At 41.2% G+C, this 236,887-nt stretch overlaps 6 protein-coding genes across 8 annotated transcripts; 1 reads left to right on the forward strand and 5 right to left on the reverse strand.

The window, feature by feature from the left end:
• Positions 1–35,101: 35,101 nt before the first annotated feature.
• Positions 35,102–58,025, reverse strand: mlxipl (MLX interacting protein like; the record flags this gene model as incomplete). Its single annotated transcript, XM_083927106.1, has 17 exons — positions 35,102–35,265; positions 35,412–35,541; positions 36,965–37,088; positions 38,478–38,605; positions 38,774–38,896; positions 39,078–39,193; positions 40,377–40,668; positions 41,520–41,593; positions 41,705–42,320; positions 42,480–42,631; positions 46,305–46,385; positions 47,861–48,035; positions 53,594–53,635; positions 54,951–55,040; positions 55,774–55,856; positions 56,060–56,166; positions 57,694–58,025. 17 exons carry the CDS (start codon positions 58,023–58,025, stop codon positions 35,102–35,104), a joined length of 2,829 nt encoding a protein of 942 aa, XP_083783232.1.
• Positions 58,026–59,249: 1,224 nt separating this feature from the next.
• On the reverse strand, positions 59,250–63,952 carry c1qbp (complement component 1, q subcomponent binding protein). The gene is made up of 6 exons (XM_083926385.1): positions 63,592–63,952; positions 62,703–62,853; positions 62,527–62,617; positions 62,161–62,256; positions 60,111–60,236; positions 59,250–59,997 (listed from the first exon to the last, which is right to left on the reverse strand). Exons 1-6 carry the CDS (start codon positions 63,845–63,847, stop codon positions 59,848–59,850), a joined length of 870 nt encoding a protein of 289 aa, XP_083782511.1. The 5' UTR covers positions 63,848–63,952; the 3' UTR covers positions 59,250–59,847.
• A 1,061-nt stretch (positions 63,953–65,013) lies between these two features.
• Positions 65,014–73,946, reverse strand: dhx33 (DEAH (Asp-Glu-Ala-His) box polypeptide 33). Its single transcript, XM_083927614.1, has 12 exons — positions 73,650–73,946; positions 71,922–72,082; positions 71,464–71,691; positions 71,124–71,294; positions 70,290–70,475; positions 69,933–70,044; positions 68,672–68,831; positions 68,452–68,540; positions 68,239–68,366; positions 67,755–67,958; positions 67,560–67,646; positions 65,014–66,614 (listed from the first exon to the last, which is right to left on the reverse strand). The coding sequence occupies exons 1-12, from the start codon at positions 73,858–73,860 to the stop codon at positions 66,306–66,308; spliced, it is 2,046 nt and encodes a 681-aa protein (XP_083783740.1). The 5' UTR covers positions 73,861–73,946; the 3' UTR covers positions 65,014–66,305.
• Positions 73,947–82,356: 8,410 nt separating this feature from the next.
• On the forward strand, positions 82,357–98,421 carry p2rx1 (purinergic receptor P2X, ligand-gated ion channel, 1). Of its 3 annotated transcripts, none has more exons than XM_083926773.1 (13): positions 82,357–82,692; positions 87,053–87,197; positions 91,157–91,228; positions 91,515–91,584; positions 93,733–93,820; positions 93,964–94,044; positions 94,669–94,810; positions 94,971–95,116; positions 96,794–96,884; positions 96,960–97,025; positions 97,113–97,208; positions 97,804–97,848; positions 97,939–98,421. In XM_083926773.1, the coding sequence occupies exons 1-13, from the start codon at positions 82,556–82,558 to the stop codon at positions 97,942–97,944; spliced, it is 1,185 nt and encodes a 394-aa protein (XP_083782899.1). In that variant the 5' UTR covers positions 82,357–82,555; the 3' UTR covers positions 97,945–98,421. The 3 variants fall into 3 exon arrangements, with proteins under 3 accessions (XP_083782899.1, XP_083782900.1, XP_083782901.1); XM_083926774.1 differs by having other exon boundaries at positions 97,804–97,839; XM_083926775.1 differs by having other exon boundaries at positions 91,515–91,572.
• A 5,018-nt stretch (positions 98,422–103,439) lies between these two features.
• On the reverse strand, positions 103,440–167,477 carry camkk1a (calcium/calmodulin-dependent protein kinase kinase 1, alpha a). The gene is made up of 17 exons (XM_083927156.1): positions 167,385–167,477; positions 143,487–143,947; positions 137,325–137,372; positions 134,946–134,999; positions 127,956–128,007; positions 126,167–126,300; positions 122,579–122,615; positions 122,174–122,195; positions 118,874–118,962; positions 116,678–116,877; positions 115,279–115,332; positions 114,892–114,965; positions 110,467–110,554; positions 108,040–108,168; positions 106,856–106,959; positions 104,842–104,889; positions 103,440–104,504 (listed from the first exon to the last, which is right to left on the reverse strand). Exons 2-17 carry the CDS (start codon positions 143,817–143,819, stop codon positions 104,432–104,434), a joined length of 1,539 nt encoding a protein of 512 aa, XP_083783282.1. The 5' UTR covers positions 143,820–143,947; positions 167,385–167,477; the 3' UTR covers positions 103,440–104,431.
• Positions 167,478–174,157: 6,680 nt separating this feature from the next.
• atp2a3 (ATPase sarcoplasmic/endoplasmic reticulum Ca2+ transporting 3) lies at positions 174,158–227,359 on the reverse strand. Its single transcript, XM_083926796.1, has 21 exons — positions 227,008–227,359; positions 212,671–212,688; positions 212,256–212,338; positions 206,191–206,295; positions 205,327–205,465; positions 199,207–199,287; positions 198,867–198,952; positions 197,268–197,732; positions 189,598–189,686; positions 188,514–188,616; positions 187,026–187,157; positions 184,414–184,530; positions 184,088–184,306; positions 183,357–183,692; positions 181,197–181,417; positions 180,899–181,101; positions 180,675–180,760; positions 180,184–180,317; positions 179,260–179,377; positions 178,103–178,220; positions 174,158–177,792 (listed from the first exon to the last, which is right to left on the reverse strand). Exons 1-21 carry the CDS (start codon positions 227,123–227,125, stop codon positions 177,749–177,751), a joined length of 3,015 nt encoding a protein of 1,004 aa, XP_083782922.1. The 5' UTR covers positions 227,126–227,359; the 3' UTR covers positions 174,158–177,748.
• Positions 227,360–236,887: the final 9,528 nt, after the last annotated feature.

Below are 236,887 nucleotides of genomic sequence, written 5' to 3' on the forward strand. Positions count from 1 at the left end.
TCTGGCTCGTTTACTGATAAAAAGATGAGGCTGTCATTTTGGTGATTAAAAAAAACAAAGTGGTCCAGTACAAGTGCCTCATGGACTGGGCTCTGATTAAGATGGATTGTCCTGTTAAGGCTTGTGTAGAACATGCAGGTAGCGAGGAAGGCCGTCACGTGCCCGCAAGCCGCGGCTGGCCAGCATCCGCACTCTCCCTCTGCGACTAATGGCTTCATTTTTCACTGACGTGCCAAAAAAAGCCCAGCTGAGGCACTTGATCACTGTCGCACGATGGAGGAGCGCAGACAGGACGACACTAAGGCCAGACGGACGAACCACCAAAACTACAGTCGCATCTTAACCCGACTCTATTTCATCTAATCACTGGAAGTGTTTGAGCAGCTTGTGCCATTTAGTCAGGTGGTTCTCTCTATCTGAGTTGGTTCTGGAAGTCTTTGACTGGTTAATAGGGATGTGCTTGTTTTTTGAAGTGCCGCACGCTGTTAAACGAGCCGTGGATCTGAGCGTAGCAACGCAGCTCTCGGCTGACAGAACAGGTGGCAGGACAGCAGGAGGCATCATCGCCGAATCTGTTATACAGTAAATCAGCACTTGATCTTCCATGACAGCAATCTCTCATTTGCACAACTCTGTAGAATACTCTAGCTCTATAGACCTTTAAAATGACATTCAGGTAGACAGGAACAACATAAAGGCCCTCTGTATGAGATTGGATGGGAGTTGAGTAATATGACTTTGTTTCCTACTAATTGAAATGTCAGAAGAGACAATGGGTTGCGCTTCCTGCTTCCTGTCTTCCAGTCTTTTTAATTAAACCAGGTGATCAGTGGCTGTGAAAGCTTGAGCTGGACTGCTTAGGTCTGGATCTTTCAGCCAGAGGAGAGGACCATTGCTAATCCCATTTGTGCTGAACATCATGTCTTGGCGGCGGGGTTGCACCTGCGAAAACGCCGCCCGATTTTCACCCCACGCGCCTGACAGAAGCTGTTTGAAATTCAGCTGTAATAAGCTTAAATAAAGCGGCGATATCATCTGAAAATCTGCGAGAACGGACCCTCCCGTCTCAAATGAAATTCTCCACAGCGGCAGATGTGGGAGTGGTGAGCTGCGGGCAGAGCGCCAGTCTATGTTAAATCACGCCGTAAATATCGAGCCATCTCATTATACTAATACATCATTCCCTTTGTTCCCAAGAGGGAGATGTGAAAAATCTGTTCTCTCTCAAGCTAAGACAACTAAATCCTTTAATTGTGTAATAAAAAAAAAATCAGAGCAGAAAGGGAGGCAGCGGAGCACACAATTAATTGTGTGCGAGTCCTCTGCAGGGTCTGACTGCAGGTTATCTTGAGCTACTGTATTAAAGGTGGCACCAACCTCTTCTGCTATTATTGTGAGGGCGTATAAGACTGTCACATCCCAACAAACAGTGCATGTAATTAGTCCTTCTGCTAAGTCAGGTTGTTGCCACATGCACTAAGGGTGACCATCACTTATTTGACATCACAGAGACATAATGTGCAATTGAACATTGAACCTTGTATTTTGGAGCAATGACAATTGCTGCTTAAAAATAAAAGAGCTCATGCCTTCTCTCCATCGAGTGAAAAAAGGCGGCTCCTGTCTGTTCCTAACCTTTGCCTGTGGTTTCCTGTGCTGTCTGCTTGATTGGATGCTGCTGCTGTGGGGACTCTGGTGTGTCGGTACTGCAGCTCATCTTCTGCTGACAGCAGACCTTACACAACAAAACAGCAACAAATCATGGCGGGTGTCAGGCGCCGGTCCCCACTAAATGTTGAAAAGTTGGTGTAATTTTCGTACCAGCTTCAGAATGTCTTAATGACACGGTTGCTGGTAGCCCACGCTGGGCTGACTCATCTGATATACAGTGGATGGATCAGACACTTAAAGCTCAATTAATAAGGATAATGAAAATGTTTGTCTTAATAGTTGGTCTAATGTTGCATTAGACTAATGAGACATTAGAGAGGGGATGCTTGGACCTGAGCCACGGTGTCACTACAGTGATTTTTTACTTTTTCCCCCCATCGAGGATTTTATCTCAACAAAAAGTAAATGACATCATTTGTACTATACTCTGTAGCTACTGTTAGCTGCAATTTATTGGGATATTTGATGGATAGATACCAGTTAACTGCCTACATCATTAGAAGCTAATTTACATGTAGATTGACCTCAGGAGCTCCCAACCCGGGAGAAATGAAAGCAGAAAGCAGATCAATGACTTTGTGTTTGTAATGAAAAAATAAAACTGCTGTACAATCTCACTGCAATACATTGAAAAAAAAACACTTAACATCTTTACTATGACAATATACCTATGACTTTCTTTGAACCACCTCTTAAAACACATTCTTATAGACTTGTTTTTATGTGATGTCGTCTTTTTACCCTTTCATTTGTTTTACTGTTGTTTATTAATTCTTCCTTAGCTCCATCTGAGCTGGTAGAAACTGTGAATCTGCTTCTTCATAAAGGAAGGCATGTTTTCTGAAGCTGAATATATGAAGATAGTGCAGGTTTGTTTACACTGTATATCTACACGGCAGGACACTTTCAGTACAGAACGTATTTATGGTAATCTGTACATTAGGTCTTGATAGCCCTGTTAAGATAAATATGTTTGTATGTAGTAGAAGGGAGACATTAGAGATTCATTCTATAATAAATCTTTGCAGCTATAATAATAATAATAATAATAATGAGGTTGTGGTTGACTACTGTCTGCACTTGACTGTAAGCATGGACAATTTCCGCCAATATTGATTTGTATATCATCCAGCACTGACATAACATCTATACTGAGGGTAGGAGTACTGCTGTATTACTGCTGACCATTGCAGCAATTCCAGTTTCATCACAGGAATAATCTTCTTCAGCACATCTTCTGCCTCTCATTTGTATGCCTAATTAAATTCTATTGATATGTTAATGGGACCAACCTTGAAATCAGAGTGGAAAAACCCACATGCAAAAACAACAGCATGAAGTTGTGCCTGTAGAAAAATGTATGCTTGTTTAAGTGGATTCCATTCCACCTGCTTCACTCAAGAGGAAAAAGCAGAGAGGTAGGACTGGTGTCCTTCTAGCCACTTTCCTCGCTAAAAGTCGACTCTCTCTCCCTCTCTAACTCTCCCCTCCTCTCTCATAGCAAATCGGGTCACTCTGTGTTGTGCACAAAGGCTCCAGTGATTGGATCTCACTCAGCGGTGGCTGCACCTCAACTATGATTGCAGGGTGGCAGTAACAGGGGGCCTGACCTTGACTGAGGCTGTCAGAAAGAAGCTGAAAAAAACATCCTGGGTGGCTATCTCTCTCAAAAAAAAGGGCAGAAATCAGAATCAAGGTAGGTGTTCTGGATATACTTTGTGTGCACATGTAGTAAGACCTGACTGTATATCCTCTCACCAACAACGTTCACTAAAGTTCCCCCTCTCTTTCTGTCTCCTAGCTCCTGCTTTCCATAACACCTTTCCCCCCAAATAATCTGCCCCTTGGCTGGAAGCTTGTTTTTTTTTTTTTTTTTTTAGCACTTTGGCACCCACAGGATGTGTTTAGCTCTCCCAAGGTCAGCTGTATTCATTCCACGCACGTTGGATTTCTCTTGGGTGGGAAACAAGCAGCCACAACTTTCTTTCTTTCTTTTTTCTTTTTAAATCGCAGTGCAATGGAAGGTGCATACGAAATGAGCAGAGGTTGTCTAAGGAATGGTAATAGAGAAGGAGGAAGGAATAGTCATGCACAGTAGCCTTGTTTGAAATTTAAGTGGGTGATCAAAAGTTTCAACGCATATAATTTCTTATTCCCTGCTGCTTACCAAGGCTCTGCCGCTTGAGCAATTTAGCACGTCACAACAAGACCATACTAAATACTACAAGAGAGACGGATGCTCTGATTTGGTAAATTCATGCCCAGGCACAGCCCACCATTCTGCTGACTTTATTAAAGAGACATGGGGTTAGAATAAGAATGAGTAGTTTCTGTAAAGTGCTTCGCTTACTTTTCTGTTGGTGCTTTGGGAGCTGATCTACAGCACAGTGGAAGAAGTAGTTGTAGTTAAGAGAAGATTTCTACTTCAACTGGGAGAAAGAGCTAAAGCAGAGGAGGAGATGGCTGCTGGAGTCGGGTTTGATGCTGCGGTGCTTAAGAATTCCGGCTATACAGTAGCAAACAGAGATGCAGAGCTCTTCACTTCACCTTCATGTGTAGAGCTACTAGTACGAGCCACTTTGTGCATCATTTGAAGCAAAGATAATATAAACAGGATGATTAAAAAGTATATACAAACACACTAATGAGTGGTATGAGAGAGAATCAGAATGAGACAAAAAGACTGAAATAGTGTGGCCTTTGGTGGAGAAACATCCTTGGCAACCCCAGAGAGTGTGACAGAAATAACCCAGCCCTGTCCCATTTCCCCCGCAAGCAGAAAACTGTGAGTAACCTCAGAGGAAGACAGACATGCTGTCTATAAGGCGACATCTGGGCTCATCCCTGCACACAGTTCAGCTGGGGGTTGGCTTCAGTTTGCCCTGCTTTGCTCCGAAGGGATCAAACTGCTTTTTTTAAATTTCTCCTTGACTCTTCAGCAGGTTTACAACTGCTCCAGCTGGCTCAAGGCACAATTACATTCACATTGCTCAAACTCATAAACTCCGCTGTGTTGCCATGTGTAGTGTCTCAGGGGAGGAATTATTTGCATAGGACTGCGTCTGATGCGATTAGTGGGGTCACTGGCAGTGGAGAGATGGGCGCAGGTCTGTGTGTCAGCACAACACAACACAACACAACACGTGTTCCTCAAACTGAGTGGGATTCTAGAGAGGGGCTTAAAAAAACAAACTGATCATGGAGGATTATTATTTACAAATCTTCTTTATCCCTCCAATCTCTTCTGCATGATTGAAGCATGATCTTAGAAGTGCATTGAAATTATCTGATTGCAATCCTTGATTCAAATATTTTAAAATGCTGGTGCAACAAATGTAACCTGACTATCGCCAGAGGAATTTCGTTCCGAATTCCCTCCGCTCCTTGAAAGCAATACATTCCTACATGTAGGATAAGCAATGGCTAACATTGGAACACAAAACATATACAGTATATTCAACAACTTAAGAGTAACTGGAGTTGCATTTCTCCTCTTTTGGTAGAAGCTAGCAAACTGATATCAAGCCTCCATCGCTCTCCCAGTAAGACAGCAGATCAGGCCAATACCATAATCATAAAGCAGTGCAAGCATGGATTTGGTGTACCCCGTGCACAAGACACACCTGCCTATCTAAATGCGTTTGCTCTAAAGCCCTATATGGATTCACTAGAGCTCCTCAACCTTATTTAAAGCTCCCACATAGTCCCTTGAATCACAGAATAATAACCCCTCTGTCTCTGCAATACAGTGTATATCAAAGTTAGCAGATCTCATATTACATACATTAAATAAGTTACAAAAGAAAAGGTCATGCTTTTCTTTGAGATATAATTACAGTAGTCCACGTTGAGTACATTAATGGATTCACCCTCTATCACATGTCCATGCTTAGTCAGCAGAGCCATCTTGAGTTGCATTTCAGGTTTTATCAACTGCTTTGGCCTTTGTTCCACTATAAGCTTCAATATACGTTTATTTTAGCCAACAAAGCCGTTTTTTATGATACTGCCACGGTGTGCTTCTGAGAGGGAGCTGAAAATACAGCTGCAACAAAACACTGTATGGTGCCGAAAACCTCTTTCCACACACTATTCGGAGTCTTAATGCGTTTTGAGAATGAGGCAATAAATCAGACTTTCCTTCTTAAATGCAAGTTAAAACTTGAGTCAAACTTCTGCATGTTACTCACCTTACTGAGAGGGCAGCAGAAATCAAACAGTGGAAGTTATGCAAGAATAAAAAGTAAAAAAAAATAAAAAATCACCTTTTATTCAAGGAGAGCGATATATGCAATTTCCTCAACAGTGCCCTCTTTCCCTCCCTGTCTCTGTCTCAAGCTGTGAATGTTAAAAGACATCTGGAGATTAGTCTGCACCGTGCCCTCTCCATCCAAACTGACCATCCATAATAGGAATTCATCAAATGTCCGACAGATAAGCTCACCAAACCAGCAAGTGCTTCTATACATGCAGACAGTGGCTCATGTGTTCCCATCAAAATCGTTATGTTAATTTCACACATTTCCCTCTTTCTGAACTATTATTACTGAATGGTTAAACTCATAATGTTCAGAAAATATTCATTCATGAATATTTCCATGAAATTATCACCGACTTTTATGATAATGATCAAAATGAACTCCAACTTCCAGCCCAGTCAGGACATTAAAGTTTCAATAGAGGTTTCTGTAAGAGGCATGGCTGCGGGAACACCTGTAACTTACAACATCTTTCATTGCAGTCAGCCTCAAAGAAAAACCTCATTTCAAAAGTCAGCAGAACCAGAGTGCTGTGGTATAGGGCAGCTTAAAAAGTGGCAGAGGTTCCTCTTCAAAAGGGTCACTGATGAGTGATCAGGGTTACTGTATGAGCAGTGAAGTTTACAGCCCAGAGGAATGTACACTTAAGGTTCAGGAAACACAAATACAAGTGCATTTTCATCACAGGGCTTCGTAAGTTCGATTCCAGATGCTTATTTAAAACTGCAGTGAAGAATTCTCACAATATCCCAGTGCTCCCCCTATTTAATCATGTTTCCTCACTGTATGCTTTGAAGACACGGTATTGGTATGGATGAAATCTTCCTCTTTCCCACCTTCCTGCTGTGTATGGGTGATGGAGCCGGTCAAAGAGACAGTTGGCTGAATAGATTCAGTGCCTGCAGCAATCTGAAGCCAATCTCCAGACTGCTGCAGCACAGAAATGTGGCTGTCCTCTTTTCCACTTGCCTGCGCTGCTGCTCTTTAATTGACACAGCACTCTGGAGCGCAGAGCGATCAGCTTCCTGATACAAAGCGATGCCTGTCAGTTGGCGGCAGACGTTCACGCTCTGACTGCAGTCACCCCCTGGACTGCAGGGACGTGCCCCTGAGACTCCCTCACCTCTGCCAAGTGAGGCGCCGCTTTCATTCCACTTAACAACCACCTTCTACCAATCATAGCAAAACAACAACAAAATCTCTCAAACTTTCAGACAAAGCCCCTTTTCATTTCCCACAGGAATACAACTTCAGGGGTTTGCAGAGGTATTGTTTTGATCGGTGCAGCCAAAGGGATGATTCTAAATACAGGTTTGCTTCCTACACCTTTCAAGGATCTTAATCACCAGCAGCCAGCGGCCCCTCGACTGCTGCCACAAAGCTTTATGCATAGCAAAAATAATCTGGGCTGATGAGTCACGGGCTCAAACCTCTGCTTAATTACACTGGGGACTCAAGCTCTCTGTCACTTAGCTCCAGGCGAATGCACCAAATTATTGTGTTATTAGTTCCCTACCAGCTCACACCCAATTTGTTTTGTTTAAGTTCAGATGCTCCGACCCAAATGTTTTCTACTGATTGATGAAAACTGAAAGAAAACGAGTCATGACAATTCTCATTTATCAGTGGGGATTATTAATTAGTGATCAGCATGATGACATGATCATCATCAGGTCATTTCTCGTTTGATTTAGTAGAATTATGTCGTTATGATAACGATACATTTTCATTCTCCGGTCACAGTTTTAACAATCTTAAGAGTCTTACATTAATAGCGGTGCATTTAATAAACCATGAATGGTTCAAGATGGTGTTTGACCTTGTAGATAATTAAGTGAAGAATGATGTATAAAGTTTTCACACACACACAGCGGCTGAAGAGAGGCAAGGACAGAAGAGAAGGCACAAGGCCAGGAGAGCTTGAGTGAGCAGCGTTTATTGGTTCTTCCTCTCGGCTTCTTCAAAGAGCACTTCTACATCTAACAGCTGGGATGTTAAAGGACACTCCAAGCTGCTTTATTGACTCTCAATGCCATTTTATGTTGGATCATCTAGATTAACTATGTTGCACCAATATCAAGCCGTTTTCTTACACTGTCTCAAAATGTTCAGTATTTCACTGAGAAAGTAACATACTGTAAACAGAGCCTTTATAAACTGTGGTGAATATGAGCTGCAATTACAGTTAATTTACTGACACTGTAAAATGTTCAAGCAGCAGCCAGAGCATCTCGACTTCCTGTAATACCTTACCAGGGCTCTTGTTTCCTTCATGTAAAGAATGATGTAGCATATCATTCAGTTTCCATTGGCCTGCCGAATACACAAGTAATGTGACTGTCTCTTTATCAGTTTTGGTCTTAACATTTTGATCAACAAAACATTTTTAATATGATTACGACAAACACAATTATTAAAATGTCATTTTCACCCTAACCTTTTATTTTCAGTATCACAATGGCAAACTTTAAAAGATCTAACATACTAGCATACTAACATGCTAATGCTTGGCACCAACCTTAATTTCAGTTAGCATACTTACGTGCTAATGTCCTAACATTTGCTACTTAGCACTAAACACAAAGCACAGCTGATAAATACTTGGACCAAAGTTATTAAAACCCTGAGGGGAACCTGAGAATACCTGCGCCAAATTCCAAAGCAATCTATCCAACTGTCAGGGCTGGTTAAGCAGGGCAACAGGGATAGGACCCAAACACAGACTGAGGAGGCAGCATGATGACTCCACTAATTTATTGATGAAATTGCTTTTACAGGCAGGTAGAGGTAGGCAGATTGGCAGGCCAATGGTCAAACACACAAAAGCACAAAGCAAGAAAACAACTAGGACAAACTGACAGGATTAAAGGATATTGAGAGAATGGCTGATGAGGGAAAGAGATACAGGGGAGGAGGTGGGCAGGAAATAGCTTGTTTCCAGATGAGCCGCGCCCGCCTGTGAAGTGGAGGAGGGGGTGGTGACAAAAAGCTGCGGTCAAGTGGAACAGATTGCAGCCCTTTTCCTCAGCCTTCAGTCTGTAACCTTCAAATCAGACAAATTAAATCACAATCTGTCTAATTCAACAAAAAAATGAAACGTTTCTATAACATCCAAACCAATCAGCTGTTAGATCGGCTGAGCGTTTCCCATCATGCCCTGGCTCTTGCAATAGTTCTTTCACTCCAAAAACTGCGGCCGCCTTGATCTTGTGAGGTCAAGGTCAAGTCGGGGTCAATTCAGACCCAAATCTAACTGGCGTGCATTATGCAGCGATCGCCAGCTTATCTCCTACAAGCCTAATGCCAGGCAACTGCAGAGCAGATGATGGAACTGAGAACAGGTGTGTAGATGGGTGGGACAGTCAGGTGATTGGGAAAGTCCTGACGGATGGTTAGAAAAAGGGAAAGAAGAGGCCTATGGAATTGGAAAAGGAGGGACGGAGAGACGGAGAGACGGAGAGACGGTAGAGAAACAGTATAGCTAGAGATATTTCAACCAGGCCTATTGAATATTTGGCAGTGGTAAAGCCAGTCTAAGTCTGAGGCACAGATTAAAAGCTGAGGGTAAACTCATATCCAGCAATTACCAACGGTTTAATTGGAAGAGAAACATTCAGATCCAGGCCTCTTCCAGTTGACAGCAGACACATCTACAGCTCCATTTCCTTAGTCTAGTAAGTTTGTAATACTTTTAGCATCAAATGACTCCAAATGGAGCACAGCCAACAATGAATTTCAGACCTTATTAAACCTGGCATGTTGGCTGAGACGCCACATTCTTATTTATAGCTACAGCCGTGTGCACCGTGCCCATATGCACGGCTATCTCCAGCACCGACTAATTAGATGGTTTGTTGGCCCTCTAACATGTTTACAAGCTTTAATATTATCCAGCATTCATCTCTATATTTGCGAGTGTGTCATTAGATCTGAAACAATAACAAGCATTACCATAAAGAAGAATTCATCAAAATAGATCCATAAATATCCAGAAATTCTGCTGACATTTTTTGTTCTCAAACATCTCTTATTGAGCATTTGTATTTCACGTATATTACACTGTTACAGTCAACGCTTATTTTCATTGTGTTAACAATTGTGTCTGTAGCACTGAAGTCAACAGGAATATGAGGTAAAAGGCACAGAAGTGATATTCAAATAGAACAGTGAACAGGATAAAGAACTATCTCATCCCAAAAAGGAAACAAAAAGAAAAACAACAGCAAATGAATACAATTAAAATAAAACCTTAATTTTGATGAGTAAAGAATGAAAAAATAGATTATATGAATGTTTGAGCCTTATCTGCATCATCAGCGCATGATCTCCCAGGTGTGTCATTGATCAAAACAAAAGCAGGAATTATGTCAGTGGCAGATATCAACATGCTGTTGTGTTATTAGATAGCTATTTATGAGCCCCTCCAACAAAGTCATCCTATCTCCCCTCCTGTAGACCTTGTATATCTATATATCCTATCCTCATAGTCATAGGGCTTATAATGGACAACAAGAATCCCTCCAATATGAACAGTGCTCCACAGGGCTTAAAATAGTGCAAGGCAGAAGAAAAATTGGTGGTGGATTTTAGGTTAGACAAGGGCAACTACACACCATTTATCAACGGCCCGTGTGTGGAGGTGTTGAGGAAGTGCTTCACTGACTACCACTGTTACCAACAGTTTGAAAAAAAAGGAAAGGAAATATATCTCCATTCTTGTCAGACAATTTACTGACTTGATTTAAAAGAGGAGCGTTTAAAGGCGTCGACAATATGTGACGACAGCCTTTCTATTTTTTATCACTGTACTCAGAATGAGATGTATTATAATAACCATAAGTATGCTTCATGTGTCCTGCTAGTTGTTTATTTCAACTTTGTGTTTTTGCCCAGAAATGAAATCCTGTGCACTGGTTGCTATGGTAATACTATATTGAATGTTAAGTTGCAGTGTCTGCAGAGCTGTACAACTGCAGATTTTTTTTTTCAAACATTTTACTGATAATCATGTTGGCCTTTGGAAGAAGCTTTAAAACATTTTTCCTCAAGGCCAAGAAGATATAGTTTCCGGAAGAAACTCACCAGAGTAGCTCGAAAAACATCAGCCACGGTAATAAGTGGGAGAAGGAAGGACACAATCTTTTCTCTTATCGTAACAATAAATCTATCAAGCTTAAATCAACATTGCATCAGCTTCTGTGAAGATGGATTAAGTCCTGCAATCCAGTAATTATTGAAATGCCATGAAATGCCCCATCGGCGATTGCCACCCTTCTCAGTGGAGTGAATCAGACTTCAAAAGGGACAAGAGCTGTTGGTTTGTCCTCTGAGTCATGGTATTCACAGCTGTCAGCCAAAGGCTCTTGAGCCATGAGCCCGCACGCAAATCAGATGCAGTTTTCTCTGCACCAATGATCATGAAAGGACAACTTTATACAAAAAAGGGAGAGTAGTGGTTGTAAAAAAGGTTAGGGCCATACTGAGTGGGGAACATTAGGCCTACTGGCTATAGATACAGAGGTGAACAAGCAGGGTATGCTACATTACGTCAGTCCACCAGAAAGAAACAAACAGGATACTAGGGAAGAATAGTGAGTTAAGACCACGCACGAGAGAGAAGAATGATGTTTTTTCGAGGCTACAGAAGATGGAACAATCCAATAAGAAAATAAGAAAAAGAAATTGCCAGCTTGTGAGAAAAAGGTGAATCAAAGCGAGAGTAAGAACATTTACGATGAAACATGTTCACAGAACACAATGTCTTGCTGAACTGTTGGATGTGTATCTGCAGGGACAGTCAACATGTGGAGCGCTAGTGGCGCTGCCTCAATTGCTTGTTATTTGGAGAACAGTGAGACAGTGAGACAGGGAGACAGTGAGACAGTGAGACAGTGAGACAGTGAGACAGTGAGACAGTGAGACAGTGAGACGGGGACGGCTACACACAGGAAGATGCTCAGCAGCAAGCCAAAGTAAAGCTGTAAAAACATCTGGAACATCAATAAGCTGCTCCAAAAGGATGAGACTGATGCTGCACATTTCCTCTTAATTAGTGTTTTTAGCAGAAACAGCTGAGAGTCGTGAGCTAAAGTACAGCTATAGGAAAGAGCAGAGCAACAATAAGCTAATTATAATGACGGCTATATGATTTATTAGACAGACCTCCTTCATCAGCACATTGGACAAATGTGAATGTGTTTGCATAACTAAAGAACAACTTTTAGCTCTTGAACTACAAAGTATGTATACTTGACATTTCTGCTGCACATTTAAGATTTTAAGTGAATGTTTCCTACTATTGCATTGGTCATTGGTTTCCATTCATTTTAATAAGGTATTGAAAAGAATCAGCAAACTGATGAAACAGTATAAGAAATCTGACAAATATAGATGCAATATATAAATGTATATACATTTTCATACTGTATGGAAATGGACTGATACCACTGGATGCTTCGAATGGTAGAAAATCCCAGCAGCATCTCATCTCCTCTCATCTTCAACCGCTTATCCAGGGTCGGGTCCCAGCAGCATGTTTTTCAAAATAATAGAGTAAAGGAGCTAAAACTTGATCCTTTAAATCCACTGATAAGTTGATTTCATATCTACTTTTTCATCATTAAGTCTTTTTGAATAAACATGTAACAGTCAAAGTCTTGAGGCATTAAGAGTTTAGCACTCAAAAGCACTGTTTCAGAGTGGCTTGATCATATTTAACTAACAGAAGAGCGGCAACAATAAAAGATTAGTTAGAACAGAAAAATGAACTATTATTGGAAAGTATTTTTTAAGCAAACACTTTGACAAATATTTGATGATTCAAGGTCCTTGTCTTACATTTTAGTTGAGTTATTGTCTTTGGGCTTTTGGACTGTTGGTCGGAAAAAAACAAGACATTTAATAACATTAGCTTGGACTGGGAAATTGTGATTGGCCAAACCTGGAGATCCCCCGGTCACTAGACGGCCGTCTGCCAGGGGATGTGACGCAGCCTTTTCCACCTGCATGTTCCACCCGTGTTGTAATGACACAGAGCTGGTTGAGGATCGGCATAGATTCCCTTTAGTGGAGCGGAGCAAAGTAAAAAACAAACTGGCTTATCGTCGGCCCCTCTGTGATGCTCATTGGATCGATCGCCTTCTCAATCATGTTTCATGTTACGACGGCAGATGAATCAGTTTGCAAGACACCACTCGTTTCTAACAGAGCCCAGAGAGAGGAAAAACTGAACTTTGTGTGAAATACAACGTGAAATAACCAAATGTGACTTTGGCAGATTGTTTTGTGTTGATTTATAGGATCTTTCATATTATTGATAATATATGTTTCAGTTTAAATAAGTGCCAGTTTAAATAAGTGCCAGTGATGTTGTGTTATGCGTGTTGTGAATGTGTGTGTAATCCTCTCTATTGTGTTGTATGATACAGCAGGGGCTGTAAAATACATAGGCCTTAACAAATCAACGGCAATGACAATCCTTAATATTTTCCTTTATATATTCACCCACTCTCATTGCAGCCCACAATGAAATGACTACTTCATTTCTTAAAACGCAGAGGCGGCCTTTCCTATGACGGCTCAGGTGAGTTACAATAACTGTCTTCTGCCTCAGCGTGTCTCCAAGGCAACCCCTGCATTCCATTTGAAATTAATTTGGACAGAAGCGCTTTTATAAATCGAGCACACAGCGGAGGCTTCATTCCATCTTCAAGGTAAAAAAGAGACGGAGCCGAATGTCAGTCCATTAGAGACTGCTCTGCACAGTGTGCCTCTTGAAATCAAGTGGAGACTGTTTGCATGATGATGCAGCCATAATTTATTTGATTGTGGTTGTTTGATGATGATGGTAAATTGCTTCTCTAATACCTGTGTTTTTTTCTTTTTTCCCCTCAGTAGAGGTCCCTCAGTGTGAATAATGAGGGTCCGCTGTGCATTCACCAAATGTTTGTAATAAACAGGAGGTGTAACCTATCCATTGAAATTCTCAGAAGATGGCCGGCTTGGCCTTGAAGCGTAAAGATTTCTATTTCACGGCTGGTTGCTTGTGGATGTAATCATCTATAAGACTAAACAAGGGTATTATTTGCATGCGTGCTCCAATTAGAGATGTCACTGGTGATATCTAGTTTTAGGCCCTGTCACAGGCCAACAGCTTCAACGACAATAATAGACTAGAGACAGATATGAGAGAGAACAAGTGTCACTGGGGAGGCTTTTCAGAGGTAGTACACTGTGTCGCCTGTCGCACCGCCCTTCTCACCAAGATAAGACGGACAAATATACCTGCTCCCTCAGCCATTATACGTGCAGTTCATTCACAGTAAAGAGACAGGATTGAGCGCTGCACCTTCTTCCCTCTCAGCATTCATAGTGTGTACATATATTTTTACTGTGTATGTGTGAAGATAGGGGGGGGGGGTGGCGGGCGTCCCCTGGGACCACACCAGAGATTGCTGACAGATCAGGAACGCTGTCTGATGCTGCACTACAGGAGTGTGATTATGGAAGGTTTTGACAGTTTTCCCGATATTTTTGGGGCCTCAGTTGGAGTCCTTTCCCCCGTCTCACAATCACTGACAGGTCCACTGCCTGTCACTGTAAGGCACCATTCTCTTCATTGCAAGGAGACACACAGTGATGAACTAACACTAGAGGACAGATAGCTGTCACTAAATCAAGGTCAGCCTGCAAAAAGCCCTGGTTTGACAGAATTTATCTGTAATTGCTTGCTCTGAAAAATGCAATGCTTAAAATTGAACCTGCTTGTGCATGTGAAACTACAGACCCAAAAGCCACTGAAGGCAGGCACAGGCAAGGACGAGATTAATCTGGCGCAGATATTGACTGACTGAAACGCAGAGCCTAGAAGAGTGATAAAAAGACGGAGAAAATGTCAACAGACTCATGAAAAAGAGACTGGCTGATTGATTGAAGGAGGACCGAGACAACAGACAGGTCACTCCTATCAGTGATCCTCTGTGACCTCCAGTCCATCCCCATATCGTAAGAAAAACAGAAGATCAAATCAAGATCAAAGAGAGAAGAACAGGCATCCATCAGAAGATGAGGGAGGTGGAGACTAGGACACGCTGGCAGATATGTCGCTCACAGTGATGATGACCATCTGTCATCAGCTCCTCACACACCTCACCGCCCTGCAGAGAGGTACGTGGGCGGCTGCACATGTGCGCACGTGTACACACCCGTCGACCCTGCAGCTGGAGAGGGCTGAGTTGAAAAAAACATATTTGAGCAGTTTTCCTCAAACTGTCAAGGTGAGATCGGTCGCTCCTCCCTCCCCCACCGTGTTGCTCCTACCCCTCTCCCTGCCTTTACATCTCAATCTGTGGTGCACCCGCATCGGCGGCCATGCGTAAAGCGTCTGGGTCGCGGCAGAAGGGAGATAACATGAGACAAACCATAATGCCACAATGGACAGCTCACCTCTCTCAGCCTGTTCAGATTTCACATCTCCTCGGGCCATCTGTCAGAAAGAACTACGTGCTAGTGGGCTATGAAGCGGCAGATATTCCAGCACTAACACAGGCCCCACAGCTCTATCCTGAGAGATGATACTTGCTGCATCTATGTATTCAGACAGCAATGATATCTGATGCATTTGATATCGGACTCAATTTTTTATCAGGGTGGGGGGTCTCTAAAGCAATGTTTGTGTGCTAGTCATTGTTTAAATTTGTTTACATGCTAGGGGAAGGAGCCGGACTGATATATTAGTCAGCCGATTGGCCAATACGGGTCCATCACAGACGTATCAGAATCTGTGTATATGTTGTCAGATGTGTCACTATAATCCTGCACAATGAAAGAGACGATCTGTGAAAAAGTCCCATCTTCTGTCCCTGCTCCCAGAGCCCTCTCTGTGTGCTCCTAATGGCATCTGCTACGTGATCAGCTAGCTCCCACTGTGCCCAAAGAATACCAACCACTCAGAGCTGAGCGGTCTCTGACGCAGTGTCAATGACTGCTCTGAACTCTGATCAAACCGTGAAACTAGGCAGCTCTGATGAAAAAAGAATCAAGATTCTGTTACTGTATTGCATACCTCTCACATAAAGTGAATTCAGAAACATGTTTTAGTATAAAATGATAAAGTTTGTGACCAAGTTGAGCCTTTTACAAGTAAACCGCTCTGATTGGTTGATGGTCAGGCACAGTGGATTTAGCAGATGACATTAGGAGCAGACAGAGAGACAATACTATTTCACAGATCGTCTGTCTCAATGTGCTGTCGGGATATAGTGAAAAAAAGAAAGTTATTATTTAAAACTAGCTTTAAGTGGTCAGCAACTGACTCATACTGAACATACAGTGCTGATGTTTCTTTTGTAATTTATCATATTTTTATGTATTCTTTATTTTCTCAGTGTTCATTTCTAGAATTGGTTGACAATGTAATACATTGTATGTATAATATGATAATAAATAATATTCTATAATGGAGTTGGTTATTAAAACAGCCTTCTGAGCACCTTCGCAGAGTCAGATCAGGTCAAAATCAGTTCACAATCCACATAGAAAAGGTCTATTTTCATTCCATCTTATAAATTCACTGTTCCGGCTGCCATATCGGTAATTGTTGAATTTTCTCCCTCTAAAGTCTGTATCGTTTCAAAACTCCCATATCAGTCGGGCCCTAGAGCTGATGTTGAGTGAAATCTTCAAAAAGCAGCTTCTAATCGGCACGCTGGGGGCAGGATTAAGGCACCTTTCAGAGGAAGCATCCCGCTATAATCCTCAGCCTCTGCACAAACAACAGTTTGTATATTCATACTCAGATTGGGAAGTGAAGCTCTTGTGGATCACTTCTGCGCATGAACTGGGCTGATGTGAATATCTATGCTTGACTGACCATGTTTTCATGGATGTAAAGTGGAGCAGAGAGGTTAGAAAATGGGCTTTTTCAGAAAAATCCCAAACTATTTTTAATTCCTCAGTGAAGGCCTAATGGAGCTCATTTCATCAAGTTTCCCTCAGAGGTGTTAGCTCTTAACACCAACAAGAAGTTCATTCATGAAGCCGACAGTATGCCTGTAACTATTACTGTGGATTTTCATTGCATTCCTCTTAGGGACGTGCGTTTGTGATTGGAGGTCACCTTCCCCCAAGCCTACTTTGATGTTTCAACTGAATAACAAAAGCCCTGACAACACATATGCATACATTAGGTGACATTTGTTACACTATGGGGATACAACACCTGTGATTTGCACAGAAAAAGCATGTAATAGTGTTTTTCACATCTAATTCCAATGCAATGAATTCAAGTCTGGTTAAAGGTGGTTGTGACACGGAGAATTTTTCTTAGTCACTCCCTCACACATACACCCACACACAGAGCACCAGTGATATGGAGCACAGCCCAACAGAAAGGAGTCCCTGGCTTATCTGCAGTTAAACAATCTATCTTCACTGTCTGCTTTCCTTTACCATCCTTGTCTGCAAGCTTATACCCAGAGACGGGCTGCACAGGCCAGCCAGCCCTCTGGGGAGCCGAGCACAGCAGCAGATCCAGCTTGTCAGCACTAGACACCAGGGTCTGGAGGAGCCTGTTGGCTGGAGAGAGGATTGGAAGGGGATGGGATGGAAATGGGGATGTGTGTGTGTGTGTGTGTGTGTGGGGGGGGGGGGGGGGGGGGGGGGGGGGGCACACTTGAAAGCAGTCATAAAGGTCAGGTAAACTGACTGCAGCTCATCCAATGGGCTACCACTTGGCGCCTCAAAGGTTAGACAGAGCCCTCAGCCACACCAGAGGTGATGTGAGAATATGAGAAATGTCACCAACACCAATACAGCTCCAGACAAAGTCGATACTGACACAGCAGCAGTTTGTTTGAAAGCCATTTCAGTCAAGGTGGAGGGTAATGTCCTTCAGTAGAGGCCAGGATAGAGGAATATACCAGTTAGAGGGTGCTCCTCCTTGTTTGTATGCCTATCATAAGCTGTGTGTCTGTGCTGGTGTAAGAATAACTTCAATTATTAACATCTGCTGTCTTCTGCTCTCAGTGGGCCAAGGCAGAGCCCTCCCCTTTGTCTGACTCTCTTCCTCTGCCCTCCATTCCAAGAAAAAGTGAAGCTGACTAGATTGTAACATCTGCAGCAATTATGTGGTGCCCAAACATTACAGCGTCAAAGACAAAATAGCTGACCACTTACATGGTCAGCCCCTCAGTGTCACATCCCTTCTGCGGCTCCCCATATGGGCAGCAGCCATGATGGGCTTATTAATCTCCTGGGAGGCAGAGGACAGAGGATGAGTGTGTCCAGGCTTGCTGTATTATCCTCTGGTCAGGCACTGTGTCTATCTGCGCACCGCCCACCCCCCACTGGCTTCACAAACGCCATCTGTTTCCTGCCTAGCACTCTGGCTCATGTCCCTGCTGAGCATTGGTCTTGCTGAGAGAATGTGCCCCAATCTACTCATTGGCTCTAAATGTACTTGTTATTGTAGACATATTTCTCAATGTCAATTACACTAGTGTGAAAACTTTAAGCCGACACTGGTGCATATCCATGCCAAGATACTGGTTTTGTCTGGATTTTTAAGAATGGAGCGGAACTAAAAATGATAAATTAAAATAACGATGTCAGGCGATATTGAGACAGCTTGACAACCGCTTAACTTGACTTGGTGGAGTGAGATTCAGAGGTCTGGACCCAGGCAATTATCCGTCTAGACTGAGTTGGGAAATAAAAGTATCTTAAAGCAAAAGTTTGACATTTTGTAAATGTTTTCTGGCTGTGAGTTAGATGAAAAGGGTGATACCACACTCATGTCTGTATGCTAAAGACAAGGCTACAGCAGAGGACGCTTAGAACAGCCTGGCTCTGCTGAACAGTAACAAACCTACCGCCTACCAGCACCTCTCAAACTCATCAATTATATCTCTTTTGTTTATTCACCAGTCACCATTTTACAGGGGACTTTGTGCCGGACTGTTTCTTTACTGGGAGCAGTATCTTCCTGGAATCGTAACTGGTTCCATGGCAACATCTCTCAGCCATGAAATAGTCTGGCACATAAACCCCTGTAAAACTAGAAGCAAATGGTTATATTAACTAAAAAACATATCATGTTCATGTACCAGCAAGGTGCTGGTAGGTGGATTATGTCACTGTTGGACAGAACCAGGCTTTGTTTTAAGTTAAGCTAACTGGCTACTGTCTCCGGCTTCATATTCAGTGTCAACATGTCAGTGGTATTAATCTCTCATCGAACTCTCTGCAAAAACGTTAATAGGTGTATTTGCACAAATGTCAGACTATTTGTTACTGACAGGAGGCTGGCAGTGTTGTTGTCGTATTACCAGCCAGTCAGAGCTGTGGCTCAGTTTCCACCATCGCAGTCAACCCACAGCATGAATAGAAATTCAGTGTCAGATTCTAACACACTTACCCTGACGGTAACTAGATCACAAATCCATTTCTGTCCTTACTCACTCACTCTAATCCTGTCCATCTCCCACATTTTCCACTTTCTGTTGGTAATCATATTTGTTTCCACTGAATAAATGGCTGACATCCTCACAAACCCTACCCTTTAAACAACTGCATAGCTGCTAAAGCTAAAATCCCAGGGTCCAATGCATTGAGAGATTTATAGCACCTTAAACTGTATCACTGAGTTGCAGATAGGTTGAATATAGAACTTTGCACCGCTTCTATTGGTCTCTGGTGAGCTGTGCAACCTTGCACGCTTCCTGATTCATAATGTGAGCTTTAAAAGAACCTATAGCATCCTTGAACCTCAACTTCTGGCTGCCCAAGGAAGTAGATTCTCCTGTTTCTCCCTAATGGAAAAGGCATTGGGCATGAAATTTCCCCTGACAGCTGACTCCTTTAAACCCAGTAAAAGATCTGCTCTACACTGTGGGGTTAATCGATGAGGTTGGGGGAGTAGAGGATGGAATACAGATGAGAGTCAGATTCAGATGTTCAGAAAAGGAAAACACATTCTCAGAAAAAGACAATCCCTCTCCCATCTGAATCTGGGAAATCTAAAGATTCAAACTTGCATCCTTCACACCTTTTTTTTTTTCAGGTATTGTTAGAGCTCCAGGCTGGGCATTTTCTTATTGTCAACAAAATAACTTCCAGGGTGTTGAGCAGTTTGGCGGTGGCGTTCATTCAGCCCCAGCTTGACACCCGTGGCCACTTGCCTTCACTGAGCGAGAAGGCCTAAAGATCAGACACTTTTTTCCTCTAGAGCAGATCTGGAGGAGGCCAGGAACACTTGAAAAACACAGTACACTATTCTCCACTCAACAGTACACTATTGCGTGAAGCATACTGTGGCTGCATTTCTTTGATTTAAACTATTCCTTTGAAAAACCTGCTGGATTTGACTTAGGTTTGTGAGGAAGAGAAAATTAAAGTGATCTCATACTGATTGAGCCAATTACCTGTTTTGGGGATCTTCATTCAACTTATTTACCCTGGTTTGATACACTGTTGTTGATAAAACCAATAGAGATCAATATAACTCGCATTACTAATAGCCTAAAAAAGTGCCTCTCTGAGAGATACATTTAAAGTGGTTTTTAATCTTCCTCGTGAATCCTTGAACTTTGTGCCCACTAAAGAGATGAGACTGCCCACACATGCTCCCTGCAACAAAACAATTATCCAGCAATAACCGTACTGCGGAGTATCAAAGGCCTATAAGGTCTACACAGCTGATGTAAGTCGGCTATAAAGCTGGTAACTTCCCATTGCTAAGAAAGACAGTCTTCATAATAACACCCATTCACAATGTAAGTCAACAAAAGCTCTTTTTATAGCTACTGGGAACCTCAGAGATAGAAGGGCTGTCAGCGAGTCTCTTCTATCAGATTGGTTAATATAAGTGGGTGCCTGTGGTAAATAGCCGAGCTGTGTCAAACACAATAGCAATAGCAAAATGTGCCTCTTTATCTCCATCTTCTTGCCAAAGCCCTTGCCTGCGATCACGGCACACATATCTTGACGAGGGCAAAGCGGCAGCCTGGGAGGAGCACAGCGCCTCGAAATCCTCTCACCTCATACCTCAGCGTCTGCCTCCCACAACATACCCATTTGTGATTCTACTAGTAAATGTCCACGGAGTGCAGTGAAGCCAAACATTCTCCCAAAAAGAAATTGGTAGCCAGGGTCTATAAACGTTCAGCAGCTCTCTGCTGTGTGAATTGCTGCTGGTGTTTGGCCTCGCTGAGCTCCCAGAACAGCTCTGTTTCACTGTGCATGTTTTTGTCTTCATTATTTGAACTGGAGGTTCTTTGTGTTGTTGTCTCTGGTTGACTTGCTTATTATGAGTACTCTGTTCTTTTTGAATTGTATTCTCTTGACTCTAATGTCCATGTTTATGTGGATTAAGTTGAACTTTTGGTCAGCATTCTACTTGTAACAATACGGAAAGAATTTCTGCTGTGGTTGCAGCAACAACTGAAAACTGATTTGATCTAGTTTAATCATTAATTAGCATAAGGCGCTGGAGATGGCATGATTTCACTTACAGTATGACTGAAGTGCAAATTGTACTGATTGTTTTGAAGTTTAAATCTCTTACTAAATCAAGGTTTCATAGAGGCATGCTACAAAAAAGATTGCTGCTCCATTGAGAGCATTTGTGTATAATAGATGTGAAAATAGCTGTAACTCACAAAGTGTAGTAATAAGCCTGCTGTAAACACAGTGATATACATGTTAAGCGGGTGAATAATAAAATTGTAAAAGAACAATATATAATACCTGCAGGAAAAACCTCCATCAGACCTCCCTAAAAGATAACGAAAAATAGATCCGGCAGAATGCAATTGCTACAGAACTTACAGAAGGCAACTGTTTTATTTCAATTTCCTATTGGCAAGATCCTTCAGAATGGCTTTCAGTCTACAAATATGTGGCAGGCAAGTATCAGTTTTTCACTATCTTTAAAGCTGCATAGTGATGTGAATAGACCATTGCACAAGTGCCAAGTTGAAGAAGTAAACAATTACTTCCCTTATTTATAGGAGCATGCACACACAAGCGAAAGGAAACACACACAGTAATCCTACCAGCCGAGATACCTGCTGCCCAGATTACATACAAGTTCTTGTGGGTTTCTGGAAGTGTTGGATTTCACAGTGTAAAAGACGAGTTGAGCTGTTTGGTCAAATCATGTTTTGTGGTATTACACCTAACACAGATTTAAATGCTGAAAAAGAGATAAGGAAGCAACCAAGTTCACAGCATATTCCACTATAAAAAAAATGAACCAGAAAGCACAAGAAAATCCTAATTAACAATTGTTACAGAGTTGCAATAATTAAGAATGACAAAACAGAGCATACTGAATCAATATGCATTAAGAATAGTGTTTTATCAGGGGATACGATTGTTAACAGTGATGCATCAGTACATAAGCATGTTATTGTCGTAGTTGGTTGAGGTAAAGAGCTACGTTTATCTATATATTTAGGTGTTTCGGTTCAGTGGTTCCCAACCTAGGGCTGTGGCTCCTTTCTAAGTGTCACCAAATCAATCAAAGGGTTTGTGAGGTGATTAATTAGAAGAAAAGATAAAATTCTGTATTATTTAGACTTTTCTCTTATCTCTGTTTTTATTTGGAATATTGAATAATATCACCTTGTTGGGCATGGGACAGTTCTGTAAATGAATTGTGTGAGAAGGAGGGGAAATGTCAACTTGGTGTTACTGCGAACTAGACGCTGCTTGTTTGTTTTATGTACCATAACCTGCAGTCACCAGGCAGTAAGTGAGGGCGACTGCAAAAGATATAGTGAAGTAGAAGTATAAAATAGCATAAAATGGAAATACTCAGTAGGCTACTTCAGTTAAAATACTTCCACCTTCTGGTATTTACAGGCACAGATTTGTAAACCAAAGCAAATGTATGCACAATAAAGATAATCTGGACAGAAGCTTGCTAATGGTAGGAGTCATTTTTTTTTATTAAGGCCTCCCATGCTGCCAATGATTTCATTCTGTAAATTGGATGCAATTATTCTGAGTAATTGCTTGCGGTTGCTTGATCAAAGTGGTGACAGAGGATTGGATACCAGTGTGAGATGTTAAGAGTATGTCCTCTATTGCCACGATACCCACCTGACAGCATTATCCTCAACCAGCGTGACTATTAAACTGGCCACGAATTACGGTAAAAGCTTTTGTGTGATAGCCCTATTTACAGAATTGAACTTTACGCCTGTCTGTCGGTTCCAGTGAGAGGGTCTGTCCGTGGAGGCTAACATCTTATATTTCTCCCTACTGTCAGTCCAATATCAGGTTTGAATTCAGTCTGTGTCTGGATGACTCTGCCTGATAGAGCTTCTAAATAATTCACTATCCACTATCCATGTCAATATACCTCTAAACTCTCTCAGAAGAGTGTTGTTGCCATAGATACACACAGGCTGTTTGAGGGGTACGGCCATGTTAGGCTCTGTATTCACAGCCTCAAAGTACACGTTATGGATGCAATTTCACAAACAAGGGATGCTCCATTCTCCAGATATTTTTCTCTTGCTTTCTCTTTGTGAGTTTCAACTGAGTAGTTTATTTTGCCCAATTTAACTCGTGCCTGCTGCCAATTTGTCTTTGTAACAGTGCTGGTAGTACAGTCTGTTGGCGTATTGTAAGAATATCCTCACACAGCAGGACAACTCGTTATTTAAAGGGACTGACTGGGGCTTTTGGGAAAACAACCCAATCAAGCATGTGTTAAAACTCACTTGTTTTTTGGTGTTGTTCTTTTATTTTCTCTTAACTGTACAGTCATACAAGTAATACCAATTCATCAAAAGAGTGCACCATAGAAACTGATGCCTGGGCCTGTATCTACCAAACTGCTAAAGGTGACAGTTTGGACTAAAGGGAAAGATAAAAGAGGCTCTGTGAGATGGTGCTTTGGAACAGTGGGGATTTGAGCTGCATGCTAACAGGAGCATTCTAGGTGCACTATTAGTGCTTACATACTAACTTTAAGCATTTATAATAGAGATTCACCGATCCGATACCTGGATTGGATATTGGCTGCGATATTGACTGATCAGCTGGATCGGATATCGGATGAATGAGGCCGATCCAGCATTCTGATCCATTTCTGTTTGATTAAGATCATACACAGCAATACAGTTACAGCGATCTAGTCACTTCAATTCTATGTTTGCAACACCGGTTGGGCTTTTATATTACATTTTAAAATATCTGTTGGCAGTGCACTTTACATAGAAGTGTTGTTTATTTATATTTGCTGCTAATGTACACTTTATTTGTTAATAAATAATATTAAGTGCATTCATATCTGTGCTAAATGTCTATGTCAGGCCTGATGCCTTCACTCACATAGTAAGGTATACAGTTCATTCATTCAACATTAGGATCGGTATCGGATTGGATCGTACAAAAACGGATCGCTACATCTCTAATTTATATTGTTTACCATGTTAACCATCCTAGTTAAGCAGATTAGCATGTTAACATTTGCTAATTAATAAAACCCAAACTACAGCTGAGGCTGATGGGAATGTTATTAGTTTTGTAGGTATCTGGAAAAATTCAATATTTTGACCCGATCGGTTCACTGAAGGAAAATTAATTAATTACAATTCATTTTAAAGGAGACACGCATGGATGAACCAAATATCATGGCAATCCATCCAATGGTGATTGAGATATTTCAAACATAGCCTGCTGGTGATGCCAAGAGGAAAAGTCAGGGGAACCATGAATATCTGGACCAGATTGCATGGCAATTCAGTGGAACGGTGCAGCTATATTACCATCTTGCCTATTATCTGCAATTGAACATTTTACATTTATTATTATTATCATGATTTATTTTATTCGTTTTCATTTATCAGCAGTGCAAGGATCAAGAATAAAGCTTCATTCATTTGCAATCACTTTCCACGCATCTTTAACACATCTCAATGGTGTCCTACATTTCTGATGGATCTTGTCTATTTTCGGGCAGATGTAGGGTGAATTCTTGTCTCTGATTGGCTATTCATTCTCACTCCATCTATGTGGTTGATTATGATCATTTAAATGTTTTCCTATTTACTTTATTTTTGTGTTGAGGTCATGTTGCTTACATTTTCATTGCAGGGTTGCAGTGAAATCTCCTCATGTCACTCTTCCTGTCAAATTACCTTTTTATTGACATTTTTGTATGGGCATATGTTTTTCTATGTACACTTGTTATTCCTAAAGTCCTCTCCTCCAAACAAATAGCTTGCAGGTGGTGTCAAGTGGCCAGTAATCCAAATTACGAGAGCAATCACAGGGTAAGTGCGAGTTAAACTCAAACTGCTGGAGAAGTAGCTGTGAATAATACATCCGCTGCTCTTTCATTCAAACAGGTTTTTATTATTTACCACCAGCCATTTGTTCACAATGCTCAAAAATCATCACACACACACACACACACACACACACACACACACACACACACACACACACACACACACACACACACACACACACACACACACACACACACACACACACACACACACACACACACACACACACACACACACACACACACACAAGCACACTCATACACACAGTTTTACATAATCATAGAAGGGGAGCGTGATTGATTACCCCTCCCCCACAACAGCTGTACGACTCTTACAGGGAGGATTGAGTTGAACACATACCAGTCCGACAATGACACACAAATACGGATAACAGTGTAACTCAAAACCAAGCAAAGGTATAGATTCTACACTGAGGTCAAACCGCTAGACGCCTCCCCCAGTGCGCTGGCTCTGAGCTGAGGATAAAGGGAACAAACTGTTATTTTAGGTCTGGCCCGCTCTAAATAGCGGGAGGCAGTGCGACGACTGCAGCAGGCGGGGCTGATATGAATTCCCGCTATGCTCGGCAAAGAAAAGATGGAAAAGGTCAGAGCCTGCATTCATCTTTTCGCCACAGTTTTTGCTCGCAGCATCACCTTTTCCTGCTTTTATGCCTCTGCGTCCTTGGCCTTCTTTCCCATCTCCCAGGGGTAAATAAATGGAATTCTGCCACGCGGTGCAGCGCAGCACAGCACTGATGACATTTTGTCATCTGCTGCTGTCTGCTGGTTTCACTCACACTGTGACTGAACCGCTGACACTCAGAGCAATTAAAATGCTGTTTATTCAAAAGACTGTACGTGATCCAAATAAATGTAATTACGATTCAATATGATTTAAATAGACCATATAAACTACAAGCTGATGCTAGTGGGGGATTATATTACTTTACCTATGTAAATACTGTTTTAATGGGTGTGTGTGAGAGAGAGAGAGGGAGAGAGAGAGAGAGAGAGAGAGAGAGAGAGAGAGAGAGAGAGAGAGAGGGAGAGGGAGAGAAAGAGAGAGAGAGAGCGAGAGGGGCTAGTATTTCTCCAAACAAGCAATTATTGAGCTCTGTCTCATTTCCTCATGTGAGAGTGTCTCCCTGAGTCATCATCTTATCTTTGCCTGATCTTCTCCGCCCAATCCAACACCACCTCACCCACTCAGGATTATGGCAGCTCTGGATGGGCTACAGAGAGGATCATTACTCACTCACTCTTTTGCTTTATCTACGGAATCTACTGCCGCAATAGCACTCAGGAGGCTTTCTGGGGAGTACTAAGAAACAAAAATGATTTCCTGCACAACACGCACCTGCCATCACTGCATGTGTGCGCAGCATCGATGCGGCATTTAAGTTTGGTTTGGTGTGTGTGTGTGTGTGTGTGTGTGTGTGTGTGTGTAAATCTCTCACGGCATTGCTGAAGAGCTCAAGTTGGGCTTTGGGGTGCTAATTTAAATGTCATAGTTCAATAATTAATTTCTACAGTTTTCACTCATTGAAGATTGATTAGCTTGTATTTCTTTTTCTTCCACAATATTGCAAAACTGGGAGCGCTGTTCTCCTGACCACATACATTTTCTATTGCAAAGTAGCTCAAACTCTTTTCGTTTTTTACACAGGACTAATGTTGCAGTACATATGTGCAAAACATTTTTTTCTATGTATTGTACTTGTGTTATCTAAATAATAAAGATGTTTGGGTAAAGATAGATAGATGTGCGTTTGCTTAAGAGACAATAGGGTTGGATGTGTGTGTGTGTTAGTTCTCTGGAGTCAGCACGGCAGATGGTTTCGTGTTGAGGGTGTGCTGGCCGCAGCAGCTGCTCTCATAGCGCCTTTCTCCATTCTTCTTACACACACACGCGTAAACACACACAGCGCTCCTGAAAAGTACACCGGGATCACCTGATGGAACTAGACACTGATCCCCTCCATTATTCATGAGCTGACCGAGAGCAGCTACATGACCACCCTAATATGCTGTAAATTCCTAACACGGCTCTCTCCTGTCATCGACCACTGTCTCTCTCGCTCTCGCTCTCTTCTCTCTCTTTCTGCGTTGCTGAAATTTCGTACTCACCCCAACAACGCAGCAGCACTTTGTCATTCAGAAAACACCATGCAGCCTATGACATCATTCGCAAATTATGAGGGGAATAAAGCTCAACGATGAGCTTTGGTGAGTGCAGGAATAAAAATGAAGCGTTTTCACTCTTCTCCCTTCCCCTACCTCCCCTCTTTTTCTCAGTCTCTCCCCCTCTCTCTTCCCTCGCCTTCACCTCTCTGAGGAAAAAACTTCAAAGCAGCTCTGAAGTCAGTAAGATAGAGGCAGGGGATCCCAAGGGGACACAGTACCAGTACCACACACACATAGAGAGAGAGAGAATACACACGCCCAAAGATGACTAGCAAGCAGTCAAACAGTGCCCTTTGAGCAGTAACTGGGTGACAGCTTCAAACAGGCCCGACGCGGAAAGAGAACGGCCGTTTCTCATGGCTGTATTGACTTCAATAATGCATTTTCATGTGCATGTTTTATCACACATCTCTTGCAAGGGCGCACACACCCGCACACACACGCACACACCCGCACATACACACACATACACAGACACGCATACGCGCAAATGCACGCAAACTCCAGATGTGATAGAAAACACACTTCTGGTAGAAAATAATGCCGTGATTTTAATGGCTAATAAGGCTAATATTGAATTAAGTAATAATAGATCTGAGGAAACTACTGAATAAAATATTCTCTTATTTAACAATTATCAGCTTGCAAAGGACAAAGTTCTTTAGAAACAGCCCCCAACCCCACAAAAAAAAAGTTTGGTTGAATTATTCAGTTTTAAGTCCTTGATGTAAATTTTATCTAATGTTTTTCTGCTTCTTGATGAGGATGAATCTGGGGCTAAGCTTCCTTTGATGAGGAGATGAAGAAGGCGTTCTCTTGATCTTCCAAGTTGCTTAAATGCTTTTCCACACTGGGAGGCTGACCTCCAACTTAAAGTGACGTTACAGACAAAGAATCTAAATCCAAACTATTGAAAGACAAATGTAAGCACCTCTGAATGTTGATTTCAACAGGACATGGGAGGAAGAAAGGCTCTAAAGAGAAGAACTGAGGCTAATCTTGCCATCTTTATCCCTATACAGAAGATTCCCAGTCTGATAATTCGTAAGTCTATAGCAGGGGTCTTCATACATTGAGATGCACCTCTCAAGGGACAGGTGACTGTGTTTTACACACAGCTGGAAGTTAGTCATTGCAGTTGCTTCCGCCGATTTGGTCCGGTCACCAACGCAGTCAGCAAATGCAGCAGGAGAGGCAGTTGCAGCCAAAATCTGTGCCGAAAATTGCATATTTCTAGAGTCACTGTGTGACTTTTACTTTTAAGGATGTTTCAGGCTTTCCACCAGTGTACTGCAAACTGACAGGTCAAAGTTAACTGGGTCTGAGTATCAGGACTTTTTTAATTAACAACTTTTCTGGCAAACTACAGTATATATTGGTGTGTCCATGTGTGTACGTTGCATATAATCACCGTCGAGAGACAGCCCTTATAACCCCACAACTTGCCTGAGAATGATCATGTTTTTAAGTTTTCTCCAGTTATCCACTGTCTGTACATTATAGGAGCTGCTGATAGCTAACGGTGCCAACTTGATGAAACTTAAACAAACAAAGGGGCTCAAGTTGTAGCTCACAGCTAAGTCACTAAATCCATTGTACTTCCTGTCGATGCAGTGTGAGCTACCTTAGAGGCATACAGATAGGAAAAGTACAACAACAACCAAAAACCCACACACATGATGATATACTAGGGTATATGTGCTGTGTGAGAAATGGGATAAAACATCAAAAGCAAACTCCAGGAATAGTCCGAGAGAGAGGGAGAGTGAGAGAGAACTTGTTTGTGTGTGTCTGTTTGTGTATTCTCAAAGCGGGAGGATTAAAAATGGATGCGCTTTAACATGAGAAGAGCGGCGTGTTATTTTGTCAGCCTGAGCTCTGTGACACAGGCCCCACTGCGAGGCCGGCAGGGTGGGGTGAAATTCTTATGGGGATAATTCATCTCAGGTAACCTTAGTGCTGCATTCTGCCTGTGATTGGCTGCTGCAGGTCCCGATGACTGCAGCACCCCACAACAACAGCACGTAGCTTTTATCAGCCTCTCAAGGACCGCAACCAGTGTAGAGAATGCTGGGTATTGATTTGAATCAGACCAGGGTCTTATATAATTTGTACTTCAAGCACAAGATGGTTGGAGGTTACAGCATCAGGATATCTCCAGTATTGGCGAGTACTATCTGAAGCGGCTGTAATAAGAGGCTTCAGCAGTCAGAGTTCAAATCAAGTGGGGATCTTCCAATGTTAGTCTTTTTTGTACTAATTTGCCTCCCTTTTGTCCAATAAAAACATAACCATGAAAAACACGCAGCTGACTCATTTTTTAATACATTTTGGAATTCATTTTTACACAGATGTTTTGGATTTTGTCACCTATAGGCATCTTTTTATGGTCAATATAAACAGAAGGGACGATTACAGCAGGAAAAACATCTTTCAGTGTTTTTATGGGTATCAAACTATTATACTGAGATATAAGTTATGGACCTGTTCTTTAAGCTATAGTAGGTAAAACATGACAGATTCATAAATATGTGAATCTAGTTGTAACAAAGTGACTGGAATTAATTAAGTAATCTTGAAATCATTTGCAGATTTTCAAGTTTTTGAAAAGTGAATTCACACAGATTGTATCTACTGTGGGATGTTTACTTCCTTAGTGTTGTAAAACTCTGGCCTTATCAAGTATTATTTAAATGACATTGGTAACTGCTGGCTTTGTTCTAGAGGCATAATAGCAGGGATATATACCATAACCATCAATCATGTACACACTGTGACTAAATAATGAGAAAAAATGCAGTGCTACAGTGCTACAAAATGCAGAGTGAATGGTACAAAAAAATCAAAAGAATTGAATGTACAAATGTAAAGTTCTTTTAAGAATGCTTCAAATATCTTTGTAATAAATGCTAAGGAGGTCTAATCTCCCACTGCTGGTGCGAGGCCTTCTTCAATCTCCAGCTCCGAACACCGTGAGAAGTTTGCTGCATAAACCGCACTGAGCACAACTTCCTTGAAAGGACGCCTCACATGCACTCCAGCGTCTTTAGCTGGAAATACTCCCTCAGTGCACTTGTATTTCAAGACAGGAACACAGACTGACAAGCCTTTTAAATAAAACATAAAGGAATTACCTCCTGCAGAGATACCATACAGCGAAGCTACGCTGCAGTCCTCAACCCGCCAACTCAAGTGCAGTTTCAGGCTGATTTCCTTGCAAATGCCAGTCTATTTTGGCATGGCTTTCTTTGAAAAAGCCGAGGCACCCCTGCTGTGCTCTCGCATTGCAGCAATGTTTTTTTAAATCTTTTTTTGAAACACACTATCAGACCACATCGTGAGACAATGTCTGGCTATTGGTTCTTGCCGGAAACACTTCAGCCTGATAAAAACTCTCCATCCTTCCTCTGCCGCCCGTTCAACTGGCCTTCTCTCTCCCTCCCTGGAGGCTTCAGCAGCAGCGGCTTTGTCCTTCAGTCGAGCTGAAGAAGAAGGAAGTAGGACAGGAGGAGGAGCAGTGTGTGTCTGCCAGCGAGATGAGAGGAGAGGAGAACACAGGGAGGCATGCACTGACAGAGGCTGCATGTGGCAAGGAGGGATTGGAGGAGAACCGCTCAGAGGATGAAGTGTGGTTGTGGTGGTGGTGGTGGTGGTAGGGGGGGCGGGTATCACTGCTCATCTAGGAACAATGTGAATGTGGAGCAGGCAGGAGACAGATGCTTTGTGGAGAAAGAAACTGACGGCAGAGGAAGATAGAGCGAGAGTGACTGACGTTTCTCTCACACCTCCATGAGCAGCCATGTCCTAATACAAAGTAATCCCTCTATCAGCCAGCGTCTTACCTCACCTGGGCCTATCTCGCCAAAGGCAGCGCCACTGTGGCAAAATGGAAGACTGCTCTCCAAGATACACTCAGTATTTCAGTTTGGCCTGAGCAGCACACTGGGGCTCGTGTCCCGTGCTGCTGACATTTGGTCAGCACCGTCACTGTCCTGTCACTCACACAGCTCCTGCTGACTTTTCATTCTCCCCTGAGCAGCATGTCACGACTGATTACTGATTCCTGAGGTGCCAGTCATCTGCGCTGTCACCGTGGAGTGCAGTAGGCATTTTTGAATACCGTCACACAGCTGTATACGGTAATGGAATTCGCAGCAGTGTTATGGCTTGCAGCTTTAGGTCAGTTAGGGCTGCAATTAATAATTATTTTCATTATTAATTCATTCTCATTTAATTCATCAATGGTTCGGTTTATAAATTGTCAGAAAATAACATGAAAGGACAAAACCCAAGGTGACATCTTCGGGTGGCTTGTTTTGTCCCACCAGCAGTCCAGCAGCCACGAATATCCAGTTTTCACAGATATAACACATTAAAAATAGGAAACTTCTCATTTGCTGGAAACATCACACGTTTATATTTGACAATTAGGCCTAATTGATTTTTTAAATAGTTGCCAATTTATTTTCTATAAATCCACTCATGCAGTAGTTTGTGTCACAATATAATATTCATACATATGTCAGGTGCAAGCACTGAGGTCATCTATTGGAAATAAACACTTTATTCTCCACATTGGGAATTCCTGTGTATTATGAACTCTATTGTATTTTTATCTGCTTCTATGTCACTAGTTCTGTAATATTTAAACAGAACATTACACTTTCCATATTATATATGGTCAAAGGGTCTGACATAGCCTAGAAAGACTGCGAAAGTCACCAAAGAAAAGGAGTTAATAAAGCTGATTCTGAATCAATTTAAATGTTTTATCTTTAGAAGAAATCCATTAAACATCTGCTCTTTTTCTCACTTATGTCCAAATCATCAATATAATGCCTGAAAACAGGATTCACTTACAGTAAGATTAAAACAGGGTAAAGTTATAACCCTTCTACTAGATGACAAAACAATACATAATAACCCCAAAGTCTTTGTCTACTAACTATTCAGCCACCCATGCATCCAGCTCAATGGGAATCAAGAACCACGTCATGACAATTATGCATCCTTGTGAACAAAAAAGCCCAAATGTCTGCTTCTTTTAGATTCTTATAATTCAATGTTGGGTGTATAATTACATATAGTGCAAAGGTGTAAGCTGGGGGGAGGCGTTTAACTGCACAATACGCCCCTCGATTCACAGAGATGGCAACAACACTCGCAGAGTGTCGGTGATTTCTAATGTCCCGCAGCCAGGACAGATGGAAATAAAGGAGGAGCAGCTGGTCACGGGGAAACAACGGAAATCGACTAAATCGACTAGTTATAAAAACACCACCATCTGCAAAAGCGAGGGGAGGCTGCCCAGCGAAAACACGGGGACCGTCCAGCCCTTTGGTGCCCAAGTGTCCCTCCATTCGCTCTGATAAACTAACAATAGGAGGGGTATGAGAGGCACTGACACAACAAGAAGCCCCAACACCGCCTTCATACGCTCATACAGTATTTATGAAGCTCCGAGCCCGTTATTATCCCCGTCTGCCTCCGACAACTTGGTCCCATTTGAGCTTCTCCCCCAAACTCTTACCTTTTCTGCGCTCTTTTGTGGTGTCGCCCTTTCTGCTGGATATTTGTCGGTATTTTCTGTATTCGGGAGTCGGGTCGGTGCTGATGTTGAGCCGTGTCTTCCGTCCCTCCTCTTCGGCGTCAGCTAGCCCCGCTGCCTCTGTCTGTCTGCTCGGCTTGTGGTGCTGAAGTGGACAGCGCACAGAGGAGAGCTGGGAACACAAAGCCCACACTGGCTGCGCCTCCCCGGGCCCGCCGGCGGCAGAGCGCCCTCTGTGGGTCCGGAGGAAAGCCTGCAGCCTACAACGACATGGAGTCAAGTGCACTGGGATAGCGTCACCTAGCGTAGAAACACCCTCATTTCCTGTGTGGACACATTTGTCCTAAGCATGGGCCACGGTGGGGTAGGTGACTCGGCTGGGAACCGGAGGGTCGCAAGTTCGATTCCCTGTGTGGACCATGAATGGAGTGTGGACCGGTGGCTGGAGAGGTGCCAGTTCATCTCCTGGGCACTGCCGAGGTGCTGTTGAGCAAGGCACCGAATCCCCAACTGCTCGGGGCACTGAGTCATTGGCAGCCCCCTCGCTCTGACATCTCTCCATTACTTGCATGTATACAGGTCCATATAGAAGGTGCAGTGTCCTCAGGCTTCTTTGGCAGATGTGTCAGTAGTGAAAGCACAGGTGTGAGTAATGAAGTTCATGATGGCTGAATTCCATTTAGCTACAGTGTTGGTATCATGGGGGCTTACTGTCACTCTGCCGTCCTCACTGGGACACTTGAATACAAGAGTCATGCTAATTTGACCTGTTCTTTTCTACTGTGACCAGTCCAAAAAGAAAATATCCTTCTATCAACTCCTGTTGTGTGCCTCAAGTGTGGAAGATTGTGTTGCAAACCATTTATTGAATCATTATTTGTATGTATTTATATAATTCAATTGTAGTAGTCGCATGGCCTTTTGGCACTATTCAGGGTTTAGTGAACGTTTGCCCTGGTTCAAAGAGAAGAAGCTTCATGTTATGGTTTAGGCCACTGGTTCTCAAACTGTGGCACTTGTACTCAAACTCTCTCTAGTGCTATTTGAAGGGATCTCCAAAATTAAAAAAAAAAGAAGAAAAGGAAACATTAATTACTAATTTAATATGATACTAAGAAAACATTTAGACTTAAGATTCTTGAAATGTAATTTAAAATATGTTTAGCATTTCCTGTAATATTTTTGTTTCAATATAAGCCTGTTACATAGTCACATTCATGAGTTACCCCTTCGAACACCGTAGCTGTGGCTGAAGACAGTCACTACTAAATAATCCTCTGAGTAGGACTAAAGCTTCCTGTCAGTAGCTAGATAGTGTAGACCTACGCTGCTGTATTATAACATTGGAGGTGGTACGTCATGTACCAAGGCTGAGAACCACTGGTTTAGGCTACCTTAATACTGCTAATGAAAGCAGACATCCTTTCACATTCTGAAATAATGACATAATAAGCCAGTAAGAATATAATGTCACTATCTTTCATTTTCTTTTCATCTTTCAGCCTCTGGACCCCCATCATGGAGCCCCGGAGGCGCGCAAACTCCACTTTGAAATCCACTAAAATTAATATTCCAGAAACGCTAAAGCTATTCATTTTCTCTTAATACTGGCACTGGTGTGTGATGCCTAATACAGTGTAACCTAAGTGTGAGGGGAAGTTAGACATATTGTAATAAATTGAAGTAGTAATTGAAGCCCATAGTGAATTATACGCAGAAAAGATAACCTGAGATGTGAAAGGAATTGAGAGTAAATGCAGTCGTCAACCGATGTTACCAAATGATTTAACCAGAAAATGAAGCTATTCACAGTGTCAGTGTCTGACATCTCCTTCCACTCATCTGAACTTCTGATTTTGAGGCTGAGAAATAATTACAAATGTAAAGTACAAGTATGTTATGCTTTTATCAGAATTTGAGCATAGATCACAAATAGTTCTTATGGTTTTTGGGTGTAAATACATTCTTTTTGCAGCTGGTGAGTTTTATTGGAATGTATTATGCACTCCTAAAAGTCTTGGAGATGAGTGTCTGTTCCACCCGCAGGCTCTCCTCGTCCAGGACTTGTGTTCCTGTGCGTTGTGGTGGATTGCCCTTCACTTTCCACTGTTCCACTGAGTCTGTTCTCCACGCTCACATGCCGTGTAAATTGTCCTGAGTGGTGTGCTGTAAGGAGTGGTCCAGGGCAGCAGCGGGGTCGTCCTGGGTGACGGCGAGGGTGGCCTGCTCCGGCAGTAGGCTGGGGTCTGTAAGGATTGCTGTGGTGGTACTCAGGAGACGGAGTGATCTGAGAACCACTGAGGGTGCACGCAGAGAAAAACACAGATTACAGAAGAAGATGAAGGTATAAACGGGAGTGATAGCAATACTATCAAACAATGAGTATTTACTGTAAGAATATGGGTTTAGATCTGCTTTGAGGACCCAGTTGTGCGGCACTCACTGGGTCTTAGGGCAGGCAGGGAACAGTGTTGGTCCAGCCAGGACAGAGTGGACCGACACAGGTCCTCCACACTGGCAGTGGACACCATTCCATTATAGGACTCAAACAGCGGTTCGATGATGATGCTGAACTGACACTGAGTTGAGCAAAGAAGTCGTTCAAATGTGACACACAAGAGTTCTTGCTTTCCTAACATTACTGATATTAAACATCACATAGTGTCTCAAATGATCTCCACAGCACGGTGCTCTATAGTGTTTACAGGCTGGGGCTATTTTCTAGTTTCCTAGTTGTCAACAAATTCTCAAGAAAGAACAAAGCCAACTATGTGTCGGTCGTCTTTCAATATGTTCCAAATTCCCTATGCTCAGTCCCAAACCCAAAGGGTTCAACTACAAGTCCTAAATATAGTTTCATAACAGCTGTAATATTTAGCAAATATCACTCAAATAGCAGTACATATTGAATCTGCTGGGGGACTATTTTCAGCCGCAGATAAATTAACTAGGGAGTATTTACAGAATATTTTACAGCGTTTGACTCAAAATAAGCTAATGAAGGAACATGTCATCCTATGTAGCAGCGTGGCTCATTGATGTGTGTTGATATGTTTTTAACAATGGAGGGATAAAATATATCACGCTTAGTGGCATCAACTTATTGTTGGTTTGGGTCTTTCCATGGGATTTGTTCACAATAACAAAAATACAATATCACCAGACTTATTCATTAGTGGTACCTTCAGTCATTACACTGCATGTGAATAGCTCAGTGTTTTGGAAGCGCCGTCAAACTAGTGTAATGGTTGACAAAAAACAAAAAAGTCATACAAGTCTCATTGTTGAAAAGCGCTGTCTATAGAGAAGCAAGTAAATTAGCAGGAACACTGGGCAAATGCTTCTTCTTGTCTCTATGTAAAGAGAAGTGTATGTTTTTAATTCATTATATCAGCAGTTAGATAAATGCACAATCTCTCGAGGGATGTTTTATTCATGGAAGGAAAACACCCGCAAGGTGTTTTTGTGCAACACACAAAGATGCTAAAATGCTAATCTAATCTTCTTATCTTGCCTGCAAGATAAGGGCAGCAGTAAGGGAGTGTGTGATCATTAGGAAAGAGTTAAGGATTAATATGACTTTTTTTTTTTAATGCAACTGGCCTTTGCAACACACAGGCATTTATTCTGCCTGATTAAACTGAGACGACCCAGATAAAAATTGTACTGCATGAATTAAGACTACATCCACTTACTTAGATCTGTTTGAGGACCAGGGTTTGTTCCCAATTTTCCCTGACGGACTTTAAAAACAATATGCTTCTCTGTAGGTTGGCATAATGCTTGGTGTTATTAGTTGATTTGGATTCAAAGAAAAAGGTTGAAGGAGTAAAACAAAATGTGATATTCCTCCAAAATAGTGACACATAACAACCCCACACAGTAATAAAACTGCTTTCAATGAGTACTCAACACTGGAATATATTCTATAAGTAGTGTTTGTGTCGGTGCGATGTTTTTAATTAGCCTCTGGCTGATTTGCATTTAAAAGGATACTATCCAGAACTTCCAGTTTTGCAGCGTCTGTGCCTGGACGTACTCTCGGAACTTCTGCCTCATGTGGTCAAATCGCTGCCGTGTGATGGGCACACCAGTGGCTGGCAGCTGCTGCTGGCACGAACTGCGTAAAGAGACACGCTGAGTCAACAAAGTAGTGCAGTGCATCTTAATATTCGCAGGGAAAGACCAGTGTGTGATATTAAAGGATGGAGTCAATTTTTTTTAGTCCGTCTAAAATAAACGTGCTTGCTGTAATCATCTGTACTGTTCATACTAGCCATTAAGAGATCCCTTCCTAATGCTCTTCCAATGGAGGTGGTGAAGGTACAAAATCCAGTCAGACATATATCTCATCTCATCTCATCTCATCTTCAACCGCTTATCCAGGATTGGGTCGCGGGGGCAGCAGCTCTAGCAGGAGACCCCGAGGCATTCCCAGGCCAGTGTGCAGATTTAACCTCTCCACCCGGTCCTGGGTCTTCCCCGAGGCCTCCTCCCAGCTGGACGTGCCTGGAACACCTCCCTAGCGAGGCGCCTAGGGGGCATCCTTACTAGATGCCCGAACCACCACAACAGGCTCATTTCAAGGCTAAGGAGCAGTGGCTCTACTCCGAGTTCCTCACGGATGGCTGAACTTCTCACCCTATCTCTAAGGGAGACTCCAGCCCCCCTCCTGAGAAAACACATTTCAGCCACTTGTACCCGCGACATATACTCATGCATATAGTCAGACATATACTTTAAATTAAATCTAAAAAAGTCAGTGGATGTAAACTGATACTAGGGGACTTTCTTCTATAATGAATGAAGCAGTAGAGTGGATAGAGCAGTGCTGTGTGCAAGCCCCACCTTCCTGTACTTTCAAAAACTCCTACCCTTCGGTCAGATAACCTGACTCCGCCAGATGGATTGATTCGCATAATTCGCATTTGCTCTGCATTTCCATCTGGGAACTCTTGGATGAAGCTCTTTTAGGAAGAGGTGGAAATACTGGTTGCTGATTGGATAAATCATCAGATCAACGAAGCGTATGACGTGCTAACAGAGCGTCGATGCAAATGTAAAAAACAAAGATTTTTGCTGTTTGTGTAACGTGAGTTTATGGATAAATGACAAAATTTCAGGTGCCCGGTCCATGTTCCAACAGAAGGATGAAAGGAGGAGAAAAAAGTGTTAGCTAGCAGCTTGCTTAGGCAAACTTCTCCAAAGTTTCTCTGCTGCAAGTTACCAGACTGATCTGTGAGTAAAATACAATGGAGCTCGCAAGATCAGGGATGGTCTCGCGAGGCTACCGATCAGGGACTTTTGGCGGGTAAAATGTCCCCTGAACTTAATTTAGAATTTTGAAACACAATGAGTTCATTTAAAGGTTTCTAGTCCCTGTGCGAAAGTTTCTGCAGTCATAAAGGCCAAATACACACACACACACACACACACACACACACACACACACACACACACACACACACACACACACACACTGGAAGTCAAGCATGGCTGAAAGTCTCACTTGATGGCAGAGTTCAGGAGTTGGATCTCCTCTCTGAGTCTCTGAGCCTCCTCGTGTAGCTGAGCTCTCTCCTGCTGCATCTTACTGATGTACTCGGCAGTCTTCTGCAGTGTGGTGGCTTTGCTGATCTGTGCCAGCAGACAGAGGGATTACCACATGTCAGCAGTACGCCATTACACAAACACTCAATATAAATGCTGTTGCTTATTTCGCTCTATTTACATTTTCACATTGTTTTCGAGGTGAACTGGGAATCGACTCAACTTCTACTCAGCATCTATTTCTTTTCACAGTACCTTGATGCTTGGCTGAGAACTGAGCGTTGTCACAAGGTTATGTAACGTGTCAAAACCCAGTTTGATGTTGAAGCGCCTCTTCTGTTCAGCTGAGATGTGAGTTATCCTCCTGGTCTCTGTGTGCTGCAGATAACATTCTCAGCATATAAACATGCACATCACACTTCACACCCAGATTGACATTCTGGGCCAATAATCGGTATCCTGTTCACTCTTTTAGCACTTATTTTGCAAAGATTCAATGCTATGCTGTACTATATGAAAACATAAATATATGTAGATTATATGAGACAGTGCGTCCTACCTTATTTGATTCTATCTTTCCGTGTCCTAAGAAGCATGAGTGAGGGGACTCGAGGTTGGAGGCTTTATCTAAAGGGTTTGGTGGTGACGTTTGTCCTGGATGTCCTGGAAAATTCACTTAAAGAAAGAAAATTAACAATGTCTTATTAAAAATGTAGGGAAATGACTTGTGCCTATGAGCAAATTGTTAATCTACACCATGTACTCATATGCACCGCAAACTCTCTACATGTAAATGATGTGATTTAAATTACAATGTTATACAGTTAGCAATGGCTGCAGATGCTGGCATACTTTGGTTGTAGTTTAGATTCTTACAACAAGCAAGATTAATTTCACCTACGATTGATGAGAACATAAATAAGAAACCAAAATCATCCACATCCTGTTGGGACAAATTAATTCAATTAATTAAGTAGCTGTGTGCTACTTGTGGAACCCCAGAACTGAAAAAATGCCGTAAAAGGCTATCAGACAAGTCAAAAATGTAACTGAATACATAATATAGAATATTGTCAGTTAGATTATTAAAATGGTGATATTAAAAATAAATAGCAGCTATATAATATACTTTGACTTAAACCTCCATTTAGTTGGTACAAATAAAAACCTTCTTCTTTTTTACCTTTTACTGTTTATTTCTTTTACTAGCTTGTTGTATTTTTCAACTCCTTCATTTTCCAGATTGCTTGGTCTTGGCTGGCATTTCATCATTTAGCTACACGTATTCCCCATGTCCCTCACCACTTTTGCAGTTTTCTTTAGATGTGCACATTCATCATGTCCAGAGGAGCATGAATTCATTTTTAATTTAGCTTATTAATTGATTGGTGATAAAGGAAATCCCAACTGATTGGAGGTTAAATGAAAAGTACAACGATTTATGTTTCTTTTTACCTCCATTTGAATGATTAACAAACAATATAACTTATTTACTGTATGTATTCAGTTCTATTTTTGACAGCTGTAGTAGAAAGTAACAACTAAGACCATTGAGACCAATGACCCATTCATTAAAAAAATGTGTGTCTTTTTTATTTTATTGGTTGCAGATTCATGAATTTCAAAAATGAATCATCATTATCTCTACAGAGTCTAATTGTTGGAACTATTTGGGGTAACAAAAACACACCTGTTAATGTGCTGCACATTAGGCTTTTTTGCAACTGCATATTCTCTTACTGCACCTTCATCTATGAAGATGTGATCCCTCATTGTTTGTAATAAATATATTTGCAATATAATTTGGGAAAAGCAAAATGTTGTTATCCTTTAGTGTTTTGGAGCATTGAGGTCCTACCTGTTAGGCTGCTCCTGTCCGTGCCGTAGAGCTGGACAGGAGATAGTTTCTCGGTCTTGGGAATGAGGAGGGCTGTGCCGCTTTGTGTGGAGCTGTGGGTGGAGCTGTGTGTGGAGCTGTGGGTTAGCAGGGTAGACACCGCCGAGCTCCTGGAAGTGCTGGCGTGGGGTCCGCTGTGACCCAAGGTAGCACTCTGGCTGTGCAGAGGTGTCAACACTGGGATCCCTGCAGGCCAACCAGCTCCATGTTGCACCTGCGATGAAGCTCCCCCAACATGCGTGCTGCTGCTTGACTGCTAAACAACACACAATCTGTACTTAGACTTACGCCTTTTTTATTTTTTTCCTAAAGATGATGTTAGATAAGTTAACCAGAAGTGAGTATTATAAAGAACTACTTTAAATCATTTTCCCCTAGAAATACTTGAGTTTTTCTTCTGACTCTTTAAAACCCATTACATTGAAACCTTTTTAATTGATAACCCTTCCCTTTGCCACAAACTGGACCTGCACATTTGATGAAGGTGCCTCTACATATAAGCCTAACATATAAATCCCCTTTAGGCCTTTCATGAACAAACCGTTCTAAAACTGTAATAACAGAAATCCAAATAGACTTATTTGGGATTTTAGGAGCAATAGAACATTTACTACCAACACTGATCCGACATTGAATACTTATGATATTTAACTGGATCTACAGCTGAGTTCCGAAACAGAAGTAATGTGTCACTTTCTCTAATGCACACATGAAACATGTTTACAGTTCTATTAGAAACTTGATCATTTCAGATCATCTCTTCAAACTGATGTCCCCATATGAATGCAGATCCATTTTTAAAAAGCTGCTAAAAAGGATCATGCAAAGGATATATGCAGAATCTTTTTATTGAAATTAGCAGCCAGTTAACTTCAGTTCAGCATTAAGAGCAGAGACAAGGGGAAGAAGCTAGCCTAGCTTTGTCTGAAGATAACAACCCATCTACCGGCACTTCTAATGCTCACTAATTAATGCAATTGAAACGGCATGAAACTTTGGCACACAAATTCCCTGTAAAAACCGCAATGTGCTGTTTTTGCATTTCCTGATTGTGTAATCAACACAAATGAACACTACTCTTGAAATACTAAAGGACAGGCTTACCGAGGAGCTGGGAGATGATGACCTCTGACCTTTGGCTGTCACTAGAGTAGTGTCAAATCCTAGTGATGTCTTCCCTGAAAGCAAAAAAAACAATATATAGATCCTTTTATTCTGACAGAAACATCCCACTATTTTTTTTCAAAAATAACTTATTAAAGACAGAACAAGGGACAGAACTGACTCACGGTCGTGGGCGCTGGAGGAGAGCAGCTTAGCCAGGCAGCTAGTGGGTGTGGGCTCAGTGCACGGGGGGCCACACAGAGTCACAGCTGGACCCACAGTCCTGACTCCTCCTGTCTTTTGCTTGTGCTTCCCTCTGACCGCTGTAACAGCCACCTGCTCCGGGACTGAGAAGCAGTGGGCCGCGGTGACTGAGGGCATCGCTGCGTGGACCGGGTAAGACACGGTGGTCGGGTAACTGAGAGAGTGGCAGGGAGTCTGGGGGTATGTTTCCCCTGTGTGAGGGTAGCCATGAGCCTGGTGCACAGAGCCCTGGGCCCCCATGGTGGAGGCAGTGTGAGTGATGACAGTGGGGGTCACGCTGGTTGTTGTGTAGTAACCAAACTTGTGGCATGGCAGTGGGTACAGAAAAGGGATACTTGAAGAGGCCGGCTGCTCAACGCCGGTGGTGAATGCTATAGGAGCAGGTGGATATGGGTATGACTGCTGTCCGTAGGGCATGGCGCCTGACATGATGCTAGATGTTTGGTATTCACCACAATCCTGACCCGGCCTGGTCTGGTCTGGCCGGGTATTGGATGAGGGGGAGGGCTGAGGCAAATTGTCAGATGATAGACTGGGCTAGAAAAGAAAGATTCAATCTATTTTACTGATTCATTAATAGCACTATTAGTTTGATAATGAAGTAATTCTGCAGCAATACATTTTACAAGCAGGAGGAGGAGGAGGAGGAGGAGGAGGAGGAGGAGGAGCAGGAGGAGTTGTTTACACTGGCAGTACCTGAGCCAGCTGGGTGTCGATAAGTAGCGGAGGAGCTGTTACCACAGGGGAGGGAAGCTGGGCAAACGCTGTGCTGGGTGAGCTCTCAAAATAGCCACAGTCAGCAAAACCAGTCTGCTCAATGGGCTGGCCCCGGTAGTTCATAAAGATATCTGAAAAACAACGAAACAGACGCACACTGTCCGGTATAAAGAAACTGAGCATTGAGGTGGAACAAAATTGTTCCAGAAAATTTCACATATTCTCATGATGGTGTGAAAACCTGGAATCCTAGCGTTTGAGCCAACACAATAATCCTTTAAAGTGCCTTTTTCCTGTTAAATTAACTGCAAAATCTTAACAACACAACGCATGCAGCCACCTCAGTCTACACACAGTGCTGGAAGAAGTTATGACAAAAAATTCAACAAACACACGCCAAGAAAACTGTCACATTGTACAGAATATGTCCACATTTACTACTACTTTACCACTGAAGTTGTGTAATCTACTGTGTGGTCACCTCCACGGGCATCTGGCCAGTAACTAAAGTCTGTGTCTACTTTTCTTTTATGCAGTCATCTAAGTGAGTGTATCTGGTATGCATAGCTGAGTTCTAATGGAAATACTAAACTGCCAAAATGATGCTTGAACATTAGATCCAAAGGCTAATTGTGTCTTTTGTTGTTTTTTTTTCGAGACCAAAGGTCCAGGTTTTGCCACCTTAAAAAGACATGACACCACACACACAAATGCTTTCATTCTTTAACAGATATGGCTTAATGTAGCCCTATATTTTTATTGTGAGTCTGCAGTTTGATATCACGTTGTAGATATTCAAACAGCAGAACAGAAAATAAAAGCAAAGAGCCAACACATCAAACGAGTCACCATCCAAAATGCAGTGAAGCGCCTTATCTGCTTCCTATCTGCCAGCTCACATATTCCTGGAGCCACACCGGTAACTGAATGTGCCAAGCTGCCATCTGTGATTTACTTCACATCTCACAGCACCTGATTCAAATCAGGTTCGGACCAGTTGAGGAGACAAAAATGAGCTTACTTTGCATCAGTTGTTGGAGCTACCATTAACACGTACAGTTCTCAGAATCCAGCATGATACAAACGATTATCTCTATTTCCGTTTAAGATAGGCACAAACTCAAGTCATGGCTGTGTCGCTCTGACAGACACCAACTAGCTCCCTGGATCTTGTGACCAAAAGAGAGGCAGACAGCTGATCCCTCAGGACTCTGCCAATGCTGTGAGAACAAACAGCAACACACACACACACACACACACACACACACACACACACACACACACACACACACACACACACACACACACACAAACACACACAAACACACACAAACACACACACACACACACACACACACACACACACACACACACACACACACACACACACACACACACACACACAGACATACATATCACAGCAGTGGGCAGCAGGTTGTCTGTGGGTTACAAAGGCTGACTTGTAGCCACGGGGCTGCTGGATCGCTTCACTGAAAGTAACACAAAGGCCAAAACAACCACAGCCATTGTGCCCCTGAGCAAGGAACTAAAACCCGACCTGCTTGCTGTGTCTCCCTGCAGGGTAGATGTTTGGCAAGCAGCTCTGGGCATAAAAGCCTCTCTGCCTCTCACACTCTAAGGGACTCATCATTCTCATGTAATCTCTCATAAAAAGGATCAAGAGGTCAGTGTTACTTCGCACCAAAACATATTCCGATTTGGTCATTTTTTCTTTTCTTTTTCCTAAGATGGCAAAGTCATGACCTGCCCTACTACACCTGGGTTGGTTAGGTTTACACATGAGGAGTGAGATTGGTTAGGGTTAGGGTAAGAATATCAGGACAAAACCAATCAGAGGCAGAGTAGGGCAGGTCATGACTTCGCCATCCTAGGAAAAAAAAATATATATCAAAGACTAAACTGTACGGATGGCAGTCATTGATTCAAGGTTCTAACTAGCCACATACACATGAACTTGAATTAGAAGAAGTTTAAACTATTAGAAACATTTTTTTACCATCTCTGAAACACTTCACCAATATCAACACTTTATATTATTTTAATGCGTTTACTCTCTTTTAGACTTTTATAATTTCTGTCTTCTTATTTTTGGGTTGCTTTGCAGCGTAGGCAGTCGTTACCAATGCTTGAATAGCAACTTTCTCTGCAGGCTTCTCCAACACTGAATCAGGCTTTCACTGCCCAAAGGGACGTGTATTTGTAGAACAGACAACAGGAACGCTCGCTCTCTGAAATTAGCTGTGATTGGCCAAAGTCTCCCAACACGAGCCACATTTTATAACGCCTGAAAACAGAGCCAATTTTTTTCTCAGACTACTTGAATTACAATATGCTGAAAGGTTATTATGGAATTTTTGCCCAATGACAACAAGTGGCAAGAAAACAGGCTTTCGGGCAGTGGAAACGAGACATGGTATCACATTGTTAAGGTTCCATGTTGAGTTTTTGACATTTGGCAGCACTATGGAGCTCTTTTTCTATGAGAGGATACCGTTTTGACTGTGTTGTACATAAGAACACACATGCAAAGTCCAACCAATGGTGTTTCACTATGACATACAGGAGCAGTAACACGCTACGATGTGAAAATATATGGAAATCCTGTTCTTTAGCTGCTAAATGCTTTGCTTTATTCACCAGCTAGTCCACAATTGTGTCTGTCTGCTGTTTGATGCTGAGCAGGTAGTGTACAGTGGGTTTATCAGAGTCTGCGTCCAGGTCAAGCCACCTCCCTATGTACCTAGTCATTGGGGGGTAAAAATCCGGCCACAGGCAGACTGCACCTAACAAAATACTCAAAACCACCTATGTTAGTTCCCTCTACAGAAGGTGTCTCCAAGAGCACATTCGGCCATGATCACACACACACACACACACACACACACACACACACACACACACACACACACAGACTCAGAAGGTGTTGTGGCTGGGAATGTAGAGGTGAGAGGATCGCAAATTTTCCAACAGATAGAAAAATAAAACACATTGAACTCAGCGAACTAACGATTTTTACCGAATGACCACTTAAATAAACAGGAAATATACGGACTTGGTGTGTAAAGGCCTTAAGAGGCTTACTGGGACTGCATAATTCTCTGGTTCTTCACTACGACCTACCTCTTTCAAATTACACCTATTCGTGTGATCTATTGTTATTTTGAGCATATTGATTATAGCCTTTAATTAAAAATCTAGTGTTTAACCTAAGACAATAGTACATCATGTCCAAGTCCGTCCCTTTATCCCCTGGTCTCTCAGAGCCAGGGGTCGAGGTTAAATACATCCTCTTCCACTTCCTCATGCTCATGGCTCAACCCTGCTTTTGACCTCTCTTTAACATCTAAGGAACAAATAATATACTGCAGACACAGCACATAGAAAGGAGTGTTACTCAAGAGCCGATTCAGATTTAAAGACTTAATACTGAAATACATTATTCTATTTAGACTTTGGGATGAGTGCCTTGGATTGAGGCTTGTCAGGGGTGAATACACTAAACTCTGGAAAGTTAATGATTAATGATATTAAAACTATGGTACCTCTTATCAGGATCGGTTCAGACATATTCTATCAGCTGTCAAACATAGTTTCCCGCCCTAAATTAAGCTCACATGTACCATAATATCACTGAATGAAGGAATTAATCAATTAATGTTGGACAAAAACAAACAGCTGAAATTGGAATGATACTATTAAGCAAAATCAATGGGGGAAATGGATCTGCTGCCATTCTGTGACAACATGTGAAGGTCCTACGGACAGACAGACAGACCTACATACCTGGTATATCCATGAAATCGTCCAGGTTGGGCTGCAGTGGAGTCAGTCCTGGCTGGATTATATCAGCATTGCTCGTGTACACTGTGGAGGAAGATAACATAATATCAGACATGAGAGAGAAATGTGTCCATCTGTCAGTGTGTCTGCCTTATTGTGGATAGTTTCTTTCATCATAGGGAATTTCCTTTTTGTAGGGTGGGTTCCTTTGGGGGACTTGCTGACCCATCGTCTGAGAAAACTGTGGCAATGGCACACAATATTAAATCCCCTGAAAAAAAAAAGTCTATTAAAATAACAGGTTGAATTGCCAACGACTCTTCAAATCACCAAAGACTTTTCAACTTCTCTCATATCACCATCCATCCATCTTCAACCGCTTGTCCCTAACGGGTCGCGGGGGGGCTGGAGCAGATCCCAGCTCACGTGAGGGGTTCAACCTGGACAGGACCCCAGTCTATCACAGGGCACATAGCGACAAACAGAGACAGACAACCATCCACACTCACATTCACACCTACGGGCAATTTAGAGTCATCAATTAAACCGGAGAACCTGGAGAAAACCCAAGCAGACACGGGGAGTACATGCAAACTCCACACAGAAGGGCCCCAGCTGGAATCCGAACCAGGAACCCTCTTGCTGTCAGACGACAGTGCTAACCACCACTCCACCATGCCGCCCTCTCTCATATCATGCATTTTGTAATAAATTGTACACTCTGAGTTAAGTCTCTCCTAATTGAAATGTACTTTTTGGCTTTCTTGCCGATTCAAGGCTACAGCCAGCAGCCAGTTAGCTTAGCTTAGCATAGCATAAAGTCTGGAACAAAACCGCTAGCTTGGCTCTGTCCATCAAAAATGTATGTGCAGATGTACTGAACAACTCTTCTGTTGATCGGTGAGCTTTTGAGGTGCTGGTGGGAAGATTTTGTCACATATTGGACACAGACAGGCTGGAAAAAAGAAGCCCAATGCCCAGTTTAAATTCTTTCAAGCCTTAAACTTCTGCATAATAAAGAGCAGGGCCGCTTTGAGTGGCAGGTGGGTGCTGTCACAGTCAGTGAACATACACTGCAGGCTTCATTCATCACGCTTCACCTCTTTGCCCATCTTCGGATAAGGAGTCAGGCACTGCCAAGATGGCAAAGGCAAGAGCCAGAAGAAGCCGCCCACTTTGAGCTTTGTTTTGGCTCTTTGGAAGCCTATGGGCAAGGTCACAGAGACTACATCCATATTTTATACAGTATGACTCAGAGTAAGATTGAGCAAAAAGGTTTTCAATGCCTAACATTTAACTAACCTTAAATACATTACATTATCATATACATACGTACTTGATCTATCCATAAGTCTGTCCTGAAACAAAGTAAACCTGGGAATTTATTTTCATCCAAATGATGCATTTGAATGATACAGTAAATGCACAATTAAACTAAAGATGTTTTTAATGTTGTTATACAGCTCACAGGCCCCTAATTATCCATTTTTAAACACTTATTTGAAACTGATGTGAGACCAGTGCAAAATCACAGCTGAAAGCCACTGCTGACTACTCACTGTCGTGTCGGCCGCTGGCCCAGGGACATGGCTTCTGGGTCATGGTGAACAGGGTGTCGGATATGTCGGACAGAAGGCAGTCCAGGTCAAACATGTGGACCTCCCCTGGCGCAGCCTCAGGCTCCTGGTACATCTGATTGGACCATTTCTCCAGCTTGGCCTGGCAGATCTGACCCTGGAGCACATCAGTCAGAGACAAGTCATTCCCTGATCTTTCCATTAGAGGGCTCCCTACGAATAGGACTGAAAAGGCAGAGTGACGCTTCCATGGGTTTGGTTCTGTCCAGCATTTCGTATTGTATGGAAAAATTGAAAAGGGTAATATAATATGTAATATATAATATCCTTTGATACTCCTTCAATAAGCTTAAGTTAGTCACATGCAAAAATTAGTGGACCCATTTACTCTTATAATAAAACAGCTCACTAGAAGACGATTTACATCCACTTACACAAAAAAGACATAGCGGCTGCATGTCCTCCACCATCACATCTAGTTTCAGACACGTCATGCCAAGATTTCCCAATTTCCCATTCTCTTTCTTAAATCCCAGTAAAACACTCACAGAAAATGAAGCTCCAGACTAGTCCTTTCCCTCTGTTTGAGCTGTTTGCTTCACCCTCTTCTTGTCTTTATCCTCCACTTCCAAGTCTGACGCCACATTTATAGGGAAGCCCAGACCGAACCGGAAACTGTTTTGATTGCGTCGAAGCACACGACATTCCCCCTTATAATTTGTTAATTTACCTCTCAATTTGTTTTCTTTGAGGGATAAGTGTGTGCGAGTAAGGTAAGATTGTTGTATGCATATGCATGTGTGTGTGTGATGAAAAAGCAGAAAACCACTAGGCCCTTACAGGTTGTCATTATGTTGGCTTTGTTCATTTCTTTTTTTTGATGTCTCACGTTTGAATAAGAGCAGCAGCCTTTTGTCCCTGACCTAATTCTGGCAGCACCACTCACGTGCATTCAAACAGGAAGACCTGAGTCCCGTTAACTCAAAGCGCTGCTGCCTCTGACTCGATAAATAAATATACATGCATCCATCACTTCCACAGAACATTATTTACATTTTTGAAGATGAAGTGAGACGATTAGAAAATAAATGAAATGAGCAGAAAATGATTAAACTAAATTACATAAACAGAGATGAAGTGAGATTTTGAATGGCAAGCACCACTTCCTTTTGTCTTGAGTTAAGCTATTTCCTTTCACATATACAGAGCATAGGACAGGGACACATACATCAAGACTCTGCTGCTAGTGACTCTGTGAGACTGTGAGACTATGAGACTATGAGACTCGGACTTGGAAGTTAAAGACTTGGGACTCAACTTGAGACATGATGACTCAAATGACTTCTCTGTGTACATTTTTTCAGTTCAAAACATAAGTATAAAAATATTCCATGCTGATGTTAGCTAACGTTAGCCTGATTCAGTCTGTTCCCTCTCAACTCCATAACTGGCTAACATTAGCCTCATACCAATAGATATCACAAATGAACACGATTGCAAAAATTAAAACGTTGTTATTTTGATTGAGAAGAGATTAGAAATAAATATGCTTCATTTTATGATTACTTTGTAGGCTGGCTGTCAGTATTTCTCAGTGTACAAGTGACAGGGAGGGAAATATTTTAAATGTCCCCAATAGACAGGTACTAATACCTTGTCTTTTCTCGATAAATACCAGATATACTGCATGTAGGACTGCAGTACCTGGGTGGGAAAAAAAGTCACTTGCCTTAACTTTATTTATTTAATGTTTTGGGAAAAATTGGACCTAATGCCTTGAGTCGCATGGTTGTTCAAGTAAATGTCATAATTTGACAAATTTAAATTTAGAGGATAAAGGTAAAAGAGGAAAAAAGACTGTTGATCACCAAAGTCATTAGAGTGTATCCTCTGGGGACTTTGAATATCTGAAGCAAATTCCATGGCAATCCACCCAATAGTTAAAGGTATAGTAATATTTTCACCTAGTTAATTGTCTGTTAGGATACTATCTATAAAAGAGTGAGTTTAAACAATGGTGATTGATCATATGACCCACTAATGAAAGCACTTCTACTTTTTGGAGAGTATTTCCCTCCCTGTAGTCAAATAGTGAAGACCAACTGTAATAAGAAATCGGGAACTTCCAACATCTGAGTCAGGCTTGTAGTAAGAAGTGTAATAGAAAGTGTATTAGGAATATATGTGTGTGTTTACATTTAGGAGGGTAACATATAAGGGACAGACCGGAAGTAGAGAGGGAGATGTGTGTCAATAAAGTTTACTTCTCCTCTTTCAGCAGAGGAATGTGAAAACACCTCTCTAGGGACAAAATTTGCTCTGATACAAGTCACTATAGTCAGTGTCAGACATTTGAGAGGACAGAAAGAGAAGAAAAACTCTTGAGTTGAGGGGAGGGGGAATTTAAGATATTTCAGTCTGGTCCAAAGAGATGAACTGACCAACACCCCTACAGTCACACTGCACGGTGTGTCTAAAAATCAATGGCAATATTCTATCTCAATTAAAGTACAGGCTGCTTATCCAGCCCTGTTGGAGCAGAGCTTCCTTGCCTTTGCCTTTATTTATGACTTGATTTGGTAACTTGGCAGGAATCTGATACTACTGACAGTATTGTTATATGAGTCTGTCTGGGAATATGAAGCCCTGCACAAATCAGATTGTTAAAGATTTTGGGAGGAGAATGGAACTGAGGCTAAAATTATATCGACCATTACATTTTATATTGAGGCTCTGAGAGCTGAGAACCTGTTATAAAATATATGAAATAACCACTGACTTTACAAAAACAAACCCTAGGGTTTTACTGAAGTGTTTTTCCCAGCCCCTTGATGTAATCTGTTAAATGAAGGCAAGATAACGCTTTGGGAACACAGAGCATAAAAACCTGGTTTAGTCATCTTTGACCTGTCAACTTCATGCTGATATGTGCCCTTTGAAGTGCCGCACAATACATCAACAGTTTGGGCTAGACAGCCAGTCAGATATTATTTTTGACCTGAGTTCATACAAGGGCTTCCAGTGGGCCTGTTCTGACCTGGTATTAACATCCATCCTGAGTGATCAGATCACAAGGGGACAGCTCTCAGTATGTCCGTTCACACCTGGCAGCAGAATACGTCTCCATGTGTGTCTTCAGTGAGCTCTTGTGAACTGATTTAAAGATAGGATCCATAAAATTTGCATCCAGTTAACTGTCTGTTAAGTTACAAATAGTTAAAACAATGGTGATTGATCATAAGATCCACTAATGAAAGCACTTGTTGCCGAGTATTCCCGTCTGTCTGGCCATGGCGACATTCCCTGTCTAAATCCAAATGCGCCACCATATTAGTGACGCTGCTGACAGCGGTTGCTCTGTCGATGGACAGTCATTAACTAATGGTTATGCTGCATTCACTAGTAATCGGAAATCGGGAACTTACGACTTCTGGGTCAGGCTTGTAGTAAGGGCAGAAGTGTAATAGGAACTGCGTGTGTGTGTGTGTGTGTGTGTGTGTGTGTGTGTGTGTGTGTGTGTGTGTGTGTGTGTGTGTGTGTGTGTGTGTGTTTGTGTGCGCGCGTCTAATAGTAAACAGTAACGTTAACTGCGGAGCTAAGCAGCTAACATCATCAGTCCTGCCCGTCTAACGTTGAGAGAATGTAATTTAACAGGGTGACACAATAACAAGTGTCAAACAGCAACGAGACAGAAACAGTGGCAGCTGCTTTACCAAATCTATTTCATCAGAAACAATATGGAGCCAGCGTCAGCAGAAACACAGAAGATAAACAGTACTGTAGCTGAATACATTAGCATGGAGCAGATCCCTGTTTACACTGTGGAGAAACCTGACTAACAACAACTTTTAACCTCCTTCATGGAAGCATTTATGTTGTGTTTTATTGTGTTGAGCTCTACAACACAATTAAACAAACAAGAGAGTTTGAACATATATTTATACGCAGCCTACAGTTATGTGTTTTCTTTTTTGTTTTCATTTCAGACAGTTTAAAGTGTTGTTATTGATGTTGTTTGTATTGTTCTAATCTTAATTTTAAAAATTCTGCCTTCTTTTTTTTTGGGAACTCTAGAGTATCAAGTATTTTCCTGGGTATCGGTAGCGAATTTGAAATTCTAGTATCATGACAACCCTACTTGAGAGGGCACATGTCACGTTCTCATGTGAATCCTTTCATGAATGAGGTGCTTCCCCAGGTACCCTCGTTCTCTTTCCCTTCCTCTCCTCTCTGCTGATTTACTTTTGTTTGTTTGTGCCAGTGACGTCACTGTCATCTTTGCTGCCCCTCCCGGGCTCAACTTTTACAAAGCGCTGCTGGAAGTAGGTCAGATTTGATTAAATGACATTAAATTCTGCGGCTCCTTCCCTTGAATAAACATAAACGTTGAAGGGGAGGTATTGTTATTGCTGGCAATCAATATGTGTCAACTGCCTACAAATGCTGGGCCATGACGCAAGTTGTTTTGCACGTTTTTTTCTATTCTCATCATCACTTTCCCTCTCAAGTCAAGTTACCTTATTAGTACCCGGAGATAGATTTTGTTTGCAGTAAAGTTCATATACACGCATATGGGAAAAACACAGAGGCACATATGGGCACATATCACATGTCATCCAACTTTAGACAGTGGACATGAAAAGTAAATGGCATATTAAAAAATCAAGGTCTTACAGGTCCAGATCATGTTGAGATATAAAAGCTTGTGTAGGTTGTTAAAAGGTAATGTGTGAGAAAATACAATAAAAATGTAAATGAAATGAATACAGCAATGAGTATATAAATAAAATCAGCAATAAACAATCACCTGTGCAAATTATAGCTAAAAGTTATGCCTCGGTATAATGGCTGCAGGGATAAAACTGATTTTGTGTCTTTCTGTTCTACACATTGGGACTGTTAACCTGCGCCCAGAGAGGAGAAGTTGGAACTGAACCAGTTATGCGCTGAAGCTGTTTTGTGTATGAGGTTTCCACATTGAGATGTGGCTCACCAATCAGCCGGCTGGACCGCTTCACTTATTGGTTTGGTGAGCTTTTGTTTTTCAAAGTGAGGTTTCCAAAACAAGCTGCTACTGAAAATAATAAAACGGATTGAATAAAAGCACGATAAAACAAGGTTGTGATGTACTTTCAATGTGAAAGCGACTCAGTTTCCCCGAACAGAAGAAGCGTTGATGCAGTTTTTTACACGCAGCTTCAAAGTTCATTTAAAATGTGAATTTTTAATCTATTATCGTGACAAGGTATTTATAAGATTGCACACACTGGACCGTTTGACCTTCAATTGGTGTGATTTCTTGTGTCTGGATTTTTTTTTTCTAAAATCAAGGACCATGTCCTTGGTTTTGGATACATTAAGTCGAAGGTGGGATGCCTCACATCAGTCATTTATGACTGGACTATGACCGGTTTCAGTGTTTTGAAGCAGGCCAACAATCACAGTCATGGGCATATTTAGTCAACCGAGTCCACTGAGGGAGGTTAAATCCGCGTGCTAAGAATAGCTGTTTGGAGGACTTTGGTGATCATATGTTGAGCTGACACTGCATTCAAAAGTAAACAATACTAGTAGGTCAACAACACAAACACTGATGCCTCGGTCAATCGGCCACTTTTTAAGGGTCAGAACACATTTTTGTCTACATTAGTTCCCATCCAAAACTAACAAAAAGGGATAGCATAATATTACAGCAGGACTTAAAGTAGGTCATACCTCTTGTAGCATTGACAGGATATCATCCTTCTTTTTCTGAAGCTGCAAGAGAAAATAAGAGAACAGTGTGTTTGATGATTTGGTAATAAACAAGATTAAGAGTCTACAGCCATGCTAGTAGCTAACAGTCCTATTTGCCACACTCACCATCTAAGTTTATCATGTTAACAGGCTAACATTTGCTAATTAGCACTAAAGACACCTGAGTACACCTGAGGTTGATGGGAATGCTCTTGCAGGTATTGGCTCATAAACCAAGGTATTGGACAGTATGAGAATTTAGACCTGATGATGCCACTGAAGGTTGATGTTTGTGGTTCAGAATGAAATATATTGACATTATTGAATTGATTACCACAACATTGATGTAACAATTCATCATGAGGGCGACCTGAATGAATATCTGCACCAAATGCAATGGAAATCTATCTAATAGTCTAACAGAAGTAGTATATATTTATCACACAAGGCCTTTAGGGAAAATCACAAACACTTGTTTGTTTTACTGTATTATATGTATTAATGTGTATATGTAAGTGTCGGAATATCAGTGTTGTAGATGTCTGAATCAACGTCTGTATCCGTGAATTGTGGTTCTATGTGTCTGTGCTGTAAACCAAACTGCCTCTTGATGACATTAAAGTTTTCTATCTACCTACCTACCTACCTACCTAATGTTTGAAATATTTAACTCAGAAGCACAGATCAACCTCATCACCAAAGTTAGTAGGATACTGGGAAACATGTACATCTGTACAAAGCTTAGTGCTCATCCAAGTAGATGTAGAGATATTTGTTAGGAGCAGAACTTGGACCTGCTGTTGGTACTAAAAGAAACATAAGGGGATTTAAGTCATTAGAATTGATCCTCTGGGGACCTTGACTTTATGAAGCAAATTTTGCACAAATCTATCCAATAATGTCAAGCTATTTCAAACTGAACCACAAATATAAACCTCCTCGTGGGTCTTGCAGAAAAGTAAGGGAGACTCTAAAGACAGTAGGATTCATCCTCTGGGGACCATGAATGCCTCTACATTAGTTGTTGAGATATTTTAGTCTAGACCGGGTGTGGGCAATTCCAGTCCTGGGTCTCACAATAATAAAACTGTGACAAGCATCAGCTGCTTGATAACGAGCAAATCATTAGACTCAGGTGTGTGTTAGCAGAGAGAAACCTAAAACATGCAGGACAGTGGCTCTCCAGGACCCCAATTGCCTTCCCCCGGTTTAGACCAATCAACAGACCAAGGTTTCCATCGACAGAGCCAGGCTTCTCACGTGGCTAAACATATACAATACATATACAAGGGATGATACGTGTATGTGTTCTGTATTAAAAAAAAAGATTGCTCACCCTCTTCTTATAGTAAATCCTCCACTTGTGATACTCCTTGATCACCACCTCTATTCTTCGCTTCCAGTAGCTGCCCTCTAATACAATTGCCTGTTGACATGATGCAGAAATACAAAGCATAAGACTCAGGGCTTGTACATGTGCAATCGTGCCGAAGTCCAACTCTCTCAACCGGGCCAGGGTCAGGAAATGGCGCTTCCTAGGCACGGTTGCACTCACACTAGTCAAACGACCTAAATTTGTGAATCATGATTGGGCACGGTACAAATGCCAAGTGTGAGTAGACCCTTAGGTGCCATACCTCATCAGTGTGTAATGCAGGAATCAAAACTCAAAAGTCCTGACCACCCATTTAAAGGGATACTTTACCCATTTTAATCCAGCTCTGTGCCATGGCAATGTGGGCATTGTGTTCAGACGAACAGTGTCTCCGTAGCAGAAGTCCCTGAGGAAAGGAGCATCAGAGATGTGCCGAAATCTGCCTAATGATGCACTCTCTGCTGGAAGATTTTGACACATCTCCAATGCTCCATTCTACGGAGACAGGCCAAACACCATTCATCTGAATACAGTGCCCACATTGCCATGGCACAAACCTGGATTGAAATGGGTAAAATATATCTTTAAAGGAGCAGTTTCTGAATACAGACTGTATGGATTTCTCTGTTTGTTGCACAGTATTTATATAGCACCATCATCAAACGGGACATGAAAACCTCACTTTTTACAATATGGGACCTGAATTTGGTATCATTTGAAAAAGGAGCCAGCTTGTGCTTCGACGGTATGTTGAATGTATTCCTCTGTGAGACAAATCACTCACATCAGGCTTTCGATGTGAATCGGCCTCTGAGCCCTCCAGCGGTGTGACAAACCCACACACTGGGTTCTTCCTCTTCTCCACATCTAAACACAGCAGATACAGAGCAACAACATCAACAGGTTTCTGGCTGTTTGAACAGAAACAACAAATACACATTTATTTACTATGATGTCTTCATGTTCAACTCCTCATTTATGTTCTGCTACTTGGTTGTTCTTCGCTTTTGGGCTCTTGTCTAACATATTATGAAGGCGGCAGAGAGAGGAGTGAAGAGTGGTGGACTCACACTGAATGAACCAAGCTCTCCAGATGGCATTGTTCAGACGGATCTTATCTCTCCACTGCAACCGCAGACCCTTAAAAGACTTCCACTTGGGAGAGACTATCTTACCACTGCAAACAGAGAAACAATCAATCTAAAATTGTGCAACTTGTTTATGGAAAAAGAGCAATGTTCAATGCAATAATGACAGGGGGGCACATGCAGAAATGACTGAATTCTAGAAAATGGACAGTGGAAAATGTGCAGTAGCCTCACTGCCTCACCCCTGTTGGAAATCTGTCCTGATTTTGACTAATAGCGCCCAATCAGCTTATTCACCAGTACACTGTCAGGCTGTTTGCATTTTCTTTCAGTGTCCCTCAGTCTGCTGAGTGCTGGGAAGGGGCCTGCTAATGTGAGGTGCTCATGGAGTTGCTAGGAAGCCTGGGGAATCATTTTCAACATGCTTTTAATGGAGTGAAAACATGTCACAAACCCCAGAACAGCAGGGACAGCATATTACTGAAAAAAACATATTAGGAGAAGAACCAGTCTGGAACCAGTCTGGAACCAGTCTGGTTAATGACAAATACTGTGCAGCAGAGCGGCACTTTACACTAATGTGGTCTCCTCGCTACACATGTTCCATATTGCACTGACAAGAGTTCATATTTTCTACGTTCTTCAGGTCCTTAATGTAAAAGCCCTTCATAGAAATGTCAGTGTTGTTGTCTGTTTGACTGGTAACAACCTCTGGCTCAGGGTTTTATTGTGCAACTTTCAACAAACTATGAAAAATACCAAATTGGCACACAGTCACTGGTCTTCTTTAGGCCAAAGGTTGATGGCGATTCCTCTGTACAATTTGTTAAGAAAAAGAAAGACTAAACTTATATTTTCTCAAACACACTTCTTTGGAATCTGAAAACAAACTCAATGAAAAGAAACGCTTGTTCTTTGAACCCTGCAGGAAAAAACACTAAAACGAAAACAACAACAAACACATCTGCGTGTAATAAATGATAGGCTGAAAAACAGTGTTAAAAATAAGCGGGTTGTAAAGTAAGCCAGCGGCATCATTTCAGGATCTTCTGTCCTTTCCCTCAGTTACACTGTAATCTTTCCAGTGCTGCCAACGAGAATCAAAGTCCAGCGTTAGGCGAAGATTTTCCAAGCGGTTGCACAAGAGACTGCAAAATCCCTCTTCCACCACATCCACACACATTATAACCCCACCCAACTATCAGACTTAGAAGGGAAACCTGTTGGAACTCACACATTTTGAGGTGTGAGGAGTTCTTAGTGTAGCCTACACAGTGGGCAGTTTGTGGCTCATTAAAGAACAAAGTTATGACCTACAGATGGAGATCACTGCAGGGGGACAGAGGGAATATCAGTTATAGTCCGCAGGTTCAATATTTAGGCCTAATGAGTTAGTACTTTCTAATACTAGCTAAGAATGACTGGTTTCTAAGATCTCACTTTCTAATTGACCAGCTTATTTACACATCTGCTCCTGCAAATGAAAACAAGGCTGACTGACAAAAGAGCAATAACAGAGTGGCTCTTTACCACACTAATAGGGGGGAACTGCTAATGAAACAGCTGGAGTGGTCTGAGGTGGGTTCGTCATCCTGCCCCTGACTAGAGCGACCCACCTGTAGGCCAGGGACATGCAGTCAAACAGGCGGGTCAGAGTGGGGTCGATGCTCAGGCTCCCGGAGCTCAGCGGGCCGTACCGGTACGTCTGGCACCAGGTCCTGTTCACCGTGTCAAAGTCATATCTCATAGGTCCGCCGCTTCTCCTCCCGCGCGGCACGGAGTCGCTGTGGGGGGACGACACCATGAAGTGTCCGCTGTGGATGACCTGCGTGCGGGGGAAGAGGCCGGCGGACGGTCCGGGACCTGCCAGCCGAGCCTCCGAGTCCGAGTCCGACGAGTCCTGGAGCTGGCTCTGTCCGGCTGAACAAACTCTGCCCTTCCCCGCCATGGTGCATTATCACCCGAGTGTTGACTGTCCGCCAGACGGTGAACTTTCTCCTCAACTGACTCCCCCTCCTCTCCCTCCTCCTCCCCCGTGTTCCACAGATAGTCAAGATGTCCCGAAGGCAGTGAGACAGCGGTGTCCCTCCACAGCTCAGCTCTGGACAGTGTGTGTGTGTGTGTGTGTGTGTGTGAACTGTTGTGTAAGAGCACACTATCATGTCAGCTTCCTGTGGTGGTAAAGTCCTTCTTACCTCCAATCACTGAAGACGGTAATTATTAATAGACCAAGCCCAATAGGAAATAACAGGATTATTATAACTGGCTGAAATCAAATTATTCATCCCAAAAAACTCGTATAGCATATCAAAGAAATGAGACAGTAGGCTACTTACTACTTTTTTGTGAAGGCTATGTGAAAGTCCACATAGGAATTGTTGGGTCTATGTAAATCATAAATAAGTCATAGTGTGGTCTTTACCTAGTCTGTAAAGTGTGCTCAGATAACTTTTGTTATGATTTGGCACCATAAATAAAATTGAGTTGAATTGAAAAGTATCTGAGTGCATTTAACCAAGTATTTGAAGGATAGGTGAACACATTTAAGTCCATCCTAAAACAATAGTCAAGTCTGCCCCGTACAGACACTGAAAGAAAGTTTTGCTTGTGTTAATTATTCTCTGTCCTACTGCCCCTTTAGACATCCCTTCCTAATGTGCTAATGAGACTACATGAACAGTCCTCACTGTGTAGAAATATATTTCAAAGTGTATCTAAACTTAATGTGAGGCTTCGGCAGCATGACTTAGTGAAATCAAGTATCTTCATGAGCGTTTTTGTTACAAAATGTCATCTGTGGGTTACTATCTCACCACCACAGCTCAACAAACAATCAAACAAAAACAAACAGGGGAGATATACACAAAGGGAACTTCATACTAAAAACTTAATATGAAAACGACGTTTGGAGAAAGCTGTATTGCTTTTGTGAAAACGTATCACAATGCTGGTTTGCATGTTACTAATTTTTACACATATTTGATTGAGTCTAGAGATGTAAACTGTTAGTCGCAAATTAGACTGACTTGTGTGTTAGTACTTTGCTGTGTTATAAGTGCAATTTAAAGTTAAACGCCTGATTAACTTGGTATAAAGAACCCATGACATTGGCCATTAATATGAAACTGTTTTATTGAACACTGATCTTTCGTTTTCTGATGACACGCTGAGGCATGCCATTCAAACTTGGACTCCACACATCATGGTCTGACAGTCAAATAAATATGAATCAACATGAACTCCTTTGACAAGTCAGCTGGAAGTAAGACTGGAGTTGTAAAACCAGAAGCTGTCACATACGTTTAAGTGATTTGGCATCGTGGCCGCTGTGATCCCAGGGTTCAGGTGGTGTCTATTTCTATTGAGTTTGTTTTTATAGGACAGATGGAAATTCACAAATACTTACTGAACTGTATCAAACCACTGCTCTTAAAAGAGGAACTCCAAAACAGAGACATTTCGTATAAAGATGGTTCAGCACAGTCATGACCTCCATATATTTAATTTAAACTTTCTCATTTAAGTTACAGAAAAATAAAGTCACATTTAAGCAAAGAGAACGCATTTGCAGCCAAACACTAATGGGACGACTGCTGGCATCATGGCTAACTGTCACAGACACTGAAGAAGGTGGTCATCAGTCTCTTTACAATGCCAAAGGTATCGATCAAATGTGCTGCAACATTGGATTTATTCTTATTGTATTATCATACATCCAACTTTGCCGGGCTGTGTATTAAAGAACAGTGAAATTGAGCTAATACCTAACATTAGTTACATTTAACAAAGCGCTGGAGATCTTCAAGGAACTTGATATACTCGTGATGCTCGGCGGCGGTGCTCAGCTCCATCAGTTCATCAGCAAAGGTGTTGTCCACCCCCCGGTCAGCCAGGAAGTCCATCAGGTGGTCATACAGAGCCTGAAAACAGCAGCAATGAAGTGGTCACCAGTTATTTAAAATGACTCCTGTTAAACAAAGCTATCTTCAGTGTCATTAGCTATGTGAATTAAGTTCATATTCATGTGTCTTACCCAGTCCAGAGAGTCTGTGTTGAGTGTATAGCTGGTCTCCTTCCACTCAGAGTCTCCCTCAGGCTGGAAACTGACCTCACGAATGGCAAAGATGTCGCTCTCCTCTTCTCCTTCACCATGACTCATCTATAAGATGCAAATCCAGCTTTTTTTAATTAAAGTTGTGATCCGTAAGATTTTCATCTATTTAATTGTCTTTTAAGTTACTTCCTATGAAAGAGCAAGTTAACATGTGTTGCCTTTTCTGTGAGTATAACAATGTTATAATAACAGTGTCTGTGAAGACATTCCCCCTCTAGATCTAAATACGCCGCCATGTTTGTGACGTTGCTGAGAGCGGTTGGTCTGTCGGCCCAGATCGTCACTAACGCAACATATGCGATCACTTGTAATCGGAAATTGGGAACCTCAACGTCTGACTCAGGATTGTAGTAAGGGCCAAAGTGTAAAGGAACATGTGTGTGATTATGGATTTAAGAGAGTAACATATAGGGGACGGACTGGAAGTAGAGAAGTGAATGTGTGTCAAAGTTTACAAAAATAAAATAATGTTAACGCACATCGTGACCTTGAACGTGACAAGATGGAGGGCTCTAAAAGAACAGGCTTGCATGCAGCTAAAGCCCGGTTCAGACCAAAGATTTGCAACAAAACGGTTTTAAAACGTCGTAGTTGACAGTTGCAGCGGTGTGAACTGACCCGTCTGGTTGCGAATCTAACCTGCTGATTCAACTTGTCAAATCTCCAGCAGCTGGTTTTAGAACGAAACACACGTCATCTGTTTCAACAGCCAATCAATCAATCTGAGGCTCAACGAGCGTGTGAGAGAGAGATGGAAAAAAAGACGGGGAGAGAGAGACAGAAAGAGAGGGGGTCGAGCGAGCACTACAATACTTCTACAGGAAATAAAACGGTATTTTCGCCGTTTCATCACAACTAGAAATGCAGCTGTATCGAGTATCTCACTGTCTGTCATTTATATTTTTTTAATGCTACAAATATTTTCCAGCTACAAAAAAAGCCTGAAAAGTCGGCGGTTAAAACAGAAGTACAGAGAGGCGTTGCTATGGAGATGATACACTGTCTCGTCTTGTCGTATTGGTCTGAACGGGCGGGTTTCAGAACGTTGCAAGTAGTTGCGTGTTTCAACTCTACTTGTTGCGCATCTTTGGTCTGAACCGGGCTTTACTGCCAAAGAGGCTGCTGGACACAGCGCATCTCAATTCTCATGGAGTCCAACTTTAACTCAAACTGTCAGAGTTAAAGGTCAAATACACGCTGCTAATGTTGTTAATATTATGTCTGATATGTTAAAGGGATGGTTCAGATTGTTTGAAGTGTGGTTGTAAGAGGTTCTTATCCATAGCCAGTGCTTTATGCTACCTAAAGTAGATGGAGGTCAGCACCCCCGGTTTGGAGAATCAGGCAGTGTACTGCTGTGGATAGGGCTGGCAGCTATGATGAGTATTTTAGACACCTAAAAAAAGGCACATCTTACAAGAAAAACCCTCCATCAAGTGTACACTACATCTAGAATATTTTCACAGTAATTTTACCTTGCACACAGGAGTTGCTGGTCTACCGCCGCCTCGATCTTTTAGTTTGTTTTTCTTAGTTCTTAACCTTTTTAAAACACCAAAATGACTCAATTGCACAAATAAACTAACCTATCAAGGCAGCAGTAGACCAGCAACTCCCGTGTTCTAAGAGGTTAAAAGCTGCTTTTGTTAAATGGAGTGTGGTGGTTTTGAAGGGAGCATAAATGTATTCAACTGCTCCAGTTCCCAGTTGGTAAAGAGCTGTTCCACGGGAAGTTATAGCAGTGGAAATATTGTAAATGTAGCATACACTTCAACTGACATTGTTTTTTTAAGTGTCTAAAATATGTTTAGCTGCTGCCCTTGTCCACAGCAATACACTGTCAGTCTTCAAGTATGCCATCCACTGTAGCTAACACATTGACTATGGATGAGTACCTCATACAACCCCACTTCAAAACACTTGGTCTATCCCTTTAACGTCTATGTAAATGACTACGGTCTGTACTTACCTCGTCTTCAGGGAAATGGCAGTCAAACACCAGGGAATGTTTTGCAGCCTGTTTTGTTACTTCAACAACAAAGTTGGGTGTTGACACAATTTCTGGCTGTAAAGACAAACCAAATGATAATCATTATATTATTCATCTGGATCCCCATTTGCCCCTAATAAGGTAGCAACTAACTCTTCCTGGGGGTCCACACAGGTAAACATTACATCATAATGTAAAATAAATATTTGATTACAATTATAATGTTAATATTTACAGCTGTAACCAGTCATTTTGTGTTCTTAACACAGTTACCCAGGGCTAATCTGTCATGACTTCCTACATTATACAAACATACATCCTTTCAACAGGTTTGTTGGAACTCACCTCTTCTTCTGCTGACTTCTGCTGCCCCTGTTCTGCCTCTTCCTCAAAGTTGGGAGGAATGCTGTTATTGACATTGAATGTGACAGTGATTCTGTAAAAAGAGCACAGATCCGGAGCTCATTAGTGTGCTCACATGTCGGCGAGGAGTGCATCATCACCAACTGTGCCAGCCTTACTTTTCTCCAGCAACATTCCTTGTGAGTTTAGCCTCTGTGCCGTTCATCTCCATCTCCCATCCTCCAGACATTTTAGGAAGGGTTTTGCTTTTCTGGATCTTCACCTCCTCTTTGATTTCATCAGACAGAAAATCGCCAAATGCTTTGTCGCCTGTTTAAAAAGGTGTAACAGTTTATTTAATTATGACAACATTTGTGTCATGCAAAATCCACTCTTTGCCAGTTGCACTAGCTTGGATCGTAATGGCTTGCAAAGCTATGAATCTCCGGTTGGCATGCCAACAGCAAGGCTATATACCCAGGTTTCTATTTGTTTGACAGGTTTAACCCTCTTATTTAACCGTCTGACAAAATTAATGCATAACTTTTCAATGCAAGTGTTTGATCATGAGTGGCTACCACAGTGCACACAACCATAACCCTAACCTCGATTCATTCATTCATTTCAGGCCCATTTTTATTAGAATATTGTGATCATGATTCAGTCAGCGCTTTATTTAGTTGAGGTCAATGTATATAAATATTATTGTATATAATATATTCCTTTTAACCAGGATACTCAAAATGATATTCGACAAGTCAACACACACCACACAAATATATTGTTGTTTTCTATTTAACGTGATCGTTGTAGTTAATGTGGGGAGGACAGCTGAACACAGCTTTCAAGGTGAATGCTAACCGTAAACGCCATTTCTATGAGTAAAAGGCTGCAGTGTGTCAGTGTGTTTAAGGGTTTAAACGTCTTCAGAAATGAGATAGTCGCTGTTAATTCAGTGACATGCGTGAGGTCTTCTCTCGTCATGTAACGGTAGGTTAATATTGCCTGATACGCATTAAGCTAGCTTGGCTAGCATATCTGAACTTCTACATTACATGTTAACATTACCTTCTGTGTGCAGTCCTCCACATCCACACGACACGGAGGGGTTCAGCGACTTTGAGCCCAACAGTTTTGACCTGTACCCCGACGAGGCTCCGTTGTTATTCAGCATCCAGAGAGACCGGGTGAAGGGCCGAGTCGATGCCGAGCTTGGAGAGCACAGTGTCGGGCACCTGAGTGGCAGAGCTCGGGCTGTGGATGTTGTGGTGGCGGAAGAAAGACGAGCAGCGGCTCCCACCGCGCGGACAACTGACTTTAGCATGACTGTATAATATTAAGGCGTTTTAATGGCAAAATAAAGGAGTCTAACAGAACACAACCTCAGGGCCGGTAGCTCCCCGTTACTGCTGCTTCTGGAAGCTTTCGAAACACACGTGTGGAGGAGAAGGACACATTGACCTATAGTTACTATGACCTTTACCCCGGAAATAGTACTTTGGAAGAGAAATAAATAACACTAAATTATTTCCTGTCTTAAGAACATCTCATATTCGGCCATGGCTATATGAATAAACTGTTTAAACGTATAAAATAAATAATATTTATTCGAAGTTATACGTAAATGTCATGTCACAACCGTCACACCCATCGACTGTATGGTCACAGCCTATCCTACAGCGCCCCCTGTGGCTTGACATAGAAGGTGTGACTGCTGAAGACGAGAGAGGTCACAGATCTAGATAAAACCAGCATCATCACAACAAGGACAGCCTGTCTCTCATATAATCTCACATAACCGTAGCGGTTTCTAACACACAACATCTGCTAAACCATCGAATCAAAGTCCACCACACAGGATCAGTCTGTCTGTAGTGGACATGGAAACATGGAGGGAGGGGTTGCATCATACAAGTGTTTTTCAGTAATGAGATGAATCAGTTGCATCATTTAGACGTTTAGTAAATGTATCATTTGTCATCAGATCATACTATCAGACACTAAAAGAGACATCTAAAAAAAGCTGTTTAATTCATCTATGTACCACATTAAGGTTTAAATGATCTGTCTGATTTGGAAACGTGTTATTGATTGATTAAAGGCCCTGGAAACCCAATTCCACAATTTCCTTCTAAATATGTAATTTAGGAGTGTATGTACATACAACACGCATATAAAAGTTTTAACAATTAGATAACATAATAACAACGGCTGGAATTAGGAGATAATTATGCTTTCTGTTACATCTAAAACACTCCTTTACCAGACGGGACTATGGCGCTGTTACTGCGTCAAAACTAAACTCTATGTGTAGACTTGTTCTGTGAGTGACTGGATTTTTATTCAAAATTATACCAATAGTGGTTATGTAAGACTTTAACAAATCATATTAAATATAATCATAATAAACTCATCCAAGGCGTGCATTTAAGCTTACAAACATCATGTCACACAGATCTTAAATGGACTACTTTTGCTTTGTGACTGAAAAACAACAAACCTCTTTATAACATAGTCTGATAATTCTCTACCCCAGATACATTTGGTGTTTGGTATTTATGACAGTTTGAAATAGTTTGTCATTTATTCAGGTTACAGTATATATTGTACAATCCTGAGTCCAGTGTAAAAAAGACAAGAGGGGCATCCATCCTATCCCTAAACATGGTGTAATTTACATTCTACAAAATACGAAAGACCTGAGGGATCAGATCGTTAACTAGAACCTCCATGCATTGCATACATATGTTGTCAGCATACATCTGTGGTTAGTCTGTGTAGGGGCTTAGGAACATACAACAGCAAAGAGTAGAACCTGGAGAATAAGGCATGCTACTTCTCCTGATGTATTTTGAGAACTGGCGATACAATCATGGATGTGGGGGGGAAGGGCATGCGGGCTGACAAGAAGTGCTGCATGTACAGCAATTATAAAAGTCATGTCACTGTGACATGTACAAACCTCATATTCTGACTCTAACTTTGGTGATTTTCATATTTTCTTGTATTTACACGACCTCATAGATTAAGACAAATCTACTGTCCTTGCATATATAAAACCATTTAAGACCACTTTGTATTAACCCAAAACTACAGGGTGGAAAAGCTTAAGACAAGACTGCTTTGCTTAGCTTCTGAGAAGCTAACCTAACGATGACAGTTAAATCCTTCTTATTCTTCAAAATTACACTAAAAAGAACCACGAGCCAGTCTTCTTTAAATTTCTGAATCTCAATGGGTAGGTAGCTTAACAATTAAGTACAATATTTTGTGAGATTAACATATGGAGAGTAGCATTCTACGGAGTCTGATTTGATTTTGAACAAAGACGAGAGACAAATCATATCAGACGATGCTTATTGAAGAACCGCTCCTGTGAGGTTATCGGTGCTGTTAAAACGCATGCAAATGTTGAAAGAAGTGACGAATGACACCTCAAAATGAATAAATGTTTAGCTGGTAAACAGGAGGCCAAATCGCAAGATGAAATACTACCAGGCAGAAGAAACGCAGTTTATAAAATCTGAATTACAGTCTTACAGGAAGTCAAAGTTGTGAGGCCTCAATATGCAGATTTCTGCTGCAGTGACATGTGCCAAATGCTTGTCAACTGAGAGGTAGTGAAATCCAGAGAAGTTTACTACACACTTGTGTGAAATCAACAAGTGTCTTTATCCAATTTCATCTTTGTGACGAGAATACACTTTCCAGTTTTATTGTCACTGAGGGATTTGAGGAAGGTGTCCTCGCAGAGATTTCCTTCAGACCTGTTTCTCTGTTGGTTAGCTCTTGGCGGGGTGAAGTTTGCGGCCAAAGTACTCTGGTGCTGCATCCAGAAGCCAGTCGGCATCCACCAGACACAGGTCTCTCATGTAGCAGCGGGATGTGTGCAGCAGCTCATTGAAGACCACGTAGGCTGGCTTGGCCTGGAATAGGACGGAGGAGGGGTGGATGGACACAGGCTGGTGGGTGTCCAGAGCTAGGTAGCTGCCGTCAAGTTGCAGCTCCGCAGCGTTGACGAACATCCCGTGGGCAAGGCAGCGGCGAACATTTCCTGTGTCTGCCCCGCATGACTCCATTTTCAAATTGAGCTGTAAAATCAACAAGCAGAACGGGACGTGTCAGCCCAAAATGGTGATTTACGGGCAGTGAGTCTGTTGCGGTGTTTAGTTATCAATGAGGTCAAGTGGGCTACTGTGGACGCAGCAGTCTATTACACATTCCGAATTAATAAATAATGTTACTCCATAGCCTAAAACATCCAGTTGATGGAATGAGATAATAGCATTCAAAAAGTGTTATTCACATCTATATATAGATTTTGATAGTTGCTAGAGATTTGAATTATAGCCTGTTTTACTTTGATTTTCCTGTTTTAGTCATAGCAATGTGGGCAATGTGTTCAGATGAACGGTGTTTAGCCTGTGTCAGTGGCTAAAGTCCCCGCGGAACAGAGCATCGGAAATCTGCTGAAAGCCATAGAATGGCGCGTAACGTGTTGTTTTGCGTCATCGCGCTCTGCTGAATCTCCACTGCTCCGTCCCTCTGGGACTTCCGCCACTGAGACAGGCCAAACACCGTTCATCTGAACCTAATAAGAAAGTGTTTCATTAATCGTTACCAAGGTACATGTTAAAGTAAATTTTTGTTTCAGGTGGTAATGGTTAGGGTCTATCATGACACGTCAGTTGGTTTGTTACACAGAAGCCGCCATTGGAAACTGTTTGGAAAAGGGCAGGCTCATTCAAAAACATACCTGGCAGATGATTGAATGATACATCTGTCTATCAAACACTTGCCAAAGCCAGTTAGGAGAAGAGCAAAAACATCTGTTTCATCGAGAAAGGCCCTCAGTGCCGTTCTTTGCTCTAAATACGCTAACCTTCTTAGGAGCAGCCATTGTTGATGGATTTGTGTGATTCTGTGATTCTCACGTGATCTCATGATATCCAAGGATTCCATCTGCCGTGCAAGGTAAATATTTTCTGGTGGCTTCACAGAACATTGACAAACACAGTATTACTAAGGATTTTCACCTTAAGGCAGATATCTTTGAGCTGCGCCTGGACCTCTTTCACCAGACCCATGTTCCTGCTGTTGACAAAGTTCTCCCGACACCACTCCTTTAACAGTAGACATTAGACCGGATTATAGCTCAGTAACACAATTAGATTTCTGGATTTTGCTTAGTCACGTCCATTTTCTTCCCCTCCTCATCCAGTTCTACTCACCTTATTACCACTGACTTTCTTGAATGCTCTGTAAATGTTGAGCAGTGTCATGTGGTCTCCTTCACTGGAGGAGAACTTCTTGCGTGCAGCTAGCACCTCGTCCCGCCGGGCAGGAGGGTTGTACAGCACGGTGTCCACTGATAGCAGAGATACAATACTCAAAATCTCCTCAGAACAGGAGTAGTCAGGAGACACCAGGATGGTCTGGGAGACGGAGCAAACAAGGCAGGGAAACGTTACATAGATAGGTAGATATATAGAGGATTACTTTATTCATCCCTGAAGGGAAATTATCTTGTTGCAGCAATCTGGTACAACTGAATATGATACAATACAATATAATATAATACAATTAAGATAAAATAAAAATGTCTGGGTATAAGAAATAAGTAGAAACACAATCACACTATATCTGGGTCACTTTCTGTAGACATCCCACAACACAAACAGCGTGCAATGCTATGCCTTTGCCAGCATCTTTTACCTTGGCATATCGAGGCTCCAGAGGGAAACTTGCCATCTTCTTTCCCAGAGCAGTGAGGAACACCTGCCCCTCCTTCTTCTCTACAGCCCCCAGCAGCTCTAAATGCTCCACAGCAGAGCGAACGGCCTCTGGGATAAGCACAACAGACATTACTGCGACCTACTGACCCTCCTGGATGACTACAGGTGATTCAGGAGATCAATGGCATCTCACCTGGAGAGGGCTTGGACATGAAATCAAAATTCATCACATCTGGAATCCCCAGAGCCATGAGCTGCAGCATCACACTGGCTAGGTTACACCTGCAGTACACACACACACACACAACAGGAGAACAGACCATTCAATCACACTGACCTAAATAACTCCACATGTGGGACAAACTCCTGCAGATCAGCACACACTGAGCTTCATTATCTGTATGAAAGAGTACCTCTGGATCTCAGGCACAGTCATAGGGATGAGGTTGTCGAACTCCGGCTCAGTGTAGAGGCGATAACAGGAGCCCGAGTCCTCCCTGCCAGCTCGACCTGCTCGCTGCCACGCCTGGGCTTTAGAAACCCGCTGCACTGCCAGCACCTCCAGCCCGCTGTCTGAGAGCCACACAGCAAATGTGCAATGAGATCAGAGCAAAATAGAACAACAGGAACACAATATTGAGCACTGTAAAAAAAAAAATCATTTTAACGGTCAAAACTGTTATTAGCGTTAAACGTTAATGTACTGGCATGTGACTGATATATTATTATATGCAATCTTCAAGATTAGAATGTTAATACTTTATTATTTTACAGTTATCATTACTTAGGTAGTCCAATCGAGTGGTTCACAACCTAGCTGTCGACCCCACCAAAGGGTCACAAGGTAAATCTGAGCAGTTGTGAGACCATTGATGAGTTTGGAAAGAGGAAAAAAGTGGAGTAGTGAAGTATCTGACATTATATACCTTTGTAGGCTTTAAACAGATATTTAAAATAAACCACCTGAGAAGTCTGAAAGGGAATTCATGTCAACTCAGACATCTGAAATACATACACTGCATTACTTAAAGGAGTAACAAGCCTCGCAGTTGGAAATCAATGGTTTAATCTTTAATGAAGCATTTCATTTTATAGGCTTATCATGTGCTTTTCTTAAGCATTGAATATTTTTATAATATTGCCTTTAATTACTTTTCTACATGATTGTTGTTTGTCTGATATTACTTCTTATTTTATGTTTTGTATATTTTTATTATTTTTATTATGAACTTGTTTGATTACAAGTATCATCTTATTTGATCTTTTTAGGATTTTATTATTGTATTGTTTTGACCTTTTGGGGTTTTCTGTCTTAATACCTGTGTTATTGATTTGTTTTTGTTTTTTTGTAAAGCATTTAGGGCTGCATTCTATGTTTGAAAGGGTGCTATATAAATAAAGTTTTATTATTATTATTAACAACAATAAGAAAAAATCTTAATCAGGAAAGTAACTAGCCACTAAAACAGACAATATTTCCATCTGAAGTGCAGTAGAGTAGAAATAAAAAATGTAACATTAAATGGAAATTGTACTTATATACAGTACTTGGTTGCCTCTTTTTTGTGATTAATGAAGGCACTAGTCCTGATTAGGTGTTTCATGATTCAGTAGAAAGCTGTGTTAAAAGTGAATGCTGATGTGAGAATGTGTGTAAAGACTGAATCATCTCACCAGGATTGAAACGCTTGGCCTTCACCATCCCTGTGTCTATGACAAATTTGATCCCAGAGATTGTAACGGACGTCTCTGCAATGTTGGTTGAGAGGATGACCTTCCTACATCCCTGAAAATGGTAGAAAGGACAATATTCTGGATGAGGTGAAAGCACATAATATAGATAAAAACTACACTACTATACGTATAGCTTAAGAAGGATAACAAACATGGCACTATTATGTGACACATTTGTCTTTAAAGTACAATGCTAGACATGTTTTACACACAAAATATTCTGTCTGAAAACAAACACAAACATGTCCCTCTGTCTACACTACTCTGTCTCTCCTGCGTGTTCACTGTTGCCTTTACCTTGGGAGCTGGCTGGAAGACCCTGAGCTGCTGTACTGGGGGCAGCGATGCGTACAGAGGGATGACTACCATTGGACCACAACTGTCGGGCAGATGCTTGGCAATGTCCCGACACGTCCTCGCCAGGGCCTCGATCTCCTCCTGGCCCGTCATGAAGACTAAGATATCGTGGGATGGAGGTGCTTCCTGTGCACAGACAACAAGACTGTGTTCTGTTCCAGTGTCAAGAAGAATCATGGCAGTATATGAACTAAGCCAGGAAAGCGCTTTACTCACAGGTTTGTCTTTTTAATAATGCTAAAGGAAACAGAGTTGACGGTTTTGGCTTTGACTTTATACGACTGATGATTACACATGAATGACTAAATGAGGAAAAAATGTCAGGGTCCCTTATACTCAATGGCAATAAAAAAATTCAACACACAAGAAGTAAGACTTCACTAAACCAGTACTATTATTAAAAGAAAGTTCTCTCTCCACAAATATTAGTCTACTAGGGATGCCACGGTGAGGAAATATTCCCACCTGTTATTTATTCTTGACAACGCCAGCGATACTAATTACACCACAAATGCACAGTCAGCTGTGTCTAGCCTCTCCGGCTTTCTGGTGGAGCTTTTGCTGTGCATGTGGCAGCCACCAGGTTGGGACAGGAGAACCAAGAAACACTTCCTGCTCCACTTCAGCGCCCATGTTAACTATACTGTGCACTCTGATACCCATAGTACCATATGATTTAGTGTGGCCCAATACATAGTGTGTCAAATGCAGTATGAAATGCTTTTGTGGCTATTCACGGGCAACACCGAATACCGCGGCAAGCCTAAAGTCTACCTGATGGATCTGGAAGATGGAGACGAGTGCAGCCTGCAGGTAGTCTGACTGGGGCTGCTTGGTGTAGAAGATCTGAATGGGATGCTGCCTGCCCTCAAGGTACAGTACAGGTGACTTGTTGAAGTACTCGGAGAACAAATCCACATCCATCGTGGCTGACATCACTATGACCTGTGCAGATTACACAAAACAAAGAGTTGGGATTGGGGTTAATACAACGAAAGGTTAAGACAGATCAACACAGGAGAGGCAGAAAAAGAGCCCGTAGAAGCTTTATATCTCATGAGCACACGCAGTGAAGGGCGTAGCACTGTGTAAAAAAATATTACTCAGGTCCTACCTTCAGGGGAATCTTGTTAAGTTCACGGCGCCTGCGTTGAGCGGTCTTAACCACGCCGAACAGCACATCCGTGTGCACGGTGCGCTCGTGGGCTTCGTCCAGGACCACCACAGTGTAGCGCAGCAGCAAGGGGTCTCCGATGGCTTCACGCAGGAGCATGCCATCTGTCATGAACTTCAGCTTTGTCTCAGAGGAGGTGACATCCTCAAAGCGCACTGTGTAACCAACCTGAAAAGAAGTTTGCGGATCAACCATAAACAGCCTGTTAAGCAGAACTAAAGAAGTACTCATACTACTTAACCTATTCAGGAAAGGAAGGAAGGAAATGCTTTCACAATGACTGGCCGGCATTACAGCCAGACAGTTTTTGGGTTGTTTACATAAAAATCCCCAAAGCACACCTTGAAGCCTATATTGTAAATATCAGACTATTTGGGACACCTGTCTGATGTGCATACCAGCTTCCCAAGCTGAGTCCTCTTCTCCTCCGCCACCCTTCCTGCCAGTGAGATTGCAGCAACTCGACGGGGCTGAGTGATGGCGATGATGCCCTGTCGTCCGATGCCGGCCTCATACAGGTACTGGGGGATCTGAGTAGTTTTCCCAGAGCCAGTCTCCCCTGGTGTGTGAGAGAGAATGGGTCAAGTTAGACAGAATTCAGGTGCTCCACTAGAAATCTGTCGAGTAGAAAGGACATCTTCTGAGCACAATGTTTTTATATGATCATGTCATATGTATGAAATTGTCATTATTTATTATTTGCTTAATTTAAGTAATGTAGTGTTGGTGGTGATGTTGATTTGGTATGGCGTTATAAGCAGTGGCAGCAAGTGTCGCTGTACCTATCAGGATAGCATTGTGAAGCTGTACCTATCAGGATAGCACTGTGAGGCTGTGCCTATCAGGATAGCATTGTGAGGCTGTGCCTATCAGGATAGCACTGTGAGGCTGTGCCTATCAGGATAGCATTGTGAGGCTGTACCTATCAGGATAGCATTGTGAGGCTGTGCCTATCAGGATAGCACTGTGAAGCTGTACCTATCAGGATAGCATTGTGAGGCTGTACCTATCAGGATAGCACTGTGAGGCTGTACCTATCAGGATAGCATTGTGAGGCTGTACCTATCAGGATAGCACTGTGAGGCTGTACCTATCAGGATAGCATTGTGAGGCTGTACCTATCAGGATAGCACTGTGAGGCTGTACCTATCAGGATAGCATTGTGAGGCTGTACCTATCAGGATAGCACTGTGAGGCTGTACCTATCAGGATAGCATTGTTAGGCTGTACCTATCAGGATAGCATTGTGAGGCTGTACCTATCAGGATAGCATTGTGTAGCTGTACCTATCAGGATAGCATTGTGAAGCTGTACCTATCAGGATAGCATTTTGAGGCTGTGCCTATCAGGATAGCATTGTGAGGCTGTACCTATCAGGATAGCATTGTGAGGCTGTACCTATCAGGATAGCATTGTGAGGCTGTACCTATCAGGATAGCATTGTGAAGCTGTACCTATCAGGATAGCATTGTGAGGCTGTACCTATCAGGATAGCATTGTGAAGCTGTACCTATCAGGATAGCACTGTGAGGCTGTACCTATCAGGATAGCACTGTGAAGCTGTACCTATCAGGATAGCACTGTGAGGCTGTACCTATCAGGATAGCACTGTGAAGCTGTACCTATCAGGATAGCATTGTGAAGCTGTACCTATCAGGATAGCATTGTGAGGCTGTACCTATCAGGATAGCATTGTGAGGCTGTACCTATCAGGATAGCATTGTGAGGCTGTACCTATCAGGATAGCATTGTGAGGCTGTACCTATCAGGATAGCATTGTGAGGCTGTACCTATCAGGATAGCATTGTGTAGCTGTACCTATCAGGATAGCATTGTGAGGCTGTACCTATCAGGATAGCATTGTGAGGCTGTACCTATCAGGATAGCATTGTGAGGCTGTACCTATCAGGATAGCATTGTGAGGCTGTACCTATCAGGATAGCATTGTGAGGCTGTACCTATCAGGATAGCATTGTGAGGCTGTACCTATCAGGATAGCATTGTGAGGCTGTACCTATCAGGATAGCATTGTGAGGCTGTACCTATCAGGATAGCATTGTGAGGCTGTACCTATCAGGATAGCATTGTGAAGCTGTACCTATCAGGATAGCATTGTGAGGCTGTACCTATCAGGATAGCATTGTGAAGCTGTCTCAGCTGGTTCAGTAGCTGAGGCTTCGCCTGGTGGATGGGAAGCTGTTTCCTCTGGACCTCTAGTGGAGTGGTTACATGTCCCTTTCTAGGCAGCAGCATTCCAGGTTTATTCCTATCGAGACGGAAAAAAACAGACCCCGGCTTGAATTTTTTAGCCGGAGGAGGGTCGGGGTCGTTGGGCATGGTCTGGAAAAAGTCACCCTGGTGGAGAAACCTTAGTAGACTTTTCTTGAGATTTTTGTAGCGTCAAAAACAAACAAAAAGGGATTTTTCATGCTCACTGACAGACACGCAAGCGTCACTGCGGATGTTTTGCTACCTCTGCGAAAAAAAAACGTCCCCACGTGGTTAACAATTCGGCGCAGATGTTTGACGTCAGAAGTCGCTGTGTGTAAAATGTAACCCGAGTAAGGACTGTCAGGCGCTAGATGAGAAGAATTGTATTAGTTCCTGAATTATAGGCTAATGCAAGCTCCCATTCTACTGACAATGCTATCATACGTATACGTCTGTGTATAAATCACACCCATAAGGCTAAAGTGCTAAAGATCACATATAATATCTCTATGTTCTGTTTGAATTACAGTATCTTTAATGTTTCCCTGTTTCTAAGATTGTAACAAACAATTGTTCAGTTTTGTGTCCATAATAACTGAATCCATTGTTTGTCATTGCAATATGAATTTCCATTGCCATATCAAAATCCAGTCACAAAACCGAAAGGTTCATTGCATTTCAGTGTTGTCCTGGCATGGGTTTTTTTAAAAGCTTTATTTCAAATAAGTTCACATTGATCCAAATAGTCTACAGGGAATAGTGTACAATGAGAATACAAAGAAGTGTTCATTATACAATGTAATACATATTACAACAGTTTAATAGCCTTTTCATTTGCTGATTTTGTGATTAGTTTAAAGTAAAGTTACATTTCTTTTTTTAATTTTTAAAAAATGGGGTTTTCATAAAAAATTCACTTTATATGAAATTTTGCAATACATAAAAACTGATTTATTAGAAAGTAACATTTTCTGTCTTTCTCATGGTAATTATTTAAACCGAAAACAACATTTCCCCAAAGTAAAATAAAATCTATAGTGAAAGAGTCAATAATACATTTACAATACAATACAAGGTCTGCCCATAGTTTTTTGGTGTAAGAGCAAAGCCAGAACAAATGCACAACTGTCTCTGGATGTAACTTACAGAAAGAGCAGTTCATATTAATGTCTTTTTTAAATTTTTTGTATAAAAGGATTAGCTGTATAATATTTGAGTATGATTTTGCAAGAAACCTCCTTAACCTTATTTGTGATTAAAAACTTGTTAGGAAGCATGGATATCTTTTTGGAACAAGACTTTGTTATTAGTATTCTTTTGGGGAAGAGAGAAACATATTTTTCCTTCTGGAGAGTCAGATGAATATGATACATGACTAGATGAGGGTGTACAACTGTTTTTAAAAAAGCATTAAAGTGGCTGATGGAATAGCATTAGTGACGTATGAAAACTCTTCAGGAGTCACTTGGACGTTGTGTCGTGAAGGAGACAGCAACACTCCCTCCTCATTTAGCAGCTGACTCAGGTTTCAAAGAAAAGGGTCTTATTTTTAAATATGATATCTCTATTTTTCCAAATAATATATCGATGAGGGGAAACATAGTGCTTATAGATGAGAGTAGGAGGACCTGTTTAGGAAATACGGAAGGTTTTTTATGTTACAGTTACAGGACAGTATAAAATGGAGGCCTCCAAAACGAGAGAAAATATGGTGGGGAATAAAAGTCCAGATTGAGGTGGGATTTTTTATAAAACGTTTTGCCAAATTAATTGTAAATGTTTTGTTTAAATTCTTAAAATCCAGGAAGTTAAGCCCTCCAGACTCATAATTATTCATGACAATACTTTTTCTAATGTAATGTGTACTGGTTTTTCATATGAAAATTGAAGAGCATCTGGTCAACAGCTTTACTAATTGTATTATATAAATGTAGTGAGATAGCAGCATACCTTAGTCGAGAGATATCTTCTGCTTTAGTTATTCAAACTCAACCCTTTAGGGAAAACTCTCTCTGGAACGATTGGTTTAGTTTCCTTTGAGTATCCTGAATAATTGGAGTAAAATTTAGGGTGGATCTTGTCTTCTGATTCATGGTTATTGTAAGGCCTCGATATTTGACTTCATCTTTTACTGTAATGTTGCAAATTTTAATTGCTAGCCGTTCACATTTATTTATATTTTAAGCATTGACAAGACGCCCTGGAAAACTCTTTAATAATGGCAATAGGGATCTGGGTGGCATCTTTTTAAAAAAGCGTGGTGTCATCAGCCAGCTGACAACAGCTATATTGATCCCTCTAATGTTGCTCTTAATAATGTGTGTTGTAAGAATTTGTCTACAGAGCAAAAACAAACAGGGGGAGATTGGGCATCCTTGTCGCATGGGGTCGAATCGCGGGGTTGTGCCATGTTTTAATTCAATTGAACTGTTGCTGTGCACATATAAGGTTTTAATAGCCTCACAAAAGTAGCCACCCAAACCCAAAAAAGTGAAAGATCAATTTGTTCAATTGTATCAAAGGCCTTCTAAAAGTCCAGGAAGAGAATTAAGCTGTCATCAGATACCAGGTCAGGATGTCCAATACCAGTCTAATATTATTTGAAATGTGTCTGTTTCTCGTAAAACCTGTCTGTGTCTCGTCGATTATCGTTGGAGTACTTTAAGTCTCTTAGCAAGTATAATAGCAAACATCTTATAGTCATTATTAAGTAGACAGATAGGCCTCCAATTGTATATAAAAAGCACATCTTTATTAGGTTTAGGGATCATTGTAAAGATACCTTAAGTAAGGCTTGGAGGGAGTGTATTGTTTCAACACTTTCTATAAATACCTTTAATAAAAACGGGGCTAACTGATTTGGAAAGCACAAATTTGGCAGTTAGGCCATCTGTGCCAGGAGAGTTATTGTTTTTAAGAAAGTCAATAGCATCAAAAGCCTCCTTCAGAGTAAAGGGGGCATCACAGTAAGCTTTGTCATTTGAATCAATTGTTTTCAAGTCCTTTATAGAAGTAAGGTATGAAGTTGCAGCTGCCTCAGTATATTTAGAGCTATATAAATTACCATAGAAGTTACCGCAGAAGTCTGAAATTAGTTTTCTGTTTTCAGAGACTACACCATTAATACACTACAACTGGTGAATAGAGTTGATTTTGGAGCAATGTTTTTCAAGTTTAATAAGTTTTGCTCACCTTCCTCTAGCCATCTCTTTCTCGATCTCACAAAGACTCCTTCTGCCTAAGGTTGATATATATCGTCAAGTTTACCCTGAAGGTCTAGCAAAATGCGCCTCTCTTCCTATGAAACATCCTCGGGAGATCTCTGATAATATAAAGCAATTTTAAGGATTAACTCTTCTTCTTCAACTCTCCTGGCATGGGTTTTCATCATCACAGCGACTTCCTGGTTTATCCAATAAGGAAGTGCCAAAAACTGCAGTTCTCAGAGTGTCCACTAAGAGCAGTTTGCACAATAGAGCAGTTTCTCATTGACCCCCATGTTTAACAGGCTGTTTTCACAGCATAATTAAACCTATTTAAGGCCTGGTACAAAAAAACTTTCTAGTCTGTATGTTTAGGTCATATCTCCATGACAACACTGAGGGTGGTGAATTTTATTATTTCTATTTTATTGGAGGTTAAAGTTTATAAATAATCAGGGGTGTGGCCTCTTGAGTGACAGCGAGCATCTGGCCCTCACTTCTCCTTGGAGGCTAGTTGTCAGGATTAGCACGCTAACACCGCCATCTTGACCTGGACTGCGGCCATCAGTGTGGTGGTGTTACCATAAGTGACAAGATGTTTGCTCCTCAACAGAACTAGTGTCTTCCTTCTAAAAATTATGTTTTTTCAGATAATTTGATCAGCACACGATGCCCTTGTCCCCATGGCACCCTAAACATCCTAGCCAGCAAAAAACCTGCTGTTGGAATTTGCAGGGTGTTAACGTTAGCTCTCTTATGCTAAATAAATAGCCGCACTTGCACCATGACTTGTAATATGGCCTACTATCTGGAGCAGTGGGAGGATTCGGGCCGTGAGGGTCTGTGTTTTACAGTCCATGGGCATGGTACTGTGCTGAATATCAGTTTAAATCATAGATCATAAAAGCTGCCTAAACTCGACTCACTGAACCGGTGTAGTCTCGGCTAGAGAACACAGAACTTCCACTCCCGTTTATCTAGTATGGTGTTCTGTTAGCCTAGCTCCCGGGCGACTGAGGTAATGTGAGCTAATGTGGCTAATTCTGTAAACAAGGTGCAAACAAACTCCCAGGAACAAAGATCAGCTGTGGAATGATTTTGGCTAGAGACCTCACAGGATACTGACAACAAAAATACCTTTTTAGGGGGAAAGGAGCCTCTGTTAAAGAATGATCATATTTTTCTGAGCATGAAACACCAGTATTTTATTTTTCTATTTGTGATCGAATGTCTTCAGTTTTAGTGATTGATTGTAAGGCAGGAGGCTGTACAAACATCATCTGGTTTTGACAACTGATTCTTAGTTGACTTGGGTTCGCTAATGAACAAAGTGGTGGAGGAGGAGAAGTTAATGACATCTACTGAGATGTCCACAGCAGCAAAAGAAGTAGATAGAGGGCTGGGTGTGTTCAATAAATATAATTGATTACAGATACAAAAGGTGTTTTCAGTTTTCCTTAGCACCTTGTTGTGTTGTCAGAACAAAAGTGACAGTTGGCTGTTAATGATCCCTGCCAGCATATATTACCAATAGCTTATCCTCTTACATTAAACCAGTCAGTGTTAAACTAGCACTAATTAGCTGTCAACCCTGTTACCAAGGATTCTGCCAAGAAAGTCAATCTTAGTGTCTGATTACACAATCCATTCATGGGAAATGAATGTCACAATAATAATAATAATAATAATAATAATAATAATAAAGACATTAAAAACATTATGCTACCCGTCTTTGATGCAGCCACTAGAGGGCAACATGGCGACTTTACCACACAATCCAACAGACTATAAATCAGCTTTAAGTGTCTGTTGGAGATGGTTTCATTTGGCCTGTTTACAGTTTATTTCTGATTCTGATAAGCCTTTTGATACTAGATTCCGTCTACTTTTAGGCATAATAGTGGACTGTAATCTGCCAGGAGGAGACCACAGAAATTTGTAAAATGATAACATTTTATGATTATATTGTCACTACTCGATTCCCCTGAAAAATCAATTATCAAGACACATTAGTCAGGATTACTGTAGGGAATACAAAGGCAAGCAAATCCACAAAGATATGGAAATGAGTTATTATCCTAATTTCTCAAGAATGTATTATGTTTGGAAACTAGTGGATCATGATGAAGATGGATGAAGATTTATTTAGAGATTTATTTAAGTAACAGATTTTTTTTCTAGTGTCTTGTCTTGGGCCCAGCTATTGGAGTTCAAAAGTTTTTCCTGGCTGCTGATTCAGGATCAGTTGTACTGAATGTTGCCTAAATTATCTGCATTGATTAGTTTGATGATAAAAGACAGATCATATAGATCCATCCTAACTCCCTAATCACTATAATAACACTATTGCCTATTAAGGTCTTCAACATGACTTCATTTCCTCTGGACTCAGCCTTGACTTGGTCTCAACTGCCTTTGGACTTGGCTGGACTGGACCTGGTCTTGAACTTGACTTGGACTCGATTGAGATGAATACAGCCCTGCCTACATGTTTTATGCTCTTGATGTCTAAATTGACAGTGAAATGATGTTCTCATGTAGCAATTAAACATTTGTTTATCACCCTCTCATGCCTCTGGTCAGTGTGTACACAGTTCTTTTTTTATTATTTAGATCTGGAGCCAGGGGGAAGAAAGTGTCCTCAAAGCTCATGAGTTTCTCTCTACAGTGGTCCTGGCAGTTCAGCTCATCCTGCCAGCATAGCATCATGTGACCAAAGCATACCTTTTGAAGACTCACCATTGTTTTGAAAGGCTTTCCGTATTACATCAGCCAAATAAGGAAACTGGCGAAGCATCGACTTGTTCTTGAGAAGGACTGGTTATTCAGCAACATACAGGAAATGATACAAGTAATGCTTTGTAACTTGGTAGCAGAAGTGGTTCGATTACAGAGGTATTGTGATTCACGAGAGTACAATGTGATTGCAATATTGTTTGGTCAGTCCCAACAGTAAAAGCAATAGGACACTGGATTGTGTTTCAATGTTGTTGCACATGAACAAAGAGGTTGCGCGGCTATGTTAGACGGCAGCATATCCCAACTTACTTCCAGCTCATTTCTTATGGTATCATTGTTTTGTTCTGCATGGGTTTGCTTACAAAATGAAGGCCTGCATGACTCCACTGACTCCATTGTCCCTGTGCTCTTCTGCATTTTATATTGTTGGTGCTTTTCTTCCATGTAGTTGAGCAGATGCTTCACTTCCTCCTGCTGTCACCTTCACTTCTTCTTCACAGATCAACAATCCTCTTTTAGAAATAATCAATGACAGTCATGGAGGACCTGTAACTCTTAAGCTACACCACCTAGACAACCTGGGGTAAATTAACATTATGGATTAAGACAGGTGATTGCCTTTTTAGCCACATGTTGCATGGCTCTAAGGATGGGAATGTCATTAGGTCATGACTGAAATATCAAAGCAACTATTGGATGGATTGCCTTTACAAAAAATATACATCGTCCCCCAGTGGAGGTAGTAACTTTGGTGATAAGTGGACTTTTCATCAGTATCAGTTATTGTTCCTGCCAGACATCAGCAGTTAGCATGGCCAAGTTTTCACGCTGCCTCTTGGTTCACTCAAATTACTAATAATATCTTCTCATTACCATCTGGTGCATCTATCCATCAAGGGAGGTTGGGAATTATATGTCCAGGTTTTGAGACATTTGGCTCTGAGATTTCTACTTCCCAATCGGTAATAGAAACAAAGTGAGTAACACATAATTTGTGGTGCTCACAGCAGTTAAAAAATGATTAAAAAAATTCAACAGCAACATCCTTTTTCAGAATCAGTGTCACATGCAAAGGAAAAAAATGGATAATCCACTGAATTAACTGTGTACAATTCAAATAGAAACATTAAGAGATTCCTTTCACCTACATTGTATTGGGGTGGAGGCAGACACGTGTCAAGCTCGGACAAATAAACCCAACACTCTCATCAAAGTGGCAACATTTTATAGCAGAGGTGCTGGCCTCACCTGACATTAGTTTACCAATCCCTCAATTAAGACCATGCAACCCCCTCCCCCACTTGCACTCCCCAAAAGAAACCAAAATCTCACTCCAGCTGGTTGTTGAAAGTTGCCATCCCTTTTGTGAACATGTTAGCATGCTGACGTTAGCATTTAGCTCCAAGCAGAGTTGCTAGGATGGCAGTAGAGTTGTTTCTCAACAGAGAGAATAATTTATTTCCCAGCATAGCATAACATAAGATAGCACAGCATAGCATAGCATAACATAAGATAGCACAGCATAGCATAGCATAACATAAGATAGCACAGCATAGCATAGCATAACATAAGATAGCACAGCATAGCATAGCATAACATAGTATAGCAGTTTGGGCAAATTTGAATGATTGGAAAACATTGCATTGTTCCTATAGAGCATTTAAGGGTTTTTATTTAGACTGTCATTGAGCTTTTTTTTTTTTTTTTTGCAATCCTAGCAAAATCCTTACAATCCTGCCAAATCCTTGCAATCCTACCTAAGTCTAGACATGGTCATTTAGTGGCGATTTCCAATATATATTCATTTGGAATAGGCTTTAATCAGATTTAGATTTGGATTTCAAACGTGATTCCAAAATAAGATGTTCCATTTGCTAATCTCTGGAGATTAGAAAGCACACAAGTGAGAAAAAACATTAGGGAGACCTTTTATGTAATATTGCTACTAGTTGAATGTATTCTTAATGGAAAGTGAATGTTATTGTGACTGTGCATTTGCCACTTCCTTTCCTCTAACTAAGAATGAGGATTAGAAATGCAAAGCACCCCGCGGTATATGAAAGGAGAGAAAGTGAATTTTTGAGAGGGGTGATTCACCCAAAGTGTTTCCTACACAAAATGATGATAAAACATAAGAGGGCTTATTGTCTGAAAATGGTGACATGAGAGTAGGCAAATAAGCTGTGGCATATACACACTGTGTGTTTGTGTTGAGCTTATGTGGTTTGTGTCTCTGCCACAGCACGCAGGAAGAGAGTGTCAGTGGAAACGATAAGGTTTGACTGCACAGAGGAGGAGGTCCACCAGTGCTTGTGTGGTAGCTGTTGAGTTTTTTTACAACCAAGAGTCAAGAGTGAATTCCAACAAGGTCTGTTCACTAACATTGTGTGCTGCGTATGACAAAAAAGGGAAGAGTGAGGCAATGAAATTCCAGGAGATGCAGTGGGGATGTGGATGGGGAGTACGATGAAGACAGAGTGACCCTGTACAGAGAGAAAGAGAGAGAGAGAGAGAGTCAGAGAGAGAGAGAGAGAGAGAGAGAGAGAGAGAGAGAGAGAGAGAGAGAGAGAGAGAGAGAGAGAGAGAGAGAGAGAGAGAGAGAGAGAGAGAGAGAGAGAGAGCAGCGTGGGAGGGAGGAAGTACACTTCAGGACTTCTCATGAAGGGCGTCAGACGTTACTTATGAGAGGAGGCAGAGGACCTTTGGCATCAGTGAGGACCGAGGCAGAGGTGACCAGGAGGAGAAGTGGAGTCTGGGTGTTTATATGTGAGTGGGGTGAAGAGAGAGAGAGAGAGAGAGAGAGAGAGAGAGAGAGAGAGAGAGAGAGAGAGAGAGAGAGAGAGAGACCCTCCTCTCTGTGGGTCAACCGATGAGAGAAGATGAAGAGCCAAATCACCAACGCCATCTCTGACTTCTTCTTTGAATATGAGACCCCACGCCAGGTGCTGGTGAGGAACAGGAGGGTGGGAGTGGTGTGCCGTCTGATCCAGCTGGGGGTCCTGGCTTACATCATTGGGTAAGACCCACACATTCCTCCATTGTTTCTGTGCTCTTCAGGTAGGCAACAGGCAGCCTTGATTGCAGAGAGGGTTTGCATTGTCATGTTTCAACTTGTATGGAGTGACGGTCTGATGCAAAATGACCTCTCAGAGTGACCCTGCAAATTCCAACATTAGGTTTTTTGCTGGCTAGGATGTTTAGAGTGGCATGGGGACTAAGGCATCGTGTGCTGATCAAATTATCAGAAAAAAACATAATTTCTAGAAGGAAGACATCTCATAAGCCTTCTGGAAGGTGCCACCAATGGTCTGACATACATGCTAGAGCTTGCCAGTTCATGCCGTTGTTGACGCAGCAAACATGCACTGCAAACAAACTGTGAGTGATGACGGACTGAGTGATGACTGAAGAGAGTGAGAGCACGAGATCCTATCATCTGCTCCTATCAAGTTGAGACAAAAAAAGTGCAGCATTCTTGTTAACTTCTGCATATCTCTACACACTTGCTCTGACATGCGGAGTCCCAGGAAATTCATTCTGTGGAAGGGGAGTGTTGTTTTAAAATCAAAGCATCGATGGTTTCTGCTTTGGTTACTTTGAAATTAGTCATTGACCATTTGTGCTTGTGCATGTTCGCACTTGTGTGTGTGTGTGTGTGTGTGTGTGTGTGTGTGTGTGTGTGTGTGTGATTTGTCTCTGCACCTCTGAGCAGCAGAACCTGAGGAGCTGTGTGTGATGAACACGCTGAGGCATATGCTAACACATATAACAATCAACTGCTGCCCAATTCGCTGCCAAACGCAGAGACATGTTACCTTCTGCTGGTGACGTGATGATATGGGATTTTTGAGGACGGTACCAATTTTAGAGGGGGGAAAAAATCACAGACCACCCATGGTCGATAATTTAATTTTTGAGTTGCAAAGAAAAAATATCTTTTTTGTGTGGGTTGAGCACCATTATGACTATGCATAGCCCACAAATCATTTTTATTAAAGAACATATAACATTATTATTATACATTATACACTGTATTGCATTGATAACCAATTCTAGGAATGAACACTGAGAAAATAAAGAATAAATAAAAACTAAATGAATAGCTTTAAATAAACATTATGTTCAGTATCAGTCAATTGCTGACCATTTCAATAAAGAATAAATAAAAAAATAGAATTAATATCAAAATAAATAACATGCTCAGTATCAGACAATTGCCGGTCAATGAAAAAAAAGAATAAATACAAACAAAATAAATAGCTATATGACACCATTTCTAAATCATCGTTCAATCATCAATCATCATTTTCTGCATAATATGTTCTGTGAGATCACTTTTCCTATCAGTGCATATTGGAAAACGCCTACGATACAGAAAGATACAGAAAGCTCTGTGATAGGCCAACATTGTTAAATAAAATCGTCAGACTTTGGCTCTAGATGATGATAACCAAAAAATGGTAGAGACTGACAACTTTAAGAATATGCTCTCTTACTAATGGCAAGATTATCATTTATTTTCATTTTAAAAAGGGAAACAGGAAATGTTGGTTCCTCTATGTGATCCATATCTTGTCATGGTGCTTTAATGTTGAACACATTTATCTGGACGATCGTTTCTTTCATTTTAAACCATGAACAGTGTTAAGCTGAGATGACTGTGAACTGTGTTTTTAGTTGCTGTGCGCTGATATAAAGAAAAAGGGAACAGCCACAGTGTCGAGTACAGCTTTATTTCTCGTTGATATTAAGGGCAGATATTAAGGCTTGCGGTGCAAGACCGAGCTCCTCCTGTCACCTGCCTTTTGCAGTCATCAGGCCCCGTTTAGGCAGAGAAGTGATGGGCATGAAATGAGATGTGATTATTATTCTCCTCTTCAGGATTCAGCAGCATGCTGACAGGTCAGAGCAGAAGCCAGCCTGGATCTTTCAGGCACTGGCAGTGAACCGGTGAAGCACCGGTTGTCTTGTCAGGAACTTCAGATCTGACTTGCACATTTATTATTCTACTTTTTTCTTTGAAAAAACAGGAATTGAATGGAATTGTTGGTAGACTTATTTTATGGATGTATTTTTCGCTTTCATTATTTCAACTGCCAAATTCATTCTCCTAAATGAAAATATGCATCCTTATACAGTTTGGGAGGACATATACCAGTCAGTGCTCTGCATGAATCTCACACGATGAAACCTACATCAATGGCTTTGGAAATAATTGATAAATCAATCGAAAATGTCAAAAAAGCAAAGAGTAATTTAAGAGAACAGCAGCCTCAGCGAACCATAATTAATTCTCGTCTTGTCACTTTTAAGTTGACAGAAATGTCAATCTATTGTTTGCATTTCATAGTGATTAGCTGAGCTTTTTTTTTTTTTTTAATTCTAATTTGTCTCCACAAAATGAACACTAATCTCAGCGCCACAGTGCGGTGGGAAGAAAAGCCCTCCACACATCAAGGAGCCTCCTCCCTGCCTCCCTGTTCTGCGTCTGTCGGAGCAGATACAGATCTCACTTAGACTGCTGTTTTGGAAGATCCTTCCATTTTTTCACGCTCATGGGTTTCTTTATTTCATTCAGATGCTCTATTTTTTCTCTCCCTTCCTCTTCAATGTGAGCTCCAATTTACATAATTTGATTTGCCTAACAGATAGAAGTTGTAGCTCATGGTGCGGACAGTATGTTATTTGAATCTGCGTTTTTATCCGTCTGTTGCCGTAGGGTGCTTTCACTGGCCACAGACAAATGAACGTGTGTTGCAATACATGCTGTTCTATAGACTCTTGCTGGGGGGTAATTGCTTTTCACACCCTATATCAAATAGCTCTGCATGTGCGTATGTGTGTGTGTGTGTGTGTGTGTACACAGAGTATCTTCACAGTGCACACCAGCTGTTGCCCATATCTCCTCACCAGACACAAGTAGAGTCACACACTCTGCAAAAATAAACAAACTACTGCACCCGAGTGAGAGCAGAACAAACTTGGAATATTTCAAATTTAAAAACCAGGACTTTTACAGTAAATCTCATGTCTTTTTAGATTATCACCAGAGGTCCCTTTGCTTAAGTAAAAATACCAATAGAACAATGTAGAAATACGCCAGCAAGTATAAGTCATGCGTTCAAAATTCCAGTATTATCAGCTAAATGTACATAATGTTTTAAAAGTAAAAATACTTATGCTATGTAATTATGGCCCCTGTAACAGAAGTGTTTTTAAATGGGTTTTAATAAGATATTTAAAAGAGTTTACTGATTCTGCAGGCCTTATCTCCTCAGCCAGGTCGTTCCAGAGTCGAGGGGCCCTGGTTGCGAAGTTCATCTTTGGATTTAAACCTCAAATTTTATTATCAGATTGTTAATAATGTGAAAGCAACATCTTGCTGTTGTAGCCGATCATGGTCGAGTTAGTTTAACTACTTTTTGTATATTGGATTGTTTAGTCCACTGGTTCCGAAACTAAAGCGTCACCAGAACAGAGTTTGGGAAGAAGAAAAATTTTTTTTTTCATCTAATAATAATGTGTCCACCTTTGGCGTCAGACAGTCATTTAAATGAAACCATGTGAAAAGTTCTGAAGGGAAATATTGCATTGGTGAAACTGTTATAACTCATAGACATCTGAAACATGGCGTTGGGAACAATGCTTTAACAATGAATTATTTTTCATAAGCCTCTCATATGTTTATTTTAATGTAAAATGTTAATCTAGTCAAAATGTGAATTGGATGTATAAAGTAACATTAAATATAAATACCCAAGAACTTTAAAATAGCCCACCTCAAAATTGAACTTAATTACAGTAAATGAACTTAGTTATTTTTAACCACTGATTATCACAATTCTTGGAGGAGTTATTTGTTCACACTGATAAACATGTATTTTTAACTTGTATTCCAATGAAGCCTTTGAACTGAAAAAGAAACTGGTAAAGTTTCATAATTGCTCATAGACAACAGTCAGCATTGCATCTCCCATTAACCAAAACTGTTTTTACTTTATATCGGAGCTGCCTTCACATCCCTGTTGTGTCAGTTTGCTGCAACCCTCCGACGCATTTGAATAGATTTTAAAACTAGCAAGCTGCCACTTTGAAAAACACATTAGTAAAAGTCTGTACTATTCACTACGTGCGTCATGTGTCTCAGTGGTGCTAAAGGGACGACCGATAAAGTACCACCACTATGACATATAACAACCACAATCACTTGCACGTGTCTCTATGAGGCTTGCTGCTGGCATGAAGGACCGCTCTGCAGAATGTTGACATCACAACGACACATGCCCTTGCCTGTGGGGTTTGCGCGGTTGGCTGGGATGGAGTGGGAGTCTGAGGTGCTGACAGACCTGACCTGATGCTTTTTGTGTTTTGTACAGGTGGGTGTTCATTTATGAGAAAGGCTACCAGTCCACAGACATAGCCGTGAGCTCTGTCTTCACCAAAATGAAAGGAGTGGGCTACACCAACATAAATGGAACTGAGAGAGTCTGGGATGTGGCCGACTACGTCTTCCCTTCACAGGTCGGTGACTGGTCGGCTGAAACCTTTCACGCATGCAGGAACATTTAATATGTGTTCATTACATTACTCCTAAGTAGTCAAGAATGTGTTTTGGGTTTGCTAGGATTACAGTAAATCTGGGTCAAAGTCAGATGTCATGAAGTCAACATCCACAGTCCATGAATCGAACTGCCAGAGTGAATAAACATCAGGCTGAGTCAGAGAAACATTGTCGAAATGCTTTGAAGAAAGCTGCTCAGCACATGGATTGTGATGAAGTAGCCTATGAGGTTTAGTCATGCTTTAAAAAACATCCGTGTTTGTTCCAGTGAGGACACTAGGATGAAGCAACTGCTGTTGATTTGTAAATTTGACCAGGATAAGTATCTGTCTTTGTCGTTGGATGTGACGGCAAAGACCGAACAAAGAGAGACTCTGGTCAAATCTTTGTTTACCTAAAATGTCGCTGTGTCCTCCCATCTGTGGCAAAGACATAAAGAGACACAATGAAGACTGTCATGTTTGCTTTGAGATCTGGGTGTGGGCCTTTTTTTCAATTAGAGTTGGTTTGGCTCATGGTTTGGTATGATAAACCCAACCAACCAACCAACAAGATGAAAAGGTCAGGTATAACACCTCACACTTTGATCAGGTAACTATCGAGTATGACTCCACTTTCATGCTGAAACCAACCTCTTTGTCTGAGTATTCCCCAGACAGTCATTGTTTTACTAGTTAAGTGTATCTCTTTTGTTTCACGTACTGTAGGATTAGATGTGGATTAATGCACAGGTTCATTGGCCCCACATGTACAAGGGCCCCAGATTGATTATTTTTGCTTATTTAAATTTACTTTAAAAAGCGACCCTAATTCGCACGTAAGAAACATTCAATAAATGAAGCAGTTGATTGGGTAGATTTCCAGTCAGCCTTTCCAATGGCCATGTTAAAAAGGTCTTTGGTTTTCAAACAATATGTCACTGCTCCTAGGCAGCATAAGCCCAACGGCTAAACTAAACAGAGTGTTCTGTATTGCCCCAGATAGTGTACCTGTTTGTTCAGAAAACTAAAAATGTAAACTAAAAAAAGCTTACAGATGCACTGCAAAGGCCTTTTTCTGCAGCATTGCTGTTTTTAGTAAAGGCTGTCTCAATATGCTAGTTCACCCCAAATAGAGTAGAATAGAATAGAATAGAATTGAATAGAAATACTTTAACGATCCCAAGCTGGGAAATTGCAGTGTAACAGCAGCATTACACACAGACACATCCTAACAGTAATATCAAAATACAATATAAAAGATACCTAAAAAATAAAATGTATAAATAAGCGGTCTAATTGTAGTAGAAATGTAAACGTATAATTATCTAAGGTGAAGTGGACAGATTATGAGAAAAACATAAGGTGCTTGCGATTGAATTGACATGTGGGCCATGTAATATTTGTATCACCCAAGCATGGCGCTAAATTACTATTTTTCTGGTAAAGCATGATGAGTAAGAAGGGGCCCCACAGCCTAGAGGCCCATAACCACCTTAATCTGCTCGTGTGTAGGGTGGTTTCATTTGAGTGAGACCTATATAAATAGCACAATACTTTATGTTCTGGATATGAAAATAAACGTAAACAGTTAGGAATACTGCAGTACACGATCTCATCACCTTGTCAGTGATATCACCTTACATCAAGAGCTTAACAGTCAGAAAATTATATCAAAATATACAGATTTTTTTTTCTCTTTGGCTCTTTCACTTTTTCGCCAAGAGTTTGATTAGAAGATTAATACCACTCCCAGGTAACCGGGTCACAAAATCTCCCTGCCAGCACCTGTAACTGTGTGTTCAGACAGGAAAGAGTGTGTGCAAATACAGAGCCAATGCAAATATGTGATTAGACATGAATTTGAACAGGAGAAATGAAATTGAAAGACCTGGAGTTTTCAGCGTTCTCAGTTCAGTCAGAGGCTGAGCTGTCAGAAATACACACTGTCTGTTGGTGCCTGGGTTGCAAGGGGCTCATGCCTATGTTCCCCAGTCGCATAAGCCTATGCCTCCACTGATTTTATTTAGAATTTTGTTAGGATTAGGTGTTACGGTTAGGGTTAAGGTGAGGGGCAGTGTTAGTAGGTAGGATTTGGGTCTACATCAGTGGTGATTGCTCTAAGACTGCAAGGTAAGCTCAGCTTCCCCTCAAATGTCCAGTGATAAAATATGTACTGCTGTGTGTACATTTCATTGACTAAAAATACGTGCTAGAAAGAATCAGAATCAGCTCCTTATCACAGGTAACCGGCCCAACTCCCTTCTCATTCATCCCCACAGCACCACAGCGCTTTACACAGTCGGACGCTCAGCTTCTACTGACTTCAGTGGGGAAGCGTGGAGCGGGTTGTTCCACTGAAGCCAAACTAGACGCTCATTGGATAAATGCCGGGCTTTGTCCCGCCCTTCTAACGCTCAGCCTCTCTCTGGGGGTCTATGGGGCAGTGGGCTGGCCCGGACGCTCAGCTTCTGCCTGATGATTGGATGAGCTGTCTGAGGCGAAATCCTTTTTTGATTGACAGCTAAATGAGCGAATCAGCTATCTTGAAGAATAAACATCCAGTGGAGCATTTTCCAAGTTTTTCATTCCGTTGTTCTGAACTGATCCGGAGACTTTGCCGACTTTGTCTTTGTTAAAAATGACTTGCGTTGTGTTTGGTGACTGTGTTCTGTCACTCTGCGGTTTCTTTCCCCAACAAACAGCGGCAGCTGCGGAGCTTCTCCCCCCGTCACGATCACTAGCACTAACAGGCAGTCACACTTCACAGTAGCCCGGCGCAGCAGCTCCAGCTGGGCCAAGGCTGTTTAAGCAGCCTAGCTCTGCTGCCATTGAGAGGACACTGGTCAAGTCCCTGGAAAAGACGCCTAGTTGGTACGACAAGGTCACAGATCATTTTCTCGAAAAGGAACAAAGGCTAGAATTTACATATAAATAAACAAACACATTTATGATGTAGGCTGAAAAAATAAGCTTCCGCTCTTTGAAAGACCAGCAGCTGCCATTGGTCTACATAGGTCTATTTGCCGGGGAATTCGGTACTGATTATGGAAAAAATGACATAAGACCCTTTCTGTGAAAAGCGAGGAACATCAGGGAACACCTTTTAAAAAAAAAAAAAAGAGTCCTGTGTTCCCCGTTCACATACAAAGCGGGGAACATAGGTGCGTTCCCGCTGCTAGCTAGCTTACAGCTAATGTCTGCAGAGTTTGTGTAAAAAAAAATGTATTCACTTTTCTTAAAACACCTTTGTAATGTATAGCATATGTAAGCTACTGTAAATCACAACTTTTTACACTTTTCGAAATTCAGTAATCAAGATGTAACGTAAAGTGATTAAGTTAGATGAGAATATTGATAGCACTCTCATGTCCATGCATTAATGAAGCTGGAGATAGTAAGTGGTTAGCTTAGCAAAGCGTAAAGACTACGCTCAGGAGAAAAAGCTAGCTGGCTTCTTTTACAGGGTGTTGCCTCACATAACACCACTTAACACCAAACATTGTTTTGTATGTAGCATATAAAAGTGATAGTGCGCTTTTAGAAATGCTGGTGGGTGAATTGTGTTACCTTCAGGAAGAGCCAGGCTAGCCGTTTCTTCCTATTGCCAGTATATGATAAGCTAAGCTAACAGTCTCCTGGCTCTAGCTTAATACTTAAAGTACCACACAAAAAGGGGAGTGGTGTCAGTCTCCTCAAAAAGAGCAAATAGGGTATGTCCCAAATGTCAAACTATTGAAAATCAACATGTGACTTTAGGGAGGTTTTGGTTTTTGGTTTGAAGCAGGGTCATCTGTGGGACACAAAAGATTAATGTTTGACACGCTGTCTACAATAAACTCTAGCAAGTTACACAACAACTACTTTATCACTTATCAGGTCATTTTATGGAATAATTTTAATACATGTTACATATGAATTATTGTCATTCTAAACCTCAGGGAGACGCATCTTTTGTGGTGATGACAAATTACATCATAACTGAAGGTCAGAAGATGGGAAAGTGTCCAGAGGTAGGTTAAAATGCTCCCTGCCCTTTTTCCTTCTCCCTCTGACTTACACACTTCCATAAATAGTCAAGCTAAACAGGAATTGTGTCTCATTCCAAGACTGTTTTGTAATTGGGTAATTGTGTCGAATAGCAGAAAACTTAATGGCCTCAAGATGGCACAAACAGCAGTTTCTGTATGCCGCATAACATCACAGTAAATGTAAATCCTTATCTTGTTTTCATGTTGTTCCCATCTACATTCCACAGTTTGTGGCCACACACTGACCCCAATCTCTTGTTTATAACAGCTCCCAGGCAAGCACAACTGCAGCTCAAACGCTGACTGTGAAGGAGGGAGATACAAACGTACGGGACATGGTAAATCCTGACGGCCTGACAGTGTGTGACAGCAGCAGTCCTCACTGCGTAACCGTCTCTCTGTCTGTGGCCAAACTCTAAACAGCAGATCTTTGGCTTTCTGCTATCTTCTTCTGTTTTGCCAGGGACGAAAGCTCTTATTACTTCTTAAAGGCAGTGAAAGGACCGAGATGCACTGAGGGAGGTAGAGAAGAATTTAAAGTTATGGAGCAGTCTGTTTGCAAAATGGGTTGTGGCTCTTTGAGAACTGCTATAGGATGGGCTCACATGGTTGGAACTAACTGACTCATCATTGTCCTTGCTAAGATAAACATTTTGATGGAATTGAAGCATTGCTCTTTTCCAGCACAAAGAAAAAAAAGGGATTAAAATCAACAACCTCAGTCTTAGCAACCAAACACAGTGTTTGTGTTCGGTTCAAAGCTTGTTAATCGTCAAAGTGTGCAAGTAAAACCATGCCTTAAGCAAGTAGACATATGCATATAGTATATAAGCACCAACGTCACAATAAACCCTGTGCATGAGCAGACACAAATCATAAGTACACAGAGACATTGAAAACAAATATCCATTCAGACAAGATCTTTTTATTAGGTCCAAACATATGCAGTATCCTCAGTGAGTTCAAAGAGCAGTTACATAAATTTATCGTCCTCCATCCGGCCCAGGGTTAAATCTGAAGCCTTTCAAGCCCCACATCGACTTCAATAAGACCAATGTTGGCCAAAGCTTTAGATGTGTCTGTTTAAGACCAGTCACATTCACCTTGAGGTGCCAGTATCTCTTTAGAGGCGACGTACTGTCTCCGTGCTTGTAGATAAGCAAACATTGGAGGGCGTCCCTGTAGCTGAACAGACTGGTGGGCTCCAGCGAAACGTCAGAGACAGAAGCTGAGTGACCAAACGCCTGCTGGATAGCTGTCTGAACCATCACATGATGAGAGAGACTGATACTGGCAAAGCAAATCACATGGAGAGACATTCTGTTAGGATCGGGGCGAGATAAAGGAAACAGCTATTTCAGCGCTTGCCTTGCTCTGTTTTATATTTTTGCTTGCTTCTGTTGATGCTAGCTCGAGATAATATGATAAAAGTGGAGGCGGAGAATGTTTAGAATTGCTTTAATGTTAAAGCCTATATGTCTTTCTTTCTATTGCTGCTCAAAACACAATTCCAGCGTAAAATCATCCCATGGTCTTTTTTCGGCACTTACACACATCAAATAAGCCATTGAGACAGTTTTTTTCTTGTATACACTATTAACGGAGATATCCCGGACAGTCGCTAACAGTCGCTAACAGCCGGACGTGGCTAAATGGTAATGGTAAATGGTAAATGGACTTGTACTTATATAGCGCCTTTCCAGTCTTCTGACTACTCAAGGCGCTTTCACACTACTGCTCACATTCACCCGTTCACACAAACATTCACACAGATGGCGGTGGACATCTACATACCATCTAATCTAACCATTCACACCACACTTACACACCCATGTGCAGCACAGGGAGCAATTCAGGGTTCAGTTTCTTGCCCAAGGACACTTCGACATGCGGACCGGGGGAGCTGGGGATCGAACCGCCAATCCCTTAGAACGGAAGACGAACCACTCTTCCACTGATCCACAGCTGATTAGCTTGGAGCATTACAGTGATGGCATTAAAACGGCTTTAATACTGCTAGAAAATGACAACAAACCTCTGCAGTAGCATGAGAAGAGTCCCTACACATAAAACGAAGCACTAACAACGTAGTTAATGAACCCAGAGTTTATTAAAAGAGTGTTTTGAAAGATTTACCTACTGGCCCCTGTACCAGCTCCTCTCATAGTAAAGTCCATTCAAGTCGATGACCAAATGCAAAGGAAGGAGCCCGTTGATGATTTTAGAGATTTGGTGTTATTTGGAGCAGTATCAGTGGTTAAAAAAGTTGTTTTAATGCCTCACCGTACTGCCCCGAGCTAATCAGTGTTAGTCACATCTGGCTGTTAGCGACTCTCATGGATTTCTCCGTAAATTGTTTATACACGCAAAAAACTGTCTCGATGGCTTATTTGATGTATGTAAGTGCCGATAAAGACCATGGGATGATTTTATGCCGGATTTACACATTCAGTTATGTGTCTAATGATGAACTCTTCTATTTCAAGGAGAAATGACGGGAGTCTGTGTGAATGACACGAAGACCTGTGAGGTGTTGGCTTGGTGCCCTGTTGAGGATGATCTCAACATACCAGAGTATGTGTCAACACGTGACGTTTCATTTGTGATGATTAACTTGATTACTGTATCTGTGTCTGTACATGAGAAATATAATCTATATTTTGCTATTCACTATGCTGGATCTGACACCATTCTCCCATGTGTTTATTCCCATCTAGTCCTCCTAGGTTGATGTCTGCAGAGAACTACACACTGTTCATCAAAAATTCTGTAACTTTCCCCTTATTTGACGTCTCCAGGTGATGGACCTCATTCATATCAAACTAAATTTAGCTCAGATTGATAAATAGAAATAAGCAAGTTATGTTCACATGCTATCACAGCTGTTTCCTATAACAAATTATGATAAATAAAAAGCAAAAAATGAGGGAATCTGAATTACATTACAGGAATTGTAGGATCCTCATTCTGAATTTTTGACTCATACTTGGAATTAAAATTCAGGGCACATTGGTTTCTACTGTAGTGATTTGGACTTTTCCTTTTAAAATCTTTTTATCCCAAGTCCTCAAACTTTGTGTGTGAAAAGGACCCACTCAGGGCTTGTTGAAGGAGGCTGAGACATGTGTCTGAGTGTGACCTAAATTACCGCAGTATCCCTTTAAGGTTGACACTTTTGAAGTGTAAACTTGTCTTGTTGGTAAAAGCAAGCAAGCAAAAATGTCATAATACTCATCTTAAATTACAGATTTTGTGCCTTTAATAGTGCAGATAAGTAAATCTTAGATGGTCAGTCAACAATATTTGTGGTTCATGCAGAAATCATACACAGGAATGTATCCATCTATTATATGCAAACAAACTTTGGATACTAAAAGAGCTTTGTTTTTATGTGTTTTTATAACGACCAGTTGTGCTTTCAGGAGTAACCTGGTGGAGGGTATAGATGCTGGATACATCAGCAAATGCCTTCATCATCCAGAGGATGCTCCACTGTGTCCTATATTCAAACTGGGAGACATAGTTAAATGGTCCGGCTTCAATTTCGAAACAATAGCCACAGTGGTGAGTTCTTAATACCACCGAATGGATAGAAATGATTGATCTGGTGGAAAGGCAGATTTCCACTGCATCTAGTCACAGCTGCACAGTTGTCTTTTTGTCTTTTGTTTCTTGTAGTATAATAGAGACTTGTACTGTGCATTATTTGCCTGTGTCCTGACAGGGAGGGGCCATTGGTATTGTGGTGGACTGGACATGTAACTTCGATGTGGCTGTAACACACTGTAAACCAGAATACAAATTCCACGGCCTGTACGGAAACCCTACAGAAACAGACAAAGCCAGAGCTTCAGTGGGCTACAATTTCAGGTGTGTAAATAAACTTGAATGAACACAGGCTCAGGTGTTTACACTGCAGAAGTCCTTTTTATAACTTTTTACTTTTTATATTTTGGCCTGTTATCGGGAAGGTTTTCGTTGCCACCGTACTCTACGGGGGAATTGTTGGGTCTATGTAAATCATAAATAAGTCATAGAGTGTGGTCTTTACCTAGTCTGTAAAGTGTCCTGAGATAACCTTTGTTAGGATTTGGCACTATAAATAAAATTGAATTGAAAATAGAATTGAATTGAAATACACATAGTTGCTTTCTCACTCAGAGTTATGTGAGAAGTTTGATACCATTCTCATGTTTGTCCCTTATGTATGAAGCTTGAGCCAGTAGCCAGTTAGCTTAGGGTAGCATAAAGACCGGAAACAGCTGCTGTAGTTTTATTGGGTGTACATAACACTCAATAAAACCATGAAGCTTTAAACGTAAGATTTTTTTTTTATCGCTTAAACAAACTATATAAACCATGTTAATTTTAGATGTGCTGGTAAGTATGTGGACTTTTTGCATTTTGTATGCTAACAGCTAGCCTATTGTCTCCTGACTGTAGCTTGTTATTGAAAGGACATACATGAAAATAACAGATACACACACACACACACACACACACACATACACACATACGGACAATGACAATATTCATACAGAGGGAGAGAGAGATGAGAAAGTTTACTGTATTCTATGTGGCAGATGTTCTATATGTTTTCCAGCCAAGGACTCCTAACAAGATATATTTCTATTTCTTAGACATATAAAAGAACAACACAAGAGAAATGATTGTATTAGAAAGATATTGGACATTTCATAAACATATCTGTAGACAGATAACATTTGTTAAATTAGAACGTAAATATAAACTATTAGGCTATAGATCAGAAAGTGTAAATATTTTTCATTGAACTATGAAGCCTTTTGTTTTTTTGTTTTTTTAAAAAGTCTTGATAATTTATATTTCTAATGAATTAATCTGAAAACTTTTCACGCATCCCCTGTCACAATGCCCTGGACCCCACATTTATCACTGTTGTGTAGGACTATAGTATTTGCTTAACTGAAATAATTATGGCATGGCTTTGAAGACATCCCATGCAGTTATAGTCAACACCCCTAAGCCAATCAGCACTACCTAAATTCTATCCTAATAATACCTCGGACAGAAAACAGAAACAGGTACCAGCCTGAAGCGATAGACGAACAAGCAACTAACTGAAAGTCAGAGCAGAGGCTGAATGTCTGATGAGTTTACTGAAGTGCATGATGTTTACTTGCCCTCAGTAAAACAGCACAACGTGGCCCTCTGAGATTTGTTTCAAACTGTCGCTTATTATTTATGTATTCTGTGAATAGCCTGCTCTCTGGGCTCACAGGCGTGATAATGATACTATTTAGGTAGTGCTAATTGCCTTTAGGGGTGTTGAGTATAATTGCATGGGAAGTCTTCAAAGCCGTGCCATATTTATTACCATTTCTATTTAGTAACAATTCATTACATTCTGAAGGTTTAAAGGCCCTTGTGTTTTCACTGTAGTGTCTTACACGGGAGAAAGGTGCTTTTAAGCAACAGAATCTCAAACGGATGATATGAATAATGTGGGAAATGTATATATTAACGCACTATGTAACATATTGTGATCATTCCCAATGCGGATTGCAGGTATGCAAAACATTATTTGGAGGACAGAATTGAGAAGAGAACTCTGCTCAAAGTGTTTGGGATCAGGTTCGATATCATTGTGCAGTCACTGGTGAGTAAATATTTCAATATTTTTATTAATATTAATAAGAAACAGTCACAGAAAAGGAATGCGTGTCCTTCACAGGCAAGAAAGTTTGATATCATCCCAACACTGACAGCTATAGGCTCTGGAGTGGGCATCTTCGGAGTGGTACGTTACAAGCATGTGTACTTGCAATGATTATTTATCATCCGTGGAATATTTTGTATATAAACTACAATAATTCTGATTTCACAGGCGACTGTAGTATGTGACTTGGTGCTGCTCTATTTGCTACCAAAAAGAGAATTTTACAAGAACATGAAATTCAAACATACAAACGCACATGTACAGGTAAGCTTTGTGACAAAGTGGTAATGTGACTCTGTTGTGATGTGAATTCAGTTTGAACACGAGATGGCAGCAGAGAGGCTTTTCAACATGACACTCCAGACAGACACAGAACAGACACCAACAGTGCAGTTCCCCAACATCTTTTGGATGCATTTCAGTTTTTTTTGTAAAGGAATGCTATACACCAGAAACTCAAACACGAGCACACAGTAGCACAAACATTAACCTTGAGATTAATGCTGTTTATGCCTATAACATTCACGGGCAGTGCAGGAGCATCTAACAGCCGCTTATCTGATAGAAGATGAAATCTACCATCCCATTCCACCCCAGACAGTTTCTCTCTTTAACTGAAACAGGCAGAACACTTTGTATTTACAGCATGACAGCGTGTCGCTTGGTTTAGAAACAAGCGTCTATTACACCCTCGAAGCAAATGCAAGACAAGTCCCAGGCTCTGGCCAGTCCAACGTGAGTGAATGTAGAATGTTAGACAGTAGAGCAGATTCTTTACTTTTTCTATCATGAGGAGAATCCTTTTTGTCGTTCCCTGAGAGCTCTAAACGTCTCCTATCCTGTGACTTTTATCTTCCAGGACCCTGAGTCAGACGCAGGTAGCATAGAGACAGAGGTATCCAGAGTAAGATATTCATATATTTCTCATAACACTATAGCTTATTTGCGTTTTTTGTTATGGTTGATGTGTTATTTATCTTCTATTCCTCTGCAGAAGTGACCTGGGAGCAAACTGTAAAGGGACTTTGAAGGAATACTCAACTGGGACCCTACAAGACAACACACACACACTCAAAATGAACTCAGGATTGAAAAGGACACAAGTTTAAAGACATTGCTCCACGTCCTCCTTTTCTTGGGCATCTTCTACCAACATCTTCCCTCTCTAACAGCCACCCTGAGTGGCTGAGTCTTGCTGTTGTATGTAAAGCTTTAGCGTAGCTCAGCTGTATGTGTACTTTTTTGGGTGTAACTCGGTTTGCTTTTGTTGACACTTTGGGCGTTACCGCTACTTACTCCATATCCGTGCAGGTGAAAGAACACTTTCTGGCACTTCAGTGCTTCTGTGTGTCCAATACCTCTGTTGCCGTCTTTGTCAAAACAAGAAATACACACATAGTGTGTGAATATGCCACCGTCAGAGTGATTTACCCCCCTATGTGCACATGTGATCAGCAATAAAAGATGTACATCAATATTCCTGCTCTTTCTTTTGTGATAGTGCAAACAAGAATACAGGCAACATAAAATAATTCACATGATCTTTTTTTATTGTCTTTGATTATGTCCAAGTGTACAAAAGGCATGCAAAAAATAGCTTCTTTATATATATTGGTACATATTTACATTGTAACAACTACATTCCATAGGGATGTGCCATGCTTCTGTTTCTGTATGAGCGACACAGGCGAGGGAGTTCATTCAGAGAAGTGCACAAGACAACGCCAGACAGAGACAGCAGTCAACTTCAACACACATTGGGACATTTAAGATACACAGCAGGACTGACTGAACATTATCTACAGACTCACTCTCCCACAGTCCTTTTGATAGAACTATGGCCTGTGTTGTGACTGCAATCATTGATTTTTCCTCAGTGTTTCACTGAAGCAACAACACTAAGCAAGAAAGCATTAAGAGTGAGCAAACCCCCGACAAGGATGCACAATTTAATATTTATATCTAATATGTATCTAGACCCAGATCTGCATCAAAATAGCAACAGCGAATTGTGCTGATTTTTGGAGAATATCTTAAGTCTGTAAGTATTAGGGCTTTCTCCAAGGATGAATTGTGTAGCATTGAAAGAAAGACCACAAACTTATGGCCATTTATACGCATCATGTGCTATAGAACCACTTCTAGGCAAAATTAAATGAAATTCAGCAGGATTGATCAGCGTGGATGCAATATGTGCAAATGCCATTTAAAGTACAAGTGTGTAAGATTTGGTGGCATCTTTCGGTGAGTTAGCAGATTGCAACCAAGTGAAACGTCTCCCGTGTGCCAAGCATTGTAGGTAGGTGAACAGTGGACAACAAGAAAATGCAAAAGGTCCTCTGTAGAGCCAGTGTTCGGTTTGTCCGACATGGGGGACTCCTGTGGAAGAGGACCCTCTCTGGGCTTGTTGAAGGAGGCTGAGACGTGTCTGAGCATAAAAAGTGCTCCAAATTCACACGGTCTATTTTACCAAACGATCAGTACCCTGCTCAGTATAGAAGAATTAATATTTTGAATACGTTTGACCAACCAGCAGTATCTAAACTGAGAACAAAGTCCTTCAAATGTCCAGTTCCACCCAAAACAAAGTGGATTCCCTGTGAAGTAATGAATGATTTCTACCCTTCCAATGATTTTTTTTTAGGTTAAGATTTGGCGTTTAGAGTAATGACTAGGATTTCTGTAAAGGTGATATTGACACAACATAGCATCTTTTTGTTTCATACCCAGTTGTTCTGGAAACAACTCATAGAATGGTTAAATGGCAAAACCAAATCAATGCCAACTATTGATCATAATAGTTTTATTTTTGGTGTCTTGTTAGAAGACAACAAATTGGAACTAATGGTCAATGTACTTATTTTATTTTAGTAAATGTATAATATCAATGTATGCTGTCTTCACAGGCGTGTATAATGAAGACAGCTCTATATTATATTTTAAAGATATCCAAATGTGCCATATGATCTCATGTGGTGTCTGTTCAATCAAATAGATTCATCTTGTGAATTAAAAAACAGTCTGCGCTCTGGGGTATGACACACAGGCTCTAAGCTCTAAGGGATGGTTTCCGCTCAGGTGCTCTTGCTGCTTTTGGGGCTCGCTCAAATACACGGCTGATATATACATCTCTATTTTTCATTTAGAATATATTCTAACCCAAGGCCGAATTCACACGCCTTAGTGAAACAAATCAATCATCCCCATGTTCTACATTAGTGCGCCTCCAATTGGAGACCAGATGTTACTGAAAATACACCGGTTCTTAGTTTAAGGTGAATGAATACATACATGTTATCATTAAATTCCATTTAGGCCAATAGATGGCCCTAAATCCCTTACACTGAACCATGTAAATGCCTGCTTGCATTATGACTGATATTTTCACAAAAACTGAAATAGAGACACGTTTTTAATTACATTTTGTGGAAATTGGCATAAATAAAAATTGTAGGAAAAATGGATTTAAAAAAAAAGAAGAGAAAAAACAAGAATAGCAGGAAATCTCAGTATGGATTGATTGACACATGACTAAGGAATCAGGAAAAAAACAAAAAACAAATTCACTTTAGTAATCACAACATGAAAGCTTTCAAAAGGATGTGTGGTAATGTAATCTGTACCTACATCTTTCCTTTACAATTGTCTCATTCTCTACCAAATGTACATTGAACTCTGTTTAGAAGCTGTGGACAGGTGCTTAATAAAAACTGAAAAACAGGGCAGAAAACATGACATAAAAACTATTAACTGTAATAAGTGGTAGCTGATTGGAATGAAGAGACTGTCCCATGGTTGGAGGGTTAACTGATTCCTCATTGAGGGCGGCCAGTGATCATCCATCACTTTGTCTCTGGAGAAGATCTTAAACATGAAGCTGCTCTTTCAAGCTGCTCCAGTGCTCGGGGCCCTGCTCATATAATGGGCTTGACAAGTGTGTTAGCACTATGCATCATTTCAGCAGAAAAAGTCCCTCGCCCCAGTTACATGACATTAACAATTCTGTTCTTATATGGATATGCACAACATCTGGTCACTGCAGCTGTTACAGAATCGTGACACGGACAGGAGAAGTTACTGGAAAATGGAAACATATTTGAGTTTCATTTATAAAAAATTTCAAAAAGCAAATAGCAACGCTCAGACATGCTGATTGATATTAAAAGCAGATAAGAGCATACCAATACACAGTAAATATGGTCTTTTACAGGTGAACCACAGTTTTTTCCTATCATAAACTGTACAATGTTAAATATCTGGCAGATACCAATAGTGTGACATAATCTAAATAACGTAGCTGTAAGTGGAAAAGTGCAAATACTTAAATATAGGCTGTATTTTAGCTTTTTTTCAACAAGATCCACTAAAATACAGATCAAAGGATGAGCGGCCTGCTCTGACAGCAAGAGAATGCCAATAATGCACACATGATGAAGACAACAACAATATTGCACCTCTGACACATTTCCGTACAAACACGCGTATGTAAAGCTGGCAACATTCTCACGAGAATGTGACGAGTATTAGACTTATACAAGATACGACAGAACACAACATCTCATAGTTTTTGGTTCGAACAGCCCTTCATTGAAGGTTACCCTGCAAACACACTTCTTCAGCGCCTCCTTTCAGTTACATCATCCTCAGGAGACAGAAGGAACAAAAACAAAAGAAAAACATTATAAAACATAATCAATGACCTTTCAATTCAAACTACACAGCAACTTTTCAGAAAATTGGACATTAAAAATTGAATATGGAGAATCATCAGAACACTGCCATCTAGTGTCTCAAGATCGTAGTCGCAACAAAAGGTCAGACCCGGTCCAGTAGCCTACAGGAGACCTGAGTCTGTTTGAGTCTGTTTGAACCCGTCCCCTCCAGCAAATCACACCATAAAAACAAGTATCGCAGAGGAGTTTGACTGACAGTTACAGTTAGCCATTACAGCTAGGTAAACATGAAAGTTAGCTTACTGATCAAGGAGAAACGTAGCCATTTGGCCGTGTGTTTTAATGCCGTTTCTCTCCTTTATCTCAGTCCATGGAGTGAATGCTTGGCCTACACTGACTCTGGTTTTTGCCCGTCTCCGCTCACTCAGCTGCTGGGACAAATAAGCAGCGTGACAGAAAGTCATTGACAAACCTGTCAAAAAATTTAAAATATTAATTCAGACTAAATATATATTTTTATGGAAAAGCAGTGCTTCCACTCTGTACCCCTTAAAACGCCCCATTGTCATATTAGTTGTTAAAAAATAGAGCTTTTGATGAAGATTCTACATATTCAACCTTTAAGATATGAATTTTAGACTTAACAATTGAATAAAAAGATATAAAGCTTTACATTCCCTTCAACCCACAATAATAAAGTTGACATTCTGAGCATCCATGGTTTTTATGCATAACGTCCCTGCCTCTGTGACTCCCTAAACACTGAGGCTCAATAACAGTATGTGAAATGTTTTCCCATTCAGATTGGACCATTCCCTCTCTACTCTCTGGGCTTTTCTTTGCATCCTTGACTGGAGCACACTGAGGGCAAGATTAATAGAGGAATCGCAAAGCACTGCACTCCCCGTTACTAATCAGCCAACCTAGGGAAAGCACTGAAGTGGATGGAGCAGTGTTGTTGTTGTTGTTGGCAGCCTCAGTCTAATCATGACATTGAAATGTTCCTTTTCACTGCCGTTCAAGTGATCACTCTTCCAGCAAAATACACTTTCACAGGGCGGAGACCAAGGCCAGCGAAAGAGGAGGAAATAATCAAAATGGAGTCCACATAGACATTTATCAGAGGCAGAGCTGCTGTGGAGGCAGAGCTGTTCTCATTGATTTGAGTCAGCAGAGACAAAACTGCCCACAGATTTGTTTTGTTTTTTTACTTCACCAACCACCTTGGATGGCAAACAAAGGACTCAAATGAAAAATACAGTTTCCTTTTCACTCATCAACGACATCTGCAACTAGCTTACCCAGATCTACAAACATGCATGGCTAGTTAGACCTTCAAGAAGTCAGCCAGGCAAACTAGTTAGGGACAGTACCAAAATGACTGTCCGTTAAATCCTATATTTAATATTCACCTGAACCATTGTTTATGACCATTTGATTCCCTTCTTTGATTAATTTTGCAAGGGAATACTGAAATATACATTTTGGGTGTTACACAATAAAACAACCCTTCTCCGCTTTTTCAAAAAGCTCAGACAACCCTCCGCCTCAGCAAAAAGGAAACAGAACTTTTCTGACCTTACCTCTCACCCTAATAATATGTGCACAGTCCCTTAGTCTTGATAACTTTGTTGACAATAAGATTATACTTTCATTTAAATCAGCTCTGCATCTGCGTCTCATAAAAATGTCTAGTTTATAAGGGGAATTAATTTAAATATTGCATTCAGAGTAGTTCTTTTCCCCTTTTTAGTCTGTTCACATTCACCATCAAACAACATACACTTCCAAATACTCCAATTTCTGTCGCAATTAAATCAAACAGAACAGTTTGATATGAAAGGAAAGTGGCAGCGTTGGGGATCAGAAATCATAAGACAAACAAGAGTGGTAGAGGAAGCATGAAATGACTTCTAACGCAGAAATAATTATACATTAAACAGCGACGAAAGTCACTTTGAAATGTGTTGGAGCATAGCAACGTGGCTGTCCTTTCTGTGTGATCAGCCTTGGACAGCTGACTTCCTTTCCTTCCTGTCAGAGAAGGTCAACGAGTCGGCCCTCGAGGAGTGTGAAGGCAGCACAGTTTGGACTTATCCCTCAGCTCCAAAGTTAAAGCTACTGATGGCACAGACACAAGAACAGGGCTGTGACACAAAACCCCCAGTGAAACCTCAAGACATCTATGTACAATATTAAAATGACTGATCACTGATCAGAAATAAAAAGCCCTGTAGCTCCCAGAAGAGACAATACGGTGTAATTTACATGCTGAAGTCTTTGATGATTATTCTCTGCGTCAGGCTGGCTGCAGGTGGACAGGCAGTCTGATTATGAGGCCTAACTATTCATCCATGCAGAGAAGGTGAAAAAAGAACTCCGAGTTTGACAGTATTTTCCTGCATTACAGCGTAATGCCAGCTGACAAACACGTTTGTGCCCATCTTCCGCAACAATAATTTGAACGGTTAATGATCCAGAAATTCAATTGCTCTCATCAGTTCACAGATGCCAGTCACAAGAGCAAGTGGTAGAGCAGTTAAAGCCAAGACTCCACATTAGAAAAGGAGACTGGGGGGAAATTTGGTGCAAAAGGAGGAGAAAGATCATAGCAAGCCCGAGCACACAAGTCTGAATGCTAACACAAGCGATATAGCCGGTTGAAAACCTTGAGTCTGTCCAGTGTAAAGAATGATACACCTCTTTGTGTTACTGATTTGAAGGAAATGTGTGGATGAAGGGGTGAGCACACTGTGGTTCAAGCAAAGGGACGTAAAGAGGATGGAGTTTAACACTAATCTCCATCATTAAGACTCAGGAGGAGGGCTCATCTTCGTGCAGGTCCTCCAGCTCTCCATCTCTGGGTCCATCTCCTGTGCTGCCCTTTCTGAAAGAAGAAACAAAAGAGACATGGAGAGAAAACAGTCAGTGGCAGCACTTCTACAGATCTAGGTGTTTATACTATTGAGCTTGTTCTCAGCTCTCAAAATGCAGCCAAACCAAAAAGTTTTTCCCCTCATTTATGTTTTATGATGAATGTTAAAGACACAATGTAACACAGCATTAAATGACAGCAGGAGATGACAGCTGGGGAAGGGTTAGGCTGCCATAATTTCTCATGATGGGGTACAAGCGAGAGTTGAGGGGTCTAAGATGATGATGGGCACATCGGCTGGTAGATGTTGGACAGACAGCGTGCCAGACTGTATTGCACAAAGGGTTACCTGAGTGAGGGGTGAAGTTTTAAAGTGGGCCGGAAGGGCCACGAATCCCTGCAGCAAAGTGGGAGAAAAGATGGAAAAGTCACAGGTGAGAGGGCAAAGGTCACCTCAGGGGGTTAAAGGCATGGACGCTGGTGGACATGACCTCCCCCCTACACACTTGGCCTCCTCAGCCTGCAGGGGCTGTGTGTAGCTTCAGTGTTAATGCCCATATGATCAGTCAGTTTATCAATCAACAGTGAGAAGTTTTTCTATGTCCTAACAATATAAACGGAATATTTTGGGACTGCTCAGACAAAATAAGCAATATTAAAAAGTCATCTCATTATTTATTCATTTATTTTTTTAACATTTTATCAAAGGGGCTCTCCGCCAATTTTACAAATTAAGTTCAGCCTACTCATCATGGGGAGTACTACTCAGCTTGCGAAAGCAGTTTTATGATGTCTTATTTGGCTCTGAAGGAGCTTTGAGTCAGAAAATAACCCCAGTGATGTCACAGTGATGTCATCAGGGTTATCTTAGCTTGAACTTTGAAACTACAAATCTTTGACAGAAAGCCTGCACTACATACTGAGGATGGATACTTGAAAAATGTGCATCACTAGCAAGAACAATCTAACTAATGAGGCTACCAAGTTGCATTATGGGAAATGTAGGATCTGGTGTTTTTGAAGCTGGACTCACACTAAGGATAATTGGCTGCTTTGATCCATTTGGTGCATTCTTTTAAATGGGACTTTGGTGTAATACTAAATCACCGGAGCACCCCTTTAATTGCTAAAGGGAATACCAATCATCTGCATTAATCAGATCGTCATTGGTATTTTAATAAACTGGGATATCTTGTCATAACCACATTACCCATAAATCCTTGTCTTACTTTATTATACTTGCCCCATACCCGTTTCTCTTTCACTTTACTCTGGAGAAAAAAAACAGTATTTGGCTAATTGTCTTTCACTATTAGATATTCACATCTTTCACTGCATTTAGGATTTTTTAAAGCTTTAGCGGAGGTTGAGTTTTAAAGTAGTTGACCATATTGTTGTTTATGCTCCCATATGAGTACATACATAATCAAAGTGGTTGAAATGGATGATCAAATGCTACATGTAAACCATAAGGTTGTTAGGGTCTATTTGTATAGTCTTCCTGTTAATCAATCAATCAAGGTTTATCATTTATGATGTCATGAAGCTCAAGAATCAGAGCCTATAAGCTAATGTACAGAATAAACACTCTACTGTGAGCTTTAGATGCACAAAGCCTTGGTTCTACCATATTCCAGCAGGGGGCAGTATTGTTTCAAACTTCCTACAAGTCCTCTGTAAACACCTTCACCTTATTAGTTAGCAGCTCTGTGACTGCCGTGCCTAGAGTGTAACAGGGGACACCTCGGCCTACATAGATGAGAAATCATCTAATAAACTCCCCATAATAGGAGATTAGAGTCACCTCCACCTTCAGCTCTACAGTGACCCATGTTCATGACAGTGCTGGACATGATACAGATTACTGTCCCAAGGGCACCCATGGTACAGCAAGGAACCGCTATAGACGCTCCAATTTGCCCTTGGCTGTACTGTTTATGTTGGAAATGCACACACAAGTATGTCCTTTCCAATGCGTTCAATTCATGTATCGGAAAATCCAAGGTCAGCTTGAGGCGCTCATAGATCTGTATTACTCTTTGTCACTATGAATCCCTCTAGTTGAGATCTAAATGCAACACACAAAAAACACTTATAAAAGCTGTAAGCTCCACTCCATACAATGAAAGAATGAATTATGGTGCTATGGCAACCCAAAGCAGCAGCTGCTGCTGCAGGAGTGAATGCCAGTTAACCTGATACAGCAGACAGAGGAGACAGGTGTGAACTACTGATCTATGTCGGTGCAATCTCTGCAGTAACAATGAGACTGTGTGGTGTTGTTTTTTAACTTCAAGGATGAGATATGAAGGTATTAAATGCACGAGTGCGATCGAACATGGCTGACACGGATTCCTACTTACATTAGCAGGCTGCCAGGTGCAGACATAGACCTCTCCTCTCTCCTGCTCGGACACTCGAACGGGTTACTGAAGGAACGCTTCCTCAGCATGGCTCTTACCAAAATCTGAAACATTCACAAGTACACTACGTTAAAAAGACATTCAAAAGCTCTATGTTTTGTTTTGAGCCTGCAGGTCTGCACAGAGGATCCAGTAGATGGATTCATCGTGATACTTACACACAGGGGTTGAAGCAAACCAGATTATATTACTTCTTAAGAGCATATTAACATGAGAAGTTGTATTTGTGACATAAACTCCATGAATCTCAAAAGTAACCTCCCAATTAGCTCAGAGTGCATAAAGCTCTACTGTATCAAAATAATGCGTGCAGTCTCATTTCATGATCCCCAGCACCTGATCGATTAAACTTATGAAATCCTATATTGACAGATTGTTACCACAATTTTCTGTAAGAAATCTAAAATATATCTAGTGTACCTCTCAAATGTAATATCAGTGGTTTCCAGCATTTTCTTTATTTCTAAATATTTTAAATGTCAATATATAAGCTTTTATTGCGATCAATAGTTTGTAAACACTAAACTCTACACAACTTAACTTCTAACGGAATGATATCATCTCAATCAATGTGTTTTTCTGTTTCTTTAAAAAAAAGGAAAAGAAAATATTTCTTAATTTTGTGAGTCAAAGATCAATGGTGTTCAAGTTGTCAAAAGCGCCCTATATGAGGTGCTTCTATACTGTGCATGCCTATGCCACTATGTGAGCTTATCTCCGAATGAAGATTAGAACATTAGATCGTATGTGGAGCCAGATGGTGTTAAATCTGGGATCCTCCTTTCAGCTTGCTGTTCTGTAAATATGTGCTTAAATGATGGTTAACCAAAAGAAAAGCTTTGAAAGTACAGGAAAACACACAAATCAAACTGGGGCTTTTTTTAAATTTTAGGCTTGAACAGAGTCAAGAGGAAACCCTGTCCTTATGCACAAGGCTGGCTTCTGAAATTTGAAATTGCTATGTTGCTGCATTTTGTTACAATTATGCTTAACTGTAGAGGTCTGCGGTTGTTGTAAGTGAGCAGCTACTGTCAGAGCTTTGCCGCTCCTAGAAATGATGAACAAAAATGTATCAATTTGACATAAAAGTGCTTGGTAAATGGAGGACACTCAGTGTTCCTTACCACCGCAGAGAGGCTGGGAACAAACTTGACTGAGTTCTGGATGTCCTCCTCTGTCACCTCCACCACAGAGCAGTGCTCCTCCTCCAGAGGCAAGGGATCAGCGCCTCCCTGGGTCACCCACTGGTCCATCTAAACATACAGACAGGCCCACACAACACATGACCACATGTCTACAATACACTGTATCTATGATCTTCATGACTGTGTAACTGTACATCTTCATTGGAAGCCCTGCCTCTCAGTGTTCAACTGTATGCATTGTTTCAGTTTAAACTAGAAGTACAGCCTTGTGGTTGTGTGCCTCTGCCAAACAGTTTATATCCAAACTGTTCAGACTGACATAACATACGTAGTGAAGACTTTAAAGGAATTTAATTACATCAAATCTAATCAGTTCATCCTTGAGTCGTTTGTGCTGAGAATAGGACGTATGGACATATGTGGAGGCATAAATATTCTAAAGGATAACTGTTTTTATACATGATAAGGATTGCACGGCATGCATACACTCACCAGCCACTTTATTAGGTGCACCTGTCCAACTGCTCTTTATTGCAAATTTCTAAACAGCCAATCACATGGCAGCAACTCACTGCATTTAGGCATGTAGACATTGTGAAGAGGATGTGCTGCAGTTCAAACCGAGCATCAGAAAGGGGAAGAAAGGGGATTTAAGTGACTTTGAACGTGGCGTGGTTGTTGGTGCCAGACGGGCTGCTCTGAATGTTTCAGAAACTACTGATCTACTGGGATTCTCACGCACAACCATCTCTAGGGTTTACAGAGAATGGTCCCAAAAGAGAAAAGATTCAGTGAGCGGCAGTTCTGTGGGCGTGAATGGTTGGGGCTGATAGAAAGGCAACAGTAACTCAAATATCCACTGGTTCCAACAGAGGAATGCAGGAGAGCGTCTGTGAACACACAACACCAGCTACATTCTAGCAGAGAGGGAACAGCAGCAGAAGACCATACGTACACTTTATTAAGCACCGGGTGCACCTAATAAAGTGGCCGGTGAATGTATTTTACATTATTATTGAACATTTTACAAAGCAAGGCATAGGCTTAGATTTACACAAGAGCATTTTCTACCATCCACCCAACAGCCATCTGTTTTGATTAATGTTGTTTTGAGAGCCAACTGCAAAGACTTACACGGTGCTTGAGACAAATAATCCATCAAAGTGACCGACTAGCTGGAGTTTTCTTTTGATCTAACTTTTATTTCTAAAAATGGCTCAGTAATTTCCAGTTTTCAGCAAACGTGACTCAAACAAGAATACATTTGTTTATACTTGTTCAAAACCATTCTGCATCACAGATTTGTTGCTCTGGTAAACATTAATGACAGGAGGACAGAGTTTCTGGGATGAACGCATGGTAAACATTACTGCCCATGTTTGTATTAATGAAGAAACGTGTAATGGTCAATGTTGTGTTTATCAGTGGGTTCAACTCCTTGCCGGTTTTGATGAAATTGGTTGACAATAAGAAACATTAAATTGATCCAGACTAATCTTTTAACATGTCTGCAGACATCCTTGTCTTAATGTCTTGGTTAATGTTCTGTACATTTTGTATGTTGCGCTATGGAGTATTTTTCTGTTCTGTCCTTAATGTCCTGTATCGCTGACTTTTTTGCAGTTTGTAGTATTTTGGAGTTAGCCGTAGCTAATATGTAGCATGTTGTATGTAGCACCGTGGTTCTTGAGAAACGTCATTTCATTGCACTGTGTACTGTGTATATGGCTGTAATGACAATCAACTCTTACAACTCTGTCACAAATGATGTAGCAGCCACTACTAAACCAAACTAACTAACTAACTAACTATACTAACTAAAAGAGTCCAGGAACATGAAAGAGGGTCTGCACAGGGGCTGAAACATTTTTTTGCTTTATATCAAATTAAGACGTAATGGCATTTAATGAAACTGTTACATGACAACTTCTCTCTTGATCTTTACTGACATTAAAGGATTTCAAGTTGCATTTTGGAACTTTTGAGTGTTTGCGCACACGGTTTTGCGGAATGCCTAATTATCTCTTCTTTCATTAACACAAACAGAGACTCTTGTGAGAAGATGACTCACTGACACATGATTAGATTGTGTCATGGAGATACGGTGGGGAGGGACATCTGCTGTTTCTGCTACTTTCTAACTGACTCAGTTTGAATGCAGTCCTCCATAGGGACAGACAGGTTTCATCATGCCTTTGAGCAACATGAATGCACCCTACTCTATGTACTGCAGTCACAGGCCAGAGTCTTCTGAGCCAATCACAGGAGAGCAAAGCACAGTCATGTTGTGTCTGAACATAAACAGTGACATCCTCGTTATGACCATGCTCTGGGTAGTTGCCTGCCATCCTGAGCAGTAAGTGACCCGTCTGTTCTCATTTATATCGGCTTCCTTCTCTACGTTACCTTGATCTCAGGGAGGGTTATCCTGTTGTCTGGGTTCTTGTCCAGCATCCGCAAGATCAGAGTCCGCAGCTCTTCACTGATCTTTGTTCTGTACAAAACACAGAATAATGATTTCAAATTTTTTTGGGGAGATTTAGAAATGATGTCAGCGTGGACACCAAAGCTATCCATGGCCCTATTTGGACCAGGTCATTTCACGCATCTTTTTAAAAAAAAATATCATATACAGGTTGATATTTGTTAAAGAAGAAGGCAGTCCCAGTGATGATTAAGAGCAGCGATTTAATTTGAACTGCATTTCCCAACCTTTTTACAACTTAAAGTCTTGTTGCACCCCTTTATCAATTGGGTATATCAGAGTTATGAGCAATTCACACCACCAACACATCACACTTCAGGACAGGAAGTACAAAGAAGTTCTAATTTTCTCACCTGTGTGAGAATGCTTGCCACTACCATCACTCAGCATACATGTGAGTGTCTGAGCATTGGAGGGAATGACCGAGATGATCATTTTGTCCCTGTTCTTCTTACATGCCTAACTGAATTATAATGTAGTTGTTGATGGAGATAATAAGTGGTTTTTGAAGTAACTGAAAACTATTTAAAGTGACAATTCTCAACCAGGGCTGCCTGTACCCAAGAGGGTAGTCTGTGGTTTCTTGGAAATATATGTGTGAATGTGAGGAAGGGCCTGATGGATCAGCAAGAGCACATGAAACATTGTCTGGTTTCCAGGCTAGGAAGATCGTGGAGCTGCTCAAAATATGATTATAATTGAAAAGTAATTACAATATTAATTAAAAAGACGGAACATCGTATTAAGTCAGCTATAACATCTGAACACTGTGTTGGGATTGAGAGTGCGTGAAACTAGTAGGACTACAGAGGTTAGCAAACAAGCAAGCAGAGAAGTTTTAACAGTTAGCTAAAAGTAATAGATAAAAAGTTGAAATAGTTAGCTAAACGAAGGAGAGTGCGGTAAGATGAGCCAGTAGGCATCATTTCGCTAAAGGCTAACCTAAATTGCTAAGCTAGGCCAATTTTACCAAAATGCTGGCTAAGGGGCAAAGTGAGCCAGATGCTGTGGGGTAAATTAAACCAGGGCTTCAACTTACCCCTACCATAAGGCACTAAAGTTAAAGTTTTAAGCACAACATTGGTTTTAAATATTGTATTACAAAACTCTTAACTCTATTTACATATTACATTATCAACCGTTCCAAGAACCAACTGGGGCTCAACACCCCTTATAGGGACTGAGAGAGCAGCCACTGATGTTGAGAGCAGAACATCCATCAGAACAGTGGCGGAGGACAGAAATATTGACAGGTCACACTGCAGAGGTACATAAAAAAGACGGAAGTAAAGAAAGTCAAAACAGTAGGTTACAGTAGAACAGCATGATGACACTTTGGAGTATGAGAGCTCCCAGGAAGAGAGTAGTGACATAGCCATCTCAGCTCTGTCAGTTGGAGACTTTGTCATTGTGAATTTTGCGACCAAATGCAAGACCTACCATTATATTGTCTTAGTTGAGATGAGGTGAATGCAAAAATCACATCATTAACAGAAAGGAAATTAACATTAGTCATCATCTCAAACCTGCCTCACACGAGATAAGTGGTTCTGATTGGCCCATTAGATCGCAATTTTCAGATTGCTGGAAATCTGTCTGAGTGGCAGGCCATATTTTATTTGGGGGTTTTCTACACAGCTTGATGGTCATATTATTTTACAAAATGTGTGTTTTCATTTAATTTTGTTTTCTTGAAACAATGCAGAAAATATCCACTAAACAACTGAAGAGGCAATTTGGTATACAAATGTGTAGATATCCCAAGCCTCATATGACATTAATGTGTATTGTGGCGCTAATTTTACCTTTTTATTAATTTACTTTTTGTTATGCAGACAATCTAAACGTTTCAGACGTCGCTAAGGATGTGCAGAGGAGGTCAGAGGTGTCAGTAAAAAGGCTTTTTGGTCCACATAGATATGTAACTGGATTAACACCATTTTGTTGAGATGTGTTTTGCTCCTCAAAACTATGCTGTCTGTCCTTCTGATTTGGATATGTACCGTCACCTAGAAGAAGTGTTTAAAACTATCAAAATAAATAAAAGATTATACGGAATATTAAACTTTAATTTATTGGTTTTGTGTTGTTTGAGGTAGCTTTAAATAAATATTAACATTGTTTGGAAAGGTAAATGTATTATTGAATAACGTTTTTTTTTAAAAGAGGCAAGTTTTTTTAGTTTATTTTTTATTCATGCATTAAAACTAGACAAAAACGATGGCCAATTTGCCCACTGACTCGGGCAAATAGTCTTCTATAAATAGACTTATTTTCCTGAGGTCATATTTTTAAGGCTCTCAGCTGATAGGCAACATCCAAAATTGAAAGTAGCTGTTTTCATTGTAGCCTACTTCTCGCTCAATTGTCCTTGCCTGAAGAACGACATAAGTAAAAACTGGTAGTAACTCATCTTACCCCACTCTCTCCAAATGGATAAACAGTTTTAATAGTTAGCTAAAAGTAATGGATAAACAGTTTCAACAGTTAGCTATAAGTCATGGATAAACAGCTTCAACAGTTAGCTTAATGTCATGGATAAACAGTTTCAACTGTTAGCTAAAAGTAATGAATAAACAGTTTCAACAGTTAGCTTAAAGTCATGGATAAACCATTTCAACAGTTAGCTAAAAGTAATGGATAAACAGTTTCAACAGTTAGCTTAAAGTCATGGATAAACAGTTTCAACAATTAGCTTAAAGTCATGGATAAACAGTTTCAACAGTTAGCTAAAAGTAATGGATAAACAGTTTCAACAATTAGCTAAAAGTAATGGATAAACAGTTTTAACAGTTAGCTTAAAGTCATAGATAAACAGTTTTAACAGTTAGCTAAAAGTAATGGATGAACAGTTTCAACAATTAGCTAAAAGTAATGGATAAACAGTTTTAACAGTTAGCTTAAAGTCATAGATAAACAGTTTTAACAGTTAGCTAAAAGTAATGGATAAACAGTTTCAACAATTAGCTAAAATTAATGGATAAACAGTTTTAACAGTTAGCTTAAAGTCATAGATAAACAGTTTTAACAGTTAGCTAAAAGTAATGGATGAACAGTTTCAACAGCTAAAAGTAATGGATAGGCTTATACAGTTTCAACAGTTAGATACAGTTTCAACAGTTGGCTTAAAGTAGGCTAATGGACGAACAGTTTAAACAGTTAGCTAAAAGTAATGGATTAACAGTTTCAACAGTTAGCTTAAAGTAATGGATAAACACTTGAAACTGATAGCTATAGCTAAAAAATGGATAAACGGTTAAAATATTTAATAGTTAACATAGTTAAAATAGTAAAGTTAAAGTAAGTAAAATTGTTGAAATCACTCAAATGAACAGTTTAATATTAGAAATAGTTATCTATAAATCATGGATACCAGTAAAAGGTTGAAATAAACGGTTGTGTTGATGAGGAAGTTATTGATCTGACAGGCCTGTGGGGGGATGACACAAAAGGTTGGTATCCACTTTCGGCTATTTCGTCCTGCTTAGGAACTGTAAGTAAAGTCAATGCTCTAAAATATTTAAAATGTTGAGATATAAGCCATGATATTAACAATCACTGAGTTTACCATGTTTATGAAGATGCATTTCACTGACACTCCTAAAATAAAATAAGAATGCATGATATAAATAGCAGTCGGTAAAATGAGATGAATGTTGCCATGTTGTCATTACCAGTTGATCATAATGACAACATGGCAACATTAAATGCACTACACCTACGTTTTAATGGCCCTATCAGTGCTGAGAACTACCGTAGGTGCTGCTAACTGTCATTGATTGGTCGAGTGTGGAGATGATTCCATTAGGTGATTCAATACTTTGGTCAGGAGGAGGTGGATGTTTAATGAGCAAGCTTTCCCCACAGTCACAGAGTCTCTTGAGCCCACTTCGGAAAGACCCTTTTCATTGACAATATGACACCCTTTCCTTACAAATACTCCAACTGCCACTCGTGGCTCCTTCACATCTGCTGTGTTTGTACTTCCCTCAGTCTATCACCACTTCTAGCCTTTTCCTGGCTTCATATATGTTCCTCTCTGTCTTTTCAGCGTTATCCACGCAAAAGACTTCCATGTTAACCTTGAGGCAAAGGGAAGAGAGAGGATGCACAGTGGCTTGTGCCGAGGCCCCTGTTTGCTGCGTGCTGGTACTTGTTGCTGTGAAAAGCTATTCATATTTTTGAAGGTGCAATCTGTTACTTAAAAATGTTGCGACTGAGATGCAGAAGAGAAGATAAAAAAGCCAAGACGATGGCTACAGCTGTGGACTGGAGGTGGGTGTAAGATTGCTGTTGTCTCTTTTAATAAAGTGGAGGAGAGGAAAGGACGAAGGAGATGAACTTACGTTTCTGGGAAATCCACAAGCTTGGTCCTTATCTTATTGTGCAAAACCAATATGTACTCGTCAATAAACGGGCACTGCAGGTGGAGCAAAGGAAAGACGATGAGCAATACAAGGAAGGTACATTGAATTACTACTGTGCCAGAGAAAATAGTATCCCTAAGGACAACTAAGACAAATAACAACAGCAGTATTCCACTTCGAGCATTAATCAATAGATGATGCCTCTAGACAGCTATCAAACAACATTCATGATAGATAATTTTCCTACTGAAGTGCCACTGAGTGCTGTTATTAAGCATGGGAGTCTCTGAATTTAACACGTAATCCAGCCTTCACTGTTACCTTTTGTGGGCTAGATGCCAGGAGACAGAAAATGTGCAGACTTACCTTCCCAAAGACGAAACAGTAGAGAGTAACTCCCATGGCCCACACGTCCAGTGCCTTTAAGAGAGTGCCGGAAGTGACATTAAATGCAACATAATGGCAAAGAGAGAAAAAACGTACACTTAGAAACACGCTACAGCGATCCAAACACCTACATGCACAAGAAAACACAGTTACCTAAATCAACGCAGACTGCCAACAGTGATTTATGGGATATTTTAAAGGGGGAGGACGTCTACCGGCAGATACCTTGCAGATAGATGTGTGTGATCAGGTAACAGAGGCACTGCAGCGAAGCATCAGGCTATTTGTCCTCTCTCTCCCTGGATGAATAGCTCTCCTAAGAATCCATTTCTATTCCTTGATTGATATGAAATTATTAAACTAGCTACAGACATTTGTTATCAGACACAGTGCTGCATGACTAACATGTTCTAATGGCCTGATGTAGCCTTCTACTAGGACTGACATGTGAGAGGGTTTAAGTGACCTATGAGTGTCAGTGAGTTATTAAATATTTCACTGCCGATTTACACCAAAATCAAAACGTTGGTGCACAATGGACACAAAAGCTCTGGGGAGCATTGCTCGAACAAATCCAAATCAGGAAGAATACAAGCCTAGTCAGAGAACAAGGGGCGCAAAGGACCACATATACTGTATTTCTTCATGTAATTGAACAATGCTCAGATCCTTTCTGTCTGCAATCAAAGAATCTATTCTGGCAGTTATTTTATGGACATGCAAAGTCCATCCTCGAGCAAATCCATCAGGCTGCCACTGTGATAGAAGAAACTGAAGAAAACAACATGATCTGTACCTATAATGTTGGATAAGAGTTAGTGTTAGTAAATCAGCAGACCTAAGGTTGAGTCACAAGCAGCCAAAGATCTCTTATACTCATCCATTACTTTCACTTGCAATAAAAAAAGGTAAGCTTAGATCCTGATTCGATTGTTTTGCGAATAATGTGGATTCATTGAAGAGGCAGGGGCAAATCAATCCAACTGTTATGGGACAGTGGCAGGTTCTCCTTGACAAACACACATGGTTATTGCTTGACTGTAAACATTGAAACAGTATAATGATGTGAAACATTCCCAAATCAATATTGGGTATGTAAAATCTAGTTCCATTTCTTCACTTTGGTAATGGTGCTGTTCGCAGATGCATTACTGGCTTCCTTGTTATAAATACCAGCTAACACACACAAGACAAGACAGACAATGACTATTTGCTCCTTGGATTAGCAGGCCGGCTGAAAAGCTCATCTTGGTTTAATGATTCCCATTTTAAGATCATGAGGTTTAGGCTTAGGCCGACACATGGAGCCGCTGTAACCACAGGAGCTCAAGCTCGGGCACACTCACTTGCTGAATGTATCAGTGTAGACTAAACTCACTTTTCCACTGAAGCTCTTCCGTGCATCTGAAAGGGTCTCTGGTGCCATAAATGCAGGAGTGCCAGCGGTGCTGGACAGCAAAGCATCGTTGCCCTCAAACTGGTTGCTGACCCCGAAGTCTGCTATCTTCACATGGCCATCATCTCCCAGTAGCAGGTTAGAAGGCTTGATGTCCCGGTGGACAATCTTCTGGTAGTGCACTGATGATAAGGGGTCAGATTTTAGAACGGCTAAGCTGCCACAAACCAAACAAACAATATCCAGATGATTTTGTTATTCTTAAACTCATGTCAAAGGTGGGGCTCAAAAACGTTGCCCTGAGGATGGCCCTGGAGAAAAGCTGAAGGAGAAGGTTCATCCTCTGGGGAAGTGTGTCTCCGATCATTGTCCTGATATCTCATTATACCCACAACAAATGTCGTGGAAACTGAGCTATTTGTTTTTGAGATACCTTGTCATGAAGCCAGACGGTGACACAGATGGTCAGGAAACATTATATATATTTAGGAATCATGCTGCGGGGAACATGAATATGGGGATATATGAGGGGTGCAATCTGGCCATCAGATGTAAAGATAACTTACATGAAATCCGTTTGGACCAAACTGTTGGACAAACACACCAGCTGACCAACCCCTATCCATCTAGTGTCCCCACATTTAATATGTTCAATATGGAAACCTAAACAACATTAAAAACATTTAGGTTCATTCATTCATAAAAATGAATCATAAATAGAGTAATGCAGAAATGCACATGTAAGTTGCACTTGTTTTATGATTGCGGGGTGCATGTTTGTGTGTAGTGTATGTGGCAAAAGTCAGGATTCTGGCAGTTATGGAATCGTTGCTTTGGCAATGAATGATGTGAATAGTGTGAAGTTCATCTAAATGTTACGTACATGTCCAAGCCTTACAGTAACACTTAACAGCCATCTGCAGCTAAGCCCTGGATACTTCACTAATTGGATAAGTGGCGCCTTCTTGTCTGAAAGAGGTCTTATTAAAACATTAGGAACTTGACCTATTAAAAGCTTTGGAAATTACCTATGGTTAGCAGCTCTAGCAGCACTCAATTTAAAAACACAAAATGCCATTGACCCACAGAATGACCACTGATATCCAGAATTGAGGTTTTAGAGGACCATTTTAATAAAAATGTCCTATTTGAGACTACTTTGAGGGTTTATTATTGCGCCTGTAAGTGTTAAACATGAAATGAATTAAATAGTAATAACAAAGTTAAAGTCAAATGAATTAATTGTGAAAATCAATCAATAATGTTATTAAAAATACTAAAACTCAGTTAAATATTCTTAAATGTTATTTCAATATTCTTAAATATTTTCTTTTCATAAAAGATTTTTTTTCAAATCACACTTTCATTCCATAATGTCACAATTTTGAATAAAAAATAAAGAAAAGCTTGTTTTTATGAATATGGCAGCCATGCTATCACGTTTAGCAAAACAGCACAATTATCTACAGCAACAATGTTTTTTATCTCTTTAGCTCAACCAAAGATTCTCTATGGACCTTTCCAAAGATGTAAACATAAACATTCCAAATGTGTCCTACTTTATTTCCTGTCGCAGTGTATGTGAATGACATCAACTGACAGGAAGTTAACAAGGACCAAGGCTGTTGCCTAGCAATGGAATTCTGTTGAAAGGGTCTATACTGTAGTGAACGTCAAGTGGATGGATGAAAAGTTAAATGTGTGTCATTTATTCATTCATTTATTTCAATGAGTGTCTTTAGCCTTATTTCCAAGATGAGGCTCCCATCTCAGAGAGGCAGCATTGATTCCTAATCATTAGGTGAAGTACAGCAAATGAGGACACAGCTTTCATCGAACAGAGGCTCGATACTGATGAGTCGGACAGCACAAATCTACAGCCAGATCCCCCAGGGAGGACATACTCAACAGCACTTAGTAGCCTTTTTTTTAATCATAAAGCACAATCATTCATTTTTTAAGAGAATACTGTTGGATGCACACAGTGGTCCAAATGCTTCTGCTTTTACACTTTGAGTATCATAATGGGTAAAGTAAAGAGGGATATTAGATATTAGATTAGAAATTCAATATCCTGGCCACTCGCAGCACCCCGAAACTGCACAACAGAGAATGAATAGCTAAAAATGCATAAATTAGTTCCACTTAAAAAAGACTCGTTCTGTGTGAGGTACTTACAGTACTCTATGCCCAGGATGATGTCTCTGAAGTATAACCTCGCCTGCTCTTCTGACAAAGGATCGTCTGAGGGCACTTCCATCACTGGACTAAAATCCACACAAGCAGGCAGTCAGGCAGTGTAGAAAACCAGCACACAGACATGAAGGCAGACAGATCCACAGATTACGTGCAGCGGTTGTTTCATCATTAGCACAGGGATTTGATTCCCAATGTGAGGACATTCGAATGGGCGAACATCTAAGCAGTCATTCATTCATCTCTACCAAACAGGACCTAAATAAACCAGTCTCACTATTCTAAACAGCCTCTAGAAACACAGTTAATACCAATATTTATATTCTTTGACACTACTACAGTTCCCTGGTTTAATTGTGCATAAAATGGAATTACATTTACTATCCCTCCAGTAACTGCACTTTAATATGAACACATGGGATTCTTGTTTAAAGCAGAGATCAAGCCATCTAAGCTGAAGCCATTAAGAACAGCCTGGCTCTGCTCCAATAACACACACTGAACGGTTTCATATGAGGTTGCTGTTTATCCATCACAACCTCCTGGTCCCAAGAGGAGTGGATTTTGTCATTCTTACAGTAAGCCAGTATACTTGTGAGAGTAGAACATGTACACTCTACTGGCAGCCCTAAAGAGTTTAGGGCTGCCAGATGATGAATATTTTCAAAGATTAATCTCTGGATTGTCTTTTCCGTAACAATTTGATGAAGCCCTTGCTCCACTTACGTTTCTATCTTTTATCTATGAAGAAGAATAATAATTCCTTTTATTTATCCCGCAAGGGAAATTGGATTTTTTCACTCTGTTATTATTTTTATACAGGTTACACACACACAGGCCAGAAATACACACATGCACAAACAGGACCTATATACATGCAGTTAATGAGAGTAGTCAGAGTGAGGGGGCTGCCAGTGGATCAGCGCCCCAAGCAGTTGGGGGTTCAGTGCCTTGCTCAACAGCACCTCGGCAGTGCCCAGGAGATGAACTGGCACCTCTCCAGCCACCAGTCCACACTCCATTCATGGTCCACACAGGGACTCAAACCATAGGTGACCAGCCACTTCACCTATGGACTGAGCTACTTCCGCCCAATGCCTAGTCATTAGTAAACTACAGTTTATCAATAAAATCATATATACTGTTTTATGTAAATCCCTTTTATTTTTATAAGTATTTAATATTTATTTTCATAATGTTTATATTATTATAATTTTTGTATGTAGTCTCTGTGATATCTTGTATGCTCTTTAATGTGTGTCCGATAAAAACGAACACATGGTGTATTTGTAAGTAGAAGCATTTGTTACTGTTTTTGTGAACAACTAGAACTCCTATGTAGTCAAGTAATACTGTCTAACAATATTTACCAAAGTAGCTTTCATGTGTGTGGATTGTGTCAGAAACACGTGCTTGTGCAGTATAAAAATGACAAAACGAGCCCTTCAATCGTATAAGCTCAGAACGAAAGAAAACAGAAGCTACTTAACGTCGAGCTGATTGTATGTCATAATCTTGCATGTTATAGTAATACTTGTCTGAGTCTTACATATGTGATCTTAAATCGTGTTATCAAGCTTTTACATGTATGTGATGAATGCTTCATAGGATGACATAAATAAAGTGCTTAAAAATGCTAAAAAGTAGGGGTTAAAAATAGTGGGTTTTTTTTCAGTTGATTAACTAATTCTTTATTCCGTACAACAGCATAACAAAGAGAAAACCTGAGGCAACATTTTCAAATGATAACAAAAATAATAACTAATAAATAACTTAATGGCTCTCATCCCATCATGTAAAGCAGGGGTGTCAAACTCCAATTCATAGTGGGCCAAATTTAAAAACTGGTACAAATTTTCGGGCCAAACTCAATATTTACTTAAAAAAAAAAAAAGTGCAAAAGTGCATGTTTTCCTTCCCTTCTCCAGATGTGTAATGCTGAACCTTTCCAGTGCAGGTCCTTGTACTTGTTGTGGTGTTTTATATGTTTTATTCTATTGTTACAGCCACGGTGGTTCTGCAGACAAGACAAGCAGCTCTTTACATTCATAAACAGATAATCTGCCTCCCACCTGTGTTGAAAGCTCCTGTTTCATCTTTCTTTTGGCTATTTTTGAGGAGGGGTGGATTAAGTTTGTCCGAAGTACACCGCTACTTTTTAAACAGAAAAGTAGTGGTGTTTGTGGTATATACTTGCAGGCCAGCTCTCATAGAACCTTGATATGATCTTGCAGGCCAAAAATAATTACACCGCGGGCCAGATTTGGCACCCCTGATGTTAAGCAAGTTTTTGCCTGGCCACATGCACTAAAATGCACACTCAGCTGTGCTGTCTATCACAACAAACTACCGAGAAGCTCAGATTACGACACGCACTCAGGAAGAGATTACTCCACTAGATTTTTATTATATTATATATTACTTCTCTGAATGTTGAGTACAGTGCCTTTAAATGACTGATTGAAAAAAGGTTGGCAATATAGATTAAGTATTGCAATTGAGGATTACAATTGCAGTATATTCAGCACTTACAAGTCCTTATTAGCAGTAGTAGCAATATTTATCATAGCACTATAAAATAAATATTTTAGTAGCAAAAGCTGCCACGTTTCTGATAATAGCAACAACTTTCTAACACAAGTATTGACGTTAGAGATGGTAGGTGTGGTGCAATAATATATATATAGTATCAGTAATAATAGTACATGCTGTATAAGTAGCAGTAGCTGAGCAATAGTAGAAGCAGCACTTTAAACTGTGAGAGTTATTATTTTTCTGATTAGTAGAAGCCATATGAATAGCAGCCGTATTCATCAGCTCAGATGGATATTATCTTTCTCCCAGGGACAACATGAGAGCAAACACTTTCTCATTATGAATAAGGTAAGAAATACAACAAAAGGTTTACATAACTTATTCATATGAAATTAGACCAGGAACCTCCTCCCACCTCCACTCGCTTAGAACAACAAAAGGTCTCAGATCATTAGATCATCAGTTTGCGGTGTAGAAGGAACAGCTCATGCATCAGGACGTGAAACACTTGCATGGATTATTGCCACCGGTAACAACTGTAACTGTGAAAAACTAAGAACATTATGAATCCCTTTGAAGCCTGGGATGGAACAAACAGCCGCACTGTCAGCTTGGAGTGATGAAGGAGAGCAGTGCAGAGACAGAGGCAGGGATGGAGGGACGAAGAAATGAGGGAGTGAAGGTAGAGGAGGATAAGCCTTGAATTATTTATATATATATAAAAAAGAGGACATGTTCTCTACTCACCCCTTAGGCATCAGCTCAAACACTGTCAGAAAGAAGGGAGAAGGAAATAGGAACATATAAGACCAAACAATGTATTCATCCATTCATTCAGCTGGGTTTGACCACCACTGAAGCAACACTCACCAAACACAGCATCACATTATATCATTATGAATCACATTAAGCACATAAAGAGTTTGACGTTTCACTCTAATACAGGCACCCTGACGGTGACCTGGCACTGCTGATGGAAGATTTCTGCATAATGAGTAAGCCCTGGGGTGGTGTGGACGGGAGCAAGTGATGATCTGAATTATGAACAAGTTATATGAACACTTGTATGTGGCATATGCGCCCAGTGCCTAAGGCTCACAGAGGGCCGAGATGAAGCGAAAGATTTGGACAAAGAAAATATATTCTGCATACCCATGTGAAGATTGTCCTCCGCTGGGTCATCCAGCACCTGCAACATTAACACAGCTGTCATGAATGGAGACTTTCCACTTGTCTCCACAGGTGGGTGTGAATGATATAAAAACTAACATGATATTTCTAGTCAGGATCAGAAGAAATGTCACAAAGATTCAAAAGGACTGGGCTGACTGAGTTGTAATGACAAGCCCTTGATACTTAAAACATGGTTGAAAATGATATTTTGGTCTCTTTGTTCTCAGATGAAAGCTGCTTATACTGCTCAAAAGTTAATACACTGGTGTGAGCTGTAATCATAAAACACAAGCTTTGCAGGTTTGTGCAAATTCAGTCGACAGCTGGCTGGAATAAACTGCTATTGGGCCCTGGGGCAAAAGTGAGCATTTGGCCCTTTTTTAGTCCCAATTCCTCTGGCTCTTTGTTCAATGTGTAAAACACTACCTGGCTTTACAACCAGGTTTTGTCACAAATAACTCCAAAAGACAGGGTTTTAAGATTAAAACGGATCCTATTTTTACACGTTTGTCTGTTCTTAGGTCTTGGGGAGTACTATTGCATTTGTGAAAAAAAGTTATACAAAGCCTTTTGTGGCCCTGGAGGGAGTGAAGTCTGAGTAATGCATGAATTAATGAAAGCATTGGCTGGGTCTGACGACTACAGGCTTCAAATAAATAAATGTGTGGGTGTGGAGAAAGAAGTGAGCTCACCAGATCTCTGTATCCTGTCCTAGTCCCTGCTTGAGGCTACCATCTCGAGGCTACATTAGTCAATACTGTCATAACACACCCGAATCTCCAACCGAACTGTCTAGGACCAGCATTGGGGGTAACGTAAGCATCGTGACAATTTCTCTGATTCTGCTGCGTCGGTTTATTTAAACTGTCCATCGTGAGTCTGGCAATTTAGGGGAGTTCAATGCTAAATCTCTGGAGTACATCCTGTCTATCAATAAAAAAACGATTCCCCTCTCACACATAAAGTCTTTCCCTGACATATGTGAATGGGAGCAGAGATCGATACGCAGGGAAATCTGTACTGCCAATTTCCCACCTCAAGATCTAGTAACATCACATGGAAAATGCTGGTACGGCTGTGCTGTGAGTGCTAGCAGAAACATTGCAGGAATAAGAAGTTTTCACTTTCCCTGTCATTTCTGGAGCGCCATGGCCAGCAAGACAAGACGCAAGGCGGAAATGTGTGAATGGTGAAAATCCCTCACGGTGCCTGAAAGGTTATCGTGGTCATTCACCTGGAACTGTGTGTGAAAGAGACTTAAATGATGGCAACACAGTAAAGGCTCTCACACTGAGCTGAAATGGAAACACTGTGCTGCCAAACCTGTCTCTCAGTTTATTTAAAGTATTGTTCTACAGTATTGACAAAAAAGAATAACAACAAACATCTGAATCTTAAAATCGAAAACCAAATACCTACCCAACGAATATATATCTGGATAGTCAAATATTTGGGTCCAGCCCTACCTTTCACAGCTCCCAACAGCCCCTAGACACACAGTCCATCTGGATCTTCAGTTTAAAGACGTGAATTTTAAATAACCGAAGTGGAGATAAACATCTGCCAAGGACACAGAGTACAAAGGCAAGCCTTCTCCTCTAAAGCAACAGGAACAGTAGTTGTTCAGGTCACTTATAAAAGGCCATTCAACAGTTAATAAGTGAATGTTTGCTCATACGGTCTTGTGCACTTAAATAGTTCTTTTTGCACCATGCATTGTTTTTGTTTCTTTGTTCTCTGTAAACACAAGATGAACGCTATAAAAGCAAATGAATGTTGTGTGCAAAGAGGGATCCATTAGTAGTGTACAGTAGCGGTTGTCTAATGCAGTGCCTAGGATGCATTCAAAGAGTATCTTGGTTTATGGGGAAATTGCATAAATTGAGCATAGGAATTTGAAGTGTCTTCTCTCATAACAACTGCATGCCTTGGCGATTATGGGGTCGCTCTCAACAATCTGTGACAAATGATTATATCACTTTCATCAGTTTTAATCTGTTCCACTTGGCGTTCGCTTTCATTTTTCATAAGTATATTCATAATTAGACGGGCTGGACTGCATTTCCCATAGGAATCAGTTGGAAACCCATAATGAATGTGATCCTGACCAGAGCACAGCCCATTTTAATGGATGAACAGAGAGAGGTGGAGAGAAGCAAAGCAGTGAGTGCGGACAGAGAAGGGGAAGTGTGTGTGTGTATGTGTGTGTCCATTCAGGAGCACAAACACTTGGCTTTTACTTAAAAACTCTACATTTCTGGCGCTCTCTACACCCGAGCGAGCCAGACAGCTTTCCTACCGACTGACTCCCTGAGCTTGAGTGCCGACCACGACGGCTGTGTCCCCGCCATCTGCCCAAGATTGAAAAACACTCTGATGATATCGCAAGGGAGCGGCGGGCACCTTGAGTCACGAAATTCAGCTATCATCTTTCATAAACAACCGCCTCTGCAGAAAGTCTATGCACCGTCAACACTCCTCAACTTGACCCAAGTTTGAGAGCGTTGGCTATTGTGAATGTAACAATCTATTTGCAGAGTGGAAGCTTTGTTTTTCCAGAATATGTCACCTATGCATGATATAGGGGCAGTGATAGAGGAGTGATAGATGTGCTGGAGGGTAAAGCTATCTCCTTTTCCCCAGCTGTTTCCTGGCAACACAGGGTTTATCAGCCTTTTTGGTCTGACATAAAGCGATATGACATCTACAAAGCGTGCTTCAAGGTACACAGCAAGAAAGGTTACCTAAAGACACAGTGCTCGAGGATAATCCAGGCCGTGAGGGATTCAAACCTGTTGGAGGTCCACATGCTATTATCAGTGAGACAGTTATGAAACGGCACATTCTCCTGCGTTTTTATTTAACTCCAAATACCTACATTGCTATTTGTGTTGTGTCATCTGAGCATGCTGTAGTTGTCAGCTTTAATCAATGACGTCATGTTTAAGAATGTTTAGTATTTCATGTGCAGCTATTTCAATATCTGCGAATATAAGAATGTGCACTTAGACATCAAAGTACTGCAGTAAATGACTGTAGTGCTTTGAATTTCATGTTGCCAATTGCCATTTGTTATAAAAAATGTTATTTCTCTTTTCTAGACCACAAACACACACAAGTACAACATCCTGGTAGCATTATGTGTCCACTGTCCTTGAGGATCCTCTCTCCCAAATTCTTTGACCAGAATCATATCCACGTCCAAAAGCCCAGCCTTTGCTATACTGTCCAATAGTTGTTGAGATAGTTCAGTCTGGACCAGTTGACAAAGCCACCGCTAGTGCTCGGCAGCTAGCATGTCTAAAAACTGCTAAGAACACATTCTTATCCAAGTACAGTATGCTGTTATTCAGAGAACGCTGAATGAGCACTCGTTACATTAACATTGACAGTATAATATCAAAATAAGCATCATAAGAACACAATACCATACCTGGTCCCGGCATTGCTGCATCATTAGGTCTAATAAGAATAAGACAGATGCAATGGTTGATGTCTGAATGCAAAAGCAGCAACCATTTTCTGTTTTGTGTTCAATATTGAACAAAGAGAAAGAGATAATCCCACCTCCACCAGCTTGACAATGTTGACATGGTCCAGTTTTTTAAGGATGGCAATCTCTTGGTAGACCCTCTCCAGGGGTCCTAAGATTTTGGGCTGCTCTCCTTGGGCTGCCTTGGGTCCCCTTGGGGGTGGGCGACCTGCAGACAAACACACAACTCCACTTAACGATTCATTCGATCGAAACAAGGAGTCGGATACAGATTTCTCTCTAATGTGTATAAATTGTAATAAGAAAACTACAAAACTATAAATTTGAGTCATTCTATAACATGATTGATACACATGTAACATGATGATCTAGACATGTGGCAGGGTTTTCTTCTTAAATGATGATTGTCTGTCTGTAGTCTGGCTTACTGGATAAAGTCTGACATCTGTCACATCTCTCACTCTGACGTCTCCTGCCCTTCAGTTAACCCTGCTATCTATTTGACAAGGGCACCATCGCTGCATCAATCTATTGAATCCATTGGTACTAACCGTGACTATGGGTACCCATGAGTCTCCCCTTTACAGACATTCTGTATGTGAATCCCATGCATTTTGTGGAAAAATAAACTTGGCATTTCTCATGCAGTACAGATGTGGTATTTTCTCCTAAAATGGAATATTTCTAAAATGAGATATAAACATTAATAATTAACATTCTGCATACTGGGGTCCATAAACTGTCTTGTAATTATATAAATTGAGTCTGAAGGGAAAGCTGAGACTCTTCAACTCTTCAGATTCAATGAGCCCAGTTGCATCAATGTGTGATGGTGTTAATCACCATTTAATTGTAGTGAGAGCATTTTTGAAACTTAAGTTCACTGTATAAAATGAACTGTTGTAACCTCTAGGATAATCACATCCTCATGAAACTTTACAACCACATACTAGAGACCTGGAGCATTCAGGGGATGGATGGCTGTACTACATATATTTATGTTTGTGTTACACATACATGTGCTCGCCATTCAAATCAAAATCTCCAAATGTCTGAGTTTTTCACACCAAATTTTTTTATGGTGTTCCTCAGGGTCTTATTGTCTTAATTTGGTATTTGTGACATTTTTCTCTATTCTCAAGTGATTGAAAATAATTAAATTTAGCAGAAAATCAGTATAACAAATGGTATCAACCAAAAAAATGACATCAAAGAGCCTGGGCCATCATATCCTTCACGTTTTCAGCCCCTTTACACTCTAAACGTATGTGTTTATTACAGATTTATGACTTGAAAAAGACACCCGGTGCTGATCTCAAATTAATCTTCAGGTGTCCAGCTTTCAGATGATGTACAGCACTTCTATATGGCATATGTTTTTCCAACATATGTGTGCATGCACATACTTCATGAAGCCCCAGCAGAAGTCACCTCCCAAAAGTCTGGAAATGCTGATACGGCACTAAATAGCAGTATTTGTCAGCCTATGTATTTGTCTACATTCTCTATATTTCCCGTCATGTTGGAGAGTTTTCTAACTGCTGTTACTCTGTCTCTATGAAACGTGTCTGTTGTTGTTTCAAAACATGTTCCCTTTTAGGTAATGAAGAACTTTGCAATGACCCGCAATCCAGTGCAGATTACCTAACTTCTTAGGAGCTTTGCTAGTTGTCTCACGCTGCTTTGAAAAGTCACATATCAACGTGCTGAATGTCAGACTTCTTTTGTAGCTCATGAACACTGTCACTTACTGACATTCCACCCAATATGATTATGTTACTCCATAGTTAACATACTTTGTAAACACTCATACAGACATTGGATCGTGTGAGTGTCTGTTTAGAAGAATAGAATAGGACTTACGTGGAAAACCGCACTGCTTCATTAACTTCTTCTTGGAAACCAGCTTCATGGCCTTGGCAAGTAGAAAATGAATTAGATCACAGTGTGTTCACATGCAGCCTGTAATAATAACAGTATGGAGAAGTCTAAAGATGCAACCAAGAATTGATGACTCATCCAAAAAGAAAATAAAACTAGAACTGAAAGCACAAAGCCGTTTTAAAGTCAAGGGGTTTATTATCTGTCTTATCCTGCTTTGTTAAAGGTAAGGAGTATATGAGTCTGAGGCAACTGTGTGTGTGTGTGTGTGTGTGTGTGTGTGTGTGTGTGTGTGTGTGTGTGTGTGTGTGTGTGTGTGTGTGTGTGTGTGTGTGTGTGTATGTGTGTGCTACCATTTGGGACACAGTTCAGTTAATTGGGGATAACAGTGTCAACCAATTGGGAAAAATCTAATCTGGGGTCATTGTTAAGGTTAGGGTCGGGTTTAGGTTGCCAAGATAGTCCCCCATGATGGATTAATGAGACCATCTGGTAAGTGTTCTTTATGCTTAGGCTTAATTGGTTGTTTAGGGATGGTTTGTCCAATTGGGGAACAAAAGCCATGTCCCCAAATGGGAAAACTTAGATTTTTGGGTCAGAGGATGAGGTTATGGTAAGAGTGTGGGGCTAGGAAGGTAGTGGCTACGAATGTGGAAATGAATGTGTCATTTCCTTGGTTATACAAGGGAAAAAGAGAGACAGTAAACATCCGCTGAATGTCAGATATTTCTCAAAAATACTAGAAGACCTATGCTGTCAGAGTGTCAGTGCGATTTCACTAATCACTACTTTGTGGAAGTGGAACATTTTCTATTACTTCAACACCACAAACTGTTTCTGCTGTTCTTTTAAAACTGCGGCAACCATGGCTATGACTGTGCAGAAACCTGGTTTGGCAAAAAAAGCAGATCCTCCACAGTATGCAGTTTCCATGGTGTGCCTCCTGCCTTTGTGTGTGTGTGTGTGTGTGTGTGTGTGTGTGTGTGTGTGTGTGTGTGTGTGTGTTCAGACTTGTGGGAGGGTAGTTAATGATTCAGCCACATCAAACAATTAGAAATTGTCCAGCATATTCAGAATTATTGTACATTTCCCGTTGTAAAGTTCATGTTGTTGTAAATAGCTGCCATCACAAAATCTAAATTCTGACTGTAGGTAGGTGGAGGTGCGTCAAACCTGAAATTAGGAATGACTATATTTTGCTTTTTAAAATAGTATGGCAATAACTGTGAAAAACACAATTCAAAAGAAGTAATGCGAGTTCAGTAAAAGACGTTCTCATTATGTGCTAAGGGGGTACTGGTGAGTGGTATGTGTGGATCAAAGGCAGCCAAAAGCGTGACAGCAGGAACTTTATTTTGTAGGTGGTGGAACATAAAAAGGTTTAATCATGATGTCAGTCACCATATTGTTCTCTCACTGTGCTATTGTGCGTTTCTTGAATTCTTCAGCACTCTAATCTGTAGACAAACAAGCCTTTGCAAGTAAACAAGACTTCTGCACTGTGCCTTAAGTTTGCGAAGAGATAAAAACAAAAAAAGTGTTACACCCAAGAAATAAAGGTTGAGTGAGCTAACCTTCACTACGTGTTCACATCACTGCTGGATTAACCTCCACAGGAACTCCAGGGCAAAAGATGTTGTATGTCACTTAGCTTGTGGTAATTTGAATAAACAAAGCTCACATTGTTTTGATAAATCCGTCAATTGTTCTATCACTCCTTGCACTACTTAATAATGACCTGGTGTCAGAATACAAAAAATGCAGAAAACACTCATGTTTTGATTTGTAGATGCATTTCGATGCGCTGTCAATAAAAGCCTCTGTGTTTCACCAGTGGAGCACTTTTAATGTAGTCACAGTAAGAGTTGGGTTTTAAATTTGCAGTAATTGAATAAAGCTCTGACATGGCTGTGGGAGAGCAGTCAGATGGATGCTGCATTGTTTCCTGTGAGCCCCTTTTGTGTAGGTAGGCAATCCTGTGCAGGAATGGCGGATCCTGCCAGTAATACTATTATATATATAGATCCAGTAGTACTATTACCAGTCGTACTATTATATATATATAGAGAGAGAATGGTTATTATTGAAAGATGCTGGCCATAAATAGTCAAAAATCACATTTATAACAGAATTTGATTTCATAAATATTGTACGGTTTATAAGTTTAAGGCCCTTGTGATCTCATTTTGAAATATTAAGAATCTAAATTGTGTGCACACAGGCATGATGACAAATGGACATATTTTGTATATTCTGGATGTAGTATATCTTTATATTATTGTTATGTTTTTCACAAAAACAAAGTCTGAAAATGCTGCGTCCATGCATGTACAGCTTGGTGAGTGAAAATATCTGCAGCTCTCTAAAATCCTCGCTCCACCCATTTGATATAAGTTGAGTGAATGTTGCATGATCACTGCTCGGTTTTCCTTGACCCCCTGATGCTGATGAATGGCCTGTATCACAATGGGAAGCTTTCCATTCAATTCCATTGTGATCATGGCAATTATACAACCCAGGACGCCACAACAAAGACACACAGGATTCACTCTGCTGAGGTGTTGGATAACACAACCTAGTTTCCAACACTCACTTAAACAAGATTTTTGTGTTAAAACTAGGGCTGTCAAAGTTAACACATTAATAACGCGTTAATGCAAATTCTTCTTAACACCACTCCTTTTTTTTTACAAGCAATTAACACACGCACATACTGTGATTGACCCTCAGCCCTCCCTGTAGGTTGGGAAATAAGGAGCAGTAACATTGTGGATGGAAAGCACAAACAAACTTCCTTGAGCAGAAATTAATATAGAGGCTCTTTTGAATGGCAAGTTGAGCTTCAAAGCCCTGCAAGATGGTTCTCTCGACAACGTATCTGCATTTACTGTCCATGTGAACTGGATAACCACCATAGACTGTATTAAAAAAAATGGATGCAGCCTCTCCGTCGAGGTCTGTTCTCTGACCATAATTCAATCGTCCTCTGCTACGGGAGTCAGCATCTTGTCCGTCCTTGACTCAGCCTCATTTCCTCTTAACAAAAAAGGGCATTAATGTGACTTTTGGGGGGAGGGAGATACGTCCATCTGACTGACGTGTAAATAAAAACTAGCCTGTTACAAAAAAATTCACCCCCCACAGTGTTGTCATGGAGATATGACCTAAACATACAGACTAGAATGTTTTTGTACCAGGCCTAGGTTTAATGATGCTGTGAAAACGGCCTGTTTAAAGAGAAACTCTAATATGAAACCTGCCCCGAGTGGCCTCTAGGCGAACTGCAATGTTTGGCACTTCCATATTGGATTAACCAGGAAGTCGCTGTGGTGGGGGCTTGGATTCCACCGGAGTACGTCGAGTCTCAAATACATCTTGAAGACCAAGCATACAGCTGATGCAGAGAGCCCTCCTCCCCTTTGCTACAAACTTTCAACAGCAATAGATGAATGGGTGACTACATCTTGCATCCCAATTAACATTGTAGAAGACAAGCATATGTTTGGAGCAATCTGGAGAATATTCTGGACAGTATTTTTAACCGTTTTGGATTGTTGCAATAATAAAAAATCATATATTTGCATAAAGTGAGCATATTTGTCCACTCCCATGTTGATAAGAGAACTAAAAACCTAAAAATATCCCTTTAAGGTAGAGTACCACTCATCTTTGGACACACTTTCCCATTCAAGTGAGTCCAAACTTTTCACTGGCACTGTGCGATTAATTTGCGATTATTGGCGAATTAACTATGGACAATCATGTGATGAGATTGACAGCCCAAGTCAAACCATTAAATTGGTAACATTGTCAAGGCTGAGAAGCTGGCAACAACTTAAACAAAAAAAAATACAAATTTTCTATTTCACAAACAAATCCCCTCCACACTATACAGTATATGTTTTAAAATATTGTTTTGGCCATGGGAACCAGGTAAATACAGGTTAACAACTCAAAATTATCTTCAGCTATTATCTTTCCTGTGTGTGTGTGTGTGTGTGTGTGTGTGTGTGTGTGTGTGTGTGTGTGTGTGTGTGTGTGTGTGTGTGTGTGTGTGTGTGTGTGTGTGTGTGTGTGTGTGTGTGTGTGTGTGTGTGTGTGTGTGTGTGTGTGTGTGTGTGTGCATATTGTATGTGGGCTCATGCTGCAGATGCTCTGTATGCAAATATCCAATCAGTTTTCTGTGAAATAAACTGAGATTGCCAGGAAATAGAATCGCCGTTACATGCCGTCATTACTCCTCTCCTGATTCCTGTCATTGTTATTTCGGATGTGTCTGTCATTTGAGCCAGCCTGCAGTCTGTCCCTGAAGGTAACATTTATTATCAGTGTCACCAATCAGCGTCAAATGCAAGAAAGCTTCCAAACAGAGCAGAAACAAAGACGCAAACGAGAAAACTAAATGTAACAGTGTGACACATGCACAGCAAACATGAGCTTGTATATCCGTCTGCACACATACAGAAACACTGGAGGCAGAAAGGAATTTATGAGTTGCTGTGGACATCCATATTTCATTTTCAGGAATCTGTGTTTTCAGACCGCAAAAGCAAAACCTCTGTGGCTCCGTTTGTACCTGGATTCATACTGGGACACTGTCTCGGAGTATGTGTATATACTACTGAAAGGTTTGCATAAAGGTTTTTTTTCTGCAGTGTAAGAAGAGCTAGAATTATGTACCACGCACTTGTCATAGAGAATAGGTCTAAGTGGATGATGGGTGTACACATCAGAGCACTTTAGTCAGGTTTTCATCCACATGGAGAGCATATCTCAACAAAATGTCCAGAAAACCAGCAAAAGAAACATGCACTTCCATCCAATACTGTGGTGTGAATATTAGGAGTTGGGGGCATCTGGATCATCAGTTGGTGGAGCTAATTCTCCAGTCAGGTGCAATTAAACCATTATTAAACCATGTGTGGCCCTTTAAGGCTAGGGAAACAAAGTTTTCAGTTAGTAGTTAGTTTAGCTAACAGGTTGTGTCTCATGCTTGACTCTTCCAATACATCATGTTTTTCCCTTAATCATCATCAACATCACAACCGGATGGAAGTCATGACGGCTCGTTTACAGGCACAGTTTCTAAATACGGCCTGTGTGTATTTGTGTGGAGTGTTTTGATAGCTTGATACTTTTTGGTAGTTTTATAGCACCTCGACCTGTTATATAATCCAATTAGATTCACCGTCTTGCTAGTTGCAGTTTATACCCATATCTCAGATAAAGTACTACATGTAGGAAGACTTTGAAGGGACGTTATGAAAAAGGTATTAAGTGTATTCTTTAGCGAAACAAAAATCTTTAACCTGGCAGCACAAAAGATTTATACAATCACCACAGTTATGGATTCATTCATTTGATCCAATTAGACTTTTGTGTGAAATATTGTCGTAATGTTTGTAGGAATTCTTGAATTAATGCATTTTTGTGGTCACAGTGACCTTGACTTATGACCTCCAAAATGCAATCAGTTCATCCTTGAGTACAAGTGGATATTTGTTCCAAATTTGAAAACATTCCCTCCAGGAGTTTCTGAGATTACCGGACAGACAACATGACAACATAACGCTCCACACACAATAGCTCTCTCCCTTTTTGGGGGTTGTCTTACTTTTGCCTCTCCATTGCACCAAAGCAGGTCAAATCAATTCACAATCACTCATGATCCGAACAATGGACGGATTGATACCCCTGAAATGTACCTAACCAGGTATTATACTGTGACGATTGTTCCTTTAAATTTTTTATGCAGTGGTAGTTCACTCATGTTACAGGTCTCGTCTGCCTCCTTACATAAACTCCTGTTGTTTACCATTCTGCATCAGCCCATTAACAAGCTGACATTTATATACTCGGTTGTGTTTAGCTTCGAGCTCTTTTGGCTCCAGTTCAAAAATACATCTTAAACCCATCCAAGTCCACATGACTCATCAAAGCACTTTCAATGTTGTTACTGTACAGGGAAGCTTAGCTCTTTTTTAAACATATAGACGTTTACATTTGGAGGGGCTGAGTTTGCTGAGCTTTTAAGGGAACAAATCACCTTGATGGGAACGCCTAAAATGACCTTGTGTCAGCAAGACGACTTACACTCACTGGCCACTTTATTAGGTGCACCAGTGCTTAATAAAGTGTCAGTGTGGTCTTCTGCTGCTGTTCCCTATCTGCTAGAAAGTAGGTGGTGTTGTGTGTTCACAGATGCTCTCCTGAATTCCTCTGTTGGAACCAATGGATATTTGAGTTACTGTTGCCTTTCTATCAGCTCCAACCAGTCTGGCCGTTCTCCTCTGACCTCTGGCTAAAACAAGGCATTTGCGCCCACAGAACTGCCGCTCACTGGATCTTTCCTCTTTTTGGGGCCATTCTCTGTAAACCCTAGAGATGGTCGTGTGTGAAAATCCCAGTAGATCAGCAGTTTCTGAAATACCCAGACCAGCACGTCTGGCACCAACAACCAAGTTGAAAGTAACTTAAATCACCTTTCTTCCCCTTTCTGATGCTCGGTTTGAACTGCAGCACATCCTCTTCACCATGTCTACATGCCTAAATCCACTGAGTTGCTGCCATGTGATTGGCTGATTAGGAATTTGCGTTAACGAGCAGTTGGATGGGTGCACCCAATAAAGTGGCTGGTTTAGTGTATATCCTGATAGTCCCTCGTGAACTCAGTGCAGCCACTCAGTACATAAAGCAACAGCAACACTGCTTTGAAGACTGATAATAAAGTCTTTGTTCACTTTAAGCAGCACAAAGAGCCACTTTCATTTCGAAGTTTCTTAAATTTGAAGGGATAGAACTCAAAGCTAAAGAACAAGGTGGAAAAAAAAATCAATAGCCCTGGTGAGATCCTGTAAAGCTATTCTGCTGAGACAATAGAGGATGAGAGGCCTGATGGAAACTCTGTTGGGCACAGAGGCTGCATTTCAGTTGTTAATCAGAGAAAAGCGTTAAATATTTGCATTGACTTACATAATGTTTGTCATCATCCTCATTGTAGGCAAGTTTGACCACGCCGTAGGAGCCCTGCAATACAAAGAGATTCATTTCATATGTGAACATACAGCAACACATCGGTCTGTAATAGTTCAATGCTATAGCTCGCCACATTTTGTTGTTCAGCAACACATTAAAACAACAACACTGATCTGAAAGCATCACTTTGAGAACAGACGGCACTATCATACTGACAGAATGTTTTAGAGGCAACAGTTTCCATTAAAAGCAACATTTTTATTCTTTGGCAGCACAGAATGGCTCCACCCACCCACACACACACACACGCACACACAAGCACACACACACACAGCCCCAGGATGTGTGTACCATCATAATCCTTTTTTCCCTTGCACGGTTCCATCTCTGATAAGTGCAAAAAAGGAACAAAACGGCTTGGAAAGATAATCAAACACTCACATAAATGAAATAGAGAGAGTTATATCACCTTTGAATTTTTGTAATGACTCAGGATTCATTGGTACTTAGAAGATATTGGTCTTATGGACTTAAAAAAAAATCTATTTTCGGGATTTACTCGACACACCAAGAGTGTGAATCCAAATTTATATAACAAGGTTTTACAAATTGATGGTTTTCCATGGTGTTACCGCCTTACATTCACTGTGTTTTCTCATAGACATGGCTGGATATCGCTGTTGCATTTCTGAAAACCAACTTGACCAAGATTTCAATCTGATACTTACTTTCTACATTTTCCCCTCTTTAATATCTATTAATTTAATATCTAACAGTATGGCTGCTGATTATAGGCCCTTTGAATGATGTTGGCTAATCTGAAAACATCTTTTGCATGTGCCTGGCCTTGATGTCAATCTGCCAGTTTTTCAGTTTTCGTCTCTGTTGCTGCCACGGGGTATTCCCCGTCTGTTACCAGTGCATTTGTCACACTGAGACACTTTTGTTTTGTTAGCCAGGCTGAAATGTCTTAAATAACACAGTTCACATTCCCTTTTCCCACTTTATATTAAGATGTAACATGTCAAACAAAGAACATGGACATTGTAACATTACCTGCATAACATCAACATGTCATTGTTAGCATGCTGATGTTAGCATTTAGCTTAAACTGCTGCTTTAGTCTAAATGCTGTCTCACAGAGCCACTACTGTCTTCTTTGAGAGTGAAATATTAGCATATTTCTAGAGAAGGAGAACTTGAGCAGGCACAAAGGAAGGTTCAGTAAAAATGCAGAAAAATGGTGGAATACAATATGAGATAAATACTTGACTGTTTTGAACTAGCTCAGGGGTGTGAAACATACTGCTCGAGGGCCAGAAATGGCCCGCCAAAAGGTCCAATCCAGCCCAGTTTCCAATATTTCCATTTGTCCACTGGGGGACGAGCTGTGCTAATAAGAGTAGAAGGCCCTATGCTGGATATGCTACTATAGATGCCATGTGTTTCTGTAGAGGCTACACAGGATAAAGCATAAGCTCGTGGTCATGAAGGAGCCACCAAGTGGTTGGAGTGTCAGGTTTTTCAAGAAAAATGGACTAGTTCCTATTTCTTCACGGACATACAGTAAATTGGAAGAAAGTGTGCCTGGTGTGTACACAGTAAGATTCAGCACTCAAGGAACATCACTTGGCGCCACTATCAGACTTTTTCATTTTGACTGAGATAATATTGTTGAAGGTGCCATTGACGCTTGAGGCTTTTCATTGTCTCTTTTGTAAATAGATTGTTCATCAATTGTGAACGTTTTCAGAATGTACTGGCACTTCTTTACATTAAAGAAAGGGACAAATTTGGATGTGTTGTTATTTATTGGTTATACAATGGTTTTACTGGTCTCATGTGGCCTAAAGTGGGTTTGTCACCCAGGAACTGTATAGCTAAAGCTATGGAGAAGTAGTTTTCACTTCAAGGGGTACAAAAACACCATCCTGTCTACATCATTTAATATTATGATTATTATTATTATATTATATTGTAAATTGACTGCATTTCTAGAGCTTTTCTACCTTTCCAGACAAAGAGCTTTACAATTTGTAAGAATTTGCATTCCATTCACACAGACATGCATTCATACATCAATGCTGGTTGAACATAGCGCTGGTGCGCCCTTCGGGGGCAACTTGGTCTTCATTGTCTTGCTCAAGGACATTTCGTCATGCAGACAAGAGGATCGAACTGTCAATCTTGTGATTAAAGGACGACCCACTCTACCTCCTGAGCCACAGGAGCATCCGACTTGTAACTTGTAATATTTTTTAGTGTGCACCTGCTATGATTGTGAATTTTCTCACTTCATAGATGAATTGAAAGTTCACTTTTGTGCAAGCTGCTGCTTTTTTCCTAAAACAAACAAATATAAACTGACAAACTCACCTTTCCAATCTCACTCTTCAGCTTATACTGGTTCAACTGGATACAGTCCTTTGAGGGAGAGAGAAAAGATGGGCACATGAAGAACTAAATCATCAACATAAACATAACAAAAGGAATGCTTTCACCATTCAAAGCGAAGAGAAACAGGGAACACTTTGAAACAAGAACCAAATGTCCTCGCTGTGTGTGTGTATATGTGTTGAGAATAATTTATTTCAGACATGTAGGTAACGATGCAGTCTGTAGTTTCTGTTTACTGTCTGCAAATCCATTAGAGCGCTCCTGCTTAAATGGCTGATTTGCAGTTCCATAGCAACCACTGCTACAGCAGAGTCAGCCAGGGGCACGGCAGACGAGATCAGACCACAGCAGGACAGAGAGAGGGGGGAGAGGCGAGGTGGCGGGGGAACAATTCACAGAGGGGTGCACAGACAGCAAAGTCAATGAGCAGAAAGTGAGCAGTAAGTATAAAAAGAAGGAGATGGAGCTGTGGAGGATATGGATTGAAAGCAGCCCTCTCATTACAGTTGGGCGACTTCATGTGTGTGAGCCGAACCGGTGCCTCAGGCTTGATATTGGGTCTTGTTAACAGGACGAGAGGAGGTGGGAGAACACAGATGTAACAAAACAAAGTACTGCACAGTGTAGGGCAGGACTTCACTCACCACCAGGCAGGATATTTTAGAAAATATGACATAAAGTGGGTTACATAATACACTGGTTATGTAGCTTGTACTGATTTCTGTTGGTGCTGCAGGAGATGTGAGGATTGTGCATTGGAGGGTTATGTACTGTAGGCTATGATGGTGTGAAGTACTGTGGGCAGGGATTATGACAAAGGCTGTGAGATAGAATAGAAGATGGAGCCTCGGTAGGTGAAGCAAGCAGAGGAACTTAGAGCAAAGGATCGCTTTGATTGGTTGAAAAGAGATAAAGAGACTAAAGAAAATAGGGCGGCGAAGGATAAAGGGAAAGGCAAATGAGGAGAATCCAAAGAAAAGAGCAGTAGGGGGGATTGTCTGAGAGGACTTCCATTGGGTTCACAGTTTGCCAGCACATGCTCAGTGGGCACTGCACTGCAGTTAATACGCTGTCAGGGCTGATGGATAAAGAGGGCCATGCAGAGGGCCTTAAATACATCTGCCACACATGCACACATGAAATTCAAATGCTTCACTGGGCCAAAATTAATCTTTAGAGATCTCTCCCAGCCACGCTGTCCCATTAGAATATCTTTTTACATTAAACAGGCCAGACACACTGTCCTTCCTCAGTGTGCAACACACTCACCTCTCCCTCTGTCATGTCTGGACTGTACCAAACTCTCCACATCTCTGCACCCATTACTCAACAGCTGATCAATATCAGCGCACAAAATATATCACAGCCTCCGTGGCGTTTAAAATCAATGACCATGCATTTCATTGGTATGATGAATAATGAGTGGGCTTGCTTCAGGAAGTCTGTAGGAAAAAGGGGAACTTGTGTTTGATAATATTTAAAGCCTGTAAGTGTAAAATCATTTCCTCAACCTGTCAACTCATGTCTGCAGCAAAATGAGGCCATTGCAGAAGAAGATGGTTTATTATTATGTGTTGTGTTTTATGTCCCTGGGTTTAGGGCAGTTGGAGGATCAGTGTCTTGCCTGACGACACTTCGACATGCAGACTGGAAGACCAGGGGCTCAAACAGTCAATCTTCTGATTAGTGGACGACCCGCTCTTCCCCCTGAGATGCCCTACAGTTCTGTATGTGTATTCTGTATTAACTACTGCTGTTCTAGTCAAGATTCAAGACAAGTCGATCATTTACTGTACTAATGTACTGTGAAGACGAATACACAGTACCATCCATATTTGCTCAAGGGGCTCCCAAAGTTAACAATTTTCACATTTCTAGTGCTGCTGCTAATTTTAATATACAGTTAGGCAGACATGTCAGATATACACAAGACTGTTGAACTTCTCAGAGGAAACTTCAGAAAGAGACATATAAAGGCTCTTCCAATATCATCATGGTTATTTAGAAGAAGATGAAGAATTACTTTATTAATCTTGCAACAGGAAATTAGATTTTTTCACTCTATTATTGTTATAGATGTTACACACACACAGGCCCGAAATACACACACATGCACAAACAGGACCTATATACATGCAATTAACGGAGAGATGTCAGAGCGAGGGGGCTGTCAGTGACCAGCGCCCAGAGCAGTTGGGGGTTCGGTGCCTTGCTCAACAGCACCTCGGCAGTGCCCAGGAGATAAAGTGGCACCTCTCCAGCCACCAGTTCACGCTCCATTCACGTCCACACAGGGACTCCGGTTCCCAGCCGAGTCACCAATGGACTGAGCTACTGCCGCCCACTGATTCTTACTAAGAAAAAGAGTGCTTCATTGTTATCTAGTTTGGTTTAATACAAAGTGGCTGTGAATACAAATATAAGCATCAGTACTGCTGTATTGGTTAAAATGAAAATATTCAGTTTCCTTTTAATGGACGTTTTGTTTGCGTGTCTTATTTCCAGGTCTGTATACAGCCATGATAGTGTGTCTACATTCGTATGTCACCATTTCTTTTTGTCTCTTTTTTATTGATCATTTTCAATTTTTATTTCATAATATGGGTGCTGTACATCCATGATTGACAGCTATACAAATGAGCTTTATATCCTGTTCTGGCATAAATCAATATGCTCCAAAGCCGACGGCAAACATTTAACTAGGGATCAATCGATATGGATTTTTTTAGGGCCGACGCGATACCGATTTTGTTTTCATCAGCCTTAGCCGATGACTGTTACGGACCGCCAGTTTTATTGAGTTCATATTTTGAACCGATACAACTTTTGCTCCCTCAATTTACTTCATAAGAATTACAATATGATGACAACAAATGTTATGAGTCTCAATTTTAAAAGAAAAAGGAATGGTTATTGAACTTGGACGCCTGTCTGTAAATAATGCTGGAAAAAACTATCCAGAGAACACATCAGCCCACATAAGCCGACACGATACACCTAGAAAGCGCAAATGTTGGCTGATAATATCGACCGGCCGATGTATCGGTCTATCACTACATTTAACCCTTTATTTTTGGGTGTTTTCCCTGGATTTTCTTAATGCTAACTTTAACCCAAAGGGACGCAGACAAAAGTATATATATTACACACAAATTAGAGAAAAAGACAATCACAATTGTGATGAGAAAGTCAGGATGGAGAACCCAAAAAAAGTTTCCTATAACACAGAGAAAACAAAAGGAGTAAGAAGCTTCTGTTCTTAAGTTAAACCATTTTATAAGCTAAACACACACAGTGTTTCCTCATGTGACTTAGTACCGGACTTCCAACACGCGATTCTTTTATATTTCAAAACAGCTCAGCTCCAGCCCCCCGCGACCCCGACAGGGACAAGCAGTTGAAGATGAATAAGTGAATGAATGAATGTGTTGGCGCGCGGCTGCAGGAATGCGCACTGCAGAGCCAAAGTCATCTCCTCGGTATGTGGCTACCCTCGATAAATTGCATTAAATCAAAAAAGGGATCAGATTGTGACAAAGGTTATCCTCTAACGGAATACCTAATAACCCCGCTGGCAAACCCCGCTACAGAGCAGGAGCGCAGGTTCAGCACTGTGCACACACGCACGCACACGGGTCACAGTGGAGCACTGCTTCGGTTTGACAGCCTCCGTTATTCTTTTCCATACAGCGTTTTTATGGGCCCCTTTTATTCCACTCTTAAGACTGACAAAAAGCACATCTTTATTTTGCTCCGTGTCGGATGTCAGGATGCCCATCTGTGTTTCGGAAAGTTTCTTCTCTAACCTGCGTTTCTCCTCTCCATGTTTGACCTCAGTGGGCGAGGCCTCCGAACCAGGAATATTTAAGGGCGTAACATGTTAATGACGATCAAATTCAGCCACCGCATTTATCAAGGCCCGCTCATTCGTACGCTGAGATTGGTCAGATACGAATGTTTCATAAATCACACGTGGGCTCTGTCGTAGGAGCAATTCTGCGCTCAGATCTGCGCCCGTTTTCTCGCAAGATTGATAAATGAGGGCCAGTGTGTGCGCATTTACGCACCAGCATTATATTTTTCAGAAGCTTAGCGTTTAGTTCTGCTTGTGAAGTTTATAACTACAGGTTTTAGTTTTTCTACTTAAAGGGAAACATTTATGTGTGAGTCATTTGTATACATTCTCCCATTGTGGAAACTGCTTATATACAAGTAACAAGAAACTCAAAATGTCAAATAACTGGTGTGCATGCAAGAAATGCTTCTCTCTCTCGCTCTCTCTCTGCTGAGTTCTATTGTAAATCCAGTGAGAGCAGGGAAATATAAGCAACATGAGTCCTTTTTATGGTTCAGTTTGAGAGCTGCAATTCCATTTTCAGATAGGAGAGGACACAATGACAGGTCTCCGACTCTGTGGCAGCAGTCTGTTAAATTCAGAGTGGTCCCACATCCTGGCAGATGTCATGAATATTTAATGTTCACTCTGAATTGGAAAAAGTCGGAGGAAGATGGAGATTTGGCAGTCACCTGCAGCTACAGCATACTCTTAGTTTTCATGGGTTAGCACAAAGAGGTGCATGTTTTTTCAGCTGTATCTCTTCTATGTCACTGTATATAAACAATCATCGCTTTTGATACACTAAGAAAACTACAAGTGTCTCCATGGGTAATGTTTTATGGCAATATGCTTATCCACGTTCTTGAGAGTTAGAGAGCCAATAACACTCTTGTGTGGGAGTGTATCTGTGTTTCCTGCTTTTCCCAAAAAATGTTCCCTGCTTTGTATGTGACCGGGGAACATCAGACCCTGTTCCCTGCTTTTAACAGAAAGGGTGTTCACCTTTCTGTTATTTTTTATTATTTTATATTATATTATTTTTTAATATTTTATTTTATTACATTATTTTTATTAGTGGCGAATTCCATGGCAAATAGGCCTATGTAGACCCTAACACTACGTCTAACTCTGACCCTAACCCCTAACCCTAACAAAATGCTGAATTAAATCAGCGAAGGCAGAGGCTTATGCGACTGGGGAACATAGGGACTCTTTGGCGAAAAAGGGTCCAAGCCAACATCAGAACAAAATGCTCTCACATCTGCTCACAGTGCAGAGCATGGAGTATTATAGGGACTTGGCATCCATGGCAGATGCAGGGATGCAACATAAATCAGCTAATACACAGAGGCAGGTTTTCATGATGGGTGCTAATGGGAGACTAATGTGGACACCTTGTCATGCCTCCCTGTCATGTTGTCTACTGGCCTTCTGCTCCTCTTTCTTTGGTAATAATGAGGGGATATTGAACTATACGATATGTAAGTAATGACTGTAATGACTAGTAATGACAACTGCAGAGCCCAACCAACTATAACGAATACCGAATTTAGAGGTGAAAAGTTAGCGTCTGATGGGCGGGACAAAGCCCAGCATTTATCCAATGAGCGTCTAGTTTGGCTGCAGTGGAAAAACCCGCTCTACTCTTTCCCATTGAAGTCAGTAGAAGCTGAGCGTCCGACTGTATAAAGAGCTGTGGTGCTGTGGGGATGAAGGAGAAGGAAGTTGTACCGGTTACCTGTGATAAGTAGCTGATTCTGAACAAAAGATGAAGAATTTCTAGCGCGTATTTAGACAATGAAATGTACAAATAGCAGTACATATTTCACCCCCTTTTGTTTTTGGTGACATTTTGGGGCAAGCTGAGATTCCCTTGCAGTCGTAGATACCAATATGTTTGTGATAGTTCAATATCGGATAAACTGTTCGGAGTCTGAACAACTGCATTCATACGCACATACTGCTTTCTCTCAGTTTGTGTTTCACTCCCTGCTATGGTACAACCTGTCACACCCAACTGCAGAGATTCACATCGGCAAATGGCCAAATCAGAGGACTGTGGATGACGATGTCATTTTAGGGTCTAGGCGTTTTCGGTAAAAGCTTTTTGATTTTTGTTGGATTTTTCTACACTGCCTTTCCCAGACATCTTTTTGTTTTGACAGTGTAGTATCTGGCATCATATCTGTTTATCTCGAGCGCAATGACGCTGCTGCTGTAAATGCCTATAATTTAATGAGCAGTCAAGACCTTTATCATGATTTAATGATTAATAATTCATATGAGTAAAAATCATTCCTCACCTGAGCGTCAGATATGGACACACGTTTCGACTCCACGGTGGGCCTGCGAGCCACACGAGGGGATGTGTGTGTGCATCCTCCTCCAGAGCCTGACGACAGATAAGTGCCTCTCTCCTGCAGCGACAACTTCCGCCCAGTCAGGTTAGGCCGCAAAGCATGGGTCCTCTTGGCCTGAGCCCCGTTCTGCTGAGCCCTGCCAGTCCTTACGCCGTTGGCAGCAGAGATGTCAGAGTCTTTTGTCGTCATGGCAGCCATGATGTCTGTGAGACTGCCGGTCTGTTTGTCAGAGTCGGGGTCCAGCCTCTCTTGGCCAGGGTCACTGCTCATAGCCATGTCGGGCGGGGAGGTTGGAGCGGCGCAGGAGCAGGTGGCAGGTGGCAGGGAAGGTACTGAGAAGTGCCCACCAGCATCAACGTGACCTGGGCCAGCCTCTGGGCACAACGTTCAGCATCCAACCAGAGCTGGAAAGACAGAAAGAGAGGCTGTGAGGTTCGTCAGTGTATACTCATTTGGAGCAATGGTTTGATCATCATGGTTTTAAATGCTTGTTTAATAAATTAGACTGGATTAACAGGTGTAGCTCTGTTTTTTCTCACAAAACTGCAACAGAGCGATGCTAGAGGCTCTGTGAGGATGTTGGCTTTGAGCTGAATGCTAACGTCAGCATGCTAACATGCTCACAATGTTAACATGCTGTTGTCTAGCAAGTATAATGTTTACCATGTTCACCCTCTTAGTTAAGTGCTAACATTTACTAATTAGCACTAAACACAAAGCTGAGGGTAATGGGAATGTTTTTTTCTGTTATTTGGTCATAAACTAAACAACCGAACAAATACTGATGATGATGATGGTGCTAATGAAAAGTTAGGGGATCACTAAAGGTATTACAATTCATCCTATGGGGAACATACATTTCTGCACCAAATTTCATGGTAAACCATCCAATACTAGTGGGGCTAGAGGGAAAAGCAAAGGGATCACCAAAGTCACTAGGGTACATCGTCTGGGAACCATGGATGTCTTTATATAATGTCATGGCAATCCATCCAACAGTCATCGACATATTTCAGTCTGGAAGTTGCAGACTAACTGACAATGTCATCCAAGTGCTTTTCTAGTTCATACACACATTTTCCATAAACATAAAAGTGAAAAAATGTGTGTGCGCGGTGAACCCTGCCAAACAGCAATGACAGAGGGAATGTACAACAGGAACCCTGTCAGGAATGTGTCTTTGGCATGGAAATCTAATTTAATTTTAGGGCATAGTGGAATACGTATTATAATAATATTGTAATAACTTATATGTTAAACTTTGAGCTTGTCTATATTACCAGCCCAAATTGATGGGGAAAAAAATTGATTTTCATTACATGTAATTTCTAACACCGATCTTTGGCCTATCTTCCAGTGAGAATACCTGTGAGACTGGAGTTTAATCAACCAGTCAGATAAAAGAGAAAATACCATCTTTCTCTGTTTGGGTGATCTGGTGGGTCACATTACTGACAGAAAACATGCACGCTCATAAATTAAGATAAATGCCCCACTGGTAAAACCCAACCCAACGGCTGCAAAGCTAATTATGCTTTATGGCTTTGCTCATGGCTCCCTGTATGCCCATGGACTGCTTGTGGGTGGAATGTCAAAAAAAAAAATATGCACACATGAAAACGACTGAAGGTATTGTGTGCGTACAGTATGTGTGTATTTGCCGGGACATTTAAGCTGAATTTGTTTATTGTGCTTTCTCCCTTTCATCTTTAATGAAAATCAAGTCAGCGGCAGATTGCCACAGACGGGGAATATCCAAGCGCTCTCGTACATGCTTCAGGTTTTGTTCTGCAGATGGAAGAACAAAGATATGCAAAGCGAGCCTGTGCTCAGCCATCCAAGGAAAAGGACTGGCACTCCAACAGTATCCATCTTTGTGACAGCGAGAATCAAGAGGGATAAGTGTGGTGGCGGGTTTTTTTTTTTTTTTTTGCCAAATACAAAGTGAACGCTGTGACAAGCAGTGGTCAGTAAATGGGCCATGTTATGCTATTCCTGAAGTGTGTCAGGAAGCTAGAGCTGCACATTCAAAAATAACACAGCGTTCCACTTTGTTCAATCTGTTGGCCGGATATTGGATTGATTGCAATCAGTTTTTGCATCCTGAGGATTCTGACTTTCCTTCAGGCACCACCATTAACAATAAGTACTACCATGACATTTTGCATGTGGATTATGTATACATTTTGTATTAGCGACCCAGAACTTCTCATCTAGTGCCATCATCATAAATTCCTGCAAAACCAACCACATTCGCATAAACCTCAACTGCACTTTGTGTCTTGCGCTAATTGCCAACTGTTATCTTGCTAACACGCAGATCTAGTAGTAACAGTGGTGGTAATATTTTGGATAGCGGGTTATATTGAGCTGGTATCAGTAAACAAAAGTAAAACTGAACTTCATCAAAGAGCAGGGTGATTTGAAGGCATTCAAATGAGCACAGACATGTCACCTGTGATATAACTACAACTAATAAAATGGTATCACTCATAACTGTTTGATTACAATATCATCCATGGTTTTACTATTCCATCATCTTCAATCACTTTTCCCTGATGGGGTTGGGGGGGGGGCTGGAGTCGATCCCAGCTGACATCGGGGCGTGAGAGACAGTTTAGAGCCAACAACAATTAACCTAACCCCTGCATGTCTTTGGACTGTGGGAGGAACCCGGAGAGGACCTAGCAAACAAAGGGAACTCTCTTGGTGTGAGGCGACAGTGCTAACCACCACACCGCCCCATTTCTCACACTCACACTCACACACACACACACACACACACACACACACACACACACACACACACACACACACACACACACACACACACACACACACACACACACACACACACACACACACACACACACACACACACACACACACACACACACACACACACACACACACACACACACACACACACACACACACACACACACACACACACACACACACACACACACACACACACACACACACACTTTCAAATGGCTGTTATTCAAGCTATGTAAATTGAGAGTGCAGGAAAGAAAAAAGCTTTTAACTGACAGCAGCGAGGGGGAATTTATTGTTCGGCTCCTGACTCATTCGAGCAAAAACAAAAAGGAACTGTCATATTTTGTTAATTCTCACCACAACTAGTGATTATCTGTCTCTTGAAACGGGTTGCTCTCCACTTCAGCACCATTCAGCCCGCTGCATGTGGGAGCAATAACCTGGTAGGAGTGGGAGGAGGAGGAGCAGCAGTGCTCTGGTTATTCATTTCAGACTTTTCTTTGTTTACAGACGCAGATACCCATACAGTTTCATCATGGGTGACCATTTCCAATCCAGGTCAATATTCTTAACTGCATCCATCCATCTTGTCAAATGTGTAAGATTAAACTAAACACTTTTGACCTCTCTGTGTTACACAGCTGTGACATACTGCGACTGGCACGCTGTTAGAATAAGCCAAGCTTTATTAAATGTATAATATGTGACATTTTTGTATTCAAATGTCTAAAAACGACTATACCTATTTTATATATATTTTTGTTAGTTGTGTAGTTATGCCAAAGGTTTCCAACAATATGCAAACCAAGAGAAATCCATAATTTTATTCAACGAGTGTGTGTTCTTTTGTCGCCCGTCAGTGGTTTCATATCACCTTTGAACCTTACTCGTTGCTCTAAGCCCGGCCAGACTGAGACTTGAGCCTCCAGGGCTTCAGAAAGCAGAAACAGGAAACGTGAAACACTTCAAATTTCTTCCTATAAAAGCATAACTTTGCATAATGCATAACATTATTTGATGTTGTTGCACATTTTGGTGAACTGCCAGTCTTGTTTTTTTTCACAACTGTATATATTTTTGGAGCTGAGGAGGAGAAGTAAAGGTGATTTCATTTGAACCTTGACATCCATCAGCAGGAAATTCACACACCTGCATCACTCATCATTTTTCAGTTTTAAGGCAGAGTACCATCTACCAGCAATGCTCCAATACTCTCCTCAGTCATTCAGTCTTTCTTGTTATATGCCTTAGTCATCTTCATATTTGCCACTGCCAGAACTGATTGAATAAATTACTGCAGAGTGATAGAGTAAAATCAAAGTGCTTGATGTCTTATCTGCATGATCAGCAGTGATGGGTATAACTGCGTTACTAACGGCATTACTTTTTTCAGTAACGAGTAATCTAATTGATTACTCTTCCAATCCATATAATGCTTTTACCGTTACTGCCAAAAAATGTGGCGCCTTACTATAATTATTAGCTCATTGGAGTCTGATCAGACCAACTAGATCTCTCAGCGGAATGGCAAAGACTGTTCTTCCTTGGCTGAGGGAGAGTAAAATTTCATAGTAAACCAATCAGTGGTAGAGTTGGGCGGGTGTTGTTGACACAAAATCGAAAGCATGCATGGTTGCACACAAAACGACAAAAGTGTTTCTTCTCTATTGTTGGTGTATTTCTGTGGCAGAGTATCAGTGCCACATACAGGCCTGGCATGTGCGCTACAGCGTGGTTTAAGAATGGGGGTTGGGAAGCGGATCGTTTTCGTACGATCTATTTTCGTACGATCCGGTTTCGTGAGGACGAGGTCTGGATCACTGATAACAGCCCAGGTAATCCAAAAGTAGCCTTCTTGAACTAGAAGTATAGCCATTACTTTTGCTTGCATGTGAAATGCACATTATGCCCTGTAACGCCCTTGCCTCTGCACATCAGCTGTTCATGCAATTCCAGTGTGACTTCTCCTACCATGATCTCATCTTCCCAAAATCTATAGACAGAGAGCTGTAATGCAGTGGTCAATATATCCATAGCTCGGAAACCTCCTTGACAATTACGTAATGTAGTGCACACTTATACAATCATATCCGCCACAGTAGACATGAGAAGCATCTTGAAAATCATCGGTAAGATGTTTGTGAATCTGACAAGAGAGGCTGAGCACAGCTGCTGCTGTTAGAGGAACACAACAGAACATTGTCACAGCGCTCCTTGCTCGACCACATACACCTGATCTAGTATCTAGAATCGAGTGCTCTCCCCTGGTTCCCCGGATGAGAAGACTGAATTTTACACACTGAATTTTGCAGCTGAATTTGGTACATTCAAATTTTGATTTTTTTTTCTAACCGGTTTTTACTTTGTCATTATGATATATTGTGTGTGGATTCAAGATGAATAAGATGGATTTTATCTATTTTAAATTCCATAATGCAACAAAGTTTGGTAAAAAGTCATGGGGTTCACATACTTTTACACAGCACTGTGCATGTAAAACAGCATGTAGCTGGTGGGACTTTAGGACCCCGGAGAATGTAATGGAGATGGGAGGAAGTAGAAACAGGTGTGTTAGTGGGAGGTACTTTGGTAATAAAAGCCCATTCTTTAAGTGTGGTAGGCCTCTTTGCCTCACATACTGAGATCTGGGGAAAGCTGATTCAACAACACTGTTTCAATAAGTTAAAGTACCTCAGTGACTGATAAGCCTGAGATGCCTGGAGGACACACTGTCTGGGTAGCGTGAACACACATTTCTGTCAAGTGCAGATTATTATCATCATTTAGTTTTTATTGTTTGTCATTACTGCCTTCTTTTTAATATGTTCAAGCTCAAACGTCCTTGTGGCAGCCAGTGGGTGCACCGGGGATGGTTTTGTGATGTGGCTCCTGGATTTGTAGTGGTGGTATTTTGGGTGTGGTCACCTTTCGGTTGGGTTGGTGGTGTATTATAGTTGTGTAAGTATAGCAGTGGTTATTCTTTTATACCCGTCTTTGGAACCACACTGTGCTGCCCCCTCTGACCAGGCTACAAGCACAATGCATACAAGTAATAGCAACAAATGAAATATTAAAAACTAAAGCTTATTTTGGAACTGCTCAATATTCTGCTGTTAATGGAACATTCATTAAGAAGACTGACGCCTTCTCACAACCAAATGTGGTGGTGCAGTAGCAAATAAACATTTCAAGCTCAAACAACATTTTTCTTTAATTAGGTAAACACACTGAGGCAAAACAAAAGGGACTGATTATACCAGAGAGAACCTTGAACACCACATCTGAATAAAAAGTGTTTTCAATAGCTGAAATCTTTTAACTAGTCGATGGAGAAGCTTCAGCAGAGCCAATTACAGTAAAAGGAGAGAGTGGGCTAGAGGGTGAATAAATTATTCCAGTTGGCTCCATTAGTAAAGCACTTTCACCCTTAACCTGGCTTTTATTCGTCTCCGTCGCCATGTTGATGTGTGCAGCATCCCTGGCTAAAATCAAAATGAAATCCTTTTTTTGGCTGGCAAGAAAGGCAGAGAACAATGGAACCTAATGCACCCCAAATAATTCATCAACTTGTTCATTTATATTAGTCCTGCATTCTGCACATTTGATAATGATGATTAACCTCTGTTGTCCTTGACAAAGTGCAAAATAGGAGGCACAGCATCTACCGTGTATATTCTATACAGAGCTGAATGCTGTCTAGTGTAGCCAATAGAATCGCCTCACCTTGCACACCTGCAGAGATTTATGTTCTGAAAGATACAGCGTGGATCTACATAACTGCACTAAAGAGAAATGTGCACAGCAGAGGGCACGGCTGTGTGTCGAAAGCATATGTTTTGATGTGCTCTTCCTTTGTTCTTCTAATCAGCTGTGAAGTTTAAGTGGGGTGCACCTCTGTGCCCGAGAAGATTAAAGGCAATCAAGTTAGATTGTTCACTGATTACGACAATACAATGTGATTGGAAGACAGTCAGCACTGCAAAAACATGTTTTTGTATTAAAAACACATTGAAAGGTGTATTGTAGGTTATTTCGTCATGTCTGTGATGTCCTGTGTAAGATTAGAGGCCTGTGCACTTAAGATGGTACTGACAAACTGAACTTGTCAATTACAGCATCTTGGTCAGGTCTTTTAATGCTCTACTGTACAGTAGGTCTCCCTTTGGCATCGTTTTTATTCATGCTGGGTAATCCTGTCAATTCAAACTGAACTACTTGGTTATGTGTAGGAAAAGAACGTAGTTTGGGTTAAATAACAACAGTACGTTTGTTATATTAGTAACCTTTGTTTCATTAGCAAAGAACATTAACGTCACATACAGAAAAGAACGTTACATGAGGAATGTTACATAAGACAGTTAACTTACTCCTATGTCACTCTTTATGCTACGTCACCTTACAGCACGGCGATTCAGCAGTTGCTCTGAGAGCCTGATGCATCTCATACAGATGCTGAAAAGGTTCCTTCCTCCACTGACTAAGCTGCTGTATTACATATAACAACGTACTGTTTCCTTAGTAAGAACTAACGGCAGCACGGATCACACATGGTACAATATACTGCATTAAGGGTTCTAGAGGGCATGGACAAATGACGTTATGTTGTTTAATTTGGCGGACTTATTTTGTCAATTGAATAATTGTTTGATCTATGACACATCAGAAAGCTGTGAAAATTACCCATCACAACTTCCCCATGTGACGTCTTGAACTAGTTGTCTTTGTCTGTACAATAATCTAAATTCAACTTTTCAATTTACTATGCTGTAAGACGAGGAAAAGCAGTAGATGGTCCTATATTGAAAATTGACAATCAATCAATTAAAACTAATCAGCTCTAATTGAGAGATTGCATACTATATATATATATATACATATATATATATATATATATACATACATATATATATATATATATGTATATATATATATATATTATATATATATTATATATTATTAACAGAAGACCATAGCAGCAGCAGCAGCAGCAACAGCAGCAGCAGCAGCAGCAGCAGCAGCAGCAGCAGCAGCAGCAGCAGCAGCATAGTCAACCCTATGGCTGTATGCCCCCACATTGCTAAGGACTGTTTCTTGCAGTCATTTTGCATTCGATGCACTTTGCTGTCTCTGTGAGATATCAAGCTGTGCGTACAGAGCAGAGCGACCTGACCTGCGCAGTGCATCGATATTATACAAAGACTTGGAAAACATACTGCAAAGTAATTTACAGTACCCACACTAAGTAAATGTCAGCTGATCAAAAGGATGAAAAAGGTTAAGTCTTATCTTAGCTTTGACTCCTCCATTGCTTTGCAGAGAGGACCATGTTATAAACATTTACAGTCTCATTCTGAGGCAGTGTGCATGCAGTACACTGTTTGATCTATAGTTCTTCTGTGTATGCCTGGGAATTTGCTGGGTGCCATTTGCATCTGGTGCTAATCAAACGTTGATTTCAGGGCCAGAAGGACCGTTATGGTAGACTTCAACAGTACGCTGCATTGCAGTGGCTATACCCAGCTCTATCGCTGCTGCTCTCAGCATTAAAAAATAAACATTAAATGCTCATTAAAAGGCAATTGCAAAATAACAAGGATTGAGTGCACCCTATCCAACATTCAATGCCTGGGCCGGCCGGAATTGAATGATAACTCAAATCTCAACTAATAAAATGATTCTCTGCAATGAGCATCTTGTCCATCTCCAATAAAGACAACATCATTTTACTGCAGAGTTTTACAGGCTACAGACATCATTCTCACTGACTCTTATTCGGTTTTAATTACATGCCTCAGTCAGCTTAAAGCAACACATGAGTCTCTTACACTAAAGAGGGTTTTCCTTCCTGCTTCTCCACTCTCCCTGGGCCCACAGGTTGATCAGAGCCTCTCTGCTGTCACCTTCCCTTGTCACATTTCATCTTAGTCAAACAAAGGATAGGTCAAAGTAACTGCAGAGGGGAAAACAAGCAGAAGAGCAGTAGAAAACCCAGCAGGAACGGGCTGTTCCTGATGGATGATTGAGCGAGCCTAGGGAACAGCTTGGATTTGCATGGATTTCACACACACACACACACACACACACGCACACACACAGGCACACATGCATGCACGCATGCATGCACGCACGCACGCACGCAACTATGTTTTTTGAAAAAGGATTAAGGGATATTTTATCCAGCCACACACACATGCAAAGTAGAATGAGTGTTCCTCCAATTGAGGTAGCAGTGATTATGCCTCATCATCTTTGACTGAATGAGTCTCATTCACATAGAGCAGCATACAGCATCTTAAGGGCCTCTGGAAGTAGTAGGAGAGCATAGTAATCAGATATCAACTGTGGTCAAGGGAAACTGAAAATGATGATGAATATATTTAATGTCAGAGACAACTTATTTTTAGCAGGCAAACAACAGAAGCAGAAGGACACGTCCGTATCTGAAATGCCTCATTAGGGTCAGTGCTACTCACTGCATTACACCAGCAGTCGCAGACAGCAGGCAGCAGCACAACAGTGATCCCCTCATGTCATATCATGTCGCTGTTGTTTTGCATCTGATCAAATACAACAATTCAATTTATGACAAATCGGATCAGGGATTTACTTGTCCTGATTAGGAGTGGGGATGCCTCTAAAAGCTCCGCTGTCGTATTTTCACATTTCACTTTTTGCAGCTATGTTGTCCAGTAAAAGTGATATATCGTTTAAAAAGCAAATGGACCTTACTGTGGACCTACAGTAGTCACATGATGTGGCTGTAGGGACAGCTGATTGGGTAGATATGGGCGAGATCCCTTTAATACATTTTAATATTTTACAATAGTCAATCCGGGGCCGTTGGACATGTGGGGCCCCCAGGTTGCAGCCTAGGTCAGCCTGTGCATTAATACACACCTGTCGACAACTATAAACAGACTTTTATGTGTGAAATTAGCCCCTTTTTAAACACAGCAGTCCTGTAAATATAGGCATCAAGCCAGGAAACACTAAAAGTTGTTGTTCTGGATGGCATCGGCCAATAACGTGTTGTGTTTTTTAATGTAGAGGACTTGTTGAGGTGAGCTGTATATAAGATGCAGCCAAAAATGCACTAGAAAAGGCATACCACTGTAGCAAACCAGTTATGGAAGTAAATCTGTGTCATCGGATTTTGAAATTAAAAAGCCATTGAACTGCTAGCACTGGATATTTATGCATTCAAAATACAGTATGTATCTGAATTTTTTGACTTGAATGTTCATCAATTCAAGGTTAAAGAATTCAATGTTAAAAAAAATCAACGTTAAAGAATTGTGCTCAGCCTCTCTCGTCAGACTCACAAACATCTTACCGATGATTTTCAAGCAGCATCTCATATCTACTGTGGCGGATATTAATGATGTAAGTCCGCACTACATTACGTAATTATCAACGGGGTTCCCAAAAGCTACGGATATATTTACTGATGGTCAATATAAATTATATTATTATAAATTATATATTTCTAACTTTGAATTTATAACATTGAATTGTATACAATTCAATGCTGGGAAGAAGCCTCAGGGAAGACCCAGGACTAGGTGGAGAGACTAGATCTCCACACTGGCCTGGGAACGCCTCGGGATCCTCCAGTTAGAGCTGGTTAATGTGGCCCGGGAAAGGGAAGTTTGGGGTCCCCTGCTAGAGCTGCTGCCCCTGCGACCCGACCCCAGATAAACGGTTGAAGACGAGTGAGTGAGTGAGTGAATTGTATACATTGTATTTTGCATCTGAATTTGGTACATTGAAAAGTTGCTGAATTTTTTTAGGGTTGAATTTTTTAACCTTGTATTGTTTAAGCTTGAATTTATGACCACTGAAAAATACAAAGTTAAATACAGAGTCAAAACATTCCGATGCATATTTTCAAGGCATAAATATTTAGTGCTAGAAATTCAATGGCTTTTTAAATTTCAAAATCCAATGACACAGATATACTTCCATAACCAGTCTATAGTTATGTGAGAATAAGGTGTGCATTTAGTTATGCCATGTCTTTGGTGCATTACTTTAAAAAAGTCATTATGTACACAAGAACACAATGTGTGAGAATCAACAATCAGTGCTTCAGTTTAAGTGCTAAATAGCCTCATCACATACAGTCACACAAAGACTCCATTATTCACACTGCTGACGCTTAACAATTAAAACTGACAACGCGGGAAGTTTGTGCCTGACTCGATAATTGAAATCCTATCCAGTAGAAAACACTTTTCTGTGTGTTCACCTGTCACAGACTAATCCCTGGAAATCTTAAATTCAATCCACAGGATTAACAGGCCACTGAACGAGACACAAATCGCCCTATCCGTAAACCTGTTAAACCTGTTCCGATCAATGTGAGGTGATTGAGAAAACAGGCTCCCCAGGCTACACATTAACACAGGGTCCATGAGCAGGGATCAATCTGACTGGACAGAAATACACTCTGGGACAATCCCAACCAAATCCAGGGCGACCCTCTCTGAGCTCGGCTGCCTCAAGCAATAATAAACCGAGGATTACATAGGATATACAGTAGGAGTGCAAACTGGCAAGTTGTGTGAGCCAATTATTTCTCCTCTACTCACACATTGACAATGAGTCTGCAGCTTCCAGCATGACTGACCTTCCTGGAATCCTAGAAATGTTGCCTGACAAGGGTCCCTCTAACAAGAACAGACCAGCTGGTTATTGCCGCGCACCCCTCCTCCCCCCCTCCTCCCAGACAACAGACACATGAAAACTGATCTGCAGATATTATCAGGAGGGGCGGGCCTTGATGGTGGATCCACCTTGTCCTTTTGACACTGCTCAGGCTGTCCGGTAGCTGGACAAGTTGATCCTCTATTTTTAGAAGGAGTTAGTAGCACTGGTCTGTGTTCAGAAGGGATAGCACAAGAGGATGACAGAGTTAATATAATAGAGAAACAGTGCAGCCCCCCTTCCGTTGACCCTCAAGTTCCCATACAAAGCTCTCAATATCACGATGCTGGAAATCCGTGAGGATGTGAACCTGCAGAGGATTAATCCGTTGCTGCTGAAAATGAGGAGCCATCTATCTTTTCCGTTGGGAGTGATACTCAGCGCCCTCTAAATCCCTCAGAAAGGCAGAATATCCCAGTGATCTCTATCCCTTCTCATCGCTGTTAGACACCTGCTGCAGCTTACTCTCAGACACAGACTCAATAAAAATACATACTTTAGGAGCAAGTGCTGAACCCAATTCATAAGCATGCCTGGTGCATGTTTTAATCTTCTTAAAAGAGATCCAATCCAGTGGACCAAGATTTAAGAAGTAGCTCTGCGAGACTGTTCTTAGGCACAGCTGTGCTCTATGCTAAACACTTATCAGCATGCTAACTGCTCACAATGAACATGTTAACATGTGGAAGTTAGGAAATTTAGTTAACATTATACATGCTTGTCTTAGTTTAGCCTTCATTCATCTTCAACCACTTGTCCCTGTCGGTGTCACCGGGGCTGGAGCCGATCCAAGCTGACATCAGACATGAGGCGGGGTACACCCTGGACTGGACGCTAGATTGTTGGAGGAAACCGGAGAACCCGGAGAAAACCCACGCAGACACGGGGAGAACATGCAAACGTCACACAGATGGGCCTTGAAAAAATTGTTATTTGCAAAAGGGGACCACTGTGTTGACCAATGTCAGCAGAGTTGACAACGCCAAAAGCATGAGTCAACTGCTTTCAGCCTCTGTCACTCATGCATCCCAAACACATCTCATGCCAAATGAGAGGATTCCGCAAAGCCACTGTTTGTTACTCACACCTGTTTATATGCAGTATCCTTTCCTTTGACTTTAATAAATACCTGCAGGCAGAGGGTTGAGAACCGGTAACAAATCAGAGTATGCCTCTGGGCTTATCAGTTCCTTTTATTAATGCCAGCCATGTTTTTCTGACGGTTGCACATTACACCAAGACATCCAAGTCATGCATCAACGCTGCTGGTAACTTGCAACAAGGAGAAAGAGAGCTCAATGCGTGACATAACATTAGCTCCAGGAAGGCAGGCTTCGCAGGATTTTTTCTTTAAAAGGTTTTACAGATATAATCTCATTTCATCTGCATGGTGTCCAAACTCAGAGATAAGAAACCATTGTGTTGACGCTGAAAACCTGTGTAGGTCCACACAGTCTTTTCCCCCACAGAATATTGATCAGGAGTCAATAAGTGAATCAGACGGTATTGGTATAAAAAAAAAAAAAAATGTGTTTAATTCCCATAGCTATGCAGGAATCAAACAGCAACTGAAATAATCAGAGTTATGCATGTGTCTGTGTCTGTTATGTAATGTCATTTGATGATTTCAGTCTCAGACACTGACGGTAATTTTGACCAGGTAAAGGCACTATATCAAAAGTCAAGGGGTTAAATTATAATGAGGGAAACATGAACGTGTGTGCCAAATTAATCAAGACATAAGCTGGTTAGGGTTGTTTCAATAAAAGACAAAAATGTCAACCTCTTTGCAGTGCTAGAGGACAGACCAAGGGACCACCAATTCATCCAATGGGGAACCCACTGTAAATGTCTGCATCAGATTCCATAGTAAACCCCCCAAACGCTGTTGAGATGTTTCTCTGAAAAACACAAATGTCCTCCTGCATGTGGCACCAGAGGGAAAGTAAAGGAATCACCAGAGTCATTACAGTACATCCTTTGGGTACCATGAATATCTGTACAAAATTTCACTAAAATCCATCAAACTGTTGTTATTTCCGTCTGCACTGGAGTGGTGGACTGACTGACATTGCCATGACTAGATCCACACTGCTCGGATGGCTATGAACACAAACCAAAACATTTGGATCGAAATCCGAGAGCTGAAACAAATGAAGACAATCAAGCCTGACGATAACTTCCACTGGCAGTGCAGGTCCCCTTTGTACATTTTAGAGTCAACAATATTTCAGTCAACAATAAAACTCAAAATACACATAAAAGGGCTTCCAGTATTTATGCTCTGACATTTGTTGTTTGTTTTAAACCTTTGCTGAGCCACACACACTGACAGGATGATCTGCAGTGACACACTAAGTGAACCCAGATGTCCTCGCCACACAGCACATAGCCACAGGTGTTTTACCCTCAGTGTGTCTTTAAACATGTAAGTGTGTGGGTGTGTGTGTTTATGGTCTAACGAGTGTGACCAGACTGTGTGTGCAGGTGTAGATTACAGTTTAGGTGTCTAAAACAGCAGCATGACTAACAATATGATCTTCACGGCCTCTGACTGTGGAAAATGTTAGTCACATTAGTGACATAATGCTTGTATTTAGTGAAAAAAAGACTGTCGTCAATGATTTGACTTATTTCCTCTGTGAATAAGTTTGACCCTTGATGCAAGTCAAGTGTAAGCATCACTACTTTTTCTCTCTCCGCCTCTTCCTGAACTGTATTTCAGAGAACTATCACTGCAAAAGAGGATGAACAGCACTTTCCCCCTGGCTCGTCTGTCTCTAATACCATTTAAACATCAAAACAAAATGATCATTTTTTTGGAGCCATTATCTCTTCAGAGCAGGTTCCTGCCTTTTGTGGTTAAAAAAAACAAACTGAAACTTGATCAGGTTTGAGGTTGTGTTGTTTGTTTGGGGAAAGGGCACAGACAGAGGCATCGCCATTAACAAGCTGCAGGGATCACAGATGGAGCAGCCCTTTGGTGACTCATCTTAAGAAAAAGAGGATCATTACTTACCTTATTTCATTATCTGACATTTCTCACTTTGATTTGTGACACTGGCAAATATGTAGATATAAAAAATGGACACTTCCAGTCGAAGACCGATTCCTTGATAATTACATCATCTTAATTCTAGAGCTGCAACGATCAACTCATTAATAATGAACTGATCGTCTGCATCAATTTGGATCGTTATTTGCACATGGTACAGCATCAGTGTCAACCATCAACCATTAAATAATCATTTTTTAGTCTGTTTTTCAAGCAAAAATGCCCCCAAAATGCTGTTGATTGTCTGATTTTATCTATTTTATATTATTGTAAAGTAAAGATATTTGGGTTTTCGACTGTTTGTGGTACAGAACAAGACATTATAAGGCATTGCCTTTGACTCAGAGAAACTAGGATGAGTACCTTTCACTATTTTCTAGCATTTTGATTAATAATGAAATATAGCTCCCAGACTGTACTAAAGAGAACGTACATCAGGTTTCTAAAAACCCTTTTTTATTTGGGGGTTTTTCTTCAACCACAGGAAGGTTGTTAGTTTCTATGAAATCGTAAAATCACATTATAATCACAAATACTGACTCTGTGACTGACTCAAGTCAGCATGACGTTGGAACATTCTCCTGTTATTACTGAATTATTATTTTGTGTCCAGGCTATTGGAGAGGAACATAAAGCCAATATAATTAAGCAACCTTACTTTTTGCACTTTAAAAAATGACTTGTAGTTGTTTGTAGTACAGAACACTCAATTTCTCCATTTTACAAACCGGCTTTTTTATTTAACTTACAGCAATTACTGCCTAATGTTGGCAGCTTTTTACTTAGCCCTCACCTCATGTGCCAGTTATGTTTTTGAGGGCTAGATTCTTGAGAAACACATCCATTTCAGCCCTCTGAGCAGTGAGCCCCTGTCTCCCTTCATCAATAATGTTAGCAGCAGCATTGAAGAGTCTCTCATTCTCCACCCTGGTGCAAGCTACAAAGAGAAATTTAGATGCAGGAGACAGGAGCCAGGAGAGGGGAGACAAGGTTGGTCGATTCCTCAGAACTGGATTGGATTTGAGGAACGGTTTGCTCACTAAAATAGGTTGTTTTCTCAAAAGCAGAGTGCTGGTGTCAGCTGGCCCGAGGTCAGATTCTGCTTCTCACTGCTCCAGGATTTCATCAGAAAGACTACCAGCTCTGCTCTTTCATGCGGTTCTATCATCCACACATAGGGATATTTCTATGGGTCTAAAGGATGCCATATAGAGATGCTGAAGAGCAGAGTACTGTCAGCATTGATTTTAGCGGAGGTTTGAGCTCCTTCTCTTTAGCTGAAAACCTGCCTTTAGAGTCTCGAGGGCACTTTCCTCCCCCAGCAATGCTGTCACTGCTAAGCACTAGTACACAATCTGCCAGAGCCTCCCCCACCACCGCACACATTATTTATAAGCAGAGTAGGAAAATGCTCCTTTTAAACTCTTTTAATTGGTGATTTTAATGTTAAGTACTGAGCGGCACAGTGAAGTGGTGGTTAGCACTGTTGCCTCAAAGCAATAGGGTTCCTGTGTTTGCTTGGGTTCTCTCTGGGTTCTCCGGCTTCCTCCCACAGTCCAAAAACACGCACGTGTTAGGTTAATTGATGAGTGTGAATGGTTGTCTGTCTCTTTTTGTCTCTAGTAGTCCTGTGATAGACTGGCATCATGTCCAGGGTGTACCCCGCCTCACGCCGATGTCAGCTGGTATCGGCTCCAGCCCCCCGCGACCCAGTTAGGGACAAGCTTGAAGATGGATGGAGGGAAGTAAAGTACTGGAGAAATAGAAACAATAATAAACTAACGCTAAACAAATCTAAACCTCATAGAGAATCTCTGGAAAATCCTTGCCAAAGTAATGTCTAGGAAACCCGGTAGAGTTACTGAACAGTGGAAGAGACTTCAAGAAGAATGGACCAAGATCAAACCAGAGCAGTGTTGTTACTGTTCTCTAATTTTGCTAATTTTTTTCACAATAGAGTGCCAAGTGCCTTGGTTATTTAAAAAGACATGCCAGGACAGCAGTCTACACCACTGCGGATATTCTATCAAATTATGAACAGTAAAATATAACGAAATATTTCAGAATACATCAAGTATTTATACTTTGTTCTGTAATTTTGATCTCCAGTGTAATATATTTCATACATATATATATATACACACACACATATATATATGGAGAGAGAGAGAGAGAGAGAGAGAGAGAGAGAGAGAGAGAGAGAGAGAGAGAGAGTGTGTGCTGCCCATCCCCTGCTGTGTGCAACACTCACCTGTTGTACCACACAATTAAGTCCACCCTCAAATCAGATGTAAACAAAGAAAGTACCATCTGTTAATGCAGATCTCATTACTACTGTATGTAAGAGATAGATGCCACATGTGGGTTAGGTGGCAAAATACGAAAGCCTCTGTGAGTGCGTGGGCATTCACTTCAAGTGTTTAATATTAAATGGTTAAAAAAAGCAAAGCTAAAATCAATATCTGCCTGCACATTGTCATGCCCTCCAGGAGAAAATGAAATGATGTAGAACAGAGGGTAACCTGCAGAGGCAGGGCTTTGGCTGTGGACAGTAAACCCAGGAGAGTACACTGCGACAAGTGGCCACTGAGGAAAAGCTGGCGTCAAGGCCTGTTGAAGAGTTTTGGACAGCACACAGCCATCTCTAGAGAACAGACACAAACTCAACCAGCCATCAATTCATTCAAATTACAGCAGGGCTCTAGGGACACGCGCACGCACACGCGCACACACACACACACACACACACACACACAGGAAAATGAAACTAACCTTCAGTTTTAATTAAAGACTTTATAGACAATCATACCTTTAATGGAAATACATAAAAGCATCTAACCCTGCTTATGCCCTTTCAATCCATTCTGAGTTCAAACTAACTAATCAATGCAGAGAATTTAGGCAACATTCTGTACAACTGATCCTGAAGCAGCAGCCAGGAACTCAATAGCGAGTGCAAGACCATTCAGAGTCCAACAAAACACGAGACCAAGAGCCGGTGGAACAGTGGTTAGAGCAGTCACCCCACGTAAAGAGGCTGAAGGTCCTTGAGGCAGCAGCCGCTGGTTCTACTCCGACCTGCGGCCCTTTGCTGCATGTCTCCCTCTCCCTCTATTTCATGTCTGTCCTTTATAATAATAAAAGGCTTGAAAAAACTGGCAAAAAATAATCTTTACAAAAACAAGACCAAGTGCAAGACTTCAAAAACGTAGTCTCAAGTACTAAAATCTGGGCTACCAGGGCATTTATAAAGACATTCAGATATAATATTTGAAGAGAATTTCAGATTAACTTGTCTTTGTCTTGGAACTGTTAAATATTCCGTGTTAAAGGTGACAGGGCTAGAGAATACTACAAAGCTGCTATTGTGTGACTTTTACTAATACATTCATATAGTCATTCAAATAAATAGTGTTGATACAAAATACAAGATCTTCCAGATTATCAACAGGTCGCTCAAATAACTCAGTGTTAATGGATACTTGGTTTTCTTTGCAGTCTCCGTTATTGCTGAAGAATTTTGTTTGACTTCTTAGAACTGATAACAGAAATGAACTGGTGTAGGTTCCCAGTGGGTGTTTCATTCATGCTCATGTCTCTGACACACAGGCTAATGAGGCCGGGGGAGAAGCGCCTGGATGAATGAGTTAACTAAAAGATGAGTCCTCACTGGCCGTGCTCGGAATATTGAAGGCTAATATGCAGATGGGGTTGTGCACCTGGCACAGGACAAACTAATGAGGACTTAGAAACGTATTCATGTATCCACTCTTTAGAAAGACCCACATTTGTAACTGACTTGTCTCACTTCAAGTTTCATAATTACGCTTCTTTTAATGTAGCCGACAATTGAACCCTATCTGGAGTGCCCATTTTCCAGTGACTTTCTTTGTCTTTGATACAGGCTGCCCACCTCAAAGTTCTCGGTATATTTTAACATGACCATAAGTCTACAGCTATATATATACACATCAGCACACTAACATACTAACATACTCAGAATGACTCAGAATGCTAGCATGCTGAAGTATATAATGTAACCATGTTCACCATGTTAGTTTAACATTATTCTCAGCACTGATGATAAGATTTGAATTACTGGGTGATGCATAAAGTCCCATATAAATGTCTGTTATTACTTTATGATGTCATCACCCTAAGAATTATTAATTATCAATTTATAAAGTGATTCATCGGTCTACCACAATATTAGTATTGACTGCCACATATTACAAATGAAAGCACTTGTTTTTGCCTTTTGGCTGAGAAATATCATCTGTGTGCCTGTGACGACATTCCCTCACTATATTCAAATGCACCGCAAGGTTAGTGACGCTATTCACGTCAGTCTGCAGCGGTTGGTCTGCCCATGTGGAGCTGCCCACTGCAGATTATGATATGTTCCACTGTACTCAGAAATCAAGAACTAGTAACAAGTAAAAGTGCAATGAAAGGGAACGTTCAAGTGTGAATTCAGAGTCAGGCTCACACTTATGTGTCTGACCGGTGCCGTAACACTTCATTCCTGCTGAATCACAATGGAGGATCAACAGACATATGGAGCTTGTGAAAGCATCACGAAGCATCGCAGAGGTGAGAGCAGCCCATCTGATGACATCATACAGTCGCCACTGTTCAGTTTCCAAAGGAACTGTGAGAGATGAAGTCCTAGAGCAGGGCTGCCCAAGTCCTGCATGTTGTAGGTTTCTGATTCTAATAATTTGCTTGTTATCAAGCAGTTGAAGCTTGCCACAGGTCTGAAAATTGTTAGAATCAGGTGTGTTAGAGCAAACCGAAAACATGCAGGACAGTGGCCCCAGGACCGGAATTGGGCAGCCTTGTCCTAGCAGCTCGCCTGCAGTTATCGCCAAAGTGGCTGCAAGAAACAACTGATACAGCTGTGACTCTTTTCTCACAGCTGTAATATGAAAGGCTGTCAGACATCACTGAGGATTCCACAAGGCTGAGCATCTTAACACTCCAGTCTGGAAATCACAGTTCAGTCCCACATCTCTCACTAGTCTGTGAAAGCATTATGGCGCTCTCCTGCAAATGTTTTTTTATTAACCAGTCATTAAGGTTGTTGTCTCTAAAAACAAAAGGAAAATGAAACTAACCTTCAGTTTTAATTAAAGACTTTATAGACAATCATACCTTTAATGGACATACACCAGCATCCAACCCCGCTAATGCCCTTTACATCCATTCTGAGTGCTTGTGGATCCACGCACACGCACACACACGCACGCCCTGCAGTGATTACAATCAATTCGGAGGATGACTGAAAATTGTTGCATTAAGAGAATCGGTGGGAAGAGCTGCGTTCACAAGCCAGCACAGACCTGTCCAAGAGCAGAGACGCTCCCCGTTTATTCTCTCATTCACAGAGTTTAGCTGTGCTTGAGGTCCCCGCCTCCATGTGAAAAAGTTTGACATTTATTACCAAACACTTTAAAGACCGGCAGGTTTAATGCCACTCCAGAGGAGGACAGATTTTGTTTGTTGTGCGAGCTCTATGAAATTAAGAATTTTTTTGTTTTGTTTTACGTCCTGTCTACAAAGACATAAGGGATGTTCTTTTGACTAAATTTTAATTTATTTTACTTAGATGACCATGAAACATTTGAGTTGTGCTTCAGGAAGGGAAGTTTCTTTGCAGCTGATTTTATTTGTCAAGCTCGGGAGAGAAGGCAGAATATTTTATTCAATACCGAGCTGCAAAATAGAGATATCATGAGATATTTGAAAATGTTGATGTCTTGAAAACTCTTGAGGGTTGGGCACTTCATGTGCATGACATGAAAATCAAGAATAAATCAATCAATTTATCAAAGACACCGCTGTAGTATTACCAATATACGCATGAACCTGCACACAGTCACACAAGAATACAAACACACACACACACGCACAATGTTGACCCCCCAGCCTTACTCAAATGATTTCCCTGAGGGGCTGAAGGAGCTGGGAGCTGTTGACATGTCCTGTTTTTCAGTAGTTGGGTGGCAGCTCTAGTATGATTAACAAAGCCTGCATGAAGAAATGTTACAGGCATCAGCCCATTCAACAATAAAAAAATCGGCATGACAAGCAGAAGTGATGCTGGAGTTGCTAATTTACACCAAGCAAACCATACAAAACACAATGCAGCCCTGTCCTCAAAAGGAAAAAATCCACCCAGACAAAGATCCATAAAAAAATTAAAAACAGCTACCAGCACATTTCTGGGTCTATTTTTTTGTTCTCCTTACACATAACTGGAAAAACCACAATTGTGCTGTAAGATTCAGCAATGGCAGAGATACAACAGGACATGCAAGGCAGAGGCAGCCAGGGTTGTTAGGACTGGAAAAGCGTTATATCTTGCTCTTAGTCCTAATACAAGCTCATCATTCCATGTTTCAGTCTCAATACTGTCATTTAATGCTCTTAAACTTGCACATAAAACATAATATCCACAAGAGGGAAGTTGAACTACTCCGCAACCATACACACTTCATCAGAGCTGATTTTAAATATTGGCCTGTTGTGTTTCTCTTTGCTGAGCAGACACTACACAGACTCTACCAATGTTAGGGGTTAAGAACAAAAGAGACGCTACAGTCATTTGTTGCATGTCATTCTTTTACTCTCTATTTTCCAAGGTGGACGCTTGATAGTTAATTCATTTTGAAGTCATCCTTCAAGTAAACTCAAAAGAACAATTCAGCCCATGCCTCATGAATGAGGGATTAAGCGACTCGTGAGCAAGGTAAAATGAGCACCACTTGAGGCGGACATGAAGCCATCGCTTGTTTAAATTAGACACAAAGTCATTTTAAACCACTGATGGTTTAGTTTTGTTGTGGTCCTTGTTGTTGTTTTTGGCTTAAAACAGAGAAAATGTGAGCCACTTGTTGACTGAGACCCTGTTTACATGTAGAGAAAACGCATGTATTTTCATGCAGTTTGGTCTTTCATTTACAACAAAACAGAGGCTTTATCACGGTAAATGGTGATATGTGAAAACTCAGCCAAAGTGAAGATTTACGAAGAGTACTTTTGCGTGTTTACGTGTGTAATGGGGAAACAGAGTTTTAGGTTCCCAAACGTTACAGTACGCAACAGAAAGTAAATTAGCGTCATGTGTACGTCCTATGTGTACAGTTTATATGGCTACTGATCATTATGAATGCTGTTAAGAGGGATTATGATAGTGGGGGATTATAGCTAGACCGGACACCGGAGAGATAAAGCTCCAAGTTCTGGGTGAGTCACTTAACGTTACCTGGGAACCGCAAAGGTGTGTTTTAAAGGAGATAGGGGTGGCCCAAAAATTTGTATACATCTATGCCAAATTGAACAGTGCTTCATAACCATATCGAAAATAGTTTTAAACATATAGTTTGATGTTTGCAACATTTCTGTGGACCGAAGTTCAAGTTACATTTTCAAAATATTTATATAAACAAAAACTTTTTTGAAAACTGAGGTCACATAATTTTGCAAAATAAGCCTAATCAAATCACGTCTGTTCAGTAACTACAGTCATACTGACAGGTCAACCTTACACCTGGGGTCACCAAGTCTGTTCATTAGGGCTGCAACAAACAAACCTCTATTCTTATCATTGACAACCGTCTCCACTTCCTGAAGCCAAAAGTGAAGCCAAAATAGCCTGGATACGGGTGCCGCCATGTTGTAATTTTGCAACCAGACTCTGTGCACTTGTGATTGGGCAGTATCAGAGTCCCACTCACACACCCACCTGTCCAACCGTGAGTCGGTTATAGCTTTCAATTAAGATGTACACGATGAACACCTGAGCAAAGATCAGTGAAAGAATAAGAACTTCCTAATATGACATAAATCATCTTTGGGAATTTAACTTATTTGACATGTACTTGGACCATGTCCCAGCTGCTAAAATGGAGGGGGCGGGACTTACGACCTATACTGCAGCCACCCACCAGGGGGAAATCAAGAGTTCTCTATAGCTACGTTCACACTGCAGTTCCAAGTGACCTGAATCGGATTTTTCCGCTCATAGGTGACCCATATCTGATTTGCTTTTGACAGTCTTAACAGCATGAGTCACATTGAATCTGACATTTTCCAATCTGAATTAGGCCACTTTTAAATGTGCTATAAAATCTGATACGTATCGGATTTCTTTGACTGCGATTGCAATCTGAATAGCCAGGTCGCATTTAATGTGGCTTTGATGTCACGCGCTGCACTGTTTTGTAAATTAATGACAAATCGAGTTGATTGGAAAAAAAAGTGTGCCACAGGCGGGAGCCAGGAACAGAATCAAAACAAACATGGAGGACAGCAGTGAAGCAGGCGGCCAGTGGAGGGAGAGTGAGGTTTTAGATCTCATTAGTATTTGGGGTGACACTTCGGTGCAAGCCACACACTGTTTTTAGAATTTAACCATAAAGTCCTACAAAAGCGCTTCCATAAACACATTTGTGGCGTGATGTCATCAATGATCAACTGTACATCACACAGCAATCCATAGACAGGCCACATTTCAAGACGTAATGTGAACAGCCAAACAAAAAATCGGATTTCTGCAAATAATCGGAAATGTGCATTGAGACCCGCAGTGTGAACGTAGTCTAATAGTTATAAAAACCCCAAATATATTCAATTTACTGCATTAAAAACAAGAAGAGATCATATGAGAATCTAGAAGTAACAAATGCTTGGCATTTTGCTTGATAAATGACTTCAATTATTAATCAATAACCATATCAATTAATATTTCAGCACTAGTTTTCATGCCAGGCAATGTTTCAGAGAGGGAACCTGCGATCAAACAGACCTCCCTGTCTGTCACTGGACACATTGATTGGAACTAAAAAGAAATCCTGAAATTATTGGGGACCAATTTGGTCGCCTTAAGAGGTCCGTGGTGGGACCCCGGTCCAGTTTGTGAAGCACTCCAGTTAAATGTCCTACAGTATGTGGAGCAGAGGATACTGCATTTTACGGCAGGTGCAGGACACACATCAATGGCACATTACTGGCGTTCATGTCAGTGCGGCTTCCAATTTCACGGTGCAAAGTGCGTGCCCGCGCGCGTGCGTAAAGTGGTTAAAATCCAGTGCAACTGCAGAGGAGTCAATATCCTTATGTGCCTGCCAGCGAGCAATGCACTGGACAACACGGAGAGGAAAACACGTGCGGTGTGATCCATCTGCATTGCACAAGCAGCTTTACTTCCCCATATTTACACAGCACCGACCTGCCCCGCGAGCCACGACTGAACGCTAATGCACCGGAGACGAGCTGATGTTAAAAGTTTCACTTACCCAAATGAGTGCTCGGGCGTGTTTGAGCCCCTCTAAGCGCTCCAGGCAGAGGGATCCAGAGGGATGTCCCGTTTGGACGCACGGCGCCTGTTTGGTTCACTCTGCCCAGAGCCGACGGTTCATTCAGACGCACCGAAGAGCGGCCATCCAGGTCTTCTGCGCGAGAAGTGTGGCTGATCAGCTGCTGACCTGAGCCGTGTCCCCATGTGTCACACCCTCTCTTCCGGAAAACACGGACAGACCAGTCTACACTACCCTGTGTGTACAGTGAAGACACCCAGCGGCTGAATGTAGGCTATACACAGCCCGCAGCTGGCTATTGTTGCACCACTGCAACGTGCACAGAAGCGGTGCTGCTCACAAACACACACAAACACACTTCAGACGGATTTGAAGCACGTCGACAGCGCACGGACAACCCCAACTTTTATTATTCGACAAGAAAGGAATCCATGGGTCCTAAGATCCGCCCTGTTCCCGCAGAATGACCAATACCGTGCCATTATTTACTGCACTGTTACACTGGCCCCATTTATGATTTACACAATACAATAGACTACGGCATTGTGCACTCAGAGAATAAGATAGTATATTTTATAATCATAAATACAAAATGTGGAATTTTCTCGCCTGCTCTTCCACCAAGGATTGGATTTAACAAAACATTGAATTTATGTTCAGAAGTTAGCGCCTCTGCTGGTCGTCTTTGTTTCATTTTCCAATGAGAATATTCAATGAACGAGTCCGTAATTGATCCAAAATAGGCAGAACGGTCATTCGTGACTGTAGAGGGTAACAATCTCATTACAGACTCCACTGTAGCCTACTGAACATGTTGTAGGCATTTCATTGGTTAACTATGACCATCACAATTAGCTTACACCAATAGATAGGTTTAACCTTCATTTCCCCAATGTAGTGAATTCGACTGTAGTTTAGATAATGGAGACATGGATTTAGAGCTAAATAAAAGAGCCATCACACTGGTGGTGGCATCCTTTAATGTGATGTAACAGATAAACATGATATATACAGTATAAACATAAAGATTCCACCCGGATACCTGTTAAGACTGGGTCCTATAAAATACCTTGCTGAGAATAAGGATGAGTGTCTGAAAAGTTCATTTAAAAACTCTTAGATTTACAGTTACTCTTTTTCCCTCTGGAGATGTCAAGGTACAGTAAAGCCAAACTCATTATTATCTAGCTCTGGTCTCTTCTCCCATTCAGACTTATTTCCAGATGGCCAGACTTCCAGTACCTTTAGAAGCGTACATATCCCATGTACCTAAACACCATCTGTTTTGCATTTCCACCACGCAGACAGACTGCAGTGTTTCCAGCTCCACCTTTTAGTATCTGATCAGTGTGCATCTCAACAGAGGTTTAATGTAAAAATGGGACAGACCGGAGCACTTCTGTTGGTACCATCCACAACCTTTGACAATGGAAAAGCCCAAATGACCGCTCTAATGTGTATCAAACTGAAATGAACCGAGCTGAACTGAACAGCTTGTTGGAAACCAATCGATTTTGGACAACGAGTTGTGATGTCACAAGAATGCTCTTGGATTCAGGTCTTACACTTCAAAATATGAAGTGAGTTCAGAAAAACAGATGAGTGTGAAAACAGCCTTATAGTTTCAAACCCTGCACATAAATCCAAGTGAAGTAACCATAAGCTTAAATTATGCAAAAGCAAAGAAGCATAACCATAAGCTTAAATTATGCAAAAGCAAAGAAGCAATTTCAGTCTTTTTTTTTTAACTTGGTGTCTTCAGGCAACATTTGGTGAGATTTCAGAACAAGGTTTCAGATGGAGATTTCTCCATCTTTCCAGAATGCAGTCAGACACATATGATAACAGTCTGTCAGTGGTAAAAACAAGCTCAGTACTGGACCAGTTTCAAAAAATGTTGTTGCCATTAGACATTTACGCAGAAATACATGGGGAAATAGGGTCCAGGTTGAAAAATACTGAAATTCCCCTTGAACTCATTTTGGAGTTAAAGGGGTACTTTAAAGTTGTATTGGTGATTCAGAAACATTGTGAGTCACAATATCCAACTGAATATATAAATACAATATAAAATATATCAGCTGTATGGGAATCTGAAATGTAAATATGTACTGCAATCTCCGCAGTTCTGTCCCTTATTCATATTCAATAGAAGTCTAGAACACACAAGCAAGTGCTCCAGACCGGTGATTGCTGTCTGCCTTGGACGGTTGCCCACTTAAAGGCAACTATAAATGAAACACACAACATGTCCCTTTATTGTGTTTTCTCATGTTTGGCTTTTGGTGTGAGCTGTATGACAACAGTGTTGGGCAATGAGAGGAGTCACATGATTGCATACTGCACAGGGTGACGACTGAGGACACTATAATCTAACACACTCTACAGACACACTTAATTGATGATTGTGATGACTGGAACCTCCACACTCGATTCAAAGGAAGTATGAGGATGGACTGCATGTCAGTGGAAAACTAACACAGTATTAATTCTAGCAGGCCTGTGTCGACATGATTCAGTCTCTCCGAAAAAAATAGATTTCATAGTCCCACAGAAACCACTCTCCTCCTCTATCTACATCGTCTCAATTAACACACAGTTAGGTGAGAACTGAGTCGATGTAACAGAGAAACATTGTTGTTTTCCCTCATCATTAACATTTGTTTTCATGAGCAGACTTTAGACTTTAATCAGTGTCATTGATTACTTTTACTTAAGTAATTTACTGAAATTTAAGTAAAATGACTGATACCACCTTGTACCACCATTACAAGTAAAAGTCCTGAAAATCTTACTTGTATATGTGAGTCTAAAGTAAGTAAGGATAATAACAATGCAGTGTTCAATGCAGAACAATGGCCCAGCATTTTACTGGTTTATGTGAATGACGTAGGGATAACGTTTTTTTTTATTTTTTTTATTTTTTAAATTTGTGACCTTTTTGATTGTTTTATATCGTAAAACAGACCAAAATATTTAAGCTATTTTAAATGTTCGTTGATTGATTGGTTTGTGAAACTTCATAAAATAGTAAAAATGCCCATAACCGTTACAGTCAGCCTCAACACACAGACAGAACAAATAAGCAAACAAAAAAAATTAAAACAATAAAAGGATTTCAATTATCACAAGGGAAAGCTGCAAATCTTCTAGTTTGAGATGGAACCATCAAATGGTTCTGCATGTAAAATTATAACAAAAATGTTTTTCTGATTGATTAATTGACTTACTTGGAATTATATAAACTGCCAGGTAGTTCAATGTAGAACAAACACCATATTCTATAAGTTCTTCATAGGTTTTGTAAGCAAAGCATTTTATTATTTGTAAAATAATCACTAACTGTTGCAGTAAAAAGTAATATTTCCCTCTGAAATGTAGTGGTATGGAAGTTTAAAATAAAATAAAATAAAATACTTAATTTTGCACATACGTACCTGGGTAAGCATGGTTACATTTGGCGTTAACCTACAGTCACTGTTAAACACTGCACAGTATATTAGACTATTTATCAGCTGGTCGACCAAACAGAGGGTGGGTGCTTTCCCTTCCCTGTGGTGACCATGGGGGTTCATTGCAAGTTCATTTAGTTTCTTGGCAACAGCTTCAGCTTCCCGGCACAAAGCTGGCTGACACCACAGGGTGAGGGGGCAGGATGTCCTCCCTCACAGCACAATCACCCCCAAATTTAAAGTAGGCCAATTTTCCAGCCTTCTCTGCCTCAAAGCACTTTTCTAGGCGTGTGTCCTTACAGAGCCTGCTGCACAGCAAACGGCTTCTGCTCATTCTCATATATGAGTCATGGTGCAAATCAGCCAGCACACAGCCTTGAAGGTGCGTTCCGGCCTTAACAGGCGAGTCTGTTGTAGGCATGGTGCATGACCAGTGGATTTACAATTCTGTCCTGGTTTGACAGTGACGCTTTTCATAATTTATGTGTGGGAGTTTATGATGAAATCAACAAACATCTGTTCCTAATCAATCAAAGCGCAGTAGTCTCTGTGTGTGTGTGTGTGTGTGCGCGCGAGTACCCCCAGGGTCTTGTTATTTCACCGGCACCAAGTCCAGGCCATCAAGGTTTTATCAGTGTGTCATCAACATGTTTATTCAATTCATTTTTGTCTTTTAGCTCAGTATAAATATAGATTTAATTAAAAAAAACCTCAGTCAAATCACAGACTCTCTCCATGCTTTGTGCTTTCAGAGCACCACCATCCTGATAAGTTGCTGTAACTTAAGCAGAGTAACAGAGGGAGCATTGCACCCTATTTTTAAAGGCAAGTTTAGCCAAATAACTTATTCCATGCCAACACCTTTGTCCCTGTGTGTGGCCTTTCCATTCCTCCTTCACTGTGTTTTCACAGCTGCTATGTGTGTGTGTTTCACTGGGACAGTGCCCCTGCTGACTTTCCCTTTTCTGCATCCCTCTGAGACACAGGATGGAAATAACGGGCTGATACTAATGAGATCCTCTTCTACTTCCCCTGCAGCTCTTGGGATCCCATCTTACCACCAGGAACTTCCCCTGGAGAGGGTGTGTGTCCCTCTCACATGGGAGATCTGCGGAAGCATGAGAAAGTGACTGTGTAGTCATTGGTAGTCAGACAGGCAGATGACAAGCATGCACTTGTGTTTATGCAGACAATTTAATTGGGAAGACTCTCTGACTGCCCTGTTCAAGTGTGATGGATGTGTCGGTGTTGACATTATGTGCTCGAGGCACCAGCAGCAAAGACTCCTTGGGTTGGTCTTCTTTACAAACAAAAGCAGTTCCCACCTCTTCTACTAGAGAAGGTGCATATAAAACATCCTGACATGACCTTACAGCGTCCTACATACATGCAAGTCGGTGCAACATCTCCCCCTGCTGGTTCAGAGGGGTCCATACACACAATGCACTGATTTAATGCACTCCTGACACAATGGTAGTGCACTTCTTGGGTTGGTAACAGTGTCCGATGATTCATACTCTGCACACGTGCACTTAGAGCGTTTACAATTCCCTGTGGCTATTCTGCTCTTGAGTGTTAAACCCCTGGCACTCAAAGGTACATTTTCTTTTTTTAGTTTATGACTGCCTTTGTAATTATCTAGGGTGTTTAGCATATTTGAACATGTTTCAACAACTTCTGATTTTCAAACCTATTGTATTTAAAGGTATATGGCCATTTGTTGACATGCACAGTGCTTTGTGTATTTTAATGTGTTCTTATGTACATGATGGTTTTATTATGAGACTGATGTATTGACTGTTGTTCTGTCCGTCTGAGCAGGCAGCATATTACAGCTGCTGTAAGATATAAATCAGAAAACAGACTGTTCATTCTATTTTCACTTCTGTTCCCCACCACTTAATGTTTGCCAGAAGATTTGACAGTGAGTTTTTGTTACAGTATTTTCTTATATTGTGATTGTATGAATACTTTTTAATTCATATACATGTTATATTTTATACAAAAGCCAGAAGACTCTTTCATTGGCTGCTGTTTATTTTTAAATATTTCACTTGAATTTGCCTTTATACTTAAAACAACTTCTAATTCCTTATAGTACACACTATAACCTAAGACATACTGATATTCCTAGAATATTTAAAGAATCTGGTCGTCATGCATTTCAATTCAAAGCTCCATCAGATTGGATTGGATTGGATTGCCAGTTTAGGTCGACTACTTCTCTCCATGGTTTCAAAGCATCACTACTACTTCCTTTGCAACTGCACTGCATTTTCTTTTTTTGTTTTTATTTCATTTATTTATTTAAATATTTCACCCATTGTGTCATTTATATCCCTCTTGTATTTCATGTATTTATCTCATAAACCTGTACCTCTGTAACCTTTCTTATTTTTTAGCATGGATATCACTGAATTGACTACGAATTTGAGTTTTGGCCGTCTGGGGACATGCTGGGGTCAGGAGAGTCTTGTCTGTCTGACTGTGTTTGTGTGCATGAAGAAGTCCTGTATTGTGTCTCACTGTATTTCTTTTTGACTTTGTATTATGTATTCCATTATATGGAAGGACCCCCTCCAAAATGAGAGGATTCATCTCAGGGGGCTATCCTGAATAAATCAATTCTAAATTCTAAATTATTCTTATTTCACTGAACTTTGGTCATTTAAACCATTTTGTACAAGTTATATTATTTCCTACTTTTTTCCCCATTTACTGTTTTCTGTGATTTCCTTAGGCCCATGTTCTTGTATGATATAATCTAATATGTTTTCCTATATTTTTTCCATAGATGGAAATTCTCCTGTTGTGCTTTAACAGCACCTGATATCAGATCTCTGTTAGAGTGACACGTTGCTGTTAAGTGTAACAGTCTAGGATCTATGCGTCAGTGCAGCGTGCAGATCCCTTGTCACTTTTGTCTAGTCTGTTTTCAGATCCAGCACCTGTACAAGTTGTCGCTATATACTGACATTAACAGTTGTGAGAATATCTCTGGAGCATGCTCTTGTTGTTTTGTAAATATAAACAGGTTTTGTTACTGTCACAGCTATTCCCAAAACAATACAGCTATTCCTAATATGTGACTCTGAAACCTATGAATGAAATTTAGTTTGGCGTCCATAAAGCAATGCAAAATGACATTAATAAAAAAAATAAACATTCTCGGTTATTCCGGTTTATCCACAAAACCGCTGTCAACAGTTTGCTTTAGGACTATTTCTTTGGTAGAGGGTAGTACCAAAGAAATCGGTCTCAGAAATAAAACACCATAAAAAAAAGAACACAACCTCTGAATAAATAACAAGATAAATTATCTTTATTTCCACGTCTTTGTCATTTATAAAATTATGTGTCCACAATTAATATTAACAAGGCAATACAGAGAATCCTTTAAATTTCTCAGAGGTGGAACTCAGGCTCTAGAGACCGTTTACTTGTCTATACAGACAGAAAAGGGTCAATTGGTCAGATATTATTCATATGAACCCGATCACTCCTTATTCTTTTACAGATGGTAGAGGACTTTGAGTACCGCACTAGAAGGGTTGTCAGACCCAAAAGGATTGTCAGGGGTCTCTAGAGCCTGCATCCACACCAAGCCCTTCAATGTACAGTCATAAAACTTCATATCCCAGGATTCATCACTGCTTATCGCTCAGTGTAAACCAGACACAGTTCATTCACAAATTCTTGAACATTCTCACACCAGATAACTATCACTGAAATGATCAGCGTCATCGTCGCCATTATTTAGCGTAAGCATGATTCTTGTCTATCTTAAACATGATAACGTCATATTCTTTCTCTACAGTAAAAGACACAAAACCCCAGCAACTGTAAAAACCAAATGGAACAATGAAGAAACTACCTTTCTATCCTACAAAACAAAAAAAGAGATCCTTAAGATACCATGTGCTCAAGAAAAACAAAAAATGGTTTCTCGCAAGTCTGTATGTTGTTGGTAAGTAGATTTCATTGATGCAAGTTATCAAAAAATTAAATATTATATACTGTATAGGTTATTATTACAGTAACAAGGTTCCATGCGATCATATTGTCATCTTCTGTACAGAGTTGAGGATTCAGTAGTAAATAACAAGGCTATAGAGACCTATAATAGTGCCTGGTGGCCAGAGTGCCAGCATGTTACAGAGCCATTGAGACCTGGGTCAGGGACAGGTGGTCTGCTGGTCTGGACAGAGGTCATTATTTACTTCAACAAAATCCAGCTTATGGTATGAAACTAGAAGGAATATTCCACCCTTAAATCTTCTCATGTTGGCATTAGTCTGAGATGTTCAAAGCCTTTCAGAAGGTATTTTTCTGTATCGTGAGGTCTTTTTTAGCGTACTTTCTCTCAATTTGCTTCTAAGTGAATGAGTATACTGTACATTTCCAAGAATGACCCCAGAGAGCATGTGGAACTGGAAATATCTGGACTCAATGATGTCATCCCATCTAAGTTTGGCGAATGATCCCCTGGAGTAAGAAAAAAAAGCATCACCAAGCAACAAAATAGATGAATACAACTAAATACAGCCCTGTAAGCAACGGCGGATTGGTCACTAATGTTGGAAGTGTTTAAGGATGGATTTTTCCTTTAGATTCCAAACCATAGGTCACACTGTGGAAATCAGTCCTCCTTGATGAAATCAGGTCTTGAAGCAGGAAAAGGGAGGTAAAAGAGATCTGCACAGTGTGTCAATAATCAAAACATTGCGTTTTTAAATTCATTTGAATTGATTTTGAACAGGTTTTTTATTTTAAAACTCTCCTCTGTCCTCAGGGTAAGATATTAAAAAAACCACTGACCCAGTCTGCAGAGCACCCGGACCCAACGCAAAACCCATAATTAAGACTTAAAGACACAATCCAAACCACGTGGGTTCATTCAGTCAAATACATTACTATTTAGTCATTATAAAACAATACCAAAGTGAGTTGCTAAAGCACTGAAAGCAGGAGGAGCTGAGGGAGCAGCGCACAAAGCACAGCAAAAGAAGGGCTTCCTATTAAACATGCCTCAGACCAGGTGGACATTCAGAGTGTTTAAGACCTCAGGTGATCAAAATGAATATATCACTGCTAGGGCACATCTGAGAGAGTGGTGGCAATGGGGGAAATGCTAACTGAAGGCTAGCACAAAACACATTGATCTTGACCACAAATTCAATGTGGAGGTGCAGTGGGCTGTGTAAGGCATGGATGTTAAATGTGCTAAATATAGAACTGTCTCAGGACAAACTCAAGCAGTTTACTTGTCATTCCTTAACTTACTTTAACTACATCATCCACGCGATTCCACGACTGAAAAGCCTATCCGGTCAAATCAGACAAATTAATTCAAGTAAGGCTATATGCAAACACGTTAGCACTGGTGCAGCGTTGAATCAAATTCAAGGTAGATCAACAACATGATGCTCCAAGACAGTTATATGTAAAAAATGTCATGGAGCTTCATCCTCTTGCTCAGACCCGCCTTTAATTCTGACATTTGACAGCTAAAACTCTGAAAGCAGCACAGCAGAAGGACATTCAACTCAGGCTTAACAAGACCAGCTGGGTGGACTGGCTGAGAACTACTCTACTGATATGCTGGTTTGGTTGACATTTTTATTTTTTTAACTTTTTATATGTTTGCCAAGTCTGTGAGCTGACCTCAGCTCCTCGAATTAAGAGCCCAAGGAAGCGGCCAAGCGGCGTAAAGCTATTCACACCTTTAGGTGGAGCGACATCTCCACAACCCAACTCAAATGCCCGATAACGCCACGACCCCCGGGCCCACAGCTGCCTCCTTGACAGAGAGCAAAAAAGAGAGAGAGAGAGCAAGACAGGCAAAAGAAGAGTCATTCTGCATAAAACATGACCAACAGGAGTCAGACTTTGGAGAGTGAAGATAAAGAGAGATGAAGGAGCAGTGCTGGGACAAACTGGCCAGAGATACAACTGTGTGGTGCTGATAAGGCCACGCTCCTTCAGAGCTGGCTAGAAATCGCTGCCAGAAGTGTGGGTGGCAGATCCCTGGACTTTACCTCCAGATAATGTTTTTGTGGACACACACAGGAACAATGGCTCTCTACTCTGGTCACGCCGCCTTGAGAGCCGACTATTTTTGCCTCCCTTATTCTTGCTGATGCTCTTCTGTTGCTAGTGTGTGTACACCAGTCTCTTCTCCATCGCAGACCTCTCAATCTCTCTTTCGGTCTCTGTGCTAATTTCAAATTTTCTTCCCCCCTCCCCTCCCACCAAGTATTGTCAACCTCCGTTCCCCTGTCCTCCCTCTCCTTCCCTCCCCAAAGTCCAGTTTCGGCACCACCGTTTGTACTGTACAGTCAAAAAAGAACAATGAGCAGAAATCTTTAAAAAGCAGAGCTCTGGGCAGTTTTATCTTTTGTTTTTCTCTTCTGCAGTTGTTTCTCGCTCTTGCAACTATAAAGACAGACCTGCAAAAACACACACACACACACACACACACACACACACACACACACACACACACACACACACACACACACACACACACACACACACACACACACACACACACACACACACACACACACACACACACACACACACACACACACACACACACACACACACACACACACACACACACACACACACACACACACACACACACACACACACACACACACACACACACACACACACACACACACACACACAAAGCCATGCTCGCAGGAACACGCATGCTCTCTTTCTTGCACACTCGTTCTCATGCAAGCCCTGCTCATTTCTAGTGGTGGTTTGTTGGACATGCAGGAGTGGGGAATGAGGACAGGGGAGAGAAAAGGTTTCTAGCTCATAAAGGGAAGAGGGTAGGCGTGTGTCTAAGTGTGGGATTGTGTTGAGGGAGAGGTCTTAGTTCAGCTGCCATCTCCGACGATATTTCTTGTCCTCATCACCTGCCGGAGATAAAAAAGAAAAAACACATCTTTTAGAATACATGGTAACTAGTGAGATCAGTGTACAAGGGTTTCTACTGGAGAGGGAAAAAGGCATGTAGAGATTGGAAATAGAGTACCTTTTCACAGAAGGTGAGATAAAAAGTGTTTAGGCTGAATTAGAAATGCAAGAGAGAGAAAAAGAACAGAAGAGACTTGTCAGTAAAATCTGATTCTCAACATTCACTGACCAATAAACCTCATCACTGTTGGATGGGTTTATGGGGAGTATTGGTTCATCGGAAAAAGTGGACCAAAATGCCCTTCATACCTTCTAGATGGTTCCTGGAGATATATTTCAGTGCCTCATCCAGGAGGATGACTGGAATGGAAATCTTCAGGACCACGATCCACTGGGACCAGTGCAGAGGGGTCACCTGGAAGATCAACTGAAGCACAGGAATAAAAATACGGTTAGCGTGGTGCTGGACATAGCCACAAACATTTGCAGCATTAAGAAAACACTGAAAATACAAGAACACAAGTTAATACAAAAATGCCTGCAATTGCACAAAACCCAATGTAAAAGAGTTATTTAAGGTAATAGCTAGTGACCCCTGGAAATGTGTATTGTTGTGTTTCATGTTTGATTTATTCTGCACATGCACAAAGTCAGTGACACTGCCCGATCTGTTGAGAAGGCAGTGCCAGTCTCAGCTACACTTCACTACAAGGCACACCTCCTGAGATAACTTTCTGGATTAGCAATTTTTTAACCCAAACCACAATCTTTTTCTTAACCTACTCTGGCTCACCGGGTGTACAGCGTTGCAATAAAGCCTGAGATCTGGCGATATGTCACACGCCAGATGTCAGGCATCTTTCACTATCTCTGCTATCAAGCCAGGGCGCTTTTTCCCCAATCCCAGAATGATAAGCCGGTGTAGTCAGGCCACAGTGCTGTGGAGATAGATCTGGTAAAGCGAGACTACTCTAAACCTAACCACGGAGTGTTGGTGCGGTGACTTGTGTACATCACATCTATAAACATATGTGTGAGATGCATAAAGAACACAATGTGTGACCAGAGATTGCTCAGAAAGTTGCATCGTTGGTGTGATGTCTGTTCGGAACAAATCAGGCAGAAATAAGCATGCGCATGTGGAGATCAGATGGGGCAGCTGGGTACTGAAACTGAAACTTTTTCTATGCAGCTTGTATTGTTTCTGTATTTGATCTATTTGCATGAGTTTTCTGAAATTGCAGTGCACAGAGACTTGTGAACTTTAAGGGTCACTGTACTTTTATCTCAAGGTATATTTGGCTTTTAGAAACAATAATGTCAAGAATAATCTGCCTCATAAAAACATCATAATGCATGTGGACCATAACATGTATAATTATCAGTAAGCATTCTTCGCAACACCCTTTAGATGGGAACTAGCCTCACTGACAGAGTCAACTATTGTCTCGTGGATGAACTCTTACCGGCAGAGGCTCAACGTAGAGGATTAAGAAGTGGAGGGAGAGGGAGAGGATGATGGCTCCCAGCAGCCAGAAATTGACCCAGGGAGGCATCCTGAGCAGGGACTGGTTCTCAGACAAACTGGTGGAGAGAAGTTTTAACAGAATGAAACATGTTGACGATTAGGCTGCTCAACTTGACATTAGGGGCTTACATGGAAGTTGTTCTATCATGTTGCAAAGGTTAAATAAGAATCTGCAAGACTTCAAGGTTTCAATAGTTGACAGAGAATTACAACCACATTACAATTCAAAAATAAGGCCACATTTAATTATAATGTCTTTGCAATTAACTGAATGTAACAATAATGCATCATGGCAACTAGTCTCCCTCCTTTTATGGGTGATAGTAACCATGTAAACATGAGACCCCTGTGTCAGTTTTATTTACAGTCTTGGTTTGGGATAACATTGTCATCAGTGACACAACTCTTTATTCCAACCTTCCCTTTCTCAGATTCTTTCCTAAATGAGACACTTGCATTTGTTTCAATAGGGAGCAACTGACAGACTTGCTCCATGAGCAATCCTGGCAAAAACACTGGGAGTTTTCCCTTCATCCCACTGTTCCTTTTATTTTCTGCCTCCCCAAATAAGAATTATTCCATTTCTTAAGATGTCTGGCTAAGCCTGATTCCTTTGCCTCATTCACCAAATGTAGATTCTAAATTATATATGGGCATTATAAACAGCAACAGCAAGTTCTTCTGCAGTGCAAGGAGTCGATGTTTGTGATGGATGTGTTGAGGACCTTGCTGATATCCTTCAGCCAGCTTTCCCAAAGGGAGTGCTGGCTTTTGGATGACAGTGTCTCCTTTTTAATAAATATCTGACAGCTGTGACATTTAAGGAGTGTGTACCCTGACATGACAACAGAAGATGACTGACCTGTTGAGCGAGTTGAACATTTCGATGGTGACCAGCACAGACAGGGCCATGGTTGTGGGGTAGCGGGATTCAAACACCTCACAGTCTATGCCCTGGAACATGGGGTTGACCTCAGTACATTGCATGAAGTGTCTCTGTGGAGAGAGACAGACAGCAGTTAGTCTGGTTGTGTGTGTATGTGAGTCTGCAGGATGTCACCAGGACCCCTGCGACCTGGTTGGATGGAGCTCAGATCTGATGGGGGAACAGCTGCAGAAACTCGTCCACGTCCTGTCCCTGTCTGCAATCAAACCACATGGGTCTAAGTTCCTTTTCTATTTCTGTATGCTGCTGGGATCGCCAAACATCACTGTCTCCAATAGCGGGGGATGTAAAGAAAGCTGAAAGGGGGTTCATATCAACATATAAATATAAGAGAAAGAAACTATATTATATATTGCTGTGCTGCAGCAAATTAAGGAAGACAGTGCGAACAATGTTTTGCAACTCACCAGCTGATAGAAAGACACTTGTGGGCCGTCTTCATCAAACAAGTACCACCATGTGGCAGCACCCACTGTTCCCAGACCCACATATCCTACAGGAAAAACAGGATTTATAAATGACTAGATAGAAAGGACGTCAACCAACTTGCCTCAATCGTAAACTGCAAACACTTGTACACTCAGACATAAACCCACACTGATTCGCAGTTTGTTCAGGTCAGAGCTAATACCTCCAATGGCCAGATATCTGAAGAAGAGCCACCCAGAGATGAGAGGCTCCTTGGGGTTGCGGGGAGGTTTGTCCATGATGTCCAGGTCGGGGGGGTTAAAGCCCAGGGCGGTGGCAGGCAGGCCGTCAGTCACCAGATTCACCCACAGCAGCTGGACTGGAATCAAAGCCTCAGGGAGACCCAGAATGGCTGTCAGGAAGATGCTGCACATGGACAGAGAGAAGAAACACAAACATCAGCCGAGGACGTCAGACTAAAGGTGAAGACATGCATCTCAGTGTGTGTTTGTGCTCCTCACCAGACCACTTCTCCCACATTAGAGGAGATGAGGTATCTGATGAACTGCTTCATGTTGTTGTAGATGGCTCTGCCCTCCTCCACGGCAGCCACTATGGTGGAGAAGTTATCATCAGACAGCACCATCTCGGACGCTGACTTGGCCACCGCTGTGCCAGAGCCCATGGCAATGCCAATCTCTGCTTTCTTCAGGGCAGGGGCGTCGTTCACACCATCTCCCGTCTGTGACGACAAAAGAATGCTTGTGCTGTTAATGCATCAGAAGTCCTGACTCACAGGAATGGATCCGAATTCCTGATTATGGGAACAATCTTAAAAGCATTATTTATATATGCATAAAAGACTCATTAATACCAATCATTTCAATGCAAGTTTCCCCCCCCCCAAGCTGGAATATGACTTCAGACATATTAAGAACTAGTTTTAAATAACGGGTGAAAATTTTGTGAAGCAAAAAGCTGAATAAAACTATAAAAACGTCTTTGATAGAATTACTATTCTTGCCTCAGCTTGTTCACTTTTAAAATAATGAGCCCACATTACATATTTAGGAGAGATTAGGGCTGGGTGATATGGCCAAAATCTTCCTTCTTCATCATCATATAGCATGTTTTCTGATTATTCAATAAATAAAATGTCTACATGAAAAAATCGGTGGTATTTTGAATATACTTCTGTGAATTAAATACTTGACAAATAAAAAGTACAGAGTATTTTAGTACTTTAGTGCAAAACTATTATACATAAATATTACCATAACACAGTTTGGCTGCTGTTTTTTGACAGTGCAATAGAAATTAGAAATAGAAATACATTTTTATATCGTTTTGATGCTATATACCATAATACCGGCCAGCCCTAGGGGAGATCATTCTTTAAAAAAAAAAGTGATTGATAAGAAACTTCAATCTCATTTATGCAAAGTCTCATTATCATTTCAGATCCAGACAGGATTAAGCTAAAGCTGAGTGAGATATATTCTTCTGTCCCGGCAGGGCCCAAAGCGACTTTAGGTGGTGGAATGGTGGAGTTAGTCTGACAGGCAAATGGTGATTTTGTTGTCTCCCACCCTCCCATCTTCCCCTCGGATCAGCCCCTCTTCTGAGACGTGTGTCTGAGAGGAAGCAGCAGAGCGGGCCGGAGATGACAGTTTTTGATAGCAGTGTCTGAGAGAGCAGCCTCACAGAGACCTGAAACATGTCACGCCTCACTGGCCTCTTCTCATGCATTCTCAACAAGTCATTCACCGCCGCAGTTGAAGGAAGGAGCAGATGCATTTATTTATTTTTTTGCCTTGCAACACGCATAAAGAAATATATAGCAAAGCAAACATACTGTATCGTGTAGATTTGCACAAAGCAGAGAAAGGGGTAACAGTTAAGGCTTGGGTGCCATTCTGGCTGAGTATGCTAATCGATCATCTTTGAATGTAATCGTATCATGATGAAATCATATATCAAGATATTGTCAAATTTCTCAGAAAATCTGATGTGAAATATTTGGAGGGAATATCCTTTGAAGATTGCGGTATTGTTTTTACAAGCACACTTTACATTACTTTAAGCTCCATTGCAGCGCAGGACTGAGTTCTCTCTGCATAATAATGGTGGGGAATAATGTGTAAGGTCCACTTGGAACCCCAAATGTTGTTTAAAATAAATTGTGACTAATGTTTTCATACAGCAGTGTGCAGGATTTTCTTCACTCATTAAGCTTTATTGTTCGACTCCCACGTTTCATCAAACTACTGTCATAACCTGATTACTCTGTGTTTGTGTGTGCATGCATGTTCACATAATTTATCATTATTGTTTATAGTTTTATGTTAATTTTGCACCGAAGTTCTTAATTAAATGGTCTTAAATGGTAAAGTATTGCACTCACACAGGGGTATAGAAAAATAGGATTTACCATGTGGTTATTTCATCAAAAATATTTATGTATTGAATAACAACAGGAAATAAACCAGGACTGTTTTGGAATGTTTATGTCTTAATCTTTGAAAATGTCTATATCCTGATTTATATCGTTAGACATGAAATAGACTAAATCTGGATGAAAGATTTTATATGATCCAGCTCTAGGTGCCAGTGTAGAGCAGGAGGAAAAGGTGCAGGTGAACACTGTGAGTTGAGTAAATTCAATCATCCCTTCTCCTCACCATGGCAGTAATCTCATCGAATGACTGCAAGTATCCCACGATCTTAGACTTGTGAGCTGGCTCGACGCGGGCGAAGCATCGCGCCCGTTTGACGGCTTCTCTCTGTGCCTCGGGCGGGAGATCATCGAACTCGCGGCCTGTGTAGGCCATTCCTGTCACGTCGTCATCCTCGCTGAAAATGCCAATTCGTCTGCAGATTGCCACAGCTGTGCCCTTGTTGTCTCCCGTGATCATGATAACACGTATGCCTGCCTCGTTGCACAGTTTCACTGAGCCGATCACCTCCTTCCTGGGCGGGTCGAGCATGCCCACACAGCCCACAAATGTGAGACCAAACTGAATGGAAAGAGAAAGGAGAGAGAGATAGGAGGGGATTAGGTTGCACAGAGCTTTATCTGAAAACAGAATCTCACCTCAGCGCCACAGAAATAGAATAGCTGCTGGAAACACCAAACAGATTAGTTTCTATGCAACAAAGGAATTGTTTTAGGGAAGAAGAACCCAGGGTAAAAGCTTCAGGCTTTCAGTGGATAAAGATTAGGGCAGGAACTTCTCAGTTCTGCTGCAGAAGTAAGGCAACCTCATTCCAAATCATTTGAAATAATGCAAATAACTAAAGCAGTTGTGGATTATTGCCACACCCAACACTGACTTCAATACATAATGAGCCTATTTGAACCATTGGGATTCCTAAGATAAACATCAGATGTTACCATGGTCCTCTGTTGTACCTCATATTCTATAAACTTGCTGGAATTCTCCAAGTCCATGTCCTCTTTGCGTGGCGGGACGTCATGAGTTGCCAGGGCCAGGCAGCGCAGGGTGTCCCTGCCAGTCCCCCAGTCCCTGATCTTAGACAGCAGCTGGTCACGCAGGGCGGGTGTCAGTGTGACCTTCGCTGTTCCCAACCGCAGGTACTGACACCGCTCAATCACACTCTCTGGAGCACCCTGTGAGGAGGGAATTCAATTGACACAAGACACAAACATCAAGCAATGATGCCTATGAATGAAAGTGATGAAATGTATGTCTCTGTGATTGTATTATTCTTTCATGCCTTGATGAACATCTTGCTCTGGGAGCCCGGCTTCACGGGGGTGCAGTAGACAGACATGGACTTGCGGTCACGAGAGAACTCCAGGGTGAACTCCTTCTTCATCAATTGCTTTATCACCTGATGGATGAAAACAGTAGAAATGACAGATAAGTAGAAGAAGAAGACAGTGACCAAGAGCCAGAGCTTGAGCTAAATAGCTGTATCTGTGGGCAGCTGTCAGGCTGACAGCCAGTGGCTGACTTAGAGGACTGGCTGAGCTACAGACAGCTGAAGGATGACACTTTAGACCAAACACTCAACCACCTTGTCTGAATGTCTGGCTGCTGCCTCAGATGTACGTGACATGATGATAATGTAGATCTGGCTATAGAAGGTTAGCATAACAACTGGAAGCATATGGAAAATAATAGCACAATGATATTGAGTGGGAAAAATAAAATGCTACTGTAGGAACACAAAACATCCGTATTCCTTACATGCTGCATTATCTGCATTTAGTGTCAAGTTTAGATCTACCAGTAGGTGTCCCTCTAGTCCAGTCTGTGCCGATCCCCATTACACATGACAGGCTGAAAAGGTTAACACTGGTGATGCCAGACTGAGATGTACAGACACTCTGTCAGGGGCCTTCAAACATCTGATGTATGTCCTAGAATCTGACAACGTGACAAACCTCTCGTCTCTGTCAAACACGGAGAGCAACGAGAGTTTGTCCCTGGGAAATCATTCTCCCCTTCTTTCCTCTGTTTTCTAACTGGGCGGAGAGATTTTAGCATCTCATCTAAAACTACGTATGAATATTTTTTTTTCATTGTTAAGCACTGGGCCTATTCAGAAAGCATTCAGTCTTACTTCTTTTTTTCTGCCCTTCTGACTTCACTGACTGACAGTTGCTACAAGGCTCCAACATGTTTGTTACTGACAAGCTTTGTTCTTCCAACATGGATTTTAATGACCTCTATGTACAGTGAGGTTGTCAAAAGTGTGGATGCTTCAATACATTTAAATACCACAGCGTTCAAAAGGATACAGTATCACACATTTGGTAGCATTGAAAGTATTGAAGCTGTAAAAATTGCATATCTATAATCAGATTTTCAACCCAAGGCTGCACAGAGGAAACAACAGAGCAGAAAGTTCCCTTTGTGTCTGTATATGTTCAGTGAAATTTTTGTTCCTGCACTGTGTGCAGGTAAAGAAAATAGTTATTGATGTTCTAAGAGTTTCTTTCTTTTTTCCTAGGTATAGAAGAAGTATTTTTTATACTAGTATCCAAGTTTAAAATTCAGCTATCGTGACAACATTAATGTACAGTAGAGTGAGTAGGCTCGGAACCAGAGGTGCCTGACTAAAACACAGTAGAAGACAAGCCCTGCTGACATCAGCTTAGTGGTTCATTGGTCTTTCAGACTCCTCTCATGCACAGGTCAGACTGGACACTTACTCCTGCACAACCTGAACATCATCCGTGATAAGCTGCAGCTAGCTTTATGCAGAATTGACCTTGACTCAACGTAATGCAGCGGGTAGGCGTGTTGCCTTTACAGATGTTGTAAATTACACTTTAAATATTTGAACTTCTCACCAAACACTCAAGAGGTTCACACCCTGATGTCAAACAGCCGTGTGCTTTATCAAATGTCATCGAGTAAGACAGTAAAACCTGAACCTGTTGTAAATGTAAATGTAAATAATCTGGCACAAATCTGTATAACCAGGAGCACACTAGATGATTATATCATCCCCACAAACAGGCAGAGCACAGTATGGTATAATGAGCAGAATAGTTACAGTCTCAGACGCACATTCATGCTGAGAGAGTGCAATGCCTGCAGCAGATATGTTTAAGCAAACAATATGCTCAATGTAGATGAATGACTAAAGAAGAGTACTATACAGATCTTAAAAGACCTGGTTTAACACCTCATACAGCATAAAAAAGAGTCAAGAGGACGCACAATTTTGAAAAAAGGATCGAAAGCGATGCAGCAGAAACAGATATAGCAGATAGCATCTTCTTCAAACCTGTCATCAAAACCTGCTGCCTATATTACCCAAAATGCAACTCAACGGCCAACAATTGGGTCAGGGATTCCAGTGCATTATGCAAGAGAGATCACTCGAGGCTGTTAATCAGATTTTGTGCAGCTTGCTCTGGAGCCACAAAAGTATTTACAACTTTTCATGCAGTAGTACTCCCCAACATCTGTAAACAGACTTTGATGTGTAAAGTAGGTGGAGTTCCTCTTAAAAGACAGACAAACATCTCACACACACACACACACAAACACACGCACGCACATGCTCGCACGCACACACACACACACACACACACACACACACACACACACACACACACACACACACACACACACACACACACACACACACACACACACACACACACACACACACACACACACACACACACACACACACACACACACACACACACACACACACACACACACACACACACACACACACACACACACACACACACACACACACACACACACACACACACACACACACACACACACACACACACACACACACACACACACACACACACACACACACACACACACACACACACACACACAACTTACTGAGTTGCAGGCACCGGCACGTTCCACCTTGCTCAGTCCGGACAGGTCAGTCTTGAAGACATTCATCTTCTCCACCAAGGTGGTGAGAGCGGTCTCTGTGGCTTCACCCACCTTCTCGTAAACCCCTTTGGCCTTTAAGAGAACAGAAATGCATCAAAACAGGACTATTTATATACTTATTTTATTACTTTGTTGCCAAGGATTTTCCAGAGATTCTCTATGGGGTTTAGATCTGGACTCCATTTCATTGTTTCAGTATTCTTAGCTTCAAGGAACTGCTCAACATGTTTTACAGTGTGACAGGGGACATTGTCTTGCATAAAAATTGCAGCTGATTGGGAGACAATTGCAGTGAAGGTATTGCATGTTGCTGAAGGAGGTTCACATAAACATTTTCATTCACCTGCCATGTAGCTGTACAAGAGGCCCAACTCCTGCTGCAGAAAACATCCTCCAAACTATGACACTTCCTCCTCCAGATTTAACTGACTTCTTTCACACTTTGGGTTGAATCTTTCCCCAGTCCTACGCTGAACATAATGTTTCCCATCAAACACAAATAAATTATAGGTACTCTCATCACTGAAGTCACTCTGGATCAGTTCTCCTCTGTCGAGAAACGGCGAGACACTGTGTGCTGTGACAGATCCTTGCCCTGTTCGGCACTGAACTGGCGAGCAAATCCAGCTGCAGTGTTGAACTGTTTCCCCATTGAGTCTTTGCATCATCCTCACCTCCATCCTTCTCGTGCACTTGTTTTACGTGGACGACCAGTCTTTTTGAGGGACTTAAATGAATCTGTGTCCTTGTAAATTTTCAATATTCAAATCACAGACCTCTTTATGATGACACATTTTAGTTCAAATCTACAGGTCATTCACCCATGCCTCCGCAGACTTTGAGTCATAAACAAAGTGTTGTTAAATGTAGGTAAGATGAGCCACTAATGGCGTACCACACATCATTTGTTTGTGTGACTCTGCAATAAAACACCTCGCTCCCTTCCAGCACTCGGCTCCTCTGCCCTCCTCTTTCTCCTGGTTTAGCATACTTTGATCTCAGACTTTAATTCCCTTTATCCAAAAACATGCAAAATCGGTGGCAAAACAGCCATTTACGAGAACAGAAGCAGCTATTCTGTGAAGATGCATGGAAGTTGAGAAGTGCCTCGCTCCTCAGCATGGTTACCATGATACCATGGTGATGACAAAGAGGTGAGAAAAGCAATCCAAACCAGAGAAAAAGATTATACATCGGAGTAAAATTAGCTCAGCTGAGAGAGGAAGAAGAAGAGAAGGCTTTCTGTAGTCGGTGTGTTCCAGTTCTATCTTGTACGGAGTCATTGCAGTGTGTATATACATACTCTCAATGCATGAGGACATGTGTCACATTTGGGTTTATTTTGCATAGAAACTTAACGTCAGGTATAGAGGAAGAAACTGATTATACAATTATCTATGGGTGTGTGTGTGGATGTGTGTTAATGACCTCATTGTAGTCCAGTGAAGAGTCATTGCACATAGAGCACACAGTGGCCAACTCCAAAAGTCCATCAAAGTCTCCACACTGGACGGGCCTGTCTTCTTTCAGTCTGGAACAAACACACACACGAACACACACACAAACACACAAGAACACACACACACGACACAAAAACACTTTGTTCACTACACATCAGACACAATATCCTAATCAATATTTATGACTGGGGACAACATTCAGTTGTTCAGCATTTCAAAGTAAACTGTAAAAAACAGTGAGTGTGTACAGTAGTAAACAATATGAGTGTGTGTGTGTGTGTGTGTGTGTGTGTGTGTGTGTGTGTGTGTGTGTGTGTGTGTGTGTGTGTGTGTGTGTGTGTGTTCCTGACAAGCAGTGCTGATTACATGACAACCATGGATCTCTTCCCAGTAGAGACTGCAACCGTTGCTAGCGTAGCTCCCACACAATAACCCACACTCTGCTGTTATAAAATGGACAGGTTCATGCAGAGTCAAAATGCTGTACTCACCAAACTGCCAAACAAACATGCATACACGGTACAGGAGAGTCCTTCTCCTACCTAATGACTAGCCACCTACCTGCATTCCTTCACAACACCACATTAACTAAGATCATTCTGAAATGACCAAATGATGGGAGAATCTGACACTTAAAGATCATTTAAAACCTTTAAAACCCAGTGTTCAGTTGCTCTGTCATGTTACTATTTTTCTCCAAGTAATAGGCACACAAAACAACATCCAGGATTACTAACTATTTCCCTAGTTATTGCAGAAATCACCATAGCAACGCATGAAGCACAGCTAGAGACAGTTTTTTTTCTGGGGGGGGGGGGGGGGGGGTCATTAGTGTAGATGTAACAAATCTGGGACCACAGACCACATCACAGTTTGCTTGATTTCATTTGTATTATAAATATAGAAAGTACAGAATTCATCAAAGAGGGTGTGAGGGTTCTCCTTTAAGGTCAGCGTAAATTGCTTTGGTATTTTTGTCCACAGATATTTTTTATATAATGAGGTACTTTTATCCAAAAAAAAGTAGTACATGTTCGAACTGTGACACTCACATTTGTCCCTCGGGTGCATACGTAGAACCAGTTATAGAGAACTCATGAAGGCTGCAGCCTGAATCCTCCAGCTTGTTTGCAACGAACATCTGGGGAGGAGAAAAGGCAAACACAAACAAAAAGGTAGTATAATTAGTCAAAACTGTGGTGCAGGTAGTCACAGTTATAACTAGAGTAAATATTTATCTTAAAAGGAAACTATTCCTCCATCTTCTCCAACCTCCCAGGGGATTAAGAACTAAAGCATGTTGCTTGCAAGCATTGGGCCTCATTCACCAATATCGTTAAATGTGTTCAAATGTGTTCAAATGGCAACCTCCGGGTCTGAGTGAAGCCAACCCAGAAGTGCCAAAAACTGCAGCTCCTCAAATGGCCACTTGAGGCGATCAAGTCAACCCCTATAGAGTTAAAATGCCCAACTTTACAGCAGAACTAAACATGTTTACAGACTGCTACAAACAACAATGTTGGTCTCTATAGCTTATATCACTATTCATGACAGCTGGGGGGGTAAAAATAACTCATCTGTTTAAATTGCAGTATATCAAGGCTTAAAGTTCTGCATAATTAAGGGCGTGGCTGCTTTGAGTAGCATGTGGTTTCCATCTCAGGAGGCTAACGTTAGCTGCTGTAACAACTCAGCTCTTGGCCGTATTTGTGGTGTTGATGCATGTGTTGGTGCCTTTTGGGGAATTTTTCATGCAGATATCGGACTAATAATTAAATTAATTGGACGAAAGGAAGGTAGAAGAAGAAGTAGTGCTCCAGTTTTTTAAGTGAGTAAAATTCTAGTGTTATTTTATTTATATGTTATCATTCTTATTTCTCAACAGTCATATTCAAGAAAATATACTCACACAGCGCTGTGGATATCAACCCTTTTTTGTTTGAAATAGCGGTGTGAGGAATTATAATCTAGATTATTATTATTGTTATTATCTAATCGTGATATTGACATTCAGGTGAAGTGATTTGCTTCAAATGGTTAGACAGAATTAGATTACATTTATGGTGGTAACTGGCCAAGGAGACCGCAGCAGTCAAGTCAAGTTCAGGCAATGCAATCCACAGCACTGGGGTCAGACTTGCTGGTCAGGAGACATTTTGTTGATGCAGTACAGGGTAAGGGCCTGCTGATTTCCAGCCTGCTGGGACAACCGGGGCTACAGTTTGCGCTGCCTGAATTCAAGTTCATACATTGGCTAAGTAACTCCGTCTCCAAAGCGCAGCCTCCTCCCGACAAAGTAGTGTATATAGTCTTATATGATGATTCCCATTGTCTTTGTAAATACGACTTGTGTGCAAATTGATCCTAATTAGCATATTTAAACACAATGCAACACATGCAACATACTCGATTAGTCATATTGCCAAGAGTGATAAACTGCCATGGCGGTTTCACCACAGAGCCCCATGGTGTCAGAACACACTTCAAATAATAGCTTATCTTGTGTAAATACTAATAAGCAGGATGCTGCTTACAAAAGCATCATGAAAATCAAATAGTGTCTGTAAACAGCAAGTACTCTCCAGGCTGGGAAAGAGTCACTGGAGAGGTTGAGTTTAAAATTTGGCAAATGAGTCAAAGAAAATCTTGAGTGATCCGGAGCAAAGACATCCTCCCAGGCCGTAGGCTTTCCCAGCATTCACATTATTGTCCCTACATTCCCTGATTCTCTTGGGGAGATACCACAGGTGACAAGGGTAAAGTTGTAACTAATAGAAATCACCATGAGACTTCCCCAGTTGATTAAAGTTCTTTCTACTTCCAGTCAGTCCCCTATATGTCTGTCACTCACTCACTCACTCACTCACTCACTCACTCACTCACTCACTCACTCACTCACTCACTCACTCACTCACTCACTCACTCACTCACTCACTCACTCACTCACTCACTCACTCACTCACTCACTCACTCACTCACTCACTCACTCACTCACTCACTCACTCACTCACTCACTCACTCACTCACTCACTCACTCACTCACTCACTCACTCACTCACTCACTCACTCACTCACTCACTCACTCACTCACTCACTCACTCACTCACTCACTCACTCACTCACTCACTCACTCACTCACTCACTCACTCACTCACTCACTCACTCACTCACTCACTCACTCACTCACTCACTCACTCACTCACTCACTCACTCACTCACTCACTCACTCACTCACTCACTCACTCACTCACTCACTCACTCACTCACTCACTCACTCTTTGATATATATTAACTTAACAGGCAATTAAATAGACGTAAATCTTACTTTAATATAAAAGTGTAACTTTAATTATATTAAGACAAATATTTTTTGCATTATAATTTTTCTGATTTTTTTTGTTTGAATATGCAAATTAGGCATTATCTTGTCAAATCTGTACTAATTTCTTATGTTTTCACTGGTCTGAGAGAAGACATGTTAAGGACACAACATTCTCCAAAATCTCAAAATCGACCAGTGCATTAAAAAACCTACATTTTTGCCCGTATTGTTTCCCCTTTAGTTTTTCCAAATAGGCAGCATGGGAGTTGCACTGCTCACACGTCTTGATGTAAAGCTTCACACTCCACAAAACAAAGCACAAGTCAAAGAGAGAGAGCTGGAGTCCCAGAGCTCTCCAAGGTTTTGCTTTGTTGGCAAATCTTTTTCCTGAAATATCCCCAGGAGGAGTGATGCACTGGTAATACTACTCTGTCGATAAAAACAAGTAGGGATTGTTGCGCCTGGTGGTTTATAAGACTGAGATGAACCACCACTCATGGTCCAGGGCCCGTGTCTGCCTGTGCATCCAAACACCTTATCTGAATGACACATTAATTCACAATGTGCTAAAAGACTGCCCTATAGCTCAATACCCCTCTTAATATTCAGTTTTTAAAATAACTTGACACTTAAGTTCAGCACAGACTAATAAGTACACAAACATACACACAGAGGGAAAACATCCCAATGACCTAGCTTAACTCTGTTTGAGACTCCATTAAATCTGACTGAATGAAGAATTAATGATGCAGCTATTTGGTTAAACTTGATTTCTTCCATCAGTGAGTTGTGTGTGTGTGTGTGTGTGTGTGTGTGTGTGTGTGTGTGTGTGTGTGTGTGTGTGTGTGTGTGTGTGTGTGTGTGTGTGTGTGTGTGTGTGTGTGTGTGTGTGTAAGTGTGTAAGTGTGTCAGTCATTGACTTACCATCTTCCACCAATTGAAAAAGGAACACAAAATCGATGGCAGACTTCAGATGAGAGCTAGCTGTGCCTCTAGCATATGGGCCTAAAAGGTATGCTTTACCCTTTTAATGGAGTAATTAGTCCTAAACAACTCTCTGCAGCAAAAGGGTTACTGCATTTGGTTTACTGATGCAGTCTGGTCCGGACGAGATGACAGTCAGTTATAAAAAAACGTCATACTGAAGAGTGATTATAGCCATCGAGATCATGCAATTTTGCATTTGTAATTTTTGACATCAACAATGTTCCACATGTTACTTGTGTTACAGTGGCACTATTGAGAGGGAGAGTTGAAGCTCAATGAATTTAATAGCCATTAAATGAATTTCCATTCTGTGATTACCCCTCTACATAACGTAGTAGTTCTCATTGTTAATGGTGAAGTCTGACATTCACAAGAGCCACATTGTCTTATGATGCACAAGGGATTCACAGAAAACAATGCATGCATGTGACCCAGTCTTATGGTTTATCTCATTGAGAGCAGCCACTCTGTTTTCTGTTCCTTTTCCCAACACAGTACCAAAGCTGGATTAAGTTACAAAACTAAAAACCGCAAAGGGCCTTAAGGCAATTTCTGTATTTGTACTAGTAATATCATGACCGCGTCAAAACCAGTTTTAATACCTTGACTGTCTCAGATGATATTAAGCTTACAGATGCATATTATTAAACGTGTGCTTAATCAACTTCTAATCAAACTAACTTTGGCTATACTTTATTGTTGTGAGTTCTGTAGGCTAACACAAGCACTACGCAAAGACACTTGCAGCACCACCAGCTCTCTGCAGAGCTCTCATCACACCCCTAGTGCCCAGGAGTGGAATATAACTAAGTACGTTTAAGTACTGCACTGACTTTTATTTGTAACAAAGTATGTTAACACCAAAGTATTGCCACTTTTATTTAGGCAAAATATCTGAGTACTTCTTCCACCAATGGGGGTGGCTTATATTGCGAAGCTGTCACAGAAAACACATTGTATTTGTCACAGTGTTAACTATTGAAGCGAGCACTGGAACAGTTAGGAGCAGCCACAATGAGATGTTAGATGAAAAGCTGAAGGCGAGTGCTGCAGACCTCCAACTTCTCAGGAAGGTAACCAAATTTACTGTGACCCGCTGTTGTGTGGAAAACTACATACACTCATGACTTCTTTATCAAAACAGTGTGTGTTTGCTGGCCGCACAACAGATACACCAGCTGTTCTTCTGTGGTGTTTCTGACGAAGCAGTTGGGGTAAAGTACTGAAGTTCAAAAGACATCCTGAAATATCACAAAAACATGAGCCCAATCAGCACAGATCTACCCCATTATTACCTATATTTTCCTTCATGATGTACTGTCCCTTTAAGGGACTCTTAGCTTCAACCTTCTGCTCGATTCTTAATTTCACAAAGGTCATCAGGCTAAGTACTCTCTCGCTCTATCACGCAGGCAGGGACCCAATAACTTCCACTGAAGCACATACAGCACACACAGAGCAGGGCCAAAGGCATAAACTGAGGTTGTTCTTTCATCTGTGGTCAGTTTTCCCTCACTATCTGTGGTCTCCAAGGAAACAAGGCACAGTGTGATCCATGTGACTCAGCGGTAGTGGTTACGTTTATATTCTTCTACTCACTTCCTCTGAGCTTGTGTGGGGACGAATGGTGAGTAACCCTTTTTATGTGTGCATAATATGTGGTGTCTTTTCATATGTGTGCGTGTGCGTTTGCGCGTGTGCGTGTGCGTGTGTGTGTGTGTGTGTGAAGGGAAAAGGGAAGTCAGGATACAGAGGGGAATCCCTGGAAATCCTGCATATACTGTATGGGCACACCCCCTAAGCAAGGGTGACACATGGCGCCAACAGGGCCACTGGCTGGAGACCAGTCCAAGAATAAGCACAGATGGAAAAGCCAGGGCAAACACTCGCATTTAAACCTTGATACACAAAAACCATAAAATCAGAGCAAACACAACGAACATGGAGGGGGACGAGTTAAGCAACCTTGAAAATGACTATCTCCAGGAAACACCATGACAAAAAACAACTGCAAGGGGGAAGTATGATTAGTGCGTATGTGCCCTCTTATCTCCCACCAAAGAGCTGAGAGCAGCAGGCCCGGGAGTACAGGTGGAAGCACAAGGTCAATATTTACCAGCGTCAGCCTGCCTCACTCTTTTTCTGTCTGAGAGGGTTTCTGGGGTTGTGGTGAGATCATTCGTCCGTGTCCCTGCTGCTAGAGGGAACTCCCTGCCGCTACGCATTATCACACCACGTCATCTCAGGGAGCAAAGGGAGGGAGGGGCTTTTATACCGCAGGAGTGTCTGCCGTACAGGAAATGCACAAACCTCTGATGCTAACTCCATTTTGAAGCAGCAAGAAAATAAAATGGATACACAGAGACAAAGAAGATCATAGAGAAGTCTAAATACATGCAGTGTGAAGGAGAATCGAACTACAATCTTTCAATACCATGACTATGTGACTTTGAAAACTCCGTTTTAGCATTCACCCTTGTCATCTGCCAGTTGTTCCATTGGACACAGTTCAGCAAAGTTACATTCTGTAGGTTCGCTTAAGAGTGGTACGGTTAGGGGAGAGTTTTTCACTTAATTCACCTGAATGACAGGGGTCTCAGGCTATCACATGCAGCTATACCTCTCACCCCACCTTAATTGAACTCAGGCAACCCAGGGTAGAGGTCTTCACTGGTCCTGAGGAACCCAGATCCAACCTTGACCTGGAGCTGGACCGGTTCCAAATTTTACTCTAGTCTAATTGGGTTGGGTAGGGTCTCGTTTTCTGCTTTGGTTCTCAGGATTGTGTGTTAAAGCAAGTATGTAATTTCAAAGAAATCATTTTTTTTGTCATAACAGCACTACATTAGAAAGATAATCTGAAAATCACGTTCCTCTGCTTCTATCTGGTGCTCCTAATGGCAGCGACAAGATTCTCCCGCAACCAACCGAAAACAACCAATCAGAGGTGAGGTGTCTCTGACGCAGTGTCAATGAATGCTCGTTTAAAGTCACCCACTGCAGCTTCAATATGTCTCATACCTGAGTATGAGCTCTGATGACCATGGTGTGTTATTATCATCACACATAACAAGTTTAATGTGTGTAAAGTTAGTCTTGTTTAAAGTAAATATACAAATTATTTTTGTAATTAAGTTTCTATGACTTTACATTCATTCATAGGACATTATTATATTATGTCCAACCATGGCTGCTTGTTAATCAAAAGCAAATCAAATCAAGCTTGCCCTATGTTGGTGTTCTGGCTCTACCTCTTGCTCTCTATTAGAGGCCATTTGAGTAAACTGCATTTTGGATTGGGTCCAATTATCCTCTATTCAGGATGGGGTTTCTTTGTTTTTGAAAATGTATTTATGTATATTGGGTTTGGTAAATTCTAGTACCTCTAGATCAATACTTGGAAGATTTCATGAATAACTAGTAACAACCGTCAGATTCTAATAGTAATACCTCTCCATTTAAGCAATAAGCTAACGCATGAAAGCCACATTTTCTATTGGAAATCACTGAATGAGCTGCCAACACTGTTAGGTGACACACTGGTCTGTGCGACACTCATACCGGCCAGTACCTCTGAGGTCGTTAGCTGAAGTGAGAGGTGAGATGGAGGATGTAAGGACAAGAGGTGTTAACTGCGATTAGAGGTGTGTGTGTGTGTGTGTGTGTGTGTGTGTGTGTAGACCTAGAGCCCTGAACGGCAGCCAAGACTAACAGCAGCGCTGGCATTTACTCTTTGCTTGGAGCAAAGACGGCTTGTGAGCAACACAAACACACACACATACTAGCAGACAAAGGAAAGGGTGAGGCTATGTGCTACAGGACTACTCGTGAATAGTTATGGATAAGATCTTTCAGTATTTGTTATCCAATATAATTATGTATACACTATTTATACGCAGAAACCTACAGCACGGTTCAGGACGTGGATCATTGTATTGTGTTTTTTCAGGCGATGTGACATTTTGGAAAACCTTCACTTTGTATGTGTGCGCTGATGACGTGTTATACTGCAACACTCTAGGTGCTGCTGGGTCATGCCAGCCTGTACTACTCCACCTGCAGTTATCTCAAAGCTGCCAAACGGAGGTAAACATTACAACCCCACAAGGATTTTCCATTCATCAAAAAAAAGAAAAACACACATGGGGGGGAGTAACAGCCAAAGATAAGAGATGGGGTCAATACTGAACAGCAAACCCTTGTAGAATTCACAGTGATGGCACTTTTTCAAATGAAAATTCACAGAAGATTTTTTAGGAAGTGTCAATCAAACGACAGGATGAGGAATTTACATACTTAGAATTGAGTGTCTGCTCTGAACCAATTCAGCTATGTTAAATGAACGCAGTAGTACAGTGTTCTATAGGCTTACTGTATAACCAGCAGTCAAAAAAGAAAAGCATGTACACTTACTCTGCAGACGGACATCTGGTTGGTGGTGAGGGTGCCCGTCTTGTCGGAGCAGATAACAGAGGTGCAGCCAAGGGTCTCTACTGAGGGCAGACTGCGAACGATGGCGTTTTTCTTGGCCATGCGACGCGTGCCGAGGGCCAGGCAGGTGGTGATGACAGCAGGCAGGCCCTCGGGGATGGCGGCCACAGCCAGGGCCACGGCAATCTTAAAGTAATAGATAGCCCCTCTGACCCAAGAGCCACCGTGGACGGGGTCTCCAAAGTGCCCAATGTTAATGACCCACACAGCCACGCAGATCAGAGAGATGACCTTGGAGAGCTGCTGCCCAAACTCGTCCAGCTTCTGCTGCAGCGGCGTTTTCTCTTGTTCTGTAGCTGCCATCTGGTTACGGATCTTACCGATCTCTGTGGAAACGCCAGTAGCAACGACCACACCTATGGCACGGCCTGCTGCGATGTTTGTGCCCTGAGAAAAAGAGAGAGAAGTGAGTGTGGGGAAGTGAAACAGAAAAAAAACATTGAACACTGAAGAAGCTTGACTTTGATCTCTCTGACCCAATTGGTTATATAATCATTTCAAATAACTTTGTCAAACATAGGACAAAATGATTGAATCATTTCTCTTCTTATCAGAAGATAATTTTTCATCAAATGGCAATGATTCAAACGAACAGTCATGCTTCCTTTCAATCGCTTAAAAGTTAAATAACCTGTCTGAGAATTGCAGTTATTTTCTTCAGCTACACTGGAGATCAAATTAGAGAACAAATCATTCAAACTTTATTCTGAAATACTGCTGTTTTTTATTGTTGCCGAGCAACTCCAGCTGCAGTGTTGAACCGATTCTCCATTGAGAGTATTTTCACAATCCTGTCCTCTAATGCACTTATTTTACGTGGACGACCGGCCTTTTTGAGGGACTTAAATTAATCTGCGTTCTTGTAAAGTTTCAATCTTCTTGAAACTGTGATCGTCCAACCTCTCTCTGATGGTTGAGAGGGTCATCCCTTTGGTCTTCATCTGGACAACCTGCTGTCTCTGGGTTGCAGTCTCCTTAGAGAAGCTTGCCATCTTACAAAGTAACCAGTAGAAAATAGGGTGTGTCCAACAATTAAGTCAATAGTCACCAGGCGCAGATAATAATAACTGAAAGGGATCTGAAAGTGTTCTCTAATTTTGCTCACTGCTTTTTTTTTTTTTTTTTTACAAAGTAAAAGGTGCCTTGGTTATTTAAAAAAAAAAAATACTAGTACAGCAGTGGTATAGCCACAGCAGATATTCTATCAAATTCTGAACAGTAAAAAATAACAGTATTTCAGAATAATTCAAGTATTAATAATTTGTTATCTAATTTCGATCTCCAGTGTAGCTGAACAACATGACTGCAAATCTCAGACATGTTATGTAACTTCTGTAGCGATTCAAAGGAGGCATGACTGTACGTTTCAATTGTTGCCATTTGATAAAAATGTTTTCTAATTTTGATCTCCAGTGTATGTTAGTAAAAGTCAGCGTGTATCTATGTCTATGTTGACATCAATCTCTGATATAAAGACAGGAGATAAACATGACTCAGAGAGCTGCAGGGGGATGTGCTTACAGAAAACAGCATGTTCTTTTTGTCTTGGTTGACAGCTCTGGGGTCAGGTACAGGATCAGTGTGTTTGATGATGGACACAGACTCCCCTGAAGAGAAGATTGTGCAAGAAAATTGTAAGGGATTAGATCTGTAAGTGCGACCAGCGTTGATCAACAATGTGATGTTTCGACAATGACAGAGCCAAACAAAGGGAAGGAAGTTTCCCAGACAATATCACAGAGACTCAAAATTGCATAATGCAATAAAGTCCATGCAATAAAAGGTGCAAGGGAGCATAATCTGAATTACATGAAAGCCTTGACGCAGGAGTGTTTGGTGTCTGATGAGAGATGGGAAATACCTGTGAGGATGGACTGGTCCACTCGCAGGGTGGTGGACTTTATAGAGGTCACTCTGATGTCAGCAGGCACCTTGTCACCAACTAACAAAAAATAGAAATAAATATGATGATATCACATATATTCAAATATTTGATAAAGACAAGTCAGGTGAAGTTCAACATAAGTCTGGAAACATTATTGGATTACCAACACAAGTCTACTGCCATGCTAGCAGCTCTGAGGCTGGTGCTTTGAGCTAAATGCTAACATCAGTATTGTATGTTTACAGTGACAATGCTCATAAAGTTACACGTAGATACCGCATCTGGGCTTTTGAGATGCATCTCAGTTGCTGGCATTTTGCTTTGTGGTTTTATTCTGATCATTGACTGAAGGAAGACCTGTAGAAAATGCCAGACTATGTTGCTGCTTTTGAATGTTACAACCAAAGAAATACCAAAAGTAAGCAACAGGGACATTTTACGGATGAGAAGTTGATGTACAATATTTTACAAACTTGTTGAATTTGATATCACAATAAGCAATCCTCCTTTGAAGCTAACAATGTTAAGCATCTGCCCTGATACTAAATCAGTAGATAGACAGACAGACAGACGGACAGACAGAGACAGATAGATGAATAATATGCTAGCTTAAGTCATGTAAAGCTAAAAGATGACTTTTCTTCAAATTAAAGTAATTTATCAGTAAGGTGCTGAAAATTATAGTCAGATATGTTGCTGATGTGTGTCAGGCTGAACTGCAGTTGCTCCAATGGCCACTTGACTTGTATTTTGAAAGGGTGTTACGTCAGACTTAACAGCAGGGTAGAGAAGTTCCCCGTTTATGACTGTACTGGGGTGAAGTTGTATATTACTCACCCATTTCAATTATATTGAGGTTTAAAGACGTTTACTACAATCTACACAACATAAGGTATTATGGTATGAAAACCTGCATTTTTAATATAACCAAGTATCCTGTTTCATAAATGCATGCTAGTTTTTGTAACAAACTAAACCGCTTAAAAACGGTTTGAATTCCAGCGAGTAATGATGATTTTAATAGTAGATAGACTTCCTGCCTTGATAGACAAACATGCATTAGTTGACGCCACTCCCCCATCTAAAGATGGGGTAATGTCATATCTTTTTGTAGTTCATCAAGTGATCATCAAGTTATTAAAATGTATCCAAGAGGGACCGTAAATATTTGTAATTAATTCCACAGCAATAAATCAAATAGCCTAGTTGTTGAGACATTTCAGGGAACATATCAAAGAGAAAGCCAAGGGCTTGTCCATCATCAGGGAACCATGAATGTCTGTGCAAAATGTTGTGCTGACCCACCCAGTAGAAGTAAAGCTATTTGACTGAATAAGTGAATACCTTGACCTGCTGTTGGTGCTAGAGGAAAAGATATTCTGAAGATCATTTAGTCATTAGAACTACTCCTATAGAAACCTTGAATATCTTTAACACATTTTGCGGCAACCAATCCAATAGTTCTCAAGATACTTCACCCACTGAACCACAAATGTCAACCAGCTTGCAGCACTAGAGGAAAGGTCAAGATATCATCAAAGTAAGCAGGCTTCATCGTATGTGGACCAAGAATTTCTGTACAGAATTTCATGTATTTCAATCCAAACCAAAGTGGTGGACTGACCAAGCCACAACATCTCAACACTGTAATCCCCATGGTACCCAACAGTACAAAGAAAACAGGACAGTAAGTTTCCCCTCAGTAGGTTTGGCTCCTGTTGAATACAGAATATTCCTCCTGTGCTGGTAAGTGTAGCTGCATATGAACACTCAGTTACACCCTATCAAAAGTCCGTGTTTAAACAATAAATCCTTGAGCAAGCATTGGCGGGCTCAGCCCAAGCTCAAGCTGCTGGCGCAGGTAAACATTGGGTCGATACAGCCCTGATAGAGTCGCGTCACTGTTTTTGATGTGATCCATTATTTCCCCTCCCATTTGTTCTCTCTCCACTCTCTCTGGTCCTCATACACCCCTTCCTTAAACATGTGACACATAAAGTAAAGATTAAACCTGCATTACATCTACAAAATGCATTTCATCTTCTCCAACACGTTCTTTCTGTCTGCTTATTAAGCCTGCATATTGATCTTGTATTTCATTGGCAGACAATTACAAGTATCTAATGCCCTAAACGTAAATGGTTATTGCTTCCTCTTTGACAGAGGCAGACAATTGACTGATTTAAAGGAAATATTTCTCTAATAGCAGGACAGAGCTAGCATTTGAAAAATGATCATTGACATGATCTGAGCAGTGATCTGAGTGTGATCTGAGATGATCTGAGTGGGAAATACACTGAACAGATGTAATATTATTCACAAGGAAATAAACCTGATCATTACTTTGTGTAATGAGCCTAATTAAAGCAAAGTCCTCAGTCAGTGGGACTTCACAGCAGAGAATCTACCATGGCTTTTACACATGAATAAGGTTGGAATTCTTTTCTGCTTTTCCTCACTCACGTACTTCTTCTGTACGAGCACACTTCATAGTGAAAACTTTTCAAAGTGATCTCATGCAGATACGTTTCTGATTGTTTATATCTCCATATTTCTCCATTTCTCTCAGAGCCCCATCATCTCCTCTTGACATTTGCTCAATGTTCTGAGAACTCGAGAGGAATTTTTCACAATCTTTAACCTGACGGGACAGAGATGCTGAGAGAGACAGAGAGATGAAGAGGCCGCACTGCGTGTGGTTGAATATGCTGTATTTCCATTTTCCGCATTTTTGTACATTTCTCTGTTGGACACCCATGGGTAGTGAGAGAACAGGAGTGGGAGGGGCAGGGGGTAGAGAAGTGTGTGTTGTGTTTGTGTGGGAGATGGCTGGGGGCTACAGGTTCACCATAGCAGGACTGGCCGAGGGCAGAAAAGAGAGGCTTTTCAAACGCCTACCCACAGACTCCTGCACCCCTATCCACTTTCTGCCAGGGCCTCCCACAGACACTCTCCATCTGCTAGAAGAGAAATGTATACTAATACAGCCACGGTGACTTCAGATGAAAAAAGTATATTAAATATCAGAAAGATCAGGAATTTGTCTCACTATTATTTGTAGTACTTTGAGTATCAATAAAATATATATAATAAAAATATTATAAATTATCATCTACCTCATAATTCATGAATAAACTGGAATGTAGCGCATTTGATCAAAACAAATGAGTTCAGACGATTCGACTGGCCCGAGTTCTTCCATTTTTTATAAAACTGCACTCCAAACAAAATCTCTTACATAATATACTGGCAAAGAGGTCTTCATTCACGTGCAGGCTAACCGTGACTCGTTAGTGGGAATGACTCGGTGAAGGTTTCCATCTCTTCAGGCCCTGTGTAAACCCTGTAGGAGTTCCTGACAACCTGACCACTGCAGTCACTCCATTAAAAGACCCAGGAAAGTTCCAGTGGAGGCGCAAATCACAACTGTGTCGTAACCATGGCTGGCATCACCAGCAATGTACCTACAAGAAGGCAGGAGGGCAGCAGCAGTGGAAACTTGAGTAAATATATTAATGTTCCTTTCTCTCCTCAAAGGCCCTTGTGGTCCGCAGTGTCCTTTTCCGATACCTCCACGCAGCTTATTTTACCCCCTAGCACCCAGTTCCCATGGAATAACCACAGGGTAATCTGAAGTACAGGAAAGCCTGGGATATCAATAGAGGAAAGGAACATAATCATTTGTTTTCTTTGTCACCATATCCCTACATGTTTCAGTCAGAAGTGTGTGGTGCAGTTCCTACCTCAGCTGTTTACCCGTGTTTAAAAGTGCTTAGCAACAAGATTATGTCAGACAGAACGACGTGCCTAATATATGACTGTGTGTATTTTACAAAAATGCAGCAGTGTGTATAACACCTATCATACCTCTTCTTAAAGTAAACTTTGACAGTAAATGCATTCTGTACTGAAAACAAGCTGCAATTGCTCCGACTGTTGCCTCGGCTTTAAAAAGAGTTTCACACTTACGTGTCCAGCCATCTCTATTGCTGCAAAAGGAAATATCCTCACCTTCCATGCCATGTACGTATAAGGACATTAAAAAGAGAGTGCACATTACCAACAAACAGACAAACATTACTGTTGAATCTATTTTCTCCATCATCATAAACCTTTTATAAATGGAATAATGTCTTCTACGATGTAGACTACAGATCAGGCTTTACTCTTCTAGGTAGTTCTTTTATTTTACTAGTTTATTTGCCATGGACAGTGCTCATTTATCAACAGAAAAAGGTTTCCTTAAAATCAAATTTCCATCCATTGTCCATGGTAATTTAAAAGACACCCTTAAAATAAGATTATTAATAATAAAAAAGATAATAAAAAGTAGTTAATGTTCTTGATGCCCACCCTCTCCCCACAGCTCCACTAGCAGCTGCTGACAGCCGGCAATGGCATCAAATCCCTTATTCAAACAGCAGATGGTTCACTTTAAGTCATATCTGTTCTCTGTTCCACACTGTCATCACAGGTGTCATTAAAACGGCAACCCCCTGTGAACTTCAGCCACTGAGATGAGCTGAAAAGGGGCACAGAGCGTTGTCATGGTGACACTGTTGGTGTAGACAGTGACGGTAGAATTGATAGGTGGGGGTTGAGTAGTCATTTTGGTGCTTGCTACCTGTGTGGGCTTGTCCACGTCTGGCTGAGTGCACACACGTGTGATGGAGGACACTGGCTGTAACAAGCCCAAATTCCAAGGAAGTGCTACCTTAGTAAATGTGAGGGAGGCCTTCAGTGGTAGTTACTTTGATGGATGATTTCATTTTCATTTTTAACTGAAATTAAATAGTGCCAAGCCTTTACTGTAACCAATGCAACATGTCTAAGCTCTCTCCTTGCCTCTCCATACTGTGATTATGAATGAACGCTGTGATCTCTCACACACACATCCTGAGCTCAGCCTCCTTTCCCACACATCACTCCGAGCCGTCTGAGACAAATCACTAGCCATGCAAGGCCAAGGATTACGTTCTGAAAAGTGTTCATGTTAATGGTGAAGTGATCTCCTTAGTGCTGCATGTGTGTGCTTGAACATTAACTCTGGCATACACAGATGTTCTGGAACCAGAATGACAACAAGACTATTTTTAGACGAGGCTGCCCACACATGGGCGAGTTTACAGCAGGGGGATTGTGTGTATGTGCATGAAACCAGGGGGGGGGGGGGGGGGAGAGATTGAGGAGCTGACAAACATCCAGCAGCGTCCAGGTGGTGGTACTGAGAGCATGGAAAGCAAAGGGAAAAGGAAGAAAGCTGTGGAAAATTAAACTGGGCCTGAAATACGAAGGGGTGACCACAGCCACTTACACATAACCTCACACACACATAAACAGACACAACTGGATAGCAGTCCTGGCACCTGCACATGCAGAGCAAATACTCTTATGTAATCTAGAGTGAGATATTCCAGCAGTGTTTCCAGACTCATGAATGGGTGGCAAAGGCTGTGTGAGTGTGTGTTTGGGTGCATGTCGGTGGCAGTGGTAGCATCCATGCAGCTAGGCGACAGCAGTGACAGTCCACCGGAGGTAGACAAAGTGTAAAATAGACTCAATGAGTGACAGAAACAGCAGGGGAAAATTGCTTGGGTGCATGGCCGTACCTGGTGCTTTATTTTTTTCCCCGGCACCCATGTTAACAAGTTGGAGCAGCCATACAGCCACACAGCCCACCTGAGCAGCTACGTCAGGTTTCAACATCTAGAGATTCAAGGTGTCGTCTATTTTTACTAGACAAACATGTGGTTTGCAGAAAAGAGACGAGGAAATGATCTTTTGCCAGTCATATTCACATCAAAACAGCACTTTCAATAGAGTTTCAGTGTGTATTATGTAGAATATGTCACAGACAAGAAAATATATGAATATCTATATATAACTCAACTCTTTCTGTTTCAAATTCAAAACCCTCTAGCATTTCTGGAAACAGAATCCCAACCTTTAATGTCTAAAACAAATATAAATGAAATATTATATTAGTTATGGCCATTATCATAGGCACACTCAATGTAGAAAGGTGTGGTCACACACTGCTCATGCTGGATATGTGACTTGGGCGGAAGAGTTTCGCTGGGTGCAGCCACAGCTCACCTGCCACCTCCACTATGTCTCCTGGGACAATGTCTCTGGCCTTGATCCTCTGGACAGCCTTGCGGTTCATGCGGAACACCTTTCCCATCTCTGGCTCATACTCTTTCAGAGCCTCGATGGCATTTTCAGCATTCCGCTCCTGTGCAGGGAAATGTGGGAGAGAGAAAGTCCTTCTGAGGCCAATTTCTTAAATTTCTTGATAAATTGAAGTTTTACAATGAATGTTGTAAAATGAAGGTCTTGCATAAGCAGGTTATTCTGAGTTGTGGTATCATGAAAAGACATGCAAGGCAAACAGACTGAAAGAGAGAGTGGCTTTGTAAAGAAAATCTTCTCAGAGTTTTGAAATCACCAATGTGTATAGAAATGTTGGCAACACTTGCTACCACTTTGTCCTTACAGCCTTAGCTGAGTCCTAAGCTCAGAGCGACGCCCCTTCTTTCCCAAAGTGTCGATGGACAACCCCTCTCTATTTTTGACGCTTGCATCAAAAATTCCTGCCTCTTCTTCAGCACAGATGAACTGAGGGCACTTTGCACGAGCTCCCTGGTTTGTTTATGTTTTGACTTGACGCACAGACTAGACCGTACCCGTGGAGACAGCCTCATCCCATTGTAATGTGCCATTTAGACGTATAGATGTTAGCACATGGTGTCATGATGTTTGCATAGAGCACACTGATAAAAAGACGGCAAAGTGAATCAATGTATCCTGCAACAGCTGCTGGACAGGATAAAATGTTTTGAATTTACAGTCTTGTTAGCCATTGTTTGCCTTTGTAACCATGTGAACACCTTGTGGAAAGAAATGATACTCGTGTGTATACACTATACACAGAGACACAGGATGATGAGTGTATCTCACCTGCCAGACCCCGATAACAGCATTGGCGATTAGGATGAGGAGAATAACAACAGGCTCTACAAAGGCGGTGGTTGTCTCCTCTCCCTCCTCAAACAGAGCCAACACCTAGATGAACATACAGTACACATAACATTAGCAGACATTTTATACTGCAACTCAAGTCCCATGCTGCTTCCATTATGTCCACTTCCACTGTCAGGGATGGCTTGCTCTGATTGTGAGAAAAATGTTTGAATGTTGTTGCAGGAAAACCTAGAGAGAGAAAATCAAACTCAGATGGTATTTAGACCTTTTATACAGTCTATGATTTTATGATTTAGACAGAGGAGCTGCAGCTCAGTTCCAGTGAGTGCATTACCTTCAGCAGTAGTTCACCTGATGTACCCCCACAGCCCTATCAGATGAACCCAAGTACCCGTTCATCGATGCCACCCATCATGCTCCAAACGTGCTAATTTGAATTGATTTTAAATTGGATGTTTAGGTTGGTAAGTCTTTCAAAACACTCTTTTAATAAACTCTGTGTTCACTAACTACGTTGTTGGTGCTTCGTTTTTTTGTGTAAGGACTCTTCTCATGCTACTGTAGGGGTTTGGTGTTATTTTGAGCAGTATTAGTGGTTAAAGAAGCCGTTTTTAATGCCATCACTGTAATGTCCCGAGCTAATCAGTGCTAGCCACGTGTGGCTGTTAGTGACTCTCCCGGATTTCTCTGTCAATAGTTTATACACAAAAAAAGCTGTCTCGATGGCTTATTTGATGCATGTAAGTGCTGAAAAAGACCATGGGATGATTTTGCAAAAAATTACATTTTAAGTGGCTTTATTGGCATGACTGCATATAATACAATGTTGCCAAAGCATGTTTATACAAACACAATTATAACAAACAATAACAATACAAAATAGAAGGGGAAAACAACAGGGCTATGTGTTTTTCATGCATACTTAATTTCAGGGGTAAAAAATAAAAAATGAAAAATTCCCATGTCTTTTTTTTTCATTATAAAGCCGGTCAAGGTACTAAATAAATACCCTTAAACAGGGATGTGAATAATTAACCATTTAACTGTTAACTGACAAAATAATTTTGACTAGTTAATACCATTAATTATTAAAGAGACAGACACTAGAATGGAGCGTTTCAGGCAGAGGGTGAATACAGGTATATTTAGACAAACCCAAAAATACAAGTATGAACCTGTAAATGAACATAGAAGTACCAAGAAGAACTGCATTCCCTGGTCTATAAACTGCAATAACCCTCTGACCTCCACAGCCAGGGGCAGGTGATAGAGTGTGGCTGAAATCAGGAGAGATCCACTCATGGTCTACTCCTTTCACATTCCTGGCACTCAAAGAAAAAAGGCTGGGAAATGGCCAGAGGGTCCAGGCTCGCCCCTCTGCAGTAAGAAGCCTGCAGTCAGAGGCTGAAAACATTTCAGACTTTAAATGACTGCATGAGCAAGATACTGCAGGGCACAGTGACAAAATTCTCCCATTCAAACAAAACAAAAGTTTCTGTGGGCATTTCAAGGAAATACAATTAAATGATACAGTTCTAATTAGTCTCCACTAATTTCCCTATTCACTCAGTGGACAGTGCAATTCTTTTGTGTTTGGAGGTATATTCATACTATGAAAATGGGCAAACTTAAACATATTATTATCAAAACATAGGAAGAAAAGTCTAGAGCAGCATGACGATGCCTAAAATCACAGTGACGATAAAAAGAAATGAAATCCTACAGGAAACTAGATCAGTGGGGAAATAAAATCAGTGGGATTACAGTGGTTGAACTGAGCTCATTTTAAAACGGCGTCATTCTTATGAAGCAGGAGCGTAGTTTGAAGCCCGGTTTAGACCCAGTACACCAAAAGCTCTCGGAAGGTAGGAAAATCACACACATTAGGGTTTCCGTGAGATCTGTGATTCCATCTGTGTCGTTTAGGATGAGCGTGTGCCAAAACATGAGGCTTGAGTGGTTGAACGAGACTGAAAACCGAGACACTGTTGAAAGCTACAAAGTTCATTTACCTACATGTTAAAAGACAGACAAAAACTGGATCAATTTCTAGTCAAATATCCCTGCTTTAAAATAATAACCATGTGCTCTTCGACCTTCCCATGTAATCAACGTCTCTGTCTTGAGATCTGAGATGCAATGGATGTCTGACGATGCAAAATACAGGGACTGAATGTTCAGATAGTATCTACCACGTGATCTAGAATCATCTCATTAGGTTTTTGCTGGTTACATATTTCTCTTCTATGCTACAACTTAGGCAGTTCAGCTGTGATGCCTATTCTGCTGTTTGTATACTCAAAGCACAGGCACTCCTCCTTTTTAAGTTTTTATTTAAGAGATGTCGTTCCAGTGGTGACGTGAATAACTCACTCATGTCATACTCAAATTATGACCAGTGTGACAAAATGATCCTTTTTAAGTTGATACGGCTAAACGTTTTCTATTCATGCATCCAGCAGACAAAGGTCCACATTAGCATTCATTTTGACTGATGTTTGATAAGGTGGCTGATAATTAAGTCTAATTTTGCATCTCATTTTGTAGCTGTTTTTGTCTCCACAAGGAAGGGAGTGAGGGGGAGCTGCACAGAAATTATTCGTCAAGTTGTTTCTAACTTAATACAAACAACTAACCTGACCTCCGCCAGATGGATTGATTCGCATAATTCGCATTTGCTCTGCATTTGCTCTGCATTTCCCTCTGGGAACTCTCGGTTGAAGATCTTTTAGGAAGAGGTGGAAATACTGGTTGCTGATTGGATAAATCATCTGTCTATCACCACCTATGTTGATGATAGACTGGCCAAATCAACCAATCAGATAAGTGAAGCGTATGACGTGCTAACAGAGCGTCGATGCAAAGTAAAAAACATGTCGGTAAAGGATATTTGCTGTTTGTGTTACGTGAATTTATGGATAAAAGCCAAAATTTCAGGTTCCCGGTCCATATTCCAAAAGAAGGATCCAAGAGAAAAAAGCATTAGCGAGCGGCTTACTCGATAGCTGCCCTCACCAGTAGTGCCGCCATTCACAGGTAGGCGTATGAACGTCCTATGAACAAAGGGCAATTGCAAAAGGGGTTTTAATTTTTGGTAACACACAAGTACTTTAACAACTAATTTTTTTAGGTATTTGTCATTTTTAATTGCAGTACTGTTATAAGGTAACCCAACACTGCTGGTTACAAGTAGGCATACGAGCTAGTGGCGTCCATATGAAGCTTCATGAACAATTGTCATTATTGTCCACTAGATGGAGCTCTCTGTTCAACAAAGGGTTCAAAACACACTGAATCACCATTCATTAAGCCCTCTCCTTTAAAACAGGCGCTCCATCTAGTGGGCTCAACAGATACAACTAATGGTTCATGAAGCTTCATTTGGACATCACTAAAATGAGCCATTGTTAATGTAAAAAAATGGACTGTAGGTGCTTTAAAGAGGTAGGTGTCAAGTCACACTGTCACACATAATAAGCCTACAATAAAAAACTGCTCAGAATAAATTAGTGGCGCGCACAACTCAATAATCTTTGGAGTATAATTGGTGCCAAACTAAAAACATAACAGGCAAATTAGTTCATCAGCACTCACATGTAAGTTTACAATACTTTTAATATGTACAGCAGAAGAGTTAACATTTCAGCTCCATGCTTTTGTATCACAGAGGAAAAGCTTGAGGTTTAATGTTGACTCTTCTCTCTCTCTCTCTCTGGATTCTACAAAGGTATCAGATGTGGCAGTTACTCTATTTTAGCTGTTAAAATAAGTACATCTTTAGGAGATCCTAAGAGAAAACGCTCCCCACTGCAATACAAAAATGCATTTATGCCTATATGTTTTGGTATTTTGTCAATGGCAAGAATAGAAACTAAAATGAGTGCATAACAAAAGAGCGCAAGAGACAGAGAGAGAGAGAGAGAGAGAGAGAGAGAGAGAGAGAGAGAGAGAGAGAGAGAGAGAGACAGAGAGAGAGAGAGAGAGACAGAGAGAGAGAGAGACAGAGAGAGAGAGGGCGCGATAACATGGATCTACTTTTCCACAATGTGACGGTGCTTATCAAATGATAAGAGTATTTTCTCCCCAGTGCATTGAGCAGCAGAGTGTACGGGCGGGTCTGAACCCGGTCGATAGCTCATCATTCCCCATCATTTGGGACGGTAAATCTTCCCTCTCACTGAGCTGAAATTGGAGGGCAACAATGACAGTCCTCTCAGTAAGGACGGTTCAAAAGACACTTCACACAATCAGCACACAATCAGCACACATTCAGCGAGGGGTTTGAATACTCAACTGCTACGTTCACCCTGAATAGGAGTTTATATGGAGAGATGAGTAGGACTTCTTTGGGGTTTTAGAACTCATTGAGGGAAGCTTGTGGAAATTGGACTGCTTGCATTTGGCAATCTGAGACAAAATGAAGCTAAGATTCAACATTAGGTTTTGAAATCAAAGCTTTATTACAAAACTAAATCTCTCCTTACAGCTTTAAACACTGCACTCTTCACACCCGACATATAATGCTGAGACACATGCCGACAGATGGCCTATTTTATCTTTTGGAATTTTGGAACATCACACGGAGTTCAGCAAAATGGAACAACAAAATGCTCTGATACCAAATTCAGAAAAAAAATCACTCTTAAGGTCATCTATTGAAAAATATACTGTACACCCAGGATGCTAGACTTCTTAAGTGCCTTCCTTAACTCTCTTGAACCCAAACTCAACTTCATGTAACAATATGCCAAACAAAATAAAAAATAATAAAAGAATAAACCCTCTTTCATCCTTAAACTCAAAGAGAAGAGGTGCACAGATTGTTTAAGCTTGCTAGTGTGGCTTTCTGTGTGGCTCTGCTCTATTAAACTACAGCCAGAGGGTGGGCTGACTAGCTTTTACCCTCAGCAAAATGAAAACGGATCAATTACCAAAGGAAATAAGAAAATGTCTTGATATATTGAGGCATGGTTAAAGTCACTGAATTGTTTGTGAATTAGCCTTACCTGACCTGTTTTGTCTGATAATAAGCTTCACTCGTGTGCTATGCAAAGGCAGGAGAATTAAATCAGCTCAATTTGAATCTATGCAAAAATAACAGCCAAATGAGTCCCAGGCCACGGTTGAACTTTCACTCCAGTTCTCTCCACTTTAAGCCACTCCCTGAGTATACTGGTTACATACAAAATAATGAGCAAGCAGAAAAGTTAGGTTATAGAGGACGAATATCAAGTGACAAGCGCTGAAAACGTGTGCAATTAAGAAAAGTTGCATAATAACATATTTGTAATTTTGAGTCAGATCTGGTCATAAGGAAAGAACCTCACTTCAGGCACCGATGACATTGTAAAGCATTAGAGTCTGTGCGGCAGTGGAACAGGGGCCGTGTTCCACTATAAACAACCTTTTTAAAGAAAGGAAAAGCCTGATTTACATGAGGAAAAGTGAGCCCACATTGCAGAATCATACAGTTACAGCCCACGCCTGCTCCCTGAGCCTCTCGCTAACACGACAACAGTTAGAGAAGATATATTGTGTCATATGCATTTTTAGAGCAACTTTCCTACTTTCAGAAATAGCAACAGCAATTCCATCCCGAGACACCAGGGACGTGCTGTAATAGATGGAAAAAAAGTTATTATGCAGTCAGGATTCCCCCACTCCACCCCTCTACGACCTTCACCACCCTCGGACTGCAACCAGGGTCGCACTTTGAGGCGCTGCGGCAGAGGGAGTTTTGATTGATAGTTTTGTTTCCAGTAAAGCAGAAGTGCTCTGCCCGTTTCCCTCACTGAAACCATATCAACACTGGGTGGAAAAGCCTGAAATACACAGCTTTCCACATGAAAATGGACCACAAACTAGGCTGAACAGTGTTTTAACAGGGGAATAAAGCTGCCTAGGGCTAGTCTATTAGTTGGCAATTTCCTGGCCATTGTCCAATTTGGGCTTCAAATCCCATAGGGAGACAGTAGAGAATGAAGATCAAGAACAAATAAGATGAAGGCCACTGGCACTTTAATAAGCTGGGTCATACTTACAAAGGAGACACAGGCAGCTAGCAGCAGGATCCTGACCAGGAGGTCTTCAAACTGCTCCACCACCAGCTCCCACAAGGATTTGCCTGAAATATGCAGACAAATACACGTCACACACCTCTAACTCAATTTGATGTTTGAGGCTTCCACTGTAAGGACTCAAAGTGTGCCATTATACTTAAAGGATAGACAGGATCTGAAAGATGTACTGACATTAGTTTCTTGGTACTGAAATGAAGACAAAACCTGTATTTACAGAGGAGTAGTGCTGTGTGTGTCCACTGCTGGAAAGCTATTGTAAAGTCCCCTCCCAAAGTTTAGCGCTCGGCCTCCAGAAAAGAAAAGATCCTGGCTGAAGACACTTAATCAGGTAGTAAAAGGAGAAGGATCGCAATGTGCTGGAAAAATCAATATTTACCTTCTTCAGCTGGGAGCTCTGTGGATGTCACACCACACCGGTTGTAAAGGGATCGAATTGGTGGGGCCGGAGAGAGAGGAGAGGGTGGGGATGGAGGGAGGAGGATAAACACAAAGAGCAGTTAATACATTTGATTAACTCAGCCTGACTTTGAGATGCATGCGTACGTACAAGCTGACCTGCAGCATTGTTCTGCTGGGTTATGATGAGGAAATGCTCAATGCAGGAAGGCAGAACAGCAACACTGTTGGATTACTATCTGTTGTTGGATTATTACTGACTTGAACAACTGCCAATACAAGTCTAGGATATGCTATTGAGACAAATTATTCTTTATGGATTCTCAACTCGGGGTGCATTAAATTCTACCTTCAGAATCTTTGGAGCTTCAGGCCAACAGTATTACCTCAGCTGATACTGGAACATAAAGCCCCTCAAGAAACATAATATTGTGCTGTATAGATAATATGAACCTCATAAGACCTAACCAAGGCTTTTGATGCCTGTATGATTGCTCATCTTCTGCTCTTGTAAAGGTTAACTGAAATCACGGATGGTGTGTCAGCCCGTAAATGCTTTTTTTTTCTTCAAGGCTGGGACTTGTTGATATTTTCAATGAAGAGAATGTGTCTACAAAACTAGCCTCAGTTCTGTTATTTCAGAATATATTTATTTTTCTTTGCCTTTATCTTTTAGGGCTCGAGTGATACAGCCACAGCTGTCGCCGGCGAAGAGGCATAGAAAAATCATGTACTCCCATGTGTTATTTTCATTTTGCTTGGTTTGTATGCCAATCTGTACAAAAACGTTTAGTTTATTATCATAAAAAACAATTGGAAAGCCACAAAATATTCCTTTTTGGATAAAGAAATTACTGAAACAATGACTCGATTATCATAGTTCACGATCTTTCACTAATCAATGTGAGCAATTGACTAATTATTTCTGCTCTAAAATGTTCTGGGGTCCCCTATTACAAGGGCTGATTATTGTTTAAAATATTTGAACATTTGGCTTTTCTCGGCATAAGCATTCGGCTTCATAAAATGACAAGAGCACAGGCCATCACATGTTGCATTAGATCGAAGAATGCTTGCAGTAATTGGCTGTGAGCAAAACCACACAAATAGTAGTACAAATAATAGTATTTTTTTATTTTATTTTGTTTAATAATAGTATTATTCACAAATAACAGTAATTTTTTTCTAGATCTGGGTAGAAAACGGATCAAATGCCACTACATATCACTAGTATAAAACTTCAAAAGGAATCATTTCATTATCAACAGGTTATGTTGCAAATTTTATTTAGTCCCATACTGCAACATCAACCTTTTTTTTTTTTTTCAGAAATCATACATAGATATATACTTAGCTTAATCACAATCAGCAATAATTTAAGTTGTTTAAGTCATTTATCAACATTTACAAATGCTTCTCAAATGTGAGAATGTGTTGAATCTGTTTGGTGTGTTTCAGTTTAGGTGGTTAGTCGGACAAAACAAGCTATTTTACATGTCACTCTGGCAATTTGCAATGGCTTTTCTTTTTAATTCTCAGCCAGCGTTTCAATTAATTGAAAAAATAATTAAAAGATAAAACAGTGAAAGGAATCGTTAGTTGGAGCTTTTAGAATAAAGCTAACCTTTCTTAGATTGTCCAGGCAACCGAACTGGTGATGTCACTGACATTCATGCTGCAGCCTCAGCCTCCAAACTGTTTGAGTTTGTTTCTCCGTCTCAGCAATCGCCCAGTATGTGCATTAGTATGTGGTTAAGCTCCCACAAAACAAAATACCAAGAATCAAAGCACGTTGCTCTTTTCATTCACATCATTTGAAAAGAAAAACTGTATTTTTGTGGCATCTCAAGCATCTTATCTGATATGACACCCACCACACATATGAGTCACTGGTGTGATTAGAAAAAAACATTTTCTAAAAACACTCCAGTTGACAAGTACTGTTGATCAGAGTCACCACAATGAGACACAGACATGCTTAGTAACTGCATTTGTCAGATTCTCATTAAGTCCAACGCAGAGCAACAAAAGAACAGCCCCAACAGAACAAGCAACTCCCATCACATCTGAAGAACTGCATGAGTGATGTAAGCATACATCTGCATTTCTAAAATCTTGATATTGTGCATTTGTCTGCTATCAAAGTCTTTTTTGTCATCATTTCTTTATGGAAAAGGGAGTTCTCTCCTTTAGGCAGTGGAAACCTCGTGTTGCTCTGCCTGTTTTGACCAGACAGCACTACACAAGTATCAAACGCGACCCTGTGGAGAGAAGGGGCTGGAAAGAAGAAAGGCTACGACATGAGCCCACAGCCTTCTTCCAAAAACAAAAACTTTGCAGCCAGCAACTCGCATTACACATGCCATTGGCGGAAAGAGAAATAATTTCACATCATGACTCCTGGAATCCTTCTTCAGCTTCAAAATGTGCTTTTCCGTGGTCAGAAGACACTGAAGGCAATCTGGAAATTTCACTCAAGGAGATGAAAAAGATGCTTGATAATTTCAAGTGGAAATTTTTTCCTAATTTGGCGCAATAAAAGCAGGGGGAGTGAGACGGATTGTTGCAGTACACAAACAAGCTATTAAAGCCCCGTCAAACCTGCACATGCTCTGCTGACAATTATTACTTTGGCATAGTCTATTAGACTATAGCCTTCTTGGGAAGGCTGACCCCTGTGCTGAGGCCTTCGCTCGGCTTCATGAATGGCCAGCCTCGGCCTGCATAATAATAGCTGATGACTCACTGTGAACAGCTTTGCTATTGCTTTCAGGAGTTCAGGTTGGACATGGTTGAATTCATGGGGGACTTTTGGCTGCACTCTGCCAGCAGCAGCAGAAATGTGGAGAAGTGGGTTCTGCTGTTTTCCATGCTCCACCAGTCTGACATAAGCCTGTTTCCCCATTACTGTGCCTCCCTGGTTGTATAATGTTTTTATGGCAGACAGGCTGGCTGCGACTCGAGTGCTGGAGACACAACTGAAAGGGACAAGACAGATGAAAAGAGAGGGGGAGAGAGGGGGGGAGAGAGAGACAGACAGACAGATAGAGAGAGAGACAGAGAGCAACAGAGAGAGCTGGAGGTGTTGAACGGGGTTCCCCGGCTTCCCTCTGCCAAGGATTCCCTCACAGTCATCTGGGCTGTGTCAACCCGAGGCTTGCCCAGGCACATTCCTGAATACTGACTTCACCTCTCTCTCAGTGTCCCCACAGCACCTCCCCAGCCCTCCTCCCTCCCGGCCCAGACAATGAATAAAAGAGCTTGTTAACTCGCAGCAGAAAAGCGAGCGGCACGGAGCAGAGGGGAGACACTTCCTGGAGACAGTTGCCAACAACAACAGGGAGCTGGTTTTCTGCGTCCAGAGAGTCAGGTTGAAACGCAGGAAACTGGCCATCTATCTCTCTGGGCTGCAAACGCTCTGCTGATAAAAGGAGCTTTTACTGCAAACTCTATTAACAAATTACAGCCCAGATTACTCGGACGCCCAGTAAACATCACATCTGAGTGTGGTTATGCAGTATTAACAAGCTGGAGTTCAGGCCCTCCTGTGTAAACTACAAACATGAGAACGTTTTCAGCAGTTACCATGGCGACTTGGCTCATGAAGGCTCCTTGAAAATAAGCATTTCACGACGTAATGTGTCAGTGTCTGTCAAAATTTACCAAGAATAACTGTTATGCAATCATCAGGGCCTTGATGCAGCACGCTCTGACTGCAGGAATCAAAAACCCACACATTCTGATGTCAACAGGCTCATTTCTAGCCTCCGCAGCCTGCTAATACAGTTAGCATGTGTGGTAGCATTCAGGAAAGCAAACACACCTCCAAATGAACAGCTAGCAGCCAGATGGTTGATGTGAGCAGAGAGGCATAGGTAGGTGGAGTGGGTGTATGGAGGTAAAGTCTTCAGACTTGGACTGTTTCAGTAAGTGGCCCCGGCTCCAGGATCCCGCTCTATCCACTTACTATGAACAGGCCTATAAATACCATGATGGTAACCCCTAATGTCATAGTCTATAGATTTCTATATCCGCTCACTCTCCAAATGTATTCTCCCAGCGGAAAAGGTCTTAATGCATTAACCATATCAAATGTGAATAATAAATGTATCCCATTCTCCTCCCTAACCTTATTATCTCTGCTACACAGAAGGCATCACAGGTAACTGCAGAAGAGACGGCTGCAGTCTGACAGGGTCAATGTTTCCTACATTAACATAAATGTCAATAGGGCTTCCCTTCTCAGAGGAAGTCATTCGCAACCATGTTAAGTGGGTGGGTGTCAGGAGCTATCTTTTGGAGCCCTGCCGACCTCTGGAACAACCACCCTGAGGATCAGAACTGGAGCAGAGGAGGAAGTGGTACCAAGTCACTAATCACTCATTTGCAGCATAATGACATGCAGCTACTCTCCAGACATTATAGGCCTGGAAATCTCACATACTGTATTAAAGCTGCTGCACTCAAACACAAGGATACTGCCATGCTAGCAGCTCTGTGAGGCTGACAATAGCTGTGTTTCCATTCAACTGTAAAGCTAATTTTCAACAAACTTTTCAAAAAGGTAGCAAAAAAAGAAATTCAATTTTGGTGTTAACATCAACTGGCTTGGAGCAACTAAACACACTGAGCAGTTTCTTCAGAGGTTAGCGCTACAGTATAGGCCCAGCATGGCTGTAATCAGCCAGTAAACAGAGAAAAGTGCAGAGAGGTCTTCTGGAATTTGTTTCAGTTGGGCAAGTTTAAATTTTTCTTTCATGGTAGCTAAAATCCTAGAAGATGGCGACAGTCAGCAATGTGAGTTAAATATCTGCTACGTCAGAACTTATTTAGCAAAGGTGTTTCCATATCTCATATAATGCATCAACTCTATTTTGAAAAAGGCAAAAATCACCTCAAGCAAGTTTTCAAAATGGAACACGGCTAGTGATGTTTTCAGCTCAGCGTTAACATAGGCACACTAACAGCTATAACAGTGCTTAACACTGCAAATACCTTTACCTATGATGGTACATGATGCTCAGGGTTTCTGCAATCTACTGCTTTTTGTTGTGTCTCCTTAAGCTGCTACGCTGTGTGTGTGTGTGTGTGTGTGTGTGTGTGTGTGTGTGTGTGTGTGTGTGTGTGTGTGTGTGTAATTTTGTCGTTTTAAACGACAAGATTACACATTGTCTTTTAAAGGTCTAGCCTTTTCTTTTTGATGCTTTTAATGTTAAATTATTTTTGCACTTTCAGGGATTGAACTGTAAATTTCGTTGTACTGGCACAATGACAAAGACAATTCAATTCATTTCAAAATTTCAATTCAACATGCTCACAATGACCATGCTAACATGCTGATGTTTAGTAGGGGTGGGATGAGATCTCGTCCCATGAGATCTTGCGATATTAAAATGTGACGATGTTTCTCGTTGACGTGAAAAGTTGTCTCGCGATATCAATATAAGTGGGTAAACGGTTACACAGAGACAGATAAGACACAAACAACATGTATGCAGTGAGCACTGTCAGAAGATAATGCCCCATAACACAAACAAGTAACACGTGAGCCCTCTAGCTTCTTTACCGGCGTGAGCACCATAGGCTACACCGTGGCTAACACAAGTCTACTGCAAAGACACCTGCAGCAGCACAACCAGAGCTCTCTGCTCTAAAATCAATCCAGACGGTGAAGAAAATACTGAAATTTAAAAATAGTGTTTAAATCTCGTCTTGTCTCATCACACCCCTAATGTATAATGCTTACCATGTTCACCATCTCAGCATACTAACATTTGGTAATTAGCTCGAAACACCAAGTTTAACTGAGGCTGATGGGCAAAAAAAGCAATCATTTGGTCGTTAACCAAAGTGAACAAACAGCATTTCGACACGCTGACGTCACTTCATAAAAAGTTAAGGGGTCACCAAAGTGATTCCACTATGAATGTCTGTAAATGTCATAGCATCTCCTATTGCCTATAAAAGGAAGTAGGCTTACATCAACATATTCAGGAAAGTTGATACTTTTTGGTGTTGGACCCACATGGTTAAATACACAAATTGTAGGTTGCTTTGAATATAATATACTTTGTTGCATTTAGAGCAGTTTACAATTTATTATTGTGCTGTAGCTGTATTTTCTGTTCAATTTGTATTTCATTTCATCTAATTTCTAAGATCTCATTTTATTATATCTTAATTGTTATTATTGTGGTTTAATTGCATCTTGTTCTTTTTGTCATTCTAATGCTTTTCTTTGTCTATGTAAAGCAACTGTCTGTGTTTGAAATGTGCTGTGCAATAAAGCTACCTTGACTTGCCTTCAATGTTGAGGTTCCTTGTTACTAGTTTTGTAATACAAAGCAAATGTTTATAAACAGGGCAAATAGGATTGCATATGTTAAAGATTTGTTCTAAACCACAGAGGACAGAACAGGATGAGCCCCGAGCTGTAGTCACATTAAGCAAATGTTTAAAACCTGCTGACACATCCAGACTCCCAAGCTAAGACGACTTAGACTTTAGCAAAGTGTTGCATAGTCTTGACAAAGAAAGGATATAATGCTTTCATTTCAGGAGAGGCAAATAACATTACCATGCAGAGGGGAAAAGGACCAGTGGAGATAAATGACGAGATGTTCTGCTAAATATAAGCAATTTAGCTGTTTCTATGTTTGATTAACAGATGAACCTGTAATTCTCTCCATGCTGAGGACACATAAGGAAACACAGTCGACCGTCAAAGCTGCACTGAGATAAGTTTTGTGAAGCTAATCTCTAAAAGACTGTCGTGCCAGAAAAGGAGAGTTTTTTTCAAAGTGGATTTTATCTTTTCTAGCCAATTAAGACAGAAAAGGACATGAGGTCCAGCTCGATGGCTGCTGCGGCTGTCCATTGGCTGGACTGTCTTTTATGTCATCAAGCTGTGGTCAGGGAAAAAGAGACTGGGTTTTTCCTTGGGATGTTGCACAGGAAAGTGCATGCTGAAATTAAACTGCAGCATCCTTCTCATATTTGTGCTGAGGGTGTCAAAGACATCTACCTGTGCGTGTGAGTGACGTGTATATATTAGTTGCATATTTATAGGATTGTATCTTCCTTGGAAAGCCTGTCCTTAACTAGTTAATCTTGAAACCAACACATTGTGGTCTGATTAGGATATTTAATTTGTCGAGACCATTGAAGGCTGTAGATTGTTTGAGTAGCTAGAGATTGTAACTGCAGAAGATTACCAAAGATAAGACATCTGTGTTTATGCATCTACTGTGTAGGCTTCAGCTGCTCTAACTGCACAAATATGCTGCTTGTTGCACGTTAAATTCAGGTTTAAATAAACACTCTGAAGCACACCAAATAGGCGTCTTGTGCCACATTTTGGCAGTCACAGTATGATGAGTTGTGCTGGCGAGTAAAAGGGAAAAGGAAAAGGGCCTGTCAACGGAGCAGGACATGCATGAGGTGATTAGCACAGAGCTCATATCTCGTCAGGGCTCAGAGCTTCCTCTTTAAGGTCACAGCTGTGCAAAGAACCATTTTTTGAACATCCCACCAGGCTATAGAGGAGGATGGCACCCGACCACGAGATAGCCAACTGGAGAAGCTGAATGCTGTGAAATATGGTCAGCAATCCCCTGAACAGCAGACTGAAATATCTGTGTTAACACCATGCTATTTATAGGGTTTATTCTAGGTTTAGAAACCAGAGCGACACTTTTATCCAATCAAATGCCTGGTATAGTACAACTTTACTGATCGTAGCCCTGCAGCAATGGAGGCCATTCAGAATAATGAGAATTTCAAATAGTGGAATTATTTTTGAAATGGCTGAAAAATAAACACATACACCCACTGACACGAGACAGATACGTCACTATAAAAGATTGTGTGACTTTTAAAACCTACACTTTCAGCATGCCCATCCAGGATTCAATTCTTCTTAGATGTGCCAAAATTATATGAAAGGATAAGTCTGGTGATATTCAATTTTTTCCGAGGAAAAAACATAAAAGTACCTGATCCTACCAACAAGTACTGTTTGTGTATCCAAAGCCTGATCTATATTTCCCCTCTGTGCCATAGAGCTCCATTGTTGTTCAAAAACTATTAAAAACACATCAATGAGCCTCACTGTTGCACTAGATGACATGTTCCATTATTACCATGAACCTGGGCACTGGTCGTTTATTTTAATTAATTCCACATACACTGTCCTGTCACTGTAAATACTCACTAGAGCAAAAGATCTGCAGCTGAAGAACATATATACAGTAAACATATATACCGTTTTATCCAATTACTTAGCCTTGAAAAAATAAAGTATATATTTATGACCTGTTATGAAAACTTTACCTCTTCAGTAAGAACCAACAAATGGGCTTGAGACTGAGTATAGAGAAGTGTGAAAGACAAACTACCTCCCTTTTGGCTCAACACCTGTCGTTGGTTTGGATGTACGTAAATACTCCTACTTAAATGACAAACTAACACATTTTTGCTCTTTTTATAGGATTTATTGACAGAATATGAGCCTTATTTAACTCCTTAGATGCTTGATATCTTAAACTTTGCCACGTTGGCCTAAAAAGTGGAATTACTTTTATAGAATTCTCTTATTAGAAATACATTATTTCAAGGGTAAGGTGACAGTTTAATTTTCACAATTCGTATTTAGCATTTTAATGGTGTCTTTGTGTAGAATCTTGTAAAAAGGAAAAGGGGCTGGTCCTAAAGGCAAGGACAAACCAAAGAACTAGTGTAGCCTGTTACATTGCCTGTCTCGTGGCACTTTACCAGCACATTAACAACACAACCTGATGTTGAAAGAACAAATTATATTTACTGAGTACAGCCACAGATCACAAGACCTCTTGACTTTAGCCGTTTGTGCGTTTGTGTACATTCCTGACTTCTGTTTCTATTCTCGTGCTCTGACTGAACTGCCAATCAGAGTGATTTCTCTCACAGAGGGCTCCGATTCCAAGGGGAAACGCTTTTGGACAACGGTGCAGTTGCCCCATTCAATTACATTGCAGCTTGATTCACAGCGGCCAGGCTGCAGCGCTCACCTTCAATATTGGATCAATTTTTAAAAGTTGTTGCCATGACTCCCTTATGCAGAAATCCAGAGTCCAGGTTCAAAAATACAAAAATTCCAGTTTAAGAGTTGAACAAAAGTTATCTTCAGGTGTCACCACAGACTGTATAAATACGGACATAGTCTCCGGGACGTCACCCTTCGGTTTCTGAGGAGCCGTTGTGAAGCCCAATTTGGACGGCTCCAGACATTGTCATCTTGGCAGTGCCCGACCCCGCCTGACTTCTGGTTAATCCAAAAATGGGCAAAAAGGTGGAACGTGAATGGAACTCAGCCTACGGTCTTCTGTGACGGCACCCGCCTACCACTAGAAGCAGCGATTATGCAAACATGTTTATTTCTGCTGTATAGTTGGGCATTTTAACATGTGGGTATATGGGGATAGACTCGCTTTTAGAGCCATTGGAGGAACTGTTTTTGGCACTTCCATGCTGGCTTCATTTTTAGCCCTGGAGGTTGCCGCTTGGGTGTCACGAATTCTGTGACAAAAATCCTGACAAAAATTAATAAAATACACGAGATGGCTGAAAAACGTGATGCCATTTCCAAAAGATAAAGATGTCTCTTTATGTCATTTTTCGGTTTTGACACTGTGCTTCATTAGTACTTGTTGTACCTGTCCCAGTGAAGCGGAACAGGTTTATACATAAGAACCAAACACATGACTTTTCTAGTACACTTACTTTTCCAGACACAACTTACTTAACATGCAGCTCATTATACTGTACACACAGCTCATATCTCTCTGAATGCTTTCAGATGTCTTCATGTCACTGTACAGCATTATTATGCTCGATGTGCACACGGCACACTCCTTGAGACACAAACACCTTTGAGTACAGACAGGGCTGTGATGTAGCGGAGCGTCCGGGCAGCAGACTTCACTGGTATCTCGTTAGAACCCGGTGACTCAACATCATCTTACCATCGGGGCATGATGGTGACTGACAGATGCAGAGGTGGGAAGGAAGAAGGCAAGACAAGTGACAAGCTAGAACAGGATCACAGCTCATTTGAAAGCGGCTGGGCAGGCACACACTGAGCCCACTAGAACAGGGAAGTGACTCAACACCCCAAGGACTTCAAATTACTTTTCTACACCTTAACTCCCCGTTTTGAGCCCACACAACTCCAACACTGTCATCCCAATGTAACTCTTTTTTTTTTACCAGAACGAGACGTGACAGTAAAGTAGAGGCCAACAGGCCCCGATTGGGGAGTGTGCTGCAATGTGCAACCTGTGTTGTCTGCGGGAGGAGGAGCAGGAAACGACACAACGTCTCTCATATTTCAAACGCAGGAGCGAGTAAGTCAGGCTGCTTTTATGTCAAGTTGCAGAACAGGAAGACAAACAACACTGAGTGAGATCCCTCGAGAGGAAGTTGTAATTATTATTTGTGGCAGAAACCAGTGAGGAAAGTTCAGTAACATTGCATAATTTACCAAGGATGGCATTACATAGTCACAAGCAACAACATCAGATACCAATGGGATTGCTTCAGGGACAGAAAAGTAGACACATTTTTTTGGGCCAGGAGGTTATTGCATTTCCACTTTTGGAAAACAAGCTCACACATCTAATAATCGAATCAATCCAAAAGAGCCAGACAACAAAGGTCTACCACAGACTTATTGGTATCTATTGGCATCTGTGGATATTTTTTTTCCAATATGGACAGAATATATAATGCAGGGATGATGCATGAGGCGATTTAGATTTGGTGTCATATAGGAATTGATTTATTCTTTATGTGATCAGCAATTGACTGATACTGAACATGATGTTTATTTAACCAGTTATTTTATTTTTATGAATTCTTTATCAAGTCAGTGTCATTTCTAGAGTATATGTTCATTTTTCTGTTATCAAATTTGTTTTTAATTGCAACCAAATCTACCCTTGGGTACAAATAAATTTACCTTACCTTAAATTACTTTAGAATTGGTTAACACTGTTACTTTAATAAAAGTTATTTGTTTAGGAAAGCAGCCTTCTGAGGACCTTTGTAGAGTCATATTGGTGCAAAATCCACATATTTTCATTCCAGCTCAAACATTTAGTGAAAATTGGTTAATTTTTCTCCTCTTTAATCGGTCTCAGAAATCCTACATTGCATTAACCAACAGATGAAGAGGTGGATAGGTTTGTCTTCATGTTGATCAGATCATCTTTGATAGTGCTGAAAGCTTTGGTATCATATTTTGTCTGGAAGTCCATGTGTGTGTGTGTGTGTGTGTGTGTGTCTAACACTGGATACTGTACTCCGATGGTGCAACGACATGCATCGCTAGGTTGTTTAACCTGAATATGTTGTGCAATTGTACTCCTTTCCTGAAAGGAGTGTCAAAGGATATTTTTACAACACAGTCTAATCTTAAAGGCTCTTAACCCAAAAGTGATTTATAATTGATTATTTAACATGCTTTTATTAATCATGATTCCTAATTTAACAATACTTTCATGTTTTAAAGTGTGAAGAAGCTTTCAAAGTGGCATTTTTGAGATAACAAAGCAGAAAAGGATCACCAATAGGAAAAAAGAAGTAACAATTTAAAATGCCCCTTCTTTCTGAATCCCTGGACACTCCCTCACCTGGGCATTGATGGCTCATGAGAACAATATGCCCTTTCTAAAAGTGAGCGATCTGTGCCTTTGAAATTGGGGTTGTGATTTCGCAGGACACAATCATCGAACACCACAAGCTGTAACAGCACAAACATTCTTGGTGCACCCACACACTTAGAGAGCGCGTTTGTGTGTGTGTGTGTGTGTGTGTGTGTGTGTGTGTGTATGTGTGTGTGTGTGTGAGAAGGGGGGGGGGGGGAGACAGACAGAGAAAGGCCTGTGACTTCCTCTACTACATCAGAACCAACGATTCCACAATCAAAATGATCAACTGTCTTGTAAATTGAGGTGCTTGTAGATCTCAACAGTAAATTAGCTCATTCTTGTGTGTGTGTGTGTGTGTGTGTGTGTGTGTGTGTGTGTGTGTGTGTGTGTGTGTGTGTGTGTGTGTGTGAAAGGTGTGAATCAAAGGTCAGCTGCTTCCTTGCTGCAGCACAGACTGCTTTATAGAAAAGACTGTCCAGATGTTGGCGGCTGAGCTAATTTTCCAACATCTCAGAAAGGGATGAGAAACTCTGACGCTGCTCACTGGAGTTTCACTGTCACAGCACATGACAATGGCGACATAAAGCCAGGAAGACTCTCACCTGCCTGTGTGCCATTAAAGAGCAACATTTTATATGCCTTCCTCAAACTATAAGAATCATAAAAAGCAAGAATACATATGCCATATATCATTACGAACAAGGTCAAATTAATAATGCCCTCTTCCTAATGAGACAAGAGTGCAATAACTTGAATAAATGATTCCATATATCTGGGAAAAAAAGCCAAGAACCAGGCCAAAACCTCTGACCTCACCTCACATTTTAAACTTTAAATTATGTGCAGAAGCAATGAGGAGAGACACACTTGTCATGTTGCAAATGTGGGGTTCAGAGGACAGCTAACAGACACTTCTCAGATGTTTCTAGAAACCAGCGTCGGTTAAACTCCCTCATCTATCCCAGATATCCAGAGGCGATCAAAACCTCTCCAGTCCCACGGAGGATTGTTCTGTGTGAGCCAAACATGTCACAACGTCCTCCCCGCATGTCAGTGCCTCCTCCTCCTACGGACACTTAGAGCAGTGCGTCAAATCTCACCTCCTATTCGCCTTATCATGCCCAAACTAAGACATACAAAATGCAGACTGCGTGACGCACAGTGGAGATCTTGTTCCCGGACATGTTGATTTAGGTGAATGATCATTCTGAAAATGAGATTGTGCTTACTATGCCTCAGAGTGAAACATCCTGCATGCATGTCAGTGGAAGAGAGGTAAGCATACCACCCGCAAACAGCTCTGAACGGACGCCTCCTGGAACTAAACACCAAGACTCCTTGCAGTCAACTACAAGGTCTGCGGTTTGTGAGCAGAGGGGAAGGAGGCGTTCAGCAGCTGTACATCACTCTGCACTGACATGTCCTAAAATAGTAAACACACCCAAGCCAATTTGATGCAGTTTATTCCCCTTTTTTGGCTCACAGAGCAGCAGCTAGTGTGGATAACCCCTTAAGAGCCAGCCCCAAAAGGGAAAAAGGGTATTCCCTCCCTTCCTCCGTCAAGCATGTGTCTGTAATGCGCTAGTACAAGGCAGGAAGTTCACAGCTAAAAGCGAAAGATGTTATCTGTGGCAAGAGGTTGCTTTTTTTCCATGAAGTCATCACAGGCCCCTGCAGGGTAGAGTGGCTGGCTGCAACAAAAGGGCTACTGTTTGACTGGCACAATGTGCCGCTCTGCTCCACAGCTTGGACACACATGCAAATGACAGGCCAGGGGGGAAAGGTGTGGGGATGTCAGGTCCGAGCTCAACGCAGAAATACTCATCAGATACCAGCTGACTGTAAAAGGACGGTGTCTGCTGGTGCGTTAGAGCTGCTGTGTGAGCCTCACTGCTCAAGAGAATCTATATTCTTTTCTACAAACACTCACTTTACTTGCACTGACATAACTTTGACAGAGGTTTCTTTATCTTTATTACTCTAATAGCTTTACACGTCTACTTCCCTCTGTTATCTTGTAATTTGAACTGGAAAGTATATGCCATGTGGAGAACAACTGTTGAAAGTGAGAACAGGTTGTTCAAGATTTTCTCTTTCATTATCTTCGCACCTCATCCTCTTCCTCTCCAGTAGCCTGAGCCTGCCTGTTCTGCACTTCCTGATCCCTACATGACAGCCAAGGATGTTACATGACCATGTCAACACTTCAGGTCAGGGGGGGCTGCAGGTTTGTGTTGGATGAGAAGAAAGCTTTCTTTGGTGAACTACTGCATATGCCACTTACATAGTTTCAAAAGAGACCTGACACAAGGAGACCTCAGGGGACGAGCTGTATAAAAAAGGTGGGATGAATTAATTGATTTTCAATTGATCTGCATTGACATCTCCCCTGTCCAGATATGTGTCAACTTCGACTGGTGTGATATGTAATGAATGGGTTCAATACGGGCATGTGTATCACTGACTGTGCGCCACAGGGAACAGGGTTGTGGGTTTTTTACGCGCACGATTTGCAACAGCCTGAAATATAACGGCAGCAGATGCATTTCCTGACAAATGGATCGATACAGTTTGAAACAGGCGCATGCTACGGACGGACACAAAGAGCAAAATACATATAAACTACTCACCGTTCGGTCCATATCTCTCCACATTGACTTTGACCTGTTCCAGAGTCAGACCAGTGTTTTCGTTCACACTGAAGTTGTCTAAAACTTCAGTCGCTGATTTAGTGTGCGCATTTTCCATCTTGGTGGACTGGGCTTAGATGATCAGATCGAAATGCATGTAGTTGAGCAACATCTAATGTGGCAATCGGAGGGTGTGTGGGGGGTGAAGCAGCAGTAATTTCCACCGATGCACGTTGAGGCGGCTGAGTGTCGGTCGGTGTGCTCTGTCACCTGTCCCCCCTGAAGATAACCTCCGGATCCGCGCGTGGCACAGTCGTCGCTGTCGCTGTGTATATCGAGTGCTGCTGCTACTTCATCTCCATCTGAAGGTGTGCTGCGTGTGTGCCGGGGCGCACCGCCCCTTCGACGCTGAGCACTCCCTCCTGCGCTGCCATTGGCTGCGTGTACCTGAGCGGAGGGTTCCGCTGCCTCATGCGACCGCTGCAAACATCTGCCGTTAGAACAAGATGCGTGCAGCGTCGCCAGTGCCCGTGGTTGTTATAGTGCAGGTTTTTAACTTGTTGCTGTCATGTGCCGTCATTTTATTCCCCCTATAGGAAAATTATCTTTTTGCTTGTAGACTTGTAAACTCAGCTACGCACGAGCGCCCCTGGAGCTGAAGGGGGCACAGTGCCTTGCTCAAGGACACCATTAAAACAGACCCAGACTAATGTGATTTTTAAGGGGACATCAGTGCAGTTAGTAGGGGAGACCGGGGTTGGTTGTCTCGCTTTTTACTCTGGTGTTGATTTTTTTCCTATTAACACACCTTACAATAGTCATCAAAGTCTCATGGACACTTCCTCTTGATATTGAGCCTGTTGAGTGCAGTCTGTGCTGCGAGTAGGGGAGACTGGGGTTGGTCGTCTCACAGGCTGGTTGTCTCAGTGCTTATTACAGCCAAACTAGAGGGCGCTGTTTCCTTATGTTGCTATCAAAGATTTGCTGTAATGCTAATTTCTATCTTGTCATTTAATGAAAAACACACAAAAAAAGTTGTAATTCAGAATAATTATTCATGCTTTTTTGTAATAAAAGCTTGTAGGCCATTTGGTATTTCATAATCAAACACTGGAGGATAGCCTCACTTAGCAAGGTGGACATGGTGAGCTTGACAACTAAACACAATGCGATGAAAATAAGGAAATCTAAGTTTTAATACTTAATTAAACTTACTAATTAATGTAAATTACCAATAATTGCTGCAGTTGTTTCAACCTCCGTTGAAGAAAGACAAAAAAGGGGCTGTTCTTCCAGGGACAGGTGCAAAATGTTAAATATTATTACTCAAATAAAATATAAATGATCAGTTTATTTTATAAACTTATTTGTTGAGGACAATTAAAACATCTCAAAAGTATTTTAATCTTGTGTCATTTAACCACTTATTACACTTATTAAAGTTAGCAGAGCAGAGTGTTGAACAAGCAAAAATCACTGTACACAATAAAAGAAAGTGGTAAAAAATTTAGGGAAACACATTTCAATAGACTTATTGTACTGATATGTGTGAAAATGTTTGGCCATTTATAATTAAACCACAGAATTTTATTGTTTTTGCAATATGTTCACCATGACTGATTTTGAGTCCACAAAGCAGCCCTGGGGATAGTTACACAAAGATTAAGTTAATCTATTAGGCCAGTTTTAGTTTTGCTAGTCTAATGCAAGTCAGACGAAATAAGACTCTCTAGGCTATTTTCCACTGTGACGTTCTCTAACTGACAACAAAATGGAAGAGAAAACATGGCTTGTGATGTACGGTATGTTGTAGAGTCAGCAAAGAAATCTTGTTCCTAAAGCCTGTAATCACTATGATATATACATTTATTTGTTCATTGAATTTTTCAATAAATTGTCCTAAAGTCTTCCACTCAAGAGAAGTGAGCAACTTAAACAAATACAATTAAAATGAGTTATGTACACTGAAACATACCCAAGAAAGTCAGGAGAATGTTTTTTTTTTATATCTACAGGATGTAGCACTTCTACAAACAGGAAATGCAATTAATCAATAATCATATATTGTATTTACAAAAGGCAGTAGACTGTGCAATGTAAAACAACAAACTAAATGTAATGCAAACCCAACCAGACATGGTGGTGGTGTTGTACTGTCAGTGGTTAAAAGGAACTGGACATTCGGAGATGTCAGTAGCAGCCAAACAGAATGTTTCAAACTCTGACAGCTGGGTTCTCCGTCCTTGCATTCTTGCCAAACTGTTCTCTCAAAGAGACTTGACATCAACATCCTTCTCAAGTCCATTCTCGGCGGACCTAGTATTGAGAAACAGCCTCTGAGTCCAAGGTTAAATAGCCCTGCTTCAGAGGATGTTTGCAGACACAGGAAGTCAAGTTAGTGGACAGTTACAACCAAACATATAGATGGACAAATAGTCTACAGTTATTATTTCATCTAACAACCAAGTAACCACAAAGTCTATATCTACAACAATACTCTCATTAAAATTAAAAGTCCCCAAAAGTTTGAGTAATTTAGTCATTCTGCAGAAAAAAGGGGTGATTATACTAATGCATCAATGTATAAGTAGTATTAGCAGTAACTACAGTAAACACATTTGTTCATCTGAACAGTAACCAGTGGTCAGATACAGTACATGTAGTAGAGTAGATATATAAACAATGCATGAAGTGGAAATGCTCAATGAAGTTACAAGTACCTCAAATTGTACTGAAGTAAATTAACACTCACTGGAAATATGTTATTTTTAAAAAGAAAAAAATGACATCTTCATATATGGGTGAAATATAGCAGATCCATTAAATACATTAAGGCACCCAATTCAATGGCTAAACAACACATTAGTATATATTTCAATGACTTACAGGCACATATTTACAGCATTTAAAGTGGAATTCCGGCGTAAAATCATCCCAGGGTGTTTTTCTGCAAATACACTCATCAAATAAGCCATTAAGACACATTTCTTGGTGTAAAAGCTATTAACAGAGATATCCCAGACAGCCGGTTATCGAGGTTCAGCACACTGACTGTGGCCCATCCAACGACTAGTTTAATCCAGAAATACATCAAAGCACCTGAAATGCTCGCTTTCTGGCAAAAAAATAAAAATCCACATTCAGTGTACACAAAAACATTACTTTGCGTACTTCACTAAGAATTGTGAACTCCCTTGAAAACTGTCACTTCCTTGAAAGCAGTAAAGCTGTATCCAGCTGTCGTCACCTGGTACGTGCAGACTTCTTCACACTTTGCGAGCACGTTCCTGGGAAGTCTGTGAGTGCTGAGGGCTGTCCAAATCAAACTTACAAAACAAACTCATTATGAATGTGTAAAACAATTCTTGTATTTTGGTACTTGAGTCATGTAGGCCAGAAATAATAATATAACTATGTAGTCGAATGGACTATATAGTCCAAATAAAACAAAAGGCAAGTTCTGAGGTGTACATTTTTGTCACTCAAATGTTTCCACATCAACGAGTAAAGCAGACTTAAGGCCCGACTCTCAGAGGCTTTGCAGTCACTCTCCCTCGCAGACTTGATGTTAAGGTAGTGAACATGTCACAGTACGTCCGACTGAACTCTACGAGGGCTCAGTCCACCAGTCCAGAGGGTGGACATTTGGATTGAGTCTAAAGGTGACCCCATGAGATATGAACAGTTGTAACTTAAACTTTCAGCCAACAAAACCATCACACATTTGCCTATTATCAAATCAAACTCATTTTCTCCATCTACCTAATATCCCATTAGTTTAAACTTTTGAGTGAAACTTCACTTCGTCCTGCTTGGCTGCTTGTAGGACTGCACTTCCAAAATCTTCCCTTAATCTATATGTATTGTTTATTAAAGAAGCATCTCTGTTTTTAAATGCTTTATGAGTGTGAAGCCCTGCATAGAGTTGGCCCTGACTTGGGACAAACTAACTCCAAGTAGGGACACCAATGTCCCAGATTTCCCTTCCATCACTTTCTCCAGTGTAAGATTACTGCAGCACAATCTCCCCACAGTATGCAGCCACTGAAATGGGTCTACTGTTGGAGATCACAGGCACTGGACTGGGACCTCGTTGGGCACAAAATATAAAAGGAACAAGGTGCTCCAATTCCGTCCTCGCGCACAGCTGGCCTCTTCTCTCACATCAAAAAAAAAGAAAGAAAGCGAATTTATATCTGGAGCTTACGTAACTTCCAGAACTGCTGTCTGGAGGATGGTTGCTTGCTTTGTGAAGTTCTCGGATGCTACAAGTGCCCTCTCACTTGCTTTGGAGGTTCTGTCTTTGCCACTGCGTCAGTGTTTTGATCCAAAGATTTTAAAAGTCAGACCTCACTACAGCTACCCACAGATCCTCAGACACTCAGGCTACGGCCACAGGGTCCACTGATTCTGATGCCTGCCCACTCACACACTCAGTGACATAACTGTTAGTCATCATCAGTATTGATTTGTGGATTGAAGTTCTCTTTAATCATGTGTTCGCGTGTGTGTCTATCTGCCTCTGCAGCAGCCCTCGCGGTGACATAAATTTCGAGAGAACCCCTTCAAAGCTCTCATGAAAAGGAAATCCCAATCCCGACCCCCCTCTATGGCTCACTCCCTCTTTCCCTTCAGTGGCACACACTGGGGGACTGTGCTAGTCTCAGCACCAGTGCACACAACATTTTCCACACAGCACTGTCAGCCTTCCAATAGCATTTGCCTTCCCCTTTTGCTTGCCGCTCTCATTTGCATAAAGGAAATGAGCCGTGGCCTCCCAAACATAAAAAAAGAGAGATTTCCCTACACCTTGCACGTGATGCATCACAAACCTGCTATACCTCCATCTAAGGCAAGGCATGTCATTCTCTGTGCACCAGGACCTCAATTCAGATTTTTACATTTGATAAGAATACAAGATAGTTTTGAATGTGACTCTGAAAAACACTTGACGTTTTTCCTCAGAGATGGTGGATTTGAAATCTTTCTGCTGCCTGTACAAAAGACTGGAGTGTTGGGGACAAACAGCTGCTGCTGCCATTGACTTTGAATCAAGGAGACGTGAGTGAAAATCCCCCAACAACAACAAAAGTCTGGAGCGGCTGTGCCTGACAAGCAGCTAGAGTGGCAAGTCAACCCCTACCAGCTGACTGGCCGTTAATAAACCTCTCCCCTCTTTTCCCCTTCCTCCTTCCCCTCTTCCCTCGTTTGGGGGCTCTGCACATCTGTGAGAAAAACATAATTTCACAGTCTGGCTCAGCAGGATTTCACACAGCCTATCAGCCCAGAATGGGTAGGGAAAGGTTTTATGTCAGGGGAGAACTGTCTGTTTTTATTCTGTCTTAATACCAACTCAATATTTTAGATTCACTTCTGGAATGATGCTCGAAGAAGCAGCAGTATACACCTTTGATAGCCAGTATTACATAGGTCTCTTTTTAAGCATCTGAGAGAATTGGTAATATACAATATATCTGTGCAACCTTCTCATTCAACATGGAGTGGTAGATGATAACCTTCTTTCTCCGTAATATTTGCCTTTGCAGCAAGCTGGAGAAATAGCACCCATCTCCCGTCTTGTGCCATAAAGAAATTAAACAAGTTTCCCACCTTGACCGTGTGACCTTCAGTGTAGTGCAGAAAGCCAGTAGAGGGGGTTTACACAGCAAAGGAGTCACTTTAATTATCTCAGTGCCACACAGAAGCAATGGGTTTTTCACATGAAAGATTTAGATGTGATTTAACACTTTTAATTAGATCTAATTTACAAGGCAAGTTGCCTCATTACTTGCACGGGCGTGAAAAGATGTCAGTGTTTTTAGTTAAAAATACTGTGCTACAGTACTATTAACTTTTCCATTTTCTTTTGTGGGTGTCAGCTTTCCATCATGGGTGCCAGTCAATAAAGTTAAGGCTCCATTTTGAGGTTGGTTTCCTATCTGGGTGGGTGCTTCTTGTTTGCACCCAGGTAGATTTGTGTATCTGGTTTGTTTGAAGGGGAACTCCACAGATTTTACACATCGATGCCTGTTTACAGGTCTTGGTACTATTGCATATGTGAAACTAATTGTATAAAACCTTTTGTGGCTGCAGAGGGAGCTGTGTGAAGGCTGATGAATTGCCTTTGATTGGTGTGAAAATGAAACAAATCTGGGGGTGTGGCCTTAGAAAGAAGTGAGATTATCTGACCTGTGTAGACCGCTCCCCATATCCGTTCTAACATAATGTACGTAAAATGCGTAACATAGATTCTGACTTGGGTACTGAAAGGTCGTAGTATAGTATAGTATAGTGGACTGGTAGCTGGAGAGGTGTCAGTTCACCTCCTGGGCACTGCAAAGGTGCCCTCAAGGAACATGCTCCCTCGCTCTGACATCACTGACATCACAGACATGTGTATAAATCCTGTTTGTGCATGTGTATATTTCGGGCCTGTGTGTGTGTGTGTGTGTGTGCATGTGTGCGCATGCGTGTGCGTGTGCATGTGCGTGTGCATGTGCGTGTGCGTGTGTGTGTGTGTGCGTGTCTGTGTGCGTGTGCGTGTGAGTTTGTGTGTGTGTGTGTGTGTGTGTGTGCGTGTGTGTGTGTGTTTGTGTTTGTATACATGTGATAACAACAGAGTGAAAAAAAAATTGAATTTCCCCTCAAGGGACCAATGAAGAAATGTTTTCTCTCTTCTTTATTTTCCTTTCTGTCTGACAGTACAGTCTGTGCTGTGCTTATCCAAACAAGCTCTGGAAAACAAAACTTTTAAAAGGATATGAATAAATAAAGTATAATGTTGAAATAATTCCAAGGTTGCATCTCTGATCTTTTCTGTGCTGCTTTGTTTTAATTGTTATGTTATTGGTTTTTTTCTTTGCTTCATTTATCGTAGCTTGTGTTGCCTTGTGAAGGTATAAATAAATACGGGATAAATGAATGTATTATTATTTTTAAACAGCGGCTATACTGCGGCTACAAGGGCAATGAGGAGATAGGTAAGGAGATAGGCGTAATAGTAAATGCTAAAATATAGTTTAACAGCAAAACACGCAGCGTAGACTGATTAAGTGACTCAGTAATGTCAGTTACACAGTAATGTTTGAGAACATTAGCTATAGCCACCATTAGCTAATGGTCATACCAGACCAAATAAGGCTGTTGCAGCCTGAATATACCAAGAGTGTGTTTTAAAGCTTATAAACCAGTTCTTTTGTTAAATTGCTAGCAGTCCCAAACAGCCAAATGCAGCTAACACGGATTAGCTCGCTGCAAGTTGAAGGCATTAAAACACCCTTTTTAACCACTAATACTGCTCCAAATAACACCAAATCTCTGCAGTAGCATGATAAGAGCCCTACAGATAAAATGAAGCACCAACAATGTAGTTTATTAAAAGAGTGTTTTTAAAGACTTACCTACTGGCCCCGGTACCAGCTCCTCTGGTAGGAAAGTCAATTCAAGTCAATTACCAAGTGCAATCCAAAGGAAGGAGCCCGTTGATACGTAAACGTGGTTTGTGGCAGCTTGGTGAAATATGAGTTAATAATAGATGGTAAAAGGTTTGGAAAAGTCCAACAGCATCTTTCCCGCAGCACCGAAACATTATTCAAATCTCAGGGGTCAGGGGGCGTGCGTTGCATTGTCTCAAAGGGTTATTTGATGAGTGTATTTGCCTAAAAAGAGCCTGGGATGATTTTAAACTGGAATTTTACTTTAAGCGCCACTGCAGGGTACTGTGGATAACATCACAACTGACCAGTCATTTGAAACAAATAAATCACACTTGTTTGGTTAAGTTTACCTTTATGTACATAATTTTTTTTGGTGGTTCTAGTCGGTGATTTAAGGAAACCGATGTAGTGGCAGGACATTTGACTCAAAGTGTACATTAACATCAGTGATTTTAAAAGAACCGTTTAAGTGAACCTGATTTGTCTGTCTGTCATTCTTTCTCTCTCCAAATATTGCTCAAATAAACCATTTGAATTCAAAACTATTCTATTGCTCTTGATTAATGTAGATATTTGTGTGTGATGTGATTTAACTGCACAACTTTGACAGCCCACTTTCTACACTTGTCACTTTTCATTTTTCCATTCTCCCGAAAAGCCAGCCCTTCAATTCTAAATAGGCAAGACAGGCTCCCACACACACACACAAACACACACACACACACACACACACACACACACACACACACACACACACACACACACACACACACACACACACACACACACACACACACATAAATGCACACAGGCACATCGCTTTTTGCTACTCAATCACGTTTGGGCAGGATGAGTCACAGTGTGATGACGGGGGCCACTCTGTCAATCAGTACGTCTGTAATGGAATCAAACGCTGCATATGAATCAATTACCAGAGTCACTGATGATGTGTGGTTTAATAGGCAACCCAGAGCAGGCCTGTAATGAATGCATGGCCCCACACACACACACACACAGACACACACACACACGCACACACAAACAGATCAGATCCTGGAGGGAAGATAGAGACTATGCTCATGACTAATTATCAGTATCAACAGAACAGATCGCTTGTTTGACCCACCTGTTGCTGGAAGACGTAGTTGACTATCAAACAGCCAATCAACAAAAATTAACACATGATAGAGCTGATAATTACCAGCTGCAACAGCTACACTGGTATTGTTTTCACCTTGTGAGTCCGTGTGTGTGGAACTAACAAATGGAACTAACAAAGAGGTGGTTTTGAGTATTTTGCCAGGTGTTTATATGTTTGTCTGAGGCCAGATTTTGTCACTGTATAACATCGCAGCTGTGGCACAAAATAGGGGGAAAACAGGGGGTTAGGAAGTTTGGATATTGCCGGTTTAAGGGGCTCTGGTAACTGAGAATGCATTAATATTGTGGCTTTTTACAGACATATTTAATAATTTCTCAATAAAAAAATCTTGTTTCAATGCTTTGGCAGCATTTTAGTTTCTGAGTCCTAAAGCGACAACACAGACTTAATTCTGTGCCTCAGTTCAACCCACAGTCCAGTCAGAACACATTCAAATCACCTCTGAAGCAACCTGTGCTGTGTCGTATCACTGCAGAGCAGCCCTGGAAGACTTTGGTAAACATGGATGCTGCATACATATTTCGGGCAGCTACTTTGTCTCATATGTTGTTTATTTAAATCTTAGTCAAAGCCTTCACTGAGTACTTAAGCTGTTACAAAAATCATTAACTGGGACCAAACAGTTTAATCAATAACTGAATCTGAGCAGCTTTTGCTCTTAGTAAGCAGCCCAACATTCTCTTGTGCCCCAAAGACTTACAGTGAAACAAAAAGATATGTACCCATACTGTATCACTGCAAAATCTCCCGGTCACCTTCAGTTTCAAAAATCGAAGAGCTGTAAATCAGCAATAGAAAATATTTAGAAGCAGGACTGATGGACGGCTGAAGACAGCAGTTCACAAATACAAAATGTTGTGTCCTCGGAAAAGAAAAGACCATGCTGAATATAAATGTCCCCTGTCCAGGTGATGGATTGAATTTGGCTTTCGGGATTTACTCTTCTGGCTTGTCTTTGGCCTGCTAATGCTATTAATAGCAGTGATGATCACCCTCTGAAGGCTCCTTCTATCTCCGCGGCATATGCCAGAGACCGCCGGTTTCACAGATCATCTACACCAATTAACTGTAGCATGAAACACTGTCAACAAGTGCAGAGGTTTCACAACTTTGGGCTTTGACATGTCTCTACAGCTGCTGGTAGAAATATCCAGACAGAGCAGTGATGATCACATTCATAAATGTGCCTTATTCGTTATGCGTCATTATTTCTATATCAGGAATACAGTGTTATAGTCAAAACTGTAGAGGAATCCCTCCTCTGATTTTGGTTATAAAAATA

The sequence above is a fragment of the Echiichthys vipera genome (genome assembly GCF_963691815.1).
Source record: "Echiichthys vipera genome assembly, chromosome: 14".
Taxonomy (NCBI): Eukaryota; Metazoa; Chordata; class Actinopteri; order Perciformes; family Trachinidae; genus Echiichthys; species Echiichthys vipera.

What these genes read in the sequence shown, in the direction of transcription:
- p2rx1 (XM_083926773.1), top strand. Translation starts at nt 82,556, where the DNA reads ATGAAGAGCCAAATCACCAACGCCATCTCTGACTTCTTCTTTGAATAT. An exon ending in GATGATCTCAACATACCAGA is followed by an intron (nt 93,821 to 93,963) that starts GTATGTGTCAAC and finishes ATTCCCATCTAG; the next exon opens with TCCTCCTAGGTTGATGTCTG. An exon ending in TCAGTGGGCTACAATTTCAG is followed by an intron (nt 95,117 to 96,793) that starts GTGTGTAAATAA and finishes TGCGGATTGCAG; the next exon opens with GTATGCAAAACATTATTTGG.
- dhx33 (XM_083927614.1), bottom strand. Translation starts at nt 73,860, where the DNA reads ATGCCCAACGACCCCGACCCTCCTCCGGCTAAAAAATTCAAGCCGGGG. An exon ending in CCATCTTCCAGATCCATCAG is followed by an intron (nt 70,476 to 71,123) that starts GTAGACTTTAGG and finishes GTCTGTGCACAG; the next exon opens with GAAGCACCTCCATCCCACGA. An exon ending in GGCCAAGCGTTTCAATCCTG is followed by an intron (nt 68,832 to 69,932) that starts GTGAGATGATTC and finishes TGTGGCTCTCAG; the next exon opens with ACAGCGGGCTGGAGGTGCTG.
- camkk1a (XM_083927156.1), bottom strand. Translation starts at nt 143,819, where the DNA reads ATGGCTATGAGCAGTGACCCTGGCCAAGAGAGGCTGGACCCCGACTCT. An exon ending in ACATTGTCAAGCTGGTGGAG is followed by an intron (nt 122,616 to 126,166) that starts GTGGGATTATCT and finishes TTAATGTTGCAG; the next exon opens with GTGCTGGATGACCCAGCGGA. An exon ending in GCACCTGGCAGCCTGCTAAT is followed by an intron (nt 104,890 to 106,855) that starts GTAAGTAGGAAT and finishes ACTTTGCTGCAG; the next exon opens with GGATTCGTGGCCCTTCCGGC.
- atp2a3 (XM_083926796.1), bottom strand. Translation starts at nt 227,125, where the DNA reads ATGGAAAATGCGCACACTAAATCAGCGACTGAAGTTTTAGACAACTTC. An exon ending in AGACATAGTGGAGGTGGCAG is followed by an intron (nt 199,288 to 205,326) that starts GTGAGCTGTGGC and finishes ATTTTTTGTTAG; the next exon opens with TTGGTGACAAGGTGCCTGCT. An exon ending in ACCAGATGTCCGTCTGCAGA is followed by an intron (nt 189,687 to 197,267) that starts GTAAGTGTACAT and finishes TCTCCTCCCCAG; the next exon opens with ATGTTCGTTGCAAACAAGCT.
- c1qbp (XM_083926385.1), bottom strand. Translation starts at nt 63,847, where the DNA reads ATGCTAAAGTCAGTTGTCCGCGCGGTGGGAGCCGCTGCTCGTCTTTCT. An exon ending in AGGAATGTTGCTGGAGAAAA is followed by an intron (nt 62,618 to 62,702) that starts GTAAGGCTGGCA and finishes CTCTTTTTACAG; the next exon opens with AATCACTGTCACATTCAATG. An exon ending in ACACAGACTCTCTGGACTGG is followed by an intron (nt 59,998 to 60,110) that starts GTAAGACACATG and finishes TGCTGTTTTCAG; the next exon opens with GCTCTGTATGACCACCTGAT.